Here is a 288,358-nt window from a genome sequence, read left to right as displayed (position 1 = left end):
GTATTCTGTGAATAAAACACTCTTTGTGTTTCAGTCACCACTCTAACACTTCTGCTGTCATTCAGTCTCTCAGTTCCTCCAGGAATAAAAAATGAATATAAAATCTTGTACATTAATGTGTTTTTCTAAAACACAGAAATTGCCTGGAAGTGCTAGATCTGTATGAAGAACTTCTACTATTATCATTGAACTAGCATAAAATTCCATTTTCCTTCAATTTGTTCTTGAGCATCAGTTTTTTATGCATTTTCCTGGTACATGAAAAGTTTAAAATTTAACGGTGACTTGTAAGAGAAAACATGTTTACCAAAATGGGCTTTTATCTCATATTTACGTAAAGCATTATTATTGACATCAGTAGTCAATTTGGTTTGAGAGACTATAAGCTTTTCTTCAGTGCTGAGCAAAATAAATAGCTTCAGTGGTTTTAGGTAAGTATTCAATGTATTTTATTCTTTTTTTAATATTGAAAATGTTTCCATGCTTACCTTTTTTTAGAAAATTGAAAAGAATTAAAATATTTCTCCCTGCTCATGAGTACAATTAGAGAATATTTCCCCATCCATAATCAGAAGTATAATAACCTTGGTTTTCCTCCACCACTGGATGTGGTCTTAAGTGTGTCAAGTGAAAAAAGGATGGAGAAGTATTTAAATATCAGAATAGCTATGACGACTTTCAGCTTGTATTCTTCATGAGTGAAGCTGCTAGATAGACTGGATTCCAGGAAACAGAGTGTTCCAGAAAGTAATAACACCAGAACCACGAATGCGAACTGTCCCAATGAGAGGAGCAATGGAAAGGTACTAGAAGACTAAGCAAACCATATTGATAACTCCCCAACAGCCTCACAGAAAAAAAGGAGAAAGTGAAGACAAAGCAGAAATAACATGAGATTTGAAGGATGCTTTTAAAAGAACAAGAATTGTAGCATACAAAATAAAAATGAAAGGATATGACACGGTATGCAAAGGGAAAGGCTAAGAAAAGGTAAAAATATTTAATTTTAGAAGTATGTTAAGTCTTGAGAGGGAGACAAAATATTTGCCAGCTATCCAGCAAGGGGTGAATGATATTAATGGATGAAGGAAAGAAGTCTGAAGTGGTTAATATCTTTTTGAAAGACTAAACATAAACAGTCAAATTATTCAAATAATACGAGAGTAAAAAGAGTACAAAACCAGGCTAGGTTTTGGATGAAAAGTTTAGGTGCTCAGGTTAGTTTCTTTAAGATATTTTCAAATAATTTAGCAGCTCTCAGATGAGTTACACTAGCCTGAGAAGGGAGAAAGGCTATTTCAGGACAGAGAGTGGTGATCTGAAAACCTGTGGGTGATGGGTAAGCTTGAGAAAGGATGGAAAAGTCTACATATAGTGTTCCCTAAAAAAGAGGTAAAAGGAGAGCCAGAGTTTTGGCTGTGGTCAAGTAACTTCCTATCTCTTGAAAATTCTGGAATAAATAAACAAATCATGGGTGAGAATTAGGAGATAATGCGGACAAAAAGATTTTTCAAGAATAAATCACATCAGAATGTTGTAACCTCCTTCTAGGAGAAGATAATATGCTTTGTGAGTGGGAGAAAGGGAGTAGATGTCTTGTACATTTCAAAATTGTTTCATTACATGCTCATACAACCTATCCAAGAAAATTTATTCTCACTGAAACTAATAGACAGCTATATGAAAAACTGGGTACAAGGCCATACTGCATATCCATGGTTCAAGAGACACGAAGACCAATTAAAATGAACCCAGCAGTGAGAATGCTCATCAGGAAAGACTGAAGGCATGGATGGAATAAAGAGCAACAGATTTAAACTGAAGCAAGTAAGAACTGTATTACAATTAAGAGGAAAAGAATGGCTGGCAATTTGAATAGAAAATAGATATCCAAAACCAGTGCTCCTCCATCTTTTTGGAAGTGTGAGTTCCTTCTGGATCATTTGCTCCCATGTCATGCCTTGCATTGAAAACATTCATTCCTGCCCAGGAAGAATTGCTTCATGCCAGTGCTTAATGTTAGTTATCATCTCTCTGCTTCCCGTGAATGGTCACAGCCAGTGGTCACAACTTGTTCTCACTTACAGGTGAAAAAGAGCTGCTGCTCACTGCTTTGTGGTCTTCTTGACACATTTTCATGAATCTCCCACTTTCCTCTCCTCCCTGCCTCTGTATCCAAGGGACACTGCTTGCAGGTTTTCAGCAGATGTCAGTTTTAAGAAAAGGACACTCAATTTTTGTCATTTTTGTCTCTGTTTGTACTACAGAGCGGGGAGACGGATGCCATTGTCTGAAAATCTCTTCCACTTCTATTTTTCTGTAGTTCCATATGAACAAGATGAACTTGGGGATATAATTCTTCATTGAATTGGAAAGCTCACCAATGAATAAGTAAACACTTATCTTAGGAAAGGCTGTAGGTCTCCGATTTGTATCTTTCTTCTGCCCATCAATTTTTTAAATGTAATTCTATCCAAAGTGCTGGACTTTCTGGAGGAGAATAAGACTGGCTTCTTCCTGTATTAAAAATCTTCTAAATTCTTAAATTTTGTTGTTTTCACAGGCGCTCCTGCTCCTATCAAAATTTCCAACAAATCAAATGTTTTACTGCAAGAATGAAGATCCAATTTTTTCAAGAGAATACAGTATCAATCCTGCGTACTTGGTGAATGTCTACATGTTATTATGAATTTTAACAGATTGCTTCTATATAAATGTTTTTCACTAACACAACCATTGATCTAATTTTGAGGCTGAGTGTGGGAGAAGGGAGCGGGACATCACTTCTGATTGCCTTCTTATATGCGGTGGTCTTACCTCATTTATTTCAGTGGAGTTGCTACGATGCAAGCTGGCATGATGAACCAGCTGTGTGCTCCATATCTGGAGCTATATTTAAATTTGGTTTTGCTAATTTGAGATCTCTAAGCATGCCTTGAGGCTTGCAGTTTGTTCTCCAAGTGCCTCACATTTTCTTAGCTGTGTAACAAATGGATAGGATCCCACACCAAGGCGTGCATGCGCTTGCAGTGGTTCCCTGTAGGGGCGGAGTCAGAGGACAAGAAATTCTACACAAAAGTCTACTCTTACTTCTTCTTTCGGCCTCTACTGGGACAAGTCACAGATATCCTACCTTTATGAAGGCCTGAGCATCTTGTCCTCCCCCCAATATCTGGGGGAGTCTATCTCTTTGCAAAACCAAGCTTTTACCAATTCATCCTCCAGCACAGAAATTCTTCTTTAGAAATTCTCTTTCCCTTCTGTATGATGGAAAGAGCACTCCTTTCCTTTCTCCCTTTGTGTTTTTGAAAATCATGTCATTTATCTTCATAACAGTCTTGCTAAATGTTTTCCTTGAGGAGATACTGAGGACACAAAGGCAGTACTCGGTGTTGTTGCAAATACACTTTTGAGCTGAAAGTCAGAAATGTAATTCAAAACCTGCTTCTGACTAGAAAGCATGACATCTTTTGATGCCTGAGTCCTAAACTCAACCCAACACCCCTTTGGTTCTTGCCTGAACCTAACTGCAGGCTGTATCCCTGTTATCACCTACATTTCTGTGCGCTTTTAACTTTGCTGATGAGATTAGCTTCATTGGCTTCGGGGGGCCACTCATGGCAGAAAATTAAGCACGTGCATAAACATTTCTAAGCTTGCTACGAATTATGCTTTTTGCAATCGTGCCTGAAGAGGAAACCTTGGCTTGGCTAAGAGTCTAAAGGTGATGTGACACACTTTGTCAAAGCAATATATAACAAGATTTTGGTCATACTTTGCATGCAAAGAGTTGAAACACAAATAATTTTATACTTTAATCAACAGAGACTAAACCGGATCAAAACTGGATTTCTCCAGACCTTATATCAACAAAACTCCCATCATGATCCTCTGCCATTGGTCTCATACAGAGATCAATTTTTGGAAATTCACTGTATATACGCAGTGTCAATTCTTCAAAGGCTTGTGTTAATATATGTGTACTTTAATGTATTACTAGATAAATGTTTTCTCTAATTTCTCCCTGCCCTGACTGACATGAATCTGTTTGCTTGTCTTCTGTAGTAAGTAGTTTTGTGAATAATTATGCTAGATATCAGAAACGCCATAGAAAAATTCAGTAATCTGTTCATGTGTTCTAGACAGCTCCCTTGCTGAGTAATGGGATGATACTATATTCATAGCAATTCAAATTATATAACGAGTGGATACATAGCATATTAAAAATAAATCAAGACCTTTACTTATCTCAGTGCAATGTTCTGTATTTCCTAATGCCATCCTAGAACTCACATCAATGACAAATATGTAACAGGAAGCAATTTGTTGGATTGTATGTATTATTTTGAAAAATAGAAGGAAAACCGCTTCAACAATTACAACCATATGTCAATATGAAAATGTATCCTAAAGGCTGATAAACTTTTTCCATTGAAGTGTGATTTACCAGCTGAGGGTTGAATGAATCTTCTCTGTTCCAAGAATACCATCAGCTGATGTTTTGAACGCTCCAAAGAGCAGTCCCCAGCTGTTTTCAAGGGGGTTTAAATAGATGCTGTGGTCCACTCATGAGAAGCCTCACTGACTTTAATGAAGATAAGCTGTACTGAGGCAGATACCAGTGCTCAAACCGTGGTTTCTACAGGATGACCTTTCATCGACAGATCACTTGGATGCAGAAAGAATTTGGTCTTATTTTCTTCTCTTGATGAAAATTATTTCATCCCATTGTTTTCCATTCTTTTGTGTCCTGATGCTGTCTACAGTAAAGATTGTTTATTCACTGATAGGGCTCATAGAGACTAGAGCATGTCTAAATGCGTGGATTCCACTGGCTGAAATTTGAAAAATATTTTATTCTCCTAGAATATATTTTATCCATTATCCTAGAATATATTTTATCCATTTTAAGCACTGAACTTAAAATGTAAATTTAAGTAATCATCATGAAACCACAGTCCAATAAAAAAAATAAAATTAGCATGCCCATAATGCCTACCCAGGTACAGAATAATAAGCATATATGTGAGGGGGTAAAGACCTCTTTTGGAGAAGTAATGGCTGCACATGGGGCGAGGCATTTCTGGTGGGATTCCACAGTGAATCAGTGCCGCTGCAGAAAGCACAACCCAGTACTCCCCTCCATCTTCCCAGTTTGCCCACATTTGACTGCCATTCTAGGACAGTAAATAAAAATAGGCTAGGTATCTTAGTGATACATTTCTATGTAAATACAGTCTATCTGCAGGCCACGGTTTTGATCACTCGTTCCTCTTCTGGAGACACATAGCGGTAACCAGTTTTTGGCTTTGCTTCTTAAATAGCTGGTAACTAGCAACACATACCCAGCACTAGACGTGCAACAATCATCACACGGACTGACAAATGAATACACGAGTGAAAGCACCTTTAGAAGGGAGAAGATGAAGGACGATGGCCATTTTTTACAATTACAGAGCTGTTAAGATAGGTGTTCACTTCAGCTGGCAGGGAGATTCCCTTCCCTTCCCTCTGTATTTACAGAATTCATTTGCACAAATTTGATTTTATCAAGGAGGTATGTGTTTCACACGGCATTGTTGCTTTTATCACACATAAAACCTTACAGAAACTTTGGTGCTGATAATAAGAAGCCCCATTACAGGAGGGCTAATAAGATTTCTGAGATGTTAAAGTTATATGCATTATTCATACAATACAAATGGAAGCACTGAAGCCCTCAGCTCACTGTGGAAGCTGTGGAGGCTCTAAGAGATAGTGTGGTGAAACTTTTTATGTGGCGGTCCCAGGGTTAGGAGTGTCAAATGAAATCAGTATATTTGCACAAAATTGTGACACTGACGGTATAAGAAAGGGGTACTATATCAAGTTTCTCAGCAAAGACTGCCTTAGTAGTTGGGTTCCTATTTCCTGTAACTGGTTGCCCAGATCAGCAGCAGTAGTTCTGCATGCATTTTTCTCTCTCTTCACCCATCTCCTGCTCCTCATTGACCTTAATGGTCCTTAGAGAGGAAAGCGTTCCGAATTTCTGTGCTGGAAGGAATGATTGATGACCATGAAAACTGACAGTGCTCAGCACTTCATGGGAGGCACTTAGAAACTTAAAGATTGGATCTTTTAAGAAATGTTTAAGAAAAATACCTGGTGTGAATTGGGTTGGGTTTGTATTTAAAATATTTTCTGGACAAAAGATACTCAGAACACCTTTACTTCAGGGATTACCAATAGTTTAAAAGACTTTCGTAATCTTGGTCTAGGTTCATATTCTCCATACAGTCCCACCTCAGAATTGCAATGCGTGGAGTATAAATTCATCTCAATTCACCCCTCTGTAACTGTTATTTTTATTTGCTTTGACTAAGGAGTGGTTACTCAAGGAGTAATGGAGGGCACTACATTTTTCCTGAAGGAAGGATGCTGGAATTTGTCTCACTCTTAACACAATATCTCATCCCATGATAAATATACTATTTGTTATGATACTGATTCTGGGAGTAATAAGATAATACAATGACGCATAAATTATCTGTTCTGCTTCCAAACTATTAAACATACTTCCAGAACACACTTTATTACTCTTTTCCTACTCTTTTAAATCAACGTATACTCTGATCCCGATTTTTGATATAAGGGCACGTTTTAAAACTACAAGTATTAAATTATTTGATAATGATCAATCAGCTGTATTTTTCATAACTAGTGGCATAAGACTTTTGGCCGATGACTAAGATAAAATCCCTCCAGAGAGTGGGATATTTGCTGTATTTGCACTAATTTAGGCTACCATTTTAGATGATATCTGGGGGCCCTTAAGCAGCTCTATTTTAAGGCACTTAGACCACTAAAGCCAGAAGCTGATGGAAATGAGACACCCAACTCCAAATTACGAAGTTGGTAACTTCTTCTTTGTTTGACCTCCGGGTTCTCCAGCCTTGTGGGCATCAGAAGGATCACTGGGGTGACCCTGCTACATAAGGCAGTGGGTGGGAGATTCAGAGTCACTGCTTTCGTCTCTGGAGAAAGTTCAAACTTCAGAGAAGTTTGAAGGATAACAAATTTTAGGAAACCACTAAGTTGTTCTTGCCCCTTGCCAGAGTGGCAAAAATGAGGGTGTCTGGTGACCAGGTCAGTTGGGAAGGAGGTAGTGGGATGGTGCCTGGCTGGTGATGTCCTGCCTGTCTGTCCCCAGCCAGGGTGCGGAGCAGGGTGGGGGCGCTTGAGGATAGCCTCAGTCTCAGGAAGCTTTTTCTTGTAGTAGTCTGCAATTTTCCTACTGTCTTTGCATTGCTTCTTTTCCATCCTTCTCTTCTCACTCCACTCCTCTTGCTTCATGGGATCTTCTGGCTTTCCTCAAAGAGAAAGTTGACAGAGTACTTGTCTTTCACCTTGTCTAATTCATTTGTTGACTTGCCCTCCTTCAACTCTCTTCTCTCACTTTCTGACATACACAGAGATTTCTTGGCTGCTTTCCTTTGCTTGGCTCTTCTTCACTTGCACAAGTAATTTTCAGCTCTCCTTTATTGCTTGTGGTTATTTCTTTTGACACGTTTTGCTCACAAGTCAAACCTACCTAAATCTGACCAGTGAATCCTCTTACCCCTCCAATCCCATCTGCCCTTCTCCCATTCATGTATCAGCTCCTTTGCTGTCATGTATGCTATTGTCCTGGGCCTCACACCTCTCTACTTGTCTTCTGTGTCTTGCTGAAGTTGCTTTCAGTAAAGATGATAAAAATCTTCTTGAACAGAGTGGGACACCACAGTTCTCATTTAGTACCGTGGTGGTTACACCTGCACATTGCCACCTTATCGTACAGGCTTAAAATGGTCTGCAAGACCAGTTTCCCTTGCCATGTTATTGTCACGGTTGACCCTCCTGCCTGAGAAGCAAAGATCCGCAGAATCACCACAAAACCCTCCCTGTGGTCTCCTTTGCCAAGATGCCTCCAAACCCATCTGTACAGTGGTTTGATTGTTGGTGTACTGAAGCCACTGTCTTCTGTGGGAAATAGTACTTTCTCATATGTTCTGCATACTCCCCCCATACTTGAAGCCTGTTGTCATCATTGTCCTGGGGCAAGGAGGGTCATTGTTATGCATTCACAATGCATATAAAACAATAGAACCATCTTCAGAGGGTTCCTGAGCGTTACAGAAGCACAGTCTGCACTTATTCTAAGTGATTCATGTTACCTCTTTGTTTAACATGGCCTGAGAAGGCAGATTTTGTCCTATGGCTGTGGGGAGTCACTGCTGTGACGTTTCCCAAAACCTGGATCTGAAGGTAAGCAGATGTTTTTATTATTGAAATCCTTAAACCAACATTAACTACACTACATCCTCAGTAGTCATAGCTGCTTTCTTTGAAGTCTTGCGGATTAAACCAAACATAATTTACAAACAAGAAACCTTTCAGGTTGCTTGCTCGTTAGTGCAGAATTAGTTCCTTTTGAAAATTTGACAATGAGAATTTGAAGTAACTAAACGCTACCGTGATTTCTGAAATAGTGCTTGCACTTTTAGTGATCATACAATAGAACAAAGAGTGTCTAAGCTCTTAGTTCACTATGAAAGTCTATGAAACTTTGAAATGTATTATTCCCATGCTGGCTAATTAGTTTGCATGTCAAATTTCAGCTTTCATTTTGGTCGTCTTTGACACCAGTTTGCCTTACCACAACTGCCACAGTAAGTGGATTTTGTAATGCTTGACTGCAAACAGAGCATTTCCTTATTTGTGCTTCTGTCTTTAAACCTTTTCCCAGCACTAATTAGCACAGTATGATTTTACCAGTATTTTTTACTAGAACTTTAGCCAATTCCAGGCCATTATTTGAAGCCATTTACTTTTTCAGCTGAGAGCAGTGAAAGAGCACAAAGAGAAGAGAAGCAGGGATCCAGCAAGAACTGTTTCTAAACAGTTTGCAAGGCTTTGAAGGCAGCTGCCTCCTGTGGGCTCCCATCTGAAGATAGTCTGAGAGGGTGACAGATACAACCACCCTTCCTCTATATTTTCTAGCTCAACCTCTTCTCTAGGTTCCTCCGCCTATTTACTTACCTGACTGGTCCCAGGAAACTCAGAAAACACTTCTGGCAGGCCTGGGGGCCTGCAGTCTCCTCCCAGCTGTAGCATTATTAAAACAGGCATGCCAAAATAATTTGGCTGCCTGCAGGCCACTTTCTGTAGTATTTGCATTTTCCACACACTATGCCTGATTCCTCCCACCTTGTAATTGTTAGGGCTTGGTCCTGCAGACATTTCATTTTACAATTGAAAGGCTTTAATCTAAGCTTTCTAATTACCCTGGGAATTAGTCAGAAGTGGGTGTCAGGATTGAATCTGCTCCATTATCTCATGGCTGTCTGGGAAAAGAAATTATTTTTTTGAGAGCAACATCTTCAGGCATGCAGGTATTCCAGCTGCAAGTGCCAGATTCTGCACTCCTGCACTTGACACTATGGGCAAATGAGAATATTCATGTTTGTTCGAATGAAATGGACAGAAATAAACATTATTTTTTTTTTGTCAGAGGAAATAATATTTTGCTGTCTCAGCTTTTCTGTTTATTCTGAGAATAAGCTGCAATGTTTACTTTCCCAGGGACAGTTATGCTTTGGTTTTGCTTTTAGACAAACTTACTAACCAAAACTGCAGTAGTAGCAGTCGTATTGTTCTAACATTCAAGTGGCTTATTCCTACAGGCAGAGTAAAATCAGGGAAAGAATGATGAAAACTAATGATGGAGTTCAGTTAATAACTGTCATACTGAAACAACTAAGAAATATAGTTAGTGAAAATGTTAAGTGTAAACCAGAATTAAGCAATTTCTGGCATTAAGCCTGTCTTGAAGAGAAGACTCTCATTAATGAACTTTATGGCGTGGTATACCTGGTCTTAAATAGATACTCACCAGCATTAGTGTGAGGAAGACTGTTACAGACATGTCTTCCAATAATGGTTCAGTTCGGACCTCCTGAAAATCAAATTGTTTCTGGCTTGAGGAACAGGTTAACTCATAAGAAAAATAATGTAATTATAAATAAATGGTTGAAGAACTCTGATTTGAAAGATCTTTCAGTAAGGGACTACCATTGCTATGTGCATGTTCGTAGCATCTGACATAACAAACCCTTACTGCTGAATAAGAATCTGCAAACATCCCAGTAATATTAATACTATTAATAACAAAGCAACACCACCAGCATCTTTGGAAAGAAGATCTAATCCTATCACTATCAATATATGTGTAATTTAGAAATTAAAAAGTGGATTCTTTCCAACTCAAATGATCTGTTGCACTACTTGTGTTGAACTATGTCCTGTCTCTCATGGGACAACATGGCTTCAGTGACTTGTTCCATTTCCTGCCTGATGAAAAGATATACATAATGAGTGCGATATAATTGTGTCCTACTTTGCATACTGTTTTTTTAAAATCAGGTGTAACCTTTCAGAGTTAATGTCACGTTCAGGGAAGAAGCCGTGGAATTCCTGGTCCACCATGTTCTTCATGTAGTTAATTTAGTAAACCAAGACTTCATAACCAGAATCACACAAAGAACAACCTCTGATTAGAATTCTTCAGAATTTTACCCAGGATATTTTGCTTCTGCAAAGTGATGCGTGTACATTTTACTTACATTAATTGTAATTAGAAAGTGTTATTTTTCATAACTAGTAGAAATGTTTCATTAACACTGAGCTAGACGTGCTGCAGACTGTGTTATGCCATATACTAAATTAACTGTCTTTCTTAATTTACGCTGGGTTGTCCAACCTCTTTTTGTCCAAAGTTTTTTCTTTGCTGAAAATGCCCAACTTAATTGCCTCTACATTTTCCCTCGCTACTATAAACTGACCACACACACATAGCTAATTTCTCAGCATAAAGCCTCTCCCAGGTAGCCAGTGATGTGAAACATTTACTTTTCACTCCCACAGACAATAGATGCAATGCCTTTAAAATTTAAAAGGTGCACGTACAGTTGCCTAGCAAAACCTGAAACCTTATGGAGCAAGGCTGAGATCTAAGCTGCTTGCTGCAAGTGTAGCTGTTTCATTTCAGGCCCAATTTATTCTGAGTTAATATTTAATTTTCTATTTTAGGAACTATTATCATAAGCAGCTACTAGTTTGTGTTTTCAGGGTGAGGATGGATGCAAGAGGCTTCCAATTTTTTTTTTGGTTCCTAAATAACACTGTCAAGATTTTCTTGAGACATATTCTTGTTGCATAAGACAATTCTCTTTGACATCAAGCAAAGTATGGTTTTAGCAAGTGCTACAAACTGTCATTCTGTCCAACTCAGGCAGTAATTGGACATAGGCAAAACATAGATGTGAACCTTTTTTTTTCCCACTGATATCTTTGTTGATGCAGCACAATATGTATAGCTGGCTTTTCTATAAATGTGTCTTGCTGTGGGATATACTTTCTCACATGTGGGTGTGCATTTATGTCAAAATGGAGAAAAAAATATATTTGAATTTAGTCTGCAAAGTCTTCAAAGTTAAATAACCTAAAAATTCTTCTTTGTACAAATTCAATAAAGGAACACCATATTTCCTTGAACTGACCATATGGTGGTGTTGAACAGCAAAATGAGATTCATCACAACAAAACATACCTTCTCCTTTCTTGATTTAATGTCGTTACCAGAACTGCCTACAAAGCTTACTTTGATAGTCTCCAGACAGAAAACCGCATGCGGAGGTGTGACGGTGTGCTTCCCCCCCAACCTGACCTTTATTTCCTGTAACCCTGCTCAAGTGGTAACCACCAGCGGTGGTTGGTGGTAATAAACATGTCTGGTCATAGTGGTTGCATTTGGCTCAAAGTGGATTTGGGGGAGACAGATAACAACACAATAGCCAAGGGCTAATTTGAGCAATGCACCCACCTAACCACAGTGCTGGTCAACGTCTGACTCAAGCCAAATTTGGAAGAAACTAACATCTGTGGTTGGAATGCAAATATGACTATGAGTCAACCATCTTACCCCATAAATAACGAGCAGCCCGAGAGCCCTTTGAGCTCTCCTGCATGGCAGTGGGCTATATCCCCCCTTAAGTAGGGACAACTATCAAGGTTACGCCTGCTGCACAGATCCCTTACTCCTTGATATTGAAAGATTCCTTGCCGCAACAGATCACTGGTAAGTGACTAATGGCTTTCCAAACTTTGCAAGCTCTGCGAAGATTATATCATAGATTGATTTTGCAGATATAATCCTTTAGACATAAACCATTGACCAAGTCTGGGACTAGGATTGGATCCACCTGCACCTAGACTCCTCTGAGCAGGAGTTGCGGAAGCAAGGGTGTCCTCTCTGAACCTCACAACTCAATGGGAGGGTCCCCCCAACATGTATGACTTATCTGGTCCTCTATGCAGTAACTAATCAAGCATACTTTCCCATCAAATCTTGTTAAACCACTGTTGCATTTACTATCAAACTTTGTTAAATCGCTATTTTATAGCAATAAACCTATAGCTGCTTCTCTCTTACAAGTGAAGTGCATCACTCCATCCACAACAGGAGGGAACATACTATAAAGGTTACATAAACCTGTCATGAAACATTGCTTGAGTGGGAAGAATTTTTTAAGGCTTATGTTATAACGCAATTAACCATTGCAACTTTAGGTAAAATGTTTTTGAGATGTTGCCTTAGGACTTTTCTGAACATTGTTGCTTTGCAGAAATGAGGGAGCTTGACAAAAACACAGAGATGGTCAATGTCTTTTTCCCTCAATTTTCAGTGACAGTAAAGGCAGAAGATTTTAATTATGTGTTTCCCATTCCTTATCTCTTGGTGGTAGGTTAAGGTAGGTAGAGATGTGAAAACGAAATGCAGCTTTGATTTGGGAAGGTATACTGCAAGTGGGCTCTTATTTGCTCTGCACATCAACACACCTCAAGGCTTCACTACGCTGCAGAATGCTTTATAACCTTCCTGGCATCTCAGCAGTGACTGATTTATAACCAACCATGAAAGCCATTACAGACTCTGAAAGTGTCATTTACATTATATAGTAGACTGTCTGATTTTAGAAAAGGGGCAAATTAATTCCCAGGATGCTCTCTATAACTTTATTATACCAAAAATTCTTAATAAAGGAAGCAGTCCTTGGCACTGGGCACAGCTGAAACACAACGTGACCTGTTGTTTTGCTGTGTTTTTTTTGATGTTTACTGTCCTGGAAGAGCCTTATCCAAAGCCCTCCAAAGTTCATAAACATTTTTTCTTTATCTTCACTGCACTCTGACTGCGTTCTAAGTGTAGAAAATAACTACAACATTTTTCCTTAAAATAGATTGTTACTGTGTATTAAGTATCTGAAACATGTGCTTAGCACATCCTTTGTCCTAAGCATAGTAACGTGTCATGTGACCTTGCATGCTCTGGAGTGCTAACCCTTTTTACTCTTAGAGCTCTTTTCTTGCAGGCTGCTTATTTAACACTTCGTTGGGCAAGGTACCTACAACCTCCCTTTTTCTGCCTTTCTGAGAAGAAGGCAAAGATGTATCTTCAGTGTTAACACTGCCAACACTGAAGTACATCAGCGTCTAGGCAGCTGGTGGAATTGATAAGCTTGGTTGTCAGACTGCTCAATGGTTAGAGAGGGAGAGTTATCTGTGAGTTAGATCTTCAAAAGCTCCATAGGCAAGGTATACTATTATTGTGGAAATTTCTGGTGTGTTGGGAGAGCTGAAATGCAATGTCTCGTTTATCTTCTGGAGCAGGTGAAGGTTTTCAGCTTCTCCGGGTTCAGGTTGTTTCACACCGTTGATATAAGTAAACGCAGAGTACTAGTAGAAGTAACCAATGGAAAATGCCTCAGGAAGAGTCAAAAAATAGAGCAAATGTGTAAAGTTACTTCCCCAGGACACTCTCCGAGTCTTTGACATTTTGCAGCCCAGTCAGAGATGATGTTTTTATGTCTAGTAGATGTTAACGAACTTCAGTCCTGTGTACTTATTCAGTCACATGCAAAACCCAGTTTAGAGCCCTACAAACCCAGATATGCTAAGTTAACAGTAGAGTCTACATAAGGGCAATTCAGAGCACCTCATAAACTTTCTCTGTCTACCAATTAGTAAAGGGATACTAGGTCTAAACTTAGAATGAATGTAAGTTCACAGCTTTTTCCAAACATCCTGAACTTGACTCCATTCCATCAAAATCCATAGCACAGGACAAATAGCAGCTCTGGCTGCTCATGCTGACTTGAAGACAGAGGTCTTCAGGCCTGAAGATCAATGAAGTGGTCTGGTGGGGACAAGAACATAAATAATCAGATGAGGTCACTGTGGGATGAGATGGGAAGAAATCTCTTCCTGGTTAGGAGTAATAGTTTAAGTATATCACTTTGTGAACATCTAGTATAAGCAGAAGTCCAGGAGTGCTAATTATAGAATCATAGAATGATAGGGGTTGGAAGGGACCTCTGGAGATCATCTAGTCCAACCCGCCTGCCAGAGCAGGTTCACCTATAGCAGGTTGCACAGGATGGTGTCCATGTGGGTTTTGAACGTCTCCATAGTGGACGACTCCACCACCTCTCTGGGCAGCCTGTTCCACTGCTCTGCCACTCTCAGAAGTTCCCCCTCGTGTGAAGATAGAACTTCCTATGTTCAAGTTTGTGCACGTTACCTCTTGTCCTATCGCTGGGCACCACTGAAAAAAAGGCTGGTCCCATCCACCTGGCACCCTTCCTTTAAGTATTTATAAGCATTAATAAGGTCCCTCCTCAGTCTTCTCCAGATTTAAAAGACCAAGTCCCTCAGCCTTTCCTCATAAAAAAGATGTTCCAGTCCCCTAATCATCTTTGTAGCCCTTTGCTGGACCCTCTCCAGCAGTTCCCTGTTCTTCTTCAACCGGGGAGCGCAGAACTGGACTCAATACTCCAGATGTGGCCTCACCAGGGCAGAGTAGAGGGGGAGGATGACCTCCCTCGACCTGCTGGCCACACTCTTCTTGATGCGCCCCAGGATGCCATTCGCCTTCTTGGCCACCAGGGCACATGACTCCTGGGTCCCTTTCCACAGAGCTGCTTTCCAGCAGGTCAGCCCCTAACCTGTACTGATGCGTGGGGTTATTCCTCCCCAGATGCAGCACCCTACACTTGCCTTTGTTGAATTTCAAAAGGTTTCTCTCTGCTCAGTGCTCCAGCCTGTCCAGGTCACGCTGAATGGTGACACAGCCTTCCGGTGTGTCAGCCACCCCTCCCAGTTTTGTGTCATCAGCAAACTTGCTCTATCCCTTCATCCAGATCATCGATGAATATATCGAACAGTACTGGACTCAGTACTGACCCCTGAGGAATACCACTTGTTACAGACATCCAACTAGACTCCACACCACTAACCACAACACTCTGAGCTCTATCTGCCAGCCAGTTTTCAATTCACCCCACTGTCCATTCATCTAACCCACACTTCCTAAGTTTGCCTATGTGATAGCATTTTCCCACTGTGATGGCTGTACGTGGAAGAAAAATAAGAGGACCAAAGTCGGCTTGGTAGCTTGATCCAAAGAGGTTGGCACAATATATGAAAAGTACCGATCATACATTTCTCTCCCCAACAGACCAAATTTGTGTTTTGCTCAGGCACAGACTGAACTGTAAAGCAAATTCTGCGTTAAGAACTGGCCATTCTGGCAGAGCTGAAGTTCGTATACAATGAATGAAAACAGAACTTCGCATTTCTTTGCTAACAGTGCATAAATCCAATTACTTGACCAGTTAATCTAATAGATATACGGAAATGTCAATTTTCTTTTTCTCTGGCAGATTTTAGATGTTCTAAAGCAAAGCAAATCATATAACTTTTTTTCAGAACAGCCTGTGAGGAAAAATCAAACAAATCACTAAACCAACAGAAAGACACTGAATGAAAATGTTTCAAAAGCTGAAAATATCTGGTATCCATCAATACTTAAAAAAAATAATAATTACAGGGGTCTTTGAATCACCCTGCTACAGTACAGCTATTCCAGAACAAATGTCTGCTCATCTTTCCCTTTCAGCTTAGTGTTTTGACTAGTTGCATAGACAATCTGAATGATCACCTGAGCCAAATTTAGTTCAAATGCAGAGGAATTACATGGTGTGAACATGAGAAGACACAATTTCATTTAATTATCTTGTTTCCAGAGAAACTCACGTTACAAAAAGTTAACACAGGCACAAAGAAAAAGTTTAGCATGTGCATTGACATAGCTGTCACCTTCCTCTTGCTATGACTGATGTTCCTACTAGTTCAACAAACAGAACATCCCATTTTAAAGAAATAAGCTAAAGTAGGAAAGAGGGAGGCCTTTTGCCTTTGGCCTAAACGTCCAAGCGATGACTACTCATACCCATCAGGGTAGTTCCAACTAGGATGAAACTTGTATTTTACAAGAATAATTTTGCTATGAGGCTTCTGGTTTGTTTTGAGAATGATCTTTTAAGAAATCTGTACATGCATAGCTGCGTCTCTCTGCTGCCTTTCTCAGAACCTCTGGCCAAGTGTTTGTTAATAACATGCTACTGATGATTTTTCCCTAATAAAAGCCTTGTCTGCCAGGAATACTAGCTCACAAGTCCACGCTTACAGGTCTGAAACTTCAAGGAGGAAACATCAAAGCCACTGAAATTCAGTAGCAGCAGTAAGCTTACTTCTATCTGCTCTCTCTCACACACTGGGGACTGCTTACAGGCCATTCAGGCTTTCTCTGAGCTGTCTCCACTGCTGCCACTTCCAATTTCTGCATGCTCACATGGATTAGCATGCATGTATGCAGCAGTTTTCTTCCATTCTGTTTCTCTGTTTTTCTTCTATTCAATTTGTATGAGTAAGAATTTGCCAATGATGCCAAGCCGAAAGCTTCTGGATCTTGACACACCCTCTGAAGATTCCCAGTCCTCTCTCATTGTTACATTTCCCAACATGTATAATGAATTTTGATAGAGACAAAATTGCACTGACCTCGAGTCATTCTATCTCTATAGAAATGCTCATCACTTACGTGCCTTAATTTCAGAAGTAACCCAAGTAATACTGCTCAAAGCCTCTTTGAACTGCAAAAAGTTCTTTCAATAAAATCTTTGGGGGATCGATTTATTTTATTAATAACAGATACTGATGTGCACTAAGAGTCAGGTATGGCTGGTCCAAACGATTTCTGGAACACAGACAAATAATTTAAGTAATACCTTGTGATAGTAGTGGCTTTGTGTAAAATTATCTCCCATTTGCAGCCTGTCACTAATATTAACTGCTCCCTATCACTGCTCTCCTCTGGTTTCTGAGAAGTAATTGCTACTGCTATCTTAAAGAACAGAATATATTTTGGTATTATTATTTATCGTTGTTTTCCTCATAATACATTTTTTATAAGCTTGCTATCCGAAGGAGTTTAATACAATGCAAATATATAATTTAAACCGCATTCAGAGATGCTATTCTTGGAACTCCTAGATTTGTTTTCCTACTGAGGAGTCCTTGTTTCAGAGCTGCAGTGGGACCTCACTCCATTTCCTGAAGGAAAAGCATCCACATGGTCAAAACCATCACCACAATTGGCACTAATTGGGAGCCCTTGTGAAAGTTTGAGCAAAGACCAATGTTTTAATAAGCAAGGAGTACGAAACACCCACTCAACACCTTGTGCTGGGCTTCTCCGTGGCAGTGTTAGACACATTGTCATGGCAATTGGGAAAGCTTGCACTGCGGTGCTTTAGATAATTAGAAGACTTGATTCCCTGGAATTGCTATTCCGGAACCTTGCACCAAAATCCAATTTTTCTTAGCTCTGTTTCTAAGAGGTAAGAAAGCAATGTTCTTTTGTCGGAAAGAACTACAATACAAAATGCAGCAGCTGCTGTGCATTGGAGACTGCTAATTAAATAATCGATATCACCACTCGGTATTAATTAGTGACTTTCAACATCTATAGACTAATGAACCTAATCAAACCGTCAGTCAATTCCTGCTGTGTCTCTCTTGCGTCCTGTAAATTGTTCAGTGTTTCCCTGCCTGTGAATTCTTTTCTTTTCAGTCACTTCCCAGCAAAACATTTTGAACATCAAAGTGCAGCAGAAGTTTCAGGAGTGCAGCAGACCACACAAGGATGCTCTTCTGTGCAAAACGGTCTGCAGGATTCAGCCACAGCGAGCTCTATTGCATTGAGTGGGCATGTGAATTTACATGGGACGCTATTGGACCTGAAACCCCCTTTTTCCCCTTCCCCCAGCACTGAGTGTTGCTTCTTGTTGCATGAAAGACAAATGCCATTGCTCCTGTAGAGAGATCAAGGAGTGACAAGATGGAGCACGGCATTTTTAACACTGCCTGAATAGAAGCAAAAGCAGAGTGCAAGGGCGGGAAGCTGGAACCAGAGGTCCTCCACTGTGGTGTGGGAGCGCTGACTGGGGAGAACAGGGGAGGATTTAGACTGTATTTTACAAGAAATAGTGAGTGTAACTGACTGGCTGGGGGATATTGTTGGCTGTATAAATATGCTTTTTTAAGCAGCAGTTCAAGTGCAAGCTTTTTAAAAGCATGTCTAACTATTCTTGGTTTGTTTGTGCATGTGTGTGGCTAATAGCTCTTGGCAGACAGAAAAGGAAGCTGTAGAGCCATGTAAGTCCCGGAGTTCCCAGCCACCACACAACCTGCTATTCTCATCTCAGGGATGTGGCATCCTCACCTTCTGGACAAGACAAGGGCTTGGCTCCCTTCAACAACAGCATCTCCAGGCTCCCAATTTTTCCCCCCATCCTACTACATTGCTGTTTGCCTGCAGAGGCAGCCTGACTCTTGGTTATTTGTGTGCTCACATAACTTTGACACAGACCCTGCCTCCAAAAGGATCTGATCCCAAAAATGCTCCTATTCATGAGTAAACAAAGAGCCTACGAACAGAAGGAGAAAGAGAGCAGTTACTAAGTTGGTAACAAAACCTGGCCATGTAAGAAGAGTTTTGCTCAGGATATTTTGAAAGGTATTAATAAATTAGGCATTTTTTGATTACAGTGGTTCTGTCATTTTACCCTCTCTAACCACTGTTTCCATTCTTCCAGGGGTGTGTCTGTGTACTTTAATGAATGTGTTGTAACAAAACACACAATAGAACTTTTTTTCCCTTTAACAATATGAAGAACAATGTATGGAATAATATCTGATCGTTTTTCTCCCTGCACCTACGTTTATATCTCCCACACGAGTTGGCTAAAGTGGGTGCAGGAGACTTAACTATCATCAGGTACATTAAACCCAATTAGGACTGACGCACTGGGCTCAGGGTGAGCCATGTGGATTCACTGGTACTACACACCAGCTAGCATTCGCCTTGCCTAGGCTGGTCTGTGAGGGAGATTTGGGGAGGGAAGCACAGACACAGGCCTTGTTTGGAGGAACTTTTTATTCTTTCCAGTTCTCTCCAGGGTTTTACTTTTTGTCTTTGATCCCGTGGCGCTGGTGCTGGGTATTAATACAGAGACAAGAAAACACCAGCACTTTATATCAAATCAAATCAATTCTCTTTGGGCTGATGACAAGGGGCATGAAGATCAGCAGGAAAGTTGGAGTGGGTACGGAGAAAGTGATTCTTATTTTTGCAGCTATTTCTACTTTCTCTTAGTAACCTGCAGTAGCCATGGCAGGTGGTAAGTCTTTTAGCTCTGCTTTGTCTTTAACAATAGCAATCACCCATAAAATGCCGTGGTCCTTCCACAGCAATATAACAATCAATCCAATGAAGTGTTAAAATCAACGTTACAAAGCCAGACACTGTTCTAAATAAAGTTAATTGCAAAAGTGCTTTCTGCTGATTAAACATGTTATTAACTTTTGGGCCCTACATATACACAAATAAAGATAATCTTGGCACAGTACCAGTAACAGAGCTTAAGAAGTTTACTTCAGAAAAAATATTTCTCTTCCCAAACAGATCCTTGACTGTATCTTGTGACTTTGTATCATAAAATCAGATGGAGAAAAACTATAACTTCTCTAAATCATCCCCTCCTCTTCTGACAGAGACCAGATAAGAGGCAAAGAGCTGCATCAGGTGGAATGTGCCTCTCTGGGTGCAGGCAACAGGGTCCTGCTGAGCCCAACCTTATGTCCCCAGCATGTTGCAATGTGCAATTCCAAGGCAGCTGGTATAAGTGGTAGTGGGTCCTATATAGTGCCCTAAACGTACGCCAAAAATACCTAAATCTTTTCAGATAATTTTCAAGATCTGCAGAACTCTACATTTGCCCAATAACTATTAGTGTCCTGCCCAGCCCCTCTAGCCTTAAACTATTTATTGTCAGGCCATGCAGCAAATGAGGTTAGGAATTGTCTCAGTGATGTTTCTCTGGACCAGCTAACTTCAGTGACGTGAGCATTTTCAGCCTCTTGGTTCTGGGGTCCGCAGATGGGCAGCTCAGTCCACTGGAGCTCTCCAGGCTGTCTGCTCTCCTGGCAGTAAATATGCTGCTGCTCCCATGCAGCTCAGGAACACGGAATGTTACCAAAAATACTATCTTGACTTTTTTTCCTAAACAATTCCATTCTGTGTCATCTTTTTCTGAAAAAATCTATCCCACTGAGATGAAAAAACTGGATGAGACAGAATAGGCTTAGTTAAATAGACACCATGCAAACTTTTAGGAAACACAGGGAAACAAAGAGGTTTTCAAGTGAGAGGTGCTCAATCCAAAATTCATTGTGCTGTGACCACTGTTGATAGAGGTGCCACTTAGACCAGGTACTGCAAATAATCATAAATCAAAATTTTGGAAATGAGTGAACAGCAGGAATACAGTACAATACAATGCGATATAGGATCACATTTGTGCAACACAAAAGGCAGGAAATATGGACTGTTCTGTAGCCCAACATCATCGTAGAAAAATTAACTGTGTACTATAATTTCATTAACAATGCTTCAATGAAAAAAAATTATCAATGCCCCCACATATCTAAAAGAAAACATTTACTCCTGGTAGTTATTAATTCCTGCTATGCAGACAGTATATGGCACTAGTGGGAATGTTGCCGTGCTGGCCACCTCCTGCTCTGCCCTTCTGGGCTGTGAAAACTCCATCCTCCTCCCTTCTCCTGTCTGGATGACTGTTGCAGTTCCCCAACAAGTATTTACAAACCCAAGTAAAACTTCAAATTCAGAGCTTCTGTCATGAGCATGGCAGTAGCACTGCAGATAAAAAGTCGGTTGTTTCCTATTGCATTGTGTGTACGCAGTTGCTTACCCATATATTTTGGATACTGGAGGAGAAATTCAGGCAATAGGTAACAGCTAAGCAGCCGTGGTCTTCCAAACAATGGCATGTGAAATGCATCAATGTAAAATTGGCAGCCATTGCCAAGCTTAGATATGCAAGTTAACACTTCAAGTGGTTGTTCCTTCCAGGAAAAATCAGATTTCCCTGCAGTGCTGATATAACTGGTAACTTCAGATTGTATTCCTGACCCAGCAAAAACGGTAGAGAGTGGTGCGACAGTGCTTGCTGCTGAACTGCAGTAATGCTGATCATAAACCATGTATCGTGGTCTGCAGCCCCTTCAAAACTGCAGTTCCTGCATGTAGGCTTCCTAGACTTTTTGGGAGTGCTTAAGATTTAGCTGTTCTAAGCAAGAACAGCCTGATCTGACTCTAGCTCTCCCTGCTGCCAGGAGTAGTGATTGTTAGGGGATCCCTTGTATCATTAAATGCTTATTAAGGTTATGGTCACTTGGTAACTCTTTTCTTCTCCCGGTTCTCTTTTCTTGTGTCCCTCTGGCAGTAGGGCTACAATACAAATATTAACAAGTATGAAGAAACAGTCTTGTAAGAACAAAACTAAACTAATTTATTGAGACTGTATCTGTGAAATTGCTTTCCAAAGGAGGTTAGCAGCCTTGACAATTCCCAGAGATGCAATGACTGACTTAAATCGGAACTGAAAGGCACATCCTATGAGACACATTCAGCATTAGGATTCATTTCCCTCCAGTTCTTCCCCCAATAATATCTGCTAAATTTTCCAAGAATAAACACATTGTGTCTCTTGTCTTTTGAAAGTGGGAAGTGAAGAAAGGGTCTGAGGATCTAGGATTCTCCCATACTAGATTTAGAATTATGATTTGTTCAACTATTAGAAATTTATTTATTCTTTGAAAGGAAAGGTGAGAACTCCCAAGCCAAATTAGATGTTATTTTATCCTGAAGAATATTATTATAGAATCATAGAATCATAGAATGGTTTGGGTTGGAAGGGACCTTGAAGATCATCAAGTTCCAACTCCCCTGCCATGGGCACGGACACCTCCCACTAGACCAGGTTACTCAAAGCCCCATCTAATCTGGCTTTGAACATTTCCAGGGATGGGGAATCCACAACTTCTCTGGGCAACCTGTTCCAGTGTCTTACCACCCTCACATTAAAGAATTTCTTCCTAATATCTAATCTAAATCTACCCTCTCCCAGTTAAAACTGTTACCCCTCATCCTATCCCTCCCCAGCTCTCCTGTAGCCCCCTTTAATTACTGGAAGGCCGCTATAAGGTCTCCCTGGAGCCTTCTCTGAACAACCCCAACTCTCTCAGCCTGTCTTCATAGGAGAGGTGGTCCAGCCCTCTGATCATCTTTGTGGCCCTCGTCTGGACTTGCTCCAACAGGTTCATGTCCTTCTTATGTTGGGGGCACCAGAGCTGGACACAGTACTCCAAGTGGGTACTCAGGAGAGCGGAGTAGAGGGGAAGAATTACCTCCCTCAACCTGCTGATTATTATCATTATGCTACTGATGTGATGAGTGCCTGAAGATAGCTGGAAAATATAGAGCTATTGGAACTATTTTAAGCCCATAAATAAAACGCCAGTCTGCTTGGTGACAAAGCTTGTGCTTGGTTTTGCAGCCATTTTTGACTGTGGGAATTCCAGGGTGGCTGGGAGGGAAGGAGGCGTTGATGGCTTTTTGTACTTCTCCACTGAGTACCAAATATGAGAAACATAAACATTAAACAGTAAATCAAATGTTGAAAAAATAAATAAATACGGAACAGATGGGCAAAAGATGTGTCCAGCTGGCTCCTGACACTCGTTTTTTCTCATTTGAGCAATAGCCGCATGCAAAGTGGGTTGGGTATTGTGCTGAAACTGTATTTTCCAATGTCACACTGCATCCACTTTCTCCCACAGGCTTTTTAGAAAAATCAGAGAAAAAGTTTCTCCAATAAGATTTTATGCAGTCAAATAGATAGGGTCTTTCCCACACTGCCCTTGCTTATGACGAAGGTAAGTGTCAGGACCCATTGCACCACTGGTGACTTGCACGTCACCATCATCATCATCATTTGTGGGCTGCACAACTCTGTGCCCCATATCATAAGCCTGTTGACAGTTCATGCATTCTGCAACCCCTTGATCATGTGCACACCCTCAGCTTTTAGCAGACATCAACATGGACCTTCTCTTGACACATTAGCAGCTGAACACACTAACCAGGCTGTTGCTGGGGCATCTCTTTGGGGACAAATCTCCTCTCTCCTCTACAACCATTGGTGGCACCTGCATTTTGAGGGCTAGAGAGTTCTGAGGGCAACACCTTCAGAACTCCCCTGTGGCTTTGGCAAAGCCTTGCACTAAAACTAGCATTTTGAGTCCTGAAATATAAATACTGTGAATCAAATTATTTACCCTATCTCTGTGGCAGATTTCACAGCATTAAGCAGGAGGGCAAGACCAGCTATTTCTAGTTTGTGGTACTGTGTAGACCACTACCGATTATAACTCCACTTCCCTATTTTTAGACAATTTTCAAAAAGTAAGTTGGTAGGAAAGCTAGATTCCCATTCCAAAGGCAGCTAAGCGAAGATAGTGTAACTGATGCTAATATTTGGCCTAGTAGTTTCAGGAGTGAATGGGGTGGTCCTAGTAAGCGTGTGATCTGATTTATTGACCCCAAGTATAATTGCTAAGAAACAGTTTATTCTGATGAAACCTTTTCCTGTGTATAGAGGAAGGTAAAACAAACGCTCTAATTATTCTCATGGCATTTGAAAGTGTCACTCTGTATTATTTTCTCAAGGAGGATACAACATGATATACCTGCGGAGATCCCTTTCAACTGAAATTATTGTATGATATCATGATCAGTACATTAACAAAGATCCTGGGGAATGAAATTAGAAAAATGGAGGGTCAACAAACGTAAGAGTTCACAAGTACAGTGCAAGTATTGCCCACTGCAGTGCCCTCCCCTGGCATGTTGCCTTCCTTCATCTGTCACCTTAATACAAAATGTGATTTGTGTTTGGCTTGATCAACAACTGAAAAGTATGATCTTTCTCAAAAGTGTTAATTGACTACTTTCCTCTTGAAGACACCTGAAGGAAGGATATGTTGAATAATAAACAATTACAGAGAAAGATTTGGAGACGGACACAGCACATGTGGCCTCAGAGCAGCCACAGCAAAGGCACTGAAACTATAGACATAAACAGACCACAACGGATACGTCCAGTTTGGCTTCAAGCCACTCTCTGCACTGGTGAGGAAGCGCTCCCAAAACCACTTCCTCCTTACCTTCTCCACCAAATGTGATTATACAGCAGGTGACTCATGCAAAAAACACCAATGCTTTTGACTTCATAAATATCCGTTTTGGCCTCTTTCCTATGAGCTGAAACTGATCCAACTTTCAGTGGTCCATGGTGAAGTCAAACCAGCGCTCCCAAGATGAGGAGCACTCAGCCCACAGCCCGCGATTCAAATCCAGCCCTTGAGAAAATTCATCATCTGGCCCAGCAGTCCTCTTTCCGGCTGCCTCCTTTAGACATTCAGCTTCAGGCAGGATGAATTAAACTGGCAGATGTAACATCTTGCTCCCGATCGCCATTTTTCCTCAGCAGCCTTTCCCGCCTCTGACTGGGATGCATATGTAGGGCAGGGCTACACAGCATCTGTAAAGCTGTGCATTCCTACCCTAAATCCGTAGACTTTCCCCACCTAATCTTCTGTCCTGCGTCTCTCGATTTTTTACTGGAAATCCTGTCAATTCTTGTCACTAGCTGATCAGCTAACAGGCCTGTCTGTACAATGGACTATGCTAAGCACAAAGCTTTCACCCTTCCTCTAAACATTTGGTATATTTTTTTGGCATTTAGAGAATAAAAATAGGTAGAAACAATGCTTCAATGCACTGAGGAGAATATATGTAGGGGAGAAAAAAAAAAAACAAACAAAGAAAAAAAGATGGTGTACAAATGCACAAAGTCAAAATGAGTCATGACTTATTTTTCTTGCTGATAAAAATAGTGTTTTTAAGATTTATGACAGCATATAGCAAGCGATTTCATGCTTATGGGGTTCTGCCTGCTCCCCAATATGTACTTAGTAATAAAAGCACAACTTCAGTTTTGGGATTTACTTTGCATTCCGAATCAAACTGTGCTTGGTTTTTCTTTCTGTTTTTATGCTTTACAGTCACACTGAGCAACTGGTCATTTAAAAAAAAGATTGAAAATATCAGTTACTCTGCAAAAGGGGTAGGAAAAAACAGCTAGATATTATTTTGAAAAAACTATTTCCTGTCAATGTATAGTTCAAAGGGCTATGTAAAAATTACTTTTCTACTATGTTTATGGACATATATTTACTTCTAAGCCTACAGCAACAGATTCTTCTTCACTGAGTAAAGTTTATTTTCCTGATTGAGGTATTAACTTTTACACTTCTATTTTGCTTTGAAACATTTTCATCTGTTTGTTTCATATTTTCTGAGGCTGTTTCAACTACATTTTTCCAAACTTCTACTGCCAGAATATCTGGAAACAGCTTCTTGCATTGACAGAAGCTTCTTTCTCTTTAGGGTCTCATGATCAGAAGATATTGGCAAGACAAGTCGAGTGATCCTCTGTGCATTTCTTGGAGAATTACGTTTTCTCCTAGCAGGGTAAACTCACCTCTGCCTGTGGTGATGCCCGCTATGCAGCACAGGTCTCTGCCACCTCTGTTCGCCACTGCAACAGGGAAGACCACATCCTTTCAGATTGTACTTTACATTATGTTCTGTGTCAGAAATTTGGGTTGTGCGGTCTCCTTCATATTTCCCACTGGTGTTTTGTTGGCAAAGGTGGATGACTGGAGGAGGGAACCCTGTGAGGGGACTTGCCAGGCAGCTGGAATCCCTATGGGGAAGAGCTGTGGACCTCTCAGGTCTTTGTTGGTGGGCAGCTCTGCACTTCCTGGTGAATCTGTTCAGAGACTCATCAAAAAGATATGGTGTAGCCTCAGTGAGAACAGTAATATTAGTGTAAGTGTGGTGACCCAGAGCAGTTTCAGGCACAGAGACAGGACTGCCTTCTGAAAGACAGCAAATGATAGAAAGGGAAATGAGTGTGAAGAGCAGGACAGCTTCTCTGTGTTGTTGGCCACTGATATCCATAGGCTGCAGTAAATCCACGGTGAGACGAACACTAAACAAGCATCTAACCTGAGCTTGAGTTATTGCATATCATGCATAGGCTTCTACATGGATTGCCCAGTCCTTTGAGTTATGAGGCGCCATCAGTGCTGCAAGCATGTCCTTCGTATCCCCGCTACAAAGTCCCCTGGCTGCGAGGACGTCCAGGTTTCACATGGATCAGGTGGTGCTCAGGCAGCAAAAGCTTTTAGGCTCAGATTATGTTTTGCTGGATTCAGTCCCATTGTCATACCCCAGAACCTGGGGGCACTTGGAGATGGAAGAGGTCACCTTCTGAACAGTCACTTGTACTACTCACCTCTGCGTTGTGGAACGGCTATGGTACAGTGTTTCCCACTGGAAAGCATCTTAGACACAGACTGCTTATTGGTGAGGTTAGCTTGCCTCATGATAAAAATCCCTGGGATGAACTTCTTAAACTTCTCACTGATCACTTGCTGGTGACCCTGTCTGCTGCAAAAGAGTCCACCTAGCACAACATTCATGCAGTAGGATGTCATGGCACCAGGCTTTCCAACAGAATTACAGCAATAGTATGGTAGTCATTAAGTGAAATGCTTAAAATGCTCTGGTGTTGTGTAATTACAGCATGGAATGGTCAAATAGTTTAATGCTGTAATTCCAGTCATTTTGTGAAGTGAGTGGCATTTGTAACAATGGGCAACTTATATAGTACAAGCACGTTGCAAACATAATGATTTAATGAAATTGCCGTTCCATTCCCTTAGTTCACGCAAACCTGATCATTCCCGCAGGCTGCAAGCAGACAATTCCCTACTGTTGTTCCTGTAATTACAACCCGTACTGCCACTGAGAAAAACGTGGGCCAGGCTACTGGTAGGGCTACTGGTTTGTTCCAGTTCCAGTTCCAACGACTTAAAACCAGGGTCTTTCCCCAGAGTCCTCATGAGGCTGAGACTCACCAATACTGGGTTGTCATCCTCCTAGAAACCCAAAGAAAACTTACGTATGCCTACATGTTATGTAGCAAGCAGAGGTTTTTGTGGTCACAGCAAGCTGCAGGCACCTGATCTTTTGGTGGCCAGAGAGATGTGTGCATTGTACCATAAAGGAACTGCCTAAGTCCACTGACAGTTTTGGTAGCAGAGTGTGTCAGGAGCAGTGGCTCTTAGTTTGAAGACTTCTAGGTCTTCCTCCAGATTAGCTAAAAGGGATTTTGACACTTGGAAGCACATATAGTGAGAATGCATACATGATCAAATATACACAGAAGAGCAGGATCAAATATACACAGAAGAGCAGTTTTGTTCTCTGCCATCAACATACTTCAAGATACACTTCCATCACTGAACCTTCTCTTCCTCTCTGTTGGTGTGCCTATTCCTTGATGGCATCCTGAGTTACCTATTCAAGATAATGAAGCATCAACATGGGAAAAGATTGAGAATGATCAACAGACCAGGTGCTGTGAAAAATAAAGTCCTGCCCGAACTATACTTTGGGAATCAGCTTAAGTTCCCTGCAGACACACACATTATGCTTTTTGGGTTTACTGAGGAGTACAAAATCCTCACGTACGCAGGATCATACTCTTTATTCAAATAAAACCTCTGAGTCAGGAACTAGATGAAATCCTCAGGGATTGGTGTTCCTCAGGACAGAGCCACCTGTGTATGGAGGGATGGGGGCAGGATGCCTCAGGTAGATTCTTTTCTGCTCATCTAATTGACTTACCTGTCAGTGATGATTTTACCTAGGTCAGCTGCAAAAAAAAATTAACATAGCACAACATAATAAGGCACACACAGAGTTACTACTTTCTTCCTCATTTTGTGAAACAGATGATAAAAATTTAAAATCAATCTGTCCCAATTTGAGCTACTATAACTGCATTTGAATAGAATGCTTAATACTGGAAGAATTCCTCAAACTTGGATCTGTATTAGTAGTCCTCAACAGGACAGTCATTTAGAAGAATTTAGGAGTCTAACTGAAGATTTCTAAAGCTTAACTGACATTAGAATAAGATAATAAAGATACTAGGATGCTGGTAGCATATGTTTCCTACTTATAGTGCCACTCCTATAGTGATTAAAGGAAGAAAAAAGAATGTTGGAAGAATAAAACATTCACTGGTATGACAAACTTAAAAGATTTTTTTTTCACAGATTTAAGCAGATCTCATGCAGTGCATAAAGGAGATTTTTCTATACACAAAGTAGTTCACATATGCATATACTGGAGAAGTCATAATTTGGAATGGTGCCAAGAGATTTCGTATTATTTTACTATTGTAAAATGACAGAGATACAAAAAGCCGCACTGCTATTATACTGTGATAAGGCTTTACAGCTCTTTAAGATGAAAAGTACTGAGGGAAAATTATGTCATTTATATTAGCCATGATATAAAGCACCAGAAAAACTGTATCATGAAAAAGCAGTGATTTGTTCACTGTATTAAACACTAACCAGCATAACCAGCTGCATGTTTTAAATCACAAGGTAATTTTGAGTATTTAAATAAATGGGATCTGATTAAATCTACAAAACCAAGAAATCAAAAGTAATCAGCAACTCATTTCCCCATATTTAAATATTAGAGCAATGCACTCTCGGAAACTGAATCATGCACTAAAGCATATTGCATCCCATGGTCCTGAGCCTGAGATGTACAATTATCATAAACACCCAAAATAATTGAACATTCAAAGAACACATAGACACTTTGTGAAGGGTCATCTATTGTAAGTATGCCTTCAGCTAGATGGTGTGCATTAGATTTACACAATTTCCTTCAGCTGACAGAAAACATGACCCCCACAGACTGCTATGTTATTAAGTGCATAAAAAGGCGAAGCCTCCCTGGTATTCATTCATCTCTACTATACCGCTCAGTCTTTTTACAGTTTAGTTGAAGGCAAAATACAGTTTCCACCATTTTTTTAGTTACAGAATTGTCTCCTGGAGCTCCAAGTTTATGCTGAACATAGTAGTTACTGTTGTGGTTAACAGAAACAAAGAGGCTACAGGAGGAGGTGGTGAAAAACTGACCATGTGCTTGATGGATCTCTGCACCACCAGACAACGCAGGCACCGTGGGACTGACGGTGTGTGCACTTCAGAAGTCGTGTTTGATTGCAGTTTGATGTATTTTGAATTAACATGGTTTACCATTTTGCAGCTACTTCCTCACCAGCTGCCACACTTCAGCCAGAGTATTTCTGCTTTTGTAAGCAACTGTGTGCTGCCCTGAGCAGACTTTTGTGTAACCTCTTGCCAGCCCTCCTTATCCCCTTCCCTGGAACAAACCTCCTCCCCGGCATAAAATCTGAGTTATGAGGATGCAGAGAGATCGAATCTGGCCAGATCTTCTGGTCCACTCTATTTTTCTTATTGCTGATAGACTGCTATGTACTTATCTCTGGCATTTTTATTCCACCTTATACTTAACGCTTTCAAGCCTTATGCCCTGATGAGCTCAAGTACTTTTAACTCCTCCTGCTCAATTACAAACCCTGGACGCAATCATGAGGGTGGAATGGAGGCAAAGCCAATGGTGGTGAATCCAAAGCTGATGAAGGAGCCTGGAGTGTTCAAGTGTTTGAAAGCTAGCTAATGTTTGTAGTGAAAGATTCAACTATGACCTACCTGGAACTTCAGTCACATCAAAAAGGGGAAATATTTACGGAAAATCTTTAAGACATCTCAGAAAAAAGAATATTTAAGAACACAGAGAGAGCTTACAGGACAGAGGAAAGGACTGATATGAAAATTGGGACATCAGGCAAAAGGCTGGGTGAATAAGAGGAATGGGAATGCCCCAGGCTGAGGTGGAAGCAAGATTGATATTAAGTCAGGGAGCCCATCAGGTCTACAGCCTATTGGGTCATGAAAGCATTAACGTAGGACCTTCCTCTGTATTTTATAAAATGCAGAAAAGAGTTTGTAGGTTTCTAAGGAAATCTAGATTTTTAAAGAGAAAAAAGAAGAAAATGTCCATGAGCTTAAACTTGTCGAAGTTCAACTGATTATCTGGCTGGTTTAGGTTTAACTGGTGCGCCTCTGGCACTACAATATATTATCCAAACTGTAAGTCCTATGGATTGGCACAACAAACTTCAAGAGAAAAGCCTTTCAACTGGCATTTTCACACCCCCTTTTGTCTCAGCTGAATCTGTGCATGGGATTCTAGGAAAAGGGATACGAACATGCATGATTCTGATTTTTGGCGTGGGTCAAGCTTTGCTCTTCCAACCAAGGAAGAACAAAGAGAATTATTATGGTTTTGTTTGGAGAATGGGGGCATTCATTCAGTTTTGTTTTATCTGACATTTTTATGCTTCCATACTATCACTGGTCACTATCACAATTCTGTATTCATTAATTCATTACCTTCTTGAAAGGTTTCTGTATTGAACTTTCTGTTTCCTCCCTCTTTAAATCCTTGCTCAGTCACTACCCATCCCTAGCTACGCTGAATGCTAAGTAGTGCCACGAAACTTGCACTGGAAGGCTTTGATTTGTGGAAAAAGCAGCACAACTGAAGAACAGAATTGCAGATCTAGTTGCTTGGGTGCTTCTGCTGGACATAGGAAGCAGTGGTGGCTGTCATGGCTTTTGTCTGGGTCTTCTCTTCATCAAGTTCACAGCTTGCTCACAGCACCACTTTGACATTTAGCTTCATGAGTCGCTGCTGAGCTGCATCTGATATTTCAAATGAGGTTTAGTGACTGGGACTTTTATCCTAAGTTGCCTGAGCTAGCAGAAGACTACTTGGCATTGTGAAACAGTTTTATGTAGGCCAGTCTAAAAAAACAAATGAGGACTGAATAGACCACCTATGTTACAAAAGCTATGTTGAAGGGTCTTCAAGACTGTGAAAAATAATCATCTGAAAGATTCTAGAAATGGGAGAAATCTTGCCGCTGAAATCACCAGACTGTACTTGAAACAGTTAATTGTAACCAGATCATGCTGTTGTGCTTGAATGTTGTTTATCTGATGGTCACTGAATAGAAGAAGAAGGGAAGGCTGGAAGGAGCAACCTTCCTCTCCACTGCTCCCCACGGCTACTCTGCTTCTCACTCAGTGAGAAGCTCAGTGTTGTGAGGCTGTGGCCAAAAAGGCAACCCTAAAAGCTAAAGGTGAACATGGCAGCACTGCTGAAAGGCCTTCCTGTTTCAGAGTAATTTGCAAGGAAGTGCAATAGTGGGAGATGTCCTTGCAAATCATCCCATATGATATTTCACATAGCTCAAATGAAAAGGAAAAGAAAAAAATATTAAAATGAGAGAAATCTGTATTTAAATGCTTCATCATTTCTTTCTTCCTTCTTCTTCTGTTCCTATCTTCAATGAAAATTAAGGTTTTGATAATGGTTGTTATAATGGAAGTTGCCCTTTATACGTTAGTGAACAATGTCGATCACCTTTTAATGCTGCAAGTAATAACAGACCCTTTTCCCTCATCTTCTTTGGTGAATGTGGGTGCAGAAACGTCCTCCTTTTCCTTGCCAAACTATGTATTGGAACCACATATGGCCACTGAGTGGTCCAGTTCCTCAACTCTCATTACAGCTTCTCAGTTGTGCCATAGCCTATGGATGGGACAAACTGCTATTACTACAATTACTGGTGCAAAGGTAGTACAAAAAATGCAATTCTAAGTATAACCAAACATTGTCGTATCATGTCATACACGCTGTAGAGATTGAAGAAAATCAGGAGGATTTTAAATAAGAAGAGAAGTCTTTGCACTGCTATAATTGATACTTGAGAGTGAAGAAGTAATATTGAGGTTAATCATGTAAGAAAGATTGAAGTCAAATAGAGAGACCTGATGAGTTTCAGCATGAATTTGTATTTACTGGATGCATCTTCCTGGTTTACCTCAAACAGGAGAACGACATAATCATAGTACCTCCTGGCATTAAAAGCAATGACTTTGAAACTTCAGATTATATTTTTGGATGCGTGTCAGAACCTGCATACAGAGAAACTGTCAGCTCACTGTACACCGGTTTGGACACAACATTCAGACTGTTACAGCTGTGCTGGAAAAGATGATACATAGTCTGCCAACGCCTGTTATATCGGAGGGATGCACGAGGAGCTACTGCAGTGTGGGACACGCGAGGTGCAGGGGAGGCACGGGGTGCTCTCCCGCATGAGGAGAGAGCTCGCGCTGTGCGAGGTTCCTCCCTCCTGCGGCCCCCTTTGTTTTGCCTGCAACGTATAAATGGCATGTATGCGTTGCTCTAATGTTTTAGGCTTGGCTCATCGAACACAAAAGCGCTGTCCCTGCCTGTTGCATTTATCTGTTTAATAGATAGTCAGAGGCTCCACAAAAGATGCGCTGTACAAGTCACACAACCCTTCCCAGCACTCTGACAAAAAAGCTGGAAAAATGATAGGAAGAGAGCAGGGCAAATCTAAACACGCATTGATGGTCTGTATCCCCCAGTACAGAATTACATAGAAATTCCCAGATGATTGGAGAAAACACTTTTATTCAAACAGAAACTTAAAATGGAGATGCCTAAAGACCCTATAATGGTAGACTAAAACGTTGTTTCTAGAAGCAGCTTGGATTATGTGGAATTGAGGGTTAAAGTAGCTACCCAGAATTGACTAAAAAAATTTTGTGATATCTCTAGCTATTTAATCAACTGTTTCAGCTGTAATAGAGACACATCCTGTGTGTCTTTAAAAGCTCATATTAAAAATTTTCTTTGTAACAGGAAGACCTAGAGAAACAGTGTAGAAGAAGACAGAGGGAAAGACGCCTCACCTAGAGAGAAAATTACTATGTGCCTTGTACAAAACCTTTTCGACTCCAGTGAAAATATTCTCCTTTGTGCACCATATTGATCAATAGAGAATTGAAAATGCTACAGTAAGAAGAGTCAAAGTACAATTTAGCACAATAGGAGCAGACAGGAAATCTTCACAAATTGGCTAAGGAGCAGTATTATTTAAATAACAGGCAAGAAATTCCATTGCAGTAATGAATTACAGAGAATAATTCTGAGAAGTACTAGAGAAACAGAAGTATCAAAAACCTCCTAACACTGTAAAACTTCTATTTTCCACAAGAGAAAGACAGAGACATTTATTTTTCTATGAGCCACGTCCATATTGTGAGTCAAGAGAGTTAATTTATAGATTTCATAAATCCTTCATTTGATCGTGGCAATGCTCAAAGCATCTGAGATTTTTTCCTCTCATCCCAACCTATATTCACCACAATACTGGTTTTTAAGTTCAATATGCAAATTATTCTTTTATACTTGGCTCATGAGCATTGAAGAAAGCCCCAGTCAATGAGCTGAGTGAGAAATGTAGGATCAAATCTCGTCCATACTTCAAAAAGTGATATTCAAACATCATATGAAGTGGTGTATGAAATATGTATCTTTCTTTAAACCTTGAATAACTCTTCTTTTTTATTTTTGAAGTTTTCACTGGATTAGACTGGTTTTCTTTGCTTTCAGTCATGACACCAACTTTCTCTCTTAATGACCTACTCTGAAGGTGGGGCTGTGTTTCAGTAGGTGTTTGAAAGTGCTCCTGCTGAAGCGGGGCTGCATTAATAACATTTTTTCAAGAAAATGTCTTTTTGTTATATTATCAGAAAGACAGATGCAAGCCAGAATTCCATTCTTCTCTCCCCAAACAGAATCTGCTTTTAAGCTGCAAATCAATCCAACATGCCTCAGATGTCTGCCTCCAGCTGACTTCTCCCTTTAAACGTAAACAGTGCAGATTCCCAAGGCCTGTTACTCTGACAACCCCATAATGCCATCCTTTTGACTGTCCAAGCTCTGTAAATCTTCATTCCATCACAGCTTGAAAAAGACCATTCTATTTTCACTGCTCAAGATATGGGAAGCTATAAAAACAGCTTCCATGGTAAACTCATCAGATTGTAAAATTGTTTCAGTGTGATCTAAACACCCATTAATGACACAGACAAATTGCAGCTTTTAACATCTTATTTTATTTGCAATATAATTACCCAGTGCTGTTTCATATTGGCAATCTGGGAGGAAAACCCCATTAATTTCAGTGGTGACTCAGGCTGAAAAACGAATGGCCCAGTACAAGCACAGGTAAGTACGTGCATGTATATGCGACATATTAGGTATCTGACAGATGGCCTTTTAGCATCTTTAAGTAGCTAGCAGTATGAAGAGCAAGCACTTTCAAAGTGCGGTGATGTAAATCACTGAATTCTGACATATGGAAAAACATGCAGGAGAATACGTGCTTAATGAAGCCAAATGGTACCGTTTTTAACATGATAGCCACAATTCCAAAATTTCCAATGCCCTGCCATAAAGCAGTGAGATATCCATTCTTCTTAGAAATTGTAACCTACAAAAATGTCATTACTTCTCAGGATAATTAGCTATTACAGGCTATACATCCAACGCTTTATTTTTATTGAGAGGGGAAAGGGAAGGATTAATAATTTGGTGCATTGGAAGCAGAGTGCTTCTTTCAGTCTTAAAAACAATGTAAAGAGAACACAGTTTATTTTAAAAGGGGCTAAACACATGTCTTGCAAGCAGCAAACATGATGTGCTGTTTCCATAGAAACAGGCTGGTATTATTAAAAGAAGTGAGCCATTCTGTGGCTGGTTCTCCTGAGGGACCCTCATTTACAGCTAGTATCGGGTAAACTGGGTAAGTGAGTTTTACCACCTGTTGTTAAAGATCATTAGATATGCCTGTTTAAAGCTTTATTAACTCTGTGCTAATTCATGAAGAAACTGTGAGGAAAAACATCACCCCCTACATACAGGTTCTTCTGGAGTATTTTTTACATTAAAGTCAAACCCAAAGCTTCCTTTAACTGAGTTGATCTTGAAGGATGCTATTTGCCACTACCCTAAAAGAACAGAGAAATAATTTTGGCGTTGTCTCACAACCAAAAATATTTGCCTCCTGCTGAAGCTTTGAAAGACTAAATAAAGACAGTAAAAGGAAACTTCTGAAATTAGAAGAATTGAGTGGTATGAAGAAGACGAGGCATTATTTCAGAAAGTTACCGAAGCTTTAAAATTAAGATAATACGCAGAGCTGTCTATCTACTCATATCTCCTGTGGTTAATTCAGCTTTTAAATGCCATGTGATAGTTTTAGATATGATAAAGATGAAGTCTTTATTTTTGTCTGATTTCTGTACACTGATGTTAAAGCCATCGCCGCTCTTGGCCTTCTCAACTTTCAGTACTGACAGAGTAAATGGCACACTGGGTAAGGTATGAAAAAGAGGTCCCCATCTCTGTGCTTTGAACAGAATACGTTAAGTGCTGAAAAGCCAACTAATCATGTCATAACATCATGTTGTGCTACATAAAAATTATACGGCTGGTTTATAAGAGGGGGCTGGAGCTGTACGTGGTTCATTATCACTTTCCTTGCAATTTTGAAGCATAATTTCTCTGTATCTTCTACAAATCCAAAACTGAGCTCCCCATATTTTCAGTTCCACCTGCGGCCACAGGAAACGGTGAGCTTGGTAAATTAGACATTTTTACAAACTATGGACTGTACCACATGAGGAAACCAAGCTACTTTTGCCAAATATAGAAACCACGTGGCCATCATGCTCTGGCTACTGTTTCAGGATCTGCATGTAATCCAGACATAAATGGTTTGAAAGGCTTGCTATAAAATACAAATCCGGGCTCAGTGATACAAAAAAACCTTAAAGCCAGTGTGGGACACTTCACAAACTACAATATTTCTTTGATTCCCCATTTTTTTGGCCAGATTAAATGATGTTTTTTAATTAATTCCTCTGGAGCAGGAGGGGTTGGCAGCGCTCTGTCAGCACATTGATTATGGTGCACGGACTTCATATCTTGATGTTGCTTCTGGAAGCTTTGTTCCAGTGTGTTTCAAGCAAAGGAAGAGCTGCTTTGAAGTATCTGCTACAGATACCAGATTATCATTGGTTTTCTGTTTGCTGTCCCAGCTTGAAAATGAAATTCATAGAAAGACAAGTTAATTACATGTTTCCATGCTTCTGCTTTTCAGTGGCAAACAGAAGGTCAATGTGCATGCAGGAAGGACAAAGAAAAATTATTTGTCCCTTCTTCCTCTTTTGGTCTAAAAGAGCTTCTTTTTTCCATCAGTTTCCCAGGGCAGTTAGCCAGTGCTAAACCAGCGCAGTTCCTAAAGCTGCCTGTTGCAGCAGGAGTCATCTCGTAAGTCCTCCTACATCAGCACGACACCCTCAAAAGGGAACCACATTGAGTCCTTGCAAATGTTAATTAAAGTTGGCAAAGGCCAAAGCCTGGGTACGCTGATGTGAAATGGTAAAGCTTTCAACGCGAAAGAATTTGGGTGGATAACATAACTATGGAAAGGAGCCGAGACCTGCACTTGCTCTGCATTATCAAGTCCGCCCAGGCTGGAGGAAGTCAGTGAGTTTTGCAGGGCTGTTCATTTTACCCGCTGGCTCTGAGACTGCCAGGTGTGGGTCAGAGGGATGAACAACAGAAGCGAGGGTCCTTCAGGGAGCAAGAAGAGAACTAGTTATCAGAAAACACCTACTTGCTTGCTGTGAGGTACACAAGCTGAGGTCAAATCTAAGTTCAGACAATGCTATCCTGGAAAAACAAACAATATAATATGTTGACAAAAGAGAAAAAGAAGGTGAGCAAGCAGCGGTAGTTTGGGAAGAGGTAAGTACATATCCTCTCTCTATATATATATGCACACATGTATATATAAACCCCTGGCATATATGTAGTGGCTTCAGCAGGAATGGAGGGAGAATTGGGTCTTAACTGTGTGTGCTTGAGACAGCTGGATATCTATCAAAGCTCTAGGAAAGGTAGGCAGGATGCAGATGAGCAGACGTGTGTGTGTTTAACACTTTTCTGCCTGCTCTGTCTCTGTGGGTAAATGAGCAACACCTCCACCTGGCAGAAGCTGTTCTGACCTGCTCCAACCAGCTGCACCACCAGACACAGCTGTGAGGGGGGCAATGAAGAAGCTGCCCCAGAAGGAATCTGTGCGTGTCTCTGGGTTGTAGGGTGTACGTCCAAGAAATTGTGGCCTGGTATTGGGAGTAGGGGACACGGGAGCCTGGTGATCCAGGTGAGCATAGCCTGAACCACAGAGCTCCCACAGGAACCTGTCTGTGCGGGTCTGTCCTGGAGAAAGGTGGCACACAAAGAGAAAGAGAGAATAAGAGAAATCAGCCCACTCCTTCAACAGGACAACCTTCATGTTTAATTTTACATAAGAAAGTTATCTTGGGACAAAGCGAGGACAAGCTCTCTAGGGAAATACATGACTTCATTTGCAAAGAAAAACACTGTATACGTATACACCAGAACAAAATCTAGAATTTATAAAATTTGACATTTAGGGGAAGCCTGTACAACCTTAATTATTTCACTGTTTGCCTATAAATTATAACACACTTTTATGATTTACTGTTTTTTTCTTAACCTCCCTCCTGTTCAGCACAAGGTTCTCACGCAACTGGCAGCTATTTAATATTTTGCTTTCTCCTTGTTTTTCAGCATGCAGCTCAGCAAATGTCATTTACCACACTCTATAACCTCTTCTGAAGTTAGAATTAGCAATATCTCTACAGGCTTTTCTGCGTTTCCCCCCACTATGGTGTCTATGTGCTTCTTAGACCTGAATAAATTTCTTCAACATCCATGCAAGGTAGGAGGGAATAGCTATCTCATGTTCAAAACTGAGAACCAAGACATGGGAATTAGTTTCCTAGGAAGATTTAGGATGTAATTTGTAGCATCTACTTTTTAAATACCCTGCCATTTAGCACCTGGCCCACAGCAAACAGAGTAAAGAACGTCATTAACCAGCCAAGGAAAAATGTTGTCAAGAGAGGTACAAAGTAGACATGTTTTTCCAAGAGTGGGAGACCTCCATTACCCTCAAGATTCACAGCTAAGGACACACCTCTGGGTCTAAATGAGAGCGCACTGGGGTGATGGAGGCAGTGCCGTTCTTATGCTCTGTAGTCTGTAGGTAATAGCTTTTATCTACATTACAGAAAACAGATTCAAAACCTTCTTCTGCATAACTAGATTTAATTTGGATCAATCCTAATTGGATATGACAGTAGTGAAATTGAAAACAAATATATCATATCATAACACCATCAGGTATTGCAGTACTTGTAGGTTTTTTTTTTGAGACAGGGTTTCAGAGAGTATTTCTTTTCTCCGCAATACCCCGCCGCTCTCCCACTGATCTGTTCTTGCTGTGGAGCTGAGACTTGACCCGTGGATTTTTTCCTAGGAAACTGCTCTCCTCCCCTTAAAACCACGTGATTTTCAAACCAAGCAGAGACCCTTCCTGAGCTCCCCACACTGCGGATTCAGGAGAGGAGAGCCCTATGCTCCGACTGTGCAGCAGCACTCCCCTGGCTTTCTAGCATCGACTACAGCTGGAAAAACAGGGCTGCAGTCAGGAACCCAGCGGATTTGGGCAAAATAGCACTGCACTGGGCCCCCAGTGCAGGGCATCCATAGCACTGCTGACAGTTCAGCATCACAGCAGAATGCCGTAGGTTTATCATCAGCAGACATTTCTTACTATGGTGTTGGTATACTGTCCATGATTAATCTGAGTCTTTTCCTATGAAGCTCACTTCACCAGAGTAGGAACTACAGCCCACCTTTCCTGTCTCCCTGATGCTTGGATTCGTTATCCAAAACTCTCCCTTTTATTTAGAAATTTTGGATCAGCGTTGAGCCTATTTTGTAAAGCCTGCTAACCTGTGGAGGAGGATTCAAGCAACTCAGAGCTGGCAAGACGTAAGTGGTTTTGTGCATAAATGTAGCAAGAAGTAGAAGGTCTAGCTATACATACTGGCTGGATACTACACCTCTGGATATCTTCTTGGACCTTCCCCTTATGGACGTAGGCCAGAGATTTCAGTCAAGAGCATTTAGTAACCCTGAATGGCCACACTATAATACCTAGGATCTGATTTTTCAGCATGTTTGGCATTATATATTGAAGGTCAGCTGCTACTGATTTCACGTTGAGCCTGATGCGTAAACCTGGAGTAACCAGTGAAATAAGCAGAGTTACAGGTGGAGCTGAGAAGAAGAACAAGCAATTGGGAGTTTCATGCAAATTCTCACAAATTATTCCATCTGATGACTTTGGAGACAAAAATAGAAGTGTGAAAAATTGCCTTTAATGTAAGCTGAAGCTTTGAATTCCCCAGCAGTATTTGTTGCAGAGCAAAGATCTTGTTTGGATAGTATATTTTGAGTTTTAGAACTTGTAATATAAAGTCCCTTGAAAAAGATGATGCCTGAAATGAAGTAAAATTAGAAGGAATATAGTAAAGCACGATCACAAATCTGAGGCCAGAGATGGCATCATAAGGTACGTCAAGAAACTGAGAAAATGAGCCTAGTTTTAAAAAGACAGTTGTAAAATAGAATTTGAATATTTTCTGCAGACTGTGATATGACACTGAGAACAGACCTTCCTTGGCACTGTGGGCTGAAAGAAGAAACCAACAGACATTTTCAAAAAGGTTTCAGTGAAGGAAATGCCACTCGTCCTGCATCTTTCCAATTGCCCCATTGCATCAGTGCTTTTGGAGTGGAACAAAAATTACTTTACCAGTAGAAATGTACTAGAAAAGGGGAAGGCAGCCTCCAAGAAAAAACAAGCAGTAAAACTCTGCGTTTGGAAAATGACGATATCTTCATGCTAATCTTATACTGCAAAGAGTGAGACGCAACTAGAGACTCTGTTACTGGGCAGAGCATGGAAAGGTAAACAGAACAAAAACCCAGTTTATAAACAACAGTCTTGTTAAAATTCAAAAATAGGGTAAATCGTCTTTCAAAACCAGCATCTTCTTCCTCATGCAAGTTGCTGTTCGTGTGGTTTCTGCTGATTTCAGTGACATTTTAGAAGTTTTTTCTTTGTTTCTTTTTTTTTTTTTTTCAGAGCCTGCCAGCAGCATGAGCACAAAACGCTCTCTCCCATCAATAATCAGTCACAGGTGCAGACAGATGTATACTCTATCACAGCCAAGGGAAGAGTTTGTTTATCACCCCTTGGTGCCTCACCTGGCTGATCCTGACCACTCTTGGGTCAGGAATTGTGGTCTCATCAGCCCTGAGGGTCATGAGATAACTGCACCAAGCTGAGCCAGGTTAGTGAAACCTACTCCATAAACTGTCTAAACCAGCTTATTTTTATTGAAGCAAATTGAGGTGCAATTTACACAAGAAGTAGTTTACACAACAAGGAGAAATCAAGCTGTTCAGCCACCAAGTCTGATGGGCAATAATTTCCCATAGACGAACAGTGAAAAGTGAAGTAAGGGGTAAGTGGCCCTTCCACTTCTCCCACTGCCATAGCTGGATTCAGATCAGAGCTGCTGCTGGCAGACAGATCACCCATTGTCTCTTACAGAAAGACCTATGCTTTACAATCCTGAGTTAGGGGTTTAAGGCTACCAATTAGGCAATTTGGGGGAATTATTTTTTTATGCAATGATTATGCTTGCATCACTGAATTACAGAAAACCCATATCTTCCTATGTCATTTTTACAGCGCAAATCTGTATTTTGCTACCATCAGAAGTGTTCAGAGAGCTAATGTGGTGTGACAGCAGTCCAACCGAAATTAATCTGCAAACTGAGATAGTAGCTTGAGGTTGACAAGAATCTCTTCCCGGCTGGAAACCTCTTAGGGACAGCTTCACAGCTCACTTGGTCAGCTGTATGCCCCATTAAGCATCAGTGACTGATATCAGTGAAGGCTTATCAATCACTAGAATCTCAGAAACCGTGAAGAGATTAGGAGTGCTACAATTAAGTATAGAAAATAAAATCCCTGGGGAGTTTTCTGCACCCTCCAGTCTGCTTTGCTTTGTAGTGAAATTTTAATAGGAAATGAAGGAAAAAGGATGGAGAAGGGGTAAGTGTTCATTTTTGTCTCTTTTCTCACCCGATTCCCTCATTAACTGTAGCAAAGTGCTAGCACAACCAGATTATCAGAGCAACTGGTCTATAGTTGCCACTTGTCCTGTTGTAAAAGCATTATGCTTTGGTATGAAACGTATGCCCTCCTTTCCCTACCACAGACAGATGTGGCTGTAACCTTGCCCTGATGTCACATGTCAGGAAATGCTCTAGCTGTTTCACTCAACCATAACGACTAAAATTAACGTAAAACCCTGCTATCTACTGATTGGAAGTGATGAAGATTCTTTTTCCGATGGTCTCATAGATAAGCTGTCAATGACTTTGGTTTCTGTGTCAGCAACAAGTTCAGACCATTTTATTTGCTAAATAAGAAGCTTTCATGCTTAAGCATACACATATTGATCACTTTACTGTTTGCAAAGCATAGTTTAGATAGGAATTTAAAATGAAAAGAAACCAACACCTGAATGTTTCACAAATACAAAACAAAATCCCTCCTCTACTTTTCTACTGTCCTACTTTCACATTTCTCAGACATTCAGCTGGAAGTCAAAACCCCCAAAAGTTCAAATAACAAGAGATTCTAAATATACAGCAATGAAACACTAATTGCATTTTTAGAAAAGGTCAGAAGTCTTAAAACTCCTCGAGCTATCTATCAGTTTTCTGCTTGGAAAGGAATTTTAGAGGCCTTATTACATGTGAGTTTGAACCTGAGACTCTCCTTTTGCATGCCTGTGATATGGACTGTTAATGAATGGACTGTACATGAATAGAAACATGAACTCCTAAGGTGCAGATGTCAGGTGAATGCCATTCTGTATCAGTGACAACAGCTTCTTTGGGAAAATTAAGCTGTGTTCCATGTCAGTGAGCAGAATGACCACTGACCCATTACCGAGTTAGTTTGCATTGTGGACTAAAGCTAGCCAGGCTTTCTAGCAATAATCACATTTAATAAAAGAGAAAACATGTTGAGTGAAAGGAAATAAAATTCTGATGCCGGTGACCGATTCTGCATATTATAAAGATCTTTGCAATCACTGCTTAGGCAACACTTTATTATCTACAAAGTATGCACACTGCATATCTTTGAGGCTTAACCACATTTCGGAACGTTATCATTCTGCAACCAAAACAAGTAGGCATTATTAAAAAACACCCCTGAAACTTGCAGAAATTAGGTCTGATAGAAATGGATGGAACTGAACTGGTATAATTTTTTTATAGAGAGTAAATTTCTAATGTCATTCCTTAGTTTCAGTTTGAATTTTATGCTTCAGAATATTTTCATCAATATACTCAAAAATACTCAAAATTGAAATGATTTCCAATGTAAGTCAACTGGGAGGGAAGCAGCCTTAACAAATGTCAGACCTCTCAAGGTGAAGATGAAGCGTGTTTTAAAGATGTGGTGGTTTGGCCTCAGCCAGCAACAAAGAACCCCGCAGCCGCTCGCTCGACTCCCACAGCCGTGGGAAAAATCGGCAGAAAAGGGCAAAACTCGTGGGTTCAAATGGTGTAATTTAACAGAACAGACAAAGGGAAGAAGAAAAACAATAACCCCGATAAAGAAATATAAGAACGCGATTACAGTACCGCCGCGCAGCACGCCGACCGGACCCGGACCCGCACCGTCGCAGCCCGCCCCCGAGTGGCGACTGTCCCCTCTCCCCGGCTAGCGCCTCTTATAGCTGGCCACGGGTCACGTGGGATGGAATGCCTGCCTCCCCTGCCGGCTCCTTGGGGAAATTAACCTCATCCTTGCCGGAACCAGGACAAAAGATCAGTCTAGAAAACCTGAATAAATGAGTACCCTGAAGCACCTACCAATAGGAACCTATTGACTTTAATGTTATTTCTAAATGTACCTTCTTTCCATGGAGGAGGTGGGCTGTGTGAGCATTAACGCAAATAGCATAAGAAGATGCAGGTACCTGATATCATTCTCCTATTATCATATCAAATGTGGAAGCCCATCCGTTTCAAGAACTGGCACCCAGTCTCACCATTTGAAGCATGTTACCTCTATGCTTGATGTCGCACAATGACAGCATCTGGCCCAATAGTTTTGATTATAAGGCAAAGAGATTTCTCTCCTTCACAGCACACAGAGAACGAAAGAGGAACTGAACCGACTGCCCTCAAGTTTACATGACAATAATCACTTCAGAAAGTTTTGACCAGATTTTTCAAAGCAATCTGATGTGATTGTGCTTATAACCTCAACTCCAAATGAGCTCATCTCAGGAAACTGTGAAGAAGTGAACAATAGAAGTTAAAATTCATATGACTGCCTGATAAAGTAATGCATGATTGCCATGAAGAAAGCAGCCAGTCTGAGCATTCATTTTACGGAATTTAGATATACTGTAAAAGTCTTTTTTAAAGGCTCTTTTTTACCTCTAAAAGTGTATAACTGAGAACGACTTAAACATGTAGCTTCAAGCATGACATTACATTTTGCTCCAGCTATACTTACTACAGAGCAGAGGTTCTTTGAAATTTCTAAAATGTGCACATACATTTTCTGGCATGGATTGCAGAAGCATGCTTGATATTGGAAAAGTTCTTCCAAACAGATACACTTTGATAAAATACATTTTTAAAAGATAATTAAATTTAAAATATTCTTAGGAGCTATTTCCCCATTTTTCAAATTCTTCTCCTTAGGCAGTAGAATGTCATTTAACTCTTCATAATAAAGGCAATATAGCATTTCTAGGTATAACAGTACTTTTCAGTTTTTCAGGACTAAGTCTCCTCTCATGCTGAAGGAATTATTCATGATAATTGAAACACAACCATAATCTCACCTATTTTTTATTGCTTATAATTGATTTAGAAAAAAAATAATTGGACAGCTCCAGGTTAACTGGTTTAGAAAATTGCGGCAAGCACCTAATTAATGGATGGGTATCTGGAAAAAGGCCTGGAAACATCAACGTTTGGTGCCTGGTCAGCTCTACGTACACGTAGGAAGCAGCAGTAGTGATACTGCATAATTACACCTGGAAAATGGCCAAGCATATGTATTTACATATGGGAAACAGCAGAGCAAATCGAAGGTGGCCTCTGTTCCCCTGGGAATACCCGCAGCCTGCTGAGCATGTCTGCAGTGCTCTGCTCAGGTCTCTTTTGCAGAGCAAGAGCATAGGTGAAGCACACTTTTTGTCCGTTCCCTGTCAAAAAATGTAGAAATGCAGTATTTCCACATTCTTCTATAGGGATCAAGAAATTTTGCGTTCATATATTAAAAATCCCCATAGAGATGCACTATTCATCTTTGCCTACCGTTCCCTCAGTCCCTCTTTAAAAAATGTCTGAGAAGAAAGGGAAAGACCAAGAGACTTCGCCTTTTGCTTCAAGATGACAATAGAAATTATGGGAAGCATTTGAATTTCAGTCACTTTGGCATTAATCTGGAAAAACTTCATTGACTAATGGAATTACAGTGGATTTATATCAGCATAATTGAGTAGAATCGAGTCTTGTGCATTATAATGTAGGCTGATCTTTTTTTCCTAAGTCATAAATTAGGGCTTATCCAATTACACTCTAACAAAATACTGAGTATTTTCCTCTTTCAAAAAAGAATTAATGGCAGGTAAACTTGCATACACTGAAAATCAGTAACAGTTAGTAAAAATTTGTTACAAGAAAGTAATTCAATGTCTCTTCTGCAAATATTTGGAACCAGTTGCTAACTCTAATACCAAGTGAAACATGCCCAAGTACAGTCTGGGTGAATATATTAGGATAAACAGAACAGAATTATTAGGGTGCCCATCATTATGCCCACAGATGGTTTTATTACATTTTCTGTATGCACATTATGTAGCATTTAGCTGGAAGCTTTCCTTGGGCAGTGGGCTCCATATTGCAACAGCGACTTAACCCTCACAGTGCTGTACAGAAGTAAGACAAGGGCAGAGCAGGAGGAAGAGAATGGACTGGAATTATTTTTGCATGAAGGAGTGCCAAATGTTAAAACTATAATTGTTTGAACTTCACCTGTTCTATTCTAAGGACATATTAAATACTCTGACTGAATCCTTCGCTGTCTTGCATTTATACATTATTGAGTGAACCTTTAATTATTAAAGATCAGTAATATTAAGTGTTTAAGGCAAAATAATATATGCACATATGGCACATATAGAAGGAAACATAAGAAATGCACAGGCACACAGAAATCATTACTTTCACTGAAATTTACGTCGTACAAAATTGTTGGTCAATTCCGCCTGTTCAAATAATTTTGTTAGAAGACTCCTCTACATCTTTCAGGATAAGCACAAAAAAGTTCTCTTTCTGCTCAGGCTTTGGATTTTCTCTGAAGGTTTTTTATTGAAAGTGTTAAAATATTCATCATCCAGTGGGGTGTGGCCTAGGCAGCCTGTTACTTACACAAGTGAATGAAACCTTAAGTAAGACCACTTAAGTATGTGCGAATGCAGAGGGTCAGATCCTGAAACTTACCGTTTTGCTCAATTCCTTAAAATCAGAATTTAAAGACAGGATGTGGCAAGGTACAAGAACCATCTCATGTGCACTGATCTCAAATGCATGGACAAATCACACCTTGCTGAAAATGTTATCTACTGAAGATTTTTTTCTTTGACTGAGTCAAGGCATTAGCCAGTCTGTGCTGTTCAAGAAGACTTTGGAATTTAGTTGAAAAACAAAACCCCCACAAGAAAATTCAGACTGAAAAGTGTTAGCCTTTGTATAATTCCAGCTTCTGATTCTTTCAACACAAATTAAAATACAATACAGAAAGTCCTCTTGATTTCCCATCAGTTCCAGTTAGTAGAATGAATAATAGAACCATCTTGATTCAGCCTGTGCCACATCAACAGATATATTCCCAAGAGCACAGCTGAGCAGAAGAAGCAGTGTTATCTAGATCAAAATAGGAGAAAATTCCACGTTTTGCATAGTTAACTGTACATTTCTGTACAAACATACTCTGGGATACTTTACTACACCTAGAATGATACTTGTGTCTGTAGCCCTCTGCACGTGAACTTACAGAAGTGTTGTACAGCACAAATTGTAGGCTGAGTTCATTGCACTGAGCCTTTGAATGTGCAACCAGTCATCTGGCAAACTCCGGTCACAGAACCGAATGCATGAAATCCTAAGGAAACTGCTTAAGCCCTCCTATACGGAAACCCTAAACCAAGGCTATTTCATACTACCCATAGGCACTGACATCAAAGGCGTAGGAACTCTGTGTGCCCACGTCATCCAGAGACTGTAACTAAGTCACTTATGCAAGAAGCAGGTTTGATAATAGATTGCAGTTCCTGGGAGCCCACGCAAAATCTTAAAAATGCAAAAATTGGACCACGTGGCAACTGAAGACAGTCTTTTTTAATTCATAGTAAAGCCTTCTCTCCTTCCATGCCTGCACAAAAAATCAAATAAAAAGGGGAAAAAAATAATAATAAAAAAGATTACAAGACATTAAAAAGTGTCTTGAGAGCCCTGTCAAACAAAGTAGCTTCCAAATGGCCACCACGGCAGGTTGACCTTCCTGAAGGAATTCTGCCTTCAGCTCCCTCTTATGAGTGTACATTGAAAGCGCCTGAAACCAGTAAGAGCATGACCAGAGGGCCCTTCCACACACACGTACACACACAGACATGCACACAGATGCAAAACATCATACAGATGTCAGGGGCAAAGTTAAATCATTCTACCACAGTTGGCTCTGCATTGTGGATTCCGGTCTGAAAAACACACAGGAGTAATCTGTGTCCTCAAAAATCCTTGACATACGTGTTTATTAAAAAATCTATTTTCTAACAATTGTTTCTTACGCACCAATGCAATGACTGTAGTATTTTATATATAATTGGTAAAAGAGAATAAATGCTTTTTCAGAGGCATATTATCTTTTTGACACTTACTAGGAGTACATAAAAAAATTATTTCAGCTCTAGCTGATGATATAGTATTTCAGATGTAGCTGCTGGAGCCCATGTGTCTGTCCTGGGCTCTTCACTAGTGCTCATTTCTGCAGCTTACATCACAAGTTCATCTGTTGTGAATCAGAGTGATCTAATTTTTGAAAATACTTCTTTGTATAACTGGATACTGATGATCCCATTTGATGATCCTGTTTAATCAGTGTCCAAATGTTACAAACAGTATAAATTCTAGGAGCTTTTCTAAATGTTATGGTTTGATGAGGGATTTCACTCCTGAGCAGGAGCTACACCAACAGGCTGTGTAGTTGCTTTGTTAGTCTTCTATATCCCGATATGGTTTAGGAATCGTCTTGGATTAAGAAAAAGTGCACCAAATGTTGTTGCATGTGGAGCCTCCTCAAGACTAATCTATCTGCTCACCTGCTTTGCTCTAGTCCTTTGGTGCCTTTTTTCAGGTCCTTCCCTTGGGTACATCCAGCTTAGCCATGTTGCCAACACGTGGTCTAGGGAAGCTATTCCCAACAGCCCACAAAAACCTGTATACATTTTTTTTTCCAGTTTATCAGATTCACAGTAATTGCAAGTGAAATTATATGTCAGAGATCCTTTTGAAAATTTCAGATATAAATGGTATTGATTCAGGTCATAGAAACAGAGCATGGGTAAATCAATAGGAAATAACAACACTTTTCTTATTCTATACTGCATCAAATTAAATGAAGATGTCTGTCTCTCTAGTTTTGGTTTCTCCTTTCTCATCATTTTACCCTTCTCTTCTTTTTTCTTTTTCCTCCCTCCTTGTTTCTCCCTATAACCACTACAGCCTTCTTCACCTTCCTTTTCCCTAACTCCTCAAAATCCAACCCTACTACCTCTCCTTTCCTTACTTCTATAAAACAGTTATTTACACTTTATACATCATGTCTATTCCCCCACTACAAGCCCTTGTCACCCAGTGGTTATACCACGATTGAACACAAAGCTTCACCTCCACAAACAAACTTTGGCTCTGCTGAAGGCTCCATGGAGACTTTTTTGACCCTATATCCACCTTTCCAAGTTTCTGGGATCTGCCACCTCCCTTTACTTTGATTAAGCAAGACGCAGGCCAGGATAGGTGACTAGTGGGTTAAAAAGGTTTAGTACAGGCGTTTACTTTCAGAGACCATAGTTTCTGTGACTTACTTCATTCACAAAGGCAGAACTGGTGTCTTGTTTCCCTACAAGAATCTCATGATGCTCAAGATCAGCAGTGGTTAGCGGGGCTGTTGCCAACCCATCAGCAGTGTCAGGTATCTTGCTTGTTCTTATTCTTTATTTATACATGACATTTCATTCTGTGTTAAATCTACAAGAGACTGGATAAATTTATGGAGGACAAAGATTTGCACCAGGGTTAAAAATAACTGCTAGATTAAATATTTAAGTACTTGGAAGAAAATTTCTAAAGCCTGTTAAATAGTTCTGATAACAAATCAATTTTGGATGTGAGGCATTTGCCTTCATTTTGAACTTCATCTGGTTAGGTAACATAAATGTTTGAACCACTGTAGCAATGAATCACTAAGCAATATAGCTGTGTTACTTCAAAAACTATCTGTAAATGCATGTGCATGTGCACCTTCTGGACAGTATTTCATAGCTACACTATAACTCTAAGCCAATTTTAATAGCACTCCTGGGAGCTACAGGAAACATTTAACAGGTAAATTTCACAGTGCAATATCTGTGTGGTTTAGAAGCCCAGTATTAAGTCTCTGCAAGGTCCCCAAGACACACAAGGTCTGACCTCAGGTGATCAAACGAATCAGGAATTGCAGTTGCCTATATTATGACAACATAAACAGCCCATTTTGCATGGTCCTGCCTGTCTCTTGTAGGTACAGCCTCATCAGCTCATCAGTACAGAGACCCCTGAATTGCTTAAAGTGCCGTTTCTAAGGTTCTGGTCAGCTCCAAACCAGGTTCTTGCTAGAAATAAGTTTGGTGTAAACTATATGTGTAAAATTGCATCTAACACATGTCCAGCACCAGCCTATGCCATTGCAAGGTACAGCTATTTTAATTTGTTTAAGAAGAAATGTCTTATTTTCTGAACTGTGTTTCTCTCCAAAGGGAGAACAAATGAACCACTAATGGTAATTAATAGGATTTCTGCTCAATAAATTCTGTTTTGGCAGTAACTTGTAGTGTCCCTACTGCAAACCAAAGTTTGTTTAATAGCCAGACTTGCAGTAAACACCACTATACTTTACTAAATGCCCTGTCTTTGTTGCAAAAGGACCTCTATAACTCTGGAGTATTCCAACAGCTTATTGAACAACAGTTGTTTTTTAATATAAAGTAATTTCTTTTGCAGTTATTTAAAGTCTTGAGTTGGAGCAATCCATACAGATGGTTTATGTGGAGAAAGACTTCTGTTTCCAAGCTATTTATCAGCAAACATGCACTTCCACAACTTTATCCCTTAGCCAAATTATGCTACAGGACCTGGTCTTGCATGCAAGTGTAACATACCCTGAATATTTCCTTTTTCATTTTTCCATTCCAGGTTCCACAGAACAAATCAGAGCCATTGAATTAGTTTCATTCGTAGGCATTCATAAAAGTATGGGCACATTATGAATTTGTTTGAGTCTACAGAGCATTTTTGGCTGTATGTGTGTATCCTATCAGCCATTACAGAGACTAAGATAATTTAAAAAAGATTGAACAAAGTTGTTGTCTTTTGAGGAGATTTTTTTTACTTTGAATTTCTTCCAGATTGAAGTTAGACTATTTGCAAATTTTTCATGCAGAGTAATTTAAAATCAGGCATAAACTTTGGACAGGTCAAAGAGAACATTTGACTTAAAGTGCGTGACTCAAGCTTCCTGCCACTCTCAAAGCTATAGAATAATTGCACTGTTATAAGTGTCAGGAAAGGAAACATCAGCACAAGGTTCAGCAAGCACAGGAATTTCTACCTTCTTGTTGTAACTCTTTATTTTCACTTTTTATATTCCATACACTTTAGTACTGATGTGTGTCTTAGCAAGGTGAATTCTGAAAAATAGATTTTTCACGAACACTGCCTTCTTCCCAAGGCCAGAAAACTCCAAGTCATGGAGCTAACATTAGAGGTGGCTTTAACAAAGATATCTAATATAGCAAAATATCTGCTGACTTAAATGTAGTGGTCATCAAGAGCAGTGCCAACTTTTTTGGGGGGGAAAGAAGGGAAAAGACTCTTCCTACACTGTACAAGTTTGGAAATAAACCAACAGGTACACGCTGATGGTGACCAGTCACATTCAAGATACCATAAAAATCTTGTCCATTTCATTCTCTTTTCAGACTATCGTGACACAGAGTAGCCAAAAAGATAGCCCCACAAAAGAATCCTGGAACCATTTGACTTCAAGAGCAACGCAATCACTGCAGTAACCACTAGCAACAAAAGACTTGGACTTGGTATGCTGAACAGCATCCTCCAGGAAATACCTCTGGAAAATGTACATGGTTTCTGACACACTAATATTCTTCATTATAAGATTTGATTTTCTTATTCCTGGCCAAGTGTCGTGAACACACTCTTTTGTCTTCCAGTATCCCTCACAGACAGCTACTTTCAGTCTTCATCAGCCATTGTCAGGAACTAATTGTGGCAGAGGACTCAACAGCCAAGGCAGACCAAGGGGCTCTCTAAGCAAATCTTCTGCCCCTCAGAGCTTCATTCTCATCTTTCTACTTGAGATACTGAAGGATTTGTCTCTTTGCAGCCTCTGACACTGCCAATGTTGAAGGACAAGGCTGTGTTATTGCTTAGAAATATCCTGCAACCTAGTTCCGATGCCTTTATTAGGCTACAGTATCAGCATGATACTCCACCTACACATCTTCTCAGCTGGTTCAATTAACCTAGACACTGTGTTAATGTTGCTATACTGCTTTTGGTGCCCAAGGTAGCTCGGATACACTTCCAAGGCACTGCATTATGTTATGTACGACACATCCAAACACAAAACTCAAGAAAATATATGAGAGAAAAGAATTATGAGGGATGAAGGAGCATGTTTCTTCCAAATACCATGATCAATATAACTCAACAGAACAAGGAACAAGAAATATAGTCTTCCACTCTCAACCCGCCATGGTTTTGAGACAGGTAAAGGACTGTGTCAGTCAACAGAAGTGTGAAGAGAGGCAGTTCAGGAGGAAACATTTCAAACTGGTTGAATCAAGTTGAGGACAAGATATGACCTTTAGTGAAAAGTTTATCGAAATAGGTTTTAACATCTATAAGAAAACAAATTAAACTTTATCATATAGGATCTGTGGACTTCTACAGAAAACAAAATTGTTAAGTTTTCATTTCAAGAATTGCAATTAGAAGTTCATCTTTCCCCCTAAAACTAACAACTGAATGTGACAACTGGGATTTCTCAAACAAGGAACTAAATTGTTTTTCATCTGATCTTTATTTTTCACTCTAAATAGAAAGAAAATCACTCCTCATATGGAACAATTTTTCAGTGTGAAACAAGGAACGGATAGAAAATACATTTCACTTCCCAAAACTATGTGTTACAGTGAAAGATCATTCAAACTGAGTTTTAAAATGTTATAATCTGTCAAAGAACCCAATGATGCAAGTTCTTACTCATTCTAGCAATCCCATCTGCTTTTTCAAGTGAATACGGATTAGCAGGACATGGGCTTTTACCTGTAGATTGAGAAAGAGGCTTTTAATTCCCAAAAACGAGAACTGCCATAAAGGAGCTCAGATTTTTTTATGCGTTATGCAGGCACTATTATATTTCCTTTCTTAACATGGTCAGATGTGTGATTTGGTAAAGATCTGGAAAGAATCGTTTTTCTTTCTGAAGATTTTGCCACTCAAAATGTAAATACTACTTGATTTCATATAGCACTTAACATTTTCAAGGTATTCATTTTTAAACAATAATGAGTCAGATTGTGGCAGGGTAATGTCTGGGTTAGAGTAACTGTTATGCATTCAATTACAGATTACATCTATTCTTGGATAATACAGACTTCCCCCCACCTTTTTTTAAGATTATTTCAATCTATCTGAAATCCATTGGAAACCTGCATCAACTCATCAGCTAGAGATCTTTATGATATATTTAATAAAAAGATTAACTTTCCTCGGAGTCCATTTTCTTTACATCTTAATACTGTGAAAACCTTAATTATGGGACTTAAACCTCAATTTCTTTTTGCTTAGAGTGTGATGATTATACTAGTAATGAATGATAACCATTTATTAATACAAATATTTTGCATTTCAATACTGCCTTTCACTGAAAGATACCAATCCCACATTTTAAGGCCAGTACTACAATTGTAATAGGAAGTAGATGCAAAAGGGGCTTTCAAGATCCCCTGTGTGAAAAAAAACCCCAAACCAAAAGCCCCAAACCCAACAACACAGAAACAGAGATCAGACTATTTTATTTACAGTTCTTTGCTTTGAGTTAAAATCCTTTCATATTATTTTACATACATATATATACACTCATTATTATCTTCCTAGTTTCACCTGCTCTGACACATTAAAAAGTAAGAAAAGAAAGATTCTGCATGTGAACTTTAGTCTAAAAATGAATACATGAACCCTTCACCCTATAGAAAACACATTCTGGTTTTCTTTCAGAATGGCCTAATCCTTTGTTGGTTTAATTTTCATTTCAGGGGCCAACACTCAAGTTTCTAACCACACTACTACCACCTACTTATCAAGGTTATAAGAAAACTTGAAGATACATATTGGTCATTAAAAACAAGTCAATAGGAGTTCCCTAAGCTTTTGAGGATCTTAGGTAGTTCCAAGTAATGCATCACAAGGGTTGTTTTTTTTTTCTGTTTTTATAAAATTAAGACATATTTAAGATTAAATTAAAATATGTGCTAATTCTAGAATTATTTCTAGGCAGGCTGTCCCCTGTGTCAACATGGACGTGCACTGAGTTTATTTGAAATGCCTGTGGATGTTACTACTCAATTCTTTGTCCTTGAAAGTGTTGAACAACTGAAAGCAGCCTGGGAAAACCCAGCAATCCTAACTGGACTTAATATTCATATTAAAAGATGGAACAGACTAGAAGAAAATTTCTGGCAAGAAAAATCTCAGGACATCAACAAAAATTCCCAGATAAAGCTGCAAAAATTTCCACCACAATTTTCAAACCATAGCATAGTTTTTTTCTTCATTCTTCTATCTTTAGAAAGCAGTAGTAATTATTCTTCTGAAATTCATTTCAAACAGGATATGTAATGAACATATAAAAATACCAGGATGAATTATTTAAGTTTGCAGCAACAAAAATTTCAACCTATGGACTAAATAAAGACCAAGCCACATTACTTGTACTGCAAAAAGCAACCTACTGTGGGCAACAGCAACACCCACAGACATTGTCCAGTCCTGACATACAATTAAGGAACTCATTCCAGTTTTCAAACATTCTTTGATTTATTCACAATTTATTCCTAAAATAAATTTTCTCATACTTTCTCCAGGCTACAGACAGCTTTGCCTGCAATTATTTATTCTCTTACAATATGGCCCAGATTATTTCTCTTGATCTGTTGTTTCTATCTGTGATTCCTCATAATAGTTTCATGCCATTAAAGGAAATTCTGCCTCTGGCAAGAATGGTAAGGAACTTTAAAATTACTGTTCTTTGAGCCATAATGTCTGCAAGCAAAAAATGTTGGTCAAATGCATCATTCGTAGCCTACATGCCAATATAAAAACTGAACAGAGGAATAGAATAGATTTACAGTTATAAATAAATATGTAAAGCAAGTTTCAACACAGATTACCAACCTGTAAATAACAGAATTTACTATCTGAAAAGACCCTTCCATGCAGGCATTACAAGTAACTCCTGACATTAATTCCAGGTGTGAGGCTTAACAGGTTTGTGATCTGAACTCCTAGTTTCCTAAACCTGATACTGCTTACATTTTATCTATCTATATTTTTTCCAAACTATTAGTGTGTTCTTATATGCCTGATTAATTGGTAATTTACAGGCCAAATATATCAAATTAATTGGAAACCATCTGGCCAAAAATAACACCCGGTGTTCTGTTATTCCTTTGATGATTCCAGGATGCAAACATTTTCCCAATGGGTCCATAAAACTTTTTTCAAAGTTTCTCTGCAATCTTATCACCTAATTTATTATTCTGACCACAGAAGTTATATCCATTAATCAAGACTTAGATTCCTTCCACAGTAGTAGCAAAGTATCCATGCATATTCAATCACCCCAAATATTCTGAGCACAAACCTTCCCTTTGACCACACTCTTCTTAGCACAAATTAAACTCAGTTTACAATGTATTCATGATCTCTAGAAGAAAAAAATCTAGGTGTGATGTAGGCCTAGTTTGGTTTTGAAACAATAGCCTAACCAACTGTAGTTTCATAAAGCAATGCACAGCTCATATCAAGTATTTATACGGCAGGACTATAAAGACATACACACATATCATGCAGCGAGTGGTGTGTCAGTAAGAAATAGCCTACTGGTCCCCTGAGAAGCATAAATTATGAAGCCATGGGAGAAGAAAAAGCCAATATAACAGGACTAGCACTGAACATACATGGGGAGGCAAGCGTGGGAGCTTTAACGTTCATGGTATAACGTGATACTCACAAAAGTTTTCACAGTGAAGAGGGGAGGAAAGAAGTTATTGAGGGTGTTAGTTTAGGTGAAATGGATGGAATGAAAGGAGGTGTAATAAAGCCAAGGCAAAAGGAGATATGACGTAGGTTTTGAGAGGCTCAAAGAGGAATTTGGCACTCATCTGCTATTGGCCTTCAGTAGGATATCGATGTCTTTTTTTTTTTTCTTAATGGTCTCTTTTTTATTACACTGAAAGTATCCTCACCTTGTCTAGGGTTTCTGGATAAGTTACATACATACATCTGGGTTTCTGCATATGTTCTCTTTTTCACCCCAGAAATGTTGTCCACATAAAAAGTGGGCTTTAGCCTCTCGTCTGGAATTTCCAGATGTCCAGCAGCTCTGATGAAGGAGTAGCTTTGGCCAGGCTCCAGACATCTGGAAATCCCAAATGGACCAACACTGCACATGTATAAATGAATAGTACAAAAGCTTTGGAGTTTAATGTGTCCTGGATGCACTGAACTCACTGCAAATGTTGTCTGGCACATGCATTTTCATTTATGTTTAAGAAATACAAAGAGATATGAAAGCACTACTCTGCATTAATGAAATATGGTAGAGATTTTACAGAGGTAATCCTTAGAGTATATAAGCATTTCAGGGAATATATGGTCCTCTACTGAGCAAGAAAAAGCACAAATAAATGTTTGTCAATGCTGTAATTCACTGTAATACACCTAGTTAGAATGAACGGGATTTCTAAAGCATGGATGAAGAATGGGGACCAGTATCCTCCTTTTATTGAAGTCAGAGGACCAGCTGCAGCCCAAGGGACTCATTGGTACTCCTACTAAAGTACAAAGAAAAGACAATTTTTCCTTTAAGTGCTGGACCGGTTTTCAGTGATGAAGAGGGAAGATAGGTGAGCTGAGGAAGACCGTACATTTGCTCACAATTGCCTCGAGCATCTGTATTCATCAATACCGTCAATATATCACACAGAAACTGCAGCATTTTCAATCACAAAGTAAAACATCTGAAAAGTGTTGACTTATTTGGTTGGGGTGAAGAATGGGGTGGATGGGGAAGGTGAGATCATGAATAGGGCAACCATCTATCCACACCTGGCATCTGCAAACCAGGAAGATTTGACACCAAGAAGAGGAAAGGTGGAGAATCAAATGGTAAGGCCCACCCCCAGGGAACAGATAAAATGAGCAGAAAGCAGGTTGTTTGCAGGCGGCAGAAGGAAGCTGTGGGAAAGACAAGAAATCACTCAGTGGACGAGACAGAAACAACACTCAGCCAAGCAGGGGAGTGCATGTTCTCAAGGCTCCAAAATGTTCTTGGCAGGCCTGGAACAAGCCACCTGTTTCCTTTTTTCTTTCTCTCTTTCTCTCTCTGTTTTCTTTTTTTTTTTTTTTTTTAAATTTCTTTCCTGTCTAATGTTGTTGGGTTTTGTCAGCATAGGGACCTATCCACACTGCTTATTTTCAGTATTACATTTGCAGAACACATCATTCCTGGGTGGTTCCTTGCAGAAACGGCTACACATATATATGTATATTTTTATTGTAGCCTAGTTTGTTGTTTTTAAATACCCAACTTGCTAACCTAGGAATAGACATAGTGGAAACCTGGAACTTATTTTTCAGAGTGTTGTTTACCTCTCAGGGAGGCTAACCGGACTTTTCTCTTAAGATTGTTTCAGGTCAGGGACAGTCAGGACACGGTGCAGAGGTAAATACAGGCAGATTTCTTGTGTGCCATTAGACGATTAGCAACGCAATTGCAATTTCATTCCTTGGCTCCTTGTAGAAATGTTCAGTGAAGCATGATGTAGACATTCAGGGAAGTTTTTAGAAGATTCAATCTCAAAAGTGAGAATTGCAAAGGACAGTAAACTCAAAATCTAATGACAACAAAACCCAAACTAAGAAAGAATATTACTTGATCTTGAATACAACCTCCTTTGGCTTCCTCCATAGACTTATTTCATATGCATATTTTTCCAGACCAGTTCACAAGGGGATAATGGCTTTCCACTTCTCATGCTTTTCATTTAATAAAGATGTTTGGGGTCCCCGAAATGCCTTCCAAGCAGAAAGAAGAATTTATAAAAAAACAATGTGTTTGAGATTGTTCCTCACATCAGGAAAAGGCAAAACTGCTATATAAACAGTGGGGTGACCTTGAACAACAGGTGCCCCTGATTTCAAAACCAGTTTTACCTGGTTTGTGGTTTTAGGATATTTCTCGGAATCCTTTCATTTCCTCTGGCCCCAGTTGTGGAGTATAAACTGCTGTGAGAACTTGGGAGCTCCAGCCTGTGAAGTGTCCATTTTATCTTCTGTTATGGGTTGTTTATGTTCTGGCCCAGCGCACAGGCTCTGGATGAGAAAATGTTCATTGCCTTGCCAAGAAGACATGGCAGAACAAGAGGGAAAAGTGTGGAGGGGCCAGGCCCCGCAAGCCCCATGGCGTAGGAGGCTGGAAACCAGCTGCCTTGAGTGACACAGTCCCCCACCAATGCCCGAATGCCCCCAGGAGCCCCAGGAGCCCCAGGGGCAGATTAAGAAATGGGAGATGGTCATGGTTTGCTCAGCGGTGCTGCAAGGACCGAACAGGGTAGTGTCAAGCCAGGGAGGGTGTCTGTGCCCTCCTGCCCTGAGGACAGCTGCCCCCGGGCCCCTTCCCACATGGAGCTCAGGTACAGTCCCAACATGTGCGCACAGACCCAGGAGGAGTCCAATGGCCAGAAGCTGACCTGCCTGCTGGCCGGTCTGCTGCTCGCTGTGGATGTTTTAATTTGAAGGGAGATATGTACCCGTTTGTATCTGCCAGTACATCCAGTCCCTGCATGTAGTTAAGAGCACACTCAAGCTTTGCTTTAAACAGTGCAATAAATTAGCACAGCTGTTTGATTCAAAACAATCTGTTTACTTGCCCACATGTGACCGTGTAAAGATTACAGGAAATTAAAACATCTAAAAGCAGAAAGAGTGTCAAGGAAGAAAACAATTTAAATGTGCCACGTGAGCCAGTGCTGGCCATTTCCATCACCTCTGAACCACACGGGGCTGTTCCCGCTTCCGTCTTCCCACCCTCACCGCTCTCAAAGGGAGGGCTTGGCACTGAAGTCAGCATGTCTCCTTTTCCCTCCTTTGGTGAGAGCAGCAGAAACAGCCCTGGAGCCTGCCAGCCTGTGCCTGCCACACTGTGCCTCCTCACCACCAAAGCCATCCTGCGTGAAGGCGAAAGGCTCGTGTCACCCTGCAGACATCTGCTGCGCTTTGGGCTCTCATGGGAAAGCTAGCTGAGCCTGAAGAGTCCTGTGATCACAGGGCAGAGCAAAGCTTGTCTTATTTATATATGAATACCTTGTCATAAGGATAATCTGGGAAATCCTTGCAAAGAGAAGCTTGCACCATTATCACTGTCACAGTAACAAAAACTAGGACATATTCTTTGATCCATTGTTGCAGGGAGAGAGAGACAAAGATGTTAAAGGGTGATATTTTGGACATTAATTTCAGGGATGTATGATCCATGCTGGAATAGTATCTCTCCACCAGCTATAGAGGACCTTCAAAAGTAAACTAAAATGTAGGCCTTTGATCTAACAAACATCTAGACAAGTAACACATTGTTGCTTAATTTTCCCTCTTTCCCCTTAACTAACATTGAACTACACTTGAATTTGATTTCTAAATTGCTTTTTTTTCTTCATTTTGTCTTCACCAATTGCTCCTCAAACTGCATTCTTCTGGTCTCTACTTTTATGGTTTATTTAGCTGTTCAGCTGTTTTCAGGAGTTGCCTTAGTACCGTACTCCACATATGCCAGTTGTAACCTTGAATGCAAGGAAAATATTTTAGTGTTTTTGAACGGGCATAATCATTATGAAAATCAGTCTAGTCCTTTTGTTATCGTAATAAATAATTTTCTACTAAATATCTAAGATGCAGCTGACGCTATATAGAGACCATACATTTGTGTTGCATAAAACTTGTAATAACACTGCTACAATATTACTGTGATGTGGACCATATAAGATGGAGACTATCTGATTTACAAATGAGTAAAATGCTGTATGAGGTACACATGAGCAAGCTGAGGAGTTAAGCGACGTCATCACTACTATGAGACAACATTCTAATAATCTAGAAACAGCCCCAATATTACATTATAATTATGCATAACTTAAGCTTTTGCTTCCATAGAGCTATTCACATGCTTACAGTAAGCAATGTGCACAAGAGTATTCAGGCTGAGGACCACAGTAGTGTGTGTGTTAAGTGGACATCCTAATAATTAACACAGGAGAAAGACAAGTTCAGCAAACAAGAGCTGTGTTTTTTAACCACAGGATGCAAGTGGCTTAGATTGCACAGAGGACAAACTGAACCTCAGGTAATTTTCATTCAATTAAACAGTGCAAGGAAAGTAGCAAAGCCATGTAAATACACGACACTATCAACTATGCTAAACCAGGCAAAGCACAGGGACAGCACAGACTGTGCTTTGAATATCAGAGCCTGCCCAAAGGAAAACACAGGTCAGTCCTCATTAACACTGAAGAAAAAAACAGGGTCAGTGGCAATCAGGGTAAGGGCAAGAGGTGGATAAGGATAACCTTTTCTCTGTCTGAGACAGAGGTCCTCCCCCACTGACATCTGAAAGAGATAAATCTACACGGCAGGAGGGAGCAGCAGCGGCAAAGCCTCGGCAGTGGTATCAGGGGACAATTTCAGCAGCTGACCCAATTTGCATTCAAAGCAAAAGCATCTGAGTTCCTTCATGCAGACACTGCACTGCCAGAAAGAGCAGCACATGGGCTCCCTAAGAATTCCTCTTCTCTGTTTTTGCACATCTAGGGCAGAGAGTGTTAGCCCTTATCTGTACATCCAAGAGGATCACACAACTCATGAAGAAAGAGACGAAGGTGCCAACAGAGCACAGGGCAGTGAAAAAAACACTTCATGCACAAATTGTCTTTCAGTGTTAAAAATACATTATTCTAGTTCTGAGATAATATTACAAAAGACAAGAAAACATCAATATTTCTTAAGGTAACAGTATTTTAAGTGAACTTCACCAAAGTGAAGTTCAGGACTCCAAACAGTCTTGAAGTATTTTACAAATACTGATGAATTCAAGTCTTGCATTGTAGTTCTGTCAAGTCAGTACTATTCTTATTTTATGTATGAGAGAACAAAGGACTTCGGGCGTGTTATTTTTTGCCATTCTCAGGGCTACCTTTGAGATTTTCAGTGGATCTTGAAAGTTTTTGCTATAAACACAAATGCACTGTCAGTCCCTGAATTCTGGCACTTGAAACTTATTTTTAATACAGCAGGTAACTAAGTCAACAAAGGCATATGGAGGACTATTTTTGTTGAAAAGAACATTTTAGAATGGATGTAATTTGCATGTGGTTCCATATAAAAGAAGGTGAAATTTGTTTCAGAAAGGGAATTTTAGAAGATAAAATACGTTACTTGTGTTTCCATAAGAGGTAATCCCTCTCCCAGACTCTTTAAAACCCAGATAGAAGACAAGGGTCTGACGGAAGCACACAAATCAGTCGGGAAAAAATGAAGAATTTATAAAGTAATGCTGGTCAGCATGTCAGACAGTGACCTGAGCACACTTTTTGCCCAAATACAGAATCCCTAACTTGTGAATTGTGCACTTAGCAACTTGGGACTCTGCACATAAGAAGTGTGGAAGTCTGGTTGGAAGCACATGATGCTTTTTCTTCTCATTAAAAAGAATTAGAGAGTCTATCCTGTCAGGAAAGAATCCAAACACTACAGCAATCATCCCTTGAAAGCTTCAGATGGTAATCTTGTTTTCATTAACAGTACGTCAGTGATATGGGGATTCAACCAAAATTACTGTGATGATTTCATGTTAATGGGTATTTAAGTAAAAGGTAAGACATTAATCAAAGATTAGAGAAATGTATGCTAAATTATTGTGATATATGTATAACTGAAAAGAAGTGTTGAAAGGGAAAAAGATTTCTTCCTTGGAAGAACAGAAATTAAAACCTAGAACAAGACAGATTCAAGGTAAAATACATCTTAAGATGCTCTGAATGATTGCTTTTATTTTCTTTCTCTGTATATTTCTTCTCCCTGTGGGAAATGAGAAATTTGTCTGGAACAAGTATTTGGAATCAGTCATTTGATGCTATAAATGGATGATCCAAAAGGAAGTTAGTCAGTCAGGGTAGCTTTGGTAGCTGCTAGGGTAAGAATTATCTTCTGGGTTAGAAGAACTAGTTATAAGTCCTCTTTAATAAGGCCTCAGACTTGCAAATGTAGCTGTGATAGACAGTAACACTGAAACCTGACTTAAAGTTCAGTTCATATATAATTTTTTTTAGGAGCCATGTATAAAGAAATCAGCTGATGCAATGCAAAAGGGTAATTTTGGACATATTCTGTAGTGCCTTCAGCTGTTTCTGTACCAGGAGAGACCCAACTTAAATTATTCCTCTGTGGATTCAAGTCCTTTTGCTGGAAGGGAGATGAGTGGCAGCCACTGCCCTGTGTCCCACTGATCCCTGAGGAGGAGCACGGGCTACTGAGGGCTGTAAAAAAAAACACAACCAAAGCAAACCAGAACAGCTTGAAACTTGTTCTCTCCTGTTTAAGAGAAAGATTGCCTTTGGATCACAGAACTGTAAAAATAGTTTCAACCTACTTCTGCCTTTCTTAGCTCTCCGGTCTTATGACACAGCCTGTGTGGGCCCAGAGTTAGGTTGCTCTGGAAAGGAGAAGCTCTTGCCTGAAAGCTCCCCGTAAGCCCAAGACACGCTGGGCCTCAAGCAGAGGGACGAGCCAGTCGGACATGAAGCGAGAGCCCTTGTTGTGCAGCTAGCCTGTGCCCACTAGCACCAGCGCTTAGAGCTCCCTCCCCTTTCCAAATGGATGTTTTCCATAAAAACCCACGGCCCATCTCTAGTTGTCTGTCAGGTGTCCTTCCCAAACAACCTCGTTACCCAAGTAGAAACCCTGTGGAAAGTACCAACTCACCTGTGTGTGGCGACCAGCTGACTCTGAAGCCTTCTTAGCAAGTCCATGGCAGGCGGAAAATCGAGGCCTTACTTCCACCTTTGGGAAATATCTTTAAAAAAACAAGATTCAGCGTCACTGCTGAGCACATGGGGTATTTTTCAATGCTTTCTAAATTCCATTGCTAAATTCATGAATCCACTTCAGGCAAATTAATGGTTGCTATTTTGTTTACCAGGCTTGAAAGGACTGAGAGCCTGCAGTGACACACTGGATTATGTCGATCTCATTAGCATTTCATTAGTCCTCTACTTCTTCTCATTAAAATCTCAACCTCATGTAATTTCTCTGCCTCTCTCTGCAGATAAGTAAGAAGGCTCAGATGCAGAGAGTTAATGGAGTCAGGCTTTTTCCCTGTTTCTGAGGTACGCTTGCTACAGGCACTTGCTGAGCCCTGTCAAGCTGATATTTTTAATAATACACTATGTTCTTATTAGTCCTCATGCCTGTGAATCACATAGAGCTGAAAGAAATTTCCAGCAGTTGTAGGCTCCATGCACAGCTTGGTATAACTTCCCTAGCAACGGGGATCTAATGTGACATGGCTTTGTGCAAAATGTATGCCTCAAAAATCTTCCCTGACCTTTTGAAACTTCTTTGTCTCTTGGGGTGACGACTCTCAGGCTGTGCTGGCTCTCGAGGGTCCCACCCTGCTCGTGCATGTCAAGGGGAGGTTTGCCCTCTGATTCAGCTGGAAGGGAGGTCAGGTGCTGCTTACCAGCGGGCGACAGCTTCTGGGGCTGTCCTGATTTCTGGAAGGATATGAGAATCCCCCATTCTCCCAATGTCCTCCACATCCCACAAGCAAGATCTTGATATTAAAATATGAAACATCAGAGTATTCAGAGAGGCAGCACAATTCATCTGCTGGCTATTGTAAAGGGAGCAATAACTACAGCCCCCCTTAAAAAAGACACTTCGATAAAGAGAAGATGAACTTTACCCTGGAAATAGAGGAGGCATCATGAGGAAAGCAGCCTTCTTGTCTTCTATATGATGCTGTCTTAACAGCTGGAAGTTCCAGGTAAAATTTGTAAAAACAAAAATATCGTAGTTTTCTTTTGCAGCAATGCACAACATCTGCTAAGACTGGATTGGGGGGGGGGGGAGGGAATTAAAAGGACTTTACTGGGCCTGGTTACGAGAGTTAATTTTCTTCATAGCAGTTCTTATGGTGCTGTGCTTTAGATTTGTGACCAAAACAGTACTGATAACACACCAGTGTTGTAGCTTTTGCTGAACGGCGTTTGCACAGCATCAAGGCCCTCTCTGTTTCTCACTCTGCCCCCCTCCCCCCCCCGTGAATAGATTGGGGGGTGCGCAATAGTCTGGGAGGGGACACAACCAGGCAGATGAGCCAAACTGACCAAAGAGATGAACTAACCAAAGAGCTATTCCATACCATAAAACGTCATGCTCAGCAATAAAAGGGAAAAGAGGATGTTTTAAGGGTGTCAGCCATCTTTTGCTTGGGAGCTGGCTGGGCATTGATCTGCTCGCAGGAGGTGGTGAGTGAATGCCTTTGCATTGCTTGTTTTGTTTTCTTCCCTTTTCTTCCTCTTATCCTTCACTTATTAAACAGGTTTTGTTGTTTGATTTATCTTGACCCCAAGTTTTCTTGCTTTTATTCTTCCTTTCCTCTTCCCCTGTCCCTCTGAAGGAGGGGAAAGTGAGAAAGCAGTTGTGTGGTGCTTAGCAGCCCACCGGGGTTAACCCACAACGACGAATTATAAATGCTTCACAGATTTTCTTCTTTTGGTAAATATTGCTTATGAGCCTGCCTGCCATCTTTGCTGATTTTTCTGTAAGAAAGGATACTGGGCTATTTTCTAAGCATTGTAATAAATTGCAGTCTGGTTGGTACTGAACAGTAGCTTTCATGGAGAAAGATGGCTTCAGACTTGTTCTTTGGTTAAGAACATATAGATCATTATCTAACATATTCCATAACAGGAATAATTTATGGAGTTAGAAGAACATAATTTTGTGTTAAACCTCTCAGATTTATACACTTTTTAGCCTTTAAGGAGCCAGTTACAAATGACCAGTGAATACTTGATTACAGGCTATTTTTCTTACCTCTTATTTTGGTGACCACGTGCTTGCAACCTCCACACTGGGTCCTTCAAATATGAACTCTCTGGAACAGAAACTGTTTTTATCTAGTGAGGACAGATTTTGGTACAAAAAGATCCTGATCCTTAAAAGGGCTTTAAAGTGTTTCCACAATAACATTAACAAAAACAATAAACCTCCCATGGTTATGATTGTAAATAATCTTAAAAAATAGTTATTTACATTACTCAGTAGGGACATATCATAAATGTGTACACGTTTAAAAGGCAGGAAGTTGAAGAGAATAATGACTTAACAACACATGATTAAACATCTATCTGCACTTATGTTTGTTTTCTTTGGTCTGCTACAAATGAGTTGGAAATAGATGTGAAATATGCAAAGATCAGAATCAGTTCAAGCTGTTATAATTTAGAAAATGGTAAACATGATTTCTCTAAGTTTCTGGTGGTTGTTCCATCAATCTTTAGAAGAAGGTCATCTTCCCCCGAGTAATATTTTAATTCACAGACTGCCACTGATTTCATGTTTCTGTATAAATAAAAGGCCTTGCACTTAAAGGCAGAGATGAAAATACCCACATGAAAGTATCTGATAAAGGAGTATGAAAAGCCATAAATGTTACAAAATTCTGTTGCTGATTGTGGTAACTGAAGGGTAGTTGGAATTTTTTATATAAATATTTTTATGTACCTATGTGTACACATATATATAAAAAAAATATGAGCCCTTTGTGGACTTCTAATTATACAAAAGCGGTCCTGTGGTGTCGAATACAACAGTGTAGACACTGATAAACTGACATTGTCTGGAGACAACCATACTGCCATTTCTTTTCTTAAAAAATATTTTGTCAAATTAATGTCAGCTGATTTTTAATTCCAGAACATTTACATTAATAACCACTATGAGTCTATTTATTTGTTGGATGAGACATTCCAATCCCTTCTTGTACAAGATGGTAGTCCCTTACATGGAGTTCTCATCTGCTGCAATCAAACTATTTCCCTGCCTAGTCCCAAACCCACTGAAGTAATTGAAAAGAATTCTTTTAACTTCAGCGGGATTCAAAACAAGCTTTGAGCAAGTAATCATCTGCAAATGCTTCATCATCTGACCCACAAAATTTGTTTAGTATTCAGCTTAACGGAGTATTTAATTAAAAAGCACCATTAAGGTGCAAAATAAGGAATATTTATTGTTAACTGGCTGCATTTCATCTAAAAAAGTGCAAAATCAAGATTTGAAAAGTATTGTCTCTTCAGGTTTAACTAACCTTAAAGATCATTTTCTTCCTTGATTTATGCCAAAAATGCAGTAAGCCTCATCAGACAGTCCAGAAATACTCATTGACATAAATCTTTTAATGTGGTATAATTTTCATGACAGTCCTTAGCAATGTATTATGGTGCTTTGACTAAAGATCCTGCATACTAGAAAAAAGAAAGAAATACAATGTTTGAACACCTTCCATTTCGTTTTGCAAGGTTTATAAATTAGTTTTACTGTCTACAGCAAGCTCAAGTGCTAACGCAGGGAGATCCCTTTGGTTTCAGCAGCGCAATGGAGACGTAACAGACATACCCATAAGAACTGGCCCAGGACCATCCATCCCTATCAGTACATCTGAGCTGCCCTGCTACCACCCACTCCGAAGAAAAACAGAAGCAAGCTGAATCAAGGGGACCCTAGGCAGAATTGGCTTTTGCCCCCCAGCAGTGCAGGTAGCTGAGCTGGCGACACCGGCTCTACTGCTCCTCCCCAGTTTGCTCTGTGTGGGGCACATCAGGCTGTAGGTCCCAATGCCCCGTGCTCCTAAAAGCACCTTAGGCCAGGAGGAACTGTATAGGGTCACTGTCTGCTTTCTGCTACCCACAAGTCTTTGATAAATTAAGTATTCAGTGTAGATATCCTTCTTTTTGGCTTAAAATGTGGGAAATTCTGGGTCAAATTAAATCCTGACCATTTTATTAACTTAAGCAGTCTTAATGAAGGCAGCGGACAAGGTCTAAAAGGAGACAGCTCATTGTCTATGGTTTCTGAAGCCTGAAAACTGACAAGACTTGTCTTGCTTATTCACTAGAGTTGCTTTATCTTGAACTGGAGTGGCTTTAGCAGTGCTGAAATTCAAAAGTCTGAAGTGTCGTTCATTCACACGTGTGCATGCACACTTACTTGGAGTCTCTTAGGATCAGACCTATAGATAGAAAGATGCGGTGACCCTGAAGGTCTTTGTATCTAAATTCCAGGCACCTAGTTCCCTGAATTCTTTTTATCAAGAGAGGCTCACAAATGAAAAGAGAATCAAAGCAGCCATTCTGCAGGGATTAGCGGAGGAGGAAAGGGACCTCCCTCTCAGTCTCAGCATCAATGTATTGGGCACTTGTAGCTGGGGGAGAGGTCCTGTGGAAATAGTTTATCATGTGGGACTGAACCCTCTCAGGCTGCAGACTCTCTGGGTCACGGCTGAGTACCATAGGCACAATGCCATAGGCACAATGCCTATATAAAAGAAGCTCTGGGCAGGAGCATCAGCCCTTCAGGATATATTTTGAATACAAATGGCTGCAAGTGACAAGCTCTGGGCACAAACGCTATAGATGACTTGCGCTGTAAGCATAACTACTGCACAGGGCTTCAGGACAGGTAGCAACTGGGTTGCCAGCCATAAATTGGCATAAGCATGAAATAAACACTGAGAGACTCCGCAGTACCAGCTCAGAGGGACTTCTGGGCAGCGCTCTGAACTCCCAAGCACTTGCAGGCCTTAGGGGGTGAAGCATGAGTTGTGGGGACTGTTTACCTACATGTTGGAATCCAATCTCTGCTTACATCCCACTTGTAGCACTCATGTACCCGAATTAGTCCCTAAAACTGAAGAATGAGTCCTGGTTTCAAAGAATAGGGAATTTCCATGTTTCATGCTATTCTTTCTCTCTGCGTGCTCTGTTTGATAAGTATAATTGTTCTTTAGTGAAGCTGCTACAAATCAAAAAAGGCAGAAAGCTGTGTCTAAGCCTGACCATTAATGAAACCAGTTCATTGATTTCTGGTGGTACACAGTGTTCCTGAATGCAATTAATTTATATGAAAAGTACAATGGATTTTGTTCCTTAATCTTATTCTGTTGTTTCATGGAACGCTAATGTGATAGAATAGATGAGACTAGTACTAGCTCAAGGAAGAATGCTTCCATTTCTGAGTAGTTTAGGTCATCACCACAGATATAATGTAGGTTTTAATAAATGGAGAAGCTAAGGTCCATTTAAAATGCTTCTTCAGTTCCTGCATCTAAAATAGTTGCTCAATTAAGAACTGCATGTTTCTGTTAGGATATAGAAGTTAATAATACTCACCAAGGCTCATGTTCCAGCCATACTGAACCGGAAAGCTTGTTCATTTAACTGGAGCTCACGTACTTAACTGGGACAGCTTCTGGGAATTGGTTTCCACCTAATGGTAGCCACGTGACAGTGATGGAGACTTAATTAAGATGTAGCGGAGATTCCCCTTAAACAGAATAACTATTCAGATAGTGCTACTACCACAACTGATGCTTCAGCAGGTGTGAACGCTAAGCTTCAGTCTACATTGTCAAATACAGTTTTAGACCTGCCCAGAATAAGAAGATTGTAAACAAAGGATGATTGTAATTAATGTTTTTTTCATAGAATCATAGACTCATAGAATGGTTTAGGTTGGAAGGGACCTTAAAGATCATCTAGTTCCAACCCCCCCCGCCGCGGGCAAGGACACCTCCCACTAGACCAGATTGCTCAAAGCCTCGTCCAGCCTGGCCTTTTTCTGTTTTTTATTTCTTTAATCCTCAATTTTGGCATATTAAAACTTTTCAGGTTCTGTTTAAACAATCTCTTTCTTAGGAGATTTGGCACAATAGAAGTTTTTAGAACAATCAGCCATTGGCTAAGATGACAACCACAAAAATTTATGTTACTGTAGTAAACTGAGGCACCTGAGTTCGTTGTTAAGGGTGGGGTTTCACTGTGATTGACTGTGTGTTTTGGTTTTATGTCATTAAAGTTCTACGCACGGTGTCTAAAGAAACTACAGATAATACTGCTGTAAGATGTAATACACTTCTACTGCACAGGGAACCCCTCTCAGATCTGACTACTCCAGCATGCATGTACAATGGGCACATTCCCAAATCTGCAGCTTAACTCTTCATTCTTGCTATCAGTATCAGAACAGGCTGCATGAAAAATGTATGCCTGGCATGACACTTGTCACCACTGCAGAAAATGACTTCTACTCTGTGATCCTAATTGGTCTGTAGTACTCCCTCCAACCACGCACTGACTGATGTCTCATTGAAGTGGGGGAGTTTTTTCTGCCTCTGCATTTGGAGATTCAGACAAAGCCCCTGCAGACTCTGGGGACTAGATGGAGGCCTTTTTTCCAGCCACTCAGACAGCACCCTCCTTGCATCGTGGCTGGCATGGGAGTCTTCCCGCTGCGCGTCCTGCTCCAGCCTGTATGAATCCATCGGCAGCTTCTGTGGAAGCAGATCTTGCATGAAAGATACTGAACCAAAAGCAAGACCTCTCTGGAAATCTTCCTGGGCCTGACAAAGAGGGATGAAATCATTTCCCTCTGTCTATTCTGCATGGAGCTCTCTTCCCCAGCATGATCCCAGGCTACCAGAGATCTCAGAAGGACATTGCAGTAAATGCAGCTGCCTTCTGCTTTCATAAATACTATGTAAAAAGGGAATGAGAGATGCATAGAATGATCAAGAACTTTTAATGCTCATCCAAATGTAGGATGGGATATTTTTTTCTAATTCATCTACCTTCCTCAGGGCAAGCTCAGTCACACCTAAATCATGTGGACAATTGATCGTCTAACCAATTTTTTTATAACTATCATTACTGGAGATTTTATAATTTCACTCAGTAAATTTCAGGACTTCTTTCTCCTAAAATGAAATTCAAGTTGTATTATTCTGGCTGTAATAATTTCATCTCTTTCACCATGTGGCAACAAGTTGTCTAATAACTGATCCCAGGCTGCAAATCCACCTGGAGAGCTTTCAGTGCAATGGGAATTGTACTTGGAGAATTCGTTTAGAGACTTCTTCTTTTCTTAAGGTATTTTGCAATAGACTGATCTAAAATAATCCTTCAGGAAAATTTCCTTTTTTTTTATTTCCTCAGACATTACTTCAGAGATTTGAAATCTCACAAGCTTCATTTCATTGGGCAGTTTCGCAGCTTTAGTGGGCAAAAAGCTGGTAAGTAAAGAAAAGGGAAACTACACTGACTTATAACATGCCCACAAAAAACTTCAAATAGAATTTAGAATGTAACACTAATTCTTAAGTTTTCTGACAGAAAAAATAAGAAAATGAATAAAAGAGACATAGAAAAAGAAATATAAAAAAATGAAAGAAGGGAGAAATAGAGCATTGCCCCAACAAAAAAATGAGAAAACAAGGGAGGCAAATCAAGTTTTTCAGGAAAGAATGAACATGGTCTCCACAATGAAGAAGAGAGGCAAGCAATGAAAGAAGATGGCAGGTTTGTAAAACAGATGGAATTCACTTTTGTGCTGGTGGTTTTCGAAAGTTTATCTTACTACCAATGGAACACAAAATTCTTCAGAAAACAACTTAAGAATTAATAAGAATAGAAAAAATATTATAAAGTTAGCACCTACCTATTTTATATATGAAATATATTTTTATTATTGCTAAAGAATGCAAGGAAGTTGGGGCAAAAAGAGGCTCAACGGCTTGGAAATCAGGAAATGTGTTGCAGGATTGCAACCCTCTCAACTCCCAATATTATGTTCCCTCTAAAACAACAGGATGCTATTCCTATTTAATCAGTAGCCATTCACCTATGAGCTTTGACATGAGAACATCCTCGAAAGAACACATGAAAACATAGGGTGTATCCTATGCACGTACATTCCATAAGGTTAGAGATTCAGTGAAATTACTATTAAATGGGAGTAAAATCCCATTGGCAACAGGGCATTGCAGTGACCGTTGCAAGCATTACATGTGTCTTCTACCTCCTGGTTTTCTCAGGCTGATTAGAAGACTCTCATGCCAAACACTCAAAAGTCCTTTAATTCTCAGTGGGAGACTATAATCTCAAAAATCAAATCATGACCACCACATATTCTAGTGTAAAGTGCTGAAGGAAAACGTTGGCAGTGTCTCTACTCAAAATGAACCACTTCAGGGCATTTAAGAGGGTCCACATTTGGGATTAACTTTGACTTCTTGTGCTTATCAGTGATAAAATAAATGGCAATTTGAAAATAAAAGAGGTAGAGAAGCCTAGACAGAGGAAAGGGAGTTACAGCACTACCCACACGCAGCTCAGGCGCAGAAAGCAGTGTCAGTGCCACGCAGGGCAGTATGAAGAGGGTAGGCAGAGCAGATATAAAACCAAATATGAAGAACTTAATTTATTATTAAAACTTGGATGGTAAAAGCTTTTGCTCAGATGAACATGTCTCTGAAAAAGACCGTATCAGGCATGAGAAATACTTACTGAAGCAACTCCAGTTACAGAGAGAGAGAGAGAAACTGATGGAGGGAAAGAGCATCCCTCCTGCCATTCTGCTCAGCCACAATGTTTCCCTGGGCACAAAGGTTTAGCCACAGGGACCAGGTCCCCTCTGTTCTCTGTATGATAGTTTTACCTATACCCACTGCCGATAGGGCTTACAGTTTTTTTTTCTTTTTGTAATGATTGCCATCTGGTAATTTTTTTTGGTTTCCAGTAGTGGCATAGTCACACTTTTTGTTGAGCCCTCAGAAAAAGGAGGAATAAAAACTCCAGTAATGCAGCTATGGTTATTACCTGTTAACTGTTTCTGCCCTTCCTAATTTATAGTAAGCGTTAAAGGTTTTTTTAATAGCCATCATTATCTTTATGTACACAGTTAACTTAGTTACAGAGAATCACTGCAGAAAAAAATAATGCAATGAAAAAGTGTTGACATTTTCGTAACAACCACTGTATTAGTTTTGAGATTATAAAGTGTGGGTCCCAACAGAATTTTATTCTAAAATATTTTCACAGTTTTTCCCCTCCTTTTTCATTCCTGGAGACCATCCTATCTGTGTAGGTTATCTAGGAGCCAGAAGCATACCATTAAAGACATTGTTTTCCTTACTGAGGAAACCAGGCTTTCTCTGGTTTTGATTTTCTTTTTTTTTCTGTGTGAGATAAGAAGAGTTCACACTGGAGTCAGAAGGACAGGTAGGCAAAGTACTCCTATAAGCGCCTGTTGGCAGAACTCCCATTCACCTCAAAAGTAGAAGTGGCTTGGAAAACCGTGATTGCCAGATGCTATTGGGGCCAGAATGTCTAAGATGTAAAACACATCTCCTGAGCCAAAAAAGCTATTAACTTTTTGATCTTTAAGGCATTTTCACTTTGTCAGGACTGATGTAGTCGTCTTCAGTAGTTTTATAAACCAGCTGTAGCAAGAAAAACCTCAGCACTATAATGTGTCCGCAATATAATTTTCACGCTTTTACCTAACATGAGGGTTGGCTACAAAGGCAGCTTGGTGCTCTCCTGCAGGTGTCCTGCTCTACCAGAGCTCTGTGGCATGTACCACGTGCCAAAGGGAATGGTGAAGAGAGGTTTCTCCACATCCTTCTGACACGAGTACGTGTTCACCAGTGGGATGGGGTGAGCACGCAGTAAGGAAACACCAATGAGGGACCCAGGAATGGTGCCACCAGCACATGGCAGTGTCCTGACAGTCAGTATCTGGTCTCACATTAGGGTTTTTTCTTCTTATTTTCCTTTGTTGAAAGTTATATATAAAATTAGACCAGGACGTTAGTTGAAAAATGAGTGAAGTGAACTAATAACTGAAGAAAATGCTTTTGTAATAAAGGCTGAGACTAAATTGCTGGCATGGCTCCAAAGAGCTTAGCTTGAGTCTGCACCACCGTCAGTGACACAGGTCACTAGAAGAAAAGTGAATTGCTAAAATGGATCGCTTGGGGTAGTCAAGGGAATAGGCTGCACTGAGTATATATATTACCCTCCTCCCATTCCTTGGCTCAGCCTTTGTTAGAATAGCTGATGCCTAGTTTGGAGAGGCTTGACTAAGTATGATGAAGAATGAAAAATCAATATTAGAATAGCCGATACTATTTATTTCCCAGGGAGTAGTGAACATAAGGCTCTCAGAGAACATTACCATTCTGCTGCAGACTGCTCAAGCATACTTTTTCTTCTATTTTGTAATATTTTCAAGCTTAAATAAATGTTTGATATCTTTGTCTCCTGGCATATATATGAGAAACAGATCATCTACCCAAATGAGATCAGTTGATTCTTCCACCCAAATATGTAAAATACAGAAGAATTGAAGATGTAGGCCAGACAGAACAGCCATAAATCAGTATGATCTCACTAATATAAAGAACAGTGCCCTTACATCAACTGACATAAATTGTCTTAACTCAGCAGATGTCACTCCTTGGCCCCATTTAATATTTTCCCAGTCATAGAATCACTGAATCATAGAATTGTTTAGGTTGGAAAAGACCTTTAAGGTCATCGAGTCCAACCATTAACCTTGCACTACCAAGTCCACCAGTAAACCACATCCCTAAGGACCACATCTACATGCCTTTTAAATACCTGTAGGGGTGGTGACTCCATTTTTAAGTTTAAGTGTGCTCACAGACACCGAGATGTGAAAATCAGAAGTCAGTGCTATAAAAGAAACATACATGCTAAGTGCCACTGTTTTGATGTTGCTCTTAAAAAAATTGCAGACCAAAATAACTTTTCATAGGTATGCTCACTTTGTGCTCTATTACATTTTCTTCTTCACTCTGATTTGTTTTAATAATTATGCTTTGTTTTGACATTTTGAATCATTTCCATGACATTCAGCATATTATCTGATCTGCGTTACAAGCTGTCACTGAAAATGTGCTGTGCAGTAAAGTTGGATCTGAGGTGACAAGCAACTGAGCTTTTTTTTTTTTTTAACCTATAAACTTTGGCATTATGAAAACCTCATTTCTCACTGCATAAAACTCTTGACAAGATTGCTGCTGTGAATGTATGGCAAATTTTTGAGTTTTCCCATGGCCTATAATGGTAACATAAAAAAGTGTTAGTCAGAGCCAGCTTTTACTTTCCACTAAATATCCAAGATCACCACTGGGTTTTCCTATCAGTTTTCAATTTGGAAATGTAAAGTGCAGAAGTGTTTGCCCATCCTTCTGGTATGTAATGAACACTTAAATGCCTTCCTTGGTTTTTAGCATTAATAGTGTATAAACTTTTTCTCTTGAGACACCAGGCTTGATCAAAGGCTTGTTTAAATGGATGGAAAGATGCACTACTTTCAGAGGGCTTTGGATCAGACTGTGGGATAGCAGTTGGGCTGTGAGGCAGCTATCAGTCTTTGATCATGAATCTAGGAATCAAGGTTTTCCTTTCATACTTGGCCATCAGGTCCCTTTCCTCTCAATAGCATACATAATTGCCACAAGATAGTGTATCCACTTTTACTGCTCCTTTTGGAGGACCTGTTGTGCATACTGCATGGTGTGGATGTTGTACAGATAGAAACCCTGCGAGCCACCAGCACATGGGTTCTGTTGTGTGCCTCTCACCACTCTTAGCTCAGATACCTTCTTGAAAGATCAGTTTAAATTTGCAATGGTGAGGCTTAATACATGAGAATATGGATGGACAGGAGTTTTCACAGCTGTAAATTTTGCATTTGCAGTTTGTCAATTTGATTATTCCTATCTCATGTTTATAATTTTCATTGTTTCTTTTTACAGTATGTCATATCTCTCTCAGGAAGTTTTGCACCTTGCTTTAAACAGTCTTTTTCACTTACAAAAAAAAATATCCCAAGCTTTCCTTGAATCATTTAATGAAGTTTATTCATTTACCTTTATTGTCTAGCAAACAAACTGGGCTTCATTTTCCATGTAATTACCTTCTGTGATTGAAGCCTATTCCCTTTCAATTTTCCTGTCTCTATTCCAAGGCACGCCTTTCCCAGTACAGCTATCTTTCCTTCAGACTAACAGATCTGACTATCCAAATCTTTTATCACATTTGCCATTCTCCTGTCAACCTGTCAACTTGTCATTCTTCAATCTACCTGTCATTTAATAAAAGCAGACGCTCAGTTTTGGGCAGCTCATAATGAAAGATCTGATTAAAGAATACAACTATATCAGACAAGAAACTCTTTTTGTGATTTTTTCAAGCTTAAAGAAGAAGAAAAACCTGCTGCGAATCCAAAGGAAATGAAGACCAACTAAAATGCTAGGAAAAAGAGGCTGCTTGATGTTCAAAGGAATTTGGAGGCATTTGAGGCACCCATGTTCATGCATGTCTATCTCAGATGAAGACTTTCCTAGGAAATTTCCTGAAACTTAGACCACCAGCCTTTTGTCAGGATTTTACTAATTTTCCAAATAAAATAATCAGAAACATTTTTGCAAAACATCTTGACATCTTAGTATTAAAATATGAACAATAGTAACAGAGCCAGACTGCCTATAATGCTAATTTTCAGGTTATTTCCATGAAATGCCTACAGTTCTAATTTGAATAAAGATTATTAGAAGAAAAAAAACGATACCTTGCAATGAAATTCCCTTTCATAGAGAGGTCTTCCAAAACACAACCTTTGCCTTGATTTCCCAACTTGCAAGAGATTTAAGATGCTGGAAAAAGAGCCAGCGTGGCCTGTCTTGTTGCATTGCTGCAAACAAGATGAAATGCAGCTGTTCAAGAAGCCGATTTGCCTAAAGAACTCAAAGTACCGTATTTTGGCAGCTAGAGTTCAACAGCTGGCTGCAGCTCGCACAAGGGAGCTGGAGGGTTGCAGAGGAGACAGTCCTCCCTTTTCCTTTCCCCCATTCCTGGCACGAGCAGCAGCAGCAGCTCCGCAGTCTGTGGCAGAATGGCACATTCAGAGGCTGCTCTCAGCGAGGTTTCAACTGCCACAGGGACAATCACGTATCCCTAGATCCAGCTGCTGCTCCTGCTGAGCCCAACAGTGGTACCTTAGGATTTTGTGTGCAGGTTTCTGCAACAAGGTGAATGTCATCATTTATAGATCCTGCTGGGGTTTTTCTTTTCAGTGCCCAGCTGCCTGCATCTGTTTCTTTTTTTATCTATTCTTCATAGGTAAGATGAATTCTTAGTGAAAGCATAAAGACATAACATCTCACAGAGATTTGATGAAAAAACTTAAGATCTTGCCTTTAAAAAGTCTATTAACTGAGTCTTTCATTTCGTGATGGTCAAATTACAAATCCAAAGCATTGAAGGGACAGGGGAAAAGGACAGGGGGAAAATATGAGAGAGATTCATGAAGAGGCCATGGAGCATTGCACTGCTCTGCAGCGATAACTCATGAAATACAAGCAGCATATTTATCCAAGTAATGGCATACTTCTGGTCTTTCCTAAATGGTGAAGCAGTTTGCCCTTTGTTCATCAGGCAATCTCCTGGAAAGAAATACAGCCAGGCTTCTCATAAATAATGCCTACTTGAAGTGGAGCAGGTGGGTGGCAAAGGAGACCACGGCCATCACTTTTAGGACAGCTGGGAGGAGGGGTGGCTCCTATGTTCATTTAAACCTGGATTGCCCTCAGATCCCCCCACCTCCATGTCAGTTGCCACCACTCATGGCCTTTGACTCTAAATGTAAGAACAGGTGCAAGCATAATGTGAAGCATTTTTTTCAAAAGAAGAGGATTTTGAAAAACAGCAAAACCAGCTTGGCCTGATACGTGAATAAACGTGGTACATGAATGTCACCATTGTGAAATTAATTGATGCATAAAAAGGAAAAAATAAATGAGTAATTATGCATAAAAGATATACCCAAAAGATTATAATGAAAACCATGTTTATTTTAAGAACAGAATTTGTGTGTGATCTTCCGGAGTTATTATTAGGTCTAGCGACAGAAAGAAAAGACAGTTCAAAAGTAGTGTAATTGGGTGTATATGAGTAGTCACACAGTCCAGAGCTGCAAACCTAAATCAGTTTTCTTAGTAGGCCAAAGTAATTAGGGTAACTAAATATACAATTTATTTAGAAAAATGGGAGCCAAGATGGCTGTTCCTAGTACATTTTAAAGGAGAGGTTGTAAATGAGAAGGAAATGAGAAGGAGGACCGCAAAAATGATCAGAGGGATGGAACACCTCTCCAACCTCCTCTGCAATGAGCAGGGATGTCTTCAACTAGATCGGGTTGCTCAGATCCCAGTCCAACCTGACCTTGAATGTTTCCAGGGATGGTTCATCTACCACCTCTCTGGGGAACCTGTTACAGTATCTCACCACCCTCATTGTAAAAAAATTCTTCCTTATACCTAGTCTAAACCTACACTCTTTTAGTTTAAAACCATTACACCTTTTCCTATTGTAACAGGCCCTGCTAAAATGTTTGTCCCCATCTTTTCTGTAGGCCCCCTTTAAGTACTGAAAGGCCACAGTAAAGTCTACCCAGAGCTTTCTCTTCTCCAGGCTGAACAACTTCAACTCTGTCAGCTTTTCTTCATAGGAGAGGCGCTTCAGCCCTCTGATCATTTTTGTGGCTCTCCTCTGGACTCACTCCAACAGGTCCATGTCTTTCCTGTGCCGAGGTCTCCAGAACTGGATGCAGTACTCCAAGTAGGATCTCAGCAGAGCGGAGTAGAGGGGCAGAATCACCTCCCTTGCCCTGCTGACCATGCTTCTTTTGATGCAGCCCATGATACAGTTGGCTATCATTTGTTTATTTGTGTTTAGAAACGTTACACAACTTCAGCAACATTCACAGTTGGCCAGTGGAGAAGTACTGATTATCCTAGGTCATTAGGGGATCATTTTTACTGCTAGTGGAACACACCCTGAGAAATCAGTCTTCAGCCTCTCACCTTTTTCAGACTAGGGTTTCCCTGAGCCTTTTGTAGTTTGTCTCTTTGGTCACCTGCAATCCGGTCTCCCTGAGAAGCCCTGTAACCTTCTTGCCCACACATCCATTGGCAGAGCTGCAAACTGTTGAGTGAAAGAGCTTGTATTTTTTGGTTTTGAATCTTCTTCTGGCTGGATTCATGTGATGGCCTGCAGTTCTACTCGAAAAGACAGGGAACAATTGACCTCTATCTTTCTTCCCTGTGGGACTCATAATTTTGTAGACCCCTGTACTGTCCCCCTCAAATTTCTCCTTCTTTCTTCCCAAATTGCTCAATCATTTCTCGTGTGGAAAATGCTTAGTTCCTCTGATCATTCCTGTGGCCTTTTTCCAAAACTTGTCTAATTCTTCTATATCTTTACAGAGATGAGGTAAACAGAGGTTCCTACTTTATCCATGATGTGAGAGGACCTTTGGTTTATGCAATAGTAGAATGACATTTTCTTCTTTGTTCTCTATTTCTTTCCCAATAATTCCTAATACTTGAGTAACTTCTCAGGCTGCTATTGAGCACCAACCTAATGCTGTCATTGATCGGTTGATCTTAATTACTAAGGTTTTCAGCTTAGAGTCCTTTTGATCCCCCATGAAGTTATGCCTGAGGCCTGCAAGGCTATGCTAACTGTTTCTGGACAACTGCTAACCCTTTCCTTTCTGGCAGATATTGCCTGAGGTCTGTTGTATTGGAGCAAGAGAGATGGAGATTTTGCAATCATGTGAATATGATTGGACATTTTTTGTATGGAATGTTCTGTTCTGCCAGAAACTTGTCTCTTCATGCTAATACAGAGAACCGAATTCCATATTTTTCTCACTTCTTTTTAAATTGTTTCTTTTTTTTATCAGCTATAAAATCAGCTATAATTATATGACTTCTATTCTCATTCCATTTTTACATGCAATTTAAGGAAATGCCAAAGAAGCTATGGAAATATCCTATCATTTGTCTTGTATTACTCAGCCATCAGGACATAAAGATCTAACCTCCTTACAAAAGGCCAATTTTCCCTCTAAGATACACAAGTTAAATCCTCATGAATACATTCCAGAACAGAATCAGCTGAAAGTATCTATATTGTCAAGAGTAAAGAGGGAAGGTACTGCTGTACTTGGCAGTCAATTTTAGTTTCATCCTCCAAACTGCTTTAAGTCATCCCTATCTCTTCTCTTTAAAGAAATATCACAGTTGTTAATGCAGGTAAAAACCACCATTCCTCATTTGCAATCACTAATAAATATATTGAAGCTTATTCACCGATGGCATTTCTAGTTTATAATTTCTGTAAATTTCCCTTGTGGCACTTCATATGAATAGTTCCCTTTCAGAAAGATGCAATGATCACTTATATTCCTTAAAGAATTAAGGCAAGATTAAACCCCTTCAACTAAAACAAGTGTTTTACGCTAAACTAATGTCCCGCCATGCTTCTCAGCAAAACAGCAGCACTATCACTTATCTATGTGGATGGTGTTGTCTAAGCAGAAAGTAATAGCAGTACATGCAATTTATGCCATGCTCATTACTAAGGATCTTTAACTCAAATCTTCACTTTTCAAGTACACTAATTGATAAACTGCTTAAAAGCAAAGACAGACACACATTTCCAACATCATCTACCAGCTGCAGCTACTTCAGATGTCCACTTTCAGCTGAAATATGAAGCAGACTGTGTACTTGTTTTTGTTTCTGTGATGAGGTCTCCTATCCAAAATAAGTATATCCTGCTGGATCTCTTCATGCCAACAGATTACAGATATTTTTCAAAAAAAACCACGCTCTAAGAAGCTTTAGAGGTCAGCAGAAATGCCATGAAATTGAATTCCTTCTTTCAAATGAAACTCAGAACATTGTTGTGGGCAAACCGGGTCATTTAGTACCAAAGCTCTCACTTACTCTAATCCTCCCAGACTGTTTGACGTCCTGTGAAGAAATGAACTGCCAAAATGCCAGTTTTGGTATTTTGACTGCCAATGGAGTTCTACAACTTCCTTGTATCGAATATAAACAGCATCATCTTTCAGATTACTCAAAATGTAGCAATGATCCGTACGAAGGAACAGTACATCTAAGCTAGGCTTTAAACAGGCAAAATAGGAGAAATTCTGATAGGAAGAAAAATCTGTGGATCAATTCATCTCTTTGTGATATCCCTTGCTATCAAAACTGTCTGCCTGCATGGATATATAAGTTTCAAAATTACCAAAATTTATAGCTTAGACCAATTTCTATGAGTTACGTAATTAATAATTTGAATCAAAATCTCCCTGACCTCATTAGAATGTCTAGATTTAGTCTTTTCAGAAACAAACTACTTATTATGTCAGCTGTCTAATTACCTTTGCATGGTAACAGAAACCAACTGTATTTCTCGTCAGGGCATATTCATTTTCAGCATCCAGGTACTGACACACTGCTACAAGGGGCCAAAGCAACACTCTATTCATTGTCACATCACCTAAGAAATCAGAAGAAACCATTGTGTCATCTACTCTGGCCACCTCGGCATCAAATCTCATTACATTTCAGTTGGTCATCATTTTGCCAAACCTCATCATCAGTGTTTTTCTTTGCCTCTCTACCCGAGAGGTACTGAATCCCAAATATAACTACAGCTTCTGACAAGTGGTTCTTATTAAGCTTTTCCTCATTACATAAGATAAACCTCTGGCACCCACAATTTTCTCATGAGAGTAAACACTACTTCACTCAAATTAAGGGGGTTCTGTGTATTTTGTATTTCAATTCTTTTTCTCAAGGCAGCCTCGCTTGCCGTTACAGGCTCTCGTAGCATGTTTGCTAGCTGAGCAACAGCAAGTTGTCCTTAAATTTCCTGTCCTAAAACTCATACAAAACTAAGAGCTAAAAATATGTACTGCAGGGAAGGATTAGCAGGGAAGGATTCACTGCTTATCCCGATTCTTTTCCCACATGGTATGTAATTTTGCAGTCTCAGCCAGTGGAGGCATCTGAGGGACGGATGCATGAGGGTGCTCATCTTGCATCTGTAGTGTCAATAGAGCCACTGGTGGAGCTGCGTAGAAGAAACCTCACAGTGGTTTAGACAGAAGCTTATAAATCACATAAAGTCATGTTTTTCCATTGCAGCTAAATCATTATAAAACTGAATGGCAACTTTTCCTTGCAGGAGGCTCCCTATCTGCCCGTGTCACAGCCAATGTCACCTTTTAGCAAGATAACTGTCTCCCACAATAAGATTCAGGAAAAACCCAGCTTTCAAGCACATTTCAGAATTAACGTGAGGCAAAAATGTCTCCTTCCACATGGTTTTTCAGAGTGATATGCTGATTAGCATGAGCATGGCTTCCTTTTAAGTGGGAAGCTTGATGTTTCCCTCATTCACAGAATTTGCATTAAATAGATGCGTCCAGCAGGAGATAAAAAGGGGGAAAAACAGTCAGCTTAAGACATTTGCAAAATGTGGAACAAATACTTGACAGATCCATTTGAAGGACAAGGAATGGAAAGGCAGCTTTATAGATAAATTTCTTGATGTGTTTTATTTTTGAAACAGTTTAGAAGGAAATATCACTGCCTGTAATTTATAACATTTCATTATGAAATATTTCTGAGTGCATAATGAGTATCTGCCATGCCTAAATATCCTCAGAGTGTCACTCCACAGTCCTCCCACACATACCATTTCAATTCAAGGCAATAGCTTGGCAAAATTCCTATCAGCTCCAGTAGGAAAGTAGCTTGCACAAGAATACAGGATTCGACCACTGGAGTATAAGTACTGGGGAGACCTAAATGTTCTCTCTCATATTCCTGGACACTGCAAGTAGTGTCTAAGGACATATTCCCATTATTTGCACCAAGTCCAGTACAAAAGGGAACCAAGTAAATGCTAAAGATTATTTCATGCCATGGCTTCCATTTTTTTAATTTCAATACACTGAAATGGATTTTGGTATGGGACTCCAGTTTTGAACCCTTCCTCCATTTCGCAAAAGGGCTTCATATTTTGCTAGGATTCAGGATTTTTCTTTACGGTCTCCTGCTGTCAACACACTCTGCAGGGATGGACCTACATGCAAACTATTGCAGGGAAAATGCACTCTTTAGGCACCACTGGAGCTGGTAAAAGAAACAAGGATGAGGGAAAACTGGAGGCGGCGAGATAGGAGTAAAAATAAGGCTACTTTTTACTAAAGTCAGGTTGAGAGAAAGTCAGTGTTGACGCTGACATTTTTTTTCTTGTTTCTTCATCTGCAAAGACTGAGGAGGTGGAACACATTTGCTTTGTATCTGAAGATAAAAAGTGTACAGTGAAGCATGGTGGGGAAAGGTGTAACATTGAGACAAGAGAAGTGAAGGGAGAATCCAGGCTTCAAACCCCCTTCTCTCCTTTTGCATAGTTTCAGATTATTTGGAAATTTCACTCGTTTTGCCACAAGTTAAAGCGAATAGGCCCAGAAGTTCAGCACTGCTTGCACCTGCTGGTTTGGTTTCTTTTCAACATAGACGCACCAAAGACTAAAAAGCAAAGAACTTAAATATTGGTTTTAGCAGAAATAAAAGTGTAACTGTGTGTCTTACGCTCACAATTGGACTCTAACAAAGGATTTAGCATAACACAAGGCACAAATAAATAGTTTGATTTAGACAGTCTATAATGTAACCTACAGATCATGGGACATGAATGTTATCTCCAGTTAGAGGGAAAAACCTTCTATAAACAGGGGTTAAATGATAAGTTTTCCAGTTGTCTAAAATGCAAGTTCCTCAAAGCATTTTAAACTCAAAGCTGAAATCTACAGTTCAGTGACATATATACTAGTTACATTATGAGCTACAAAATGTGTCAAAGAATAAAAATTTGAATAGGTTTAGTCCCATCCTAAAGCAAGAGCAAGATTGTCTTGGGCACTATAAAAAAGATATATAACTGTCAACTGGAACTTCAAGGTTTTAACAGCAAAAAATATTGAAAACCACAGTCATGGAAATGGCAGATACCCAAGGAGTAAGGCACTAATTACAGAATAGTGTAATTCCCATTCCTGAAAACCCTTGGAGCACAGTATCCTTTTTAATGTAGCCTGAGATCACAAAAATGAAAACAAATACAAGTTTCATTTTTCTCTAGAAAGGTTGTTTCTCTTACCACCTGGATGTATAACATTACTTAAAAAAAACAAACAAAAAAAAAACAAAACAAAAAAAAAACACAAAAACCCCCTCAAACCACCAGGAAATACCAACACCAAGTCTGATACCAGCTATTCACCCTGCGGTAAGTGGAAATGACCACAGAGTAAATGTAACCTGAAGATTTCCAAGACAAATAAACAGAAGTCAGGATTCTCAGCTACTCTCAGTTTTGCAAAAATTTGGCATGTTCTTGGCTAAAATTCAGGATTCAGCACCCTGTGACTGTCCACACTGTTTCAGTTAAAGGTCTGCCTATAGCCTATTGTCAAAGGGAGCATACTGAGGGAAGCAGCATATGATTAGAAAAAGATGACAAGAACAGGCTGAATACGTAGTAATGTACCCACAGCTTCTAGCCCCTTGCTAGCCCCTGTTCAGGGGCTGAGTTTAACATCCTCTGACAAACTTCCATCAATTTGACTAATCACTTCTGAGCCCATTTAATCTCTTGCCCTCCTGTGCCTCCTGTGCCAATGAGTTCAGCAATTGACTAACACTGAATGAAAAATATATCCTTCTCTTTGTTTTAAATTTGCTTCCAAACTATTCAATTTAGTTTCTCTCCAACTTTGTGCTGTGATGAAAGGTGTATAGTTTCCTGCTCACATTCTCCATACCAAACTTATTTTAATAAAATCTCTGACCTATTCTCTCTCAGAGAGAAATTAAGAGATTAAATCTCAGCATCCACAGAAGAAATTCCTTACATCTAATCACCATTATACTCTTCTCTATGCTTTTTCTCCTTCTCAGAAATGGAAGTAACTAGAATTGTACATGACACTCAAGATGTGAGAAATACGTGGGATTTCCATACAGGCATAGAGGTATTTTCTATTTCTGCTGCTCTTCTTTTCCTAACAATTAATTGGACCGTGTTTGTCCTTTCGGCTACTGCTGAGTGATGAGCTGATGTTTTCAGAAGCTTCTACAATGACGACAAGTTCTCTTTTCTGACTGGTAATAGCTAACAAAGTCTGTCATCACAAATGCATCATTTCCCCCTCCATCTGTATCACTTTATGTTTCATCTGGCATGTCTTTTTACCCAGTCATTCAGTATTGCGTGACTTTTCTGAGGCAGTTTAAAATCAATTTTAGTTTGGATTACTCTAATTTTTCCATAGTAAAAAAGGTCATCATGTCTCTCTCTATTCACTCCCTTTTCAAGAGCATTTACAACACAGGTTGCAGCCTATGCCCACAGTAAGCTGTTGAAATTATTGTATTATTCTTCTATGCCCCTGCAAAAATCTATTTTTTATATTATTGTGGTTTCATCTAGCTTTGCTAGTATGGAAGTCAGACTTAGTGATCTCTACTTCCTTGGATTAGTGGCTGTTTTAAAATATTGTCATACTTGCCACCTTCTATTCCTGTCATGCTAAAGCTTCTGGTACCTTGGAACCAGTTGCATTGTGATACAGTTTTTGGTATGAGCAGGATCAGGATGTTAAGTTCTTAATTTTTCATCTGTTAATTGGATGCTCCATAGAGAATGATGTGAGGTATAATTAACGTTTGTAAGTTCACAACAATTACCTATAGCATTTGCTGAGAGTTGATTTTAGCATTAACCTTTACATGGCTGTCAATTAGCTGGAAAAAAAAATAAATCTTATGTTAATGTGTTTCCTATCATAATTCTGTCTGGAGATGGCTCTATCATTTCTAGTGGCTGTTTTAAAGACGGGCTGTGCCTGTTCCCACCGCTTGTTTGAACAGCCGCGATGGAGCAACTGTGACCATCCTTAGTTTCTGCTGATGATACCCTGGTGCTGATAGCTGATAATGATGGATTTGGACTACAGCGGAGTGGATGTAATCCTGCAGTTTATCTTGCAGTTCTTGAGGTTTTTTAGGAGGCATTTTCCATCATCATTAACAAAAAGCAGGAAGGGAGTCTGTACAGCAAGCATCTCTTTTTTTTGGTGGTCTACTTGCTATTTTTGTATGATCACACAGTGACGTGAATCTCTCCAACATATAAAACTGTCTGTTTTGAAGTTTACACAAAGGCAGTTCACACATTTGATTTCCCACGTAAATGGGACGTAAATCAAATTAAACAAGAAGCAAATCACTGGAGAAAGTCACAGCCCAAGTATACAAGATGAAATTTCATGCTCAGTGAACATCAAATGTTAGAAGGTTTTCAGTTTTTGGGGTTTGGGTTATTTATTTTTTTTTTGTGGACGATACTGCCAAATAGCCATTAGCTTGAATGGCTGGCTGCTTTAAAGAGGAATGTGTAGTTTTAATGAGAGCCCGCCTGCTGTTTCACTGCTTTTGACTATTAAAGGCAGTTTGTGCTATTAACGTGGTGTTTGGCAAGGTGATTGCCTCAGCTTTTGTTTATGACCAAGTTAAGCTGCTACTGCATGAGTGTGGTAAAGGAATACCTTTCAGCAATTTCGCTTTTGCTGAGTGAATAATTCTAATGGATATTTTTGTCTGGCTTGTGTTTTTAAAGTGTGATTTTTACAATACGTTGGTTACTTTTCATAGTTTCAGCAGCACGCAGTAGACTTAACCTCTTAAAGGCCTTTTTTTAAAGGTCAGTTTTTCTTAGTTGATGTTTGCTGCTGACAGCGATATAGCCTATTGTGGTAAAAATCAAAAAATTAGTTTCTGATAACATTTAGAAGCCAGACACTGACACACCAGAAATGTACCCAGGAGTCATAACTTCATGTCTATATTTCAGTTATATGACTGTCTGTCTGTCACAGTATTCGTTATTGATATTGTCAGTTATGGTGGGCTATGTAAAAGCCACAAAAGAATAAATGAATAAAGTTATTAACTACACTAAATCTCACCAAGAGTGAGGAGCTCTTGCAGGAATACTTTTCACTCAGTTATTGCTTGTTAGAAGAATAACATGGGTCTGATTGTTTTTATTTAGCCTCAAACGTCTATATTTTAAAAACTATAAGCTGCGATGGGCGAGGTTCCAGCTTGCCAGCTGCTGTACAAACCAGACGATAATGGCTGTTCCTGCGGAGACTCATTTGGGTCTCTACTCAGAGAGATTATTTTCATTACTTTTGGATCATCTCATTTTGAGCTTAAGCAGTCCTGTACAGATATGGCTTTTCCTGGCCATCCGTCAGGGTGGAAGTTCCCCCACCTTTCAAGCTCAGGATGTCAAAAAAATGATTTCTCTGGTTTGTATTCCCATCCATTTTCTCACCCCCTCCTTAACTCTTTTCACCCATCACCATGACATCTGTCCCTGCCCTTTCTTGAGTCTGTCAACTCTACAATCTCATCTCTGGCTCTTCCAATTTCTAAAGAGTTTTCCAGGACATCCAAAACACAAAAATTTGCTTTCTAGCGTTGGCTGGGGCGCTGCCAGCAGCACTTGTTATACATTACATGGGCACCGTTCTCCTGGACCAGTTCTATTAACTCAGCAAGACACTCATGTGCTGGTGCTAACTTCCAGTCACCACAGATAGGTTTGAACCATTGATGAAGAATAATTTCTGTCAGTAATAAACTCCCAGGCCAGCCTACTTCATTAGCCTCACTAACATATTGTGATAGCAGCAATTTACAATTCCATTGCGTCGCCCACAGCCTGAGAGGCGCGACAGGGAATTTGGCTCTCATCTCAGAAAACAGAAGCGCTTTTTTTTTGGCTCAGGAAGCCACATCTGTGGCGAACGTCCCAGGGATCTTCACTTACCGGCCTTCAGTTCACGTTGCTGAGCAGCACAGGAAGGCAGGGACTGGGACTCCTGCTGAGCCAAAGCTGCCTGAGAGGTCAGCTCCAGCCTGTGCCGCTGCTCCTTCCACATGGCAGACCTGAACCTGAGCTCACACTCTCTGAAAGGTATATGGGGTGCACACCCAAGTCCTCAGCACCAACTCCTTTGCTTTATGATGTCCTCCTACCTAATAGCGTAGGCGTAGCCATAATTCTAGAAAAACAGCGAAATTAAATAAGGACACTTCTTTTCAGATGCCTGTTTTCTTTTTCTCACAAGTTGTTTGCACTCTGAAAACTCCCTGTTTAAAAGGCTAGGACAAATTATTATAATTTTTTTTTTTAATAGGAGCTTTAACGAGACTCAAAGATACACTACAAGGAGCATTGACAGAAGAAAAAAGATCAGACAGAAAAACAGCTCTCAGTTTTGAATAAATAACCCCAGCAACAAAATCCTCACACAGGGGGAAAGAGAAAAACAATATTTCAGTTCAGATCTGAAGGAAGAGCTGCACCAGGGAGAGGGAGCGTAACCACAAATGAAATCAGTTCCTAGGGCACTTGACCTTTACTGGGTATTATCGACCAAGATGCGAAAGAACCTAGATAAATGCTAGGTCCAGTTCTTTCATTTTCTGTACTAGCAGTGGTTGTAAGTCAGTAAAATCATACACACACACACACACACACACATCCTGGAGCAAGTTTATTCCTTACATGGCTTTGCCGTGCCTCTTCTAACCAAGCAGGCAATAATATTTACACTGGGGGCCTCCTCAGGGAGATTCATGCAAATCTCCTTATCCAAAAGAAACTCTCTGGCGGTGCCTGAACTAAGGCACTGGAAACAAAAGCTTTGCGACTTCCTCCTCCTCGACTTCCAGCAAAACCCCTCCTAAGTAGGTACAGCTGATTCTTAAATAGCAAATGGAAGAGGAGGACAGAACATCTGCCAGCAGAGCCAACGGGGAGGGAAGGAAACTTGCTGTGCACATCGGAGTGCAGAAGTAGCATCCCAACGGGCGTGTTCTGTGCTGAAAACGTACTAACATCTACGGCGAGCAAAACGGCTATGGGATTTCTGCTCACTTGATGTCTTCCTTTCTGAGGACCACTGGGCTCGGTTATCACCAGCCACTTGGCCATGTTTCACAGTATCGTTTTCAAGGGCAGTTGTGTTATTTCTTAGTGCCACCAAGTGGCAAAATTTCATAGTACTATTTTCAATTGTCACTTCTGACCAAAGAAGAAATCAGAGTTTCTTCAGAATCTCCAGTGCCAGCAGGAGAGCAAAAAAGCCTTCAAACAGGCTAAGGCACAGAGATTTTGCAAATTAAAATAAGAATGAGTGTTGTCTGTTTCAAATGCTAAATGAGCCAAGTAGTGGACAAGTTCACAACAGAGCAAAACTTTAAATGTGTGTAAATCTGTAAGTCTCTATTCAATGTAACATCAAGTGCATGCTAAAAACTTCTGAAAGGAGAAAGAGGGCTTAAGCATATATTTAATTTTAAGACCATCTGCTTGCAATGCCTTACTCAACAGGTGTAGCTTGATGAGCTGGAACCAATGATACTAGTAATTAACTCAGAGAATCAGTTGGTGGAAGCTGAAATTTCCCATAGGCTGATGCTACAGACTGTTATAATTTAATGGGTGGAAAAATATTCACCTCTTCCTGCCACAATGCAATTATGAAACACTGCAAGTCTTAAACCATAGTAAACCATGGCTGCAGTTTCATAAAGCACTAAATTCTTTTTCTAAGTGTATGAACTTTACCAAGGCCCAGCGGGTGACTATGGGAAATATCACAAAGCAACAGTATGATGTACCCACCTGAAACAAGTATTTTCCCAACTTTTTCAGGTTTCTTTTACGTTTTTCTGTAAATAAAGGGACAGTGGTACAGGTCCTAGTGCTATATCAAGTATTTTCTAGGCTGATTTTCCTTCTGTTTTCCTCTAGATCTATGGAGGAAAAAAACACAGATACATTCAAGCTCAACAGGAAGGGCTTCTTCAGGTATATTGGAGGCAAAAGGATGACCAGAGAAGCTGTGGGCCCACTGTTGAATGAGACAGGAGCCATGGTGACAGAGGATGCGGAGAAGGCGGAGTTATTGAATGCTTTCTTTGCGTCAGTCTTTACTACCCGGCCAAGCCCTCAGGAGTCCCAGGCCTTGGAGAAAGTAACGGGGAAAGTGGAAGACTTCCCCTGGGTTGAGGAGGATCAAGAGAGGGACCAGTTAGGTCAATTAGATATTCACAAGTCCATGGAGCCTGATGGGATGCACCCGACAGTGCTGAGGGAGCTGGCAGAGGTCATTGCTGGGCCACTCTCCACCATCTTTGAAAGGTCCTGGCGAACAGGTGAGGTGCCTGAGGACTGGAGGAAAGCCAATGTCACTCCGGTCTTTAAAAAGGGCAAGAAGGAGGATCCGGGGAACTACAGGCCGGTCAGCCTCACCTCCATCCCTGGAAAGATGATGGAACAGCTTGTTCTGGGTGTCATCTTAAGGCACGTGGAGGAAGAGAAGGCTATCAGAAGTACTCAGCATGGATTCACCAAGGGGAAATCATGCCTGACTAATCTGATAGCCTTCTATGATGGTGTGACTGGATGGATAGATGAGGGAAGAGCGGTAGATGTGGTCTACGTTGACTTCAGCAAGGCGTTCGACACAGTCTCCCACAGCATCCTCATAGGGAAGCTTAGGAAGAGCGGGTTAGATGAATGGACAGTAAGGTGGATAGAAAACTGGTTGCAAGACAGAGCTCAGAGGGTTGTGGTTAGGGGCGCAGAGTCTAGTTGGAGGTCAGTGATGAGTGGTGTTCCCCAGGGGTCAATACTGGGTCCAGTCTTGTTCAGTATATTCATCAACGACTTGGATGAGGGGATAGAGTACACCCTCAGCAAGTTTGCTGATGATACAAAGCTGGGAGGGGTAGCTGACACACCAGAAGGCTGTGCCGCCATACAGAGAGACCTGGACAGGCTGGAGAGTTGGGCGGAGAGTAATCTTATGAAATTCAATAAGAGCAAGTGTAGGGTGCTGCACCTGGGGAGGAATAACCCCATGCAGGTTGGGGGTTGACCTGCTGGAGAGCAGCTCTGTAGAAAGAGACCTGGGAGTCCTGTTGGACAACAGGATGACCATGAGCCAGCAATGTGCCCTTGTGGCCAAGAAGGCCAATGGCATCCTGGGGTGCATCAAGAAGAGTGTGGCCAGCAGGTCGAGGGAGATATCCTCCCCCTCTACTCTGCCTTGGTGAGGCCGCACCTGGAGTACCGTGTCCAGTTCTGGGCTCCCCAGCTCAAGAAGGACAGGGAACTGCTGGAGAGGGTGCAGCATAGGGCTACCAAGATGATTAGAGGACTGGAACACCTCTCTTATGAAGAAAGACCGAGGGAATTGGGTCTCTTTGGTCTGGAAAAAAGACAGTTGAGGGGGGACCTGATCCATGCTTATAAATACTTAAAGGAAAGGTGCCAGGAGGATGGGGCCAGGCTCTTTTCGGTGGTGCTCAGTGGCAGGACAAGAGGTAACAGGCACAAACTTGAGTATAGGAAGTTCCACCTAAACATGAGGAGGAACTTCTTTACCTTGAGGGTGGTAGAGCAGTGGAACAGGCTGCCCAGGGAGGTGGTCGAGTCTCCATCTCTGGAGACATTCAAAACCCGCCTGGACACGTTCCTGTGCAACCTGCATTAAGGTGTCCCTTCTCTGGCAGGGGGGTTGGACTAGATGATTTCCAGAGGTCCCTTCCAACCCTATGATTCTATGATTTTTGGAACATGAACTTATACTTGGAGTATTCTCCAGATGGAATTACCTGGAGTATAAAACAGTTGCTTGCATCCTTTAAAAAAAATTAAATCGGTAGGTTTTTAGTGCAAATGCACTACAGCTATCAAACTAACTGAAAATGTTGTTAGTATCACAGAAGGAATCTCCTAGTATAAATATTGCAGTGAAGTCTTTCTTCATTGGAAGTGCCTAAGCAACCTTTGGGAACAGGAGGGCTTCTGTATTATCCACTTTGAGAAAGAAAGAGCAATGCTGTTAGGCCGTCTGTAGTGCAGTAAGGGCCGGGAATGTGGCTGCAAACAGGTAGACTGTTCTCAGCGGAAAAGAAAAGCTTTTGCTCTTTTCAGAAGAATCTGGGTAACACAGTTTTCTCTCCAAGCCGTTCTTTATGTGAAGCATTGGAAAATCACACACTCACTCTGACTGTTTATTCAGAGAGCTTGGGGGCAGCTCATTCTTTATAAATATTGGTATAAAATGAAAGCTAAAAATAGGTTAACTATCTTCCTGTTTACTAACATGACAATAAAATGGATCACCGTATAAAACCAGCACATAAGCTCCATTTAAGGATTGGTCACTGGGCTGAGAGCAGCCCCAGCACTTGCCCGTAGCTCCTGATGCTCGTCAGCATCTCAGGCTCTGAGTGGGATGCCCGTGACTAACAGGTCTATCGAGAGGACACAGTCATTCTGCCCACTTCAAAGGTCAGCAGCAAGTACTTCCCCTGGCTCCTCCTGCCTCTCTAGGCCATTTTTCTTCTCCGATTCCCAGAAAATTATGCAAGATTTGTTCCCAGTGGGTATCACAGCTGCACTGCAAAGCTACAGCACTGTGCGGGCATCAGCAATAACAGATTCTTGTGCTAGAGATGGCCTTTAAAACAACCGGTCAGATCGGAGACCAGTGTGCAGCTGAGACCTCTCAAATGGAAGGTCTGCATCAACGCCACCATTTTTATAAGGATAGGCTTGAAGAGTGTTTAGATACCCACCATTAAAAGATTAAACTATATGGTTATTATGATAACATGGTAAAGACATGTTTGGGAGAAAAAAAAAAAGAGGTTAGAGTTTAATTTAAATAAGGACATATTAACATTAGGAGCAGTTCATTATCTTCTCTAGGAATTTAGTCAAGAATTGCAAAACTAACACTGTGTTTATATACTCAGTCTAGCATTAGATATTTTTTCAGTAAGTTGATGGTAGAAGCAAGCCTTCCCAAAATTGCAGCCGTTAACAGCGAGACATAACAGATGGAGAAAGTATCTTCTTTTGCCTGTTATACCTCTGCTGTTTCAGTGATGACACAAGGAACCAACCAACTTCCCTGTCTAGAGTGCAGAAGGCTATAAAGTAGCTGAAATAAGATGAAAAAGAAACTGTGAAAGCCTCAATAACCTACAGGGAACTAATCTATTTAGTATTTTATCCATTCTAGATTAAAAGATCCATTGTAATTGCATAGCAGCCTTACACATTTCCCAAAAAGGTATCTTCCTATCCTCTTCCTCATGCATCCATCATAAGCCTTCATAAACTGTGCAAACTTATCCTGAGGAATTTTTTTCTACTGAAGTGCAATCTATCCAGCTAAATCTCTGTTAACCTGACAGCTTCTTCCAATTAGTCCTTCCTATTTAAGCACATGCCCTGTGTGCTACTGCAGGCACATTCAATTAAGATGAAGAAAAAAGTGCAGTAGACAGGCTTGACATTAATATAAATAAATTAGTGTCTTCATGCACAAAGATATCACAGTTCAGCTTTCAATCAAGCTTTCAGTTCAAGGGGATTTAAATACAGATAAACATGCACTGGTACAATGTCTTGTTTGCAGTAAGTAGAAGAAAGGTGACATTAACAAAAAAGTAAAAATTACTTCAGACATCATATACCTTTATCTGGATCACTAGGATAATAAAATTAAGAGTGATTTCGGTGTCTTCTAATAACACTGAATTTTTTATACTGACAACACTGTAAAAAGAGACAAGCAATTTGATAACAAACATGGATTGCCTTCTTGTTCAGAGAAACACAAATTTATAGTGAGCTTGGTCTTCTGCAAGATCAGAGAGTTGTAGCTTTATCTCCTTCCCTCCCCTGAGAGCACTGTGCACCATGAATCCAGCTTTATGTAAAACAAAAACCAGTTTTGTACATAAAATTCTGTTAGGATAGATTCTTCTCAGCCATCTACCACAAGCACCTCTGCCATTTATTTCTCTCACTCAGTTGCATAGCATCAACTAGCTTCTTTCTCAGGTGGTCCAAGAGACGATGTACTCAAGCTGAACCTATGGCAATTTGCCATCAAATAGTATTAAAAAAATCACCACCTCCATTTTCCAACTGGGAGAGGGCTTTTCTCACTAGCAGCTTTTCTAGTCTTTTGTTTGATGAAATGGTAGAGCTGGGGAAAAAAACCCAAATGTTTCTCTCATAAACTTCCGACGGGATGTCTAAAACATGAGAGACTGTACCAAAGCACATAGAAACGTTAATAACCATGCTTTGTTATAGAGTAGATTATCTCTAATTTAGTTAAATATTGCAATGAATTGTCTGTTTAAAAAACATGTATTTCCTCAGCTATGGTAGTGGTTTCCAGTGTGAAGCACTTGCTTCACATCAGAATCCTTGGTTGACTAGCACAGAGTTCAGCTGAGGGGCCAATCCCTTCAGCAACAATAATTATAACCAGGAAGGCCAATTATGGTCCCAGTTAATTAGAATCTAGTCAGTGAGACATACTCATAGGTGTTCCTTAAGGACAAGCACATAACATGAAATATTATTCCAATGATAGTAACAGGCAACTATTAGACTATTAGCAGGGTGGTTGTTCAGACCTTGGCCAAACCATATTTCTCCCTAAAGATCATCAGGAACATGCAGGATATTAGAATCTGGCCGTGTACTTTCACACTTCACCATGTATGAACAAGACGGGAACATATTGGCTTTACACAAGCAAGAAAGAACATCCAACTTTCTTCACATGTTACTGTGTCATAACCTAACGTACCAAAACCTGGAAAAAAAAGACACATGTAAGCATTATGAGCCATGTAAACATAGGAGCCAAAAAAGGTAAGTTGAAAGTATCCCCAAAAAGGCATTTTAATAGTTTCAGAGCAAATCGTGTGCATTCTGATTTAAGTCAAGCATTGACCTGCTTTTTATAAACACGCATATCAGTTATGCATTTTGCCATATGCTTACTTAGCTAATTATACCAAAATCAGCTTATGCTTTTATAAGGAATGGACTGTGGACTGTTGAGTGTCATGATACCACAAATATCAGGAGTTAAATCCTGTTCTGTTTACCCACGCAAGAACAGAAAACATCTTGAAAATGGCAAAGCCAGAATAAAATTTAATTGGAGAAAAAAAAAAATATCCAGAAAACCAAGGACACAGAGAGACTTACAAGCTATCCATGACTTGAAGTATGCTAATATGGGGGTTGAAAGAATTTCCACCACATTGAAAAAGTAAAAAAATATGACAAACAACTGCCCTTGGGTGTTTGGGAGCAGAGAGGGAAGACCTGCATTCATGGCTGCAATTCATCTTTTGAGCCATTTGCCTTGCTCTCAGCAAAAATGGGAATTCAGCCAAGGACATATGTTTGATCTCACTGCTAAGCATGCAGATAATCTGATTTTCACCAGCGTTGCATCTTAAAAAGTCTCAAGCACATGTTGAGTATTGGTAGTGCCTGAAACAACACTCCCTGTAAGAACAGTGGTGGCCCCTTTGCAACAACCAGGCCAGGAGATGACTAGTTAGAGCAAAGCAAATTCCCAGCTTTATCAAGCTTTCTTTTTCATAGAATCATAGAATGGTCTAGGTTGGAAAGGACCTTGAAGATCATTGACTTCCAATCCCCCCGCCATAGACAGGGACACCTCCCACTAGACCATGTTCAGCCTGGCCTTGAACACCTCCAGTTGCCTTTCTTCACTCTAGGATGCCTCTGAATTTCAAAGATGAACTTGGTCACTTTGAAAGCTGTCTGAAAAACCACAAAGTTAAATACTTCAACAGCAGCCACAACCACCATCCCATCTCTTGACATCTTGGTGTCTAGTACTCTTGTAGTGTTCAGAATTTTAATACAGACCAACTTTACTTGGACTTCTTCAAATTAGGAGGTCATGCTAAAAACCAAGAAAATTTGCTACATCATCACCTCAACATTTTTATTTTGCTGGTGAGGTAAACATAGGCTGCAGTGCGCTAGGGGAGGTGTGATTAAAAGACAGAACTAGTGCATTATTAGTTTGAATATTTTTTTTTTTTTGTGAGAAAACTGTTGAGCATCACTTGGTTTGTGCAATGTTTGCTTTAAAACTTAAGGCTTATTCAAACCCAACACACTGTGAGTGCAATTCACCTTTTAACAGTACAGCCGCTGACTTGGGTGATTTCAGTTAACTCGTTTTACTTCACGGCTGAGGCATACACAGTCTGATATCACAGCTCAGCTGATAGTGCAGAGGCAATTTTAACACAGTTATTTATGACCCTGAGAAAGCACTTGCCTCCTGCACTGGCTTAGACACACTGACATCTGGAAAGATGGACTGAAGTGGAATCTGTGCTGCCCAGTCTGGGCGGGGGCAGGAGACTCCAAATCACTGCAGATATAGTTCAAAGTATAATGCAAATCTGTGTAAAGCAAAATCGGCAGGTTGGCTTCTTGAACAGCTGCATGAATTCTAGCAGAATTACAGCCTGGACATCTTAACTACTGCTAATGTCTCCCTGAGGATTTGAGTTTGGGTGGGTTTGATCTGGGGACATTTTCAACTTGGAGTTGTTTTCATGAGTTGTATCAGAGTTGAAACTGAGGAGACTCGCCAGTCCGCCTCACCCCTCATGCAGGATTTTAACTAGGGCAACAACAGGACGAATGAAACTTTTTTGGTTAGTTGCACTTACTTGAGCTGCTTTCCCACTGTGGCCACCATGTTCACCTGCATGGATGTTATGGACGCATAACTTGAAGTTGCACTGGGAGCATTTTAGGTGGTTTTAAAAACAGATTGGAAAATATAAACTCTCTTGTTCATGTTTTTTTCTCTGGCTGAGCTCCTGTCCACTTTCACACACAGAAGTGGCTTAAATTACATTTTTCCTCATGTCATTTAAATAATTTAGAAACACTGGACAGAGGGAGTGAATATTAAGTATTTTAAAGGTCTCTCAAGGGTCCCTGAGAGAGAATGACAGGATACTGCTTGCAATCAAAGTGGAGCTGGCGCTTTCCTTTCTCAAAACTCAGAGGAGACAGCACTTATGAGCAAATGTTCCAATAACAAAATATTTAAAATAACCGCACTCTTAGCTGAAAATGTATTTCCTGTTTTCCACAAGTACAGAAAGAAAGACCATGTTTTCTTGGTCTTGTATAATAAAATATTTTTCTGTGTTTCTTCTTCTGTATCGTTCACATATAAGACACTCCATGCTGTAGAGGTTTCTATAGCAACAGAATAAAATCTTTTACAATAGTAGCTGTTCTTTTCCCAGGTATACTTATATTCTGGTCATAGTTTCGCCTTTGAAATTAAGCTTCTTGTCTTTATGGAGCTGCACATCTAGAGTGAGAAACTGTATTTTCCGCTTCACTTACATGAGTAAATAGTGATGCCTCAACTCCAATTCGCAAATGGAGAAATGAATACAGGGGTTTTAGTGGCAGAGGGCACATTAATGTGTCTGAGTGTTTCGTAAGCTTTGAACCCACATCTCCCTTTCCTACCCTCGGGAGTTTATTACCAGCATGTCACAGGAGATGGGGAGAAGGCAGAAGCATGTGGAGAATGAGTCTTGCCAGAATCATACAAAAGGACTGTGGCAGAGCAGACTGTGAGATGAAGGTTTGCAATTATGAGGCTTATTATGCATACCATCTTGTGCAACACCAATGAGATGGAAATGATTGTTTCTGTTCAGTTTAACCTTCCCTCCAAACTATGCTAAAGTTAAAATGAACTTTGATTCCTGCTGCTTCGTGTGATGGCTCCTTGGACACTGTTTCTGAGCATCAAGCCTTTCCTTCAGCCTTCATTTTAAAGAATCAGTGTAAACCCATCTTCATCTCTGCTGTCACCACAGCTCGTTCCTGAGCCCTTTTGCTTTGTGCTTCTTTGGACTCACTTCTCCAACTAAAGCTGCAGGAAGGACAGTGCTGATCATGCTAAGCGTGCTCAATCTCCGTCTTCCAAGGAACGTAAGCAGCTACTTTTGCCTAAGATTTCACTTATCAATAAATCTCGTTTTCTATCTTTTACCTCAAACTGTTATTCTGTCCTGATACGCAGAGTATCTCTTCAGGACAAGGAGCATTTCACGTTGCATTTGTTAACTGCAGCGTAGATTTATGCTACTGGAACAGTACAAAAGCATAAAGGATCCAGGTGTCACTGTTCTTGTTTTGGGGAATGAGTGCAAAAAGACAAAAATCTCACAACTCAAAAAAAAAAAAAGGTGCCTGTTCTTTGCCCTTCGTCAATTTATTCTGAATTCAGGCTATTATTTAAACTAAGACTTTTAATCATACAAGAAAGCAATCTTTCTGTCAAATCAGTCCTTAGGAAGCAAGAGGCACAACTTCTGCTTGTTATAAGATGCTGGTTTTCCAGGGTCTGGAAGGCTGAGTACAGACAAGCCCCAGTACGTGGCATACAGCAAGCAGAGCGGGTCCAGCAGGAGGGAGGAAGACCTCCCAGAGAGGCATGGCACTACAGTTCTCCTGAAGACTATCCTAGAGAAAGCAGCACTGCTAGGACCTACCCAGCCTGGCCCAGGGAACTTAAACTGACATTATGTTCCAATTTTAACTGGGTTTTATGATTAAAAATACCTTTTCCAAAGCTGCTGATGTAACACTGAGTGGAGATGGTTTCAAAGCAGTCCGCTCTGTGCTCTGCAACTTATGTGGGCTGAGCTGTAAGTCTCCAGGTTAGAGCTTCCCAGGCTCAGTCCGGGAGCTGAGCTGCAGCGCTCCTTCGCTTTCCTGAAACCCCCAGCAAAATCAACCACGGGCCCAGGAGGGGCATGATGAATCTGGAAGTATATTGATTTTATTTTATGGGCTATCACAGCAGATATACTTTCACGTTAACACTTTCACCACAAATATTCACTCTAATTTAACTCAGTTGCTCTTCTGTAATTCAATAGAAGATCAGTCACTCTGCAGAACAAGGCACTGAAGCAGCAAGTAAATAAAGGAGACAGGTTCTGCTGCTGTCGCATTACTTCTGTTTTATCATGCCGCATGTGTCACCAGGGAGCAAGGATTACTTTAATTACCAACTGCTTTAATTTTGAATAGTTATTACAGAACATTGTGAATCATGTTAATTTACTTTGGCAGCATGACAATGGGATCGCTTTCAATCCTTGGCGGTGGCTTGGGGAGGTCAGTGGGGAGGGAGGCAGGAATTGAATGAAGGTACTTCCACAGATTTCAATTTGAGAGGGGGTGTTGTCATTCAAAAGAAAGTATGTGATGGCTTTCAAAATGCTGTTAAGCTGGAAATGAGCTGGGTCCCCTGACGTAGTCTATCAGAATTTCTGCACTGATAATCAACAGTCCAGAAATGTTCATTATCGTGTGACTGATGCAGCTGGTGGGGAAGGTTTGTTCCTTTGACTCCTGCTTTTCCAAATGCTACTGTGAACTTCCAAAATCCTTTGATGGGCTAACATGGAAAGCACATGCTGCCCTAGCACAGTCGTCTAGGAATACCATGGAGAAGTATAAGTACATACACTTAGTGATTAGAGTCTTTTTGAGACTTCTGATACCCCTCAGGGACAAGATATTGAGCCTAGATGAGCTTAAAAGGTGTGACTCAGTACCACAGCACTATGCCCTAAATTCAGGCAGTTTTACGTACCTTCTCTTTGGCTGCAAAACTTCCTGCCTCCTCTCTGTTCCTTGCTGCCCAAACCTAAACAATAATTGTTCCATCTCCATCGCACAGAAAACCAAAATAAAACTCAGTTTTGACTTATTTAAACTCCGATGATCTCAGCAGTCTGCTTTCCAGTTCAGTCTCATGGAGAGCTGAATTAGCTCAATTGAGGAAACTGTGAATAAATGAACACAAAAACTTCTTAACTGCATTTCTGTGCCCAAGATAATGCTCAGAGAGCTGCAAGATAACCCATAAATCGCAAATTAATATCTCTTGAGATTACAGAGCATTCAGTGTCTTCCTTGATTGATATGAGTAGCATTTATCCAGACTAATAAAAAAAACCAAACACCTCAAACAAGAGAAGCTGCTAATAAGGATGTTTTTTATCTTTTGGACCTTGAAGAAATAAAGAAAGTCCCAATTTCATTCCCTATAACTCCTCTGAGTTAATGGTTATTTCCAACTGATTCAAACATACACTGAAACTGCTGGAGACTGGGGGAAGGTCAGCCACCAGAAGCACTCTCTAGCTTTCTTTTTTATTCCTGTCTGGAAACAATGCACAAGAGCACATGCGAATAGCTATTCCAGGACACTTTTGTCACATCCCCTGAGATAAGATCAGGACACTGACTGCCAGGTCCGCTTTGCCTGAAGCACCGGCAGCACCTTTCTGTTTACCCAGGGCTCTGACAAACTGCAGATGAAGCGCTGGTGGCAGATTGTGTGTATTTTGGTTGTGTGTTCCCAGCTTTTCCCTTCAGAAGAGGAACGGTGCCGCGTGAAATCCCTTGAGAGAAGGGGGTTGATCATCTTCTGAGAGGCAACTGAGCTGTGCAGGGGAAGACCTGACAGTGCTGTAGAGAAGGAAGCAGCAAGGCAGTGAGAGACATGGGTTAAGCAGGGAGGTTGCTGAGAAGGATAGAGATAAGTTGTCGTGTTACAGGTGACAAGAACAACCTTCCTAGGGACTGCAGAGGACTGTATAGAGTTTGCTACAATCAGAAATCCACTGAAATGAAAGCAGAACGCATCAGTCCTGCAGAGGACAGGGAGAGGGTGGCTTATAAGCCTTTCATTTCTGTTATCTCATCCCTAGCTGCGGAGTTTTCCCTAAACAAAATGTTAACAATCATGGCTTGTTTTCTAATAGCACCTGGCTTGTAAATGCTTGAAGGCTTTTTGGTCTTTTAGGGATGCTCACAGCAGTTCCAGTGCAGTGCAGTGGCCAACCCCTCCCAGTTCTGCTAAAAATATAACCCCTACGAGTGAATTATAGCAGCAATACATGTTGAATGCTGCCTTCACAACACTTAGCTGGTCTTTTGGCCTAACTACTTCAGTAAAGCAAACCTTGTTATCCTCTCAGACTCCTGTCACCGTGGGTGGATGCTCCAAGCACTTCGCAGGACGGTACCCCAGCAGCAGGTCTGCATGGCACAGATGGGGCAGGAGGTGCCACCCTGCACAGCTCCAGGCCCACTTGTGCTTAGTCTGCTCCTGAAAAGGAGGTGCAATGCTGGTGTGCAGTTGCTAATCGGGTCCGCAGGCCCAGTCCCTGTCAGCTGGCCCTATTTTGGTATGGGAGTTGCTGTGGTTTTACAGCACGTTTTAAAAAAGGTCCGTATCTCTTAAAGCTCTCAAAAATTTGCCATTTCTGAAGAGCTACTATGACAATTACTTCAGCTCCACAGTAATGGAAAGGTTTCCTGGTTGGCTGGTTTGTTTCCTTCTTTCTTAAACTTTTGCAAGGAATGTGTTGTTTTTTTTTTTTTCTGTAGGGTTTTCTGTTTCTTCAAAGGAGAAATAAAAAAAAAAAAAAAATCAGAAGTCTTTCAGAAGTGATAACAACATGCATTTCAGAAAACACATTTACATTTTAAGGCACCACTTTGCAGACAAAATACTCCTCTAAGATTTCAAAACTGGAGGCAATATAAGTTTGATAATAACAAACGACACAAGTGCAAGCCACAGGTATGCTAAAGAGTTTCTGTGCCGTTTCTGAGACAACTTTGAAGGCTAGCTATTCTTTTATTTGGACTCCTCAAAATAGCTTCAGGCAGTTGTAAATGTAAATTGAACCCTGACTTCCAAGAAAACTAGCTGGAATCAGTAACTTAAAACATTCCTCTTGCTTCAAGCAAGGGTGGATTGCAAGGAAATGTTGTGCCACATATGCTGTGTTCATACTCTACATCTATTGTCTTCTGGAGATTTGTTAAGATTATATTAACCAGAAATACACCCCTGGAAAGCATTTATCTTTTAATAAGCACTGCAATGTCTGAGAATGTTCATTTTCCCTTTTTTTTCTCCCAAGTATCCAGATGTTTTTGTACATAAAAGTCCTGGAAATATTTTAATTTTAAGAATGCCATTTTATGCTGACTGTCAGATACCACAGGGAAAACTGGGTTACAAGCAGACTAAGCACCTGTGTGTATTTAATCCAAGAGAACCTTTTTTAGCTCTGAGTTTTATGCTAATTTAATAATTAATTTTTAAAACTTGTTTAGAATGTTGATATCTTATGTTTGTTGAGCAGCTGTGGTTGCACTGTGATATCTTGAAAATAAGTCTTGAAAAGAGGGAAAGTAGTTTGAGACACAGAGCTGTACCATGACTATGCCAGATGGTCCACTAAGAGCAACAGCAACCGTAAGGGAGCTGAAATGGCCTAATGGGGGCAGCCCACTTAGACTCTCTAATGGCAACAGGAGCTTCTCTACCCCTTCATGTACTTGTGCCTTGACCCACACTTAGAGTCATAGAATCACAGAATCATAGAATAGTTTAGGTTGGAAGGGACCTTAAAGATCATCTAGTTCCAACCATCCTGCCATAGGCAGGGACTCCTCCCACTAGATGAGGTTGCTCAAAGCTCCATCCAGCCTGGCCTTAAACACCTCCAGGGATGGGGCTTCCACAACTTATCTGGGTAACCTGTTCCAGTGCCTTACCACCCTCGGAGTGAAAAATTTCTTCCTAATATCTAATTTAAATCTACCCTTTTCCAGTTTAAAGCCATTTCCCCTCATCCTGTCACTACATGCCCTCATAAAAAGTCCTTCTCCAGCTTTCCTGTAGGCCCCCTTAAGGTACTGGAAGGCCACTATAAGATCTCCCTGGAGTCTTCTCTTCTGGCTGAACAGCCCCAACTCTCTCAGCCTGTCCTCATAGGAGCAGTGCTCCAGACCCCTGATCATCTTTGTGGCCCTCCTCTGGACCTGCTCCAACAGTTCCATATCTTTCCTGTGTTGGGTGCTCAACTAGGCATCACTAGGGAATGTACGTTCAAACTGTTCATTCAGTCCTTCTTGTTGAGTCAACACACAAAGGCTACAGACACACGCCTGGTTCACAGTCATTTTTATAATAGAGAGCCCAACCAGAGATGCTCTCTGTGGAAATACCCCCTTCCAGATACCAGCACTATCATCTATCCCCTGATCCAAGAACAGGTTTTGCTTTACTTTGGGACTACATTCGAGCACATCCATACACGTGGTAAATTACCTGACTCACCCCAGCCCTAAGAATTCAATGGGCTAATGTTACTCTGAGAATTTATTTAAAGCAGTAAGAGCAATCATTAAGCTTTCTAAACTGCTTTAGACGTTATGACCTGTTTGCCCAGAAGTACTAAAAGAAAATTGGCAATGTGATCACTCCAAGGAAACTATAACTATTTAATCCTATTAGTATTTCCGATACTCCTTAACGTTGACAAATCACATAACCCCCTGAAGCCACCATACCCAACAGCATGCCTGGAAGACATATTACCAGTACTCTTATACAAGGCAACACTTGGCAAGTCAGAGTACAAACATGCTGGAAATAGACAGCAGCTTTTTAAACACAGGGCCCCGCATTCTCTGAGGAAAAAGTTAAGAGTTATTCTCACCAGTTCAAGCATCCGTTGCTATTTTTGGCACTCACTAGTGACAGCAGCAGAATAAATTCCCCTTCCTTGATTTTCAGAGGACAGCATGAGACTCATCACTTCGCTATGACAAGATCCTGATGGATTTGTAAGGTCACTCGGACTCCTCTCAGAATGTGATCCTTCTGAGCAAGAGCTTCTGGAAGAGAGCAGAGAGTTATTGCTCACGTATTGCCCCCCACACACACTGTGCCACGCAGTTCATAAAGAGATCACAGAGACTGCAGAGATGAGCTGTCCTGTTTTTTGTGGCAGTAAACATGACAAGATCTCCTATCCTCACACATACAGCACAACTATCTACTGTACAGAAACCTATCTTAAAAGCTGAGAGCTGCTGGGGGAACTAAAGCGAAACAAATGGGTAAATTAAGAGCAGCTTTTCCTCCAGGCAATTAAGATGCCAAGAGGAGGAGAGCCAAGGAAGGGGACGTGAGGGAATCTCCAGGAGCGCATCTGCCACTGAAGCGGCAGGGGAGGGGTTCACTTGTACGGCACGGTGTCGTATATGGTGACTTTGCTCTCAGTTTTCAGCGTGGGCCTGGAGACGGCCAAAGAAAGCACCTTCTCAGGGATCTCCTTGTGAGACGAACAGGTATGAAATGAGGGTGAGGTGAGAGGGAAACTTTGCCATAAAAGCCATGGATTTGGAGCAAGGTCAAGCATGGGTGGTGGAGGACTCTCCCTCATCCAGCTCCCAGGCACTGCCTTCTCAGGCGGAACATATTTCCCCCCAGCAACTCTAAAGGGCTGATCTCCAAGGTCCTATGCCACATTTCCCCTGTATACTGTCATGTTAAGTTGCAGGCTAGGTGGGCAGGGGCACAAAGAGGGTACACAAAGCGAGGAAGGCCTTAGGTGATAATGGGTAAAGTGGAATTAGCGCGCAGGAAACCACATTTCCTGCGCAACTGAACCGCCTCGCTTCAGCCCTGTATTTCTCAGTACATTTAGCAGGCTAAGTAAGAATAATCAGCACCGCTTTGAGTTTTGATAGATACCTGAGACAGATTCAAAGGATAACAAAAACATGTTTCGTTACCATGGTCTAAATATGAAAATCTGTGCTGCATTCCTAGCTTACAACTTAAGGAAACTTGTTCCACAACAGTATTTCAATGGTTCATCGAGTTGGAATTGCCCTTCACATAATTATTCTGCCTTCTTGTCAGCCTGTGTTTCTAATACTGATGCAAATCCCCCCAAAATTAAATAGAAGCTGGAGCAACATTTAATAAGAATTTATTTCTGCAGATATGTACATAATAAACTAGCAATAAATACCGTTTCAAGGGCTTTACCATACAGTCTTGTCATGGCATGCGATTTCAAAGATTAACTTTCCAAGTAGTTCAACTGACAACTGTTAGATCAGAGGACAGAGGATGGAGCTTCTCTCTTGGATAGGGCAACACGGCTGTAGGCAGAGCTCCTCTTAGGAAGCTGACACTAATTGCAGACTTTTTAGTGGAGCAGATCTCTGCAGGCCCACGATTTATCTAGGGCTGATGAGCTCCAGCTTTCACTGCAGTCATGACAAAATCAAAGGGATTATTCACTGATTCAGGAAGCATCTGTCTAATAGCAACTTATTAAGCAAAATAAATCTCTTTTATAAGACGAACTCTAGTCCTTGACTACTTAATTGTCTGTGAATAACCTTGCTTGCTCTTCAGGAGATATACCGGAAGAATGAGATATGCTAATAGCATAATGGCTAACACCTGTCTGAGGCAAAGAATATTAATTAAGCACTGAAAGTACTATTTTTTTTTTCTTTACAGGTAAAACCAGAAAGGTGATAGAGGTGAGAAAGGTTCTGCAGCAGTTACGTTATTGCTAAAGAGGGCTGTATTTCCCTTTAAACAGTCTTCTATAAATACTATTTATACAGTGTCAGTAGCATGATTTTATAGTTTTATTCATTCAAATATGCTGGTATTTCAGTAACCCATGGGGCCTGGACCACAGACCACGAGCATTTAACACGCCACAAGTCTGTACCCACAAATATGACAGTGAAGTAAATAAGATATTTCAGAGACAATGAAAGGACATTTTGGCATTCAAAGGGCTGAAAAAGTAAGGAAGTCATGGAAGACATAATAAGGAAAAAGGTATTGATGTTGGTGTGAGGGCCAATGCCCAGCATTGATAGTAAAGACAAAGCAGCCATTAGAGCACATCTCATTTCTAGATCCTCAAAGGCTTTGTGGAGGAAAGTTTTTGTTTCTGCACATATAGGAAACCATACCTGACCAAGGCACTTCCCTAAGATAGGCCTGCGGACAAAAAACACTCAAAGTCTCATCCCTACCCAGGAAACCAGACAGCCTTTACTTGCTATCACATAATACGATGCAAAAGGGAAAGAGTGGTTAAAGGGAAAGAGATCTATAAAAACTGGACAAAACCTGGAAGACGACCAGAGAGTTCCAGGGCTAATGTTACCCCAAAATCACAGAGTGATATCCAGTTCTTCTTGAAGTTTGGCTGCGAGAGAATGAATGCAATACTGTCATGCTCCATCCCTTAGGAAAGTCCTGCCAGGAACAGCTCAGATGAAAAGGATCAACAGGAATAGTAAATGAATGGCTAATATTGGGCAGTAGCTTTTCACAGCAGATGCTGCTCTCAAACATACCAACTCATCTGTGCATTCCTCTCATAATTGGCTTTTTGCCCTTTATCTTGTCCCTCTGGAAAAGCATTCTGCCTTGGAATTACTTTCCAGACCTGGCTATGGCGTTTCTGATGCCTAACAAGAGGGGTGAGGCTGTTTTGAGACAAGGTAGGAAAGCTGAGCTGGAGCCTGCCAAGGAGCTAGGAGCTTTTGCTTGTCCTGGAACATCACAAAACAGGTTCAGCAAATAGTGGTCTCTGGTTGCTGCATCCTGTAGCAGGATCTGCTTGTTCGCTCACGCTGGCCTGAAACTGAGACTTTATTGGAGTGAAATAACCTCTCCTCCCTCAAACCATCAGGAGATCTTGGACAACAGCAGTCAGTACTTCTTTACAAGCTAAGGAGGGCAACAGCTCACCGAAGAGGTTCTGGGCTAGGGGAAGCGCTCTAGACTTTGGCTGGGATGTCATTGCCTTTAGGGAAAAGGATTGGATCAGAGTGACACAGCCCACCGTTTGACCATACTTAAAGACTGAAAGGGTTTCAAGAGGCAGAACAGAGTCCTAATTTCTCTGAGCAGAGCCCCTTTTCTCTGCTTTGCCACTGCTTTGTGGGTACAAGTTGGGGAGAACCTAAGCATACACATCAGAAAACACAGAAATTGAGGCTTACTTAAAAGGCCTGCCTGGCACCAGGGCAAATTTGCTGGTGCACCAGCCCCTGTAGCACAAAAATATTTTCCAGATGAAGTTGAACTGGCATAAGATCTTCCTCTAATATATGCATTCATTTTCTGTGTGTGATGTGAAGATGTGCCTTTTGAAGCCCCAACAGTTCTTGCAGTTATCCAAACTGTTTCATGTTAAAGCTAAAGAAACATTTAAAAGCTTCTAGCTGCTCTAACTTCTGAAGAAGAAAGCCTAATTAAATCTCACTGGGGCTCTCACTCATTCTTTTTAGGTTGCCATAACTCCAGTCTTGGAGGCCAAGGGCAAGAATGGGGGGAGTTAGTAGCACAGAAACTCAGAAATGTTTAACATTTTAGTCCTTTTGAAAATCTCAAAAATCCTAAAGAAAAAATCAAAAATATTACAACTGAGATCAGATTTTCTGCAGACCTTTCACAAATTTCTCCCCTCTTTTCATCAGGTCTCTGATGTTGCTCTCTGACACTGAATTCATAAATCTAAGTTGTGGACAAATGTCATTTGTTGTTATTTAGAAATCAGCAATAGCTATTTAACCATGGAAGCATCCAAGACCCTCCCCAGCAGCAGATTTTTCTTCAGTACATAATGATTATGATAAATATTTAATGCCTTTTGACAAATAATCTCAACAGCTTTTTTTCATAGAGGCACATTGACCAATTCATTGCCTTAGATAAGTAAAAAGATTGTTTTCCTTAAAATTTCAGTGAAGTTTATAAGCACAAGGAAATTGCACTTACAAACTTGCAACAAGAGATTGCTGCAACTACTAATGAAGCTCTAACTAGGATCAAACCGACATATATTTAAGTTGTACCACATTAGATATGAGTACCCAGCAGTAGCCCTACTTATACACACATAATAGGCACACACAGAGAACTGGGAAAAAAACTAAAGAGAGAATCTGGATCTACTGAAATTATGGATTTATCAGAATTGCTTTATAATAAGTCCAGATTTACTCCACCTAAATAAATGGGACTACTTTGAATTCCCATGAAGTTAATCAAGAGCCAAACAGCTGAAATTATTTTACCTGTATTGACTTTCCAGGGGAAGACAAATTCTTAAACTCTGTTTTATTGCAGGAGATAGTGTTTTTGCTTAATGAGAGCGGTATAACAATTTTTTTTGGAGGCAACGCAGCGAGGAAACAGAAGCAGAAAACCAACTCTAAATTAAAAGCATTGAGGATTAAACTTGTGACACGGTCTGAATAGTGGGTTAATTGCAGCTGTAGTAAGAAAGTACTGGGAAGAGCCCTTGTGAATGTAATTCCCTAAATCTTGGTTTGATAGTAAAATATTCTGCAAAAATATAAAAATAATTAAGATTTTTAAAAATAATTTAAAAAAGCATTTGCAAAAACTTTAGTATCAGTAGAAATAATGCTTGAAAGTTCACCAGTTAAACTATTAAGGTGCATTTAAATACTATGTGCAGTACAAGAGAATAATTTTGTAACATGCTTGGACAGAGTAAAACTATTATGATTATTAAAGTGCAAATAGTGCCTGAACTGGTTCACAGCAATAGAAAGATGCCAGAAGCCTTGAAACCACCTTAGAAGCCTGGTTAATTTTCCCATAAAGTCCATTTGGTTCAGAAATTAGATTGGTCTTCTCTATGGTCTAATTTACCAGTAAATAACATTTTATCTCAATTTTTCTTTTTTTTTCCCCCCTAATCTTCAAAAAATTACATAGGTGTCCTTACCCTCAGCTACGGTGCAATTTACATTGATGTATTGAATGCCTAGGCTTGGCACATGAACCTACATTTAAAAAACAATGTGTGTACATTGCTTTTGTTTTGAAGTTCTCAAGGACAACATACTTACCCCGAGAGAAACTCTAAGATCAAGAAGTACCTTTGCACTGTTTACCAAGCTCAGGAAGATTCAGAATTGTAGTAATTAAAGATTATTATAATGGACACACAGGGATTAATTAAAATTCCATGTACATCTTCATTCTTGCACTTTGGATTTTGTAACTTTTATATTCTACGTACAGGTTGTACATTCATATGGGTCAGCTAAATGTTTTCCCAATTTAAAAAAAAAAAAAAAAAAGAGCTGAAATCTAACTTCCAAGCGACCATCATATGGGCAGGTTACCACCCACAGAACTCTTTCTGCTACTTGAACTAATGGAGAGTCTAACGAGACCAGACGCTTAGCCTCTCAGAGGGGTGCCGGTAAGTCAGGTCATGGCTGAAATAGCTGCAGACTGGGAATCCCAGGTTTCACTCCAGCTGTGGAACGAACAGCTCAGGTGGGCAGACCTTCTTCCACTTATTTTTCTGAAGTCCAGGTGCTGCTGCCTGACCCTCTCCAGACCCCTTGAAGATTTTTTTTCTCTCCATATCCTATTCCATTTGAGACTGATGTCTATGGCCTAAACCATTCCAGGTTTGTGAAGTTTAAGCGAGTGAAAACAGGGTCTGTGTAATGGGAAGTTCTCAGTGACGTTAGCACTGAATAGTGGCACCAGCCTGTTGCAACTTACCATGGAGACGGATTGCAAATACCTGCACTGAACCTCCATCGCATCCAATAGAAAATAAATCTTCCCAGCAGTCAGAGCCAAATCAGACTGAACCGAGCCTCTGTGCTAACCAAAGTGCTGTGTCTTTTCTACTGCCAAACCCAACCTCTTACTTATTAAACATTACACGATTTACTGTATCTATTACCATAAACATACCATTTTAAATGTTTTTATAAGACTTTCACAAACAAGCACTTCAGTCACTTCAGAGATTACAGGGACTGGAGCTCTTTGCCAGCAGTTTTTTAGGCACGCAGTCCATGCAAAACATCTCCTTTCTGATTGTTTTAATTCTAGTACACATGAAAGTAATTGAATCTGGATTGTTTTGTTTTGTTTTGTTTTTTCAATGCAAAGGGGAGTAAAAAAGATAAACCAGAGTGACTTTCACCAAAACCAGCCAGATCAAATCATATTGGGATTTGCAAGTTAATTTATTCGCTTCATGTTATCTTTCATTTTCACCCCTCTTAGCGCTTGCTTCCAACTGGAATTTAAAATACAGAAACATATTTTCAAAAAAAAGTTCTTGTAAGACATTCATTTTGCAGGCTCAGAGGAATCAGAGAGTTTGAGTTAGGTTAAGATAAGCACTCAGAAGAATGAACGCTTATCTGAACCAAACTTTCTGAGGCTTTTAATGTTATAAACAAGCATCTAAACTGCAATCAGAAATGTAAGAGAGCAGGGCTGGTCTTGGGACTAAGTGTTCCAGCCATCATGCTTCTATTTCTGACTCCAACAAAGTCCATCCATCTGACCTTTGATCAGTCATTTAGCCTCCCTCCGCCAGTCCACTGCATGTAAAATGGAGATAGCAATACTTCCTTTTCCTTCAAATATTGGTCTCTGCTGTCCGTTCTTAATGCAGCCAGAATGGGGACCGCAGTTAACTACTTAATATGGAGAATTCTCTAAGTCTGTTGGACCCCAAGACATTGTTGTAACATTAAAACCATTATTAGTTAGTAGTGCTGGGTATTGCAAACCCAGTCCCTTCCTTGGGAATTTCCTTCATTTCCTTTCCAAGTTTGTTTACAAAATGCTTTTAAGTGACAAAAACATATTTAATAAAGCCATTCAGTAGAGACTTTAGAAAGATGTATTTAATTAGAAAGTTTGGCTGGAAAGAAATTGTTGACATTTTTAAGCACTGATGTTTTCCACTGGAAAACACCAAATATACTAAGGCAAGTGGTACTAGATTGTGTAATATCTTTTCAATTAATCTGGTCATTTCATATATGCAAGCTCATGTCTCAAAGTGGCGGTTGCCAAAAATTTAGAGAAGTCCAAAGATTGGCCTGAATGCCTGATCTGTGAGAGCATCTAGAAGAGAACTGTGCTGAATTTTCTTCACTCACTGAATTCCTGCCAAGGTTTACTGAAAATTTTTTGTTCTAAACATTTTAAGTGCATTGGAAACTAATGCAAAGTAAGTAGGAGTTTAAGCTCAATGAAACATAACAGCAAGTTTTTACACTGCCTCTTGATTTGACAGATGTTACAATACTTATTAAAGGAGAGACTGATATTAAGTCCTTTAAGACTGATGTGACAATGATGGGAATAGTTGCTGTTCCAATACATGTATTCAAGATTTAGGGTTACCATGATGTAAAAAGTCATGAATTTCAGCTCCTAACACGTTTTATACTGTATCCAGGTCAATAATCTGAGACAGGATATGTATCCATTCAAAAATGCATAGCTAGAAAAATTAAGTCAATGCAGATCTTCAGACAGACGTTTGTTTTAAAGCCAAGGCCTTAAAAAAGGAAAATAGTCACAGGGAAAAAGAAAAAGCCCAACCCCAAACCAGCTCTTGTTACCCATTACATGCATCAAGATGAATTTCTGTACGAACTGAGGTAGTGAAGTAGGTTGATGCCACTGGGATAAAGAAATAAAGCACATTATCAGAGATCTGTAATTTACTGCCAGCTTCTTTGCATGGCAATGGAAAGCTCTGCTGGTGGTTGAAAGCAATATGCACATCATGTGAGAGCTGACAAAACTTCCCAAATAAAAACAAGAATTTAAATAGAAGCTCTATTTAACATCAAATTTCCTCCAATTCTCAGGTTTTCATTCCCAAAGCATTTTAAAGATATGTTTGTTTTCACACACTGGGCAGCTTCGATGCGCAGCAGAGAGGGAGTGCTCTGTTTCCTCCTACCATACAGCACAATAGTGGGTGAATTCTCATGGGAAAGTGCAATGAGGAATTAACCCCTCCCATTCCCAGGGGTTCCAAAACCCATCTTGTCACTAGGCTTCATCCAGAATACTTTTTACCTTCTGTGGAAAACTAAGTCTGTAAGACAGAAAGCTAGTATAAACTTGGCAGTTTGCTTTGCAGAACAATTTAGATATTGCACATGGTTTACATTTTTCAAGAGGTATTTTCTTTGTGAATCCCTTAGGATTAAAGCTAAAGTCTAAAATATGCTACTATAAAATCCCAACTTGTTTATGATTTAACAGTAAAGTGTAAACCTAACATTGTGAGCTCATCTTGGCCTTAATGGTCTCTCCGGTGACAGTGGTTTAATCCATGAAAGATTACTGAGACAGCTGAAGTCTACACTTTAAGCCATGAAAATCTAACAAGGCAGTTGTGAGTGCGTGTGCAGGATTGGAGTGAGAGGCTCTCATCTCCGTGCATCTGTTTCTGAAACATCCTCCTCCCTGGCTCAGACAGGCACAGCCGTGCCCTCTCCCCGGTCTGTTCTCATCTGTTTAGAGCACACCTGCAAAGAGTGTTTTCTAGACCATCGATTTGTTATCTCATCTTGCAATCTACCTGTGTTGCTTCTTCCTATAGACCATCCAGTTTTGGCTGCTTCTTTTCTCTTCCAAGGTACCCCATATTCTGTCCCAGCTCATTGACCTATTTTTCTGAACAATGCGAGTGACCGATAGGCTCATGGCGACAGTTTGCATCACGTACCCATGGAGTTTCAAGTTACTACACTTTTACATATGGAAGGTGACCCAGAAGGTAGCACCCTATAAATCACCTCGGTAACTACTTCAGCTTTTCTTAAAGCTTTCCTTGCTGTGACAGCTCCCAAAAGTCATGGTTACTGTGCTAAGTCTACTGCTTATTACATTGACTAATGTGGTCTTTTGTTTCTTCGTCTACACCTAACTGTTGGTTATCTTGCTGTGCACTTGGGTTATACAGTGTCTGAGGCAGGATTTTTTATTTAGCTCTATTTAAAGCTTCCAGAACAATGTAGGTATACTCCATGATGGGCAGTAGATTAATGCAAGACAGCAAAATGTTTTCGACTAACATTGCATGCTGTGTTATAGGTGTTGGTGTAAAAAAACAGCTAGACCGACCTATGAAGTTTTTTAAAAAGTAAAGCTTTGCTATTTTTGGTAATAATTCTCTTTGCTCTCTCTAGAGAGAAAAACTCAAACACTTCATTTTTCACAGCAGGTATTTAAAGAAGAGATGAAAATAAGAATTGAGAAGGGAATCGCTCCATGCACAGAAAACAACCCAATAAAGAAAATAAAACAATAAAAAATTACTACATTACTGCTCACAGCTTTACCAAATGTAAATGATATCATGGCCATGATTCAGCTCACAACTGTCTCATACTTGGTTTTTAGTAGAAGGCAACCATCTGTCTATATGGGAGTACCTAACTGAGTTTTTTATTCACAAGAGAAGTCGGGTTTCCACTCCAAGATTTAAGTTCACTGAACTATGCAAGCTACACCATGTAGCTCCATTATTATGCTTTCAGGTTTCATCATTTATGCCTAGTGTATTAGGAAAAAAGTCTTCTGACATTCTGATGGTGCATTTAAAGGAATAAAGGGAGCCATGGAGGATAGCTGGAGGCCCCCAAACTAGAGCACACTCTATGCGTTTGTGAATACTTACATTTAATTAAAGAGCACCATATGCCGTCAAAAGTATTGTTGGCCGGGTAACGTCCCTTCTAACAGATGTGATTACAGACAAAGGGTAAATATTATGCAGGAAGACATAATAGTAGCACAGCCCATTGGGAAAGGAGAAACCTAGTAATACGAAAGCTACTCTAAGCAGCAGTGTTCTGTTTGGCAAGAATATGGGCTTGCTCTGGAAAATACTACCTCTCAGCCTTGCGTAGAACAGCTCACGAGCTACCCAAGCTTTATCCCTTAGACTTATCTTGAAAATACACACAGTTGCCCTCCAAAGCACACAAACACACTGCAGGCTTTATATTTCACCTCAGAATGAGCCTGGGCAGGAGCACCGTTGACTTTAAGTGCAAAACCACCTGTATCAGACCCTTCCAGTCCACTCCCTCACCCTTCCAACACAGACCCCTGCCCAGCTGGCTGCCGCATCCGTCAGCAATGAGAAAGGCCCCACTGGACCCAGCTCCTGCACCAGGAACAGGCAGAAAGAGTCACACCAGGCAGCCACCAGCTCCTTTGGAGCAGTTTGCACTCCAGCAGCATGTAAGAGGGCACTGGGGCTTTTCCATACTCCACTGGGTGTAGTATAAAACCTGCCACCTTACCATCAGGCAAACCATTCCTCCAGCTCCTGGTAATTCCTTCCTTCCACAGCGCCAGACTGGGAATGGGCCACAGCCAAACTATTTAACTGAAAAACAAGAGGATGAGAAAATAGTAGAAGGAAAGTGAAACAAAAGTATAAAAAGGTGAATGGAAAATAAATGAGAAAGTAAGCATAGTGGGAAATTATTTAAAAGCTGCATGAGCTTTAATGTTACGCCTTGCCAAGTGAACTGGACAGTGAGTGCTGTTGTGTGTATATGCTAATGAAAAACAGGAAAGGCATGTAAAGCTGCTTTAATTCCTTGCTTACTTGTTTTTATTGCTAGAATACAAAAAAATATATTTTCAGCTCATTTCTATCACTTATGCAGTTTAATATCAAGAACAAAATAGCTTTATAACCACCTTAGTTATCTAAGATAAAATAACTGTTAACTGAATAAATACAGGCTAAAATAGACTTGAGCTACAGGGTTCAGAGATTGTCAGCTGTAACTGCCAGGACGTAATATTTGCTGAGCGTAATTATTCTTTCCTGCTGGCATGGAAACATGCTTTCAGCTGCTTTTGGCTGCAGTCAGTTAGGGCCCTGGCCAATTAAGGCAGAAGAAAACCCCCCATTAATGTCACTGGGCCAGCTAACATGTTCAGAAAATGGTTGTAGTTCAGCCAGTATACATGCTTGACAAGAAATTAAGCTGAAAGAGGATGTCAAAAACACATCTGTCCAAAGATATGAGTGGAAAAAAGCTACTAACTTTTTGTCAAGAAAACTGATGCTCCACCATTTTGACTGATGTCAGTGCAGAGTTTCCAACCCTGAAAGCAGGTCCTTCCTCAATAACACCCTATTTGTCAGGAACAAGCTGTAAGAAATCTTTTCATCTCTTTCTCTGAAAAGATGACTAGTCTCATGTAGAGGGAGAAACTACTGATGCAGCATGTCTTGATGTTAGTAAGCCTTTGATACAGTCCCATTTCTGTTCTCAGAAAAGAGCTTGAAAGAAAGCTTGTAAGGTAGATGCGCATTAACATGTCAGCCTATCTGCCTCAAATGAGAAGGTCCTTCAAGTCAGGTCATATGGTACGTCCCAAGACCAATCTATTTCATGTCTTTATCAATGACTTGAGTGATGGGTTAGCATGTAGGTGATGCCAAGATGAGAAGATTAGCATTTAAAATTATTTTGAACAATTGCAGGAATAGTCTGAAAATGATAAAATTCAAAGTTCAAAGGATCATGCTAGAAGGAAAACTCAAAGGCACACGTACAAAACGGGGAATGGTCAAGCTATGCTCCAGCGTTGGGGGTTTTTGTGGCTCAAAAACTGAAAGGAAAAGGAAGAGATACTGTTGCAAAAAAAAAAAAAGAATCTACTGAAAGCCACCAGCAACACCTTTCCTTCCCTCAGTTATGGGTGTAGTGACAATACCCTTGGCTTGTCTTCCACCCTTTTCCACCAGTTGTTTCCTCTCTATCACATTCTGTAGGCTCAATGCTATGAGTTCTCCCCAGACAACAATTCTCCAATTGTTCTTCTCCATAGGAATTCTTCTAGAGGAGCTTCTTCTTCAAGGGTCGTAGGGAAACCTATCAATCCCCACAAGACTCCTCCCTGGAATTTATACAAGTCTGGCTGTCTGTAAGACTCCCACCACTTCCTTAGGCTGTATCCTACTTGACCCCTTCTTGAAGATGCTGTCTTTCTTCCATTTTGCATAGAATGACCCCGGTTACCAAGATATATCCTCTTTCTGAGCCTTCAAGACCTCCTTTTCTGAAGACAGAGTCGCCCTCTTTTGTTGCCCCATGACTTACTTCCCAGACAGTTCAAGGCTCTCTAGAAGTTCCTCAGTATCCAGGCCACTTCCCTCCTGTAGAGTCCCAGCAGTAAGCTGAGCATTTAAGATTTACTTCCACAATTAACTCCTTGTAATTTTGGCTACTACTGTTTAAATTTAGTTTTCTTACTTCCAGCAAGCAGATAGTTTAATGGAAGTAGCATATGTGCTCCTCACCCTCTTTTACCACAGGAGGTTATAGGAGCCATTCTTTTGCCTCCTTTCTACTTCAGCTGGTAGCGAACACATCCAACCTAAACTATTATTTAGGGAAGTGAATTAGGGAGAGGAGTGTCTATTTCTGAGAAACACGACTCCATTTAGTTATCAAACAATAGTAGGACATTTCATTGCTTTTCCAACTTTTCAACAGCCAACACTGCCACTAACAGAATTGCTCTCAGGCCTGAACCACTGAGACTTCTTCTACTCCATCTCCCTGGATCGTCTCCTGTCTTCTGCTTTTGTTTCTATCTCAGACAGAAAGGCTCATTAAACTACAGCCACTGCCTTCGCTTGTGGTCAGACCCCAGACAAAGCCCCTGTTATGTTCTGTCAGTGTGCCATCCCACCTTTTCCACACCAATTTGGGACATGGGAGATGTTTCTTAGTTCTTTGGGTAATGACCAAATAAAGATACACTAAGATACTCTGCCATTCGTATTAAATGAGATTCATCTCTGCCTCCAACCAGCTCCAGGGAAATCTGCCAGCCACAGGCGTCCTGTGCATCCTCCATCAGGGGAACCTCAGGAAATGCTTAGAAGACAAAGAAGCTGTTTTCCTCCTATGAATTTGGTAAGACAAGATAAAACCATAGTTTTGTGGCTGTAAAATACGAATCGCGAAACCCATCATTCCCAGGAGGCACTGAAGTCCCCGGCACATCTGAGAGAGCAAATCTATCAGTGCTTTGCGCAGTGCTTGGGGACCCTTAGATAGAAAGCCCGATTACAACTTCAAATGTTGGTATTATGACTCTCTGCCAAATGCACAAATAAGCACTACAGAAAGATAGGAGAACAAATCTCTGTAGTGTTGTTGATTGTAACCCATTATCTGAGTATCCCTGAGTGCACTGTGCTTCTGCGATCCACTGATTGAAGAAGAGTGCAAGATAATAAATGCTGTTGGAAGCCATTGAAAAATCAGCAGGTTGCTGTCACACAACTAACTCTAAGTGAAAACAGATAATGCTACCAAGATAAAAACGGCACGAATGGAAGAAACAGTGTGTGGGAGAGACATCTGTATAGGTGATGGGGGAAGAAAATGAATCAGAAAACTTAAAAATGTGTATTTTTGCTAATTTCTCTCTAGCCTTTCAGTCTACCAGAAAAGAAGCACGCTGCAACAATAATTATAGATGATTGTAACTCTGCAGATGCCACGTTGTTTCTGTTTTTGTAAACAATAAAACTGCCCAGACACTCAGGACTGATAAATCACAGTCTTCAGATCCATGCATGCATACACACATACACAAAAATATGTCACGAGGTAGAGTAGGCTGTGAATTCACAGCTACTCTCTGATTACTACCCAGGCTTTTGCTCACCAGGAGAGTGATTAGCCACCACATGTCGACAGGGCAGGTACAAAACCTGCCTGGGGGCACGTACCCACCAAGTAACCAGAGTGCTACTCTGCATTCCCACCCTTTTCAAACCACATGAAGTAAAGTTTGCTTGATAGCACACTGTCAGTTAGAGTCCTCGGTGCATTTAGTACATTAAACGTATCTGCAGCTCTTCCTGCCCATCCTTTTTGTTTGATCTTCTTGACATTTGTGACTTCTATTTCTCCGAGGAGTCAAAGTACTCAAGGTACTTTTTAAATAAAGATCAAACATCTCTACGAGGGCAGTCCATGGCCAAGCCACTGCAGGGAAGCTAAATGAATTCTTTTTGTAAGTACCCACTTCGGAATAAACTGGGGAGACTCCAGTGTTGGAACTCCTTGGTAGAGAATAAGGGAGCAGCAAATACCTGAAATTTTAAGTGGCTGTAGAAGAAGTTACCGAGCAAATTGTGAAAATGAACACTAACACATCCCCATTATTCCCTGAGAAGTTCTAAGAGAAATCGAGGACAAAATAGGCGAGGTACTAACAGTGGTGGGTAGCTGCCTTGATATCTCAGGGACTGATGGTGCAAAAAAGACACTGAGTTTTGAGAGAGACCTTGGAAACTCCAGGGTAAAAGAACTGGTAAAGCTCATGTCTGTATTAGGCAAGTTGTGCCTAATATTAGGCAAATAAAGGAATAAGAGGACAGCATTACTCAATTCCCGGATAAATACAACCTGATTTGGAAGAGCCAGCACGGCTTCTGCAAAGGGACTTATTCTCTCACAAACTTCTGAAGTGGCCGAACAAACGTTGTAAGAACAGTTTTACAGTTCTGTGGTTTTCGCTTGACCTGCAAGTCAGTGTCTCTGAGCATCTGGCTTGGCAACAGTAAGAAGTCATGAAGGAAATGAAGAAGGACCAAAATAGGGGTGGGCTGCCGTTTTTTAGTCAAAACAGTATTTTATGGAAAACATCAATTTGCCAAAGCCAATTGCAATTCAACGGAAGGTTTTTACAATAGGGTCTGAAGCTCCAGTTTTCTGGTCAACCCAAAATGCCTCACTATTTTATCACGATTGAATGCTCATGTCACCATTAGGTTATGGCTTAGTTCTAATCTAAAATTAACATTTAAAAGAGAGGGGAAAAAAAAAGCATTTATGAGCTTCAGATTTTACAAGATAAGAAAGCTATGTCCTCGCCATCCCCTTGTTCTGAGTCATTAAGCATTTTATTGCAATTTAAGGCAAAAGAGATCTCATTCCCCCTCACTCATTCTTCAGGATCAACTATTAAATCAATATCTTAAAGTATCTGTACAAATCAGCTAAATATTCTTGCCCGTCATTACAGATATATTTGTTATTATGTCAATCGGGTCGTACAAGGCCTATCAGCATTTTCCATATAAATCGGGCCCACAACCTGTAAAGTCAGCCAATTGGGGCAATAGATCCTCAAAGCAGCCATACCTTTTTCAAATGGGAAACATTTGTCTTAATGATTTCCCTTTCTTTCTATTTTGTCAGTTCGCAGCTCCTTTATCCCACTGCCACAGCTCTATGTGGTTTAACATTCATGTTAGAGAAGCTGCTGCCTATAGGGCAGTTTTCTGACGAGGATGGAGTATATTTACCTTATCACTCTAATGAGTAAAGGACCTTAGAATGCATTCCTCATTCAGAGAAAAAATGCAGATGTTGCCCTTTTAAAACACTACGTGAAGCTCCCCAAGGCAAAGCATTCACAATAACTATTTTAAATCATCAAACAGTGTAGGGTTAAAAAAAAAATAAATGTAAAAATCTTTCCTTGGTCTTACAGAGCTGCATGTGTAAAACAGCATTTGTTGATGCCAGTGTCAGGGTTAAGCATAAGGTTTTCTGGATATGTTACAGTATAAGGGAAAACATGAAGGGCTGTCTGCCTTTCTCCTTTCTGGGGAGAGAAAAAAAAAAAAAAAAAGATCATTTCATGCCAGCAGATGGCTACAACTCATTACTGTGTAAACGTACAGCATGGAAAGTGGAATGACAAATTAATTAGCATTTGCCAGGAATACATAACAGAGAATGATATGTGCTCATGCCATTTTATTTCATGTCACATTAATCAAGTACTAGATAACTGACAAAAAGCGTTAAACTAACCATAGCTTCCGCTAGCAGTAGCGGATAAGCCGAAAATTTCTCTCACACAGAGATTTTATTTCCTTACAGACAGTGGGACAGAGGAGGTAGCTGTGCACACGCACGCACCTCTCCGGCATTACTTACTGACTTACCGTACTGTTCATTTCACTGCAAATTAATTTCACCCACGGTTACGTTAGGCCTTAGCCCAATAAGTTTCTGATGAAACCGTAGCTCACTCCTGTTTTACCAGCAGCTCGTCACCCCGGCGTCTGGCTGCACCGAGGAGCCCCCTTTCTCCAGGGAGGCAGCCCGTGCGGCCGGAGGGGGTCACACTTTGGCTTGCTATGAAGCCTACAGGGAAAACCTACCTAAAATGTCTGCCAGGCCTTTAATGAGTAACTTTAAAAGACTTAGGTTACTGGCAACAGCGACACAGGCACTTTTAATGTGGCTCTTGAGTTTTCTACAACTCTGTCAACTCGATGAAAACCTGGGCTTTTTTTCAAGGATGTTTAATAAGGACCTTGAAACTGAGATACTGCAAAATCCTCAGCCGTCCTGAAAAGCAGCAGAGGGGTCATGGCTAAAGTCACTTTTATGCCACACAAGTAAACACAAATAAGCTAACATGTCTTAAAAAGCACCCTGATTTGGAAGATGCCACTTTTTTACTTTTCAGAGCTGTGCCTCAAATCTAGTACAGCTACACTCATTTAGTGGCTCATTTAGCCACAGAATAAAATGCAGCTTTTGCATTAGTGCCACCCAGCGTAGCTTGTTCAGAAGGGTTAAAAATAACCTGTGGCACTGAGCAGCCTTCCTCACCATCCCGGGGTGTCCCTGCACCAGCTCAGCCCCGTGCTGGATCAGCCGGGACTGGGGACCGGCTGCCTGAGGAGAGGCGCAGGAGATGGCTGGGGCATACCCAGCTCAGCTTCTTGAGCTAGCGGGGCGCAGCTGTAAATCTTGCCCCTGCAGCCTGCTCTCCATTCTCTTTTACACTGGGGAAGTGGGAAGAGAAAATGGTGCATTGCGCTACAGCTCTTTGGTGACTCAAAGCTGCCTGAGGTACGGTAGGGCAGCAACAGCCGGGTAGCAGTGATGTTGCAAAGTAATGTCAAGAAATATTGACTAACCAAGAGGCAATAAATGGCGCAACACTTTTGAAATTGGGCTAGCTAAAAACCAAAATCAGCTTAGTTTTTACAATTGCTCTGATCATTTCTCTGCACCTTTACGTAGCTGTTTCAGGATCAGTTACAATTTGGGACATCAGATGAACGTTGAATCTGTCCCAGTTTCTAGAAGCACATCTCGTTGCTTTGTTTGTTGCTAGGTGAAAAACGACCTGTCAGTGAGCAAATGCTAATACAGCAAACTGCCATCATAGCTGGGGCCGTGGGTTACAGGTAAGACAGAAAGACAGCACTGTGCTTCCACCGCACAGCTATTCCCAGTTCAACCTTGCTCTGCCTTTCTGGGATATCAGAAGCAGCACATTTTTTCACCGCTCACTTATCTACACTGTCTAAACGTTACATTGATTTCCTCTTTATCAATCAAGGGGAAAAGCACACTGGGAGGCAGCTGTGAGCCGGCCAAGAGATGGGATGGAAAGAGGTTGGGTTTGTTTTGCAGTGTTTATTTAAAAAGATAAACCCTTCCATCTAATATGCTGCTGCTTGAAGTCTCGTGCAGAGAGCATCCATCATATGGCTTCTAAAGATCTATCATCTTCTAACAGAAGGGAGGGACCCTGTAGGACTGGGTTCTGCCAGGTGCAGGTGAAATAATCCCTGCGCTGGGACTGCAGCTGTTCACAGAGCAGTCATTGCAAACCGGTCTTATTACATACAGTGGGCAACTCTAACAAGAAACTGCGAACACACAATAAAACGGGTATTAGAAATTAATCTATTACCAAAATTTTTAGCAAAATTTCTTGATGGAGGAGAACTAAGTATTATTAATAAACCATCCAACATACTTAATAAATTTATATTTAACAGAAATACGAAAACGAACTGCTAAAGGCATATTTACTGACTCTCCGTAGGGTCATATTTCCAGTCAAGGACAAGCATGACTTGGCTAAATGGGAAAGGCAGCAGCTAGACATAATCTTCCCCCACAAGCCGCAGAAGTAGCAAAGCCCGGTTTTCTACGAGCTTGCGCCCTTCTTCTACTAGACCCCTTGTCCTTGTAAGAACTCCACTGTTGGGCCCGTGTCGCTTGTGATGCTGTTATGGGGCAAGTGGCTACACGTGCTGGCGTGGTGCGGCCAGCGTGTACGCAGGCAGCGGCTGCTGTCCCGCTCCCAAACTGAACCGAGGTCTGCGCTCCTTCCCCTCCGTTTGGGCCCTAACTGCAGTTTTTCTTCTGCTGAGCCACTAATTCTCACAGTACTGGTAAGCAGCTTGCTTTGAGTTCTTTATGCCTAACGATTTTTGAAGTTGGATAAGAGTTATTAGGGAGATCAAAAAATTCCAAACACTTATTTTCTTGGGAAAAAGGCAGAAATAATAATAATAAAAAAAAGAACAGAATTGCAAGCAACACATATGAAGCTGTGAATACAGAAAATGGACACGACCAGCTCATTTCACCATGAAAAAAGCTGCAGGCAAAGGACTAGGAACAATTGGATATTTTTTTTTTCTCATTCTTTTAAAACTATACTGGAAGCAAGAGATCTCTTCACAGCAGCCCATGGTTAGCTGGTTTAAATAATAATGTACAGGAAGTATTACTGTTCAATAAATATTTTTGTACTCAGAAACAAAGCCCATCCACTGGTGCTTCTGCCAGATGCTTCTGCACAAGTAGATTAATATTCACCTGTACAAAGCCAAAATTTAAATAAACTGTGCTGAACACAAACACTTTGAAAATCAAGATGCTTGGAAGAGGGCTAGGAGTTGGCCAAACAGGTTTTTATTTCACTGATGCTAATTTTCCATAAATCTTAAGCATAATATCCAGGAGACCAGAAACCCATCATATTTATGCCAACGCTCAAATGATCTGGCCTAGTTATAGGTAAGAAAGATAAATGCAAGGCAGGAAGTATGCAAAGATTGTTCAGACAGATAAAGGATTGGAATATAAATAAACTACTTACCATGGTTTATGCAAAATAGCTGTTACTTCGTTAATGAGATTACAAGTTTGTTTGATAAAGGCAACCACAGCTTCAATACACTTAGATGTTCTAAGGCACTTGAATTAGTAACACATAATGTGCTCATCAAAAAGTAATCACTTTTCTATATCAATAAAGCACGGGTGACAAATTAGGAATTGCTGCAGGGATCTTAAAAGTCATATCCACGGGGGAGTCGCTGCACGCAGTGCTCCCGGTGAGACGATCGTTAGGCATTTGGCAGCAAAGCCTTTTCCATCTGCTGCTTCACTTTGGGGAAAGGGCTCCTTCCTAAAGGGCGGCTCATCACCACCTCTGTACAACTTACAGGCTGTGCCGCATCCCCTTGTGGATGCCCACACAATAGAATTAATCAGAAAACAGATCCGGTTTAAAAATAATCTAGCTAATACCTTTCCCTTCAAAGCCCAGAAACAGGTTATGTAGCTTTTCAGCTGGATCAATAACTTGAACCAATTTACCATGTGAAGACACAAATGCTTGTACTAGAAAAGCAACAAAGTAGAAAACAGGCAAAGGAGGAGAGGAAAAAAGCCAAAGTAGAAATTGATACAAAAATCACCACTCCTAAAAAGCGCGGATGATCAACGGCTTGATGCTAAGTAATAAGGAGAACACAGCAGTGAGGCTGTGGGATGTGGATCATTTGAGAGGCTGCGTTTATTACAAGAAAAAGCATTGCAACATTTCCAAAGCGAAGTTTTACGCCTAGAAGCAAGATTAACAGTTTGTTAATCTAGTTAAAGATTGTCCTGGGAAACCACAGTCCTGCAGAGGACTGAGACCCAGAGCAGGTGTGCAACGCAGCAAGCGCTTCCCAATGCAATCACGGCTAATAAGCCCTTCTGATGAGCGAACAGCAGAGTAGCAAGTGGGAATAGAGCCACAATTTTACCTTTAGGAGTGTCACAGGTGACACGATTACAAGATTGCAGCCTTTGGTATGTCCACATTTCAAAAGGTATCTTTAAAAATTAGCGAACACACAGAAAACCTGCAAGGATGTTTCAAGGATGGGCAAAAAAAAAAAAAAATCCTACTATGAGGAATTAAAAGAGCAGTGTGTGTAGTTTAATAGGAAAGAGAATGAGAAGTGACATTGCAAGGCATGAATACTTTCACAGGGAAAAAATACCAGGTGCCCAAAGTCTCCCTGACCCACTGAGGAATGGGCAAGCAGAACAAGCAGCTGGAAGAAGTGTGGCAAGCTCTAAACCAGACACAAGGTGAGCATTTCACATCAAGAAGAAGCCATTGAAAGGGACAGATGATTCTCCATCTCCTCATGTTTTCAAACCAAGGCTAAATGCTTTTTGGGAAAACAAGCCTTAAAAAAATCAATTTACTGGATTCTACAAAAGACATGGAAGGAAATGAAATTGCCAGTAATAATAAAGATATCAAACTACCTGATCTAATAGCCTTTATTGAATTTAGGTCAAACAGGAGAATAAAGGATTTTTGTGTTGTAGCAGAACATCCAGGAGAAAGATGAGATCTAAATGCTCATTTAGCATTTAAATTTCATAAAATTAATACATTTTTCAGGAAGCCATTTAGCTTGATAGCCCAGGAAACTAAAGCCCTTTTTCCATTCAAGATGTGTCTCCTGAGCAGTGGACCCAGCTTACCAACACCCCTCCCGGGCCAGGGGACGCCCGTGGGAATATCCAGCCCTGTGGGGCTTTCGACCCTGGCTCAAGGAGGAACAGGAGTCTGCGTCTGACCTGCTGGTCTGTGCTGGAAGGCTCTGTCCTTACATAACCCAGACCAAACCACTGCCTCATCTTTCCACCATAATTACAGAAACATTGATTTTTTTAAAGTTTCAGTCTTGCAGCAACCTTTTCAGTGATTTTCCCGACAAAGAGCAACCTCAGCTCTGCCAGTTCAGCTGCCGTACTCGTCGGCGATTTGCCTTTACAGAATGTGCGCATCTTGGTTACTGCCCAAAAGGCTCTCAAACTCCGGCAATAACTAGGGATTTTTGGGGGTTTATTGTTGTTGAGTCCTCACAGGCAGATCTTCCTTCTTCCCCGCAGCTCCAATAGGTATTTCTTTGCCTTCTTGTATTCCCTAGCAAAGCCATCTAGAAATTTTAAGAGAAAGTCTTCCTTTGGAAACAGTGATTGAATCAAAATATTCAAGAAGAATGCATGGCTTAACACACATACAAAGATGAGAAGTTAAAGTAATTCCTTCCAACAAGGTAGGTGCGATGTTCACCATTTCTAATGTTAGTTGGCAGGTTTTGGAAATAGAAGTCATTTAAAGCTTGAATGAATTCATTTGTGTTCATATTTTATGTAAATAATCAAAACGATACAGCTGAAATAAGAGTTTTAGTGGCTCTAAAATTAATGTTCCTTAAATTCCATTTCACAGGAAATTAAGTTTCTGATTCAAGCCAAAAGGAAAATTTTTAAATGGCCGAATTTCCGTGAGCCAGAAAGGGAGCTTTCGGCAGGTCCACCCCGTACTGCAGGGCCGTCAGTGCCGGGGGGGTGACAAGCAATCGGTTGCTTCTTTCCAACTGGTGAGAAGTCAGTGACATTTTCACAAAGGTCGTGAAACCCATCTGTTTTCCCAAATACACCCAAGCGTCACAGATCATCCAGGAAACCATATGTTCCTGCGTTACTAATCCATGCCTGGCCCACATTTCCCAGTTTTCCTTTGACGGTGGTAGATGTGATTGCACAGCGGAGACACACACAGCATTCCCCCCGCAGACCGGGGCTTGCCGGGGTGCCGGAGCCCCCCCTCTGCCAAACGCCGCTGCCTGTGAGGCAGCAGAGCTCCCCTCAGCTTTACGCGCACCCGCCGCCATCCCGGCCTTCCTGGTAAAAATATGTTTAACCTCGTTTCCACCTGCATTTGTCCTGCGTCAATATGGAAACTTGCTTTACATGTCCGCCGCACAGAAGAGCCGCTGGCCAAGTTTTGTTCCTCGCGTAACTGCTGCGAGCAGAGCTGACACCTGTTATTCCACAAGGAGGTTGTACAGGCGCGGAGGGTTGAGAATTTTCTTATTCTTCCTGGGCAGAAACTAAGCACTTCCAAGCTGTCTGCTCTGCCTCCGTCAGCTCTCCGGCCCCGTGACAGCCGGGTGTGACAAGCAAGGCAGCTATGTACTTCATCATCTCCCCTGACACACATTTGACAGAAAGAACTAGTACCTCAGGCGCACGAGGAAAACCAATTAAGAAAAATCCAAGTGACTGTTTTGCCCTCGTACGCAGGTATTTAGTTCCCATTAATGTCACCGTGAGCCATGCACGTGTATCAAAGAGAAATACCCCCCTGGCTCATTTCGCAATGCCACAGTGCTTGGAATTCAGTCACTGACTTTACACTCGCAGACGACTCTCTGATTGCTCAAGATACTACTTTTTTTTTTTTTTTTTTTTTTTTTTTTTTTTTAAGAACACCAGTTAGGAAGGAATTTTTAAAGGATCGGGACCAGGATATATTTCAGATCAAAATATTGCAACTTTTTTGCAAGCCAGACCACTAACATTCACGATAGCCTCAAAAAAAAATCTGAATTAACTTTTTATGCACAAAAAGAAAAAGTTTAAGGAATTTATTGATCACAGCTGACAGGTATCTATGCAAGGAAGGAATTATCTGGCAACAGATGGGCCTATAATAATATTAATGTCCTCACCACCTGGCTTCTAATCTATGCTTTTTGTCATTAGATCATAAAGCACTTTATGAATGAGGTCAAACATCTAGTGGGAAAAGGCAGAATAAGATGTAATGGTTGGAAGCCAAAGCCAAACAAATAAAAGCATGAAATAAGGCACACTCCATTTGTTCTTTTATCAATCTCAACAGCAGGTGATGAACAAAACCAGGAATTTGCCTGCAAACATGATATTCTCCATCACTTGTTGTCACAAAAGGAGGATCTCAAATATGTCACAGTTCAAAAAAAATTACAAACTCAAAATAATTTAGGTGAGGTTGTTTGCCTTCTGAATACAGTAAGGGAAGAAAACAAGGTGAACACATAAATGCCTCTTTCCCCTGAAACTCTACCCATCTACTGTGTTTCCCACTGGCTCCAGCCTACCCACTTAGTCAAGCAAATACTTTCTGGATGCCTGGAGAAAACTGCTCCCAAAATGGTTGTTTTCACCTACAGCTCATGGTCCAGTTTCAGATTTGGTAGGCGTTAAACAAATAAAATCCTTACCATCTCTCAAATGCACATGAAATGAGCCAGATTTTTTTGCCCACGTCATAACAAGCTACTGAAGCCTCAAACCTGCAGTGCCTAATGTTACCTGATGCCTTCAGTAGGCATCAGATTTGTAAGCCAAAGACTCAATGTCCCGGTAGAGTAACCTGATGTCCAACAACCCAAAGCACATCTCTGCTGGAATTTAAGCACATGGGCAGGTCAAGCAGCGAGATTCTGCACTGCCCTCAACTGAAGTCAACGCAGCCCATGTGCAATACCACTTCCAAGACGTCAGGTCTACTGACCAGATGTTTTTAGAAACCTGAAGGTGTAGGGAAGGGCTACAAAATGACTAATCATCTTTTTAAACCAATCAATGCATCCTAGTCACAGTTCTGCCATAGGCTGCTGCCACAGATGGGAAAAAAAATGAACACACCGCACACCTCAAACCCAATTACTTGAACTTTTAAAAAGTTCTTGAATTCTTTGGCACGTCTGCCTCCCCCAGATCACATATTTTCAATTTTGCTAAAAAAAAAAAAAAACACCTACCTGAGTTCCACTGTTCTGCAACTGCTCTTTGGAAAAAAAATGCTGCTGGTACAGCATCCACTCGGTCACTTACTGCTTGCCTCAATGGTCTGGTCTGAAAACCCTTCAGAGCAGAGACCACATGTATGCCTGTGTGGTATGTACAACAGGGTCTTCTCCCTGAGTGAGCATTTGAGATCTATCGCAGAACTAATAATATATCTAGAAAGAAGGTGTTGATTATTCAGAACGGCCTGTACAACATTAGCAGATGACAGAACCCCTATTGCTCAGACAGCTGCAGCCTTAGCCGTTGAGCCCTGCCCAGCCCAACACACCCAAAGGTTTCAAAGCCCTGCATTACTTCAACACACACTTTTAAACTTCACGGTTGAGTAACTTTGCAAGCGAAGTCCAGTCCTACAGGGAATCACAGGCCTACACAAACAAACCAAAGTCCAAAAAGAGATAATGGCTTGAGCAAAGGGCAGAATGCGGATGCAGGGGGAAAAAAGGAAGAAAGCAAGATAAATAAGGTCCACACTTTGAGATCTGAACTATCCTGCTCAGCACAGTTGCTGCAGAGGAAAATGAGTGCCGGTTACGTGCTCTCAGTGTTTGTGAAGGAGCTGCCTGGCTACGTTCTCTTTGCTGGGATCTTTATGCCCGTGACTTTACTTCTGCTGCTGCTAATCGCCTACTTCAGGATCAAACTATTAGAAGGTGAGTCAGGATGTGGGGGAAATGAGTGGGTTGGCAGAAAAAACTTGTCGTTCAACAGGCTACAGTTAGGCTTCTACCATTAACTGAACTGAGGAGAACTATGATCATAATTTTATGAAGCTGTACTGCATTTTAGACCATCTTCTATTTGAAAAATGTTACAGGAATTTGTTTAGAACTTGGATTGGACCCTCACTTAAAACTCCATAGTTTTACATACCATACTATGGAAGACTTTACTATACTGCACTATAGAAGGGGTAACCAAAATGGAGAAAGAGAACAAGGTAGTTAAAGTACAGATCATTTTTCTCTGTGCTTTCATCGTGCAAGTCTTCAGTGAGACAGGTAACAGCAGTTACACCCTATAAGTAGTTGGTTATTGAGTACACGTCTGTGTTCTTTCAAAGGTATGTATCTGCATTTGCTTTGTACCTAAATGCACATTTGCCATGTTGCTTTTCCTATTTTAAAATCAGCTCATACTCACTTCAAAAAAAAAAATCTATCTTCAGAGTAAAACCAAAACAAGAAACATCCCCACCACCCAAGTAAATGCACCGTGAGTGCAACACACCTGGTACTGCAAACTGAGGCTGCTCACACAGCCTGACCGGTCCCGCACAGAAAAGACTACACCCGTAGCAGGCAGGGAGTTTCTTTTAGAAGGGAAACCCCTGTACGTCAGACCATCCAGTGTTAATGGGATGATCTTCATGCCTTCCAGGTTTGGGTCCCAAATGCAGATTCACATGTGCTCTGCTCTCGTTTTAGGCTTCTGGCTGCCAAGGCCAGCCCTGGCGCACGTTCAGATCAGAGTCCTCCTCTGTTCTTTCCTTCAGCCCTTCCAAAACATGTTCTTGCAGACACTGGGCTAAGCTTGTTCTTCAGATTAGCTGCCTTTCAAACCTTTTCTCCGTAGGGAGTGTCAGGGGAGCTAAGATGACATCCTAGATTTCCTGTGTAAACTTCAGACGCTTCTTGGTACAGCTTGGTGAGAACCCCCTGCCTGGGACAACGGTCCACAACGCACTTTCTACAGGTTTCAGCTCTGGCAGCTCACCCGTGGCCTCAAAAGCGGAGACTTGGATAGGGCAGACAGGACAATCCTGACCACAGGACTCTGCAGATAAGCGGACACGTTCACCCCGACCCGGCCTGAGGTGCATCAGCCCCCCAGGAGAAGGCCAGATTTACCCACTGGTGCAAGGCTAGGGAAGAACCCTTACCTAGATGCCACATCAAGCCCTGTCATTTCCGCATTCATTAAGCTTGCTCTACCCCGCAGCCTTCTGAAATCTTGAGAACCAGGCAATTTAACACAATTCCATAAAGTAAGAAAGGTCAAACATACCCAGAAAGGTAGAGTGAATTCACTTCCTACGTTGTATAACATCTCCAGGCATTTAGGCCCGAGGCTTTAACAGAGAGGAAGGGTGTCTGTTTGCATACAAGCGTACACCGCAAGTTGCCTTCGGGCTGCTAAAACTCAAACATTTCCCGTTCAAGATGTGCTTTCAGATGCTGAGTTAATCAGCTTGGAAGGCTGTTCTGCATGCCTAATCCAGCTCTGCCTCCGGTTATAAATTATCCTTAGAGCAAGGTGCTGACAGTTTTTCACACACTAGTAAACAACTACCAAAAAATGGTGTGGTACCCAAATATCGTACAATTCAGTATCTATGAGGGAATAGGAAGGCTAAGTATTGAGAGCCCTTTCTTGAAAAAGATTGAAATGGAAACTAATGAAATTATTGCATTAGACTTTAGATAAAAGCGAGGATTCTCCCTTTCAGCAAATAACTATCTCCATGTCCATCTGTGATAGTTAGATGTTAGTTATTATGAAACAATACCGAGATATTACTGACTCATTCTTATCTGGTGATGCTCTTGCTTTTCTATCCCGGCTAGGAACGAGCAAAACAGGAAAAGCAGGTGGGTTACAGATCCCATCGGCTCAGGCATTTTGTTGAGGCTCAGACAATATTTCCCTCAGAAGAGCCTGTCTTAAAATCCCCACAGATGTTCGCATTCATGCTTCGTGAGCAACTGCTGAACCAAACTGGCCTGCCCTATTTCACAGTGCCCAATTCGTCTCTCGCTGCACTTTCTGCAGGTCTGTAAATAATCTGCAGAACCAGATGTTCTTAAAGCACAGAATTTTTAGCTCTGGATTTGTAGTGAGTTTAAGGAAGTAACGATTTCCTAAATTTGCTGAGATTAGCAATCAAGGCTTTACGAGAGAGAGGTGAATGGAGTGGTTGGCAGACTAATTTGCCAAAGGAATATTGCTCTCCCTTTCATAACTGAGAAGGATGCTTGAAAGGAATCACCTGGCTGTTCAATGCCTCAGGGAAGGAGTCTCTCAGTTTGCAGATCACAGGTGCTCTGGCTGGGATTCTCACATCTCTCAGGACGATGCGAGAAGAATTCCTGTCTACTTTGGGCATTGCAGTCCCAGCTCTACCTCTAAGCCCTTCTTTTGCTTGATCTGAGGCTGCCAGAGCCCAACCTGCCTCACAGGCCTCCAGCCAACCCACACAAATCATCCTGAGCGGCTCTCCCTGGACAGGCGAGCGGAGCCAGCTTCAGCTTGAGACCATCGGGTGAGGAAAAACAACTAACCACAGATAAGTGTGACAAGAGACTCATTTAAATTCCAACCCTCCCTCTAGGACAAAATCTCAAAAATTCTGCAGGCTTTAGGTGCCCATTTCCTTAGATCTCTTAAAAAAAAAAAAAACAAACCTCAAAAAAAAACAAAAACCAAACCAAATTTGCATTACTAAAAGGAAGGCTGTCTTGTTTCATTGTCAAATAAGCATTTCATTCTCTGTGCAGCAAGAGAGAGGCTCTGTGTAAATATATGAAAACCCACCTTAATATCATCCCTCCTAGATTCCTCAAAACTAAAACTAACAAACAAACCAGCGCACCTTTCCCCTAAACAACTAGCAATGATGATGAGGGAAGCTAATATCCCATGACAGTGTTTTGTGCTAAATAGGCTTTTTTCTTTTTTTTTTTTTTTTTTGGTCTTTTCTGTTTCCCCATCCCACTCCAAATATTCTCCAAACGTCTGACGACACCGTGCTGTTTGCAGATGCCGGGTTATGGGGGCAGAGAACATTCTTCTGTTTGGTTTGTACCACAGGCAGCATCAGGAGGATCGGGCCAGTTTGAGGCTTTCATGGCACCACCACAGAAAAGCAGGACACAAATTGCCAGTACAAGCTAACTGCTCTCCTTGCTGTTGTTTAAGGGTATTATTCTGATTGAAAGCAAATGAGACGCAAATGAGAATAGAGTGTTTCAGTTGATGTCAACAGAGTTTGTGTTAGTGCTTCACTGGGCGCAGGCACAGTCCCAATCTTACACTCAGAAGACTTCTAGGAGCTTTATACCCTGATACTAACATGCCACTTAAGCACCTTCCATTTAATAAGATTAGTCCTTGCTAATATGTGCCAGCTCCTTTTCTTTATAAAAATTCACCACTGCAAATTAGCACATTCTTATGGAATTGTGTGTTGTTTGGTTTATTTTTCAGTTGATGAGGAACTGGCCATGGCACAAGACCCCATGAAGGACCTCCTGAATTACCGTGGCCGGTGGCAAAAACCCAGGAGATCTGGACAAAAAGAGAAGAAATACAGGAACCAAAGGACATTTAAGGGAGTCTCACGTCTCGGGAAGCGAGCTTAAACCCCGTACTCAGCTCAGCAGGTTTGAAAATAACCACCTGTAGATAAATACCATGGAGGCAAACAAAACGGAGAGAAGAGATTAGTGCTGTGCCGTACAAATGAAACAGCTGCTGCCGTCCAAAAAGGTCTTGTAACAGTTTTGCTTTCTCACATAAGGCCAAGTATGCAGCACTTTATGTAACTCACTGGACACCAGAGACCTCCTGCAATGTACTGTATCGACACAGGATTTGGGGGCAGGGAAAGCACCTTGCTCACTAGCCCCTCCTGAGCCTACTGAGAAAGGAGGGATACAACAAGCTCCTGAGAGCGCTGAGCTGGCATATACAAGGAAGGCAGTCTTATTAAATTGAAGATGCGTAAACAGCAAGTTCCTATCAAGCACTGACATCTAGAACATTGAGAAAGAACTGACTTTTTTTTTAGCTTGTGAAGTCTGGGAAAGACTGTAGGCTTTGTAAAGTCTGCTTTCCATAGGATTTGGAAGCAAAATATAACAGTGACGGGAAACAAAAGGACTTTTCTCTGCCAAATTTTGAAACCATGAAAAGATTCAGTCAGTATTCTGTAAAGTAGTTATTCTTCTAGTTTAAGGACACATGGGTGATTTCTCAAATAATAAAAAAAACCACAATGTAAGTACGGAGTTTTCTTTTTCGCCTGTCATTTGTCACACATTAAAAAAATTGGTGCCCCCCTATTAGCTGTACATCTACAATTTTTAGTGCATCTCAGATTGGCTGTGGCAGACGGCCCACAAAAACACAACTCAAACTGTTTGAAAGTACTGTACCTCTCTGTTTCTGGCTCTCAAGTTCAAACCCAAGCTGATGAAGAATGAGAAGTGACTGTCATTACTGTCCCTGTGTGCTAGCAACTGCTGTCTGCAATTGCCTTTCATTACAGCTATTTGTCATTACCCACCCTGCAAGAACAGAGTGGCTCATGCCTTGTCTGAGATTATGCGTGGTTTTGCACAATTTCAGTTCTCATAGACTTTTAAGAACTCTTTTGAATCATTTTATGAAAACACTAATGAGGCTATGACCACAGGATTGAGAAACGCTATTTATCAAAGTCTATGAGAAGAAAATAGGAGTCAAACAGAAAGCACCTCTCCTATACGTAACAGTCCTCTATCCCATTTTAATACTATCCTATTTTTAAAAATACATAATTCGTCACACTTGTTTAACATCTATACAAATAACATAGAATACATTGCATTGAACAAGCGAAGAGCCAATTGTTTGTTACTTGGAAAGAGCATTTTTATAGTAAAAGTAAAGGTGAGGATACTTAAATTCAAGTACCTATAATCTGATCTAGTAGTCTCTATTTAGGTTCCTGAAAGAATTCCCTCTGTTTGAAAGTGCAAAGTACTTTGTAGTTCATTTGAAATCAGCAGAAGGTGCTGGGTGGAAAATGCCAGGCAGGGATTCAGAAGTCACAGCACTAACACGAACAGCAGAAGTTAAATACGAGATAGACATACGGACTTTGACTTCAAAGACCACAATCCTGTAAGAGAAGCACAGCAAAACCTGCAAGAGCAAAGATAGTAAAAACAAGTTTATCTCAGTCAGCGGGCAGAGGAATCTGCAGTTAATTGCTGGGCTCCCCACCCCCAGCTGGTGATTCACTCCAGATGCCCATTAACAGGTTCTCTGTGTGTTTCAAGATGCCCCACCTGCCATCATGCCAGAAGTGCTTTCTTCTGATTTTACTTTTTGTATGGACTTCCTCCTCCCAGTACGAGAAAGGCGTGCAGTCCTTCAAGTGCTTAAACTTCACACCAGAGATTTCATTTGACTAGCAAGAAACACGACGCGTTTCACAGAGCAAAAGGGAAGAAGCACTCCGAAGGCAGCTCTCAAATAGGAAATCACAATAACTCCCCATCACCCAGCTGCTGAGTGGACCTTTCATTCATAGCTGCTCGGGACACTGGGGAGAAGCTGCTCCCCAAGCTCCTCTCATACCTGGACTTTTACATCGCCTGGCAGGCCTGGTGCAACATAGTCCAAAGCAGCCCATGCTTTCTTTACACCACGTACATCCAGACTTGACTGTAAAGGCAGAGTCTCAAGAGATCTCAGTGTTGGTCTGCTCCTTCCTCTAGTTGAACTCTGCTCTTGTACTTTAAGCGCTGCCAATAAGCAACCAAATAACGCTGCTCTCATTGAAAGATCCATCACAGTTCCATGAAAGCAGTGATGATGGAAGAGAATGTGATGCTTTGTTTAATTTTTAATGCTACTAAGCCTAGATCTGTGTCATTATGTAAAATATTTAAGGTTCACTAAAAAAATAACAAGAAACAGTTATTATGCAGTGTCAGAAGTGTATTTATGAATACTTACATGACACAGAGATTGAGACACCAAGATGTAATACATAGAGATTCTTAAGGAAAGTGGTCTTAACTCATATAGCTATTATTAACAGAGATAAAAAGGTCTGTTCCTCTGGTTACACAGTTTCTTCAGTGCCAATGTTCCAGTAGGTTATGATGTTAAAGATCAAACACACAGCAGGCAGTAGAGATCCAAAAGTTAAAGCCAGGTATAGCACAGAGGTAAAACATGGTGTCTAAGGAAGAGAGATCTGAAAGTTTGATTCTAATGATCCACCTCTGCCTACACCTAGAAAAACCAAAGTATAGAATCAATGAGTTCGACCTCTTGGCCTGCTACCACGACTCTGCTCTGTACCTTTCCAGAGGTATGTTATCGATAGGATGAGGGGTAATGGATTTAAACTGGAAGAAGGTAGATTTAGGTCAGGTATTAGGAAGAAATTCTTTACTGTGAGAATGGTGAGACACTGGAACAGGTTGCCCAGAGAAGTTGTGGATGCCCCATCCCTGGATGTGTTCAAAGCCAGGCTGGATGGTGCTTTGGAGCAACCTAATCTAGTGGGAGGTGTTGGAACTAAGTGATCTTTAAGGTCCCTTCCAACCTAAACCATTCTATGATTCTATTTCATCAATTGCTATTGAAGTGTCTGACAACTTCCTCAGAAGCAGCTGGCACAGATCCTTGCAACATGCAGGACATACTGCCAACTGATGCAGTGTCCTGGGCTACGAAAAGTTCCTGTTTTTCTACACAATCCTTAGATAACAAATTTTTGCTTTCTAAGTAGACTAGTTGCTTTGAAGTGAGAGAGGCCATTCTTCAGCCGCACCAGTGAAATGATTGTTTACCTGAGTACATCAACTTCTGTGATATTGATATTGTTAAAGAAAACCTTTAAATGGTCTCTGTAATATATCCTTTCCTCTTCTATTAACTACAATCTACACAATCCTTTGCAGGGAAGTTGAGACAGCTGCTGCAAAGAACCGACTTTTTACATTTAAGAAAGATGCTGCCACGAGAAAAGCAGTGATCTTGGACATTGATCAGAGGCTAATGGAACTGTCACACACGCACACGTACACAATTCCAAACACTTATTCCCCCACCACCCAAGAAGAGACTGGCCTGGACCACGTGTAAAGATAGAGAACTGAAGTTTTTAGCAAGCCTTACCACAACATAAAATTGATTTGTCGATTTAACAAAATGACTGAGAATAGAGAGATTTAAAAATATTGAAAAGTGGTATCACTATTTAACTGCACTTTACTGTAAAATGGTGGTATGGATACTGAAGAGAATACTATGCAGTTACACGGGATGCCCTTGACACAAGCGCTTATTGAGCTGTAATTGCTAACATGTAGGAGGATCTGACATTCAACACTCAGTAACATGTCATGAAAATCCTCAGGCCTTGCTATTTTCAGTTCCATTACTGAAGTGTCAAGAAATATCTGTTTTCATGGTACCGGCATGAAACACAGCCTGGTATCTTCCATAATTCCTTTGGATAGGAAAAATATATATTTAAATAACACCATAGAACTAAGTCTTTGCCTAGATAAATTATAAAAGCATTCTCTCAATATATATGAAAACAGTGATTGCAAGGAAATAATTTGCCTTCAATTACTGTTATCCCTGAGGAGTCCTCTGTCTTCCTGTCACTAGCAATAATGCGAAGTGAGGATTCCATTCCATCTACAACCAGTAAGCACATTTAAAACCTTGCTGCCTATCTGTGATTGCTTCCTCTTCCCGTCCCAGAGCAGAATGTAAAGTCTCAACATTTAAGTAGGAAAGGTACAGAGAAATGTGATAAAAATGATAAAAGAATTGTGGAATAGCTTTTGGCTGGGGAATGACTGAAGAGAGAATGACAGTTCGGTGTCTCTTCTAGTATCTGCAGTGGTGCTATCAAATGAAGCTGGCGGAGGCAGGTTCCAAAGAAATGAAAAGTATTATTTTTTTCTTAAGACACATGGAATGGTGAAAGTGCCTGCCAGAGGGATTTTTTAAAAAGCAAATAGCCAAAAATCCACAGAGGCAGGAAAATCTGACAGATCAGTAAGTCTTTGAAAATTGCTGAAAGCTGGAAGAGTATTTGGGAATGTACTACTTTCCAGTACAGCACTTATTCTTACGCACACCCCTAGGCAAGTACCAGTAGCCTCAGAGAGGGGAATCTGGCAGTGTTAGTCATTTAGCCCGGCCCAGTACAGCCACTCACATATACTTACCTCCAAAAACTCTTGTAAGATTTGCTTCATGCCAAACAGAATAATTTAACACTACAGGGATTAGCAGCATTTCTGATGCTTGTAATTTGTACTAATATTACTAATCCAAGTTATCTTTTTTCAAGTGCAGTATTAAAAACCCCAAACAACTGACAAGTCTGAAAATCAAAAGTTTCAAACCTTCCAGAGCCGTAGTCAGGTCAACGGTGCAGGACAGCAGCTCCACCTCCACAGTTTACGTGCCTAAAAGCTGAGAAGCTCCCACTGCATCCTGGCCAAGGGTACAGTTAATTGTCCTCCTGATCACTATCAAATCTCACAAACTCTGCCCTCTGTCACAGTATTTAATTTATTTTATTCCATCTAGTTGATATTTTGTGTGGCCAAACTACAAGTTGCCATTCAGCTTGAGTTGTCAAATAGAAGGATACTTCAAGAAACACTTTGCACTGTAGTTGCTCATAGCTTTGAACAATAAATATTAAAAAAACCAAACAAAACCAAAACCAACAAAAAAACAGTCTGTCACCAGAGTTGCCTGCTTGTCCCTTATGAAACCTTAATCTAGGAAGCAATCTGTAGAACAATTCCAACATTTATTATGAACCCTTAGGTGATCATGATTAAAAAGAAATATGTATTGAGTGTTTTTGTGTAGGATCCACAAGACTAATTTTTCTCAGTATTTAAACAGAATTAATTACTGCAATATCTTCTCATTAAATGGGCCTGTAATTGTATTTGAAATTGCCTATGTATTATAAAGCCAGCTTGTGAAGTGCCTTGAGAACAATTTCTTTTCGTGCATGTTGCAGTTTTTGCTACAGATATATTGTATAAAAAAAAGTGACAATGAAAACTCAGACTTGCACAATATTCCAGAACATTTGAATAATTACGTACAACCATAATCTGTAAAACTTGACTATTTTTAGGACTGATCACACTCAGGGCTTCAGTTTTTCTGCATGACAACGATTGTTTAATTAGTACACGTTTAATCAATGGAAGTGATAGCTATGCACAAGCTATGCTGACCTGAAAGAACTATTAATTTTTCCCTAACAAAAGGTTCTAATTACTATTTGAAGATATGCAGTTCTCAGCGAAAGCAGTATTTTTCAGGAATATTATATTTGCAGTTTTAAGGATTAAATACAATTGCAATAAAAACCAATATTGATCTAGTGTCTAACAAATCAGAAAGATCCGAATCAATAAAGAGCTGAATACACTTTCTGCCTACCAAATGAGTTCTGCAACTAATACTACACCATATCAAAAATACCTCAAAAAATTTATAAAGCTTTTTCTTACACATTTTTGTAAGAAAAATCCATTAAGACATCCCCTTAAATGCATATATCTCCCTTTTGACCTCCACTTACATATGCCAAACTTGTCGCTTCCTTGGCAACCTCCCAACTCACGCACAGTGCTGTGATAGTGTTCCTGTGTTATTAGGCTGGGTGGGGTTCTCTTCCCCTTTTTGAAAGGCAGAATTTCTCAGGTTTTGATGAAAAGCGGGGCAGAATGTTACCTGCTATTTTTCAGGGTAATGCGGGATTGAGAAAACCTATATGCATATATAAATCATCATCTTGGTTACTGTTGTCTTACGTTATCAAAATTGTATGGAGCCAAAACTCAGGAATTTCTGTTAAGCAACCATGCTGACAGATGGCAGCTATCTAAACTGAGAATAGCACCAAAAATACATTGCTCAGAAGTGAAAAAGAACATACTGAGAAGTATTATGACTTGTTTTGTTACTTGAAGATCAGAGTACAACCTAACTCAATGAACTCAGCAGAACCACTTGCAGACTGAGGGGCATTTTTACTGGTGCCGTGCTGTCCAAATCTTGTCTTTTTTGGCATCTGAAGATTTCTTCCCTGAACCACAGAAACCAGGACGCTTTATTGGAAGATGTCTAAGGAACACTGATACTTTAGTATCAGTATTAGGAGCCAGATAATTGTGCCACCCTTCTGGTAACCCTGGAGACTACTGGTATCAATTCCTTCTTTTCATGGTTCTGTGGCCTCTAGAATTGCATTTCTCATAACTGACTTGCTCACTTAAAATATCTTCCAAGTTTATGTCTGAGTGCCAAAAGTCATACAGAGAATAAACAACTTTATTTTATAACAGAATTACAGAAAGCAAAATATCACTTAATACAACTTCAAGCTGCTATAAATCTAATTTGGCATTTTAACTATACACAGAGTCAACAGGAAAAAAAAAAACCTGAAACAACCCCCCCTGCAAGAACAAAATAAAAATAAGATCCAAAATAATTAACAGGTTTTCTCAATGGCAGTCTCAAATGATGGTACTGTCTTGTGAATGGAGTCCATCGTACACTTTTACTCAGTATCCTAAAAACCTGCATCAACCATTAGATGAAGCATCTCAAACATATACCTTCTCAATAACAGAAATGTCAGTTCTAACACAGAGAGAGTGAGGTTTAATAGAAAGCAAGCATTCTACACATGTATTCAAATAATGGAAGTGCTGAAGTTTGGACACAGTAAGAAAAAAAGCACTAAGGTTTTAAGCTGCCTAGGTCATCTCTTGTTGGAAGAAGAGAAAGATATTTTGTTCTTCCTTCTTTCCTTATCTGGAATGCTGCAGACAGCAAAACGTCTGCAAGAAGTTGAGCATTGGCACCAAAGTGCAAAAAGAACACAGTGCTCAGTCAGAAGAAATGTGTCTGCAACTCCTTCTCCTCTACAGACTGCCACACCATCTCTGCTCCACAGAGAGGAGAACCTTAGAACAGAAAGAGTTACAGAGATATCAGTATAAAATTTATCCAAAGAAATATATTTTTTCAAATTTTAGGAAATGTTGTAGTTTTATAAAAATCTTTGTTATGTGATACCATATATTTACCTGAATAATCTGCAAAAAAAAAAAAGAAAATAAACAAAAAAAATGTAAATTATTCCAGTAAGAGATTTCACTTGAAATATTTGGAAAAACCTATATCTAAATTAGTTAAGATCCCCCTTCCTGCACAATTACCACCTGCTCCAGTGAACAATGTCTTCCAGACTTTTTTGTTCACTTTCATATAATTAAGAATCAGCTTCAAAAATACAAGTACTTGTGCAAAAGAAGATCATACCCTCTAAAACTCCATTTTAAAAAAAAATCTAAGATTGTTAAGAAGTGGTTATAAAAAAATAAACAAGAAAGGTTGTAAGGGAATATCGACCAAAGATGTTAAAATGGAGTTTGGTATTGGCATTTAAGTCTTGAACGTCTGGTCACCATTGCCAGGCTTGGTGAATTCGGTAGTGTAGTGACAACTTGGAATGATTACAGTTCTTCATGGTCATGATCACAGTCAGTATCATTTTTACTTCTGGAAGAAAAAGGAGGAGGAAAATTATATAAGCATTCATAACGGATACTATGTGAATGTCACATCAGAGTCAAAAAGCAATTTTTTCCACATAGGTTATTTTTGGGGAAGGTTATTTCATAAAAAATAGGTGCATTAACTGAAGCCCCCTTCAATCATGAGGTAAAGAGTAATTCAGTTTCTATCAATGCTTTTCTTGCTCTAGTATATTTTTCCCTCCCCAAAATTCTCATAGTATTTTAATACTCATTTCTTGCACAGTTTACTGAAAATTTTAATCCACAATGTAGTGCATAAATCAAATATGGTATTTGTTCAATTCATAATCCCTCAGAATCAGAGTGTAATATCTCTCACTTTTATTAGAGAAAACAAGTCTAAACAAACAATACTGCGGTAGTCATCGGGGCAGAGCTTTCATCACTTTAGAAACAACTAATCAAGAGTCATGGCACGATTCCACTGCCTAAAGAAAGTTGTCTAGAGCTGTTTCTGCAGTCCCACCTGCCCTTCAGTTCCTGCTACAAGAGGGTATAGGTCTTTTGGTGGTTCAAGCTGCAGACAGATATTCAAGGCACTTCAGGTGGCCTGTGTTTAGGCAACTGAAATTTTTCCTTAATGTTTAGCTGAAAGGCATCACCAGTCAATCAAGTCACCAGGTCTTAAACACAAAAGTGTGGTGAAATGTCTTCATTTTAGTCCTCTTTTACTCTCTACAAGTGTTTCAGACCAAGAGTTGTAAAGCAACTGGCAAACTCAGACAAGAACATCTGACACTCTCTGATACACTGCAGACACCATTCCACAATGTATTTAATTCTCAAAAAAGAAAAAAAAAAACACCCTTAGCAGACAGAAGAAATTCTTTGAATGTTTTTTTCTGAATAAAATTTTTACAAAGTAGCTAAAAATTTGATGAAGGAACAGAATCAACTTTGCAGTCAGTCACTAATGTAGAAAATGTGGTGCAAACCTGCAAACACCGTTTCTTCCTCCCATGACACAGTCCCTTCAAGAAAGATGTTGTAATTACTCATATGGGATAGATTATGTTTAACGCTGATTTGCAAGATACTTTTCTGGATTAAGGTAGCATGAAGAAACTGGCACATTCTACACATATGTAACAGAGGAGGCAACCCCTGTTCCCAGGATGTTTATATTCACACTGATAAATAATAAATGAAAAATGTGATGGTAGCACATAATTGTAATAGTAAATCCTTGCAAATCAAAATGATCCTTACATCCTGCTATGTAAATGCTGAAAATATGAGGACAGTTTGATTTAATGTTGCTGTGTACCAAGGGGTCAGTGAAATTATCTAAACCACAGGTATACTTGCTACAAACTAGTAGCTCTCTCAAAAGTGATGTGGATTTTTCCAAGCCCTTTTGGAGCATTTACATGATGTGAGGACTCATCCACACATCCCTATCTCACAGCCCAGTGCAGTTCCATGTCCTCTCCTATGCTTTCAAAACAAAGCGGAAGCACATACGCTATACCCATTTTCAGTGTCACTAAGCAACAAAGCTACTAAGCAAATCCAATTGAACACCGAAATAAAGGTATGGTGAAAAAATATACAGAGATTTGTGCAGAGTTCCTAATTTTTGGTGACTTTTCCCCAGTCTTCCCTCCCAAGCAACCCCCACTTTATTATTTCCAGTTTATAACATTATATAATGTCATATTAATTAAAAACCAGTAATGTTATAACAGTAATATCCAGGTGAGTGTTGGCCTAGCACTTCAAAACTTGATCCATGTTGTTTTCCTGGTTTGTACAGGTTTGAGCAAATATTATTCATTCCTTTTTCAAACACACAATAATCTGACCAAAACTGAAGAAATTTTCAGGGGGCAGCTCAAATTTAGCTCCACTCTGATGTAAAACCTCTAGCTGCTCAGCCAGCTCAGAGGAAAACTGGCCAAAAGGTAATTCATAAACTCACATAACCAAAACAAACATTGTAGTTCTAACACAATCTGTATGAGGGCAGGAAAGACACCTGGAATCATTTTGATGGAGAAGGTGGATAAACTTCCTGTCTGCAGGCAGAAGGCAAGTATCCTACTGTTACCCTTGTAGACTTCTCCGCAGCATTTAACACCGGTTGCTCTGCGCAGTGCTGCAGGTAGCAGGAGATCAGTATAAACTCCCAGAAGAGCTGATGTGTGCAGTGATGGGAACCAACAATTCTGCCAACATCTCACAACAGAGAAAAACTCTCCTCCTAATACCTCACAACGTGCAGCTTCTAACCGATCATATACATATCAACAGTTGGCAATGTATATTAGCCATCCCTTTCCTCAGCAACATAGGTCCCTCCACTCCTACCCAGATGTTAGAGAAAAGCAAGATACTTGTAGGGGTAATAAATTGAGGCTTTAGCCTATGTCTTTCAGCTGAAAATATGCATCTGTGATCAGTGACTAGTTCAGGAAGACCCAGATTCCTCGATAATGGTCATCTTTTGTAGAGTAGCATTCAGTAGGTGCACTTCGTATCATCTCAAACTGATGCTTGCATCTTTTCTCCTCTGGATCACAGAAGTGATACCCTACAGTGAAATCTTCAGCTCTTAGGAAACTCAGGCACAGGAATAAAACTGATCTTCTCAACATAAGAAATTATCAGAATTATGTCAAATACATCCTCCTCCCTTTACAGTAGCTTACATCAAATTTGGAACCAAGCGAGTGTCTCATTTTTCATATATTCCTGGCACTTCATGAATGGTGCTCATGATACCTAGAAGTCTCCTAAAGCTGCAGGATGAAGTTTATGACAGGTAGTTTCCTTTGGTAAAAAACTTCATTTGATATGAAGGGAATGCATGCCTGTACAGGACCTAGAGCCCTCTTTTCCACAGGCCACAACCACCACTGTATAAATTACAGAACCAAGGAATTAAGAATCACAACAACTCTCATCTCTTTAAAAAATACAAAATGTATTTCTTTTACCTTGTCTCCCCCTACATTAACATTGATCAAAATGCATATTAAAAGATTAAAGTTGTACTAAAACAGATTTCCCTCTCGAAATGCTCTAGTAACACTTCTGCTCTTCTAGCTAAATACAGAAACTCATCAGTAGAAACTAAGATGTCTCCCAAAGAAGGCCGAAAACATTGCTTTTTAAACTTCATTTCTTTTTAAATCTCTCTCATTGTTATTTAACCATTCCAAACAAAATCTCTTCTTTCAATCTGAATCTACAATTAACAAAACCATCAAGTTCAAAAAATCTGAAGCTTCAGTTTCATGACATCAACCAGTGTGACAAGCAAAGGAAACCTGAAGCTTTATACACCCAAATGGTTACTGAGCTTTAAGACATTAGCCTATAACCAGTGCAACAGCAGATTTATTTAGTGTGCATTCTGATCTTTCTCTTGAATACATCAAGTAGAGATAGGGTCTTTTTTTTTTTCTTTTTTCTTTTTTTTATTCCTAGAAATTAGAGGCCTAATAGACTGACATTCTTTGAAATACCTCTTTCAACCGATAAGAGGCTTTAAAACTTGAGTTTGCAATGCATTTACCTCCTTGCCTTGAAAAGTGATAAAAGGTTAAATATTTCACTCTGCTTAGAATTAGGAATTAGCTGACTAAATTAAAATATCCAAGTGTGCCCTTTCACTGCTGGGAAGTGCACACAGTCTTCCCACTAAACAAGCAAGATGTAAGTCAAGGACTGCAACTGCACAGGTAAACAGAAAAATGTGACACATCCTTCATGTTTTGCAGAAATAGCCCAAACTCTCTTCAATATAAACTACAAAAACTTGACCACACATTTTAGGAAACACCGAGAGTATTGTGACAAAACTGGGAGACACATGCAGGAAAATTTGCAATTAAAATTAAGGTCAGATTGGACTTAAGATAAAAATTCTTACACTAACACTCTATTAGCACCTGTTTCAACTTACCATTTTGTGATAGCAAAGATGCCTCATATTTTTCAAGCCTTTTATTACAGACCACAACAGAAAATTCATGCTACATTTTCCTATGTTAATTATATACATAAGCTTACCTGAAGTATCTGCTTGCGGGCATTTTTGATTTTACTCTTCATCTTCCTCAGCAAGTTCAGTTTCTTTGTGCACCACCACTCTTGTGACAGACATATCAGGGTGCTGTTCTTTGGCTTCTTTGATTGCCTGTGCCAGGGCCTGCAAATGTATTCAAAATATGTAACTCAGCAACAGCAAGAGGGCATTCATGTGGGGCCAGAGAATGGGAGAAATTTTGGTTATAATTGTTCAGAACTCTGAATTCCTGAACTTGAGAGAGCTTGAGGTAAAAAAAAAAAACAAACAAAAAAAACAAACAACCAAAACCCAAACCCAACAAACCCTCAAAACACAAAAGCCAACCAAAAAAATCCCAACAAAACAGTATGCTAAAACCCAACCAATTTCCAGGATGTAACAAATAACCATAAAGTTATCCTGTAACTTTTCTAGCTCATTCCAGGAGACAGAAGCTATTCTTATACCCCAGAAGTTTTCGAACTTCTGCAATAGATCTAGCAAATAAAGACTTAACAAGAATGTACACAGTACAGAAAAATGTGAGTTCCCTTCAGTTTCCTGAACAAAATGGAAAGATACTTTAGGATCTGTACTAAGTATGGTACTGAAACTCTGGAAGATGATCAAACCAGAAATTTCTCAGCACAAGAATCTCCTTTATTCCTTTTTACTAGTTTAAGAGAACTTTCTCTAGCTTAACTCAGGGAAGTATAAATATAAGTATTACTCAGTTTCATAAAATTTCTTAAAATGTGGAGAAGGGATTATATCTTCTTAAGACATGTATCAATATACACAGCTAGCAGTTGGACTAGATGATCATCGTAGGTCCCTTCCAACTGAAATATTCCATTCCATTCCATTCTATTCCAAGATTTACAGTCAACCACATAAGAGCACCCTGCGAGGCAGAACAGGCAAAAAGAGCACCTAGGACCTTCTATTCCTTCCCCTGAACTAAATCTTATTTCAGTGAGCTGTATTACTGGAAGGCATTCAGAGGCAACAGTAAGTTCACTGTTCACCTTAGTATCAACCACAACTGAAAAACTCCAAATATACTAAAAAGAGCAAGAAAAATATAATGCAACAAAAAAGCTTATCTTAATTTAGAAAAATGACAATTTCCTGAGCCATAGGTGGTAAGTGGGAGAAGAAATAACTAACTCTGAAGAGAGACTGGAAACACCATTAGCCACCTGAACTATTATATGGCAATGAATTTGAAGTCCTGCTAAGAAAATATGTACAGAAGATGACATAGCATGCATTGGTACAATACTAATTTTGCTGATGTATTAATCCTAACAATTTTTTTATTAGTCCCATCTTTTACAGTATGCCAAGTGTAATCTCTGTAGTACAAATAAGGATTTAAAAGAAAGCGGCTGTTGATATTTAAGAATCAGGGTTTATAATCAAACCATAAACAATGAAAAAAAAACCCTTAAATGTCTAATTGTTAAATTACAACAAATAATACAAGCATTTGAATTCTGAAACTCCAAATTAAAATCTTATTTTCCTATTGAAAACTCTTTTAGTGATGTAGGGAGCTAAATGACAAAAGAATAAACATCCAGCATGTAGTTTGTGCATTTAAAGAACTCCATATCAACTGAAGAAAAAGTGGTAGAGATTTCTTAAATCTCTCAAAAGCTGCTCACTGCTACTTCAAACTTCAGTGATTAAAATATTAGTTTGTACTTCCTTTTTTATGATTTCATTTTTTACTTCATCACCCACTTATCTCAAAACAAAGAAGAGCTTAGAGAATTGTCTGGTATACTAGAGGTATTGTGTGACCTTTCCAGATGTCTGAAGTGCACTGAACGTGTGTCAAGGCAAACAAGAGCCATGCCTGATTCTGAACAGCCTTGTCATTTAATTATGAGTTTCAAGAAGAGATTCAACTTGTCAAGAGCCACTTTCTGAAGGCAAATCAAAATGTGAAATTAAATTCCAATTTGATTCACTCCACCTTTATGTAGAAGGTAGGCTTTTCCATTTGTATTATCCAATACATGTAGACTGTTGATCTACTTTGTAACTATAGTTTCTTAGATGAAAAACAACAAAAATTGTGTAATCATCACTAAAAAGAATAGATAATTGCACTTTCTCAATTATTTTCCTGTGTACTGCTTAAATTCAGCCATCTTAATTGGGCAGGTAGAAGCGATTTTAATCTAAGGCATCGTAAAATACTGCTTTGGTACTGACAGAGATGAAAGGTACTTACATAAGATTCCCAGATCAATAATTACTTTTGTTATACAAAATTCTATAAATACAAGTCAAAACCTATTTTTTAAATTTGAGCAGTTTATGTATTTCAAAAAAAAATTTCAGTCAAAATGAGTGCTGCATTCAGATGTTGCTGACACAATATAGTAGACTCTCATCTATCCAGATTAATGTATCAAAATAATCTTATTTTAGTAATGCTTCTCCTTCCAAATGGCAAAAGCAGCACTAAACAACTTGGGTTTTTTCCAGAAAAAGCAATCCATTTAAAAATAGCAAGATATCCGTTCACATGATCTATGATGCAAAATTACAAATGCTGTTTTTTTTTCAGTTATATTCTAAAGGCTCCTTATTCACAAAACATGATCGCTTAACAACTTCGCTACAATTAACAGTCTCAGGGTCTTTCTGTGTCCTCTTATTCAATTTCTCTGCCTTTCTCTTATTTCAGGTTTCTGAAATATCTAGATCTCACTGGACTACAAAAAGCACACTGTATATGTTGACAGCTTACATGCTTACCTCATCATGGTCAATATCTGCATCTCCTGTAATGACAATGCGCTTCTCAATTCTTGTTTCTGAAACCCCACCTTTCACCATCTACAGATGGCACAAAAAAAGAAGAAAATATCCTTGTAATTACTCCATATTGCCACAAAGCACTCCTTTATGTTGCACTGAAGCAAATAAATTTCTGTGACTGAGTTGCAATTAGTAGTAAATATTCTAAATAAAGTAAATAAGTTGTGGAGTCTCCCACTCGAGACATTCAAAACCCACCTGGACACCGTCCTGTGCAACCTGCTGTAGGTGCCCCTGCTCTGGCAGGAAGGTTGGACTAGATGATCTTTAGAGGTCCCTTCCAACCCTGACCATTCTGTGATTCTCGGTGCTAAATCATCCTTTCCTTTTTCAGTTACGCAGTTTGTCACATTCTAGCAATTGCTAAACTTGATAAAAACCAAGCAATAGAGAATTCCTTCTGTTACTGAAGCCCAAGTTTAAACAGATCTAGATATGCAGACAAACTGGAATTCTAGCATCTTCCACCATATAAATCTGGCAACAAGGAAATTCCAGGAGTCTTTTCTTTGATTTCAACCTATATACCATGGGCCTCTTCTCAGTCTCTGAAGAATCCTATGCCATTAAATACAAAGATGATCTGGTTTTCAGTTCTGCTGTTCATGGATGTGCTGGTTTTGGCTGCGATAGAGTTAACTGTCGTCATAGGAGCTACTATGGGGCTATGTTTTGGATTTGTACTGAAAACAGCATTGATAATACAGAGGTGTTTTTGTTATTGCTGAGTAGTGCTTACACAGAGTCAAGGTCTTTTCTGCTTCTTGCACCACCCCACCAGCGAGTAGGCTGGGGGTGCACAAGATGTTGGGAGGGAACACAGCTGGGACAGATGACCCCAACTGACCAAAGTCATACTGCATACCATGCTCAACACATAAAGCTGGGGAAGAAGGAGGAAGGGGGATGTTTGGAGTTACGGCGTTTGTCTTCCCAAGTAACCGTTATGTGTGATGGAGCCCTGCATTCCTGGAGATGGCTGAACACCTGCCTGCTGACGGGAAGTTGTGAATGAATTCCTTGTTTTGCTTTGCTTGTGTGTGTGGCTTCTGCTTTACTTATTAAACTGTCTTTATCTCAACCCACAAGTTTTCTCACTTTTACCTTTCTGATTCTATCACCTATTCCATCCTGCTAGGAGAGAGAGAGCAGCTGTGTGGTTCTTAGTTGCCAGCTGGGGTTAAACCATGACAATGGACCTTAGTGATATATTTCACATTTCTGATGTAAATATGATGTAAATGTGAAATATTTCACATTTCTGATGTAAATAATTTTGTGCGTTGTTTCTTACTCTAATGATTAAAATATATTAGCTTATACAAAAATTATCACAGAAAAAAATTAAATGCTTTTATTTTTTAAAATCAGCCTGTATAAGAGAAAAGAATAAACTACTACTTCAGATAAACTGACCATATTAGAAAAGATCCAAGATAATTCTGTTAAGAATTCCATTAGAAGATTAAAACTATTTTGGCAGGTCACTTTATCAATAATGAACAGTTTGGGATGTAAAATGGAAAATTAGTTTAGAAATTTCAAACAGCCTTTTGAATCAATGATAAGCAGTTGGTAAGAAAAGATAAGGACCTGCTACATTAGAGTAATCCCAGTAATTTTTTTAGTAGAAGACAAGACTGAAACCATTTTCTTTAATGGTTTCTTCAAAAAAGCAGCATTATTTGACATCTGAACTTGACAAGTAAAGGTACACTTTTTTTCCCACCCCCTCTATGTATGGTAGCACAATTTATTGAATAAAGAGTTTTTCCTAAAATGGTGGTGGCTTAATGATTCCAGAAGGGTGCAGGAGACTGAACAGGACCTGTTGACTAGTCTGTATAACAAAACATACACGTTTTAAATTCTAAGCTTACTTTATTTCACGTGACTTTTATCCGACAACTTTCCAACATCATCCTTCCGCTGTCATTCTGTGAATATAACTTTCAATCTTAAGACTATTTCAATCTTTAGAAAGACTATTTCAATCTTTAGAATATATATATAGAATATATATCCAGTGAGCAGTGAATTATTGTTCCATTCTGCTATGATGTGAAACTTCTTGTTCTGGGGGAAAAAATCCCAAACTCACACCTTATGTTTCCCTCTTCCCTTTTGCTTTACCATAAACAATGCTTTCTGTAATTTTCTTGGAAAACTATTTTAAGAGTTCAAAGACAGAAGTTCAAGCCTGTGTTGTTGAGGGACACCCAAAATTTGATAAATATTTACATAAATCAATAATAAAAATAATCATCATCACAGCTTGGTAGTTCTAACATACTCTGGCAATGTATACGCTTGCAAAGCAATCTAGTGGTATGAACTGTTTTTAAATATGCTCTAAACCTATCAGCACAAGGATCATCAACACAAAGGCTGAGAAAACACTGTTTCAGTTCATACTTATAACCGATGCCATTCGCTGAGCACTTGCAGACCTCAGACAAATCAGTTACATTAACAAAGATTCTGTAAGATATCAGCGAGTGATGACAGGGCTGAAACTGTAGAAATTTAGGTACATTGTCATTCATCAAACACAGAAATAATACCTATATGAAGTACTAAAAATACTAAACATATTGTCCTCCCTTTCCCTGTCCTGTTCTCAGATATTCCTGCTTATTCATTAGGGCTTCTCTGTTCAAAATCTGTGTACAGAAAGATTAACTTTCACACATGCCAGGAATGAATCCAGTCCATTTCAAGTCAGTTTTCTTTAATAAATTAGCAGATATATGAGAAACTTCATGTAAGACTTTATTTTGAGGGTTTGGTTTTTTTTTTTTTTTAGTTCAGAGCAATGTTAATATATTTTACCTTTGTGATGTGTGTAGTTGTGGTAGTAGAAACTGACTCTGATGTAATTGTCTGTGCACTCAGCAGCACACCAGCATTGCCACCAGCACTGCCATCAAACTGTAAGGAAAAAAAATAAATTGTATTTTTGTATTTTGGCATTTAAAAGCTTTGTTTTCACAGGAGCAAAGGCTGGTTTTCTTACTAAACACATTCTTTAGTTCAGTTAGCACTACAATCTAAACAGAAGCCATCCAAGTTTACAGAGTCATGTAAGAGTGTTGTTACAGTTCATTCTTGTGGAAAATTTATGATCAAAGCTACACGTTCCTTTCAGGAGCACTGGGATATTTTAATCAAGTGTCCAAAACCAAAAATGAGTTATAGATATGCAGACAGCAATTAAACCCTTATATTAAAAAAACCCAACACTTAGAACTTCAGAAGTAATATTGCTTTGTCTACAAACATTTCACTTACCTAATTCACAGCCAAAGCATAAGCTTAACGGCTAGAAAAAAGTGTAGGTTTTTGAAAAGCATTTTTTGGACATTAGGTATTTTGATCTATAAGTAACTGGAATAAAAGCCAGCTTGCAAACAATATTATAACCCAGCCACCATACCTGCGGAGATTCATATGTGATAGTTTTAGTTTCTGTTTGAACAATTGGAACTTCTTTAGTGGAGATTTCAGTTCTCTGGGTGGCATCTGAAATGGTTACCATCTCTGTTTTCACTACTGGAGGCTGTGGTGCAAGAAATAACCAATCAATTCAAAAGACAGAAGAAGGTTTGTAAAGTGGATCAAGAAAACACAACCAGAAACTCAAGAAAATCGTAACAGTAAGGTAAGCATTTGACTGTCTTCCCAATCAAAAAGCATGCAATAAATAAGCATAGTGAAATGAAGACTAATATACCAGCCCTCTAGTACCTACATAACACAGTAGGAAGATTTAATCTCCTAATAACCTTGCCAAATTTCTGTGTTTCAGCCAACAGTACATATCACAGAAGGCAACTGCTAAAACCAAGCTGCACCACAGGTATTGAAAATATCTAAGAGAGCATCACTAGGAAAAATATTAGTTTGCATAAAGAAGCTGACATCTAGCTCAAATGGATAAACTTCATATTAGAATTAATCTGGGAAAATATCTATCATTGCTCAGTCAAGCTGCAAAGAAGAACTAGAAATTCCAAGGAAATTACATAAAACTAACTTTTCAGTATGTACTACACCTGGAACAGAAAAACAACTTTGACATTTGGATCTTAAGCAGTCTACATTCAATGTAGTAATTCTGGAAATCAATGGCTTCTTTTGACAACAATCCTAAAAAGCCGTTTTAACCATTTAGAGTTTGCTAGTACCACTAGTTGTCTGCAATATCACAAAAAAAAGGAATTAACTAGGGGTCTGTAAAATAGTGAACTTGTGACATCTTATTGCAGCAGATTTTCAATATATTTAAGAACTTAAAAAAAAAAAGATCCAGTAAAGCCTTTTGCTGTTTTTCTAGATGCATCAGTTGCTATCTCCCATTGATTTTAGATACGCATGGGGGGGAAATTCCAGGGGGGGGGGGGGGAAGAAAAATCCTTTCTTTCCCTCACACACACTTGTACACACAGCAGCCCTTCTCCCCTTCCTCCAGACTAGCTATGTTTTTAGGAAGTGCGGGTGGCCTGCAGCTTCTAAAGGTCTTATAAACTAATTTAACTAATTTTTTCATATCATTAATCAGAACACCTATGTATTGAAAAAACAACAAAAGAAAGAAAGAAAATTTTTTGGATTTAAGTGCAAAGAAAAACATTTGCCACCGTTACAAGAACAAGTAGGTAGATAACTAGGAAAAAACCCTATCCAATTGTTGAAAAACTCATCAGTTGATCATGCCAGCTTTACAAAGAGATGTGTCCCTGCGCTTCATTTTTTACTTTTCTGCTTCTTTATAAAGTTTGCCCAGTAATGAACCCTTCAACATTGTTTGGCTTAAAACAACCGACTGTGACTGGAACCCATGCATGCTTCCCTAAATATCTACTGCACTAGAAGACTTCACAGTAAGACCGTGTTATAGGCCTCATCCCTTTACAATGCAATGTTCTCAGCTATGCAATTTCTAGCCATAGTCTATAAATCCATAACATTTTTTAAAAGGGAAAACAAAAGGCAACAAAAGCAGTGAGTAGTGAGGGGAAAAAAGGAACAAAAATTTGTGACGGGTGTTTTCTAATTTCAATTGCCAATAACTTTCCAATCACAATTACATGTCATGGACGTGTCAAAAACAATTGACAAATAGACAAGACGAGACTTAAAACACTTGAAACGTAAAAAATAAATATACATTATATATGTGCATATAAAATAAGGGGGCGATAAAAAGGAGATGTCAGTCTTCGGAAGGTTTGCCTTACTGGTGATTTTCACCCAGTTGTAGCAAAAAGTCAGAAACCATAACTGAAGGAGACAGATTTTCACTGCTCATCAATGGTTTCCCCTTCCAAATGATCTGAATCTTGTTGGATGCCTGAAGAGTTGGAGGAATAGGAGAAGAAGAAAGGCAGGTATATTTTTTTATCTCTGCTTAATCTAGTTGTCAAACTGTTCTACCATTTACCTCAGAACAACAAATTATTTGTGGTGCAACATCAATGTCAACATGAGACACATCTCCATTGAGTTTGAGCTGTTCTTCCTCTTTTTCTTCACCTAAATCTCGCTTAGTTTCCTCTGACAAATTCTTCTCTTCTGTAGCTATAGTAACTGCATTTTCACGGACCAAATCTTCAGTCGTAACTTGTGCATGCTCAACTGGCACATTTATTTTATTGCCTTCTGGTGTGGCTTCGACATGCTGTATTTTTTCTTCATGTTCTTTCCTTTTCATGTCTTCATCTTCTTCTTGTTCTTCCCTGATGACTTCCTCAATTGCCCTATGATGTGGCTGGTATTCTCCCACCTCTTCATCCTCACTCTCACTACTACTGCTGCTGCTGCTACTATCTGATGGCAATGAAGAAGAGTCCTTTTTTGACAGATGCTCCACCTTACATGTTTCCCCAGCATCAGTGGCAACTTGCATTTTCCCTTTGTTGGTTTCGTCTACGACTACTGTTTCTTCTATCCCAACCTCTGCCTGCTTCTTCTCCTCCACTATGTCCAGAGTCTCATGTGAACTCTGTACAAAAAACATGGATGAGGAAAAACAAAAGTAGAGTATATGAATAAATTAAAATGATGGAAACAAAACTAGCTGATGGCTGGTTCATGTCATGTAGAAGACAAAAGATGGTTGTGATGGTTAACTGAAAAAGGAAGGAAAGAAAGAATGAAGATGGACTGGAAGAGTTAGAGCCAAATTTAACTATGGAAAAAAATCAGTAGAACCTTATCAGCATCGCTGACTCCAGTACAAGGCCCTTCTGCTCTGGAAGCATGTCTCTGTGAAATAAAAAGCAATCAGAGGACAAAAATCAATGCATAACCCTTTTCAACAGTGCAACATCCTCCAAGCAAGCTTTTAAGAATGTATATACATGATACTAGACAGATACTATGTGTTCACTGCAAGACTCACATAGAACTATGCTCCTTTCCTTCCCCTTCATTGAAATAGTCCCTTGAAAAGTAGTTAAGAATTACAGACATTATTAATTGGGATAAGAATTTAATTACGAAAGACTGAAAAGAAGAGCATGAGTGCACTGGCCAGTGATGCTAAGGCAGTTACCTCTCTTAGTTACATCAGGAATTAAGAAGGATATTAAGTAAAAAAAACCTACTTAGCATTCTCCTATCAGTTTATCATCATAGAAAATAATTTAAAAAAAGACTTTATTGTAAGGTTTTATTAGTTGTTCATCTTTGGTCTGTTACTTCATGAAACTTCAAAGATAACAAGGGAGACTGTTTAGCGTGGTATGTTGTCAGAATAGCAACACATGATTACCAAGATGATCCCATGAGGATACAGTTTGGAGCCAAAATGATGAGATTAAAGCAGTTATATTAGTATTTGTTCCGTAACAAAATGATCTGCAACGGATATCCCAGAAAGCCTAGCGTGAATTATGTATTAGGTCGTTTTTTTGATTTAATGTATTTTTTAGTTAACAGCTTGCAGCAAAATTTGAGTGCAAACAATAAGAATACAAAAATCAACACATCATCTGTGACTTAATACGAGCTTTGATTGCTGTTTACCAAGCAAAGCACCTACAGAGTGTAAGCGAGCGTTCCCCGTGAAGCTTAAACAAGCACCAATTAGTACTTCTTGAGTGCTGCAAACACAGAATTAAGCTCTCTACCCGGATTCCTCTCTCCCCTCTACGACCAGCTTACCGGCTCTGATACCGGAGAAGTAAGCTGCAGGCCACCTTTGTGCCACTTTTAAGGCGCCGGGGGTCGGTGACCAATCCAACCCCGCGCCCTCGTCCCCTGCCCAGCCCCTACCGTTCCGCGGCCGGCGGCGGGGGCAGCACCTGGGGCGGCGGCGCGGCGGAGGCGGCGGTCTCTTCCTCCGCAGCGCCCTCTGCTGGCCCCGGGCTGGCGGCGGCGGCGAAGGGCCCTCTGGTGCCAGCGCCAAAGCCCTCCTTACTAAATAAAATGGACGTTATCTCCTCTTCTAGGCTCTAGACGAGTTAGAAAAGGGAAAGGAAAGAATTAAAGAGTGACGGACGGAGCGGCAGCGACCTACAAAGGAAAGGTGCGGCAAGAGAGACAGGAGACAGGGACAGGGACTGGGCTGGGGGCAGGCAGCGGGCGCTGCGCGGGCACCGGTCCCCCAAAGGCGAAGGGAGAGCAGACGGGACAAAACACTGCTGTCACTGCAACACACAGCTGTACTCCAATACTACATCTCTCCACCAGGCATATCACACGATAAAAATTAAGAACATTAACATTTCAATGGATTTTCCAGACAGGACAGTTTACTCGGGCTGTAATTCTGTATTTACTATTGGCATGTTTCCCTTTTAAAAATCCATTTTTAACACCTTCTAATGCCTAATTGGCTCAGAGCTTCAGGGTAGTCAGATACATATGCTTTAAACAATGCATACCCACAACGTTGAAACAAGGTTTTCTTTATAATATATATTTATGCTTTAAAATGCTTAAATAACCTAAGCAAATTTGTTTCTATTAAAGAATCTGTTTTCAAAAAGCCTTTCCCATTCTACTGGGAAAACCCGTTTTATTCAAACATATGTGAAAGGGTACGTTGCTTTAAAACAAATTATGTTCACAGTCTGGTCTATTTTCTGTAGTACTATAAATCTGCACGATAAAGCAAACTTAAAATTCATGTGGGTACACAGGCCTCTGAAAAGGCTGAAAGTCTCTATTCTAGTTTTCCTTCCACCAGCTCTTGGATTAATTAAGAAGTAAAACCAGCTAAAATAAAAAGCCAAGAATGTAACAAATACCCAAGATGGACATAACACACATTTTGACAATGTTCAAGAAGATACATTTCTGTCTTAGAAAGCAGCACCGTAGAGAATCACGGCAGAAGCAGATGCCAGAGAAAAGCCAAGGTGCCACACAGACAGCAGCAGTCCGGGTGAGAAGCAACGTAGAATCTGAACTGACAGAAGTTACACCATGCTACTGTGCATATACTACACAACACATACGGCATGCAGAAGAACAGAGAAGGAAAAGAAAAAGAACCCTTACATTTTTTTCCCCCCTACAATAAAATTTAAACTATATTTCAAAAGGTGGCTAAGAAAATTTAATGTGAATGCAAGTTATTAAATCCACCCTTGTGCAACATTCAATATCCATCAGGGCAATGTGTTCCTCACCACTTTCTTTCCCTAGTTTACCGCGCCCAATAAATATCATGATGCTCCTTCTACCATACTCTGGTACCACATGTTTTCTAACCACTCAAAGCAGTAAAAAAAAGGGGGGAGGGGGAAATCTTTACGTAGTCAGACTGTGTGCATCTCTCTCCCCCACATATGTATATAATTAAAGACAGGCACATACCACCCATCTTTTCGCATTTTACCACCTGCAAATTTTTCGGTCTTCTAATCTTTTAAAAGGAAAACACGAATCGCACAATTTGTTTGACAATGTAACCCCTGTTCCCTGAGGAGGCATTTAGTAAAAATAATTAAATGTATAGATAGAATTGGAATCTTTCATCAAATTACTCTAGTTACAATAATGTATTATCCTGTGAAGGTGTTTAAATTCCTAGCAAATTCCTTCTGGTACATAGTCATATACACTAACATGAAATACTGTTTACGGGCAGCAGCGGGTTGGGGGGATGGATTAAAAAAAAAAATTATTGCGGGTATCCACAACATAACATTTCACATATTTATTTGTGACATATATATCAATGTGTCACAATTTCCGTTACAATTAAGTCACAGATGCTGTGCATTTGTGGGAGTATGGTGATACAGAAGTATAGTGGCACAAACGGGATGTACCCAAAATAGCATTTCTCATACACAGAAAATGACTTATTTGCAAGTATTTTCACTGGAGCAAAAGAAGGAAGAAAAGAAAGAGTATTAGCAGCGGTATGCCTGCTTTATTCTCGTCTATTGTCCAACCATCCTAAGAGACAGGTAAGGAAACATACAGTCCGTGAACAGGACTGAGCAACGTATTACTCTACTAATACCAGCAAGTTTATAAATTGGGGGTAATTAAACACTTGAACACAAACTTCTCTACGTCCATTAGCAAATAATTCAGGATGGAAATGCACTGTTTTCCAGACCTTGCTTTTATATATGTTACTGAAATAGGACTGACAGCTTTACATTAACCTACATTTGTCCCAAGTCCTAGGTGGTGGAAAATAGTCCAAAAAGTGATGTAAAAAAACATCACAATTGCTACCCATCATTGCTATCACACTGGTAGTAGTCCCACTGGTTATATAGTGCTTTTCACTGCACTGCTGTTAAACCAGCTTATGGGAGAGAAAAACTCCCTCTTTTCCTGGATGAAAAGAGAGGTACAGAAGCGTGGAGGTATGCAGAACCAGGCTGCCTTTGAAGTGAAGCTGCTTCTACAGCATTATTGGTTTGAATAATGATTACATAGTGAACATGTAAAGCAAAAGTTCTAGTGTGAAGTGTCAAATAACTGCAGACAATGATTTCCATATAGAATGGAAATACGTGTTTTGCTGTCATCCTAGTCATATAAAACACAGTAATTTTCCAGTGAAAAATAGGTTTTCTTTTCAAATAGTAGCCCTTCAGAACTTCACAGCTAGTTTGGTGCTTAAGCAGAACGTTGCTGGCATTCATATATGTGTATATATATATACGCATATACACACACAGAGATCCTGGGTTACAACTCAACCTTCTCCTTTCAGTACTGGCTTAAAAAAGTTATCTCCATCAGGGAAAAAAAAGAAAAAGAAAGAAGTGCCCAAGCTAGCCCACAGCAGATACAGCAAAAAGGCAGTAGGTTTCAGGGCAGCCACCTTATCGGTTTCCTCTGGTTTTGCTCCAGCAATCCATGTCATTGCAGTCCATTGCTTCTCCTTCGCAGGCAGCGTTTTCACTTGGAAAATGTGGTCTCCTTTTTTCTATTTGGTTTTCATTTTATAAAACCAGTGTAAATCAACAAGCAATGAGACAGACACACACTATACATAAACATAAACCCAAACCATCTGAAAGTCATAGAACACACTAGATGAGGAAAAAAAATACAGAGGTAAAAGAACTTGGAGGAGCCTCGACTTCAATACAAAGAAGTCAACATAGAAAATACACACAACCACATAACAAAAATTAAGTTACGCTTTTACATAAAGGTCTATTTTAACCAAAAAGATATTTATAGCTATTAAATGAACCAATATGACGTGGCCATTTGAAAATCTGACCAGCGTTTGTACCTATGCAAATACCACTGTGTGTAGAAATATTCACGTACTACTAGGGAATCTGAGGAATAATTTCTTGGCAGTAACCATAAATTAACAAAATAGTCATTGAAGAAGTGATCCATACAGTCAGTGACTGCATTATCTGTATGCACATACTCACAGATCAGATTGCTTAAGTATCTTATTGAAATAACGTCTTATTAAAAAAAAAAAAAATCATTTGGTTATATCAAGCAAGCTTAACTGAAAATTCACCTCTAGGAACTGAAGAGAATACTTAAGAATTTAATGGGACAGGACAACAATACATTTAGGAGGGAAGGGGGGGGGGAAATGGTGGAAGAAAAGGATAACAACAGAAGATAAATAGATTGCTTTTGAAGACTCGATTTGCTTTTCTACTATATGAAAGAAGCAGCAAATAGCTCCTCATAAAACTAAAAGTTTCACAACAGCGAGAGAAATTTATTTGGGTAGTTTTCTTGCCACAAGCATCCAGGACGATATTTGTAGAAAATAGTTTTCCAAACTGCTGTTTTAAGGTTCAGTCAGGAAGGAGGTATAGAGAAAAAGTAGGTACATTCATTTTACAGACTTTTAGAGATTAAGGTGAGTAAATTTTAACAACTATATTAAATATGTCCTGAAGAAGTCACCACTGTAAATTAACTGGTCATGTAAGGTCCTTCTGAAACAACACACAGGCTGTGTGTGTCTTTATGCACAAGCTGTCTATGAAGAGCTAAAGAGAGGGAAAAGGAGGGAAAAGTTCTACTGTCACTGAAAAGTTACCACCATCAATACGTGTAAATCAAGGTGAAATTTAAGCTGTCCTTAATACATAGGAAAATACTGCCATCACCTCCATTTTTTTTTCTAGTGATTCTAATTCAGTTGTTCTTGTAGAAGAATAGAATTCCACACATTCCCAACAAAGTCAGGTCCAACAGTAAGTGGTAAAAAGTTAATGTATACTTAGTATAAACAAATACTACATTAGCCAAAGAAAGTGTTAATCTAAAGGACAAACTGCATTTACTGTATTACATACAGGATTGTACAGAAATGCATGCGGACAAGTGTCTGCAGTGACATACCCCTTGTGTCTGTAGCGACAGAGGTGTGATACGCCGCTTTTCCCACTCATTTGGGCGTGGTTCAGGTGTGGATTCCATGAAATTGCGCTTGAGCTCACTAATGCTAGCCTGGTGTTTCAGTAAGTCGTCCTGGGTCTTATCCAGGTCCTAGCAACCCGCAACGTAAAACAAAGTAGGACAAAACACGACAACAAATGCAAACTTAACTGGAAAAAAAAAAAAAGGCAAAAAAAGAAACCCAACCAAGGAAAGTGCCTTGTGTCTGAAGAGCTATTCTTCTTTGGAGTGCCTTAAAATAAAAAAGTTTAAGGCTATAAGGGAACTAAGATTTTTTTGGTTTTGTTTTTGTAATGAAGGGCCACTCATACACTGTTTCTTCCATATTTTAAGGCAAAGGCAAAATAATGCTGTGCATGGCTATTTAACAGAGGGCTGTTTTCATCCAAAATATGAAACTACTAGCACTGTGAAACAATAATAATTGCCAGTACTTGCTTGCTTTCATCTAAAATCTGTATGCACAGAAGGAAGCATTTTTGGGATATTGCACAACTAACATTATTGAAGGCAGCTGTAAAGAACAATCTAACCCAACAAGCATTACAAAAACGCATCTTTCTTTATATTACCAGCTCTATGAAGAATACTTACTTCTGTGAAGGCAATACTACAGGGCCAAATACGCAAGCAACTAACACCTGCTTAACTTCAGAGGGACTACTTGTTGTGCCTGTCACATAGACTTAAACTTACTGGAAGAATCACATTTAAAGACTTAAAACCCGATATCTGCCAATTCCACATTTAAGAACCTGAAAGCAGGCACAGAACTCAGGTAGGGATAATTTATGTGCACACCAATGCCAAAGAGATGATGTCTCTAAATTGCACCTACACAGGCAAGTGCCAAAGGGGAGAGAGCACAGTGTGAATATCGAAATAGATTTTGTCATGACCGATTGAGGCAAAGCTGTAGCACCCTGGATCAAACGACTACAAGCTAGTGTTTCACCTTATACCAGATACAACAGCAGACATAAGGATCAGGGGCTATGCAGAAACATGACTGTTCTGCTAAGCAGGCAAAGTGTATCTGCTTAGCTCTCTTAGAAATTTATTATCCTTTAAATACAATGCTGGGCTTTGGTGGGAAGAGCAGATTTCACTCCGCTTTCATAATCTGCCCTCCTTCCAGCATGCCAGGTCTTGAGAAAAGCTTATGCTGGTTTTGCACACTAACACAAGAGTATTTTTTCAGTATTCTGTGGTGAAATTCAAGTGTAAGCCTCAGATCCATTTTTAGTACAGAATTAAAAGACTGAAGATTAAAATGGAGTAATATCAATGTCGACATAATTATTAATGAAGTGTTATCAAAAGAATGTTATCAGATACAATAATTTAGGTACAGCATCTGGGTTTTGTACAAAGATTTTTATATACTTTGTAACAGAACATTTTGAAATTTAACATCTTGGTTAGGATTTTATAGTCAGTGGTCCCAGTGCAAAGACACCCTGTCTTAAGTCATAAAAAATCCAAACCCAATACAAACTCATTAGTTTCTAATTTCTTTTCACTGAAGCATGTTCAGCACCAGTAACAGTTTGGTGCTGCACATCTATTTCCTAATTCTGCAAATATTTACACATGCACTTTGAACACTAAGAGCCTCTCCCCTTCTGGCAACTCAATAGGTTCATATTGTCACAGGACCAATGCTTCACTTTTAATCTAGGACTAACAAATGAGACATTAAATACGCCCCCCTAGAGTATGTATTTTCTGGTTGAAATAAAACCTTATGCCAAAGGCATTCTACTACCCAACTGAAGCTCGTAACAATCATGTCATAATTTTAAAACCTGTCTTGGCTCGACACAAGGCACATTTCTTGGACTTGATCAAAGCACAGTTATGCAATGCACACTTTCAGTGCTTTAGTAAGTTATACACAAGCAAAGTTTCAATAGTGATCAAAAGCTGCAAAAAGCCAAAAAACATATTAGTTGGGTTACTGCAATCCATACATCTCCTTATTACTGAACAAAACCAGTGATTTTTGAAAAGACAGTTTTTGTGACAAAGGGAATTATTTATAGCCCCATCTGGATGAATAAAATAAATTAAAGACAGCAGTAGGATTTTCTAAAGTTTCTTCAGTTACTAGTTCATGTTATTAACCACAAGTTAAATGACACCTAATATAACTACAGTCTTTGATAAAGTAATCCAGTTTAACAGACTATATGGAAATTCTTATAATAAAAATCTCTACTTCAGTGACAAAACACTACATACTAACATACTCTTCAAAGCTCTTTGTTGTTGCTCATCTTCACTAAAAACCAACCTTTAGGAAGCAAGAATTACTTCCATTTGAAAAATGAAAAAGAAAAAAAAAAAGACAAAGATTTCAGAAGCATATCTAAACATTCCCCTTAAAAATCCAATCCTCATATACATTTCTCAAAGCTCCTAAAATCAATAAGCATGAGAACCAGAATTAGTTTTTCCATACTCTATCACTGCTTGTGCCTTACTAAGTCAATTTATTCAGATAATGTATTTGGATAAAGGTTGATTAAACTGATAAAAACTAGAAACCCTGCTCAACAGAAGATGCCCACATTGAGGAGCAATGTATAAAAGTCCCATTTATGATTATGAATTGGACCCATGTGTTTGCTTTATCTAAATAGGGCTATTATTCCCAGTTGTCACCTGAAAAAATCTAGTAAAAATATACAAAATGTACATTCAACATTCAAGCTGAGGGGTTTTTTTGGCTGGTTGGTTTGGATTTTTTTGGTGGTTGCCTGTTTGGGTTTTTTTTTGGTTTTTTTTTTTTTTTTTTTTTTTAATTTAAACTCAGAAACTAGAATGATAACATGCAACATTTTCAAGCTGTTTTTCCCCCCATGCACTTCATGCATTGTGTCCATAACAGCCTGCAAGTGACCTCCCATCCCATGCAGCCTGGCAGCCCGTGAGAAGGGAAAGTGTTTCTTTTATTATATACAAACCTCCAACATTAAATTGCTATGTCTGACATAAATATTTTCCCCGTCTACTCTCAAGGAATTGCTCTGTGAAATTAAGCCACACACACACAAAAAAAAAAAAAAAAACAAACATAAAATGTACAAGCAAATAAATAAAAAGTTAAATAAAGGAAACAAAATGGTAAAGTGAAAAGGCACTACTTGGATTACATCCACAGAAAATTTAGGGTGCTAACAAGGCAGGCAGCTACAGTCAGATTTAATTGTAAAAAAACAACCATGCACCTTCTGCTGTTCTTCCTCCTCTTCAGATTCCACCTATGTGAGCACGTAGCAAATTATCAAGAAAAGGAGTGGTTAACATACGCTTACAGAGTAACATAGAAGCTTCATCTCTTTGTAAATGCTGCAAAGCGTGCTATATTTACAGACCTTTACTGTTTCGGCCCCAGATGTTGTTGAAATTATTAAGCGACTTTGGTCTTCCTTCACCTACATTGTTGTAGAATGACTGAAGTAATATTTGGCATAAGTGGCATGAAAAATGGAAGTTTCACACTATGTCCTTTTCTTGCTGTACTTTTCCGTGTTTTCCCAGATGGAAATTTAAGAATGGGTAAAGACAAAAAAATGATATGCAAAATTTCTGTGGTAAGCACCTTAAACTCTGCAACAAGTTGATGGTAAAATGGAATCTAATGCATGAGTTCTTTTGGTGAGAGAGTCTAGGATTCAAGTTGAACACCTAAAAATGGTATTTGCAAACTGTCTTATTTATTTTAAGAATGTTGCTGTCTTGGAATGAGTTATTTGCATACCATTCCCCCGTTAAGATGAATATATTCTTCCTAAAACTGCAATGCACTCTGTTGGAAATGGCAGCTAATCTTCATATCTTACCTACAAGTATTCTGAATGCCTTAAGGAACACCATTCTTTAAAAAGCAAATCGCTTCCTAGTCTTTCCACAGGTATAAATATCAACTGCTAATCTTAGGAAAAGTTGCATTTAGAAGTCAATGTTGTGCAAGTACATAAATTTGAAGAGGGGTTTACTTATTGCACATAACATTACATTTTGGATTCTGGGTGAATGCACAGATCACATGGTACATAATTGCCTTTTTATTCATTTCTCGCTTATCTGGAGTTCTATTTCCTGCAAATTTATGTTACAAATGATGGATTGAATTAGGTTACCAAAAAATGGAGAAAGTCATGGTCTTTCATTATTTTAAACTTAGATTGGTGTTTTTAATGATATCATGTTGTATTTAGCATGTTTTAAATATATATTGTATTGGTTTAATCAGTTTAAGAAACTTTGTTAAATGTACCATCGAACAGGCCCTCCCCCTTTTTGATTCTGTAATATTTGTAATATTCCTTTGAAGAGCAAAATAAACCACCGTTTTCTAGTAGTATTGCTGCAACATGCACAGCAGATGCAAGGAAAGGAGGCATTTTGTCAACCACTCCAGATGATGAGAGCAATGCATTAGCGTGACTGAGGCTTCTGTACATCAATTTTAACTGTGTATTTCACAGAAAGTTCAGACTCTAGTGATTAAAATCTGATACAACCTGCAATCCCAGGTAATGAACAAAATCAGTCTCCACCTTAACTGCTCCTAGAGATTAATAAAAGCCCTTAAAAAATAAAAAGTGCCTTGGACAGACTCAACTTTGCACACATCCTTGTAGAGCAGAAACAGCCAAAATATGGAATAACAAAAAAGCTGATTTTAAAGCATTCACAGTGTTCTGAATTCAGCTTTTAGGAATTTCACTTTTCAGATCTAAACAGAACTTTGGAGAGGTACATTCCAGTCAATGCCTGCAGGAGACATGCATTTTAACACAAACTGATAGTGCAAGTAGCACAACTTGCAAATAGTATCAAGTGATAACGTATCTATTATTACACAGCACTTTCAGTATTCAGATTTATATGCTCGTAAACATTTTGAATTACAAAGCAACTCTACCTGCAGCTCAGTATCTGTAGAATCTAATGAAATTATGCATGCTGTAGGAATTCAGGCAGAAAAACCACCAGCTATCTATTGACTAAAATCCCACAATGGCATTTTTTCAGAAGTGAGAAATTAGAAAGATACAGATATACACGTGTGTGTGAGTTTTTATGTATATACAGGCATGTACTTAGATTTATCCCTATACTAGGAAGTGTGCAAAACTGAGCAAGCCTCTGGGAGCATAAGCATAAGAGCTATGTGCAAGTGTCAACATTTAAGCAAGAAAATTACACACCTCCTCTTCCTCTGCTTTGTCATTCAGGTCATTGTCATTAGAAGCACTAAAGGAAGTCACCTTAGGCTCCAGGTAGCAGAGGGACAGAGCGAGAGGAAGGGAAAATGTGAGTGAAAAAGGAATAGACTGGAAAGCAGACAGAAGCAGCACGAAGATAAGGAGAAAAGAGGGGATGAAGGAAGGAGAGGTAATAGGAATATAGTGCTGAAGGCCAGGTGGGAGGAAAGAGATGCAAACATCAGGAAGGCTAGGAAAAGTAATATAACCATCCTCATCAAGCAGCGAGCGGAAACTAAAAGAAAAGCATCTGATGAAGCTGAATGAGACACACAACTCAGTGCTTTTGTAGTCATTTGTATGGATTTTTCCCTCCACAGCAGAGGAGCCTTGACTAGCTAGGTGTCTCATAGATTCAAAGATGTTATTTGGTAAAGCTATTTGGTTTTTATTATCATCTAGTGTTTCTTTCATGGAATTGACCTCTGAGATGCCTGGGATGGTAAGGAGGGGCTCAATAAAGGGATCTTCCTCCGAAATATCTGAAAGCGTGTCCATCTCAGGGACAGGTGGCCGGTTTGTGAGATGCAATGACACAGAATGGATGGGTAATGATGATGCGTGTACGTGAGTGAGCTGAAGAAAAAAATTTGGTGCACAGTGGAAAATGAAAGCACAACAAAATGCAAGTTTGAAGGCACAAGAAGAGGGAAAAAAAAGAAATTATTAGTTAGTGAAAATTTTTACTTAGAAACTGGGATAGCTCTACTAATGCAATAGAAAAGCCAACTAAAAATAGAAATCCCCTTGTGTTTTACAAGCAGCCAACTTGTTTACTTCTGTGGATTATGAAAGGAACCCATTACTAATGTTTTGTTCTCAGGCTGTAAAGAACTGTGCACTTTTGAACTGTAATAGTCAGTTACAACAGACAGAAGCGGACAGACATTCAAAGCTTTGGCAGAAAGGTCAGGGGACAGCGCAGTACACGAAAGACAAGCTGGCACTTTGATTCTTGGGTTTATAACCATTTCGTCTAAGACTTAAAGAGAGCCAGAAAGGAAAAGTATCTGTGCTAGGGGGGAAAGCAAGCTGTTCACAGAATTGGCATGAGTAACAAAACCTTACTGAACAGCTTCCTGAAACAATTTCCCAAAATAGTGGGGTTTTTATTTCTTTTGATTTAAACATAGAAAGATACTGCCACCTTGAAAACAAGGGAGTATCACCATTTTACCAAGTCCGAAGTCAAAACATAGGAATTTATTTTACCATTTTTCTCCCATAAACAATCTCTGTGTGCCTTTTTCATAGGGTAATTCAAAATTATTTCAACTTGCCAGCAAACAAAAAGAATGCAACTGTTGGTATTTGTTCCCTTCTTACACTTGAATGCAGTGGAAGCATGTGAACCGCACAGAGCAACTCAGCAGTCCTCCTAGGAATCAAATGGGTAGCTAACTTGCAAAAATGTTTGAAAACAAAATTACGCTTTGAATATGAAAGAAAGTTCTGGAGAATTGCCAGAAAAAGAAATAGTCTCCAAGAGAGAAGAACAGCAGATTTTAGCTGACACTTTGGAAGGAAAATTTTTACTTCAAATCATACAAGATCTAAATTTATTTTTTTGACCTATTCCCCCAGTAGCTCAAACAAACAAGACAAGTAAATGGTCATTTGCAACAGGAACAGATCAAAGTACTCAACTTTTCACAGAAATCTGTGCCTTAGCCAACATGCAAGTTTTTAAAGGATGACATAATTCTGCAATGGCTACTAAAACAATATTGTTACCTATGGTAATTAAACACAGTCATAATATACCCAACCTTGTAGAATGTACACAACTGTGGATATACTAACAATTTTTTTTTAAAGTCTAAACAAAGGAAATGAATAAAACATTAGTCTTTGAAACATTTGTTTCAAGAACTCATGCAAGCTTACTGAGAATTCAGATTACATTTATAGCAATAAAAGAAACCCTAAGTGAATGCCATTCAGAAGTTTGTATTCTCTTTTGCTTACATACACTTAGATTAAGTTAAACCTACAGAAAGACCTAGAGAATTTTCCATTAGTATTTTAACACGGTGTTCTGTATGATGCTCAGAAGTGATAGGCACTAAATAACCACACATGGACACCACATGAGCAAATAATTTTGCTGTGAAAGTCAGCCATACCTTTCCATCCTGAGTCAATTCTAATTGCGGAGTTTTGACTGGGCTTCCATCTTCTTCTCTACCACCTTCTTTTAACTTGGCCTGGCCAGCAGCTTCAATGTCAATGATTTTATCTCCAGCAGCCTGCCTTCCAGCAGTAGGGAAGTCTTTTAGCAGACTTTGGTCTGAGATACCCGTGGGAGCTATTAAAGAACAAAATAATTTTGGTTAATTGGGCTAAGTTGGAACATTTTGTTTTTAAGACTTCTTAACAAAATGATTTCATGGTGATGTCGACAATGAGCAATACAGGCTACTTACTGAGTAATACCATATTTTTCCATCTTCTTGGCTGTACAAAAATTCTATGATTCTACAATTGCATTTATATGAACAACAATATACCCTTGTCATATAATGTGCACTTACTATGGAAGGGGAAAAAAAAAAATTCACAGTATCAGGTAGGTATTTAATTATCAACTTTCTGATTAGTCTTGGAAGACAAATTGAAAGAACTGTTCTTGCGACTGTGTAAATCACCCTTACAAAAGAGAGAAAGAGTACTTTGTGGAAATTCAGTATTTTGAGAGGGCTGTTTTAATGCACTATAGAAATAGCTATGCACATAACTGTCTCAGTATTTTTACTCTGGAACTTTAGCAAAACTGCAGAAACAACAGCTCAGTGAAAGTAAGACTTTTCCTCCCTGTATGTTTACGAAAAATGGAAGGGGGAAATACTGAATATGTATACTTGAATATAGTCAAAGCACAAGGGAGTGAAAGACCTTAAATTATTTTTTCCTCTAATTTGATTCAGCATAATAGGATTAATGAGCAGAATGGCTTTTTCTAAATTAAGATGACTGGCTCAGTCAAAATAGTAGTGAGGAAATACAGGAGAATTCATTAAATTAAGCAGCTTTAATAAACACAACTTTGATACAAACAATTAATTTAGCAATCTCCTGTAATACCTCCATATGCCTTGACTTTACAAAGCCAAGGTGCAGAAAGTTAAGAGTGAGAGGCATTTTTTGGAGTACCTTTGAGGGATGTCCTCTTTTGAAAACAGTCTCAGCTCCACATCAGAGACTCCCTTAAGCTACTGAGAAGCCAAGGCCAGCTAATGGCAGTTGTGGGATTTGGGATGTTAGGCTTTTAGGACCTAAGTAGTAAGTTCTACAATTCAAGCTTGTGAACCCTTCCTGGGTGGCCAATGGATCATTTCTTGGGTATACATCCCTCAAGTTCCACAAGTAATTTTTGGCAAATCACAGAATAATTTAGGTTGGAAGGAACATCTGGAGATCAGCTAGTCAAACCCCCTGCTCAGAGCAGATCCAATTAGACCAGGTTGCTCAGGGACTTGTCCAGTTGAGTGTTGAACATATCCAAGGTCTTTCTAAACAAAACAAACAAAATGATCTTATTTCTAACTGATATTCGGTGTGTCTCAACTTGCAGGCACTCCCCATTGCCTTATCACTGGGATCCTCTGAGAAAAGCGTGGCTCCCTCTTTTCTATACCTTCCCTGTAGGTAGCTGTAAACAGCAATATTTCATTATAGCCTCCTCTTCTGGAAGCTGAAGAACCACAGTTCCCTCAGCCTCTCCTCATACACCATGGGCCCCCAGCCCTCTGGCCAGCTTGGTGACCCTTACTGGGCTCACTGCAGTATGTCAATGCCTATGTAATACTGGGGAGCCCAAAGATGGACACAGTACTCCAGATACAGTCTTCACAAAGTACTGAACAGAGAAAAAGAATAATTTCTTCTAATGTGCTGGCTATGCTCTTGCTAATACAGCCCAGGATACTACAGTTGGCCTTCTTTGCTCTAAGGGCACACTGTTGACTCATGTTCAACTTGTCCAGCGGGAGTCCCCAGATCTTTTTCTGCAAAGCTGCTTTCAGTGCAGTCGGTCCCCCAGCATGTACTGGTGTACTCCTCCTCAGATGCAGGACTTCACATTTATTTATGTTGAATTTCATAAGGTTCCTTTCAGACCATTCCACCAGCATGCTGCAGTCCCTCTAGTGAGGGCAAGGTGGGAGTGGAGCAGAAGTAACCCTTACAAGGATGAATATGCAGCTCTAGGTATTTGGGATGAACAATGGCACTGGACAGGCTGCTCACAAAGGAGAGGCAGAGTGCAAGCTCACGCTCTACAGGATTTCTTGATTCAAGTGTACACTCACAGTACAAACCGACATCTGGACTACTGCCTGAAGAACAAACAATATTTAAGGTTGATTTTGCATGAACACAGTTTAAACCTATTACAGCCTGCAGAGGGCAACACCAGCAAGATGCCTTAAATGTTGGCAGGAATACCTGGTTTCATTTGAGATGAAACCAAAGATGATTAAGGAGATAAAATCTGAAAAACAAGAGCAATGTTTCATCACGCTCAAAATTTTGACTGTGATGGCCTGCACACACATGCATACACCTCTGTATTCTTCAGATGATGCACAAGGGATCTCAGAAACGCTTGCTGATACAATCTCCAAGAGTTGGGCAGAAATCCAACTGTTTCTAACCAAAAGAAGCACAGGAACTAAAACCAACTCAGACAGTAACACTGAGGTGGTGATGAGTCTTTTGGTTGTCACAAGGACTCATCGCACGCTACCAGCACATGCACTTTTGCCTCTTATTTTTGCTTAGGTTCTCAGAAGGTAAAAGTTTGTAGGTTTCTCAAGCAAGTGCCACAGTGTGCTCAGTAAAAGCACAGTAAGTGAAAGTAAAAGTAGTAGAAGTAAAAGTCTTCTAAGTAAAAGATTTTTGGAGAAAATGGTAGAGTCAACAGCTGAATTGTAGCTAAATTCATACCACTGTCACAGTTCACTTAGATTCAGGCATACACAACTTCATTAGAATAAAAGTCAAGCTTCACAATTACTTCTGAAGAATTTTTCTAGCTTATATTTATTTCAGAAGTGATTTAGAGTAAAACATATGCTTCTACATCTCTCACACATACTCCTACTACACCTGCCTTTGGAAAGCATGCCCGTTTCCAATAAAGGAAACCAGAAAGTATTTCTGCTCAAAGAGACCAAACACCATTAACGACACAAATTTTAGATATTCAAACGACCTCAACATAATACTTGTTAACTAAACACAGAAGTAACTAATAAATATACTGGGATAACAATATACTGAATAAAACAATACAAAACTAGAAGCAAAAAACTTGTTCTGCCTTTCCTGTTTGGTGTAGAGAGGTACTCCAGCAAACCCAGAGCCCAAAAGATGCTGCTGACCAAATAATTCTAATCAACAGCATATAGTGCATGCCTATCCCATAAAACAGGTATAAGCAGTGAACACAGATGCTGTCTGTCCAATATAGCATACTCCATATATTCACAGCAGTGCCATACGACGATAGACAGTAACTTAACTTGCTGCTTAGGTCACCTAAAATTGACAAGTAACCAAAGTGGCTACTCCTCACATCACCCATCAGAAATCGAAGTTCATAAATTTGTCCATTTACATTCTGGCCATCCATAACGTTAACATTTTTGAATACTGGTCAGATCTGAGTGACAACACATAATGTAATCATTACACTGAAGAAGTAAGTCAAAATTCATACCTCCATCAAGGCTCCTGGAAACACGTTTGCTTGAAGTGCGCTCAAAGTATGGAGCTGGTCTGTCTATGAGGTTGCTAGCCTGTCGTGTCTGTGCTTGTGTACGTCCACTGTAGCGGAACTTTGATCCCAAAGTTAGAAACTTTGCTTTTGGAGGCTGTTCTGGTGATACAAGTCTAAAAAGTAAATATGAGGAAAGTCAGTTAAAAAGACTTTATTTTATATATTTAATGAGGTACTTTAAAGCTACTTATTATGTTTCAACTTGAGTTCACCACACATGATTTGTGCATTCCAAGAAAGGATTCTACCATAAGCTCTCAGAGGAGCTTCTAAAACAATGCATGTTCTTTATTATTTGCAGTTGGAATTGAAGTCATGCTGACAACCATCACATTTTCCACAGTATGACTGAGCATCTGGGATCCTTATCTTTTTGTGCTATCTTCCTTAAATGGTATTTTTTCCTAGAAAGCTGAGGCCATTATAGGTCCATGTAGAATAACTCTCAGATCTCTCTCCTTAGAATGTTACTTTCAGTAGAAACAATACATCCTACACTGTCTTTCCTATATTCTGAGGTACCAATATGGCAGCTGCTATTCCTCAAAGTTAGGGAATGGCATCTCAAAGCTGCACAGAAGGCAGTATCAAGCCAAAAAAAGATTGAGATGGCTGCAGAATTGTGACCCAACAGCAACAGGTTTAACAAGCTAGATTCAGACTCTAGTTTCTTTACAATGCCATTTATAGATTTGTATAAGTCGATGCTTGCTGGATATAAGGAGGGGGGAGAATAAAGCATATTGTGAAAAGTGTGAAAAAGAGATTCGGTTACAAGTGCTGTTACTGTGGGGTATGTATGTTTGTACTCAAGTGTTAATGTCAGAAAGTCTAAGTAACAACGTGGCACAATTTGCTATGAGGGATTCTACTTTGTTCCACCAGTTTTTGACACCACATGAATTTGAAGAGACAGGTCCTCTGTACCTCCCTGAATTTCCTTTAGTATCAGATCTTCAAGCTCTTATTCATCTAACCCTCATTGCTTGTACTTTGTTTTTGAAATCTAAGCCATCAGCTTCAACATTGAGGGTAGTTTGTTCCAGTGCCATCCTTGCCGATAGGATAAACAGTCATCAGTGCTAACAGTGCAGTCAGTCTCAAAATACTTAATTTAGAAGCACTTCTTTTTTAGATCCGGATCAATGATTTTTTTTTTTTAATGTTTGATATAATTCACTGGTTAGGTTTATTAAGATACACAGTGTTTCAAATAGGAAGTGATGATGTAGTAAGAATGCCAAGAGCAATAAAGAAGGATTTCAGGGCCCTGGGATGACTAGTTAAGGGATCAGGAGCCCAAGTCTTGTTTTCTTCTGTCCCTCCTGTTGCAGGGAATGATGAGGAGGTTAACAGGAAGAGTCAGCAGCTCAATGACTGGCTCCGAACTTGGTGCCACAGACAGGGTTTTGGGTTCTTCAATCATGGCCTGATCTACAGAACACCAGGCCTGCTGGCAGCAGATGGGAAAAGCCTGTCTCGCAGGGGGAAAATGGTTCTTGGGGCAGAGTTAGCAGGGCTTATTGGGAGAGCTTTAAACTAGATTTGAAGGGGGATGGGCGTGTAACTGGGCTTGCTAGAGAGGCGCCTGGGCATAGTAGCTCAGCAACTGTGGGGCCGAGTGCTAGTACTTTTGAGAATCAGAAGGCCCACCACTTCTCAAGGGCAAAAACTACACACTCATTGGCTTTTCTGAAATGCCTGTACACCAACACGTGTAGCATGGGGAACAAACAGGAGGAGTTAGAGATCTGTGTGCGGTCACAGGACCATGATCTCATTGCAATTACTGAGACGTGGTGGGATGGCTCACATGACTGGAACACTGTCATGGAGGGCTATGTTCTCTTTAGGAAAGATAGGCTGGCGAGGCGAGGTGGTGGAGTTGCTCTTTATGTGAGAGAGCAACTGGAATGTATTGAGCTCTCCCTGGGAGCAGATGAAGAGCAAGTTGAGACCTTGTGGGTAAGGATCAAGGGGCAGGGTAATATGAGAGACACTGTTGTGGGTGTCTATTACAGGCCACCTGATCAGGATGGGGTAGTTCATGAGGCCTTCTACAGACAGGTGAAAATCACCTCACAATCACAGGCCTTGATTCTCATGGGGGACTTCAACTACCCCGATATCTGCTGGGAAGGCCACACAGCTTGGCATGTACAGTCCAGGAGGTTCCTCCAGTGCATTCATGACAACTTTTTGACTCAGGTGGTGGAGGAGCCTACAAGGAAAGGTGCTCTACTGGACCTGGTACTGACAAACAAAGAAGGACTGGTGGAGTGATCATGAGAAGATAGAATTCAGGATTAAGTGTAGTATAGACAAAATGACAAGTAGAGTTGAAACCTTAAACTTCAGGAGGGCTAACTTTGATCGTTTCAAGGAGTTGCTTGGAGAAATCCCATGGGAGCGGGCTCTAGAGGGTAAGGGGGCTCAAGAGAGCTGGCTGCTATTTAAGCGTCACTTCCTCCAACCTCAGGATCAGTGCATCCCAAAGAGAAAGAAATCAGGCAAGGGAAGAAGGAGACCTGCATGGCTGAGCAGGGACCTTCTGAAAAAGCTCAGGTGGAAGAAGGGAGTTTACAATAGGTGGAAGAAGGGGCTGACTGCTTGGGAGGAATACAAGAATGCTGTCAGGGTATGCAGGGAGGAAACAAGGAAAGCCAAGGCAGCCTTGGAATTGAACCTGGCGAGGGATGTCAAGGCCAACAGGAAGGGTTTCTTTAAGTATATAGGAGACAAAAAAACTAGGGAAAATGTGGGCCTGCTATTGAACGAGACAGGTGCCGTGGTGACAGATGATGCAGAGAAGGCGGAGTTGCTAAATGCATTCTTCGCTTCTGTCTTCACTGTTCGGGCCAGTCCTCAGGAAACCCAGATTTTGCAGGTAACAGAGAAAGTCTGGAGGGAGCAAGACTTTCCTTTGGTTGACGAGGAGCAAGTTAGAGATCAGTTAGATAAACTGGATATCCACAAATCCATGGGGCCTGATGGGATGCACCCTCGAGTGCTGAGGGAGCTGGGGGGAAGTCATTGCTGGGCCGCTCTCCATCATCTTTGAAAGGTCCTGGAGAACAGGTGAGGTGCCTGAGGACTGGAGGATAGCTAATGTCACTCCAGTCTTCAAAAAGGGCAAGAAGGATGACCTGGGAAACTACAGGCTGGTCAGCCTCACCTCCATCCCTGGAAAGATGATGGAACAGCTTGTGCTGGGTATCATCTTAAAGCACCTAGATGAAAAGAAGGTTATCAGAAGTAGTCAACATGGATTCACTAAGGGGAAGTCGTGTCTGACTAATCTGATAGCATTCTATGATGAAGTGACTAGATGGGTGGATGAGGGGAGGGCAGTGGATGTTGTCTACCTTGACTTTGGCAAGGCTTTCGACACTGTCTCCCACATCATCCTCACATGCAAGCTCAGGAAGTGCAGGCTAGATGAATGGACAGTGGGGTGGATTGAGAACTGGCTGACAGATAGAGCTCAGAGGGTTGTGGTTAGTGGTACAGAGTCTAGTTGGAGGTCAGTAACAAGTGGTGTCCCTCAAGGGTCAGTACTGGGTCCAGTACTGTTCAATATATTCATCAATGATCTGGATGAAGGGATAGAGTGTACCATCAGCAAGTTTGCTGCTGACACTAAACTGGGAGGAGTGGCTGACACACCAGAAGGCTGTGCTGCTTTACAGCGTGACCTGGACAGGCTGGAGAGTTGGGCAGGGAGGAACCTAATGAAATTCAACAAGGGTAAATGTAGGGTACTGCATCTGGGGAGGAATAACCCCATGCATCAGTACAGGTTGGGGGCTGACCTCCTGGAGAGCAGCTCTGTGGAAAGGGACCTGGGAGTCCTGGTGGACAACAGGATGACCACGAGCCAGCAATGTGCCCTGGCGGCCAAGAGGGCCAATGGCATCCTGGGGTGCATCAAAAAGAGCGTGGCCAGCAGGTCGAGGGAGGTCATCCTCCCCCTCTACTCTGCCCTGGTGAGGCCGCATCTGGAGTACTGAGTCCAGTTCTGGGCTCCCCAGTTCAAGAAAGACAGGGATCTGCTGGAGAGGGTCCAGCAAAGGGCTACGAAGGTGATTAGGGGATTAGAACATCTTTTATATGAGGAAAGGCTGAGGAAGTTGGGTCTCTTTAGTCTAGAGAAAAGAAGACTGAGGGGGGATCTTATTAATGCTTTCAAATACTTAAAGGGAGGATGCCAGAGGGATGGGAGGAGTCTTTTTTCAGTGGTGCCCATTGATAGGACGAGGGGTAATGGGCACAAGCTTAAACATAGGAAGTTCCATCTTAACATGAGGAGGAACTTCTTCACTTTGAGGGTAGTGGAGCACTGGATCAGGCTGCCCAGAGAGGTTGTGGAGTCTCCCACTCTGGAGACGTTCAAAACCCGCCTGGATGCTGTCCTGTGCAACCTGTTGTAGGTGACCCTGCTCTGGCAGGGGGGTTGGACTAGATGATCTTTAGAGGTCCCTTCCAACCCTGACTATTCTGTGATTCTGTAACTCTTCAGTCTCAGCTTCTCTAGAAAGGTCCTTGATGTTGCTCCTTGGATCAACGTAATGCCATAAATACATGCTCACCCAGCACGGCAGTCTCCATGGCCTATTCTCCCCCTGTATAAAACCATCAGACTATTACAGATAGAGCTTTCCGATTTGAGGATCTGCAAAGAATGAGAAGCTCACTAAACATCAGCTTCTTTCAAGCAGAATCAGCAACTACTATACCCTTTGTACTGAAGATGGCACAGATGGGCAAGCAAGACTTAAAAGTATGCTGACTTTGTTCTACTCTTTTGAAGCATTTGCACAGGGAATATCTGCATCAGTGGAATCCGATCCAACATACATTAAGACAGTATCCAGTGGTGGGTGTTCTGAAAACTTACAGTCATTCTAAAGATATTTCAGCAAAACTGAAGAATTTTCAGATACTTAGCAAAAAGAACAGTGAGCTAGGTAGAAGGTTACCATTTTTTCTAAGAGAGGATGTTTATGGCTTTGTCAGAGTGCTAGCCAGAAGGATCCAATCCTGCATGCCTAAAATGCATATGCATGCACCTGAATACTAATCCTTTCCAACACATTTTTAAAGAAAACAGAATTCAAGACAGACTAATCCACCCTTCTGCACTAAGGCCTGCACTTATACAATAAAATCTCAAGCATCTGGAGCTTCACTTTCATTGCTTCTATAAAGCAGCTTTTTGCAATCTTTGTGACAATTTATTTTTGCACATTATTTCCAAGAGACAGTGCATTATACATTAAGAGGAAGACAGCTAAGAGGGTTTTTCCAAGGTTCTTTCTGTTCTTTTCCAGTCTTGGCAAGGCTACAGCATTAACTGCCATTTTTATCTTCCACCCTGCTGAGATAAACTTTTAATCTTTTAATGTGAAAAAAACAAGAGAACTAATTACTTCCTGATTAAGGGCATTTGAATGGATTTTTTGTATTACAAGCTTAATTACATTAAACAACTGAAGACTATGCTTTTACCATTTTAAGACATTCTGGGGAGACACTGAAACAATCATGAAAATTTCAAATAAAACATCATAAAGCAGAAATATAAGCAGGTTTCTATAGCCATTGGTTAAGATCCAGAGTTGCAGACTAAGCTTACCTCAAAAGATTAATGCAGATGCATAGTCTGATTGTATTTCTTAAAGGAGATTGTTGCTTTTTGAAAATGTAACTGGAATCCTATAAGGTTGAGCTGATACAAGTGAATCCTATGCCTTTTGGTTGTCAATTTTGATATAGGTCATTACAAATTTTTATAAATAACTTCATACTCTGGCTGAATTTCCCATATGTTATAAGAAGATGGATCTTAATGCAGTTATTTGAGAAAAAATGAAACATTGCAAAAGACCACACAAGGAATCTCACAATGTTATATAGGGGATGCTAAGAGATCTGGAAGCTAAAGATGTATGTCTAGATTGAATACAGTTTTCTGTGGTATTGTACACAAGCTTTACATGTGCTCTGAAACAGCTACAGTTTCCTGGACTGTAGCAATTGCTTTCTGCTTTTTATCTTTGGAGAAAAATAGAGCTGGATTTATTTTACTGTTTTTAAATCAGGATGAGAGGTTCTGAGGATTTTCTGTCTGACGACATCAGTGGAGTATATGGATTTTACAGAATGGTTCAAGTATTTGTTACATAATTCTCATTACAATGTCATTCCTGATCAGGAAAAGCCACTTCTTATTGGAACAAAATCCAATTATTTTCATTATGTCAGAATTTCTGTGGTAAGTTTATCTAATATGTATTAATGCTCCTGGAAACTTGTATCTGCAAATGGTAGTTCTCAGTTTAGGATTTTTGACTGCCATAAGATTTGTTTTTTCCCTATTCAGGTCCATTTTATTACTATAAAATTAGGAAATACAGTTTCCCAGCAAAGCAAACCGCTGCATAAGTTATTTGAAGAGTATTGATAAACTTCTCATTGCAGACAGAACTGCATGATATTTGTGGTAATGGACATCACCAGCCAAAGCAAACTTCAAATATTTAAGAATAGAATGGTGGACTGTGTATCTTAATAAACCTAACCAGTGAATTATATCAAACATTAAAAAAAATCATTGATCCAGATCTAAAAAAGAAGTGCTTCTAAATTAAGTATTTTGAGACTGACTGCCAATCTCCACACAAATTCTAATATAGCATTCAAGAATATTCTCCATTCAATGAAAATCTCAATACTGAAAACCATGCAGGGAGAGAGTACAAGTAATGTACTGCTTAGGTGTCATGTTCCCCAAGTTCTTTGAAAGTCGTAGTCTAGCAAGTACATTCAGCTTAGACTAGCATGCAGAGACGGGACTGCATCTACCTTAAAACACAATTGCTTTTTTAAAACAGACAAGAACAGGCTGGTGAAGGAGAAAGCTTACCCTTTACATACCCTAGTTACTCTGCGCATTTGAAGCAAGAAACTCAGATTCAATGCCTATTCAATGCATAATAGATTCAACTTAAATCTGTGACTCATAGACTGCATGGTGCTCATGCACTCCCTCATGGAGATTGTGCTATTATAAAAATCAAATGAAGAATTTTCAAATTCCTTTTCAATGGAGGAAGTAGAAAGAGGCACAAGTCCGTGGCCTATTGCTGAAGTGCTCATTTATGAATAGACCCCAGTTTCAATTCTGAATGTTATGTTTATCAGTTACTTTGGGAAAAATGCAAAGAAAGTTATGATTACATGAACAAATAGTAGTCTCTTTTAAAAGTGATTCTCCATTCTTTGAAGTATGACTGTAAACTCAGCCCAGTTTATAGATAAGCAAAAATTCATCTGTAAGCATTTACACTCAGCAGAATATTCTGAAAAGTGAATGAAGATTACTGTCAAGCCTTGAGAGCCTCTTATGAAGGAGTACAATGGCTTTCTAGATGGTCACTCTGAAGAGTTGATCTCTCAGCCAGACCTACATGTGATCACTAGTTTAGTTCCATACTTTAAGCACTCTGAAAGTTTAAACAAAACATTTAATTGTACTCGAGACCTTCAGAATAGGTAATTTGGGGTCAATGATCAGTAGAGTGTCTTCTGTCCAAGAGGTGTTACTGAACTGAGAAATTAGGGACAAAGAGGGGGGAAACCTTCTCAACTTTCCTCATATCCTTTCAAAGAAAGATATAAGCATACCTGGCAAAGCAAGGGAAGCAGAGAATTACAATTTACCTGAAGAAAGTATGGTGCTCCACACAAACCTTCCACAACCTTTTAGCAGCCCGATGATTTGGCAGTTTGAACCCAATAGTGCTCTCAAACTGTTCCAGCTGGAAAGAATCCACAAATAAATTAACCCATTTCCTTAAGCTGGGTATTAACTAGTAGACAGAGTTCAGATAGTTCCATTACTGTAACAAGATGTAATTCTCCTTTCATAAGGCTTTGTAGGATTTAAAACAAAAATAAATATCAGAATTTCCATCCTTTTAATAAAATTATACTTGGCAGGCTAGTTATGATGGGTAATAATCACATTATCACTTCCTAACTGTAATAATGACTCTTTTGAGAAATCCAATAATACTTTAGTGTTCTTTGCTAATTTTCTGATTAGATGCACAATGTATTTATTTTTAAACTCCATGAAGTAATTGTACTGCAGGTTGTGCTGCACACTTTCCTTAGATTTACTAAAAGTCTGAAATCCACATTGCAGAGTTAAGCTTACCTGATCTGTTTCACTATATAATAGTTTCTTAGCAAAACTATTACATCTATGCACTATCAGTGAGTCAAGAACAATATATGCGTGTTCCAAAACTTAAAAAACTACAATGTTCGTATTGTACTGTTGGTATTTAGACTGCCCTTTTGTTTTCTTGTTGTTTTTTTTTTTTTTATTCACACAGTAAAAGCTACCTTAAACATTTTATAGTATAAATTGAAAAAACATTATAGTGTTTGACATTTTGTTTTTTTTTGCAAAATTCCCAGTTACAATGTGATCACATTGTAAACCCCCCGCTCCTTCAGGAACTCCCACAAACTTATAATGGTATCTGAAAAGAAAGCTGAATTCACTATTTCCACAGCAGCTAACAGAAAGAGTTACAATGTCCTACAGGACAACTCAAGCCTTTGGTTACACCCATACAACTAGATGCATTGACATTTAGTGAACAATTATACCCAAAGAGGAAGAGAGTCTGGCTCTCCCCCAGGACTGCAAGTCTGTATAGACAGTAAGAACATGGCCAGTGTTAACTAGCTTTCCTTGTAAAAAATGTTACAGGATGGCATCTATTAACAAAAGAAAATAGATTTTCTTCTTGGTTTGCATTTATTCATCAAGACAAATGTTTAATACAACCAGCAGAACTTGAAGAGGAAAATAAAACCCTCTTAAGTTCTGCTCAAATCCAACATAAGCCTGTGGGAACATCTGGGAAAAAAATGAGGGTGTTATCCTGTTGCTGGATAGAAATGATCTCACAAAAGAAACAAGATAGAAAGGTATTACTTACTTCTGCTGGCCTGACTTTGATGTAGAAATTACTTCGCTTATAGGAAATCTTCAGAATTTTTGGCCAAGCAAAGCGGTTGATCCGGAGTCTATCTTTGTAAATGAGCAGTCCATTAGCACATACACCCAGCATGATATCCACACCTTCAGAATCCTAACACATGTGAGACAAAATCATTTCATAAAAATCAGTTTAATAACATTCCAAACAAGTAATTATTGCTGGCATACCTTGAAGCAATAATGCAACTTGGACTTGTTTCATATTCAAAATGAAAGTCCCTGACAATGAGATTCTTAAAGCAGAAAATGCCAAGTATAATAATCTTATAGGAAAGGCTTTGGACTCTAAGTAACAGTGTTGGCACTTGTATGCCATTGTATGAGACACAGTTCTGGGAAATTCTTCAATATTCGGTGATTCTGGCAACAGGGACTAAGTCAACAACTTACAAGCAAGGAAAGGTATGGTGGGTGTGCTACCAATAATTTCAACAAATATTAAAAGAAGAAAAACAGACCTTTCCAAATTAAAACAGTCAGTGGTAATCTGAACAAACTGGTGATCATGGCGACTTTTTACAGCCACCTACTATTTCAGTAAAGATATAGGAAGTAATGGATAGCTGCCTGAAAATGTCAACATAATGATTTCAAAGTGCTGGTGGGCTGGGTTTCTGAGCATTCTGTTCCACTGACAGCATTTGATGCAAGTTTTACAGGCTACAGAACTAATCACTTACTGATAGGGCTTCGATAAACTGTACAGCGGAATCTCATGTCCTCCCCAACAAGTCAACCACATCAAATGCTAACACTGTCATAAGAAAGTTGCTTCACCGGCATAACTAACAGCTGCAAGCAGATCCTGGCAAACAGCAGTTCTAATGCTCACAGTTACTTCACTGTGGCAAAAGAAAGCTGCAATAAAACTCTAAAAATCTAAGTTCCTTAAAACATTACAGACCAAGTCAACTGTCATGCTACACTTGTATTAAAAATTGAAAAAATGTCACAGACATAGTTAATGTACATGTATAAAAATTGAAGTATATTTCTTTAAAGTGCTTCCAACAGGACACAGGTAAAAAAAGTCTATGGAAAATTGCAAAAAAAAAAAAAGTGCACATTGTTTCCACATGAAACAGAATTAAACAATGTTTCTCCAGTACTTAGAAGTCTTGGTTTTCTTTTTAAATATAGGACTGACATGCTTACAATGCATTAACTTTAACTCTGGATTTGTGTGAGGCAGTGGGAGGGGGCTGGTTAGTTGGCTTGTTGGGTTTTTAAGTAAAAAAAAAAAAAAAAAAAAATCTCACTAGGCAATTTTGATTTGACCTTTCCACCAGAGTGGAAAAAGCACCAAAAAACACGCCTCTGTTTTTAACTCTCATGGTATTACAAAAACAATTACGTGTTCTTTTAGGCTTTACTTTATGGCCCCACATCTCCTTGGCCTCAAAAATCTGACATTCAAAATGTATTTAGCCACTCTTCTGAGTAATATTTTATTTCTAAGCTGCACATACATCTATGCATTAAATAAATTTAGATTCAAAGTAAATTCTAGGGATGTTAGAGCTGTAAACTGAGTAATTTTCGTGACCAAGAGATAAAAGGCTTATGCCTAAGAACTGGGGGTACGAAATTTAAAAAATAATCTATATATACTATGTTCTTTAATACTAAGCATGTCTATCCTAAAACCAAACCAAACCAAACCAATCCCCAATACCTTGGCATGATGTAAATCCACTCCATACATGGAGAGCCTCTTAGCATTTTCTAGGAACTGGGAATCCGCCTGTGCTGGAGTCAAGCCCCTAAAACCATTGAATAAGCTTTTGAGTTTATTGACAAAAGAACTAAGAATCAAAATTGAGTGGAATCCTGGAATTCAGACACATAGAAAAACCTCAGTTTGTCAAGTATCAATAGCATTTTTACCCTAAAGGGAAAGTGTTCTTTCAGAGCATATTATATTCCTTTAATAGAGATTTCCAGCTTTACTCTTCCAAAATATTCTAGCTGTATGTTGCTTAAACTAATTCATATGCTCGGATAAAAATACTTTCTTCAAAAGTTCTCTTCTGAGATCTTAGTGAAGCTACTATTTTCAAACTGAAATTTTTTAACTACATGAAAGTAAGAGGTTATGATTACATAGCAAAAGGTTTCCAAAGTAACAATAACTTCAGCTTAGCAGTTTTACACATATTCTTAAGAGAATTGACCTAAAGGTGACATGGGGATTTCATTTAATCCCACTGTATCTGACACACCTGTGTGTTTTGTGTAGCTCAGCTACTTTCTCTTCCATTTCTTGAGTTTGATTGGGTGCAAATTGGAATTCACTAATATAGTCACCACGGTGTTCCTCTGGGTCATGATCACCAAGCTCAGCCTGCAGGGTATATGAACCAAGCAGGGCGTGAGTCACAAAAGAACATGGCAGTCGACCAGAAGCAATATCCTGACGAAGCTGTAGGCACAAGAAATATCTGCAAGACAAAGGAAAGGGGGGAAAAAACCCCAAACAAACAAAAAATAAGAACAGAGTAAGTGTTGCCAAAGGCAAGTTTATGAGAGATATAGCAGAATTTATTGAGATGTATGTGATCATATATGCATATATTAAAATAAGTCAATGTATTAATAATTTTTACACCTTAAATTATTTGAGCCATATTATTGCCACACAGTAAATTTTGCTTCCATTTTTAAGAGTCAATATCACTTTCAGAAATAACCTGAAAAGCAGGAAAAATTCCGATTTCCAATATAAATGAATGAAAAACTGTATCTAGTTTGTAACAAAAGCTGACGTGGGAACTCCTTCATTTCATATTCCAGCCTGCCCGTATCTAAGGTTTACAAATAAAACCCCATGCATTTCCTTTGAAACTTCGCTTTGGCTTAAATTTCTGACTTTCATATCCCTTGCAGTTCATGAGATAATCAAGTCATGTAACGCACAAAAAAGAGATTCGGTTTAGTACTAAATCCATAATTGCCTTCCTTAAAATATCTCTGTATTAAAATTTAATATTTCAGGTACTGCACAGAGTCTTCTACAAAATTTAACAAGTTAACAATCAGTAGACATCCCTAGCACAGATTTTTAATGTAAATAATGTAATTTTAAAAAATGTTTTACAGGTGAAGCTTAAATTTTAAGCAACATAGCTTTAAGCTATAACCATAAAAATACTTTTATCAGCTGAACACACAATTGAAGTCAACTAACTTGCTGAAAATTTTCAAAGAAAACAAAGCTTCTTAAAAATACACTGTCTTAGACTATTTGTAGTAATATATGAAATACACACTTGTGTAGCCGTCTTAGTTGATGCAGAAGACTGATACGATGTGATATGCAGTAACATATAACCTGGCTCAGCATAGTCAGCTAACTCCAAACCAAAACTATGTGTTTAGCTTTTCCATCACTACTGAGAAAATGAGCATCAATTCCCTGCACTCTACTCACTGGTTATGTTAGCCTTGCAATGTTACTTTTTACGTGCCCAGTATCCACTGCATTCTAAGTACTTTCTATCTAAAAACTTAGGAAGAGAATTATTTTCAGGTTTTAATATGTTTTATGGTTTTATGTAATGCATATGTACAAAACTAAGTTTTCACCAACCTAGCTTAGATTATTGCTAAATTACCTTGGATACCACGAGCTTCGCTCTTAATAACAATACCCCCAACACCCTCATTTGCTATATAATAAAGCAGCAGCCAAACAATAAACCAGTGGATTCTTTCAGATATGATCACTCACATCTTACCTCCCACCCAAATCATATGCCCACTTATCATTAAATTCTTCTTTCTCAGGTTTCTTCCTGAAGTTTTCACTTTGCCTTTTCAACCCCGTTCCAAAAAGCGGTTGATATTAAGAACATCTGTTGTGTTCTACAGTAATAGTGAAACAGGTTATGGCATCCCGAAACTGAAGAAGAAATGTTATATGGCCTTCAAATTAGACTAACAGTAATTTTTAAATTTAAAATTAGGAACTATGCATACCTAGTGATATCCTCAGTCAACTGTGAAGGATCAGGAGGATAAAACTTCACATTAAAAGTGAATGTCCAAGGTAAACCTAAACATGGGAAAAGTCTGATTGTTAATCTCAAAGAAGTTGAATAAAGCAAAGAAAGAACCTTGCTGAAAAATGTTAGGCAGTCATATAAACATTCGATCACTGAAATCTTGAAGAAAGTTTTTTCCGTCTTTTTACAGAATATTAGCAAGAATCATAGATTATTTTCATTATCAGGTAGTAACTCATATGCACAAACAGTGACAGATTTGCACGTTAAAAATTATTTTCAAAGATGTTTTACAGTAAGTTATGTGAATATCAGAATAAGTTTTTCATTTGAAAACTACCATAATATATTAACACTTTTAGGATACTCTGTGCTCAAAGACACTTGTATTGAATTTTTGTTTATTTCCAACTCCTCCAGGGCTAACAGTCTCCCCCTGTTTAAACTGATTGTTAGTTTGAGAGACTGTACAATAACTATGAACATAAAAATGAGGTCTGCGCTGCATACAAAGATAATACACAAATTATTCATATTCATACAGAATGCACGGAAGACAAAAAATATTAGCCATTTCTTCTTTAAAATACTTTTTCTGAAACAATAGCTTTAGCAACCATAATAGCAATGATATTTTAGGTTTAAATTCTATGTGTTAGAATTGCTAACACTACATGCACTTTTTAAGCAAAAGCATGCTTAAAACTAGATTAGTAATTTGACAAAGCATAAATTGTTGCCTTTCGTCATAGCTCTAGTTTTCAATAAATTTTTAAGATTTGAAAGCTGAAGTCACTCATCAATAATTAAAACAAATTCTCAGAATCCTACCAGTACTGTGACACTATGTGCAAGAGGAATATGTTCATTGGAAAGTACTAATATCTTGACAAATTGTAGAACTTACCTAATTCAAACAGATTTTATTAAGTACAATGCAGACATACGTATGTAATAGAAAATACCAAAATAGAAGCTTAGGAAAAGAATTTAATAGTTTGGCTTTGCATGCTGCTTGAAAGCAAATGCAGTTGAGCTTTATCATATCTTGCCAAACACAATGAAAGTAACATTACAATGTAGATCTGCTAAAAATGATGAAGAAAAATAAGAAAATAAATAAAAACATTATCAAAAGAATTAAGTAGCCATTTTTGTCTTCCTCTTGCCCCTTTTCTAATAGAAATAATATTGCAGTGAAAGACTTAGCAAAAATAACCTTTGGTAAAAAAAGGTAGTAATTTTATAAAGCTTGATAGTGATGAATTTTAGACAGTAAATGATTTCAAAAACACAGATAAATCATGCTTTGAAAAATGTATATTTTAACAATAACAACAACAAAAAAAGACTAACATGCCATTTCCAACAATGAAGAGTGCTGACATTTTTGTACAACATTATCTTCTTTAAAAAAAACCTATTTTAAAATTTCACAGCTGTTAAAGGTGAAGAGGTGCTTTATGTCAAAATTTCTAACGTATCTCAACATTTCAAAAATTATTTCAGTTTTTCAGACGTGACTATTCATTGGAGCACTTCAATTTCTGCTTAAATGTGAACCTCATTCTCCACCTGGCTCCTAAGTCACCAGTTCCTTTTGAAAGCTCAGGGTTTTAGGGTATCTTAACACTAGTAAGTTTGCTTACAAAATAAAGCAGGAAATGCTTTAAATGAGAATTTAAAATGCTTTTAAATGAGAAAGTCTAATTTATCAGCTGTACACATAGTACTGAATTGGGTAGAATATGCCTCATTGCAATCCAGTGCAAGACAGAATTAAGATAAAAATACCTTTAAAAACGTCTAACACTAATTAATACATATAGCATGAACCAACAGAATTAAAGCTGGAATAGATCAGACCACTTTCATAATTTATCTCCCAGGAAATTACCATCATTTAATGAAAAGCTGCTGATACTGAGTAAGCCAAACTAATGAAGAGAAGCAATTGGGCCAAAATGCCTAAGCAAAAAGTGTTTAGGGAGAGTTGTCATGTTAACAGGGCTATAGGATGGGGAGAGATGGATGAAGGATGTGTCCTTCCACACAGGTACTAAACCAGTCTTCAAGTTTTCCTGAATGAAGCAGTGTTTCCTGGTCTAAAATTGCAGTTAAACTAGTCACAGATGAATTCCTACTCAAGCTATTTCTATTTCTTGTCTACATTTCTACAGTTTGCTTTCAGAAAGCACTGTAGCCAGGAGACCTAGACACCATTTGAAGAAAATAAATAAATAAGTAAAGCTATATTCTTTGTAGAAAGCCAAAAAAAGCATAAATCCTCAAAATCTATAGACTATGTGAAAAATTTCAATGTCTACCCATGCTAATTCTCATAGCTAATCTGTTATAGTTGACTTTCTACTAAATATTTTCGGGACAGTTGGTGACCTTATATTTTGCCTGATTACTGAAAGCATATTTATCCCCTCAATATAGACTAGCAAGTACATTACAATGTGCGCAGTCTACATTTATACTTCTCACTACAGCATACTGTTTACAGCCACATAATGAGAGCATACAAACATAATTGTCTTCACACAATAGTGCACACTATTACTGGCACTTTGAATTGGTGTCCAAGACAAAAAAAAAATAAATCTGATATTTAAAATGATATTTAGCATTCTGTCCCTGATAAGGCTCTCTGTTTTGATGTTTAATAATATGGGCTATAGAAATGTCAAAAATTTTTCTAGCCAGCCTGTTACTTCAAAAATGCTTCTGTGGTAACTTTAGGCACATTCTTAGAGAAAAAGAATGCAATATAACCAACCCGCTTGCAGCATACAATTAACATGATTCATCCCATTGAAACTGGGAAATCAGTGAGGGGTTTTTTTCCAGTAAAGGCTTTATCTGGCTTTTACTGATGATACCTCTGGGTCTCAGCTAACATTTTTTAGGTACTGTGTGACGAGGACAGATACAGTGGTCACAGATGTAAAAAAGCCCCATAAAATTAAAAAAAAATACTACTTCTATTTTGCTTAAGTACCCTTCAAGAAAATTAAAGAAATAAGATCTATATCCAGTCCACGTTTTCAAAAATACATAAAAGCAACGGAGTCCAGCCAGCCCTAGTTGTACTAACAAGATTCAGTTCACAAACTCAGACATCTCCAATCTGCAAAATCATTCTTTATAATTAGTAGACACACAAGAGCTCTTCTGTAGGACAACTCATCTCTGGCACAGGTGCTTATTTCTCTTTACCAACTGTAAGATAGACTCTAGTGTAATTAGCTTAGATTGAAATTAACTACATCTTTTACAGATATGTATTTATTTACATAGAAGAGATTGATATAAAATAAAGTGACCCTGCATAAAGTAACCACCATATTTTGATGCCTGAGCTCAACTGTGGTTTTTTAGTATTAAAATCAGACCGCCAGAGCATACCTTTAAAAGCAAGCCTCTTCCTTAATTAATTCTAACTTCCCTTAGCACTTTAAATGCAAACTTGAAATTTCTTAAATATTTGAGTACACTGTGTTGCAAAATTCTAAACTCACGCTATATTATTCTCACAGACTTGTATTTATGAATTTATCACTAGTTGGTCTACTGTGTAATTTGAAAGCATACCTATTTAACCATATCATTATCCTCCCATATCATCCTCTTTCCTGAGCACTTAAGATGCTTTAGGCTGCATTGCAGAATATACCATAGAACCAGTGTCAAAAATCCGTTTGAACTCCACAACGTTCCCAGAACTACCTTAGTTGTTGGCTATATACGTCTCAAAGACAAGGCCAGTATTCCATTTGGCTCTTTTTATGATCCCCAGTCTGAATGACTGGATGCTCATAAACAAAAGGATGTTGAGAACAGTCTTCAACAATAAGGAGCAAGGTTTAAACTTGTAGCCCAAGATTTGCCACCAGCTGCCTTACCTCCTGTACTATTTCATCTGTTCTAATCCACTTCGGTAGAATTACAGAGGATTCCCCTCAACCTCCTCAATAATTAAACTGAATCAAGTGACAAGCAAATTAAGTTTTATGTCTTCCATCCTTTAGTTAATCACTCCTTTTTGAAAAGAAAATAACTTTTCTATCACCATAACTGTTATCTTTTTTGATGCCAGTGGGCATAGTTTTGTTCAATCTTTGACTGCTGAAATTTAGTTATCTATATAAGACACCACTCACTCCCTTTATAACCAATGGAAAAAAACAGGCATTTGAGAAGGCTTGTTTGGTTCCCCTCACAGGCACCCATTTCAGAATGCACTTGCTCACCACCTGAAAGTGCCTGTTCCTTCTGAAAACAGGTGCAATTACCTTAGGTAGATAGAGTTAACCTAGATTACATCAGATTAATCATGTTCTAGGTACACTGATGAGTTTCTAGAATCTTCCTGGCTAAATAAGCATTCTCTGGACAAAAGACAATAAGATAATTTTACACTAACTTCAATAGCAAAAACAGTTAAATGTATACTTTATCAGGTGAGAACGCACAAAAAACAACCTCTACACCAGTCTGTTCTGTACTCAGAACATCCATATCCTCCCCATTTCTTGTAAAATAAAAGACAGGATATGAGATATGGAAGTTTCTATATTGTATCACAGAATTTTATTTTTGCAATAAAAATATTAATCATGCTGCAGACTAGAAATAGGTTTAATTGACATAACATTACCTTGAATGTACGCAACTATTTCACACAGCATGGAAATGAAATTTCTACTTGGAAGAGTATAAATTATATCCACACCAAAACCAGGATATATCCCCAAAATAGTTTCAAAATTTGTGAGAAGGTCTATAACTCAGTTTCATATACATCAATTACACAAACAACAAGAGCAAATAATTAGGCTTCCCTAAACTGATGGTTTATACATTCACATCTCTAATATTTACCCATGATGTAACTATGAACATTTAAATTGCGGACAAAAGATTGGTCTTCAGCTGCAATTACCTACGATGAAACCAGGTTTATGTAGTTTACTCATTCAACCTTGTAACACAGAGAGCAATGAAAATACCCACAGACAAAACTGAGTGGAACATCATGTGGTCTATACAATCTCCATGTACAACGTCTCACACAGATAAATTCTCAAATTAAACAGGTGAACCACCACACTCTCTGTGAAGTCTGGGATTTGACTATTCTAAGATCAGTTGCTACTGCTTGTACCATCAGTATATCCCAGCTGAAATTCTCAATTTTGCAAAAGCCCGAATCCACCTCAGGTGTAGCAATTTTCAGGAAGATAGTGACAGAATGTAATTACCCCACCTCTCCTTGATTGAATTAACTAGAGGTTTTAACACATGCCAGTGAATATCCAATTACATAAGTTAAAACAGTTCAAGAATTAATTTTCCTGAAGAGACCAGGCTGGCTGAAAGCAAACAAGCTTTTTGCCACCTTCATAGCCCTAAAAACAGAGCCAGTAATTTGTGGATCGAGTTAATTAGTGGAAGTAACATCAGTAATTTCTGAGATCCAACATAACTGCCCAGCCAAAGGCCAAACTGAACAAATGAGAGATCACATAGAAGGCTTAAGGACCCTGACTTAACAAGAGACAGTTTGATGCAGGACATGACTTGGGGTAGACTAGAGGATTCTCACTTTATCTTCCCCAGTCACAGGTGGTATATACATGCCCAATGTGCACAGTATTGGTTTGCTCACGTGTAAGAGAGACAGAAATTATTATAAATATTAAGTTGCAAATTGACTTGCTGAACTCCACTTTCAAATTTGTCACCTTTGTGTGTTCAGATCAATGTATTTGTCTAGATACGCTTACCTAGCAAGCTAGTACTTCAGTTTGTGCTGTACAAAAGAAAAATAAATTAACTTCTTCATGTCAAACGTTCAAATGGACTAGTAGGTTTTACAGGTACCTTAAATTTCTTATAATTTAGTATTTTTGTACATAAGATTTCCATTCTTGACTCAAAGACAGATGTATTTAGAATTAACCCTGATGGAAATAAAAGCCTCATTACTTGATACTCATATATTTGGGGGATAAAATTTGTTTCTGCAGTTACATTCCAGTATCTGTACTCTTTAAGGCACTGAGGAACACAACTCAAAGGATGCTGATTACTTGCAAATTGGTGTAACCAAGTTACATTTTAAAATCCTTAAAACAGTGTTCTTACTTGGTGGTTTGCCTTATACGCTACGCCTATTGACTCTGAAGTGCTACAGACCAGAGAAAAAAATCCAGTCATGATGCCTAATTCAAGAAACTAGACTTGATCTCCAATATAAAATGTTGATCCTTATGCTGTATGAAAAATCACACCCCCTTAAAATATTTTTTGTACTACATATTATGCAGTATTAAAACAATGTTGCATAGTGCATCCAAAAAACTTTTCAGGTCTGTTCCTACACTTCAGATTCATGACACTTACTTGTAGGCAATATAGCATGAAGATCACTAGAGAAGACAATAACAAAAAGTATTAATGTCCTCAATCTTTTGTCAAATATTAAACCCAAACAAAACAGCCTTTATCCCACATATTTGGACAACTAATACATTTTTACTGAAGACCTGCAGAATTATCTTTTGCTTAATTAAAAGGATGGCCTCTCCTTGCACAAGTATATTCGTACATTCACCATTTTAATAGGTATAGTTTGCTTACACAAGAGCATGTTAGTTCAAAAACAAGTTTCCAACAAAGCTTCTGTAACTTTCATTTCTTTACTGAAAATATAAACCACATGTTCCTTGTAAGGGATTTCATCAATTGGGAAAGGTCTAAAGAAAGCAGAATTAACACCACTATGATTTCTGGAAAAATGTGAGCGTTGCCTTAAAACACAAAGTTAACAAGAGTAGAGAAATCATCTGTTTATCACTGTAAATAAAACACTGCTGTTCTTAATTACAAGTGCTCCCAATGGATAACATTCCCTAAAAAGTCAGTTTCTTAAATAATTTAAATTCTTGTTGTGTTGGAAGTGTAGACATGTAAATCGTATCATCATCATCTCCTCCTCATTTACATTTTGTATCAGGAACTACCAAAAGGAAGCTTCAATCAAAAAAAAAAAGAAAAACACCACCACCTGCATTGGCCACAAATGAGTAAAGCAATGAGAAGTAGTTCAGCGAGGGCAAGGGCTGTCGAGCACTTCTTAGTGGCTACTTTTTTTTTTTTACTTTATATGTCAGATATAAATTATTTTAATGCTGTAAGTATAAAATTTAGTCAACATCGAGGCTACTAAGTGTATGAAGAATATTTCTGTGAAGAAATAAAAGAAGCATACAGAAGTACTTACTTCGAATTTGCCTCTTAATTTCCTTCGAAGAATCTAGCCAGTTCTGAAAAAAACAAAACCCACAACCAGAATTTAAAATCACTTCAAGCCTGAAGACGGTGAAGTAATTTCATACACTGCAGTTAAAGTTTGTATTGTTCAGACATCTGTTCTATTTTAAAATAACCCAGAGAATTCTAAAATGGAACTTGTGATTTGCTAGCATGTCTCCCCACCCATGTGCATAAATGAAACTGCGTAATGCCACTGCCTTCATGGCTGTCTTATTGCTTTAGACTAGTTATGCCCTGTAATTTTAAAAATTGGTAGTCTTACAGTAGAGGTGGTCTAGCAAATTACATTTGACAAATGCAATTTTGTCTCATACTCCTTTTATTGACATTGGCAAACTTTTCAGGAATGGCTATGTAATCTCTACACATCTGTGCTTACACACCCATATTACAAGATGGTATTTCTCTTGAACTCCAGAGTTATTATTCCCATCATTTGTTTTAAGGTTCTGATAACATTCAAAGATGCTTAGCAAAACCTAATCAAATGTCATGCTTTTTTTCTGACCTCCCCCAAAGCAAAGTTCTCTGTGAACATGTATTATGTTAACACTGATACCCTGGCAAGGTTCAAATCTAGATCCTCAGCTCTATTTCACACAAGGCAAATAAAGTCAGGTTTTCATATTTAGATGCCTATTAAACATGTTCTATCGTCAATACCAAAATATTTTGATATAATCTGTGCAACCTATTAAATAGTTCATAGCATTTCAGTTATTATTGATGTGTGCAAAGAGACTTTTTTGTGACTGATCATCAAAAAATCTCGCTTTGGGAAGTAAGACTAAGAAATAAGTAATGTATGATCATCAGTAACTCAAACAATCCCATTTACTGACTTTAACCATAGATGTTAGAAAATAGATTGAATAAGAGACTAGAAATGTAAGTCTTAACTGCAGTTGACAATTTACTTTATACAGTGTTTGAACCTTTATTTCTCACAGCTAGACACACATACACAAGCATACACGTGGAAGAAACACATATGTGCACAACTAGCCTGCCAGCAGGACTTGGCACACTTCAAAGACAAGAGATATGCAAAGTAGGGAAGAATTAGCAACTGACTTATAAGGTCAAGGACAACATTTGCATTTCCACAAAACACTGCACATATTAGCAGCATTAAAGTTGCAGGGGACCTTAGCGCCAGCACAAACGTAGCTAAAAGCTACCAATGTTTCTTGCCTAATCTAGCCAAGTAGTGGATACTGGGTATAATGTGACTCACCTTTCAGTCTATGGTAACAAACTCCAGATGCAACAATTATTTTCCAATATCACATCCCTCAGTCTTTATTACAGGCTTTTCCACCCAAAGTAAAATTTATTTCAAGGAGACAAAACATGCTAGGCTACCGTTTTATGGGTCTGTATGGATTAGGAGATTGTGGAGCTATATGTTTTTGCACTACTGCAAATCCTTAATGTAGATCACCTCTGCTGATAAAGGATGTCACTTCTATGAGTACGACCCAAAATACTAAGTTCCCTGTTATAAATTACCTTGATCCAAGCTGATTTCATCATAAATGCAGCACGCATGTATTAGACAAATACTGTTTACAAATTAAATGCAAAACCTCCTTCCTATCATTTTTATAGAGGTAATTAAAAAGAATAAATTTCACATTTCTTGCTTTAAGAAGTCTGCAACCTCTACATTTCACAGCTGCTATAATTGGTATAAAGGAAGAGATATAAAACACTCCTCCAAAAAATCTGGATACCATTTATTGTGCTTAAGTCAGAAAACTGCTATCTGTTGGAATAGCCTTGACATGAAAAGGCCTTAGAAGCCAACAGAAGTCTTCAAATAATCTTAGCTGAGACTCACTTCAGCTAAATTATCATGCTAGGTTTTCAGTTTTGGCATGAATTCCACTTCCATTCCAAAATGATACACAGCCATATTCTTCTAATTACAGAGATAACTAGAAGTAGCTTAAACTCTTAAATTTTAGATGAGGTATAGTATAAAGTAAATAAAGTAAATAAGTATAGACTATAGCATGGCATAACAACAGAAAACTAGAATTCATGAGTACATGTTACTTTCAGCGCTCTATCTTTCATCATTATAAAGTAGGAGAAAAGAACATACAATACAAAATAAGCTGCAAGAGGAGAAGAATAATCCCTCTTTACAGAGGGATTTTCTGATTTTCCAAACCTGGAGTAAGCTTATCGGAGGCAGTCTTTGCCACTAACTTTCTTTACTGTTCTGTCAAATAAAATCAGATGCTTCTATTCCATTTATTTGCATAATTACAGGGGTGGGTTTTTGTTGCATCTGTGCCTTCTGTTATGATAAAACAATCACTATTGAAAGAATCTACCCTGAAACAGACCTCTTAATGCAGAATAGACAGGTCTGTCTTTCAAAACAAAAGACAAAGTGTATACACACCACTCTGCTCCAGTAGGCAGAAATCTATTTGTTTAAATTTGTGAATGGTAAGATGATACAAAGTAATGAATTGTCTAAGAACAACAAAATGTTCTCTACCAGTACAAAAGTATTTTGTACAAATCCAGAAAAGCAGCATTTCCAGCTGGTGCCCAGAACATAAGAGGAGAAGTTTTCTAACACTTCTGCAGACCAATTACAGTGTGAATGGAGCATTCATGAATTTTTGAGAGTGTAATGCAACGAAATCACTAACTAAACTTTAGATCAATAAACTTAACATTTGCAAAACAATGAAAGAAATCATTAATGAGTAATTTGACCTAAATAGTTTTAAAATGTGTATTAAAGCTAACAAAAATCAGTCTGATTTGAAGACATAACATCTCTCCCAGCTGCACAGAACACCCATAGAGAAAAGTTAATGGGACTCCTCCTCCAATGGTACCCCGATGGTGCATCAGGGAGCAGCTCTAATTCAAAAGTGCCTGGCATTCAGTTTCCACACCCCACAGCTGCTGTTGAGTTCAACAGCTGGCTCATAAATGGGTGGCTGTGATGAGTGCACAATAATGAGAAAAACATATCATTCAGCATTTAGTACTGACTGGCCTGGAGGTCAGAGATTTGTGACATTTTACACTGAAGAGGCAATAGTCATAACAGGAGAGAAAAATGCATCAGAAAGAACTGGTACCAAGATGAAAAAAGAATTCAAACTTACTACAGAGGTGAACAAAAGAGAAGGCCCTAAACCCAGTAAAAGTTCCAAGTCTCCAAGCTTTCTTTCGCATCTATTGCTGAACAAAACTGATCAGCCCCCTACACTTCCAACTATTAATGAAATCAAAACGTAAAATGTTAACTGTTTTCTTTTTTTAAAAGAATAAAAAAAGTTGAGACACTTAAAAGTCCTAAGACTGAAGCATTCATTAAAATCATACCACAAATATTTAAGATACTGGAAACAATTTAAATGATCTTCATCCATGCATTAAAAAAATCCTTTTGATAACAAAAATGAGTACTCCAGTCTTACTGAGCACATTTGGTGTAGCTATACAATTTCAAACTTACAAACATGAAAGAAATGGCAGTTGAGGAGGGCCAACTTTCTCAGCACACAAGCAGCAACTTTGCCATACTTAAGACACTGCAGTAGCTACGCTTCACATTATCAGGATATGTTTATACCATAACTGATGTAAGAACTTCCAAACATTGTGCTGTACAAAAGTGGTAGCTTTGAATTAGGTTAGCCTGAGTGACAATAACAATAAAAACAAGCAAGTCTATATAAATGTGCACTTTACAGTACAGCTGTCCAACCCATAAAAGACTGTAAGCTCTTAGCCAAGTGACTAGTTCATGCCAAAGCCCACATTTCCAAATTCTTCTTTGAAAACCTGGGTAGTCCCACTCATCTGGCAATCACAACTTAGAGCTGCACCAGAGGCATAGTACCATTCACGCAATGGAACTTTGGGTACAATCTGGAGCATTTGGGCTATCCAGCCAGGAAATATCTAAAATAAACCCCTCCTTCACTGTTACTCACTGACATTCAAAATCTTGTAGTTCCTACAGTTCACCATAAATTAATCTTAATCCTGCAATAGAAAGTAGGCAGTGGGAAAGGCAAATCTGCTAGGGAAGACTCCTCTTTCAGTTTCTCCAAATAACACTAAGAACTTACTTGTATGAAGACGACAAAATCCAACAACTATGGATTTTTAGTCTTCATAACAAATTGGACCAGATTTCTCCAGAAGTTTTTAAACAAAAGCCTGCTGCTGTCCATAATTCAGGTGACAAGTGGTCTACTCTTCTTTGGAACAGAGTGCTAGTCTGAGGCCGGGCACGTAAATAATCAAACCACAGGGACCCCATTATACAGATATTTCTCACTTAATTGATGTAAATACCTCCTTCATGAGTGTTGCTACAGTAGCACCTTCATAGTCAATGTATAGGGAGCTCAAGGACTCATTTAGGCTGAAAGAGACCTCTAGGGATAACTGGTCCAACTCCAATTCAAGGCAGAGCCAGCTTTGAATTAGACTAGGTTGCGCAGGCTTATTCTGGTCAAGTTTTTAATATCTCCAAGGATAAAGACACATTAAAAAAAAAAGATGGGCTCTTTTTAAGGTGTGGTACTCTGTTCCTCCATTCACATGACTGAGGAATACCAAGAAATCTTAGTCCAACTAGAAGCACATTACAAAAGGAGAAAAAAAAAAAAGAAAGAAAAAGAAAAAAGGACATAATTCTACACCAATCCAGACTTTTCTGCTCTACTTTCAAAAGCCAAAGGCTTCCTCCTAGGATCTACTCAAGTGGCCTCTTTCCTGGTATAGCTCAAGGACCCCAGGTCTGCTATTAGACCTTTCCTCTCTTACCAGAGATCAGACTGTTGTTTTATGTTACTTTGCTCTGTGCGTACAGTATAGATTTTCAATAGTGAGTAGCACAAGTAAAGGGACAACATGTGATAATAACAAATAACAATTAAGATTATGATATTATTCAGAGGATCAACTAGAGATGCTCTTCATTGTTACACCAAAGAAGTTACCATTTCTATAAATGGTTTACAAATCAAGAACAAAAATAAAATATCTACATAAAAATACATCAAGCCCATGTTATATATGGAGACCTTTAATACAGAGGGACTCAGTATTTTGCTCAGTGCTGCACAGAAAGCTTTGCAGCAAAGCAAATAATTAGGAAACAACTGTATTTGAATGGAAGTTATCAGAAATTCAGATTTATTCAGACCACTAAATTAGACTTCATTTCAAACACAGTAGTAAGATGAACAAGGTGACAGAAAAAAGCAAGAACTTCCAGACTAAGTATAGTACTCATGTAATGATGTTTCCTGCTACAAATACAGAAATTAAAAGATTTTTTTTCCCACTTTAATTTGTAATTATTAGTCTGTTTTCTTTATGGGGGAAGAGATGACTGCAAGCATATCTTTATTTCATGGAAGAAGCAACAGCTGGCCCATAACTAACTGTAAATGTTCAGATACTGGGAAAAGCTAAATTGGCTTTTCATAATTAGTGGAATGCATGCCACTGACTGATTGAAGATTTTTCTCAGCTCAGTTATCTAGATGTGCTAGACCATCCAACACGTAAGCAAGCGCAAAAGACAACTGAAAGTAAGTTACCAAAAGGTACTTAAGAGATCCTATTTGAATATAGTCATATCAAAACACCGCTTCATTTCTAAAACTAGCATCCACTACTGATGGGCTAGCTCGAGTCTCATCTTTACAAATGCCAAAATTTTCTATAAACTTGAAATTAATAAAAAAGCAACTCAAAGGCCTGATAGTTAGAGACTTAGGGGCAAGATTTCCTTCATGTTCCTGTTCAAAGCATTATTAAATGTACATGAGAAAAGATAGTGAAATGACTGGAAAGACAGGTAGAAGATTTTTTTTTAAATTATTTATCATCCAAAGGTTTTCTTGCTTGTTTTTTTTTTTTTAAAAAGCAAATAATTAAAGTTTTCAGAAATCTGGTGAGTTGTCAGACTGTTAAGACAAAGATATTAGTTAAAATTTCCTATCTTCACTCGCAGAGATGGCATACTGGTTTACTACACTATTTTACTGTTTTACTATTATGTCTAGCAATTACTCAATTAGTTTTCTCAAAAATGCTGATATTTAAAATATTCCCCCACTCTAAAGAATAAAGGGGTACTTTGATTAGGTATCAACATACACATTAGTATCTTGCACACATTGCAAGTTTACAGCAGACTAGAATTGACATTTTGCAACAGTTTACTCAAATGTTTGTAATGGTATACATTTAATACAATATACTTCACTAAACCATTGAAGTCAGTAGCAATATAGAAAAACAAACAAAACCCTCATAAAGGCTTACCTTCTGTTGTGAATTCTCATAAAACAACAGCCCAAAATAGTCCTTTTCCAGTAAATTGAGATGTTCACACACTTTGTCAAACAGCACTTGGCCTTTTGCTCTTTTCTGAAAAAAAGGAAAAAAAGCACTATCAGTAAATAAGTAAAATCCTTAATTACAGGTACTGCAATTCAATGGTATTAGGAAAATTTAAAATATAAATAGATTATTAAGCTGCAGCTTTCTTACGATACACTGTTCACCATGTTTTGAAAGCTATACATATCACTGAGAAAAAAGACATTTCATTTTTTTTAGTTCATCAAAAAAATTGACTTGAATGCACAAGGAAAATTCAGTACCTAAACTGATTTAAATATTTTGCACCATTAAGTATCACTAAATAGTTCTTAAATTAGTTTTTCTGGATCTTTATTTTTAAAATAACTGAAGACTTCATATGAGCCAACTTTTTGTACATGAGTATCTTCTAAAAATTAATATACTTCCTGCAGTGTTCATTTCTGTTAACTTCTGCGTTTCAAGCACTTTGGCATACATCTCAATGACTCAATGAATCACGTGATATGAACTCCCTAGAAAAATAAAGCATGTTATCATTTTCAAGAGACAAAAGGAACAAACAGACCACTAAAAGTCAGTGATCAGACCGGCAGAAGTAGCATACAAGTGTAAGCAGAGCACAAGAAACATCTCCAGCTGTCTATACTGAAAAGGTGTTGAGGGGTAAGAGACCTGCCTTCTATCTGTGGATTTATGAACTCTCTCAGTACCCAACAAATCCACTGGATACTCAAAAATAAAAACCAGTCTTAAAGAAGTGTATTCTTCCTAAAAATAATATTTGTGGAAGTCAGTAACAAAAAAAAAAAATTAAAAAGAAATTACATTTTTACTTGAGGTTAGCTTCAATATTATAGCCTGCTACTTTATAGTACTAACTGAAGATCGATCATTTTAACACACTCCTAATAAGCCTGCTTGCTGTAGCGCAGTATTACTACAGCTTAAGCAAATGGCAATTAGTCCCAAAGTTTTTTCTGTTCTTCTCGTATCTGGAACTGGAAGAGTAAACAAGGGCACCCCGTATCTCCCTAGTGCCGGTAATGAAAAGCAGGCCCAGGCCTTACTTCTGTGCACCAGGTTTTAGGGAAAAGATTTGTTGTACTGGAGATGGCAGCTGACAGGAGACAAAGTTTTAGAGCAGACGGCTCACAACACCTACTCAGGGGCAGGGAAGACGAGAATTTCTTTCCACAGTTAAAATTTGAACACGACTAGCAAGCAGTCTGCTGGTTTCAACCAACTCCTTCATGACTGTTCCGCTATTTGTGGCATTTATCAGTGAGGCCGCAACATGGCATTTTCTGAGGCCTGGCAGCTTAAAGGAATTTTTGCAGTTGCTTATCCTACAGATTTCAGCAGATGCCATACACCACTGCAATTCCACAGAAACGCCATCAACTGCCCCTGCGTAGGCCCTGGCAACACTGCAGCCATTGTCCCCCGCCGACAGCGGCAGAGCCCTCACAACATGCCCCAGTGCGGCACCTCCCTGCGGCTCAGCTCCACAGCACAAAACCTCAAGGCCAGGAGGGGAGGCAGGGGGGAGAAAAGAAGGTATGCACTGAGCAAATAGTGAAGGCATTGTTGTTTTACTCCCCAAGAATCCAAAGCTTTATTTATTTAAAATTGCATTGTTCAGCAGACATTACAGACACAAAGACCAGAAAATTTTCAAAGAAACACTTATAAAATGACCACATTTAGTAGCCCAAGCATCCCAGTGAGGCAGTGGAACTTAAGAGTCACTTTCAAAATAGGAGGCTGTTTGGTACTTTCAGAAATTTTACTCTTCCTGAAGACAGATGACTATTTCCCCTAGCAGTCTGAAGTAACTTCTTGACAGCCTCACCTTCAGCTTAAGAAAGAAGTCAGCTATATAGAGAAGAGCTAAATCTAAACCAGCAAGAGAGGGTTTGAAGAATCTCAGCCTGCTTAGATGCATGTAATAAATATCATTTGTCTCCCTAAATCATTGTGCATGTCAGTTATCACACCTTGCAAAGGCAAGTTCCAGGTATACATATTTCGGTAAAGGAAATATACAGATAAGTGCAGAAATAATATATGCTATTATTAAGTCCATATCTGGAGTCGGTTGCTAATTATGTAGCTGTTTATAAAGTTCATTAATGAAAAACCAGTTACAGCAACATAAAGCAGCCAAATTCACAGGAAACATACTGCAAGTACAACAGTAGAATATTGCAGTTTCTTCTTAGGAAGTCATTGTCAACACAGAACTTTGATACATTGGCAATGTCCACTGTATCTTTAAAGATCTTTTCATAAGTTTATAGCTCTTAAACATATGGAAAAAACCACCATGCCATAAAGAACAAGTAAGGTTAGTCTACATTCTAGAAAGCAGCACAATACAAAGAAGTTATAGCATCAGAAAGTGACATTTACAGAGCTCTGTTGTGGATTCAAAAGCGTAAGAAGCCTCTCAGTATCAGCAGTGGTTCTCATTATAAAATTGTACCAGTAAAATTAAATGGCTCCTAGTTCTTTATTTTTTTATTATAATATAGTTTTAAAAATTTGCAAATGTATTTAACTTGCAAAATCAAACTTTTTAAGTGCAATTTCTTTGTAATTCCTTTGGGGACAGGTATTACTACACAGTTTAAACTATATACCATAATTTTTCTGGAAAACCCCATGCTCTTAGGACAGTGTCTCTACACAAGAATTGAAGTTACACAGAGAAGACAACTATTGTGATCCAGTTATTTCAGAAGTTACAAACTGTTTAATAGATAGGTTTGCACAGTTTAATGTTTCTCTTTAAGCTGGATTCTATTTCTTTTTCTACCAGTTGGTTGAGGTGTCAAGTGATAGTCACAACCAACGTGTGAAATTATAAATGCTAAGCTTATATATGTAGGTATAGATATGCATTTATGTATAGGTATATACACACATATATGTGTATATAGCACAGCAAACATTAGCACTGAAAACAAAGAAATCTCCTTATTCCAGATTCTAATGCTGAAATGGCAGTAAAAGTGTAAGTCCATCCTCAGCTCCCACAAGAAGGGATCATAATTCAGCCTAGATATACAAAGAGGCTGAGAAGAAGTGAGGACAGGCTTGCAGAGACAGTAGTTTAAAATACAACAGTACTCAGAACAGCAGTATTCTCTATTGCCCCCAAGTTATGCTTTTTTTTTTTAAAGTCAGAACACAGAAAGAACATACATAATCAAGGTTATTCCAGTACCAATTCCAAGTCTGTATTAAGACACTTCAGATGCCACCTCCTAATACAACCACTTCATAAAACCTGGGGTGACAAGGTTTCTCTCCTTTACCTCCTACTCACAAAAAGAGCAAACTAGAGCAAAGCAATTGCAGCAGACAAAGAATGGAAACTTCTATGCAGTTGGGAATTAGAATAGGATATTATGGATCTGTTTGCCTATAAAACAGTTGCCAGCTACAAATGCAATATAAACACTAGTGATGCTTCTCAAAGCTACCAGTTCTGTTCAATATTTTTATCAGTCATCTGGATGCAAGAGTTGAATGTACCATTAGCAAGTTTGCTTATGATACCAAACTGGGAGAGGCGGTTGCCTCTCTCAAAGGACAAGAGGCCTTGCAGAGATATCTAGATAGACTGGAGCATCAGGCAATCATCCGTGGCATAAAACTGAACAAGTGCCAGATTCTGCACCTGGGATGGAGTAACACTGGGCACAAGTATAAATTGGGAAAGGAGGGGCCCTGCAGAAAGGGATCCGGAGGTGCTAGTTAACAGCAGGCTCAATACGAGTGGTGGAATTGACATGCTGGAGGGAAGGGATGCCATCCAGAGGGACCTGGACAATCTCAAGAAGTGGGCTTATGTGAATCTCTAAGTTCAAAAAGGCCAAGCGCAGCATCCTGCACCTGGCTCAGGCCAACCCCCGGTTATCAATACAGGCTGGGGGATGAAGGGATTGAGAGTAGCATTGCAGAGAAGGACTTGGGCTACTGGTGGGTGAAAAGCTGGACATTAGCCAGCAATGTGCACTGCAGCCTAGAAAGCCAACTGTATCATGGGCTGCACCAAAAGAAGTGTGACCAGCAGGTTGAGGGAGGTGATTCTGTCCCTCTACTCCACTCTGAGACCTCACCTGGAGCACAGGTGGAGGAATGGAGAGGGAGGTACTGGTCTCTTCTCCCTGGGATCCAATGATAGAACATGTGGGAATGGTTCCAAGTTGCACCAGAGGAGGTTTAGACTAGACAGTAGGAAGCATGTCTTCCCTGAGAGGGTGGTCAAACAGTGGAACAGGCTTCCCAGAGAGGCAGTCAATGCCCCAAGCCTGTCAGTGTTTAAGAAGCATTTGGACAATGCCCTTAACAACATGCTTTAACTTTTGGTCAGCCCTGAATTAGTCAGGCAGTTGGACTAGATGATCATTGTATGTCTCTTTAAACTGAAAGATATTCTCTTGTACTGTATGCTATTCTATTTCCTACCTCCTCCTTTTCCTAGCAGTACATGCTGAGGAAATCTCTGATGACATTTCTTCCCAGGCCTCCACTAGCAGAAGGGATTGAATGGGTAAACATGTCCCATCCTAGGCACTGGCTTCTGACCCTTCATGGGAAGGAGATGCGTACCTTCTGATGGGGGCAAGAGCTGTGGATCATCAAGATCATGTAACCATCTGAACAAATTTGAAAAAAGCACATGTGAAGTATGGGTTTTGAAAGTCTACTGTGTTCATCCAGTTCAGCGGGGTTTCCACAGGATGGCAAAACCCCACATCTCTAACACTAGCAAAGATCAAAGATCAAGCCCTCAGTCCGAAGCAGGGTTTGCTCCTGAACTAAATGATTACAAACATGTTTTGAGGTGAGCAATACCTGTTATTTCCCTGTGGATTTTTTTTTCTCCTTATACTAATTTTTAGAAGTGCCTAAGGCATTTCCCAGGGAAAAAAATCATAATAAAACAAAAGAGTCTAATAACAACAGTAGTCCATCTTAGCAAAGGTCCATCTAGCCCAATGCTCGGTCTCCAAAGCAGCCAATCATAAATGTCTAAAGGAGAGCACGAGTGGTACAAGTCTACCTGCCAGGGTCCTGGGGGTCCTCATAGGCCTCAATGGCTGGGAGTGGCCTGCCCTAGGACCCTCACCTCCACTGTCTCCTGTTAAGGGCCCAGGGGACTTGTCTCAGCTCAACCTGGGTCCCACAGTCCCTGCCTGGGCAAACTAGGCTTGCCCACCTCTGACCCTGTCTCCTGGATGGGCCTAGAACCTGCACTACAGAGAGCTGCTTTCCTGGATGGACACCTCAGGCCCAGGTCATAGCTTGTCATGCATATCTATATGCATAACATAACATAACCATTCTACTCCCTATGCTCACCATGGGCTGAATAACAATGAGACTGTTATTTGCCTTTAGTGCCAGGGATTTTTTTAGCTCCAAAACACTTTCAAAGATATATCACAGAGGTTACAGGTGGAAACAGGATTTGATTTTATTTTTCTGAATCTGTTTAGGAGCCCTTGCTCCTGAGTATTAACACAACGCACATGAGTAGCCAGGAGCAGGCTGATGGATCCTTCAGTTTAGCTTGAAAAAAAAAAAATCCCTTGCAGTGGGGCAAAGGCAAGTCACAGAAAGTAGAAGCAGGAATAAGAGCCAATGAGCCCCTGTTTCCCAAGGAATGAGAACTTGAAGAATGAGGATCAGCAGTATTGACACATAGAAGGGAGGGATTGGAGCATCTCCCTTATGAGTAGCTGGGGCTCTTTAGCCTGGAGAAGAGAAGGCTGAGGGGAGACCTTATTAATACTTACAAGTATCTAAAGGGTGGGTTGAAGGAGGATGGAGCCAGACTCTTTTCAGTGGTTCCCAGTGACAGGACAAGGGGTAACGGGCACAAGTTAGAACATAGGAAGTTCCATTCAAATACAAGGAGAAGCTTCTTTACGGTGAGGGTGACAGAGCACTGGAACAGGCTGCCCAGGGAGGTTGTGGAGTCCCCTTCTCTGGAGATTTTCAAGACCCGCCTGGATGCAGTCCTGAGTAATGTGCTCTAGGCAATCCTGCTTTAGCAGGGGAGTTGGACTAGATGATCTCTAGAGGTCCCTTCCAAATCTGAAAATTCTGTGATCCGTGACTCCATGAAAAGAAGAATCATAGAATCGTCTAGGTTGGAAGGGACCTTTAAGATCATCAAGTCCAACCATCAGCCTAACACTGCCAAAACCCACCACAAAATCGTGTCCCTAAGCACCATGGAAGAGGTGGTGTATGATACCCTGGTGTATTCTCAAAAGTACGATACATATGGATGACAAGCATACCTTTTGGCTTGGGGGTAGAGGGGAAATCACTCCACTATGCTTCTTGGTCAGTGATGTGTGAAAAGCACTCTCGTTCCTGCCCTGCACTTGTATTGCATGCAGGGAGAGCTGAAAAGTGGCAGTTCCTGATGATGCAGCAAGCCTGGACACCTTCCAAGCATAGGGTGTTTTGCACAAGCAAGAACACCTGTGGAAAGGGAACCAAAGGGAATACCAGAGCTCGCTCCTGCTACAAACTTGCAACAGCAAAGAGAGCCGGAGAAGCTAGGGCATGAGTGGCCCTTCCAGGTTCAAGAGCCTCGCCAAAATAGCCCAAAGGAGCCCTGACAAGGGGCCACGCTCAATGCTGCAGAGGAGGGCAAAAACAACCCCAAGGACCACTGCCATCCCACCTGGGGGGGGGGGGGGGGGGGGGGGGGGGGGGGAAACCAACACCTTGATCCCCTCAGTTGCAAGGCACAAGAAGCCATCTTCATGGTGCATGAACAGCAGGCAGTAACCTAGCCAAAATGGACCAGAGGAGCCCTGCCAAGCAGTCATGCTCAATACTGCAGAGGAAGGCACCCCCCCCCCCCATTGGAGACATCTGCCAGTGTACTCCAGGGGAAAATTCCTTCCTGACCCCAGAGCTGGGGGTCGGCTACTCCTTGAGCATGTGAGCAAGACCTGCCTCTTCGTCCCACAGACTGGTCACGCCTCCCAGGAGATGCCCAAGCCTTATTCTCTTCTCATCCTCAAGAGATCTCAGGGGCTTCCAGGAGCAACAAAATGCCTCTGGCCTGATCAACCTTGGGGACAAGAATCCTTCCGACACCTGGCAGGACACCAGTGAGTGCTCCAAAGCACCGGGACCCCTTGCAACATCTATGCATCCCATTTCTTACAGCTCCTAGCCCCTGGCTCTCCACAGGATGAGGACAGTGAGCTCGGCAGTGCTCCTCAAGAAGGTATTTCCCTTGGTCTGGCCACTACTCTCCAGCTGAAAAGGCCTGATAGCCTTAGTCACCTCTAGGTGTTGGTGGTTCTTATCTCCTGAGGAGCTGGGGTCTGTTCCCCAAAGGCTGAGGCAGGATTCCAGTCCATCAGATGAGCTTAGAACATGAACCTGCTGGGAGCTGCCCTTGCAGCAAAGAACCTCCAGCAGACTCGTCCAGCCTCCAGTCTTTCTCCCTCAGCCACCTCCTCCAAGTAATTCCACTGGTTCCTCAAGGACTTTCTCTCAGAAGTCTTCAGGCTGACCCTGGGCCAGCTCTGTCCCAACAGCGAAGCTGGGCAGGCTGGCAGTGGGACACAGCAGGATGCCCACAGCAGCATACCCTGCCCCAGGGCACTGTGACTGCTGCACTGCAGAGTGATGGCACGATGACATGGGGGTGACGAGGCTCCCCACAACCCTGGCCCACTGCCCCTCTGCCCAGCATCTTTCAGAGGAAAACTTTTAGGGTGCTGACCCTGAGACAGTGCCTGTGCCCAAGAGGCTGTCCCTATCCTTGGTGTCCATGCATTGTGCACAGCTGCCAGGCATCCCCAACGCATCCTCAGCCACGCAGATCTCAAGGACAAACCTAGTGCTGTTACTCTTCCCTCAGGCCACGGCAGAAACCAACCCTGCAGCCCAGAGACCACCCCTATTAGCCATCTCCTCTCTGCGCCAGAGCTTACATCCATCAGTGCCATGCAGTGAGGAGGACCCCAGGACTTGATCTGGCTGGACACAAACCCTTTTGGCAGCCACAGTCCGGAGAAAAGCCAAAGTGCAACTAGAGCCATAGGCTGGGATGGATGGTGCCAACAGACTGCCATGGAAATAACACAGGCCTTAAAAAAACAAGCGAGCAGAAGTTACACTGGTGTGGTGGAAAGGTTGGTCATTTTCAGACCTACAACATCTGGATCCATGCCTAAAGCACAGCAAGGCAATGATGACTCTTCTAAACTGTAAAAATAGCCCATTGCTACTATTACTATGACATTCCCTTTTCCCACAGAAACCAAGCTGCACAGTTGACCATGTTTATATGTGATACAAAACTCATTTCAGCAACTTTCAGAGCTCATTTGTGACTTTAACCTTTCTGAGAGTTATTTGCCTACTTTGATAGAATTATAAAATCATAGAATTGTCTAGGTTGGAAGAGACCCTTGGGATCATTGAGTCCAACCATCTACCCTACCCATCTACAAAGTTCTCCCCTACACCATATCCCCCAACACCACATCCAAACGTCTCAAACACATACAGGGATGGTGACTCAACCACCTCCCTGAGCAGTCTATTCCAATGCCTGACCACTCTTTCTGTGAAAGATTCTTTCCTAATGTTCAGTCTAAATCTACCCTGTTGGAGCTTGAAGCCATCCCCTCTTGTTCTGTCATTAATTACCTGTGAGAAGAGACCAGCACCAACCTCTCTACAGTAATTATTTGTGGGAAGATGTTCAGATCTTATCTAAACCCCTGGCAAATCTTTTTCCTTCAGGATTTAGTATTTTGAGTACTGAAAGAGCACAGAAAGTACTATTCTTGTCATTTTGTACGTTGGTGCCAAAATTGGTATGTAAATTCATTCTATGTAAATAAGGGCATTTATACCATATACATTTATTTGGTTGTAGAGATGCCAGAGGTGAAAGGGTTTTGGTTCCCTCTGCATGAACTTCACAGAGCATCTTTTGGCTTTGAGAGACTTAACACACAAACATTGCTTTCAGTGGTTGAATCTGGACCAGTATTTTTAATATGCGTCAAATGTAATGTCCTCCTTATTTTTATTTTTCTAAATAAAATACGTTGTACTTTAAACAGACCACTGAGGTTTATTCAAACACTAGTCTACACATCTGAGCAGTCAGGAAAAAGATTTGCAAATCAAAACTCAAATACAATTAAACATCTGTTTCTTATCAAATTCATTCAGACTTTTCTTATTTCAGGGTTAAAAACTGATCTAAATTGTACATTAAGCAAACATATTTTTACTTTATATTAGCAAACTGTAAGTAACCATAGAATCTGTATCAACTCCAATATATTTCACTTGTTCGTACGTGCATAAAATACAGTCAATGCTGGCATCTTTTAAATGCCTTTTGTTATAAATAATTAATTAGACCTCTGACTGAATGCAGTAAACAAACCCAATAGGATCTTCGTTTGTTTCTATCTAGTAATCATTATGCAGATAGGACTTTGTTTGTTTAAACTGTGTTATCCTGACAGATTATACATAAAGCAGAAAATCTAATCAAGTCTTTATCGCAGATATCAAATTGAATGATGACATCTCCTCTCAACTACCTAAGAAACCACAGAACAAGAGGGGGGGAAAAAAAGCAAGTTGATTTTTTCCGCCCTCATGAAAGCAAGAAGCACATGTAGATCACCCTAAAAGATCAATAACTCCCACCTGCTCCCATAGATGACAATTATCAGGAAAGCAGAATGGCAAAATTATGTCATTTGCACCATGCTAAAGAAAATTTTTAAATTGCTTCTAGAAATTTACTTTCAAACATTCCAACAGTCTGCTCACTTAAGCTATTAAAACTCAACTGTCATTACATCTCACAAATATTGCACTACTGGATCATAGAATTGTCTAGGTTGGAAGAGACCCTTGGCATCATCGAGTCCAACCATCTACCCTACTCTACAAAGTTCTCCCCTACACCGTATCCCCACACCACATCTAAACGTCTCTTAAACACATCCAAGGATGGTGACTCAACCACCTCCCTGGGCAGAATGAACCTAAGTTATTTATCCTTTAATACGGTTCCGTCATTTCAAGTAAGCACAAAGATTTCATCGTTTACAATTTTTGGCAAATACCATTCAATCTCTTTCATCCTTACATACTTTGACAAGTCTCTCTGCTAGCCTTACATGTTGTTATCCCTGTAAGTGAACCGAACTCCTTTAAAGAAAGTAAAAAGAAGGTAACTGAAAGTTCATAACAGTTCACAGCCTGTGTAAGTTGTTTTAAGTCATGCACCTCCAGAACCATTCAAACAATAGTTTATTCATCTTTCCTACCCTCCAGGTATTCACGTATTACTCTGAGGAGTCTGAGACTACATGGACATTTCCTCTAGGAGTTACAATAGTTTTAAGGTTAAAATAAATTAATTGCTCGTGCTCTATGTATGCACATATTGAGTACATGTAAGTCATTTTCTTTAGTATAATACTTCCATACAATATTATTTCATTATACATTTCAGAAGTTTCCTAGAGATGAAGAGCTTTGGACATTTTTACTTTAAACCTACAGAATGCAAAAAAATCAATCTATTTTGTTAATATGGAACCTGTGGACTTAAGGAACTTTATACATTTTAGACTGGAAGTTAAAGGGCTTAAGTATAACATTTCAGTGGAGGTTATTTTGCTTCCTTATGAAACTTTCCGGGTTCCCCAAAACCAAAATAAAGCAAGTTTGAAGAGTGGCTGGTATCAAAGTTCTTAACACTACTCCCCACTTAGTTTTTAATTCCTTGGAGCAAGTAGCCAAGATACAGAGTAATCATTTACAGACCACAGAAACATATTTTACCAACTATCCAACATACCAATGCAAGGACACTGACGGTAGAATTGACTGCAGTTCATTTCTGGGAAAAAAAAATCAAAGATCATGAAACCCTACAGTAAGAATTTCAAACTACCGTCAGCTGAGGAATAGGTTACACGTGGTACAAGGCTTACTTCGTTACGCTGACAGGTCATGGACTTTTCTGGGAAATAGTGGAGTATCTTAAATGTTGTATCTACACTGGTATTCAGACAGGTACATTTGTAGAAGCCATACTCAACAAAGACTCTAAACCAAGTCCTTCAAATTTGCATCTACAAAAGCAAAATAATAAAAGTACAAATATAGATGAGGAAAAAACTGAAGAAAATCATCACAAAAGAAGCTGAAATATCTGTTTAACTATTCTGTAGAAAAAGAATTATTGACTTCAAGTTCAAACTGGCAAGTTTACACCAGTCAGGAAAGACCTATTAAGGCAAAATAAAGAGTTCTAAGGGCAAAAGAACAGATTACTCTCAGAGGTGATAAATTAATTTACAAAGTGAATTCAAAAGAGAAGTATCTGAGATGTGGCTGATGTTTGGCTTCCAACATAAATCACATCAGGCATGCTCTGGGCAACAGGAAAGACATGCAAACACAAGCCAGAAGAAATAATTCCACTGTCAAACAACACTAGGTGGTTGCAAAAAAGAAATTAAAGCAATTATCAATATACAAAACATACAAGTGGCAAAGAAACAAGAAGGGTACAAATGTACATGTACTTCTACAGAAACATTTGATGACAGTTTTTGAACTACAGAATAACAACATCAAATTATAGTCATTTGCAAAGATGTCTCTGTATCACAGTAAAAACATTCACCATGACTGAACTGGTTTTTGCTCCCCACAATTGCATATATAAGCTCATATATCAACATGTTAAAGCTATTTTTTTCTAACTGAGCATTTCCTGTCAGTTTCTATTCTGTGGCACTCACCAACAAATGACATAATATGTCAGAGAGGACAGGCACAGGAGTTTTTGCTTTCAGAAACATTTTGTCACAGAAACCAATTTTTTTTTTTTTTACTCTGAAGTATCTCTCAATGCATTCTGCATGTCACATACAAATATACTTTTTTCTTCCAGAAAGTGCTTTGACTCAATATAGACTCCAAGAAAACGTCTTGTCATGCAGAAGTTGTTAATTTAATTTTAACTTTAAATTGTAATAAATCCTAATTTTATTCATATAATACAGGCTAAATTTGCACATTTGCCTAATCCATTCAAAATAAACTAAAATAATTCCAGTTAGAACAAAGTGCACATCCATGCAAATTTTGTACCATTATAACTAAGTTTACAATTGCATTGCAATTTGTGCCTTTTTTTTTTTTTTTTAAGATAGCACATAGATTCATCAGAGTTCCTTATATTTACTCCCAAAATTCAACTCCTTTCTGAAGATTCCAGGAGAAAAAAGTAAATTAAAAAAATGTAGAGTGACATGATATATGATTCCCTTATGCAAAACCTACTTCTACCTCTGACCTTTTCAGTTGACAATAATATAGCACTAACCCTTGCTTACAGGGCATAGGGATAAGAATCCCTAGAGCACTCCCATTTTTCCTGGATAAACAGGAATAAGTTTTACATTGGTATTTCACAATGCACTCCATAATCAAACCAAAACCCAGAACATCTTCACAATTGTTGCTCAGCTAGAGACAAAAGAAACAAACAAATTAATCAAAGAACAGAAGAGCTAGCGAGACACCACTATCTACTTACCGTCCCTGTCTACTGGTTACTGTCACAGACATAATGCATTTTCACCTTCAGCAAATTGTATGCCTCTTATTCCAGCCCTTGAAAGGCAACCTGACTAATTGTGCTGGGGTGGGGGAGGAAGATGCTTGGGGAAAAAAGATTCATGAGAAGCATCTGCAAATAAACCTATATTTTCTTGCCAAATTTAACATTACTCTTTGTTAAAAGATGGTTTTGTCTTTTAATATTAAAGTGCAGAAATCTTACCCTAAAGCAGCTAAATCAGGCCATTTAAAAAAGTCAACTTCTTTCTGAATCTGTGGATAGACTAGCAGCCAGCTTTTTCTTCAGTGAAAAACTGTCAGCTTCTCAGAAACAATTACCTATGATGCCATGTGCAAGCAGTGGCAACCACATGGAAATACCATTTCTGCTGCGTATAATTCAATATTCTGTGCATAAAACACGTTAAGAAGTACTTAAAGAAAAATAACTTAAACGCATGTCAGTCTCAACTACTCAATGTCAAACATTTCAATATCAAACATCATCTCTGAAGGAAAACTTTTGCAGTTCCTCATTACATATAGGTAATGATCCAGAAAGTTGGAATAAGTAACACCAGCCGCTTTAAGAAGTGCGTGTTACTAGAGGCATAAGGAAGGCTGACATAGCACACAACACAACTAATCATAACAGAGCCCTCCAAGATGCAACAGGGTGCAGACAGAACATCCTGGGCTTGTTCATTACTCTCTCCAAGTAATGGTATAAAGAAACTCTATAACAGAAATCTTAAAAAAGGATGCGGTATGTATTCAGACAACTTCCGACAACTTCTAGTACCACAAAAGAGATTTGGAGTAGTTTTGCGTGTAAACTGGACCTGGAGTTGGCAGGAAATTTATTTTCCATCCTCCTCCACTTATCACATCTATTACGTGCAATCTATTACATCCCATTAATTCCTCTTCCAGACTTACCAGGTGCATAGAGAATGAAGGGACTCAGGTACATGTATAAAATAACAGAAGAACCTCAGAATGGTAGAGATTGGATGGACCTTCAGAGATCGTCTAGTCCAATCCCCCTGCCCAAGCAGATTCACCTACAGGAGGCTGGACAGGAACCCATCCAGGTGGGTTTTGAGTATCTCCAGAGAAGGAGACTCCAAAGAAGGCTATGCAGAAATAGAGAGAACCACAGATCTGGTGAAATTCATAAACTTTGATCTGGGAAGTATATTTCCTCAAACAGTATAAGTGACCACTATTGCTTGTCTTGAAGGAAAAAAAGAAAAAAAAAAAAAAGGAAAAAAGGTTTGGACTTTTTTTTTTTCTGCAAAGAAAAAAAAATTTAAAATACAACTTCCCCCCTACCTCCTTCCACCAGAGGATGACGTAGGACAGCAAGGCCCATCATTAAGCTGAGAACATAGCTTTTCCTCAGATATCTTTGGAAACAACTTATCTCTTACTGTTCTCATGGTTCCAAAGTAAATTAGCACTCGTAAAGGAAAACTATGTTGTTGTTCATTCAAATACACCAGAAAAATGCATGAATAGGAATGGACAAGCTATTCAGTGGGATGATAGGACTTTAAAGAAATACCCTTAACTGTGAATGCAATACAAACTTACATGGTTCCTGATTTTTTTTTCCCCAAGGACTCTCATGTTGATAGCTTTTGTAGGAACGAAAAATCAAGAAAGGAGAGCAAAACTGTTTCAGCTGAATTAAAGGGTTACTGGCTGCACTGAAGAATTACAATCAAAGAAACTGAGACAGTTTAAGTGATCAAATTTGTTATTTCAAATGCTAAATAATTATTTTGAAAGGCCAATCTTAATTAAATAAATCAAGATGATGAAGTAAGTGGACCTTGCAGCAACTTGTGTCCACTCAAGAGCACAACATTTAGCTACACTGCAACTTCTGGAAAACATTAAAACCTGTGTTAAGGAAAGGCTATTCTCAAAGCTACTTAACTCTTCCCTCTTTGAGCTGAACTATGTTTATAATACATATAATTAAATACAATTTTTTATGTATTTGAACACAGATGCTGCAGAACACTTAGACTGAGAGCCACTAAAGGACAAAATGGTAACATTTGAGTTTGGTCATGAAAACACATCAAGGATTAGGTATGAGTACCTTCTACTTAAAACAGTAACCCTGCTTCATGTAACCAACAAACATTTGCTAAATCTTCTAAATCTTGCTAAATTTTCTCAATCTTGCCCTGAAAATTCTTTTCCCTCACTCCCTCAGTTAAAAACAAAGACCTTGCTACATGTCACCACACAGCTCTCAACTGACAAGACAAGAAGATCCTTGAGCAATATTGGGATTCTTATTATAAAAACCAATCTGCTGTAACCAGGACAGAACACAGATATCTCAACATACACAAACTGGCTTCAGTCATAGCACAATTACAGACTTCAACTACTCACTTAATTAATCCCTCTACTTATCTCAGCTTTGTCTTACAGAATTCAAGTGTTGAAGAATATAGCTGAACTCAACTTTCAGCAAGTTAGGATATCCAATTGTCACTTGATAAATACTAAATTTCTAAAAATGTTTAGTGAAGTATGGAGAGCCTGGTCCAGTCCAACCTCTATACAGCTTTTGCTGCTTAGTCTAAATCTCAGAGATCATACACTTTTAAGGACTAATTCCAGATGAACTACTTTTGTTAACAAAAAGCTGTAACCTCTTTTCCAATACAATTATTTTACTTATTCTACAAAAGCTCACCAGCATCTTACGGAATTGAAACATCAAGTTTTTTAAGTTTAAAAGAATTCTTTCTATATCCAGTCAACTTTGTTTGAGAAATCAATCTAACTTGTACCAAACATATCACTTTTTAAAATAAACAACAAAACCAGCTTCAACGGATTGGGGTGTGGTGGAAGACCTGGTTTTTTGTATGATGTATGAAAGAGGGTTTAGTTCTTTCAATATCCAAAATTCAAAATCCATGTTATAAAAACTTAAGTATGTTGAAGTGTTTTAATTCACTGGAGCTGAAGAAATGTAGCCACAAGTATGTCTAGAACTAAATTAAGCTCACAAGGCAAAAGGAATATAAGCAGGACAGAAATCTAACTACCACATGGATAGCAGCTTAGAGAGAAGTTTCTGGTCTTCTGAAATTGCATGTCTTCCTAAGCATGCAGACTATTGTCACTGGATATTCTGTTCTTTCAGGAAAAAAAAAGAAAAACAAATGGACAGAAAAAAACAATGGTAATTAAAGTAAAACAAAAACCTCTCAAAACTGAGACACAGGAAGACAGCTAGCACCTGAATCTATAGTAAGATTGCTTTTTACAATAAAGGAAAATAGAAGGAAATAAGATAGGTGTCAGACTAAACAACAGGCCTAGATAACGGAATTCAATGAGCTGCTATTTTAGAAGCTGAGTAATAGGGACTGCTAGGGATATGCCCAAAATCATCTGTACTTCCAGACAGTATTAAAGTCTTAAAGTGCAGTCTTCCAATGTGGAACATGCCTAAGGAAATTCTTCATTATTTAGAAATTTATTGTCTTACTTCAAAAAAGCTAGAGAAAAACAGACACTTGGACAACACTGATAAACACATCAGATTTTATGGAATTGCTTTTTCCTGCAAGTGACCATCTTGCTAAAATGGCCACATGCAAAACTAGTACTTTTGAGAACCTAAGACGACAAAGAAAAAAATGAGTTTCCCTTTCTACTGAATTATGTTGTTTCTCCATTTGCATTTTTTCAGCAACAGCACCTTTTCAGTAAACTCCAAATTCTCTCAAAGGTATCTTTTTCAAGTGAAAATCATAGAGCACACATATGTATTGCCAGCATGAGGATTAGTATTTCTCCAAAGTCAGAATCATCATTTCATCTCAATGACATGCCAGACCACAACAGGTGGTAGGTGCCAACTCCTTACAAAATGTCAAGATGATAGTGTCATCTTGACTAGTGATTAAGGCAATGTTTCAGGGGGCGGTTTGCATATAGGCACTGCGACTGTCACATTATCAGTCAGTTTCATGAATTTACAGCTATGCCATTGGTTTTATTTGTTTAATTGTATGTTAATACCATTCATGCTATCATCAGTTTTGAACTGACTATGTGCACCATACCCCAGTATTAAATAAATAAGCTTATTTCTGGGGTATCCATCAATCCAGCATGAAATGGGCTAGATGAGGTGACAGTGAGGTGGATTGAGAGTTGGCTGCGGGACAGGACTCAGAGGGTTGTGATCAGCGGCACAGAGTCTAGTTGGAGGCCTGTAACCAGTGGTGTCCCCCAGGGGTCAATACTCGGTCCTATTTTGTTTAATATATTCATTAATGACCTGGATGAGGGGACAGAGTGTATCCTCAGCAAGTTTGCTGATGATACCAAACTGGGTGGGGTGGCTGACACCCCAGAGGGCTGTGCTGCCATCCAGCGTGACCTGGACAGGCTGGAGAGCTGGGCAGAGAAGAACCTAATGAGGTTCAACAAAAGCAAGTGCAAGGTCCTGCACCTGGGGAGGAAGAATGCTAGGCACCAGTACAGGTTAGGGGCTTACCTGCTGGGAGATAGCTTGGAGGAGAAGGATCTGGGGGTTGTGGTAGACAGTAAATTATCCATGGCCCAGCAATGTGCCCTTGTCGCCAAAAAGGCCAATGGAATCCTGGGCTGCATAGGGAAGAGTGTGGCCAGTAGGTCGAGGGAGGTCATTCTCCCCCTCTACTCGGCACTGGTGAGGCCACAACTGGAATACTGTGTCCAGTTTTGGGCTCCCCAGTTCAAGAGGGACAGGGAACTGCTGGAGCGAGTCCAGCGAAGGGCAACTAAGATGATTAAGGGCTTGGAGCACCTCCCTTACGAGGAAAGGCTGAGAGAGCTGGGACTCTTTAGCCTGGAGAAGAGAAGGCTGAGGGGAGACCTGATTATGGCATACAAGTATCTAAAGGGTGGGTTGAAGAAGGATGGAGCCAGGCTCTTTTCATTGGTTCCAAGTGACAGGACGAGGGGCAATGGGCACAAGTTAGAACACAGGAAGTTCCGTTCAAATACACGGAAACAGTTCTTTACGGTTCGGGTGACAGAGCACTGGCACAGGCTGCCCAGGGAGGTCGTGGAGTCCCCTTCTCTGGAGATTTTCAAGACCCGCCTGGATGCAGTCCTGAGAAATGTGCTCTAGGCAATCCTGCTTTAGCAGGAGAGTTGGACTAGATGATCTCTAGAGGTCCCTTCCAACTCTGATAATTCTGTGATTCTGTGATTCTGTGAAATAGGGAGTTTCTAAGTTAAATCAATTCCCAACCCTTCAGAAAGCATGCCTGAAGTCATGCAGTTTATAACAGTCGCTGTTGCATCTTCTACTGGCAAAAGTGATTACAATTGAACTTTCTAATAGACAACAGCCTCTCACACCTTTGTACTAAAGGGACTGGCATCTTTTCGGAGACAGTACTAGCCTGAAGTAATCTGCTGATAATATCTACTTACTACCTTACTCATATAAAAATTCTCATAATAGATCAAACCAAAGATTACGTCACTGAAATAAGATTTGGAGTGCAACTTTTTTCCTCCTTTCATGTAATTACATGTTTCATAATTTTATCTTGACCTAAAACATTAAACTACCATTTGACTTAGAACGTGGACACTGTGGTCAGACTGAAAGAGAGCGCATGTGTGTGTATATATTTTATATATATTCAAAGGCTATGAAACCCCTAAAAACTAAGAAGCTATTTTCCATTTAGCTCACAATCCCTATTTCAGTTAGTGATCTTAAGTCAGATTTAACAAATATACACATTATCTAACCCAGCAATTTACAGTTGTAAACAAGTAATCCACGGAGCCATGAAAATTTGGAACTATAACATAACTTTAAATACAAATATGTATTTTATACCTGTAACAGAATTTTTCTTTGAAGCAAACATTTTTTAAACTTTAGTTCTCCAGTTGAGAAAACTTAAACAAAAAATATAAACAAACTAACGAACTCAAGACAACTTTATTAATACACGTGTCACTAACTTCAGGAAAACCTTAATATTTTGCAAAGAAATCAAGTTTTTGCTGTCAGACTATCGCCATTGAAAGACTTTGTATATTGCATTTTATCTTAATTGTTAGTGTACCTAAGAGTGCATTTTTAAGGATAAACTGATAAGGTCTTAAAGATGAAGTCTTCAAATGAAATGTTAACTGGCCCTTAATGATAGCAATGTGAATGTCACATTATAATGAGCATATTTGTCAAACTCTCAGTGGAATGAAAGCAAATTTTCTTTATTCTCTATAGAAAAAGAGCTCTCTATATAAAGATTTGACACCTTACCTCTAGGTCACAGCTGTATTCCATGCCATCCAGAAGCATCACTTTACACTGCACAGTTTTACTTTTCTTGGGAGACTTCTGAGGAATGTTTTCTGTTTTAATTTCAGCTGTCTGCACTTCTTTTGTCTCCCTTTTTTCTTTTTCTTCTTGTTTTTCTTCCTTTTCCTCTGTAACTTTCTCTACTTCTGTTTCTTTACCATCTTTGGCAGGCTATATAAAATACAGTTAAACAATGATTGAAACTCAGGAAGGTGGATATTTTTAACTTGTTCATTTCCTTTATAAGCTACTAATAAATAAGATTAAGCTTTCATTAAAGTTATGCATGTACTGGAAGCACAATAACCAGTGTAAGCATTAAGGTCTTCCTTTGGGAACCAGATATTCTTGCTCTCAAACCACAGCAGGTACCTTCCCCCCAACTTTGCTTGAAATGAGATTTGTTTATGTTTTTTGTAAAATGTTTTATTGGCTCCACACCCCCCCCCCCCCCCCCCCCCCAACAAAAACAATTTTAAAAAGAAGCTCCAGGAATTATGCAAAACTGAAAACTAGTGTTTATTAATAAAGTCAAGATATACAAAATCACAGGATGGCTGACATTCAAAGGGACCTCTTGAGATCTTCTATTTCAATGCCTGTAGGACCTCTCTATCCAGGGCCATATCCCAGTTGGGTTTTAAATATCTTCACAGATGGAGACTCCACAATCTCTCTGGGCAAGCTGTTCCCGTGTTTGACCCACGATCACAGTATAAAAGATTTTTTTGCAATTTGAGATGGAATTTCATGTTTTTAATTTGTGCACATTGCCTTTTGTCATTTAATTGTATACCACTGCGAAGAGTCTGGGACTTTTTTATTCCCTTCCTTAGGTATTTATACGCATTGATAAGATTCCCCTTGACCCTTCTCCAAGCTGAACAGTACCAGCTCTCTCAGTCCCTTCTCCTATGAAAGATTCTCTATGCCGTTAATCATCTTTGCCACCCTAGAATGTGAAGTTTGAGTGTTAAGAACTGACATGCAACTTTTCAAAAAGCAAGACTCTAGAGCACTGCAGTTTGGCTGGGAACTCAGCACCAACCTCACAAAATGAATCACTAAGGACACTGATGACAAGCATGGTCTCTAGGTAAAGGGTAACAAAAATTGAGATTATAAGGGCTCAGAGATAATCCATTTGTTATTTGTTGTGGTTAAGTCACTAAGGAGGTATTCCTGTGATCCAGTGGCTTCAGAGACAAAGCTGACTTAAGAAGCTTCTCCTCTTATCCTTGCTCATTTCTACCATAATGATACCATTCAGTGTTCCTTTGAGCTATGCCAAAACATGAGGTTACACTAAAATTAGACATCTAGAACAGCTGAAGTAAAAAATGGTCTGCCACAGAGCAGGAACCTTTAAAACCAGTTATGCTACTCATAACTATATCAACCCAAGCACGGAAAAGGCCAGTTAGCTGTCATTTTCCCCCTGATCTGATCCTAACGAAGCCTCATGTGAATTACGTAAATCACGAATCAGGTCTCATTAAAATTACTCCAAAGCATCCATTAGTCTTTCCACACATACCTGTGTTTCAGCACTACTAACAGAGTGTTTTTCTTCCTTGTCATCTGCTTTAGCATTATGCTGATTTACAGCCGCTGCTTCTTCTAAGCTCTTTTTTGGCTGAGCCACCCCCTCTGGTGTCTGGCATTCACTTTCTTCAACTACTTGTTCTTCCCCTGTGGTCTTTTTCTTGGTCTCATCTTTGGGCTCTGCCAATGTGTACGATTTTTGTTTCTTAAGCCAAGGGGGAAGGAAACGAGAAATGCCCTTGCTTTCAGTTGAAGTTTTTTCCTTCTTCTGGCTACTTGGACTACTTTGGCTAGTTGGTGCTGGGACAGAGGAAGAATCTTGAGCTTCTTCAGAGGATGTTTCCCCGGACTTTTGATTTACCGGAATCTCTGATGCTTCTTCAGGATTGTCCTTGGCTTTGTCTGGTCCCAGCTGTTCAGAATCTTTCTTTACTTCAGTCTCTGAGCCAACTTCAGTTGTCATTGTCAAAACTTGTAAACTAAAAACAGTAACAATAAAAACAGTTTTGTTATGCAGCATTGCTACTTTTACTGACTCTTACATTATTTGCAGTAATAATCTATAAGAGTTTCTAAACTAAACTTATTTGGGTTAAAGAAATACCTCTTTTCAAATTCTCAGCTCACAAGTAAAACCAGTAAGCTAAAACTTAGTGCTCTGAAGATAAAGATTTTTAAAAATACTACTCTAAAGAGATAGATCTACCAATAGTTTCCTTCTCCTTGATAAAAGTGTGAGTGTACTCACTGAAATGCCTTTATTTTATTATAAGCTACTCCCAATGTCATCAGCCAAGATTATTACATGAGTAACTTCAGTTATCTTTCTACTGGACTCCTTGGCTGACCCGGAAGCTCAAATTTCAGAAGAGTATTCACCTGCTCTAGTTAAACTGGTAGGTACAACCCCCCTACTAAGTGACACTTATTCATATAACACAAGTTTTATACAGAAAGTCTTTTTAAATCAAGAAAGACTGCATGCTTCTAGTTGTTCCTTTTTACATTAAGAAAAGCAATTCTTGCCTTAAAGAGACTCAATTAAAATACCTATACTCTTAGACCTTATTAACTCTTCCATCCTCCTTATCACCCATATCTTTTCAGCAAAGAAGAAACCAGTAGGCTTACAGTTGATAGTACCAGAAGCAGACATTGATTTTAGATGGGAAGTCACAGCTTTAGTATTTAAGTTTTAGTTTATAGTCAGATCTGTTGCATTTAAAGTTAAGGCTGTACTTTCACAATTCCCTTCTTAGTCCATGGAGAACCAGTGGTGGGGATGGAGGAAAATGAAAGCGAAAGCTTACCAAAGAATGGGAAAAAAAGGATGGTGAGCACGATACTGAGTATAAAAAAAAAAATAGCAATTGTAAGGTAGCGATACTGTTGAAATTACTAATAATGCTAGGAAGTGTACTTTTTTTTTTTTAAAAAGTAAGATTGGGTTCTTAATCATGAATTTATACCGACCAACATAACATCACATAACTCTTATACTCTCACCACTTCTGTATGCTCCTCCTTAGTGAAATTAAAAAGAAATCATAGTACTATAACAACAGGATATGTGATAATAATCTTTAATCTTAACATTATTTGTTATTTCTTGAAAAAATATTAAGTAGAATAAACAGAATTTATTAGCTGCGTGGATTTTGCTGCATTACTTTGAAAATGTAATATAACTAGTTTTTCCAATTTATTGAAGTGAGCCAACAAAAATAAGCACACCAGGGTCCAACAAACAAAGTTAAAAATGGTTAGATCCCATTAGAACTCACTGATACTTATTTACAACCTTCTTCAAACAATTAGTTTTAAACCGATGGTCTGTCTGGCCTGAAGGTTAGCAGGTTAGTTCCAATCACATTTATGACTTTAAAACATTGGGCACTATATTAAAATTGATTGCCATCAATGCCTGCCACTAGAGCTAGAAGGTTATTAGTTCAGGACTCCTGCTGAATACAATAGCTGCTGCCCCCACCCCTGCCCAAAAAAAAAAAGAGTCAAGGACAAGGTAATCTAGTTCAGGCTTGATGCAGTTAACTTGCACGACACTTCAAACTGCACTTGAAGCCAACTGGAAACAAGTTTAGATCACAAGGCAGCAGCAACACGTTGCCTCTATGTTTCTAAAGTACGTTCATAAATAGTCAGAAAAAGTTAAACTAAGCCATTCCCAAGGACAAAAAGAAGGAAAAAAAGATATAAAAACAGTGTCCAAATATACATGAGAAGCCCTTCTGGCAAAAGAGATGGGCAATATAGAGCCAAAGGAAACAAACTTCACAGTTATCTCAGTAGTAAGTTTAGACAGAGCCTTGAACTATCTACAGGCAAATTCATATTAAGCAAGCATCTTGACACCAGAAGTAACTACATGTTGTGGGTGTTTCTTTACTCATTACTTTAAACTTCAATATCTAAAACAAAACATCCACCAATGGGAAATTAAAAGAAAAGTTAGTATCTTTACTGCTATACTAGAAACTTCTGAATACATTTCAAGCTTAAATATTACAGTTATGTAGCTATTTCCTTCACTTTTCATAACCCTTCAAGTCTTAATACTGTTAAAGTTTGTTGTGATAGAGTATTAATATTTATGTAAGTATAATTTATCTCAGAGGTAACTCTGAAAGGCAGGTTTCCATTTGACTCGCTGTTGAGATTAAAACATTTGCTATTTCAAGCTACCTATTACTATGCTAGTTTTAAAGCTGCTACTAGGCAAATTACATTTTGCTATCACCTTCACATTTTACACATAATTGCTGCAGTTCTTTCCTAATGGTAGGCATCAATCTCAATAATAATAATAATGTAAAAGTTTATTATCAAAATGAACAATATATAGAAAACCAAAATCAACATTCCCCGAGAGAAAAATCCACAAGCTTCTGCTGATCAGAGAATAGCGATCCACGCTGCTTAACGAAGTCAAAAGTTCCATTATTAACAGAGATGCTGATTTTTTTCTCATGCATCTCTAAGAAAGAACCAATTTCTTCTCAGAAAGTAGCTAAAAAAATTCTAGCAAACTTGATAAACAAATCTTCAAAGAACCTACAGGAAAAAGAAAATCACTATATTTCCCACATGTGTTTCTTACTTTTCAAAATATTCAGAAATGCATGAAATACATATACACACTAATAAAAATTAATTATATACCATTCTTCAAATTAAGATCATATTTTGCTTATACAGTCAAAGAGGAGGCATCTCCAGAAAATTCCTTAGAACTGAGCAAAATAAATCACCCTGTAAAGAGGTTCCTATGACACTGTTCTAACAATAAAAGGAACTGAGGACACCAAGTTATGCATTTTAACTCATTAGACAGGACAGCAGTGAGCACTGAGCAAACTCGCTCAGTGTGAAACAAGAAAGGTTCAGCATCTCTAAGTGTCCAGGTTTTTCCTAACCCAAGTTATATTTAAAAGGAGAACTTAGCTTTATACTACAAAAGCAAGGGAAACTTGTTACAGTCCCTGTCTGTCCACATTCATTTAATGCCTTCATTTGATGCCCACAGCCCCAGGTGATTTCTTTCATGAGCTCAATTTCCCATAAGATTGTAACTTCAATGCTTTTCCTGGGGGAAAAAAAAAAAAAATGAGAGGAAAAACCCACAAAACAAAACACACCCTCTTTGCTAAGCCTGTAGATTTCTTTATACTCCCAGCACTGAGTGATTTGTTAGAGATGGATGAATGAACATGGGCACCGACCACACGGGTAAGGGACAGTCTTCCCAAAATATCTATCTTCTCTAGCACGAGCTTGATATATTTCTTTTTTCTAGTTTTATTTTGGCACAAGAATTAGGCATCCCTTGAGAAACAGAAAATAAGGTCTACCTGCCCTTCCTTGCACTCCCTTCCCATGTACTCACTATTTCAATGCTCTGTCAGATCCTCCAGTTCTGTATTTCACAAGAAAAACAGAGGTAGTGGGTGACAAAACAGAGTTCTGCTATCAGAATCTACTGTTGCAGGTTCTGAAGTCTCTGATGTTACCTTCACTACAGTCAAGCAGATCAAGAAACCAGATTATCTAGAAATGGCTTTTTCCTGATCCGAGAGGGAAGACCTTACAAGATCCCATCCAGCCCCGCGTCTTAACAATGCATCAGAAAGTAAGCGGAAATAAGCAGCAGACAGCATTTGTGTCAGAAGCGAGATCAGGAAGAAATAAACCAAATTAGGTTGAAAATTTACAGTTCTAAATTGTAGCTGCATCTTTTCTTCCCCTCTTGCCTCCAGGGAAGCATTGTAAACTCTCATTCGCTCTTACTACATAGCATAAGCACACTAAGTATTTTTACCCCTTTAATTTTCTTAAGCTCTGTAACAGCCACAGCAGGATAGGGTACTCCTTACCTCACCTCTTTTGTATTACAAGGCCAGGTTGGATGGGGCTTTGAGCAACCTGGTCTAGTGGAAGGTGTCCCTGACCATGGTTGGAACTAGATGACCTTTACAGTCCCTTCCAACTCCAACCATTCTATGATTCTATGAATCTATGATTAAATCCATGTTTCATTTTGAAAGGAGAATGAAAGTAAGAATCTTGCAGCAAGAGTGGAAAAAAGAGAAGGTACCTTAGAGGGATATTCAAATGGAAGGATTATCAAGGTCCAAGCAAAGAGGAAAAAAAGTCCTCGCAGATTTTGCAACTGGCATTAAACCCATGCAGATTAAACATCCTTATCTTTTGTAATCCTCCTGAAAACTTGGCTCATGCAGATTGAATGTCTACCCAAAATGCAAGGACCAAAGTGGGAGTGATAGGGCAAAAAGTATTGGAAACAACCTCGCAAATTCTGAAGAGGAATTAAGTTTGTTAAAACAGGTCCCACTTTTATGGGGAGCAGATGTCCTGCCCTAATCTTAACTCTACCAAATTCCCCAAGCAAGGGTGCCGGCCAGGAAGCAAGTGAAGACAACAACTCTCCCCTCTTCGTTTATCCCTTCTTTTCCCTTTTTATTTTGTTGAGGAGAAATTAACGCCAGCCAGAGCTCACATCTGAAAGCAGAGCAGAAGACTATATTCTTTCCTTACACTCTTTCCTCTCATATATACAGATTTATCAGTTGGCTGAAACCTTTCTTCCAGTTCATAGTAAAAATTCTTGAAATGTAGTTGTCTGACCAGAAGGATTCCTGCCACCATAGATAAACCAGAAACAGAAGACATACCAAGTACAACATGAAGTTTAATATTAAAAAAATAAAAAGAAAAAAAATCATCTTGCTTCTACTGAAATAAATTACAGCTCAGTGCACTAAAAACCAACATGCAAGTTGTGCAATTTTCTGGATCACCATATGATTAATAATTCCTTTTGAAAATCATTATCTTAATAAAAATTAACTAATTATACACTTGCACTTTCAAATACTAACACTCACACGGGGTACACATAAATGAACAACAAGAGAGCAAAGAATGTCTGAAAAATATATATGAAAACCTGAAACAAGATCATGTGTACTTCCACTACTTATCTGGGAGTTTTTTTGTTCCGTTTTAAAGAAAGTGGTTTATTTCTTGTCGTGTTACTGAGTTGAAGCACAGAAGACTGCTGGCCATTTCACAGTTGGTTAGGGCAGGTCATTTAAGAACAATATGCTTGCTGGTTTCAATACATAAAATTTGTTGACATAAAAGCCATGGAGACGTAAAATCCTAGCTGAAACGGTCATTCAAATTTTACAGAGTGCAAAAGGGTCTGGTTTACCCAGTAAGCAATACTGAGGAACTTGGTACTACCCCCAGAAGATTTTTCAGAAGCGTAAGTCAATTATTTCCTGTAGAGTACAATAAGTTATACTTCAAATCCGGCTGAATGTACTGACCAAAATACTTCCTTTTACATTTCTGCTAAGTTTTAAAACTTTTATTTTATCATCAGTATGTAAACAAGAAAACTCATGGCATCACATGGTTCTGTGCAGCACACCACTGTGCTGCATCATTCTGCTGAAGATGCCAATATAACCTGCATGCATTCTATTAGCAAACAAAGCAAAAGGTAAATTCAATTTCACCTTTTAGTAATTATTTAGGTGGATTACTACAGTTGCAAAGATATGGACCTCTCTGATTGCAAAGAAAAATTAACAACTAAAGAATACAGTTTTCAACTTTGAGATCCTTAAGGAAGCAAAAACATCCCTGAAAACGTCTTAGTTGCACCAATCCGCAACATTTACATTGTATGGCTTACATAAAATATTGATCTACAGGCAAGCATCAACTCAAGAAAGCCCCATTTCTCCCATAGGAAGTTATATCCTTTTCTGTATTTATACATTCACAGGGCTACATACATACATACAGACATACTTTGACTATTGAATTTAATAATTTGGATTAAGTTCATTTTTAAGCACATTCCTGAAAAAATAGATGACACTAAGGTCAAAGATCAACAGTTTAGCAAACTACTGAACACGTTTAAAAAAGTCATAGCAAAGAACTCGCAGGAAAACATGTTTTGTATCTACAAAATCTTATCACCTATTTTCAAACAATTAAGATGATCTCTAGCAATTGAACCCAAACCTAAGTATTTACACACGTGAATGTGACAAGGACTGGTTTTGTTTGTTCCTTCCCTGATGATCACTGTGCACAAAAATCAAGGTTAACCACAGAGGCTGAAGTGACAGACTGCAGACTCTGCTTTTTTGTGGGTCTCAACAGTAGCTGCAGGGCAGAAGTCTGTCAGAGTCCATCGGTTTCCCACACTGTGACAAGACCACCAGAGCTGGGACCTGAACTGATCTCATGCTGTCACAGCTCTTCTTTGTAGGCCTAGAAAGTAATGCATTGATAAATGGAATACCAAGAACAATCCTATGTCACATATAGCAAAAAAAAAAACCAAAAATCATTTATTTTAAAGCCTCAAAGTTCATGAAGAGCCTTATGCAACAATCCAGACTAGACAACTAAATTTGTTTTATGATTCAGACTTTTTCCATTGTGATAGATGTACTGCTAAAAATATTTATCCCAAACATAAGCCAACCAAAAATCACCCTTTCTCTTTATGATTCTGCTCTAACTGCCTCCTAAACTGAAGCTTACTTGTAAGGAGGGAACCAGGTGAGCAAACTGTCATTGCCAGTCTGTACATTGGTCAGCAGATGGTGCCATAATAGTTCTAAAAATCAGTAGCACATTTCAAAGGTCAAAGTTTAAACAGCGACACTATTCCAATTTCAAGTGTAGTTCCCAAGTTACAACAAGTAATTGAATGTCTTCATATAAGTATTAACATATACATACAGTTACATACATAATGTAATTTCAGGGCGAGACAGTGAATTACTACTCTGTGACAATAAAAATTAAAGTTACATATGTACATGAACACGTGTATGTCTAAGTATATACACATATTCACATAGCCTCTAAGCTTATCTCCAAGAGCAGAAACTGGTGCCTTCCCAAAGGATCCTATATCTATCAAATCCAGTTTCCAGAGAATTCCAGGCATGTTATGGTGGCTAGCAGCCCCAGAGTTAATGGCAACTATACTCATAAGCATCCCTTTACCTAGATAGTGAAGTCACTATCCAAACTAACAGGTTTTTTTTTAGCCTTCACATTTACATCCACACCATCACACAGCTGAATATTTGCAAGCATATAATGTTTCCCTCCCAAATACAGTAGCCTACTTGCATTACTAGGAAAACATTTTTGTCCTTATATAAATATTGAAATATGATCAAGCCTCTACAACTAATTTTTGTAGTGCTAGAAAATTACTGAGAATGTGTCATCATTCCTTGCAATACACAGAATACACACGATTCACCAGAAAAACACTGACAAGTCCCTACATAGCATGGTACAAACTTAAAAGATACTTCTGAAACAACAGCATAATACAAGTACTAGAGTCATTCTGCAGAGAACTGTGAGGATTTAAAAAAAAAAAAAAAAAAAAAAAAAATCAAGGATATAGACAGCAAATGAAGTGATACAGAGAAAGCTACTTCTGTCTAAAATTGCAAAGACAGTATCTGCAGTCTAGATAGAATATTTTCACAATAAAACTATTATGCTGACAAATTGCCTCAACTCTCGGTAAAGTCAAAATAGAATCCAGGAACATGGCTGTTTTTGAAAATCTTTTTTCCGTTAAATCAGCACAACAACATGTATCTATTCCCTACCTCTCAACTTTTCATAAAATACCTGCTGCAGGCCTTCTCTGTTTTGTCTGGTGAATAACTTGGTTACTGCAATCCATATACAACTTCAAATGATTAAAGGATAATTCAGTTGAAAAGGAACAACTCTCAAGAGATGGAAGATAATACCACTAGACAGGAAAACAAGTGAGAATTCTTTAAAAGCTGTTTTGTTAAAATTTGTCTCCTGACACTAGGTAGCAGCCTAAAACCAGACAAAATAACGTTAGAAAGTGCTGTTTCCCAAACTAAATGAAACGCATTGATAATTGCATCATTTGTATAACAGCATCCATACAACATGTAAAGCTCATCGTAAAAAAACAAAAACCACCAAAACTTTCAACAAAATCAGAACATAAATACCTTTACAGTGCTACACGAAGCCACGCTGCGATGCCCACATAGAAACTTCGAGATTACATTTAAGCAAATACACATCCTGCAGCATTTTCAGTGCTATCTATATCATATCCAGAGACAACATGAATCTTCTCCTGTATTTTCAATCTACAAATACTCTTGATATATCAATGCAAAAAAAAAAAAAAAATTAACAAAGAGGAACTTAATTCAAATCAAGAAATCTCTTTGCCAGAGTATATATGCACACATATATAATCTATCAAGCTAGTTTTGTGCTGTTCCCTGGCACTGAAAAACTGTTGTAAACTGATGAGAATCCCACAGTCTTTTTGAAAAGCTGTATTGAAGAGTGACCCCACCCAAGCCCTGACACTGCTAGAGAAGTGCATGCTCAGTGGAAAACCAGGATTTAGTTCCAAAGTCATTCCAGCAGCCAGAAAATGAACATGGGTCAAGAGAGTGCTCTGTTTTCCTGTTATCTATCCAACAAACTAAGAATACCAAAGTTTGAGAAAAGTCTCCGCCCTATCTTTAAAATCAACATTGCAAGTTTACAGTGGGTTTTGACTGTTCATATTAAACCCTCATGATATTTTAGAGATTAAAACCAGCCATGAGCAATGTTGTCCCTCCAATCTCCATTCCCTTCCTTCCACCCCATCCCACCTCATCAAATGGGTGTTCCTATAACAGTGCCACAATTCCACTGAAGCACAGACAAGCATTTCATTTTTTCTAATTCTTATTAAAGAAACAGGGGGGTGACTATTTGGATTCTTTAAATTATTTAGCTTGTTCTGATTTGGAGGTGATTGATTTCTAGATGCTACAAGAAATTTTTCATTTCCAACTTTTATTCAATCTATAACATATCGGCAAGATTAAAAACAGTTTATTTTTATACTTACAACATTAAGTTTACTCTTCCATGAAGTATACTTCCAAGGCACTTACAGTAACATGGTTAATCAAAGCACTTTGCAAATCAGGTTGAAAAACAATGTACTAGTACCTGAGATTTTATTTTTTTCTACAAGCTGAGAGGCCTCAGTGTAATAACACTCCTGGATGCTGGAATCCCAGATGCACATCATTATTTTGACAGGCATCCATTTCCTCTTCAGTGGAAGTCATATAGAGAATTATTACCATCTCACACGTTTAGGAAATGTACAACAGCATGCGAAAGAAGGAAATAACCACAATGCCAGGATTAAAGGTCAGGAAAAAGAAATGTGAAGTGACTAAGCTGTGGTTTTGGTAGAATACCACTCTCAGACCCCTACAAGCAGAACACATTTGCAAGTAATTTTCATAAGCAGCTAAAACCATTAACTTTATTCCACCACTACTTTCAGGCTGAATGTCATTCAGATCCAGACACTACTGAGATCACATTCAAAATGCCTATTAGCTTTTTATTTCAGATAATCCAACTTAGGAACAATGGCCAGAAACCAACTGACAAATGCATTAAGACAGTTTGCTCTGTCATTTACAAGACTAGAGTTCAATAGACAAACGTTGTTTACAAAGCTTCAGGGTGTAAACATAGCCACAGAAGTGCCTTTTTGGGCAGCAACATCAGTTCTGTATTTCAACTTTAAAGTGCACTTTTTTTTCTTATATTGTCAAATACAAGAACTATAGAGAGAACAGTTCTCTGGCAAGCCAGTTTAACAATACTGGCTGATGTTTGCACATGACTGAGGGAAACAAAAACCTGAAAAAAGCAACATTAACATTATAAATGATTTTATATAGGTGACAGGTGTAGAATCTTCTCCTGCTTCTATTTTTTTTTTTTTATGTCCTTTTTCCTGAAGCAGGATGCAAGTTGAAATACAAAAATTGATACTGCCACCACTTTCTATTGATAATAAATCAGTTTCAAATACTTGGTTAAATGGCATCCCTGGCAATTAATCTTAAACAAGCTTAATCCAAATTCTAAATAAATGCAATGCTTCAAGCTATATGGTGAAATATTTCTGGATTTCTGCAGGTAAGTTTTAGCTGTCTCTTTGCTGGGCATGTTGCTACCAGTATGCAAATCAACTGTTGAAGGACTTACAGAAATCTTGACACACATTGAGGTAAACAAATCCAGGCTATTAGTTGTATAGTATATTTTATGAAAAATAAACAAATGAAAAAGAATAAAAACATGATAATTCACAACTGCTGCTGCAATGAATAAATGCTATTCTGTATTCACTGCCAGCTACCCCACATTCCCCAAACCTCAGAGGTTAGCCACCCAAGATGTCCTGTGTTAGTGTTTTAATTTTTATATTTGCGTCTAGCACAACCTAGCTGAGTCTTTCATGTACTACTGGAACAGAAGTATTCCCTTGAAAGAGCAGAACCAATTTGCTCAATGGTGTGTTCCCCCCCAGCCCCCACATTAATTATAATGCATCTAAAATGATATATGTAAAGCAGGACACTGCAATACTGCAAACATTTTCCTAACCTTATGTTTACTCAAATATAGAACTAAGTATTGAAACTACAGATAATACTGCTTTCGGGGAAAGTATGCATCTACAGCTCCTGTGGGAGCGTAACATTGCCAATCCCAAGCAACAAAAAGGAGTGAAGGAAAGATGCCTCTTAGCTGACCAAATAAAATTGGCAGCCAAAACTTCAACACTCCCATAGCCTCTTCTGAATGCTGGTATTTGATTAGAAGAGCGAAAATATCAGCAACTTCCTAAAGGTTTCCCACTTTGCATAGCAATGGCTTCACCACTACAACATTTCGACCACTGCAACATCTCTGGGCTAGACAAAGTGAAATGATGCCCTAGAGGTCAGAAACATGTCTAATAATACTAACAGAGAGAAAAGAACAAAAGCAAAAGAGAATTTTATGCTAATAATGCTGGGTTTGTGCCTGGACTTCAGATGACTAACAAGCATGTTAAGTGCTAAATGATTTAGCTGTTTTGTGCTTTTTGGAAGGACATTCCCAGCATGAAAGATTGTAATATAAAACAGATAACAGGATATGCATGAAAGTCCCAAGGGAGTAACTATTTAAACAAAGTTTTCTTTGGAGAGTTAGAGAAAGACGACAGATAAGAAAGATTTAAAAGAATAATTCATTTGTGAACACCAAGAACAGAGTGGGAGAGGAGTATTGAGAACTGTCCCGTAGACAAGGAAAAACAGACAGTGACTTGCCAAACCATGATTGCAATGACATTCCCATATAAATATACATCACAAACTTCCGTTTGCCAAAGCAGCCTCACCCATTGCAGAAAAGCCTTTTAATGACCACGTACAAATCAGGGATGGCGTGTTATTACAGTAAGCTTTCAGGCCAAATTAAGTAGAGGTTTTATTCTGCCTTCTTGGGTCACATTTTCAGTTCTCATTCTATATATTCAGAAAAGTTTCAAAGCTTTGAAGCAGTCTTAGGCAAACACAAATCCAAGCTGACAGCAATTTATCATCAAATAGTTTTATTACACAAACACATATAGCGCAACATTATGAAGTCCACACCAAAAAAGATTTATTTGTTTGAATTAAACTCCCAATCTGCCTGGGTTTGGGGGTTTCTTTGCCTCCTTTTGTGCTCATCAGTTTAGGTGCTGACTGAACAAATGCTTAAAAGCATATTTACCCTCAAGTGTACCGCTGTTTTCTATGGGTATGCTTCTCTTGCATTTACACTTATAAACAGACCAAACCAATTTCAAATTTTTCTTGACCATAGTGCACTGGTTAACAACTCTTCTTTTTTGCAAGAGCATATTCCTGTGTGGAAGCCATAGGAAGCAAAGACTAACAAAAAGAGATTCTGACTCTTGTTTAAAATTACGTCACGTTCTCTCAGAAATCAAGATCACTCGATTAATAGTTCCCAAAGTGAGATGTCAGAGACCAAGAACTGCAGCTCTGGTCCAGATAAAGTCTGGGATGTACTACTCAAAAGCCTGCCTAAACATATAATTCTCAACAAATAAAACACTGAAAACTTCTAGCACTTAGAAAATGTGTACATCTGTGTCAGGACGGGAGAAACACATCCATATGTTAGACTTCAGTTTTGGGAAACAGTACAAACAACATGCAAATTAATGTTCAATAAATTCAATAACAAGTATGGATACAGAAACACGGTAAAAGGGAAGGACTGATATTAGAGCTCTCAATTGTCTCTTCCTTTTTTTATGAACAAAAAAACTTGGGAAAAACAAGCTAATAGAGAAAGAAAGTAAAGACATCACTGGAAAGAAAGTCAGGAGTAAAAAAGAAAAAAAAATGGGGTGGGGGAGGGAAGGAGAAAACAGGAAACAGACACTGAAGACAAAACAGGAAAAAAGGTCATGATTTGTGTAATAGCCAAAAAACTGCAGTGAGGCCAGAGAAGGGGGCAGGGTGGGAAGACACCAGAATCCCAGTACGGGCTAAATTATGTTGTAGAGGCTAATGGACAGAACAAGATCTCCAAATGTTGGTCCTTCAAGTTCTGGGCCACAGGAGATCCATCAACTATCATTTCACCCTCATATATGAAATCCTGCCTGGCACAGTCATTTAACCACAAAAGTATTTGTGCAAGAAAGGGCAAATGCACTTTGGGAAAGAGTAGGAAAACTGGGAAAAGCAAACCCTTAAACCTACTAGCCTTATGACATAGTTTCTGCAGAAGAATGTCTTCTCAAGAGCCTAAAATCTCCTTCCTGTGCAATCAAATGCCTCACAAGAGGTGATGTTTTTAAGACTTTTCCAGTAGCTTCATTTTTGTAAATTAATTTTGTGACGAGTTGGAGTCCCCTTCCCTGGAGATTTTCAAGACCCGCCTGGATGCAGTCCTGAGTAATGTGCTCTAGGCAATCCTGCTTTAGCAGGGGAGTTGGACTAGATGATCTCTAGAGGTCCCTTCCAACTCTGATGATTCTGTGATTCTGTGAGTTTCAAGACCTGTTCCTCTATTGTAAGATGTAAGCAGAGCGCGCCTTCCTTTGCATTTGTAATTATTTATGTATTTATTCTTAAGCAGCAAATGCTTGCTTTGGATTCTCTTAATGGATCAAGTGAAAAGTGGGACTTCCTGGAAAAACTGGGTTACTGCATCCCCAGATCCCTAAAATGACAGAATTCTAACCAGTTCACTTTTGTTTTTCAGGCATATCTACACATTTTTAAGTGTTTCGGTTCCATTCAGTACCAAGATTTGAGGCACAATATTTCAACAGTTTAGCTACATCATCAGCTAACCAGTTCCTACATAGTAAGCTTCTTTCTGGTTTCAAAACACATCATGAATTATAGCCCATTTACTTTTTGTTGAAAAGCTCGAATACCTGTCTAAAACACCTATCTGAAAACAAACTGTTTTGCAGTAGTTAATCTATAAAAATATTTCAAATTTTGGCAAAAAATAATTTTACAGATAGAGAAACTTGGGCACTATGAGGAGAAAGTGACACACAAGATGGGGTCACCAGGACAGTAGTAGAACCAAAACAAAAAGAGGTCTCAAGGCTTCCTCTCTTACATAGCGACATGAAGCACTTCTAGATGTTCCATGTAAGGAGACAACATCATAGCCTTTCATTTATTTTCAGCTGGAGCCCAGAGGTCACTTCTCTCCAAAAATATAAGGGTAACAGTCCACAGGAGAAGATTAGTTTTGCTTAGACAAAAGCAATACTTCCAAACTACATATAGAAAAGTGAAAGTGGAGACAAGTCTTTTTAATCCATTTACATTATTAGATCCTCTAGGCATGCACAAAAATTGTATTAGATGTATGGAGTGTCAGTACTGGGTTATGTGGGAGTTATGAAAACTACAGAGAGTTACAAAATGAGTTTTTTTGCTTTTAAAATTATAACCTGGAACAGAAGTATTCCCAGATCAATTTCCACTGAAATAACTATTATACAAGCTAAAAGTTTGTTCTTGTCAAGTGATGTAACATTTTCCTGTTGAACAATCCAAGTTAATTCATGCTTGTATGACATCACTAAAAATCCAAGGTCAAATCCAAGTCTAGAGGAGACAGACATCACTAACTATACATTCCAATTCAACAGAATTAGAATCCATCAGTTACTCACAAATGAAACAAATTCTCATTCACAACAGGTGAAGAAAGAATTTTGTGTTGGCAGATTCCTTTTATGAGGTACTGCTGTCATCAAGTGACTCCCTGCAACTTCATTAATCACCATGATCACATTTACACAGAAACAATTCTTGAAGCAAAATGAATAAGCAGTCTTCTTTCTGCAGAGAAAAACTGCAGTATTTCTCATACATTTCTTATGCCAATTAAAACAATGTTTCATTGTCTTCTTTAACAAAGGAGAATGGATTTTATACTGCGCATATCTGCAAAATATACTGCAACACTTGAGATAAAACTTGTAAAGATTAAAGTAAGCTTACTGGAGAAGGGAAACAGAAATTTATCTTAAGGCACACCTTTTAAGAAATACAGATAAGTACTATAGCATGCTTGGTGTGACTTCCAAATTTGAGTTTCAAATTGCTGAAAAGACAAAATAATTTTTCATCCCACAAAGGTTACATGAACCAAAATATTGTACCATATTTCACATAAAATGTAAAGTATGCTAAGCAATCCAGAAAGACATCAAAGAAGTTATTTATATAATTCTTATTCTGAAAATGTATTACCAGCATGTGCTACCCCATGCTTAGATGCACAGATAAACCTTTTAATTATATATATATATATATATATATATATCACCATACAATATACATTTAGATGGAAAAGGTGAAAAAAGAATTATGCACAACGTTCCATAATCCTGTAATGGGAAACAGATTCCCTTAAATTCCCAAGTCATAGTAACGAGGCTGTTTTAAGCTGTGATATGTGGGCTTCACCATTTCCAACACACAGACACTTTCTTACTTCACATTAGTTTCATGAGTAAACATCTCTTTCATCCTCTTTTCTTCTCCCTCCCCTCTTGTACCTTCACTTAATCTTATTTGCTTTTTTTAGAATCTTCCCAATTATCAATTAAGTCCTATGCCTTCCACTCTTAATTCCATCACCATTGCTAGAAAGCCAGGATGCCAAACTGTGTCAAAAGCCTGGCTTACATCCAGACAGTTTAGCATCTCACCTGAACAAAATAAACCATCAGTGATTCAAGATGCAAGACAGATTTTTCTTTCAAATCATATCACAGGAGAACAAGCAAAATAAACTGATCAAAACCAAACCCAATAAATTCAAATGTAGTACTGAAAAGCTGTTCAACTAATAGCAAATTATGCAGCAGTCAAATATGCAATATGAATGAAACCGCTTCAGAAAAAGAGAATGTATTTCTGCAACTCATTTTTTTAATCGAAACTATACTACTGCCTAGCATCGGGGATTTGTTTCTACCCAAAGCAACTGGAAACCATTATAGTAAATATATCACAAAGATGTCTTGGGAGGATGAAACAAAGCGAATTTGGTTCTTCCTTTTCTGTGCATCACAACATGTGTTCCAGTTAGTGTTCGCAATATCTCCAATAATTGGGGAAATGACAGAAATCCTCTTAAAACAAGGAGATAATCAAATCTGAGAATGGTATAAATCACTAGATTTTTCTGCTCTAATCTCCTAAAGTATCTTGTTCTGAAAAATGTGAATTGATTATGTTCTGGATCCATAATCTATGACAACCTCCGCATTCCCTAACCAAAGGGATTACAGGCATCAAAAACCAACACTAGAGATCTTTTCATTGGGAATCTCTTCCAAAACAGCCCCTCATTAATGGAGATGAAAGTGGAAGGCCTTAATACTTCTGAAAGAATCTGCCTGACAAAAAACCAAGGCAAAGCCTATCTAGAAGAAAAGGATTGTACGCTCTGTTGACGTTGTCAGTGACCTCCTTTAAACTGTCGTGGCTGGGATGAATAGCCTAAGTCACCAATCCATTTTATGACTGCTCAATCTGAGCCAGGGTTTAAGCAGCATGCTGTGCTGCACAGGCTACGTTAATCTGTCTACAAGTTAAGATATGTGGAGAGCTGCAATCTGCTCATGCCCAGAAGACAAAGAATATCCCTCCTCTTTACTCTAGTAGAGGACTGTGTTTATTTAAGGAGTATATTTTCCAATTCAAAGAATTAATATAAAAGTTTCAGGAAAAACATATATTCTGCATTAGTGAACCCAGAGCAGGTTTTACTGTTTGCAGACCTCATGCAGAGGTGGTAGAAATATCACATTCTTTTTCTTCTCAGTTTTGACCATGACACTACCTTAAGAATTGGCTCTAACTAATCCTTAGTATATCCTTTAGTAAATGAAAATAAACCCAGCAGTAACAAAAATCAATTATCAAAAGAAAAACTGTAAGAGGGAGAGATGCCATTTGTCTTTTCACTAATTCCTAGCATTACAGGCCTGTGGAAAAAGAAAGAATACTGAAGTCTCTTGGAAGCTCTGCAATATTTCTTCTACTTAGTGTTTAATCCCTTCAGGAAACACAGCAAGAATAAGAGGAATGCAAACAAATTTTAAGAAGCTGTGTTGGAGCAAGTTTTTATTCTTCTAGTTCTGAGTGCTTTATTGAGTGTGATCCAAGAAAAGCCCTTAACTTTTAAAAATTAAGTTGATGGAAAAAAGCTAATATTTATAAAAAACATTTAAAAAAAATAGGTAATTTTATAAAGAAATAGCTCTGTATCACTGTGTTTTTAAAATTCTGTTAGGTTGCTTTAGTCACAGGTGCTCACACAGATCTGACAGCTGGCTTAAAATGTTAACATCTCCAAGTTCATTAATGAAGTGACTATCAGATTCTGTGAAGCCACTTTCTAAAAGTGTTCAAAGTTGTCATTTGAGACATCTGTGAATCCCTTCTAAAGTAGTCAGTCTAATCTTTCAGGAATAAAGTGAGTGTTTGTTTTTCTGAAAAGGATAACCAGGACAATAAAATTCTATGTATGTCAAAGCAACAAAACCCTCAAGTTTAGACACCAACTTTGAGTTATGTCCTCAGTAGAGCTAGAACTAACTACTTATGGACTGAAACAGAATTTATTGTATATCTTAACAACTAGAATAAGTATCCCAATATATTATACAACCTACTTTTAAATCAATTGCCCTGTTGCCAGTATTCATTGATCAAGTCCATCAATAAGGGGGTTAAAAAACTTGTTATCTCTAAGGTCAGCACAGCCTGTGGAAGGACCTTATTTCTCAGGATTGACTAAACACACAGGTTGTAGCCATTTGAAGATAAACCTATCTTAAAAAAATACATCCCTGATTCCAATTGGTTGGCAGTAATGCTCTATCAAACTGTGTGCGTATGCCTGCACATACATGTTGTCATGGTTCTTCCTCAGGAAACATCCATTTCTTTTTGTTCAGTAGTTGTTAAAATGGATTTACTTCAGCAGAATGCAAGGCCAACATTATGTTTGTCATTGTTGTTGTGGCAATCAAGCAATTATCCACACATTCAAGTTATTATTTACCTAATTATATACTTATTTTTATTATTAACTTTGCTTTATTTTGTTGAATGATAATTATTTTTTATTTGTGATTAATGCATCATGTTATTTAGAATGAACTTGAAATTTGCTTTCAAAACATGGCATAGAACACAAACTACATCAGCAAGGTAAAAGTTTTGTGAAGATACCCAGCTTGCTTAGAGACTTGATGCATACAAAATGCATCACTATGCTCAAATCTGATTTCAAAACTAATCATGCTTGCTAAAATTAAAAAGCTGGTCACTATTTTCAAGTGTGCCAAGCCCAGCTTCTAACCAGACTCTGAAGACAATGTTCCTTTTCAGGAATTCGGTAGCGCATAGTTCCTCACTATTTTTTCCTTGTTAATGTACTTCTCATATTAAATCATCTCACCTCATTCTCTTGTTGGTAAACCAGTTTTTGTAAATTCAACAGGTCAAAATCCTTAAACTACTATGTAAGAGCTTTAAAATTAGTTTTCTTCACTTTTCAGCATGCTTTTAAAAATTGTTAACACTGGAAGTGCTAATAGCATTTTAATATACAGTCACTTACAGTATACAAAGCAGCAAGGTCTCTTCCGCACTCCTACTCCCTAGTCTCCTGCACACCTATCAGATAATTCCATTTGTCCTTTACAGCTCTGGCACTGCTCTAACAGCCTGTCACCCTATTTTGAAGGATATTATAGATTCTACCAGGCTTGGTAGAAGCTTGAAATTGGTTGGTTTATTAGTACAAATGTATCCAACCAGAGTTTGAGCTATCCCTCTTCTGATTTTTTTTTGTGCCCAAATACCTATATTCATGTCAATACTTAACAACAAGCATTTAGTCCCCAAACTACACTACACACAGCTTCAGGCAGAAGATGCTATATCACAATTCTGAACACATACATCAGCATATGAACTTGCATTTAGATCAGCACTTAATGAAAAGCATCAATACTTTACATACGGTTAGGTCAGCAAAAGAGTATCTCAAAAAAAAAAAAAAAAAAGGTACTGATGAAAATAAATTAAAACCAAGGATTTCTCATCCAAAGTTTTCCTTTTAAAAATCATGTATCTCTAGAAAACGTTTGTTCTCATAACTACCTTTCTCCAGTGTCTCCAGGCAGCAAGTACATGCCTGTATAAATCTAAACTACTTCAGAAACTAACAATGGTTATAAAGAAAGAACTGTAAAATGCAGATACAACTGTTGCTACATTTTGGGGCCAGTAGCCAGAGTTGCAGGTTTTTTTGTATTTCAGCAAATTCTCCTGGCTACATCAACAGGCAGAAATAAAAGTATTTTGATTCAAATCTTGAGTAAAAGATGCCCATGGTGAGCCAAAAGATCTGTTTCCTGGATGAACAAGAAGCACGACTGCTATATGGATAACACACCCTCCCTAGCTTAACCTAGATATCACCAGTAGGAAATTACATATGCCAAAAGAGATACAGAGTTCTGATCCCTACAGGATACATTATCAAATCACCATATTTTTCCAACCCAAACTTTAACAGAACACAGCTTTAATAAGCGTTATCCTATTCAGATCTTATCTAAGTTTACTAAACAGAGAAGCACTGCAAATTTTTCCTTAAATACAGGGATTTCTTTTCATACTTGAAATCATGTATGTACTCTTACTGGGCAAAATGTGAAAGGAAAAAATAACAACCAGACCATTACTGAACCAGATTCTCCATTCTGAAAGTGTCTCAATGAGCAGGGTCCTGGAGTTTCAATATAACTTTTAACTCACTTCCCAGCTAGTGCCCTTCATGCAAATCCCACATGAAAATCCAGTGTGCTTTGCACCTTCCGGATCATGAACCCTCCAAGGAATCTTTTCATACAAATTCTGCAGCTGAATAGCATTAGGAGTAAAGCGGGAACAATTCTGTCCATGAACAAGTGTGTATGGTAGTTCCATCTTGCCAAAAGACTTCACAAACAAGTGGTTCCCTTTGTATTGGAGCTGTATCACTATAGATGAACTTAGATTGAACACCAACAACCCTTTCTTTTAAGCTGGTATTTTCTCAATCTCTCACTATTGTTCAGATTTCTTGGGGTTTTTTGCGGATCAAATAGTTATATCTAAAAGAATCAACAACCTAATTGTTCTAGTGCTCTCTGCACAGTGCAGACCACACAGGTTAGTCCCCATTTACTAGCAGTGTGCAGTACAATTTAAATCTTTCCCAACAGTTGTTATCAAAAATATATTTCAAAACCACCAGATCGATCAATAACATAAAACATTTTAGACGAAAAAGTTTGTTAAGATGAGTGTTCCTTTGTCTTTGCTGTACTCCCTTCCTCCATTCATGTCACCTCAGTACCTTGAGATACTGGCTCCAACACTACCCTTCACAAGGCTGTCAGCCCTTCTCCACACAAGAGAGCTCTGCTCCAGCACGTCGCTAGAGCACCACACACACACGCTACTTCTAAGGAACATGAGAAAGGGGAAAGGCAAGATGCTGGACAGCATAGCCTACCTCTCGCTTCATCATTTTTGCTGCAGGAGCCGAAAAGTGAGGTGTCAGGAGAGGACGGAGGCTAATACACAGAACAAGGCAGCATGTGGAGCACTGTGCCAGGCCTAGTAGGCTCACCCCAAGCAGCAACCAGCACTGTGGTTTTGTATTGTGTACTTTCATGATCCACATCATTTGGTTAAGTCTGAACTGAATATATACCCATAAATCGGAACAGTCATTTTAGGAGGGACACCCCGTGTCAGTCTGCACAAGATCCAGTACAGGAAAATAGTGAACTTTGTATATTACTTAACACATTAAGCCTGACACTTTAACAACATCTACAAAATAGCGGATAAAGACATGTACAGCTCACTTTCTAACAGAACACATGCTAATTCACTCTAATGGAAAATACACTGGAAAGTGACTCCCCATGAAAATAGTCCTTTTCACCTTTTCAAAAATTTAGCCAATACCTGCATCACTTTTGCATATAAAGGCATGCAAGCACTGTTCTGTTTCTCCCCATCTTCTACATTAAAAAAATAGACACGGTAGCATAAGAAAAGTATATACAAATGCTTACTGAGAAGACCAAGTCATATCTGTACCAGTAATATTACTCTAGGTAAACCATGTCAACCAACTTAGATGTCTACTCCCTAGCTCATGGAGTACTCTGTGCTAACAGACTACAATGTTTTCCCACTTTATGCAGAACTCTATTTGCCCTGTTTCTGTAAGTTTCATGGGAAGAGAATAAAAACCTGTAAATAAAGGATGAATGGTAACTGTCATGCTATTTTTCCACTAGTCACCACAACAACAATCAGTATTAATTAGCATATCATATATTGTAGTACCCAAAATAAAATACAAATTCTATTTGTGCAAAGAGGAAAAATATCAATAGCTCAGACGTTTAAGGTGATTAATGTCAATTCTTAATGAAGTCTCTAAATATGTTTGATTTATAGAATATTCTGTATCACATTATAACATGCTTGTCTTACTTTCATGGTAATACCACTTTTAGTCAGTAGTAAACACACGTTACACTCGTCTGTTGTAATGCAAAAGCTACAACAGCTTTGAGAGTTCCCTTACCATTGGATGAGGAAACCCGAAGTATACAGTACAATTTCTTTCCAATACAGTGTTAAACAGTTTAATTGAGAAATTCTGATATAAAAATGAACGGGTATAAGTTTCTGGAATAACTATATTAAATACAAATTAAGTGCTTTTACATACAAGTGAATGAGATTTTGGGGCCACTTTCCCTAAAAAGTAGTAAGATGAACAAACCAAACCAGCCTTTCAATAGCACTTTTAAAGGTCTTGAAACATATTACGTGTTTACTTTCCATTCTTGATAACCCAGGGGGCCTATTCCAAGTCTTTAATAGCTAACAATTCAAACATCCTAACGCTCACCAAAACTGAAACTAGGACTTTGCCACCTTATATTGCCATCATAGTGCTCAGCATCTCCTTTATGCACCACTTTACTCTTTCAGAATAGGAACACAGAAACGCTATGTACTTTCTCTGCTGCTCTGAGCAGACAACTCTCTTTGTAGCCACTCAAAGAATGTGTTCTGCCATCGCTCATAATTTAATCACTGTCAGTCATAACAGCCTATTGTGAAAAATAATCCACTCATTTATTTTATCATCAGTGCACTCAAGCACGGTCAATTTACAAGCAACATAGTCACATGTATCAGCCACGAGAGATCCATTACAGAGCTGCTGGAAAGTTTGTGAACAAACTAAGTTGCTTTCCTCTGATTATCCATAGGCTAAATCTAGAAGTCTCCTGGTCTTTCATACTATTTTTCACAGAAGAAACAAAGGAAAGCCTTCAAGCGATAGTTCTAGTGTTTACTTCAAAATACGCTTACAGAGACAGTAAGTTAATTACAACTTCAAATTTTAATATTAAATTACAGTAATAGTATCTCGTTCAAATCAGGTGCTCACAGAAGAAAATGTCATCTTCATATAATCACAGTAGCTGACAGGTCCTCTGATACAAGCAGCATAGCTGTTTGCACTGACAGACCAAAAACATAGCTGCCATTGGAAAGGTAGGAGTTGTTTGGAGCTGCAGAAGGTACACTAAGGCTTGGGAGCTATCAGGCTGTGCAACAATCAGGAGCTGCAAAATAGCAGTCAAACCAATACACCTGCACACATTTAACAAGCCCTACTCACACAGTCAGGTTAATGAAGTCATGCAGGCAAGTAAGTAATAGCTGTGAGATAGCACATAGGAGTTCCACAGAAGCTACACACACAGGAAACACATTCATACACATTTTTTTTTTTTTTTAATGTTTGCACACACATGTATGTATATTATACTCTTTCCTCTCTCAACCAGCCAAGAATTCCTCAGGAAATATTTTCCTACATGAGACATCATGCAAATTTCTATTATAATACAGATTGGTCAGAAAAATCATTCAGATTGTTGTAAAGCCTAAAGCTTTCTAAGAATTTTCAACTGATAATTTTTGAAATTGAATGGTTGAAAAAAATAATTTCACATAAATTCACATTGAATCCTGCCTTTTTTTGTGCCATATGCAGAACACCTGCACAATACCCAGGTCCTTAATGTTCTCTCATCTCTTCCATTTTAAAAAGTTGATGTAATTAAAACCATAGTGGTAAAAAAGAGCCAAATTTCCAGTGTTAACATTTTCAGTCGGGATATGCAGATAAATCTGGAAGTGGTCTACCATAAAGTATAAAAAGAAGACCAACTAAATAAGCGTCACTGTGAGCACTTGGCCATTGAAGGTCCTTGGCAAAAGACAGAAGCCTCACCGACCCATCCTTCTGGCAGCAATATGATGCTACAGGGTAACCTACATGGGAGACATGGCAGACATCACTGTACATCCTGCCAAAGCCCTGCATATTTATCTGGAGAAAAACTGCAGAACTGCAGATGCTGACAATTTATGCTGCGTTCTGCAATGTACCTGACGAAAACATCAATGCAATTCTCACAACATACAGAAATTAGGTATTTCTTTCTCTGCCAGAAAAGATTCCCAGACAAAACAGAGGAAGCTTCTTGTTTATTGCAATAAGATTTGACTCTGAGTCAGAGTATAATTAATCCTCCACATGGACACTCAATTCCTTAGTACAATGCACTCCAGTTAATTAATAGAGCCAATGTACTAGGCAGACAGTTAGGTATTTCTTGTCTTGAAGTGAATTTTTGGCTGCTAGAAGAAAATCTGCTTGGAATGCAACTGCTTTCACAATGCAAGTTAATAAGTCACTATGTATCAGAGATGTCTAAGAAAGTATATATACACATCAAAACTGGTATCAAGAACATCATGCCTATTCTCCCATTTAAAGAGACTTAATTTAACTTCTAGAAGCATTTGATTACCATGAAATATGACTTTTTTTCCGAGTTAACTGAAAATTATGTACGTCTATATAAGCAAAAAGACCAGTATAGCAAAACTCCTGCTTACTTTCTCACTAAGCTACAAATCACTGTACCATTCAACTGTCAGGCGCCAAAACTGTAAAACAATAGAGCACCACTGCAACTACCTGAAGGACCTGAAGTAACTTTAATTAAAGCCAATACTTTTACAGGAAACCTTTTCAGGCTCCAAAGGTTACTATTATTGAATTTTCCAATGGAGTTGATGAGAGGCAATTTTTCACACAGCGTTCAGTTTTAAAGTCTGCCGAGCACTCAGAAAAGGCTGAGAACAAAAGCTGGAATTTACTACCCAATTAGGTCAGACACACTAGTGCCTCAATAAGCAAACACTAGCAAATACACCAAGTCTTTGCCATGGTTGGAATCTCTAATTCAGAAACATTCATTTTTGGACTCATGCACTGAAAACATAATTCTGCCAGTTGTCAATTAATATATGCAAATTCTGAACAAGACAAAGCAAGACAAAAATCCACCCCAGCAATTTTATTCACAAAATTAGACTGTCAGGCTTCTCTTAAAAAAAAACCAAAAAAACAACAAAACAACACAGTGGGTTTTGTTTATTTTAAACTTTGTGCCCCTGCTACCTCCCTGATCTGCAATTTGTTTCCTATCAGAAAGCACAGGTGGCAGCCAGACCATGTACCTCACTATATACACCTTATACAGGTATTTAATATAGATTATCTATAAACTCCCATTGTCACTTCTACAGCAGTCTTGAGTTTCAGAATTAAGTCTGAAATGCAGCGTTGTTTTTCAGAAATATCTCTGTGGACTTAAGCATAGGACAAACATATTCATGTAAGACTTATAAAAGCCTAACTAATTAACTCTGCTTTACCCCTTGAGCAATAACGTGATCCCATCCAGTCTGCAACTACAGCAAAGGTAGCTCCTGACAGCCTATAGGTGGCTCCTCTCCCTACTTGATCATCAATATCGGGCTACCTCAGGGGCAAACATGGTCACCCGAATCCCTCCTAGTCATGGGGACATCAGAGCATTATCCTGAGACTCAGCAATGGTACAGTGGGTCCATGTAGGTCCACTGCACTCAGCATTCCCACCCATTAACTATGCTGATGCTCCCCTTTCCTTCTGAGAAAGGATGTGCAACTCCTGGATTCTTAGCCAGAAAAAAATTTTGATGTGAACTCTCAGGGCACAGAACTTCACTGTTGCTTCAACAGCAGTGCTACTGTAGGATGGCCCTAAACAACTTTGAACAATGAAGTTTCCTACTGACTGTTAAATCAGAATAAAGAAGAAAGATACTAGATTGACACAACACAACTGTTTGCATGATACTCCACAGGACAATGAGAAAATTATTCCACAGAAATAAAATTTTCAAGGAAAACTTATTTAATCCTCAACACATAGCACCTTACTTTGCATCGATTGCCTTTTCAACATCTCTTAGCTGAGGATGCTTTTGGAATATAGTGTAAGTATATAATCAGTTCCAGTTTGAGGTATACTATATTGCTGAAACTGAGAAGTATCTTTCTATGGCACTACATGCATTAAAAGTTACAGTGGATGCATTTGATCATTTCAGAACTCATTGTCAGGGCAACCCCAAGACCAATACCCACATAATCATAGAATCACTTAGGTTGGAAAGGACTTTTAAGAGCATCCATGGACCTTTAAGTCCAACTGTTAACCTTGCACTGCCAAGTCCACCACTAAACCATGTCCCTAAGCACCACATCTACACATCTTTTAAATACCTCCAGGGATGGCAACTCAACCACTTCCCTGGGCAGCCTGTTCCAATGCTTAACAACCCTTGCAGTGAAGAAATTTTTCCTAATATCCAATCTAAACCTCCTCTGGTGCAACTTGAGGCCATTTTCTCCTGTCCTATCACGTGTTACTTGGGGAAGAGATCAACCCCCACCTCACTACAACCTCCTTTCAGGTAGTTGTGGAGAGGGATGAGGTCTCCCCTTAGCGTCCTTTTCTACAGATTAAACAACCCCAGTTCCCTCAACCACTCCTCATACGATTCTCTAGGCCCTTCACCAACTTTGCTGCCCTTCTCTGGGCATGCTCCAGCACCTCAATGCCCTTCTTGAAGTGAGGGGCCCAAAACTGAACACAGTACTCAAGGTGTGGTCTCACCAGTACTGAGTACAGAGGGATGATCACTTCCCTAGTCCTGCTGGCCACACTGTTTCTGATACAAGACAGGATGCTATTGGCCTTCTTGGCCTTCTTGGCCATCGGGGCACACTGCTGGCTCATATTCAGCTGGCTGTCAACCAACACCCCCAGGTCCTTTCCCCACCAGGCAGCTTTCCAGCCACTCTTCCCCAAGCCTGTAGCACTGCATGGAGTTTTTGTGAACCAAGTGCAGGACCCGGCACGTGGCCTTGTTGAACCTCGTACCATTGGCCTTGGCCCACCCTGTCCAGATCCCTGTGTAGAGCTTTTCTACCCTCATGCAGATTAACACTCCCGCCCAACTTGGTGTCATCTGCAAATTTACTGAGGGTGCACTCAATCCCCTTGTCCAGATCATTGAGAAAGACATTAAACAGAACCAACCCAATACTGAGCCTTGAGTAACACAACTTGTCATCAGCCACCATCTGGATTTAACTCCAATCACCACAACAGGCACAACAAATACTAATGATAAATTTTCTTTGAATGGTTGTAAGTACAAGTGAAATTTTTAGTAGTAAAAAGTTTTCTATTGCCATGACACAACCATCTTTATTCCAGTAATAAGCTATTTATTCTGCATTGACTTTTTTTTCAAGAAACTGAAGACTTTCATGCTAGTTAACATATTTATTTGATTTATAAAGTATTTGTTGAAGGAGGTCTTTTTCCAGAATACTGTTTTCTACACAGTGGATTTACTGGTTTGGCTAGTTCATCTGATTCCAACAGCAAGCTAGAGCAGTATCATAGGTCAAACACCACGTTTCTCAAATTACCTTAGCTTTAAGTTTTGTACACTTTATTGAAACACTAAAGCTTTTCACAATTCCGTCAACCTTTTCCCCTACTTCTAGTATCTTAATATGCCAAAGAATTAAAGGGAAACATTTTAAAGAACAGCAAAGATGTCAGAGGAGATGCATGGTATCATTTATTATGAATGCATCTTAAAAAGCAAATCACAAAGAGACTTGTAAACATAGCTGATATTTAGTTTTTCATGATTTGTCTATTCTGTTAAAAGGCACCAGTCATATGACTGAGTAAGCTCATTAACCATTTAATTAATTTGAAAGTTTAGGGACAGAACAGCACAAATTCAAGGCTTCTCAGCAGTACTGACAAGACTAACTTCTCCAGTCCAACTCATTTTTGCTGCAGCAGTAGGGCTACCTCCCACTTCCATCCTTACTCCCATAATTTAGGAGCCCCAGCTCCTCCCCAGACTCACTGCATAGCGACTCCAGTCCCACTGCCCTCATACTGCGCTCCTGGTTCCCTTCTATCCAAATTTCCAACCTGTGACAGCTTCCCAGAAATCTGCCTGGTTTCAGCCAGGAGAACAGAAACAGAGTTAAGGATACTGCAAGAATCAAGCTTCACTCTAGCCTGCCTCTGCCTCTCACAACAGAGAGCTAATAAATGCCAATATAGGATGGGGCAAGATGCACAGGCAGAGGAGTGGGCTGCAGACCTCACTCAGTGTCAGCACCCTGAGCCACTCAAGCAGCTCTTGTGCCAAAGCAGGCAAACCACAGAGCCTCCACCCAGCAAATCTCATTCTTCTGGTTTAGGCTGAGATTTTGTTGCCCTTATCAGCCCCCCACCCTACATATCAATTCTGTGACAAAAGGCAGTTAAGCAAAGCATATAACAAAGGCAATCGTGGTCTATACTTTCTCTTTCTAAAAACATTAAAACTGTTACTTTACCCTCAACATTAACTTTTGGTTAAAAAAAGCAGCTGTTTGGCAAACCTTTGTGTAATCATTCCTATCAGCTCTCACAGGTGTTTAATTTAAACTAAGCATTTCAGTTGAACTTCACATTTTTGGGGGGATGAGGGTGGGTAGAGGAGGAAGTCAGGCTAAGAAAACAAAAATAAATGAGTTTGTTTCCAGCTACAGCTAGATTATTACAGTGAATTATTTCACTGGAACCTCCTGAAGTGCCTCAGGAGACATTCTTCTGCATTAAGCCTGCAATTACTCTACAAAGCTATACTATAAATTCTTCATCCTTTTACAGCTGTCCGTCTGTTTACAGCTACACTTAACTGAACTGCTGCCATCAGCTACCTGCGTTTTACACACACAGGCTATATAAATTTTAAGAACTATCGTATGACATCTGCATTTTTCCCTTCAATACTGCTCTTGGTGTCTGCACTATCTGTAACTTGCCAAGACTTCTCAGCCATATGCTCATTCGTAAGTGTTTAAAAACTATTCTTGACTATTCTCTACAACCTGTCAGTCATTAACAGCTTTGCAGTTTTGTCAGAATTATGCCACAGGCATTAAGTATTTTCAATAGTAATTTCAAAGAGTTACTTTTGTGTTTTATTAAAGTAAAAAGCAATGGTACTTTCATACAGGAATACCAAACAGGCGTATGATTGCACTGGTAAGCAAGATAGCATAATTTTTTAAACTATGATATCCATTCACTTAGATCTTAGGTCCAGTTAGCACCATCTGATACCCCTAAAAAAAAAACAACTAAAAAAAAAAAAACCAACAACAACATGCTGTTTCATTCAACTTTTTATTGCAGTGCACATCAAGTGTACCAATTCCTAACCAAGTTAAATTTTAACAAATAGAATGAACACCAGTTCCACACCTGGAAGAAGGATGTTAGGTACCATCTAGTAAGGCTACGATTACTTATTATGATTTTGATTTAAGATGCATGATGTCTAAAATGAACTATTTCACATACCTCATTTAGGGAGAAGTCACTTAAACAACAAGGGACAATATTACTGTCTTTGTAGGACATGTGGAGAAAGCTGAAACAGCAGCCCCTTATGTGGTAAGGGGGGATACAGGGAAAGCATGTACCGTGGCAGAAGTTTCCTAAATGAGAACTGCTGCCTAAAGAATTATAACAAGTAAATCAAACCTTTCTGATTGTTAATTTTGCAGATTAAGTCTCTTGTCCTTATAGCATAAAAACCATAACCCTTTTCTGCTAATTAATACCAACTTAATGAATAAGCTATATGACACAGTTAAGGCAAGTAGCAATAGTAATGTATTTTTTGTTTTGTCTATGGCCTACAATCTCTTGAGAAATACCAATACTTGAATGTCATTCAGGATTCTTGACTCAAGAGATGTATCTAGAGGTAAAGATCAAGCTTTACAAGCTGCAGTACTGGCTTTGGGAATCTACTTTTTGAGTCTCTGTACAGACAAATCTAGTCTTATAAATATCTTCAGGAAGCAACACAGACACACTAGTGATGTTACAAACTCAATTTTCAGACTTCACACTAGATAATAAAATAACCCTCGTTTATCTTCATGACTAAGTCATGTTTAATACCTTGATTCTAATAAGATATGAAACACTTTGCATGTGGTAGATACAATTGAAACTCTGGAAGACTACAGCTTTTTCAACAGTCCCTTTATTGGCAGGACTTCAGTGCTGCCTTGAAGAAAAACAAACACGTTGTGTCAATCCAATTCCTTTGAATTATTGACAGTAGCTTCTATATGCACAGTTAATGCAGTTTTTACTCTTTGTAGCTTCGGTTTTCCTTGTTGCAGACTTAAACTACATTTGAGATCAAACCACAGACTAACAGATATGTGATAAAACTGAACTAAGAACACCAACAATTTGTTATTGTCAGACATTTCACACAACTAAATATGTAGATAGGGAATTTACATGCAACAAAAATATACCACAAGACATAGCTTGCATGAAGTTAAAAAAAAAAAATATGTCAGTAGATGAGTTTCCATTTTATGTTAAGATGCTATTCAAAACCTAAATATCTCCTTAGTATTTGAGAAAACTGACTGGCTTTAAAAATCTTCTTAAAAAACAAAAAACAAAGAAGTCAACACATTTTAACCAAACCAGAATATGTATTTAACTGCTCCATAAAAGCAGTTTAAAATCAAACAAGTATTTAAAAATATTCCTTACACATTTGTCTCCAGTACTCCAAAGAATTAATTTTAACATTAAAGGGAGTATACTAGATTTTAAGATGGAAGTTTTACACATTTTAACGGAAGTTTTAAATACAATAAAATTTTCTTGAAGACATAAGTTGGAAAGTCATGTGCGATTCCATGATTTGGTACTCTTCATATTCATTCCACAGAATGATGATAAAATGTAATTTGTAGATGAAATGTTCCCATAAAATTTCAGAAATGTATTCTATTCAAACAATTTAGAAGAACATGTTCACATAAATACTCAAACTGTGCTAACATAACACTTGAGCTACCTTATTAAACATTTACACTAACAATTTGGAGTTTCTAAAAAAATATGCATAAAAGAGGTACTGAGCTCTTCTTGAAAACCAAAGGATACTGGACATCCACTCTTTCCCTCAGAATCTTTCCCACACAAGTGCATCTACTCTCATCATTTGCCTCTCTTCACACTTCAGAAGTTTCAGCTTAGATATTTTAAATGAATTATTTTAATAGCATGGTCATCACTATCACACAAAGTCATAACAGAAAACATAACTATGCTCAACTATTTTTGCCCCTGTTCTTGTGCAGAAGGGGAAGTCACTGTCACATCACAGCACAGTTATCAATACAGATCTGATCACTGAGGACTAAAGTTTATGACACTGTTTGGCCCCAGAGGAACTTTATAAATATACTTAAAAATTGGAAATAACAATCAACTTTGCATTTGATAAGCAGGAAAAGACTGTGTACAAAATTTCTGGAATGCCTGTGTAGGCAATGCCATTTGTAATTCTGGAGGCTGGTGCACTCAAACAATGGTTTATAGAAGATCTTTCAGATACAATTAGATTTCAGACCACTGGTTCCATCACAACAAGCCTGGAACATCCTCAAATTTAGACAATATTCACAGAATGTTTAACTAAGATACAGAGAGGGTTACTACCAGCATTACCATCTTCTTGCCTTCCTTACCCTCTCTTTCGCCAGTGCACTAGGGAAGGAATAGGAGCCAAGGAGACTAAATAGTACCCATCCCCATGGAGCTTTCTCCCCTTCTGCAGGCACTGGGATTTATAATCAAAACTGTCTGGGATACAGACTGCTGCTAGTGTTGCCTGCAACGCTGGCAGGCTGTTAAAGTTACAAAGAGAGAAGTATGTGCCAAAATATGTACTCTTGTTTGCCAAGCATATAATCCTGATGCATACTTCCTGATAGGAAAAGGATTTAATAAATATGAGACAATTTCCTTTTCCCTTTGCTTAGAAACTATCTTCTTTCCCACGTGCTTAAGGTCAGAGAAAAAGAAACAGCACAGCTTCCACATTTAAAAGAAGCTCAGTTAATTCCCTGCCTAGAATACTCAGTTTCATTTGATCAAGCATATTCTGTATTTTCTTAACATCTCAGATGACAACCACCACAACAAGTTTTGGAATCTAACACAGAGTCTCTGTCTCCCATTACTCATGAAACTCTTCAAAACATGTTAGAGGGTTAGATTTATTTGGTAAATTCGGCCCTAGTTGTTGCCAGGCCCTCTCTACTGTGTGGTCTACTAGTAGGTTCTCTCCTGGTCTGAAACCGTAAAAGAATACCAGTGAAGGACTATGGGTTTTGTACTTGAGTAATGGCATGCCCTGGGCTGATGGATAGCTTCTGATGCTTAAAAAAGGCAACAGAAAGACAGTAAGTAGAAAAGCAAAATACATGGGTCAGGGAATCAAGTAACAGACAGCATTACAGTGCTGAGGCACTCAGTTTGCTTCATTAATACAGCATAGAATTGTTCTACTAATTCATTTAGTATAATGCCATATGAATGAGACTAGTAAAATACTAGACAAACCAAGGCTAAGATTTCAAGACAGTCCTCATCAAGTAAAAACTAAGGGTAGCTAACAATAAATTCAAAAGATCGTGTTGAAGAACAAATGTGAAGGAGGTATCAGTGACTATGTTAAAACTCTGCATCAAACAATCTCAACGCATTTAAGAAAATTCCTACTTTCACTATAAGGCTTCCAAAGAAGAAGAATCAGTTGTCACTTAGGTCTAACACAGAAGAGTTGTCCATGTACTGAAAGATGCCTAGCAAGTCACTTAAGTGTTACTAAGGTAACAATCATGACTGTATTTTCCCTAACTTGCAACATCCTTCTGCTAGTTAACATCTTTTCCTATTTGCCAAAAGGAGGAAATAAGACCTTTTACTCATGACAAGCTGTCAGAGATTTCGGTTGCTAAATAAGATATATGCAGCTGAATGAACTTAAAAGTTTACAGAGGATATAGCAAAACAGTTGACATTTTTGTTCCAAAAGCCAACAACACCCAGTGTGAGTTTGTATAGCAGCAAGATTTGCCTGACAGCAAAAAGCAGTCTACAAATACTCAGTTTTACCAGAGCCATTCAAGAATTTGAATTCTTTACCACTAACCATTCTTGAAGCAAAAAGCAGGCAAAAGAGTAAACTATTAGAGGGCAAAAAGCCTACTAAAGGAAATCAAGATTCTCAACTGAAATTGGAAACATTAACTTCTGCCTCCCAGTTGTAAGACTTCCGTAACTGCTGGAAGCCTTACTACTGTGCCTCGCATACAGAGCTTAAGCCCCATCTGACATCTTAAGACATATCTGTACAAATAAATAATGATGAAAATGAAACAAACCAGAAGTCTCTTGCCTTTGCTTTAGAAGCTAAATCATGTAACTTTTTATTTTTAACCATTAGTTTATAAATCACAAGCTAGGCAAACTTTTTATGTATATATGTACGTATATACGCATCCATACTTAAAAGTAAAACCCATTCTCTGTATTGATCCTCTCTTGACTAATTCTCTCGTACCCTATTCCCACCACCTGAAATACCTCATACAAGCCTGGAAGCTGGTCTTCAGAACCAAATATGAACTCTATGTTCTTACAAGGAGTGCCAAGGTAATCATTGGCAAAATGTACACAGACCATACATGACAGAGCATTACAAGACAAACTAGTAGGATCCTCTCCCATATCTAACAGGCCTACAGATTCACGGTAGACTTATCTGGCACAAAGTCCCTGATGCACATTACAGTTTGCAGGTTCACCCAGTTTTCAGCTCCCCAGTACAAGAGAGCAAGAGCATCAAGTATATTTAGAGAATAATGGAAGAAAACAAAGGAAGGAGGTACTGACAGGACAGAAACAGGAAGAAAGCTGACATTTTGTTGTAAAGGAGAGCAAGACAAAGTCATAGAAAAACATGCTTCATGAGTTCTTCCATTAGAACTTAAATATTTAAAGTCCTGATGCTTTCAGGTAAACTTGAAATTAATTCTGAGGAGGACTACAAGAAAGTCAACAATATATTTGTCACCACTAGCTAAGAGAGGCTAGGATTTCAGTACACCCGTATTACTACTTCCAATTATTACTGAGAATTGTATAGTGAAGCATCAGAGCACGAAGTGAGGAAAAAGGAGAAAGACTATGAATTAAGTAACATTTCAAATACATGAAAAACTGATTACTACCTACAAATTCTACTGCTCACATCCTGCTTTTACCACACTACTTTTATTACATTCATTAGAAAGTTTTTGAAAGCAGTTAGCAGAAGCAAATCCAGCAGTATAAGCCAATTTCAGCTGATATTAGATAGATGGGATCTCAATCCAGTTTATTCAGCTTGCAGGACTCTCGTCACAACTTTGGCATTCTGGGTTTCTTCCCTCCCCTCCCCATCCACCACCATTACACACAGAATGCAAACTAATTTGTGCCTTTAACCCAAAGAATCTGCATTCAGAAACACATGGACAGTTAGCTGACCATAAAAGCACAAAGAGAGAGGTTCGAAACTCTGTCTGCTACAGGTATTTGAAGTGATAATGCAGAGAGGATGAGGCAGATAAAAATATGTGTCTTTCAAATAAGTTTGATAATTTTTGTCAAAGATTCATGGTGGTTTTGCAAGTATTCAAACTGAGTTAGTTCACACTGATTATCAATATACCTCAACTGTTGCAGCTGACAAATCTGAGAAAACAAAACTAGAGAGCCATCCTGGGATTTTGGCAGCAGCAATTCCTCTGACTACAAATAACTCACAGGATCACTTCTGTACCCTTGCCACAAGGGCACAGAATTTGTTACAGTTTACTTTATTGAGCATGGTGACTTCTTAGACTGGAAGCAGAGAGCAGAACCACCATGTATGGAAACAGAAGTGTCACCACTTCTGTTTGATGACATCACATCAAAAGGTTACCTTTACTTACAGCTGGATAGTCCGTCTACTTCTGATCTGAGCACTAGTGGACAGTTTCAAAGCTGCAATGATAGTTTAGACAGACACATCTTCACATATAGAGACAACATATAAAGCACTTTGGTCTCACCCAGGGAACTGACTATAACAACTTCCATATATTTTTCTTTTGAAGAACATACCAAGTTCAGTAGGCTATGTTAGAGGTAGCTATCATAAAATCCATCAGAGAAGTTCATTTGCGTCCTGTGTAGAGCTTAAGCTGCTTAATTAAGTTTCTTGACTTGGAAGAAGAGAAAACAAAAGTATAAATCAAGTTACAATACTCTTGAGACTCTATGGAGAAGAGAAAAAAAGTGAAGGGTCTTTGGCATCTTATTACAAGAACTCAGCAGATCTGATTTAGAACTCTCATAATGGCATCTCAACCTTTTCTGAAAGGTCAGGAGATACCTCATATTTAACAACACTCTAGTCTCCTAACACTTACGTAAACTACAGAACAACACAGATACAATAGTCATAAAACCACCAAAAATAAAGTCATTCAAAAACATGCAGAAATCTCTTAATGCATCTGTCTTTGCATTTTGGGGGTAAAAGAATCATAATTTTCACTACAATAAATCCCTCCCCAAAAGGTGGTTTTCTGCCTCTCAACTGCTATATTTCAACACCCTCTCTTGTGCAAACTGCTGGTAATGATTTTAGAAAGGCATTATAACTAACCATTTTTATGCAAGAACTTTTTTAACTGAGAAGTCACACAGCTTAAAAATATGGTATTACCATAGGCAATGACAGTATATCATAGTCACAAGAGATTAGTTCTGCTAATTAATACTCCTGTATTTCTTCTACATTCTTTGTCAACAGTAACAACAGTCAGTGAAGAGGTTTTAGAAATATTTTAGCTTTATATACTGAGTTAAATGTTTAAGTCAAAATTCCCTACATAAGAGGAAATAAAACCATCCACAGGAAACAAAGCAGCATCTTACTGATCGTAGATTGCTATGCTGACTCAAATGTCTTGTGAGCATAAAACCACAATAATGCAGTCACTGCATTCCATCAGACTGCAAGTATCTCTACATCTCATTTTTTCTACATTATGCTATTCAAGAACTAGCTGCCAGTCAGATCTTTGAATATCACCATTTGTACTGTGATGCCCGACAAATAGACACAAAGCCCACTAGCTGTAAGGAGAAAAAGACTAGCAGCATTTACCCATGAGATGGGCTAAGTACAGCTTATCCTAACAGGGTACAAAAGGCTGCAGAACAAAAGCCATATGTGATTTTGGAACAAATAAATAAGTTACACAACTTTAGATTCCTCCTTTTCTCTTATTTCCCACTGCAAAAGGTAGGCCCTCTTTAGCACAGCGATCAGAAATGGAAAGCTAGTGGAAGTCAAAGCCCAGGAGCTTGTACTTATGCTCTCCACATGCATTAGTGACTTCCCTCTTGCTATCACTTCATCCTGTGCAGCAGCAAGCAAAGAGTTTTAAGAAAAGTTCGATCTTTCTGCTTGGTTCCTCAAAACTTCTACACCAAAATTTCCAAGTGTGTTTTGAAGAATATCAGCAAAACAACAAAGCGTACAAATGATTCAAAAAAGTAACTACAACCAAATCAGTGGATCAAACTGGAAAACTGAATATAGTACACATGCGCTCTTGGCTGAAAAGCACTGAATTGCTGGCAAAACTCTTGCAGGTATTTTAGCCCTTTGCAGAATTACCAGCCCTTCGGGGTATCAGCATCAAAGACAGTTTTGTCATGTGAATGATGAGCATACTCTTGAAAAGTAAGTGTAGCCTATGGCAGTGCTTTTCAAGCTTCGAGACAGGTCAGTAAATCGAAAGGTTTTTCATGCAAAGGAAGATACACCTCAAAAGATAACAAGGCATTTCCCTTATTCTAGGGGGGTGAAAGGAGCAACAACTGTTTTCAAAACAAAAGCTTAGAAGCCCTGCATGGGAGCATATTCAGCTTAGCTGGATATTGCAACACAAGAGTCTTTATACTGTAATAACTTTGATGTAGGATCTATATTGGATTATCTCATTTGCAGCAATAACTGTATTGCCTATTTTTAAACAAAGAATTCTGAGGTAGCTGCTTCAATTTCAGCTAAACCCTGCATGTGATCACCTTCATATGCAGGAACAAGAAGCCTTCCATATTAACATAGTGTAGCATTTAAAAATCCCAGCTGTAGATCAGGTAACATTTTACTGCTCACAGTAGAGACAAAAAGCTTTGCAGATCTTTGCAGCGTATCACCATCAGCCCACTCTCAACTTATTATAAATGTTTCTTTAGCGATGACTAGCAGAGCAAAAGCTGTCTTTAATTCTTCAGTAGTACAGGACTTTGTAAACAACAGTCGTGTTTACTTTAGAGTCAATTCAAGGGGAGAACAAAAAAGACAAGAGAACAGAAGAAAACGAAGTGGGGAGGAGAAAGTTACAAAGGGCTTGGAACTGAAAGGATGAAGGGGAGAGAAAATACGGGGAACCATGCCTTTAGAGGATAACCTGAAATGGAGGGGATGGAAAGAAATCATACTCAAAACAGTACACCTACTGCTGTAAATGGAAGCCCAACTTCAGTTGCTTAAGTCTCAGTACAGACTACAGATACTCAGCCTGCTAACTTAAAGGCACAAGTACATTCTTGTTTTAAAGGTCCCATGATAGGAGTAATAGTTCAAAAGTACAGTCCTTAAATGATCCATGGACACAGAGTTGCCCACTGATATCACTGCTTTAATAAGCTCATATTTAGTGTTGAAGAAAAAAATTACAATCCTGTTAGCAGCCAAACTTGCTGTTCAAATGTTTGCACATACAAGATACATATGATCAAAGGTACAAAAGTCACACTCTACTCTCTGAGCTCACCAAGCCAGACAAAGAAATAATCAATCATAGTCAGAAACGTCTCAAGTGTCTCCAGCTCCAATTCACTCCTACAGTGGTACATTTTTCCTCCATGCCATCATAGTTCATATACCACTTCAGACTAATAACGCTCTGCAAAAATATATTTAAAGAAAACAAATTTATGTAATTTTACTTTATGCTCCTGAAAAGTATAAATAACTATAATTTTAAGCTTGCAAAAATCTGATGGCAAAACACTGTTTGTCTTCTATTAAAAAAAAAAAGACAACTGCTAATACCCTAACAATAGCAAACAAACAACTAGAAAAACCGTACAGGTGGAATTCCCATTAAAGCAGAATCTCGCTATAATATTTAATACTTATGAAGCTTTGTTTTGACAGATGTCAAAGTTGTTATTTTGTGATTTTGTTTCTCTTTCATTTTATAAAAGTATACATTGCAAAACTTTCCAACTTTGTTTCCACATAGAAGTCAAACCAACATTGTTTTGTTGTGTGAGAAAGTTACTCAAGTCTCTACAATATCAAGAAACTTCAGTAAGAGAACTTCCACACAATTATTCAAGAATCAGTTGCAATCTTGAACTATCAGAGAATAACACTATACCCATACACATCTGGACAAAAAGACTTAATTGCACAAAATAAGACATTTTTGCATTTGTGTAGCAAAACTAGACTAATCCAAAAGTTTCATTTGCCACAAAACACCACTGCAATGTGTAAGTGTATAGGAGCCCTCTTTCTCAAATCAGGATGAGATACTTTCAAGAATCAGTGTCATCTGATAGCAGACAAATGCCATCACAACACAACACTGTCCTGCAGACTCTACACACACACAGAGCAGCAGTAGACTTGGATTTAAGCAACTGACTCCAACACACTGGTGGGAGGAAAAGCCTGAAAGCAGCCAAAAGCTGCTCTTCCCTAAAAGAAATGAAAACCTCCGTACCCATGGGGAAAAAAAAAAAACCACAACCAAACAACCAAAACTTTGTCTCCCCCAAAAAAGGGTTCATCTTTATTCCATTTTATACTCAAAAAAATGAGTGTGAGGGAAGAACAAGCAAGATTTGACAAGCTGCAGAAGCCACAGGCAACACATAAGTACTACCTAATGCAGTGTAATTTGAAAAGGTTGATAAAGCAGGATATTCTTGTAAAAGAAGCTCTAAGCGGCTGCTGCACTACTAAATTTCAACTCAACTAATTACATGTTAAAAATTATTTAACTTTACTAAAATTAAAAGTAAAAACCAAAACAACTTTTCCCCCCCTAGGTTACCTCAAAGAGGAAAACTGCAAAAGTTAATTAAAAATTAATTCAAATTTCATAGAGAATAGCATCCAATAACAAATAGAAGGTAGACCAAAAGAAAATAGCATTCAAGGAAAATACAATTAATTCCTAGTAAAAATGTGGTTTCACTAAGGTTAGAAGCACCCAAAAAATCCCATGATGATGTAACTGCATTCTATAATACTGTCTTGCAGTAGCTCCTGATGCCTAAAACTTAAAGCACCTATTACAAGAACTAGGATAACTTCTTCATATATCATGTACAAATTCTAACACAAAATTCAAGTACTTCAGTCCTGCTTTGATTTTTATCATTGCTGAAAATACAGCAATTTCAGCTCTGAAGTGGTAGTTAAAAGCACAGTCCAGTATCAGGGGACTAAGGTCAGAGCAAAGAACTCACCCCCAACATGAACATGTGAAGTAAAAAAAACCCACCAAAACAAACCAAACAAACAAACAAAAAAAAAATCACAACAAAAAGAAACACCAAAACCACACACACTTTAAAAACTCCTTATAGAAGAAACAGGAGATTTTATATCAACACCATTTTCATGTCAACCAGCCTAACTTTAAGTTCTTAAATAAAAGTATTAATTAACCATCTCTCCTAATGATAACCCATGAAACAGACAATACAAAAGACAGATTTACAATACTTTAATCAACTTATTTTTGTTAGGTTCCTGTTTGCTCTGAACTGCAGGAAAGTCATTTGACCTACACCTAAATGACAATCATGTAAAGATCCCTTCCAACCCAAACTGTTCCAGGTCATCTAGTCCAACCCCCCTGCAATGAGCAGGGACATTTTCAACTAGATCAGGTTGCTCAGAGCCCCATCCAACCTGACCTTGAATGTTTCCAGGGATGGGGCATCTACCACCTCTCTGGGCAACCTGTCCAGTGTTTCACCACCCTCATTGTAAAAAAATGTCTTCCTTCTAGCTAGTCTAAATCTCTTTTAGTTTAAAACCATTACCCCTCGTCCTGTCGCAACAGGACCTGCTAAGAATTTTTTCTCCAAGCATTTTTCTCACCTACATCACAGGGTTGAAGTATTCCCAAAAATCACTTATATAGAGTTTCATTTCTGCTTCAGTAAAAAGAACAATGTGCTGATAATACTGTAAACTTTTTTTGCCCCCAATACGTCAAGTATTCAGTCTCTACTGTAAGTCATTATTCTATTCTGCAGTTATGGAACTTCAATAAGATCCTTACTTTCTGAAATGACACTGGGACTAAATTCAACTGACCCAAAAAAAGCAATGTTTTAATATGCTATGTGTTTCCCCTTTTCTACTGAGTGGAATTAAGAGATAAAGACTGAGAATACGGATTTCAGTCTTCAGAAATGTGTCTTACTCTTCTGAATGAAAATATTTAAATGTATTTGGATAAAGTTACAATTGTCTCACATTGTAAGGAAATACCATACTCAAGGCAGGGGGTAAGAAAAAAAAAAAAAATCTTTAAGTGCACAGATCTCATTAAACATTAATTGCTTTCTAGAAGACACATCCTCAAGCACACAAAGAGTAGAGAAAACATACTGTAAAAGTGTGCCCAAATATCCAACAGCTCAAGTTAATTAATATGAGATAATTAGAGGTCCAAAACAGGTTTAATACTAAAATCACTTGCAATTGGGGTTAGTAAAGAAGGAGTAGTAGCATTGTTATGTAGCAATCCCAGGCTTGATCCAAGCAGCTGCCTCTGACACTTGTGTAGCTAACCTCTTGTCAAAGATTAATGCATTACAAAAGCATTGACTACAGAAGGGACAAAGCAGCCTTTGGACCAAACATGGGTTTCAGTATGAAGTTTATGCTACAACATTCTTTGCGTTTTGGGTGTGGGTTTCTTTCTCCTCTTTACCTCCAGACATTAGATTTGCTTCAGATTCACGGTCCAATAATGCAACATCCTAGCAGGGAAAGTACCCAACAAGCCTTACAAGAAAAAGGATCCAGTCCTCTAAGAGAAGATCAATGATAGAGGCATACTATTTTGCCATATTTCTTTAACTGGTTGATGATGGAACAACTTTTAAGTACAGCATTTAAGTATAACTTCAAAAGGAGGAAGCCAAACAGAAGATAAAACAGCTTCTTTCAACTGAGTAAACAGCAAACAGTTAATTTACAAACAGTGTCTACAAAGTACAAAACACTGCATTTGGAAATTGAACAAGAACTTCCAGATCCAAAATTGAAATGTTCAACCTCAAACGAGTTTGCAGGACATACTCAGAATAGTCTAAAATATTTTACTAATGAATCTTTGCTTTTGTGAGTAACTGGAAGCAATAAAAATGTTTTAACATATGTGAAAGCCAAGTGTGTATTTTTATCATCAGATTTTAATTTTGGCTTGATTTTCAGAAATAGGGTATGTTCTGAGCCAATCAGAATTTAAAGGTCTGCCTATTACCAATTCAAAAGCTTGCAACAAGAATATATATTTTAAATCACATACACAGGATAACAGTATTTCAAATTAGAAAAAGGTGTTCTAATTTTCCATTGCAGTAAGAGATCACATCATGCATTTTAAATACATACTGAAGAATGTTATTAAAAATACAAAAACTGTGTTCTTAAAACGTTGTAGTCAAATTCTTATCCAGGCCACTAAAAAGAATACCACAGTTACAGTCTATACTTCTCAAGCCACAGTAATGGGATAGCAGTAATTTACAGTAAAATCTGGTGTTACATTTAGCTGTACAACACTACTAATTACAGAGTAATTTCAACAATAAATATTTGGTTAAACTCTGCTTTGTCATCAGTGCAAGCAATTTGAGATGAAACTGATCTTTCAGAGACTCCACACTTCTTTTTTAGAATCTATTTTTATTTTCTGGTAACTGAACATCTTTTCCGACGAACATTTCTCCAGAACTAGTGCTTTGCAAACAGAAAACCGCATAGGCAATGTCAGAAGCAAAAGGGAAGATTCAAACCTAGAGCACCAACGCAATCCATAGTTCCCTTTAAACTGTCCTTAGCTTACCCTATTTTACTGTTCAATGCCAAAGTCTTCTAACAATGACCTTACAGAGCACACAGGCTGCATCACTTAGTAACAGCAAGGTAAGTGAAAAGACAGGCCATATCACACCCTTTGGAAAGAACCCAGGGAGAAGAAATGAAGACACAGACAAATATGAGCACCATGATAGATATAATACCAAATAAAACACTCGGTTAACCCCCAGCCACTGACAAAGCACTCTCCAGTTTTAAAGATAGGATCCTCCTGCAATGCTCCTTCACAACAAGCTCTCTGAAGAGCCAAGCTACTGTTAATAAAAGCACTACATAGATGAACAGCAGTAGTATCTTATCTCCATTAGGAAAAAAAAAAAAAAACACAACAAAAAAAAACCAACAAAACACTACCACCTGCTTCTGAGAATATTCAGAGCCATTCAATCAGTATTTATAGAGAAGGTCAACTTAACAGAAGTCAGTCTTTCAAAGTATCTCATACTCGAGTCCAGTCACAAAACATCATGCCACCACCAAAGGAAGTCATGCTGTGCAGAGAAAAAAAAAATCTGAAATTCTCCTTTATGAGACCTTATAAACATTACCTATAATTGAGTCCTCTACTCTTACAAGAACGAGTAAAGATCCAGCACCAGCTTTCCTCCAGAACTAGGAAAAAACCCAGGATACAGGAGCGTAAAAGGCAAGAAGGTGAAGAGAATTATTTGAGAAGAGAAACAAGATTTGAGTTTTGTTTTGTTGGGGTTTGAAGTTTTACATATCAAGTCCATAGATTTATTCTGATTGTTTCTATTTTCGAAGTGGTATGTCAGGTGTAAGGAACTACATAAAGAATATAAAATGGAGAAACAAAGTCATGAGCTGTAAACTGGAATTAGAGAGTACTATTCAGCATTATCAGCAATGCCTACACAGCTTGCTGAGCAGGTAGCAGCACTTACAGAGTTGATGTAATGCGGTGTTTGCATAGTGCCATTAGACACTACCGCAACAGAAAAACTTATTTTTCCTCAAGACTTAAAATAAACAAGCATGTATTCTTGCTGAGCTGTCCCACTTGCATTACATGCAAGTCTATAATTTCATACTGTACACAGAACATACTTTTCTCATTTCACTAGCCAAACAGAACAGCTAGTTTTTGATTACCCAATAGTAATTAATCAATATTCTGTTGAATATTGATTGCCTTCGCTTAGTCTGTAAATCTTTACAAAGTACTCAAATACAAGGTGAAGTCTATGGAGGAAATAAGTCACTAGTAAAATTACCTTCACAGCAGAGTTTCATACATTTTTAAATTAAGAATCCAAGACTTGCTAAAAGTCAAAATATTTACTGTATTACTAATACATTCTTCCCTGTATAATGTTATAAAACTGACAAACCATATAAATTTATCACATCAACAGCAAAAATATTTGAGAAGTTAAAACAAAACACCAGACTTTACCTATTTAGTAAATTCCTACAGTGAATTCTCTGATATTAAAAAAAAAAAATTAAAAAAAAAAAATCACAAGTTACCTCTAACTCCAATACAAGTCTTGAAGATTACTAGAATGCAATCAACTATGACAACTGGATAACAGCACAGTATCTTCTTTACCTACAAGAGAGAGTTAAATTTGGAGTCAAATTACACCAAAAATTATCCCAGCAACTCAGTGAATTAGAAAACCAGATAAGTGAAATTGAACTGTGCTTAAATGAGAAATATATTTTTAAAATGTGAACACCCTTCCAAATAGCAATAGAAAAATACAGTCATTTAAACATGTACTTCGATTTTACCTCTCTCAAAACAACAGAATAAAGTGTGGCAGTTTATGATAAATCTAATGCTCTTAAAGTCAAGAGGAGTCTTTTATTTCAATTCAGAAGGCCAGAACCAACCCCTTACAATGCAGTTTGACTTATATAACCCAGGCTATAACACAATCACACACTCCCACATCCTCTTTTCTCTCTCCCATCCCCTTTCTTGAGTCCAGCTATTGTGCAAGTTTACAATGAACAGTTTTCCAACATTGCTTTTCTTGGGTTAATTTTGCCTGCAACGAGGAATAAAGTCCACCTTCCCTCTTCTCTCTCCCCACCAACTTAAGACCAATTCCAAAATGAAATGGCTATTTGAATTAGTACATCTTTCTCAGGAAAGCATTCAATCTTGCTTTAAAAATATCTAATGGCAAATAAACTATACGCTACAGCCTTTGGTAAAATAATTTTTACCCTACTGAAATTTACACACGGTAAAATAAAATGTAGAAAACTCATCCTCTTTCAATAATTAGAGTAATGCTGTACACTACAGACATAACTATTAAAAATATAAGCCATTTAGATCCTTTTCCTGCCACTGAATCCTTCCATAGCCACTATCATCTGCTCTTGTCCACATTACTGGTACATCTATCACCATTTTATTTTGCTCCCTCCCTTTTTAATCCTTAAATAGGTCAATCTCTTGTACTGAAACATGTTTCTTGTAATTTTTAAAATTATTTCAGGTTATTACTATAGACTTTCTAAGGCGTAATGACAAAAGTGAACACAGAATTCAAAAAGGAATGCCATAAGCACCAAATACAGAAAGATTTTATTACCTTGTCATGTATTTTATATGTTGTTTGTATATCTAGTTTTATTTTTTGAATGACTTAAAGAGATCTTATGTTCAAATTATTATTAACCACAACCCACAATATCTCCTTTAAATGTCTGTACTTCCCAGAACACTTTCCCATTCTCCACCCATGACCCACATTCTTCATCCTTAAATGTATGGTTCAGGACTTGGCCACATGAAAAATGCGTATTTTGCTTATATTCACACTCACTAAATGATTCAGATTACATGGAATACAATAAGGAATACAATTATTCTTCAGGTTACCCTCTCTAAATGAGACCTATTCAGTGTTGTCACTGAAACCCCATTAACAGACATCAACAAGTCAGACTGGCTTCAGAGAGTTGCCTTTGTTTGCTCCTACTTTTTGAGTTATATCGAAAAGCAGTAATAAAATCAGAAACTTAGTATGAATTGACTGCAATTGCTGCAGACTTAGCAAATTAGAAGTGGAACAAAAGATATATTTCCAAAGGAATGAAGTACAGAAGTCTATTCCACACAGCCCTAGCTGTTAAGAAGATTCAACTCTCCCTCTTCTCCACTTTCAACACTGTGTGCACACAAAATAGGTACATTTTTGAAAGTCTCATCCAGAGTATTCTAAATGACATTATTACAATGCAAGCTCATCTGTCACAGGTACAAACTGTTGATATAAACTCCGAGATCCATAACCTCTGAAAACACAGAAGGGAAGGTCATACTCTAAGACCAAAGGGAATCAACCTCAGCAAAGCGTTGCAATTTAAGCAAGAGAAAGCAGCTCAACTTCCCACCATAGAGGTTAACACCAGATAGAAAACAGCGTGGCAAGCAGAAATGGAAACTTGTTGGAAGAGAGAAGAGTAGCAGCTGAAGCAGAATGCTTTGGCTGAATAGCCTTTCAGGGCCATTCCTGCATAACCCAGGATGCCACAAAACTGGCTCTGAACTGGGTCTGTTCTATAACCGCTTGGCTCTGCAGGTTAGGGACTGAATTTATCTGCTGGTTCAAACTTAAAAATATTATGGGAAAGGATGCAGCTTTATTTTTTAGATAGCTCCTGTTTAAAAAGTACTTTGCCATTTCTAACTCTGCAGGCCTGGAAATATGCAAGTTTATGAGAATTTGCTGAAGGCTAAGTTTTCCAGAACTACATGCTTATTGCATTTCACTAACACTCTGGAAGCACCCATGCTAGCAGACAGGAAAATGAGGCAGTAAAGCTAAGCAAAGCACTATCTGTCAATGAAAAAGCTATAAATTACATGGTTTTAATTAAAAATTGGTCTTAGACAGCTTTACAAGAAAAAAAAAAATCGTAATTGAACTGTTTGCTAGTTATTACTGGTATCAAAGCACCTTAACCTAAATTTACTCCCTAGATGGCTACTACTTGTTCCCTGGCAGTAATTTACTTCAGAAGCTGTTTCTGGAAATCATAATCATTAAGATGACAAACCCTCAAACCAACTCCCTTTATGTCAATCAGCAATCATTCATACAGTAACCTTCTTTAAGTCCATTCTAGCCATGCACATGCGTGCACAATACTATTAACATCAAAAGGGATTAGCTTCAACTCAGTGGGATCTTCATCTGTGCAAAAATGCTGCACCAAAAATGTTACCACAGTGTTAATAGCTCTTTTGAAAGTATTCAGACTTCACAGTACTGTAATCAAAGCCTTACAAAAGAACAATAATAGGAAAAGAACTTTGGACTTAAATTTATAAATAACATCTCAATTTTTTTTAAAGACCTCAGTGCATAGTGTGCACACAGAGGCCAGGTCATCACATCTTGAAAGGTGGACTGTTTTGGTTTGTTTTTTTTTTTTTTTTTTTTTTAATAGCAGATTCTGCACTGATTTTTATTCTAATCCTGAAGAGGAAGGAAATTAGGGATGTACAGTCGTCCTCAGTTTCATCCTCTACCTAATTATTGATAAACAGCTTCACTGCAGGGTCCTATTTAGCTCATTTTGCGGCTCACTTACAGCTCAAAGAAAGAAACAGCCCAAGATACAAACAGATGAAGTTGTCAGAATGAGAAGTGGTGCTCGAGGAGGAAAAAAAATTTAAAAAAAACTCCTCCCCTCGCGCAGCAGTCATAGGACGGGTGCGGGAGAGTCACCGACAAAAATCAGGACAGACTTGGGGGGGGGGGAAACACCCCTCTCCTTCTTGCCCGGCAGCCTCGGACCAGGAACTGGGAGACCCAAAAAGCGCAGCAGATGCGGGGACAGGGACGGCGGCGGCCGCGGGAGCGCGTCTAGCCCCCGGGCCGGGCCGCCCGGACGTGCCGCCCCCCGGCGGGGCGGGCTGGCGGGGCGCGGCAGCGGGCGGCCGGAGGCTGCGGGCGCTGCCCGCGGCGGCAGCCCCGCTAAGGAGATTTCAAACGGAGCGGTGAGGAGAGGCTCCGCAGGGCGGCCAGCGCCCGAACCCCCGCGGGAAAGAGACAGGGAGGGAGGGAGGGAAGAGTCAGCCCCCTCAGAGTCCCCTGCCCGCCCGGGGAGAAGGGAAAGGCCCCACCGCACCGAGGGGATCTCCCCTGCCGCGGCCGGCGCTCCGGACGCGCTTCCTCGGGGCCGCTGCCGCCCCCTGCTGTCCCCGCTCCTCCCACGGCCGGCCCCAGCTCTGACAGCCCCCGACCGCTCAGGGCCAGGAGGGAGGGGGCAGCTCTGCCCGTAGGACGAGCGCTCGGGCCCGGCCCGGCCCGGCCCCACCCGCGGCGGACGGAGCGGAACGGGAGGAAAACGCCGACGGGTCCGGAGCACAGCGGCCCCCCGACCGCCCCCGCCTCTCCCCGCAGCGCTACGGCTGCCCGGCGCCCTCCTCCCCGCCACCCCTCCTCCCCACTCCTCATCACCAGCAAGAGGCCGCACTCCCCCCAAGGACCCGCTCCTCACCGGTACCTGCCGTCCAAACGGCCACCGCTGCTGCCGCTGCTCCCGCTCCCACACGAAATTGAAGTTCCCCAACCGCAGCCGTCAGCCCAGCCCGGGAGAAACCCCCGCCGGCCCCGCCCTCCGGCCAATCCGCGCCCCGCCCGCCCCACCCCTCGGCCAATCCGCGCCCCGCCCGCCCCCGCGCCCCGCCCCCGGCTCCTCCTCAGCCGGCCCTCCCCGGCGTCGGCCCGCCGGCTGCCCGCTCCGCCCCCGCCCTCGCTGCCGAGCCCTCCCCCCACCCCGCTCCGCCGCCATTGGCTGGAGCAAGCGTCAATCGTCAGAGTGGGAGCTTCACCCCCGCTCCCTCCTCCGGGCTATTTCTAACGGCTGCTGCCAGTCAGGGGTGTGGGGGTTTGGTCTGGTCTGCAGCTGTAGACGGGGACGGGGACGGGGACGGGGACGGGGACGGGGACGGGGACGGGGACGGGGACGGGGACGGGGACGGGGACGGGGACGGGGACGGGGACGGGGCACGCTACTGCAGCGTGGGCACTCGCACCGGGAGGGGTGGTTGCCGGGGAGCGCCGCTGGCCAGCCAGGACTCCTGGCGAGCGGCGCGGGGTGCCGCTCGGCGCCGGCCGTGCGGGCGGTGAGGTGATGCTGTCCCGCAGCGCCTGTGGCAGCGGGGTCTCTACGCAGGCTCGTAAATCCGCTGGCGTTCGGCGGAGTGGGCTCTTGTGGGTGCGGAGGAGGCCAGCGGCACCGCGGGATGCGCGGGCGGGGAGCGCAGCGGCGGCCGGGGGGAGGCGGCCGCCCCTGTTGGTCCAGCTCTCCTCAGATCCCGTGTTGGAGCTACCTCCAGGCGGGCGCCCCCCGCACGGAAAGGACATGGACACACCGGAGGGAGCTCAGCGGGGTTCCCGGGGTGCCTGGGCCGGAGACCCCCTCCTGTGCAGGGCTGGTTCAGCCTGGGGAAGATTTGGTGCTGGGGGGCTAACAGCAGCCCCCCAGCACCCGTGGGGAGGGGGTCGAGAAGACACAGCCAGACTGCACGGTGGGAGGCTGAGGGATAGCGGGTGTGAGCTGAAATGAGAGGTTCAGGCTGGGTGGAAGAAAAAGCGTTTTCATGCTGAGGACAGTGGGGCAACAGAGGGGGTTCCTCGGGGTTTTTCCACACCTGAGCGGACACAGCCCTGAGCAGCCTGGTCTGGCCATGCTGCTGGCCCTGCTGTGAGCAGGAGGTTGGACCGGACACCTCCTTACAACCTGAATTTTGTGATGACCTACAGACCTGATGAGGGTTGCCCTCCTCTTTGGTAAAAATCTTTTGAATGCCTTTGTGGATGCTGACTGCTGGAAGGCCTGGGTATGAAAAACCTGATGGGAGCGTAAGGGCAGCTGCTGCACTGTACAGGCTGCAGGCCCCAGGAGTGCTGGGGGTAGTCTGCCCTTGGCACCTTCCCCACCTAAGGGCAAGTCTGTGACCCTAGCCCTTTGGGCTCTCCTTTAAACCCTGTATGAGCCCTTTCATTGTCTTTATAACTTATGTTCCAGCATCTGAAAGGTGTGTCAAATCTTGGACCAAGAGGTGATGCTCTGGACTGTAATTTGTGCATATGTGTACAAGAAGGAAAGAAAAAGCTGGGAGAGAAGTAGTAGTACTAACTGGTGTAAAAAAACAAACAAACAAAAAAAAAACCAAACACAAAAACCCAAACCAAAACAACTGTCTGGTTAAGAAGGCAAGGCCTCTTTTACCTTTGATTTTTTTTTTCCCCCATTAAGAAAATTATTTATGTTACACGCAAAATCCAGCACATGGTATGTTGCCTGTACAATTTTAATTCATCCCTTTTATGCATTATAACTGAAAGTTAGCTACAGACTTCCACCTCACCCTCATATACACACAAAGTCATGCCTTTTTTAGTGCACAGAATACAGTTTCCTACTTTGGAGTGGAGCTGTGCAGTAAAATAAGCTATTTTCTATGTAATCCCTGTGTGATTGCTAGGAAAATTAGAAGGGGGGGGGGGGGGTAAGAGCAGGATCATGAGAGGCTGCTGAGAGTTCTTTACAGAATTCTGAAGAAATTGTAAGATACTAAGTTTTCTTTATCTTTTTTTTTTTTTTTTTATGATGCTATGTGCCACATTGCTGGAATCTGATTTTGTGAAGGGTTTGAGGGATGTGTTTTCACAATGCCAATCTTAAGATGCTGGGGCCGCATTTAGAGTAGCTTGCTGTTGAAAATGAAGTCAACAGGCAATATACCATAAATATTCTGTGCATTTCATAATGCGTAAGATCAAGAAATCAAGTCCTATTAGACACTGATGAAAATCTTTTCTTTAATCTTGGTGCTTCAGAAGTAAAAGCAACCCTGAAGCTCATGGGAGTGCTGTTAAAGGAAATTAATGTAAGCATACAGAGAAGCAATGAGTCGGCAATGAATAGAGAGCAAACAGTATTAGATATCTGTGCTTAATTCAGCATTGTTCATTCTGCATCCAGTGAAAGAGGTTAGAGACCAATAATTAAGGAATTATAACGGATGTGCACAAGCAGTTTTAATTGTTACTAGCTATATTGCTTGATGTTGCAATCTTGTTTATTATAGTGTGTAATTTAAATAAAGCTAATGAAGCATTTTCAGTATCTCTAGCTCCACATTTGAAAAAAAGCATCAAAAAAGCCTTTAATTCTTTCAAAGAAGAGATGAAGTATCATTTTTCTTTTTCAGGAAAACCAGTCACTGTGGTTCTTTCTTTGATAATAGATGCTACAATTACCACAATACCAACTAGGTTAGGATTTTATCTTTAGATGCTTTTTATATGCAGAACAGTCTCTAAAACTCTGTGTATGATCTTCCCTAGTTCATTCCTCAGATGCTTTAACATCTCTCAGCATGAAGGAATGATAGCAGAATATGCTCCAGTTCTTCAAGAAAATAATACAGCAGCTTTACATGCCTTCCTAAAAACAGTAACCACTACTTTTAAAGGCTTAATTTACCAACAGAATGGAGACACCTGGTCTCTGCAGTTTTTGGAGGTTACTTGATTTTGCACTATCCAAACTGCTTTTTCTTATTACTAGCACTTGTGTGGCTGCCAGTATTTAATACCATTGGCCTGAGCAAGTTTAATTGGCACAGTAATAAAAACAGCTGTGCCTGCAACAATCTTGTCTTCAATAAGGTTCACAATGTTGCTAAAACCAGTGGAAATGCCTGTAGTGAAACTTCCCTAGATTAGAAAATTTGTGAAGACTTTAAAAGTAACTGCTTCAGAGTTGCCTCTTTTTGCTTCTTTCCTCAGAGAGACTCAGACACCTCTGCTGAGAACCCCAGTTAGCAGTGCTCCCCAGAGAGGTTTATTTACGCTGATGTTTCTTCTCACGCCGGTTTTAGGCTATTTGTTTCTGGAAAAATCTGCTGCATCATAACAAACTTCTCTGTTGTACAATTTTGGAAGAGTAAATGGTGTAGAAGTTTCATTGGTTTAAAAAGCTATGTTTTAGAAAATATAAAAACTAATACAATTTTTGGCATATGCTTTTCCTTAACTCTTTTACTGTGAGATGTGCATTGCCTAAGGAGTTGAAGGATGTAGATAATTTCATAAGCAGAGAGATGAAATATCTGGGTAGCCAAATTAAGTCTATGTCATTCTGTCTTCAGCATGTCAGGTGGTGATTTTCATAGTCTGCTAATTTTTAGGAGATGTACTGCTGCTGCACTAGCACTAGAGAAATTCCATAAATCCAGTTTGAAATATTCTCCTCCCCTCTCTCTCCACTTTTCAGAGTTCACATCTAAATTTTGTGTAGGTGCCACAGTGATAAGAACTCTTACCGATCTGTTGTTGCACTCAATGTGCAAAATTTTTGAAAGTGCTGATCCAACCAAAGCACTGCTTAACAGAAATAAAGACTGCAGCAATACAACTGAATGTAAGCATAGCAAATTTTAAACCTCATATTGGAGCTGCCATCTGTACAGATTATAAATTTGTAGTCAAAATGGCCGTTTGCTCAACTCTTGGCACCAGTAGGCTCCTTGGCTTTACCTAAATTACACTAATGTACTCCTCCTTTATACTGTTCATCCTACAAAGACTTCACATTAGCCTGCCAGCACAGCCATCAGCAGTCTGTTACAAAAGAGAATAAATGAGGGGAAAAATACCCATTTCCAGTTGTAAACTATTTGATGTTAAATGAAAACAAGGCATAAGGAAAAATACTCATGCTGCTGTCTTGTAAGTATTTCTCCATTTTTGAGAAGAAACAAATGAAAAAAAAGTTCTAAGAAATGGCTGAAGTAAATACGATAAAAATGCATAATCTAGTCCTACCACAATAATATAACTATTGTTAAACTTAGTTTTTAGTTACTTCAGGTATTCAGCACCACCATTGTGGTTTTTAATGCGTAAAATTCTGAGTGGTTTAGAAACTGGTCTTGAAAGATTGTATCTCTCCTTCTTCTCTAAAGTTTTCTTAAAGGTGGGAATAAGCTTTTAGAAGGCTGTTTTCTGTAAAGGAAATTTATCTGTCTCCTTTTTGTCCAGAGTTCCGTCTGCTGTCATGTCTGCTGGCATCCCGCGAGGTTCCTAGCATTGAAAAAGCATGTGAAAATATCTTCTATAATTAATAGAAAATGTGCTAGAGCATAAGAATGCACACTAGGAAAAGGAGTTCATTGTACCTGAAATTTTAATGTGATAAGCCTGCATTATCAAACAAGACCCTCTTCATGGACCGTATTTCCAATCTACAGGCACACGAGGTTTCCTGTGCCTGGTAATATAATTTGTTTGCAGGGTCTCAGGGTTACACGATTAATACACGTGTGTGAAGTCATGTGAAAGGTACCCCTTGGCATCATGGGAGCGGATGCTGCTACTACATTTGATTGATGGTCAAGGAATGCCCCTTCCAGTTGCATACTTTTTGATGTGTCATTCTGCTTTGCGTTTCTGGCAGTAGAAAAGTGCAGTGGATTCCCTCTGGCCTGGAATTTTGACAAGTCAGACACAGCCCAAAACAAGAGACAAGTTATCTTGCTGCAGTGTGAAGGCATGAGTTTTCTCACACCCCAGCTGTGGTGCTGACAGGGAGGACAAATGCAGCAATCCCACTCTGACAGCTCTTGTATGGTGATTATAAGAAGATCAATGTAATTGTGGGGTTTTGGAATTACTAAGATTCCAATCTTGCAGACACTACTGGTTAAAGGACTCTTTCTTGTGAGTGCATCTTCTGAATTGCTAAGATTCTTCCTGATTACTGCTATACTGACTTGAGGATTGTCCTCAAGTTAGGACATGTCGCCTCTGTAGACGTTGTTTGTCAGACTATATCATTAAAGAAAAGACATTTGCTTTTATCTCTGGAAGAAAAGGCACACCTTAAGGGGCTTTGTGCCTTTTATAGGAACAGAAGTTATAGTTACACGTGTTAAAGGCGTAACATAAAATAACAGAAAATCCAGAAGATGAGCAGTATGTGAAGCACAATGAATTTAAACTCTTTGTTCGACTGGAGATGAGGCGGGGGGAGAGAATTGCATGGGAAATATACCATGTTGGCCACAGAATTGATACCCATAGGTGGTATTTGTCTTTTATCTTTAGATTCCCCATTTGTTTGATTCTGCAGTGTAGTTAAGTGTCAAAATCAATGCCACAACATAAATTCCCCTGAACAGCAAAAAAACAACTAGTAGTTCAAAGTGACTGCTGATGTGAAAAGCCCGTATTCTCTTGATGTTGCTGCTTGGCACTGCTACAGACTGGGTAGTGAAGCGGATAACAAATATTGGCATGGGTAAGTGGCAAGTGTCGCTGAAGACCTAGATTTTGTTTGTAGAGCAAACATCCACAACAGACAGAAAGATCCAACCTGGCAGGCCAACCAGGACTCATAATCAGTTATGCCAAAAGAAATGTAGTTGAAACATTATTGTGCGGTAATAAGGTAGAGGATGAAAGCCATAAAGAAAGAAAATAATTTAGTTATTCCATAGCTATACCATAACAACCAATGGCAACTCCAGGGGAAAAAATGATTTAAAGAAAAGCAAAGGATGTGTGTCTTTTGCAACTTAGAAAAATGTGATTGCTGCATATCTGGGATTTCAATTGCAAAGCCGATAATTCTCAATTCTTATAGAATCTCTGTTAACATCTCTCTAAAATGGTTCTGGTTCTAATTTCTTTACGTACTGATGAAAGCTAATGTACTCTGGTTGGAGTGAGCTTGCCTTCATCAAGTCAAAAGCTGTGATGGATAAATTTGGCACATAGACACTAGCTACAACTTTTAGGTGTAAGGCCATAAAGTGAAAAGCATTTGGGATGAGAGAATGAACACCTTGTAAAGAGGCCAAACCGACTGGCTCACTCATACAGTGTGGAAGAAAGAAGCTGAATATAAAAGACAGGACTGGAGGAAAATGCCATCTGTCTAAGATATCAATGTTAGTGTGGAAAGGATTAGATAAAATGGATGCGTGTGCATTAATCATCATCATCATCACCTAACTTGCAGACGCACATCCTTTAGCTACCTCATTAAGAACATTCAAGAAAGTAGCCTACATGTTCTTTGTGCAGGGATGCGCATAGGTGCTATTGCCTCATCGGGAGATCTCTGTGTGCTTGTATAAGCTCTGATTTCTACTCCTGATTGAGGAATTGTTGCTATAAAAGGCCTGTGGACCATACTGATCATGCTGAGGGTAAAGATTTTCTTGGTTTGACTTTTAGTTTGCAATTTCAGAGTGAGCGGGTGGGGTTATGTGAGAGAGGGATCTCACTTAGCTGACAAAAGCTATGGATAATTATCACATTTGAAAGACATTTTAATGGGGCTGATAAATAGAATCTTGGAAAAAATGTAGGCTGGGAGGGATGTTTTTTATTTATACTGGAGTCCTATGAAAGCTGTGCCAAATTGGCTAAGGTCCCACCCTGGTCCCATTATCCTCAATGGTAAAGTTGATATTTATGCCACCAGCATAGTATCTATCATACATATTCCTAGAGTCATCCAGCTAAAGAACCTGAGACCAAGCTGCAGGCAACCTTGCCACTTAGCAAAGTTGAAAGAAACTGAGGCTGGTTAGAACATAGTATAAATCACTTAACACCTCATAGGAACAGAAGTTCTTGTATCACGGTGTCCTATGGTAGGAAGCCAAACCGTTTACTAAGAATGCTTTGGAAAGAGCATATCGCAATGTGACAGACCACACAATGAGAGAAGATGACATTGGTTAATTAGATGAGTTACATGTTAACTCCACAACTCTGCATGGGAGTCTTGGCCTCATTACTCCAACAGACAAATCACACTACGTATCAGAATACTTGTATAGGAATAAAGTTAAATTCTTGCTAGAGCTTTGAACAGAATATTTCTTTACATTCTCTATTGCTAGTTTCTACCACTCACTGACTTTGTTTTCTTCTAAGTTTTCAAAACTTTCCAATGGCAAAAAGTTAAAAACAGGAATTCACAGCATAGGCACAAAATCAAATCAGCAACACACCCCCTCCTAAAAAAAAAAAAAAACACCACCAAAAAACCCAGTTAGCAATGGTACTTACCCATTTCTTCTCTTCACAATTTTAGTAAAGTGGGAACAACACAAATTTGATACCATATCCAACCACTTACCTGTTTCCAGAAAGTGTAAACTTTTTCAAAATAAACCCCATATCCAGCACCTGCTCTGCTTCTCTTCTTTGGGGTATGTGCTGAGGATCCTCTACAGCAGGCTTTCCCAGGCCATAGTGAAGACCACAGAATATTGGTGGTGTGGGTCACCTCCCGTTTAATTTGTGGGACAAATAGGCACATCCACAGCAACTGCTCCAATGGAAAAGTAACATTAAGAAAATATTTAGTAATTCCTAACTGTTCCAGCTGTGCTTCTGGCCTTCACTTTCCCTGCAAGAACATTGCATATGAGAGGCAGTTAAGATACTTATTTCTGTGCCATTCCAAGTGCTTAAATAGGATTCCTGACTTTTCTTTTCCTGGCTACTCCTCCAAGTATCTGGAAGTGAGGAAGCAGCACTAGCATCCTATCAGTTATCTACAGACCATTAGAAAACTCCCTGCTGATCCCATCTTGGAGATCACTACTATCAAAAACTCAAAGAAGTTGTGTGTCTGTAACTGTAATAATAAATCCACTTCACTTGATTGTAAGGTAAAATTTCTCAAATTGTTCAAGCTTATCAATAGCTCACTCCACTGCCATAAGATACAGATATTTACAGAAATATCTTTTTCTCATACCAGTACTTGTGTGACAACCCAGCTCCTCCTTCATTCTAGCCCTCATGATGTGACTGTTTTTGTGTGATGTTTGTGTAAGCCCTTCACAGAGCAAAGAAAATATCATTAATAGGGAATGCATTTGTAGCAGCTGAAGAAGAGAGGAATACTCAGGTTGGTGTCAGTACGAAAAAATAATGTAAAGTGTCCTGATTAGCAGGGGTTTTATTTTTATTCATAAGAATGTGTCACCGGAAGTGTAGCATGTTACATGTATTTTGTGACACTTCATCACGACTAAGAGATAATTTTTTCTTCAAAATAACTGTTTGGGTTTTTTTCAGTACAGTCCCAATGTTCCTCTCTCAGTTTATCCACATATTTTTCTACAATTATGTGTGTTTTTGTAAGCACACATTTCCAGTATCTCTGAACTTGCTTCCCAGGGTATGACCCAATCATTAAGGCTGAACTAGTCAAGTGATTTAACATACAAGGATTTCAGGTAGGGTGTAACCGGAGGAGGGAATGCAGCCCACCCAAGTCTAAGCCTGTGAACGCCAAGTTGAAGTCAATTTACTAGCAGGCTTTTTCCCTTCAACCTCCCCCCCCTCCCCCCCCCCAACAAAACATATAATCAAAAGGTGAAGAGTTCAGTTATGGAACAAACAGGACCTCTTTAAAAATATGTAGCTGGCTGTAGCCAAAGACAAACTATGATGTCATTGGGTGGGAACTTCCCCTCGCTGTACGCGAGCAGCATTGGAGCGATGGGATGCAAGTTGTGAATAAAGCCACAGGGGTGATTTTTATATATTCTGGGGTTTGGTTGTTACAACTAATCTGCAATATCAGTGGTTTTCTGTTTTGTACCTTTGACTGTTGTTCATCTGCCATAAATTGGGGCCCATGCGATTTTCCATTCCTAGCCATGCTACTCTTATACGCAGACTGAAAGCTAATCTGATTTGCAAAGTTGTCAATCACACTATCGATTAGGAGGTAGATAATGGTGTTAATGCAGTCGTTAAATGGCACGCAGCTTTTGCAATATTTTCTTTGAATAGCTTGTGGGGCCCCATCTATATTACAACCACAGCTGATTCGGGGGACCTGCCTAATGACAAGTTACCTTACAACTGGGATTTAATTTTTTTATGTATTGGCCCAAGATTGCTAAGACCTCGGTTCTGCAGACCTTTAAGTACATAGTTCATATTTCTTGTCTTTTTGCAGAGCTAGAAACTAGTTTTGCCCACAAGAGATTTCCCGTGCAGCCAGTTGGGCTTAGATACTTTTATAGAAAACTCCTTGAGAAAAGGCCTCATGTGCTGCTGTCAGAAAAATAGATTTTAAAGAAAAATTGGTACATATGTCGATGTCTCTAATTCTCACTACTCCCTGTAAGACTTTAATGGTGATAAGAGAAATTAAGGTCAAATCCTGGCTTCACTGCATCACTAAAAAACTCTCTTGACAGCAATGGGGCCTGAATTTTATCCTGTATGTTTTACACTGCAATATGGCCCAGCAGCGTGAATCAACTCTTTTACTTTTGAGAGCTTAGATCAAAATAAGTGGAAAAAGCAAATTAGCTTGCTGGTTGTTTTCTACTACGATATGGGCATTTGTCCATAACATTGACCTTCCGCACAGTGTTTTCTTTCCTCAGGATTGACTATAAGAAGTTTTCTTGGTCTGTGATGAATTACATTATTATATCTATCTGAAAGAGATCCAGATAAAGCATCCATCTTCTTTACATTTTGCTTTCCTCATGAAGAACTGAATGAATATTTAATTTCTAATCAATTAGAGATTACAATTTAACTTTTAAAAATTTTATTAATCACACTGTAGAAACAATAGTGGATAACAAACAGCTTCACAATTGGCATTGATTTTCAAAGAAATCTGTTACCAGTTTTCAAGTACTATATTCACAAAGGTCAATAAACTCAAAATGCACAGACTCATTGTTTAAGCCTACAGAGTGCTGAGAGGAAAACGTGCATCATGAGGAGCTAATCTCTTTAAAATCATCTATCATCTCAAGTGTTTGCCTCAGGTCATTTTTTAGCATAAAAAAAAGCGTACCGTGTATAGCCATGACCTTGCCACGACATCTTTGATGTCTTGTATCAAAAATAATGAATAACCTGGTTTTCAGATAATTTAATATTTGCCTGAGCCAAAGCCAAAAGCTTCACACTCTCCTTTTTCAATATGGATTATTTGTTTTGTTTCTTGAAAAGCAGAAACAGCAACAAATACCAGTATCGGGCCCGGTTATTAAATTTCAAATTCTTTACTATTACATGTATTTATACAATGTTTAATCAAAATGGTTACTATACTGATATTTATCATGATACTAACTTTGATTATTATCTATATGACATTTAGCAGTATTTCAGTTTTTTACAAGTAAAGGCATCCTTCACTGTTAAAAATTTATGTGACCGGTTGTATCATTAGTGAGAAACATGGTTACCCTGTATGCAATTTTAGATTAATGTGAATGAGACAGCGTTGTTTTCCTTTGACTGAGTGGAAATAGCTATTATATATATAAAATCAAAGACTAATAGTAACACAGTGTATTTGTTTACATCACTACTGTTTTGCCTAGGAAGTCTCAGAAAGTAACTTTTGCATTCAAGGTCTGACTTGCACACACCCCAGGGTATATCCACGCAAGCCGTGCACAGAGCAGGTTAGAGTTTCTTGCCAATTCCATATGCGCAAAGTAACCTCACTTTAAGTTGATTTAATGTGTCTGCACAGCAGGTGTGTGCTAAGTGTTTCAACTGATGATTCAAGGGAGCCCAGGAGTGCAATTCTCTGTTCGGCGTAGGCCTACTACAACTTTCGGAAAAGGAGCGGTAGGGGCATCGACGGTGCTTGTACGGTCCTTTGGAGCCGAGCGGAACAGCGGTGCCCCTCGCAGCTCCTTCCACCGACCCACCGCACTTCTGAGAGGGAAGGTCTGGACTCTGGAGTGAGACATGGCTGATTTCCCCTCGAATGCCCTCCCAGCCCGTAATCCACAAACCCCACTAATCTGCACTGGGCCTTCCCTGCATTATTGTGGATTAGTGACGTTCTGTTGTATCATATAGCGTATTTATGCACTGTTTGCAGGCCCTAGGCAATTTAACTCTTGGCAAGCATTGGTCTGTAATCTCATGTACTGTCAACCTTGTTCAGTACAGCCGTAAAAAAATAGGTATAAAAAAAAAAGATGTATAAATAACATCATGCTTACTTCATGGTAGAGTTTTATACGGCATACTGCACGCTTACATTATAGCAAAACAGTTTTTCTCAACCTTGCAAAGGGAGGTTAAATGTCTCTCGGCCCATTCAGCCGTTCCTTCACACAACGGCAGCCTCTCGCAAATCTGTCAGGAGGCGGTGGCATTCAGGGACTTCACCTGGATTCCTCTTTACTCCACAACCCTTTCGCTAGTGGCTTGGCTCCCAGCCTAGCAGCGTTACTTATTCTCCCTCTCTCAAATAAAATCAGTAAGCCCCTATCCTACAGGAAGGCTGACGGTCTTAGCCTCCTCGCTCCTGAAGGCTTCAGTCACCCTGTTGTTGTAAGGTCTACTAGTAGACTTCTGGCAAGCATGGCTCTGTTGAAAAGCGGTCCTGACTAATTCAAAAGGAAGAGCAATTTACAGGACCCACTGACTTCCTTCAATCTCGCCGTTTGTTGTCTTTCTTCCCTACCCGTCACCATCATATTGCCTCTTTTCCTCCACTTTTCTGTGGTGAGCCAGAGGGCAAGCTGCTGTAGGCAAGATGAGGAGAACTGGGAGAGTCTTTTGCCAGGCTCCTCGAGCTGCTTCTGGTCTTACTGTGAAAGGTGCCCATCACCCAGGGGGGCAGCGGCTCCCCTCCTCCCCCTTCCACTTCATCAGTCGGCAGTCTCACTGTGCACAGCTGCTGTGGGAAGCTGTCATCACAAAGCCAAAATACGATTTTCTCTTGTTCGGTAAGAAGGGCTGGAGCCCAGCGGTCAGGTGTGAAGTGCAAGACCCAGAAAGGAGTAATGGGGTGCTGCAGAAAGATGGGGGGGGTGGGGGGGTGTGACTGTGGAGGGAGAAAGGGTAACCAAATGCCTTCGTAAGAGTCTGCTAACAGCACGTGGAGGTGCACACAAACAGTTCTGCATACCTCGCAAACACTTACATTACAAATCCTCTTAAGCTCTCCTTCTTTAAGAGGAGAAAATACTATAGCTGGAGTTGCTGGGGAAAGTCATGCCCGTCCACTCCTTCAGGGCCCTGCCAGGGCATCCTGCACAAAACACTTTTCCTTTTAAAACTTGCACCTCGCTCAGCATCACCTATCCCATCTGCAGCCTCTTCCCTCTCTTCCCTTCCCTGTCCAACTTGCTGCAGGACCCTGTATTTAATCCCTACTCTCTGTTAAAGCTTCAGCAGAGGGATAAAGTGTGGCAGGGACAAGGGGTAGGGAACAGTCTGATGCTGGGTGAGAAGGTGCAAGCCTCAGTTGTATGAAAGAGTAATTTTTGTGACAATGCCCAGGGCAGTGGTGGAGTCCCCATCCCTGGAGGTATTTAAGGGTCATGTAGATATAGCGCTCAGGGATGTGGCTTAGTGGTGGGCTTGTCAGGGTTAGGTTAATGATTGGACTAGATGATCTTACAGGTCTTTTCCAATCTAGGAGATTCTGTGATTCTGTAATGAACTACTGATGATTACTGCGCAGTCTTCATCTCTAATTTCACTATGGACAAATTACTGCTGTTCCTATATAATAGATTCTCTCCTTCTCTAGGTACTGTGGTGCCTTGTCATACTTTATGTGCCATTTTTTATGAACAGCCTTAAAATAGAAACCAAAAAAAACCCCAACTATGCCTTTCCTCTTTCCTAACGTGGATGAAATTGTAAGTTTCCTCTTTGGTCCATTTTATTTTTTTCACCAGGTTTGTAACTACTGTGAAGGCGGAAAAGTTAAGTGAGATGAGTTTCGTGGTCTGTGAATCTCTGGACTACTTCCACCAGAGTGTTTGGTGATGTTACCTGTCTCTCTCTTCTCCCCTTCCTGCTCCAGCAGTTGGGTTTTTATGGTGCACAACTGTCACGGGAAGCTGGCCTCACAAATGAAAAGTGTATCCAGGACCACCTGCATACAGTAATGACAGCACTGAACTGTATTCTCTACTCTCTGAAAAAATGTTAAGGTTTAGTACGGGAATGGTGTATCTGTGGAAGCAAAACCTATTGAAGTTATTATCCTTATTGATGCATTTTTTTCTGTCGCCTTGAAGCATTCTTGGAGAGGCTTCTGTAACTCGCTTCTCTGTTGAATTTTGTACAAGACGCAGCATTCACCAGCATTTCTGAGGAAATTTCTAGGCAAACTGAACTGTAGATTGGCTGCGGCATAGTCTAAGAAATCACATACTTCTTCAGAGGAGTAGCAGGAACACTCTTCGTACAAGAGGCAAGGAATCTCTTATGATTTAAATGTGAACAGACTATGTATCTTTGCCATGTTAGCTCAATAATCCAAACTTCCCTCAGGCGAGTTGCTTGTGTGTCTAAACAGCACACATCTGTTCTTTTCCACCACTTGTTTACATGTCCTTCCTCTCCATGTGGCTGCACCATCCTCATTTTAAAGTCATGCCTTAATGCTTTGTTTATTTCTCAGGTATATTTCACAACTGCATGCTGTAATAGTAGTACGCGCCGAGTGCTGGTTTTATACAATTTATGACCCTGTATTTGGTTTTTAATATATTAGTGTGTATTAAGAATAACTCCATGAAGTCATTCAAGGTTAAAATCATGCTGTCTGGCTTCAGGCTGCCTGGGCAGCATCAGGAAATACCACATTGCATGGTAATGTAACTAATGAATCTACAATGATACATACTATATATAATACAGAGTAAGGGATTTAGGATAGGAGAAAAAATCTAATTAAAATTAGCAACTTAATACTGGCATTCAAATATTAATTTATTTTTACTAAGCATAGTAAGAGGAAAAATACACATTGAATTAAGATTTATTTTTTTTTTTTAAATAATGACTTTATCTTTAGGTTTATGTTTTCCGGTGTTAAACAGCCTGATTTTCAGAAATGTTGAGCAAGTATTTGTTGTCAGTAGTGCTGAAAAAATAATGCTGAATTGGTAGATTTATGAAGTCCACCATCTTTGCAATATTAGTACAATGCTAACTGTAGGAGAATGCTAAAAAGTAGGAGAATGAAGATGCTCATTTTACCCTAAGGATGGAGGTGCTGCTGTTTGAAAATTGTTGCTAGAGCAGCCCAGTTCTGGGAAGTGGATTCCAAACTTTTTTGCTTAACATTATTTTGTGTTTTCTCTTTATTATTGAAAGTGTTCTACAATTAATGAGCCAGATAGGCTGAAGTGGATTGTTTGTTCCTCTACTGAAATGACAATCGGTGCTACCAAAACAAAGCACTCAGCACAGGACTTGTTTACATGTCTAGTCTGCTTGCTTATGGTATTTGAGTGCTGATTTGTGCTGCCTCAGTCCCTTTTTCCAGTGCCTCTGCTTGGCAGCCTGGAGTAGAGCCTGCAGTGTGGGTTTCTATAAAAGGCTTAACAATAAAAGTAAAATTCAAAAATTCACAGAGAAATATTTTCCTTTTTTTTTATGTAGAAAGTGCAGCAATAAAGCATATGAAAAAATCTATGACATTGGGAATGGGCACGTCTGACATCTCATTCCTATAAAATGCATCCCGCAGACTAACAGTGCATTGTTCAGAAAGGAAACCAAATACTCCCAAGGTATAAACATGAACCAAAAAATATATTCCTGTATATAAATGGATATTGCTATAGGAAAAAGGTTTCTGCTGATTAATCTGTCAGAATGAGAAAATCTTAAAATTGGCAGAACAGGAGATCAGTATGGAATTAAAAATCAAGCACTAAGAAACTCATTGAGGTAATTATTCTGCTGCTTAGGCTTTTTTTTTTTTTCTGAAATAACTTAGCAACGCATATCTCCTATTTGTGATGGCTATAAAGAATCAAAAATATATTTTTTCAGATGTGTATAAATACTATTGCATAATGTCTTGTCGATCTCTGATCATTGTAAATGCAATTATTTCCTTTGGACAAACCACTCTCTTCATTAGCACTGAATGGTATTTATCAGTCTTCTTCCTGTTTAGATAATTTTTTCAGTGTTGATATATTTAAAAACATTCAATTGGTTGGAATAGTATCTGCAGCTTCCCATCAAAAGAGTGATGGCAGTAGCTGTGGGTCTAAATCTCAAAGCACCACGCTGTAGACTTCCTAAGTGATTAGTACAGAGTATTATCGCTCTCCACCATCTGGCTATCTAATATGGAAACGATATTAAAGGAATCAGAAGACCTATACAGGCTTCGACACTTTGGACATACAGTGTTTTGCAGCAATAATGTGGAAGCTACGTTTAAAACAAGAAGGGGTATACTTAAACATAAAAGAATTATTTCTGTTTGCAAAGAAGATATATGTCTGTCCTCCCTCATTTTAATTACTTGCAAGTATATAAAGCCATACATATGTATACTGAGATAATACAGCTTAGCACGTATACGCGGGCTGCATGTTTAGCATGCTAGGAGTGAAATCTGTTTAAATTAAGAGTCTTATTCTGGTTTTGATGTCACTACAATTAGTTGATGTGTTGGATGGATTCTGAGGCTTTGATTCATGTATGCTTTAAAGGTTTTGAAGTTAAATGCTTTGGATAAAGCGGAATTAAAGAATCATCAGAAATTTCTGTGTTAAAGCCTCACAATCCAATACATAAAAACTCTTGTAATTCAGTGTACTGTATATCTTTGTGTATAAAAATATCCCTTTATAAGGAAGAACAAAAGATACGCTTCTCCACTCCAGGAACATTACATGGAATAAAGAGCCTCTGAAAACCTCCAAAGCACAGAATGCAAGCTTGTGCTGCCAGACAAAAGTGAAAGCCTATCCTGTTTTCCCTCTCCCTGATGTAGTTGCTGTGTCAGATGAGGGCATCAGGGCAGATTCAAAAGTCAGAATGAAGAGAAACAGTGCAGAGAGGAGGAGTGCGGTGAATTCAGTTCTACGAACACCTAGGTTTTCCCTGTGCAAGCCCAGCTTTAGGCTTTTTAATTTGTTTGTTTGTTTTGCAGAAGTGCAGATAAAGGCAGTAATTAAAAATGGGCTATCAGATTCCACTCATTCATAGGTGCTATGCTCCGGGATATTGGGAGCCCTGTATCCGGTAAAGAGAAAAGCAGAAAAAAGGGAGGTCTTTTCTCCTCTTTCCTTCAAGCTGTTTAGGAAGTTATTTCTTTCCTTCTTTTTTAATGGTTTTATTTTTACCTCATAATGAAAATCAAACAGTTTCTTTGCAGTGCCAGAGAATGCTGAGCTAGTGGGCGTTCAACTGCGCTCATGTCAGAAAAATTCAGTAGCCATTAATGAGGAAACAGCAAATGTTTCGCTGTTCATCACAACTAAAAGAGTCTGGTTTGGTAACGATCTGTGTCTTTTAGTCCTGAAATCTCCTTCCCCACTGCAGTAATCTGAGATCCTTCTCTTTCTTCTGTGGCACCTGCCCTACACAAAACAGAGCGTGGACTGTGGCTAACGTGAAAAAAGGATGGTAACTGAGCTGTGCCCATCTTTCCCTCTGCTAAGGAATTGTTTTCCTTTCTCCTCTAGCCAACTGTGGGGTTTTTTTACAAAGCTTGTAAGACGTTAATTGTCTTTAAGATCACTATCCTCTTGCACATATGGCTGAAATTGGTCACTGACTTCAAAAGCTAAAGGGCAATGGCTGACAGCACAGTCACATGCGCCTTAGGAAACTAGGCTATCAAATTGCTTCCAATATTTTTGTTGTATTTCATATTCTCAGTACTTTTGACTACAGTTCTCTGATCATTGGTTATGTTGTCCATGACAGCCAAGGAGTTCTCCATATATTATGAAAAGAACATGCCATCTTTTCCCATTGTGTAAAAGCTACTTTACACATGAAGGCTGTGGATCCACGTAGCACTGCTTTTGGCAGCAAAGCCAGCTCAAGTCAAAGTGATGGGCTCTGTTCTACTGCTCCTGATCTAATCAAATCTGCATTGTGCTTTGCATCCACATCAGTTGTATGAACAGAGCCATCTGTGGACTCTATGGTAAAGTGGCTCACAAAAATGACTGGGACTAAAAAAAAAAAACAAACCCAAATTAAATTTTTTAAGGTATTATCAATCCAATTTTTTCCAACGTTCTCATTCTCATCTCTTCCACTTTAGGGAATGTCCACAGCTGCAGTGGGAAAGGAGCTAGGAGATGAGCCTTACACTGGTTCTGCTACCAAATGGGAATTAAGTTTGACTTACCCCTGAAGTGTGAAATTCTGCCCTGACTGAAGATACTAAAAAATTTGTCTTTTACTGCAGAGTGGATAGAATTTCATCTTTTGCAGCCACAGCGCAAGGGCAAGAATCCAGGCCTACTGACATCAGGAGTAAAAAATCCCATGAATTCAACATCTTGGCACTGAATAAACTCCAATAGTTGTGACTCTTTGCTAGGGTAGCAGTTAAACCTGTGAAACATTGTCTGTGGGTAGAATCTCCCCTGCCATTACAAATTCCATTCATAACTATGGAAAAAGAATTATTAAAGGACCAAACGATAAAATTAATATTGCTCCAGACTTATCGGTCCTGATCTTTTCGCAAATTAGTTAGGACACAAAAAACTTCTAATACTACTGTGCCTACATTTACATTCATAGTTTAGGCAAATATTTTATGCAAGTATTTAAACTTTCCTGTTGTGATTTTTTTTTAAACCAGTGTCAATTAATGCAGATTGTGACACATTTTCTGTAAAACTGGCATTAACAATGCAGACATAGATATGAACACCAGAAATGTAATCAGTTTGGCAGTATTAAAAATATGATCTTCAGATACGTAAGAAAAAAATCAGGTGCTGGCAGGGTATACAAGGAAAGAGAAAAAGAATTGTCAGCCTCTGTGCACAGTGTTCAGCCAGTTCCTAATGACCTTCCATGTGCTGGTTCCTAATGTACAGGACCTGCTTATGAAGACCTATTTCTGGGAAAAATTTCTTTTCCCTGAATAAGGAGAGCAGAGCAATCCTTACAATGAACACTCAGTAATAAGGCATGTAAAAGCTAGCACAAGATAGTTTTTGGTAAGGAAAAATACATTAAATACATTTTTCAAACAGCTTATTTAGATATTTTGTCTTCTGGTTTATACCCAGATATTTCAACATAGTCAAGACACTGTAATAAGGTAACTCAATAAAATGCATTTGTTCTCAACTTTTACTCATTGTTGAGCACGTACAGTCTATGGCTGAACGCAGGAACACAACAGCAACAGTGTTTTTTTCTGAACACTAAGGGGACAGTATTTTTGGCAGAAATTGCCCTGGTATTCCAAAAGCTACCGTCTCCTTTCAGTGTTTTAGTAGTCTCGTAATAACTGTTTAGCAAGAAGCAGGGGGATTTACTCACCCTGTCCAGCAAGAGGAGAATCGCACAAAAAAAAATCACAGTCAGCATATATCCCTTTTGCCCACAAAGAACTAATTAAATATTCCAGTGTCCTCATTGTAGAGAGGCAATATACACATTTCCTTCCTTTTGGTGGAAATCAGGGCAAGATTATAAAAATGCCACTTTCAAAAAAAGCAGATTTAAATAAAATATAGAGGACTTTATCGTTCTTAAGATAATTCCTTCTGGTACAGATTTTATTACTGCTTTACGTCCTGGATTTCCACCAACATAGATGTCATCTCATGTCATTATACTGGATAATTTTCAACAGTATAGGATACAATGAGTCACTCAAATCAACATTAGGAAACAGACTTGGAGGAAAGTAATCTTTTCCAGTAATAACAGTTTAAAAGACTCAGGAATAGGTATTTTCAGGAAGATGTGTCTATTATGACATAGGATTTACTTTTTGAAGTGATGTACTAGTAACTTTAAATGAGATTTTTAAAATAAAGGTTTACAAAGGGATATCAGCTCTTTTGTCAAGGTTTGAACTCATGGTGCTTACACAAACAAGAAGTTTTCTTGTCTAGTTTTCATTAGGCAGATTTTTGGTGGTGGTGGTGTTTTATTTTTTTAATTTTAAAGCAGTCAAGCTCCATCTGAGATAGACTGGGATATATATACAAGGGAGCCATTAGACAAGCGTTAAACGGCTTAGAAGATTGTCTTAGTGCATTACTAGCTCAGCAGTTGTAAGGATTATTGTTGTTGTTGTTGTTTGGGATTTTTTTCTGGCAATATCATAGCAAATAACACTTTAAAGGAGAACAACAAAGTAGTTTTGCTGGTGCTAACAGCAAAGTTTTTCCAAACAGAAGAGGGAGCATAGGAAGAAACATGGGTTCTATGTCTGCACAGTACTAATGTAATGACGTGAATAGATATTTGAGCTGCTTCTGAATGAGTTAACATGGCACCGGAAGCAGAACAAATTCATTAGGGCAGTGTTTTCTTTGGGCTGTTTACGCGGCTGAGAGGCACAATATATTCATCCAGTCGTACTGCCACAGTAACACAGCTGTCCAGTTTCCAGTAACCACGACTGGTTGTTAAGATCTGGACTTTCTCTTCAGCTATGCAGGCACAACCGATAGCTCCTGTTTAAAAATTAAGTTACAGTCTTTCCAGAAAAACTGATCAACCTTCTCACTATTAAACAAAAGATAATTAAGGCAGGCATCAACCATAAGGAATTAAAGTCATGACACATAAGTTGTTTATGAAAATACAGAAGCTGTGGAGGAATTTAAAGATAGGTGACATTGGCAAAGTTGAAAATCTAGGAAAATTACCCTTCCAAAGACTTTCTAAATTACTGCATAAGGGAATTAAATTGTATTTGTCAATGCCACAAAAAAAAGGATATTTTGGTTCTTGAGATGTAAAGTGAAGATCTGGACAAGAATTTCAATAGTAAGCATTATAAGATACATTGACAAGATTCTATCTTAGATAAAATATTAAGTTCTACATAACACATCTTATGACAGATTGAGAGAAAATCTTTGAGAGGTCTGAGACAAACATAATGCCTATGTGACAGGTACTAAATGACGGGCAGGAAGCTGTGGCCCCTGGTGACTGAAGGAGTACAGAAAGGGAGAACGAACTGTTGTTTAATGATGTTGCACATGGGCTGAAAGCCAGACATCCACAGGCAGTCAAAAACAGGCTGGGATCTCAATTTGAAAAGAAGAAAACACATCTGAAGGAGAGAAAGTCCTGGGATTGATTTTGATAGAGATGGTAACTCTCATCTTTAGATGAAAGAGGGTAAGAAGTGAAGGGTACAGAGAAAAGGGTGAAAGAGTAAGACAGATCCTCCAAAGGCAATGCTGAAAAATGGGTGAATCATGAGTCAACGCTGTCGTAAAAAGCAAGAGAGACAAGATTTCAGTGAGACAAATCCGACCACGTGATTTGAAAGATGTCAACCAGCCACTAAGAATAATGATGGAGTCTTGTTTCTGGGACTTCGGTCACTTGAGACCTGGGTGAAAACAGTTTCAGCTGTAAGGCAGAAACTGGACTGTAGAACATGCAATTTTAGAAAAATTTAGATGGCAAATGTAAACAGCGTATCAACTGAGCCTGGAGCTGAATGGATAAGGCATGTAACATCTAGAACAGCAAGTACATACAGGCTTATTATCAAAGGGACAAAGGCCCCTTAAGTTGCCAGTTCTCATGGGACATCAGTGAGCTCTATCTAATCACTCTTGCTTGCTCTGAAATTTCCCTAATTATCATTCTAATGACAAGTCAACTGCCATTAGTGGTACTTCCCATGAGTCTCTGGAGTCTTGCAAATACAGTACATTATTGATAACATCTGCTGTAGATCCGCACATAGATTTGACAAAAGTGCAACTCAGCATTTCCTTTGGCAATTCAGTTTGCTTCCCCCCCCCCTCTTGTTCTTCTGCTGGTCCTGCTCCTTTTCAATTAAGTGAACGGGTCCTGGCCATATTATACCACTGTAGGAAAACATGACGTCTTTCACTGAATACCCCTCAAGTGAGGGATCCTACTACTGCTTTCCTAAGGTCCCCAAAGTATAAAACAATCTGGGTATGATTTCACTTTTTTGAAAGTCTCCATGCAGCTTACCTGTCTCAGCCAGCTATGCTGTGAGGAAGGCTATTCTTAGGATTGTAGATACCATTGTGCCAAGACACAGCAGAAAGACCCATGTATTATTTGTCTATTTTAATTTCGCTATTATTTGCAATTTTGATGCTTATCCATTTTGCTCAAAATAGTGATGATGAACTTTTTAGGAACCAGTGCAAATCAAAAAGAAAGAGAGCAGTCATGCCACAATGCTATGTTACATGGGAAGTTCTCATACCGTTTGGTCAAAACTGAATGCAAGTATATCTGATACTGAAATATTTTGAACTGAGTATTAATCATGTGTCAAAAAAACCCCAACAATCGATTCTCTGGCTGCCCACCAAAAGTAGAGCTCTTGACAGAATGCATTTTAATGTATGCCTCAGCTCCTTCCTTTCAGTGTTTCAAAACATATATAAGCCACCTTTCATGACTTTTAAGCTGTAGACTGATGTTTTACATACAAGGGAGTCTGGCAAATTCTACTCTTAAAATGAAAATCACACAGAAACTGATTAAAAATAAGACATTTTTTTCTCTCCTACATGGATACAAGTTCTTGTGGTAAGACCAAATGGCTGTTGTGATCAGACAAAATGAACTACAGTTCTCCTGGAGCCGCTCTCCTCACTTTATACTAACCGTATTAAACAGCTGTTAGTTCACTTTCACAGATACCTGCTAATGGGTGCATGTTAGCTTATGGAGACAGACTGGATGCTGAACAAAATGACCCAAATCCGGTCCTTTCAATAGGTGTGCTGAAAAAATTGTTCTAACCTGGACTGAAAGTCAGGTTTACCAGTGGAAATGTAAATGGTTTCCTCCCTTTCAGTTATTGCAGCATATTTAGTGCTACTGCATGAGTGAATGTGAATTGAAAGTGGCTCAACAAAAGCCTGCAGGATCGAATAATAACTGTAAAAGATCGACTATTAAAAACATAGCAATGTGCTAAGCTGGAGAATTAAAACCTATCTCTTTCCCCATTAGCCAGAATGTGTTTAGGTGTTTTTGTTAATTGTATTTGTTTCCTTTTTCATGCTTTGTCATAGTACTAGAATGTGGACACAAGTTAAGTCCTTCACTTAATGTAAATTGAAATAATGATTGCAAATAAGGGAGCTTTAAATTGGTTCACCCTTGTGACTTGATACATTAAAACCTTGAGCCTCAAGAAGAGGATCAGGAAACTACACCGTCAGCAAAGAGATGGCGAACACCCTCAGAGCAATACCTACAGACTGATCTAATAACTGTAAGAGATTTCAGTGACAGAAACTGGATGCCAGATCACATTCCTCCAGGTGTGAGTGGCAGCTAAAATGATATTAGAACTGAGATCTCTCATCTCTGTTTAGGTCAGGGACCCTTTTCTACTTCAAACAATAAGTTACTGTTTCCCTGAATAGTTCGTAGGAAAGGTATTTTGAACAACACCGTTTTTTTTTTGGTTTATACTTCTGGTTAAAAATAAACAGACATCTCGCTGATCTGAAAGCAGTGGGTGGGATTTTTTGCACAGTTAGGCCCAGCAACACCAGGGGTAAATCAATTTCAAAATTCATGTGAAACATAAAACAACACCGCTTAATTATTTCTTCCTAGGTAGGGTCTAACTTGGCAGAGTCCCAAAACCTACACTGCATGAAGTTTTCTGAGCACTTGAGCTTTGCAGCATTAGCCATAGCCATCATCAGGTTCTTCCAACTGGATGAGAGGGTTAGTATAACAATTGAGAAACGCTGTTTTGACACAAGTGTTTCCAGTTAGAGAGTAGATGTTGAATTTAATTGTCTGGGCTCCAAAAGGCTTTGCCAGAGCCTGAAACATTGGGCCAGAGCACAAAGCTTTTTTCCTAATTCTGAACCGGGCGATCACAAAATTTAGGCCTTGATCCATTTCACCCAACTTGAGCCTTCTAACCGATATGCCTAAGCAGGCCACAAGCCTAGTTGTCCTGGCCATCTCTGTTGTCCATGGAGAGAGAAGAATGTCTCTAGAACAACTCTTATTTCTCATCTGAATTGCAGTTTCCCTCTGGAGAAGCCTCTGTCTTTACTGACTGGTGAAGAGTCCCAGGGCAGGTACATTCATATAAATGAGCAACTGGCTGAAGCTCTGGTAGCACTTGTGAGCTAATGTCTCAGCTGCTCTTAGGAAGAAAGGCAGGCACGCACCAGAAATGTATGTGGAGGTAAGAGTGGTGATCTGACCTTCAGGAAGGACTGTACTATGTTCTGGCAATAAGAAGCTGAGATTTGGGTTTTTTTAACTGGACTTTATGCTCTGCAAATCTCTGTGAAAGATACTGCCCCTATTCCTCAGACATCCTAACTTTACAAAAAGTCCATAGATAAAAGAGGAAAAAGGATGCGAGGCCACACATGAAGCCTGCACAGTAGTGACAAACAGATAGTGTGCTTGTGCAATACCTGGACCTTGGGAAGGTAAGGAAGCCAGGGCTAAAAAGAAGCTTGTGGCTGAAGGAAGAGACAGACAAAAGAGTAAGAGGGGAGAGAAGAGCAAGAAATACAACAGATAGGCAGCTGAGAATCGAGATTTTTCAGTTTAGTCAGTAAATACGTATTTCCCCCACCCACATCTGGAATAATATGAATTTTGGATTCAGAACTGCATTCTTTACTTGCCTAAGACTCCCAGTAAAGTGTCTTTTGCTCAAGGAATGCAGGATCTAGTGTCTCAGCTGTATGACTTCCGCATGTAGCTGGCAATATTCACTGCATTCAAAATCAAACTGTTTTTTAATTGCAGGCAGTGTCTTGTCCTCTTTTTAAATAAAACACTTTCCTTCCACTTTTCCCCTGCACATACTTTTTAAAAATCTCTATTTCAGTCAGAAAATAAGAACAGCTCCAGGAAGCTGGAGATGTCAGATCAAACTTAACTTGACCTCTGGAGCTAAAAAGTCCAGTGGGTTTAGTAAAGTTCCTAAAAGAGAAATGGGCTTTTATTTTAGTGTACAGTCTCTCATGTTGCAGATCTGTGACGGTTTCCTATCAAACTGAATGGTGTCTTCACTTTGCAGACTGCCATTCTCAACGGTCTCCAAAACATGCAACTTTTTGCTTAAATCCAAACTATAGGTGTCAAGAATAAGAGAAACAAGATTGTAGTCATCAAAATCACTCAAAGTTATTTTCTATTTTATAGTTTTGTATGTGTGTGTATAAATATTTAGTTAAGAGAAAGCTAGCTACTCACGTCACAAAATACAAAGTAGTAGATGTATTCCATAATATTATTTGTATTCTAATTATCCTGTATTTTGGAAACTGAAGTTATGTATATCACATTATTTGATGGAATTTGTGCTTCTGAGACAAAGGTAAAGAAATTAATAGCCTCTTTTAACTTGATGGTGCAGCAACACAGGGAAGACTGGTTTTGTGGACTATAGAAGGATGATGTAACTCTGCTGCAGAATGATTTACCTAGATGACTTCTGGTGGATTTTCTGTGGTGACAAGTGAAATAAAAATTAGATTAGGAAAGCATATTCTACCCCTGCTGCTTCAAGTATTTAAGAGGAAATATTAAAACTAGCCAATGAGATACAATTTGCAGGGCAAATGGGTAAAGGAACTAGCTCTAATAATTGGTTTTTTTCAGGGAGCAAGGGCTGTAGGAGTTCAAGCTAGAGATTACACCCCAATAATAACAACCAGTGCAGAGTCCAAGTTAGTAAAAAATGTCATAGGCAGTAAGTTAGTGCAGATGTGCATCCAGCTGCTTTTGCCAAACCCCATCTGTCCTAAATGCAAGATTTTACATTTGTCTTTGTTGAATTTCACGTGACTTGTCATTCCACTTCTCCAGCCTGTTAAGGTCCCCCTAGATGCTAGTCTTTGTGCAGGAACACGGGATGGGTCCCCAAGCACACTGCTTGCTCAGGCAGAGAGGGACAGCTTCTGCCATTGTGCTATCCTGCATCTGCTTTCCCATTATCTACCACTACCTCTCTGCCAGCACATCTCTTCTAGCCCTTCCAGTTCTCTTCCAGCTTAGGTCTGATAGGACTGCTTCTCCATCCTTCAATAACATAGTTTAAAGCCCTCTGTATGAGGCTGGCAAGCCTTTTGGCAAAGACATTCATGCCTCACTTTGTTAGGTGAATCCTCTCTCCATCCAACAGTCACCATTCCTCAAAAAGCGTGGAGGAACCTGGAAGTGTCTGAAACAATACCTTGACGTTAATAGATTTGAGTGCCTCTGCTGATCTTTAGCCAGTGTCCCTCATAACAGGTTGATATCCAGAGGGTAGCAAGTGAAGAATTACTGCTCTGGGTAATCAGTTAATTTTTCAGCTGATTCCCACTGTTCTTTTCCCTCCTCCTGCAATGTAAATGAACTGCCTGTGCTAAACAGATCATGAAAATATCCTTTTACGTTATTACTTTTCACATTAACCTGCATAT

At 39.4% G+C, this 288,358-nt stretch overlaps 1 protein-coding gene across 1 annotated transcript; it reads right to left on the bottom strand.

The window, feature by feature from the left end:
* Positions 1 to 136,719: 136,719 nt before the first annotated feature.
* EPB41L2 (erythrocyte membrane protein band 4.1 like 2) lies at positions 136,720 to 262,483 on the bottom strand. The gene is made up of 22 exons (XM_082480852.1): positions 262,423 to 262,483; positions 215,175 to 215,661; positions 213,599 to 213,808; positions 194,551 to 194,655; positions 188,171 to 188,213; positions 180,851 to 180,926; positions 179,095 to 179,313; positions 178,548 to 178,635; positions 176,811 to 176,963; positions 175,516 to 175,613; positions 167,734 to 167,906; positions 164,138 to 164,319; positions 159,702 to 159,764; positions 156,676 to 156,822; positions 155,168 to 155,272; positions 151,081 to 151,134; positions 150,311 to 150,871; positions 148,304 to 148,426; positions 147,700 to 147,798; positions 144,805 to 144,885; positions 142,032 to 142,170; positions 136,720 to 137,976 (listed from the first exon to the last, which is right to left on the bottom strand). Exons 2-21 carry the CDS (start codon positions 215,643 to 215,645, stop codon positions 142,063 to 142,065), a joined length of 3,159 nt encoding a protein of 1,052 aa, XP_082336978.1. The 5' UTR covers positions 215,646 to 215,661; positions 262,423 to 262,483; the 3' UTR covers positions 136,720 to 137,976; positions 142,032 to 142,062.
* Between the last annotated feature and the right edge of the window lie 25,875 nt (positions 262,484 to 288,358).

This window comes from Vanellus vanellus (genome assembly GCF_965231255.1).
Source record: "Vanellus vanellus genome assembly, chromosome: 3".
Classification (NCBI taxonomy): Eukaryota; Metazoa; Chordata; class Aves; order Charadriiformes; family Charadriidae; genus Vanellus; species Vanellus vanellus.
This window is presented reverse-complemented; position numbering and strand designations above follow the sequence as displayed.

What these genes read in the sequence shown, in the direction of transcription:
- EPB41L2 (XM_082480852.1), bottom strand. Translation starts at nt 215,645, where the DNA reads ATGACAACTGAAGTTGGCTCAGAGACTGAAGTAAAGAAAGATTCTGAA. An exon ending in TTGACTGAGGATATCACTAG is followed by an intron (nt 179,314 to 180,850) that starts GTATGCATAGTT and finishes TTTGTCTTGCAG; the next exon opens with ATATTTCTTGTGCCTACAGC. An exon ending in GAGCACCATACTTTCTTCAG is followed by an intron (nt 167,907 to 175,515) that starts GTAAATTGTAAT and finishes TTTACTTTTTAG; the next exon opens with ACTTGTATCACCAGAACAGC.